Here is a 288,358-nt window from a genome sequence, read left to right as displayed (position 1 = left end):
CAGAGATCAGTTCCCAGAACCACCCTAGCAGGGACCAATCCCCTTTATCCACATGAAGGGAATCTGAGATTTTGTGCAGTTTGGAGATGGCCTGGTACACTGTCGGAGCATTATCAGGGATGAAAATGCAGCAACTGGATTGGATTACCCTACATACACCACCACGGTCTGCAAGTATGACATCTAGGGCAACCCGGTTCTGAAGAGTCATAAGCCGGTCCGACTGGAGCTCAGCTGTCAAATTACTAAGGGCACCGGCCGTTTCGGTCACGGCGGATTCGACTATCCTTGTTAACTGGCGAATGTCCTGCTGTTCACCATAGGCCCCCAAAAGGGCAGAAAACCCTTTGCGAAGTCCCCAAATTCTTGACCCGCAGTGTCGTCTTGACTCACGACACCCCTAACTGTCCTTGTCCGATGGTAATCTGCCCCGGCCGTATAGGTGGGTGGCAGCAGAAACGAGATGAAACATGTGCCCGAGAAGTCAGGGGGCAACCAGGTGTAGGCTTTGTCATGGCAGATAAAGTATGTACCCTTAGCCGCCAAGAATGGAGGGGAAGTTCGGGATGCAAGCACGTACGTTTCTGTGCATACGCTCTTCCCCAACTGTGCTTTGGGATCCCTGCCAATACCTTGCAGACATAGGTGACCTCGGTGGGGTACTACCCAAACCGGGGAGGATCTCTTCGTTTTCTGGCTCTCACTTAAGGAAATCCCATACTTAGTGATGTTCCACCTACTGTACGGGGCAAACTCATCTTTGGGAATCGTTCGATATGTGTCGATATCCCTGCTCATATTCCTTACTCCTGCCACTAGTGCCTTGTTGCTGGAACTGCTCCCTGTGGGACGTGGGGGATATGGTTCTATGGCGAACAGGAACATTGTCTGAAAAGCCCACAGAGAACCATAGTAACTGAATGGCAGGACGAAGTAAGGGATACCTTTATCGGTTGTGTGTGGCATAAGTCCACATATCCAACAGTTCGATGTGTTCATTATAGACTGGTTCTGGTGTAGGAGCTGGATGAATGAGTTATTTACAAATTCTAGTCTTCTGGCGGACTCGTGTTCAGGCAGAGGATGAAAGGAGTGTGGAGGAACAGTAGGAGGAGGTGTGGGCTGAGTGTTATTCACAAAGGTAACTTGGAACGTGGATAGAGTATAGCTAATCAAGAACATCGTTATGCTGAAAAACAGTAGAAGCTGCAAACAAAACAGGTGATGGACCGAATGTGGATCAATGTCACACATTCATCCCAGTCCAAAGATCTGGGCCCAAATTCATCGTTATTTTGCGCTCCACACCACCCTGGGTTAGACAATGGCGATATGCAAATCAGCTCTGACCCTGTGCCCCATGGGAACAGTCCAGTCCGAACTACAAAAGCCATGTCCTTCCCAGAATGGAATCAAGCATCCGAGGACCGGACCGGTTTCGAGGTAACACCTCTCATCAGCCCGGCTAGCTTGACTCCAGTGGTGTGGAGTGCCTGGGACCCACGTCTGAGCATCCCCAGCGCACTTATGGCGGAATTTGCAAACAAAACAGGTGATGGACCGAATGTGGATCAATGTCACACATTCATCCCAGTCCAAAGATCTGGGCCCAAATCCATCGTTTTTTTGCACTCCACACCACCCTGGGTTAGACAATGGCGATATGCAAATCAGCTCTGACCCTGTGCCCCATGGGAACAGTCCAGTCCGAACCACAAAAGCCATGTCCTTCCCAGAACGGAATCAAGCATCCGAGGACCGGACCGGTTTCGAGGTAACACCTCTCATCAGCCCGGCTAGCTTGACTCCAGTGGTGTGGAGTGCCTGGGACCCACGTCTGAGCATCCCCAGCGCACTTATGGCGGAATTTGCAAACAAAACAGGTGATGGACCGAATGTGGATCAATGTCACACATTCATCCCAGTCCAAAGATCTGGGCCCAAATCCATCGTTTTTTTGCACTCCACACCACCCTGGGTTAGACAATGGCGATATGCAAATCAGCTCTGACCCTGTGCCCCATGTGAACAGTCCAGTCCTAACTACAAAAGCCATGTCCTTCCCAGAACGGAATCAAGCATCCGAGGACCGGACCGGTTTCGAGGTAACACCTCTCATCAGCCTGGCTAGCTTGACTCCAGTGGTGTGGAGTGCCTGGGACCCACGTCTGAGCATCCCCAGCGCACTTATGGCGGAATTTGCAAACAAAACAGGTGATGGACCGAATGTGGATCAATGTCACAAATTCATCCCAGTCCAAAGATCTGGGCCCAAATCCATCGTTTTTTTGCACTCCACACCACCCTGGGTTAGACAATGGCGATATGCAAATCAGCTCTGACCCTGTGCCCCATGGGAACAGTCCAGTCCGAACTACAAAAGCCATGTCCTTCCCAGACAGAATCAAGCATCCGAGGACCGGACCGGTTTCGAGGTAACACCTCTCATCAGCCCGGCTAGCTTGACTCCAGTGGTGTGGAGTGCCTGGGACCCACGTCTGAGCATCCCCAGCGCACTTATGGCGGAATTTGCAAACAAAACAGGTGATGGACCGAATGTGGATCAATGTCACACATTCATCCCAGTCCAAAGATCTGGGCCCAAATCCATCGTTTTTTTGCACTCCACACCACCCTGGGTTAGACAATGGCGATATGCAAATCAGCTCTGACCCTGTGCCCCATGGGAACAGTCCAGTCCGAACTACAAAAGCCATGTCCTTCCCAGAACGGAATCAAGCATCCGAGGACCGGACCGGTTTCGAGGTAACACCTCTCATCAGCCCGGCTAGCTTGACTCCAGTGGTGTGGAGTGCCTGGGACCCACGTCTGAGCATCCCCAGCGCACTTATGGCAGAATTTGCAAACAAAACAGGTGATGGACCGAATGTGGATCAATGTCACACATTCATCCCAGTCCAAATATATGGGCCCAAATCCATCGTTTTTTTGCACTCCACACCACCCTGGGTTAGACAATGGCGATATGCAAATCAGCTCTGACCCTGTGCCCCATGGGAACAGTCCAGTCCGAACTACAAAAGCCATGTCCTTCCCAGAACGGAATCAAGCATCCGAGGACCGGACCGGTTTCGAGGTAACACCTCTCATCAGCCCGGCTAGCTTGACTCCAGTGGTGTGGAGTCCCTGGGACCCACGTCTGAGCATCCCCAGCGCACTTATGGCGGAATTCGCAAACAAAACAGGTGATGGACCGAATGTTGATCAATGTCACACATTCATCCCAGTCCAAAGATCTGGGCCCAAATCCATCGTTTTTTTGCACTCCACACCACCCTGGGTTTGACAATGGCGAAATGCAAATCAGCTCTGACCCTGTGCCCCATGGGAACCGTCCAGTCCGAACTACAAAAGCCATGTCCTTCCCAGAACGGAATCAAGCATCCGAGGACCGGACCGGTTTCGAGGTAACACCTCTCATCAGCCCGGCTAGCTTGACTCCAGTGGTGTGGAGTGCCTGGGACCCACGTCTGAGCATCCCCAGCGCACTTATGGCGGAATTTGCAAACAAAACCGGTGATGGACCGAATGTGGATCAATGTCACACATTCATCCCAGTCCAAAGATCTGGGCCCAAATCCATCGTTTTTTTGCACTCCACACCACCCTGGGTTAGACAATGGCAATATGTAAATCAGCTCTGACCCTGTGCCCCATGGGAACAGTCCAGTCCGAACTACAAAAGCCATGTCCTTCCCAGAACGGAATCAAGCATCCGAGGACCGGACCGGTTTGGAGGTAACACCTCTCATCAGCCCGGCTAGCTTGACTCCAGTGGTGTGGAGTGCCTGGGACCCACGTCTGAGCATCCCCAGCGCACTTATGGCGGAATTTGCAAACAAAACAGGTGATGGACCGAATGTGGATCAATGTCACACATTCATCCCAGTCCAAAGATCTGGGCCCAAATCCATCGTTTCTTTGCACTCCACACCACCCTGGGTTAGACAATGGCGATATGCAAATCAGCTCTGACCCTGTGCCCCATGGGAACAGTCCAGTCCGAACTACAAAAGCCATGTCCTTCCCAGAACGGAATCAAGCATCCGAGGACCGGACCGGTTTCGAGGTAACACCTCTTATCAGCCCGGCTAGCTTGACTCCAGTTCGGACTGGACTGTTCCCATGGGGCACAGGGTCAGAGCTGATTTGCATATCGCCATTGTCTAACCCAGGGTGGTGTGGAGTGCAAAAAAACGATGGATTTGGGCCCAGATCTTCGGACTGGGGTGAATGTGTGACATTGATCCACATTCGGTCCATCACCTGTTTTGTTTGCAATTACCGCCATAAGTGCGCTGGGGATGCTCAGACGTGGGTCCCAGGCACTCCACACCACTGGAGTCAAGCTAGCCGGGCTGATGAGAGGTGTTACCTCGAAACCGGTCCGGTCCTCGGATGCTTGATTCCGATCTTGGAAGGACATGACTTTTGTAGTTCGGACTGGACTGTTCCCATGGGGCACAGGGTCAGAGCTGATTTGCATATCGCCATTGTCTAACCCAGGGTGGTGTGGAGTGCAAAAAAACGATGGATTTGGGCCCAGATCTTTGGACTGGGGTGAATGTGTGACATTGATCCACATTCGGTCCATCACCTGTTTTGTTTGCAATTACCGCCATAAGTGCGCTGGGGATGCTCAGACGTAGGTCCCAGGCACTCCACACCACTGGAGTCAAGCTAGCCGGGCTGATGAGAGGTGTTACCTCGAAACCGGTCCGGTCCTCGGATGCTTGATTCCGTTCTGGGAAGGACATGGCTTTTGTAGTTCGGACTGGACTGTTCCCATGGGGCACAGGGTCAGAGCTGATTTGCATATCGCCAATGTCTAACCCAGGGTGGTGTGGAGTGCAAAAAAACGATGGATTTGGGCCCAGATCTTTGGACTGGGGTGAATGTGTGACATTGATCCACATTCAGTCTATCACCTGTTTTGTTTGCAATTACCGCCATAAGTGCGCTGGGGATGCTCAGACGTGGGTCCCAGGCACTCCACACCACTGGAGTCAAGCTAGCCGGGCTGATGAGAGGTGTTACCTCGAAACCGGTCCGGTCCTCGGATGCTTGATTCCGTTCTGGGAAGGACATGGCTTTTGTAGTTCGGACTGGACTGTTCCCATGGGGCACAGGGTCAGAGCTGATTTGCATATCGCCATTGTCTAACCCAGGGTGGTGTGGAGTGCAAAAAAACGATGGATTTGGGCCCAGATCTTTGGACTGGGGTGAATGTGTGACATTGATCCACATTCGGTCCATCACCTGTTTTGTTTGTGAACAACAGTAGAATGCATACTATCAAGAATCTCTTTCTGGCCATCATAGTGCATATTTGCTTTTTAAAGTTCGTGGATCTAGCAGGTCTCTCTACCCTTCGGAAACTCCATCCTCTAGTTGCTGCCTGCGGTGGGAGTTTGATTCTGCCAAGGAGTGCGCTCTGTTCAGTCCGGGGTAATTCCCTCAGACCGACCAGAACCGTTGACCTAGGCGTCCCCAGCTGCACTCCTCAGACTATCAACCGCGACCCTAGCAGCAGAACCGGATGGCGGTTCGAAAATCAAAAATGAGCAAGTTCCCTGGGCGAAAGAGCTGTGAAATCAAAAATAGTTCTTAGGGGAAAGAAAGTCGCATAAATTCGCTTTCATTAGTCCCTTTTTCTCGACCTCAGATTATATCGTTGATTCCCAGGTATGGTGTGGTCTTCGAACAATGTTTCAGGTTCTGTAGTGTCCAACTGCATTGACGGAGGCACAAATCCTTGCAAAATGCGATCACTCTCCTTTTCTGTACCAGTTCCTTTCAGTCTTGCATCGCTGAAGAGTGCAAAGCGAGGTACAGCTTCGGTCTCAGAGTCAGCGATTCCGCCCTGGACCCACCGGTCATATGGAAGGGGCAGAGGGACCCGTTTACAGTGGGTCCCGTGGATCCAGTTCTTCTTTCCTTCCACCCGAACGGCTGATCTTGTGGAAAGAAGGACGAGGTACGGTCCGGTCCACCTGGGCTGTTCGTTGTTCGCGCGCTGAAAATTCCGCACTAACACCCAGGCGCCGGGTTCGATGGAGTGACCTGGATCGTCAGAGGCTGGCGGAAAGGAACGGTGAACCTGTTGGTGTAAAACACGCAATTTAGTTGTCAATTCATGTAAATAGTCAAGCAGTACAGGATGCTCTATTTCGCTTAGCCTCTTTGGCCTTGGCACGCCCCAGATGTTAGCTGGGCGGCCAAACACTATTTCGTGAGGGCTGAGTCCTAATCTAGAGTGGACAATCATTCTGGTAGACAGGAGTGCTAAAGGCAGGGCGTCAGGCCATTTAAGGCCTGTGCTGGCTTGGATCTTGGCTAATTTCAGTTTTAACGCGCCGTTGTAGCACTCTACTAATCCTGCTGATTGGGGGTGATTTGCAGCGTGGAACTTCTGGTGGATGCCTAGACATTCGCACACTCTCCTCATCACCCGTCCCACGAATTCACTTCCATTATCACTCCATACCATTCTAGGCATTCCAAACCTAGGGAAGAATTCCTTGACAAGTGCTTTGGCAGTTGACAAGGCAGTGTTGTCCTTAAGGGGATACGCTTCCACCCACCTGGAGAAGGCGCAAACAACAACAAGCCCATATTTCAGATTGTTGCACCTCTCCATGTGGATGAAATCGAGCTGCAAGACCTCGAACGGATACGTTGGAGGTGCAAAATGACCAGCTGGAGTTGGGGTTCCCTTACCTGGATTGTACTTCAAAAACACCATACAGTTCCTGACCAGATTCTCCGCACATTTTGGGATACCACTATTCTGCCATACTGGGGCCAATAGTTTACAGATTCCTTTCACACTGATGTGCGCCATTCCATGGGCCATTGTCACCACTGCGAGTACATATGCATTGGGTAACAGCCATCGTTGGTGTTCTGACAATTCGACCCAACAACCATTCGCATCCAATCTTCCCTTGCTTTCTCTCCATTCATCCACCTCTTTTTCAGTGGCATTAGCTTGTATGGACTTCACACTTTCAATAGTGTCCTCACACATACCCGCATCAGCGATCCATCTAGCAGGACCTACAACATACATCCGACTCATTGTGTTCCTTGCAGTCTCTTTCGCAACCTCGTCTGCAAATGCATTCCCCCGACCAACATCATCTTGAATCTTTCTGTGTGCACTGCATTTTACAATCGCAACTTGTAGTGGCAAGGTCAGTGACTCGAGGAGCTCGTTAACTAGCTGACCATGTTGGATTTTTGCACCATGTGACGTCAGGAACCCGCGTTCAAGCCACAATCGTCCAAAACTATGGGCTACGCCAAAGGCGTATTGGCTATCTGTATACACATTCACTCGCTTTCCTGTTGCCAACACACACGCTCTTGTAAGTGCGATTAATTCTGCTGCTTGCGCAGAATTCTGGGGGATGCGTGCGGTCTCTACGATAGTGTGCAATGTTGTCACAGCATATGCTGCAGTCGTATCACCATTTGGCAACTTGAAACATGAACCATCAACCCACAAATTATCATTACATTCAGGAAGGGGAGTGTTCTGCAGGTCTACTCTCCCTTTTGTCTCTTCTTCTGTCCTAAAGCAGCAATCATGTTTTTCAACCTCATCTGTCTCTGCCGGAATGGGCAATAACGTAGCGGGGTTGAGTGTATCACACCTCTTTATGTGTATGTGGCTCGCCAACAGTGTCAGCTCGTAGCTGGACAGTCGAGCACTAGTTAAATGCTGCGTCTTCGTTCTGTTTAGTAAAATGTCTACTGCATGTGGGACCATAACGGTCAGAGTATTATTCATGACTAACCCAGCAGACTGTCGAATACAGACAGCTGCTGCAGCAGTGGCCCTCAAGCAACTTGGTAATGACCTAGCTACAGGATCTAGAGTCGCTGATAAATATGCGCATGGGCGCTGTTTGTCCCCAAAGTGTTGCGTCAGGACTGATAATGCGCAACCTTCCTTCTCATGGACGTATAATGTAAAGGGCTTACTGTAGTCGGGGTTGCCCAACACAGGAGCCGAACATAATGCATTGCGCAACTCGTGGAAACTTGTCTGACAATCTTTAGACCAAGGCATAGGATTGGGTGTGTCTTTGCAGAGTAGTGCCAGCAAAGGTTTGGCAAATAGGGAGAAATTCGGTATCCATTGTCTACAGTACGATGTAATGCCCAAGAAAGCCCGAACTTCTCTTTGTGTCCTTGGGGCACTCAATCTTGCGATTGCCTGTATTCTTTCTGGGGTCAGTCTCCTTCCCTCCTTCGTTAAGATGTGACCATGGTAGGTCCCTTCTTGTCGGCAAAATTGTAATTTTGAAAAAGAGACTTTATGCTTCATGTCACATAAATGACGCATCAACGACAGTGTGGCTTGTTTGAAAATTTCTTCAGTATCTGCAGCGATTAGTAGATCGTCTACATACTGAATCAGAGTCGCACCATCAGGTAGAACAATCGTATCAAGTTGTGTTTTCAGAGCTTGACTGAATATGGATGGACTCTCACAGTAGCCCTGAGGAGCGCGTTTGAAGCGGAAGCTTCGTCCTCCTGAATTGAAACCAAAAATGTCTCTGCTCTCCTCGGCAATCGGGATGCTGAAGAAAGCGTTCTTCAGGTCAATCACCAAAAACCAAGAGGCTGAAGCTGGAACCATTGTCAATAAGGCAGTAATGTCGGGGACAACTGGAAACTGTGGTACGACAATCTTATTTACTTCTCTGAGATCAATCACAAACCTGTATACAGGGGGCTGTGAAGGATCAGTACGCTTTAAGACAGGCAAAATAGGGCTGTTACAAATGTTGCCTGTTGTTTCCTCAATGACATCTTTCTCAATCAGATCGTAAATGATCGCTAACAACGCCTTTTCACATTCGCTAGAGATCTTGTATTGGGGAATACGTGGCCATCGAACATTGGCTTTCAATGTTATGACATACGGTGCTATCTCCAAACAACCTACATCATTAGAACCGGTAGCCCAAAGTATATCTGGAAGAGATGACAATTCGGTTGGAATATCTTCCTTTGACAAATACATTGGGGAAATCACTTTCTTACCAAGGGTAAGTTGTACTCCCGAAGGAGAACAGTACAAAGTCGCATATAATCTTTTTAACAAATCCAAACCTAACAAATTTTCGCCACAACCTGTCGTAAGGATGAGGGGTGCTTCTAATTCGCATGGGCCAACAGAAAGGGATATAGGACTAGATATCGGGTTTCTAACAGGGGCGCCAGAGAAACCTACTGAGATATTCATTTCGCCAGACAAAGGTGCGCCAGGAAGTTTTGAGTGCATAATAGAACTTTTTGTAGCACCAGTATCCAGCAGAAATGGTTCTGACACTCCTGATGTAATCACCTCGACGTAAGGTCCATTCTGATCTACTGGAACTGAAACAACTCCCTCTCTTTGTCCATGGCTGTCCTAGCAATTATTACCCTCATTCTCGTTTTCTGCGTAATAGTCATCAGTATAGTACTGAGCTGACCTAGAGGACGCATTATTCTGTTGATCAAAGCTATTCATAGAGGCGGAAGAGAAGTGGTGTTCTGGGGGAAATTTCCACGGCCCCTACCCCTCGGAGCCTGTTGAACACCTCTACCTCTTGCACCAGAAACACCAGAAACACCATTCAGACGTCGTGCCAGAGCTGGACAATTATTCTTGAAATGACCCTCTTCTTTGCAATAGGCACATTGATTCGGACCATACGGCAAACGCTGATGGGAAAACTCGTTTCCTTGCGGGTTTCTCAAATACTGCTGTGGTTGCTGATAATTGGGCTGACTAGGAGTGCGAGGCGGATAGGCTTGTTGGAGAAGAATTTTGGTCTTTAAATCTTTAGTCTTTTTATCTGCCTTATCTAGCTCGTCTTTGCACCTATTTTCGTAGTACTGGGCTGTGGCTAAAATTTGTGCTGACGTGGAAACAGCCCAAGCACTCTCTGAATCTTTCAATTTATTGCACAGTTCAGGAAGCAAATTATGTACGAATTTGTCTACAAACAATCTTTGGCCACCCTCAGTAGCCATATCCTGACCACTATGATCGACGAAAGTCTCTTCAAATCTCGTGAAAAAGTCAGACACATTCTCATCTTTCTTTTGCTTGCACGCAGACAACTTATCCCAATTTACACGCAGTTCAGGCATTAACGTCTTCATGTACGTGATAATTCTACCAGGAAGTTCAGCTATTAAAGGCTCTGGTTTGGAACCACCAACTTGTCTAGTATCTGCAGCAGTAATATTAGCCCATGTGTCACCTAATTCTTGATCATGATCTGCATGACGAATTTTACTCCATATAGGCTGTGGAACGACGTTCCCAAACAACATGTCTACATCTGCTAAATTCATTATACATGAGCTGGCAGTCTGTGATAACTCCTTATAATACCCTGCGGGGTTTTAACGTGGATCAGGTAATGTCTGCTTGAGTGCTAAAACTTCAGATCTTTTCCAGGGGACATGTACCCATACCCGCTGGAAATGCGGTGGGACAGGTGGATGTGCATTCGCATCACCTTCCCTCCAAACTGGAGGAACCTCTCTCATAGGGTACTGTCGCGCCTTTTTCCTACCTGACCCGTCGTCTTCATACAATGATCTAGAGACATTTCCCTTACTCTTATACGATAATAACAGATCTATTGCTTTTTCAACATCGGCACCTACAATCATGCCTTCATAGAACTTAAAACGCATACAAAATAATTCCTGCATTTTGCGCTTTGGATCGTTTGTCTCCAAATCTTCACAAAGATATACACACATCTCTTCGAATACATATCTCTGAGTGGGTGCATCCCATTGTCGGAAAACTTCCATAACAGACTGAACATCGTATCTAACAGTGTCAGTAACCCATTTGCGTGCTAACTCATTCAATACTACTCTCTCCTCATAATCAGGTAGATTACTACGCAACTGTCTACGTCCTGTTTTAGGGGTCGTTTTAGGCGACCCAAAGAAAGGTGAAAACAGACCAGTGACGGTACTCGCCACTCTCTGTCGAACAGAAGGAGAAGCTTGCGGAGAGGCAGATGCGCCAGAAAAGACAGGCTGATGTAAAGAGGAAGTCGAAGCAACAGCAGAAGAAGTCGAGGCAGTGGCAGAAGTAGTATAAGGATAAACAGGTGGAGCGGTAGGCAAAGTTGTAGGAGAAGTAGACGGAGTATGTAGCAAAGGCGGCGGCCCTTGAGAAGGCTGCGCCGGAGAAGTAGGAACCAGCTGAAGAGGAGCTGGTGTTTGTGCAAGAGCTGCATTTCGTGCACCGGGGCGTGGTATAACTATACACTTCGGGGGTCCAACAATACTCGATGTGTATGGGGGTGGTGAATTCAACAAATGGGACATTAATGGATCTTTCTCAGATGTTCCCTTTGAGTCTTGTCCTGCGGCTGAGTGGTGTGTTGTGAAAAAGAAAAGGAACTCCTTGCTTCGAAAAATTCAGGATTTAACATTAAGCTATCAGCATCGACCAAATTATGAAGTTTTTTTTCAATTAAGGGAAGCTAAACAAGCGCTTAGCGCTCATTATTATGAGCAAAGTGAATTGGTGTTTCAGAAACAATCACAAAAAGTGTACGAAGAGAGTAACTTTACAGGGAAATTTCTAGCCTGGCAGGTAAAAGAACAGGTGGCCTCAAATTTGATTCACTCCTTAAAAGACCCTCACACTCATTCCGATATATTTGATCAGGCTGAAATAAGTAATATCATGCTTAAACATTACGAGAGTATTTACTCTGTAAAACATATTTTCGATTCTCAAAAATTATCAGAGTTTTTAGATCGACATGAAATTCCAAGTCTACCCTTCGAAGATCAGAGGCATATGCAAAGACCTTTTTCTAAAACAGAATTGGAAGAAGTTGTTAAAAACCTTCCACTAGGCAAGGCTTGTGGTCCCGACGGCTTCCCCTCGGAGTTCTTTAAAGTTTTTTTTAACTCCTTCAGCGATTTATTTTTGTTATTGTTGAATTCAATGCTGGAAGGAGGGCAAGTCCCGGAATCCTTCCATGAAGGTACAGTTATTAGTTTTCTAAAAAAAGGGAAAGAATCCAAAGACCCGAACGCATATAGGCCAATTACTTTATTAAATTCCGATTATAAAATAATTACTAAGATGCTTTCACTCCGCCTTAACGATCATGCGGCGGACTTGATTCATCCAGATCAAAACGGTTTTATAACAGATAGACAATTATTTACTAACACACACTTTTTAGTTGAAGCATTAGATTATTTTGAAACACGTGGGATGCAGGCCTTGGTATTACTTTTAGATGCAGAAAAAGCTTTTGATTTGGTGGTATGGGACACTCTTTTCTTTATTTTATCTAAGTTTGCCATCTCTCAACGCATCATCAATTTGATAAAGAATTTATATGTTGGTGCTAGAGCAAACATAATTATTAATAAATCAGTAGCAGGCTTAATTTCAGTACAACGTGGCACTAGGCAAGGCTGCCCTTTATCACCTATTCTTTTCGCTTTCTTTATCGAACCGTTAACTATTGCTATCAGGAATTGTTTTCAGATTAAATCTCCAGTTACCTCCATGGCTAAAATCAAACTCTACGCAGATGATATCATGTTACTTATTAAATCGGATTTGGAATCACAGACCCATATTTTTCAAATTTTTGAAGAGTTCGAATCTTTAGGAGGTTACCGGATTAATAAAAAAAAGACAGAAATATTGGTATGTGGGGGTGCGGACCCAGTTCTTCACAAAGATTTACAAGGTTGTATTAATTCAAAACCGAAAAGATATCTGGGAATTTGGTTCTCTTCCAATATCTTGGATTTATATACACTTAATTTCATACCATTAATAAAAAAAGTTCAATCTATGTTTGCTCGATGGGACCCGTTGCCTTTGACTATTCTTGGCCGCATCAATTTAATTAAAATGTCAATCCTTCCTCTTTTTAATTTTTTGTTCGCTTCAATTCCAGTCTATTTACCAGGTACTTTTTTCTCCAAAATAGAATCTATGTTTTCCAAATTTATTTGGGCAAAAAAAACACCCAGACTAGATATACGGACATTAACTGCAGAAACTGATTATGGAGGTCTTTCCTTTCCAAATTTGAAAGATTATTACTTTGCTTATTTTGCACAATATCTAGAGAGATTTAAAAACAGGAATGCAGCTACTAGCTGTTTTATAAATTTTTTCTTTGATCTGATATGTTCAGAAATTCAAATTCCATCCCCTTTGTTCGTTCTGAAATCTCCCAAATTTGTGCGGTATAAAATTCTAAATTGGTTTTTTAAACGACGCAATGCAATGATTAAGAGATATTCACTTCCACCCTTTCATTTACTAACTCCTTTAATTGGAGTGTTTTCCTTTTTAAAGATCAAAATCGATCCCACTGTTATAGAAAATTGGGACCGGGCCGGGTTCAGAACATTAGCAGACTTTTTGGCCAGCGGGACTTGGCTCTCTGTTAACGAGATGGCAGGTCAAATTGCTGACAATTTTTTACTCATGGGCTCCTATTCTAATTTAATTTATCCTATGTTGGCACAATTAGATCCCGGTATCATTTCGAATTATACTTCTACTCTTGTTTTAGATCTGTTTGTTAATAATTCGGAGAAGAAACCCGGTGCATGGAAACAGTGTCTAATTCAAAGTCGGGAGGGAGAGTTGACTGCTAAAGCAATTCGTAAATGGTACACTCAGGAAAATTTCATTCTGTCACCGGAAATATGGAAAACTATTAATCAGTTTAATTTCTGTGTACTACGTGGTGCCAATTGGCGCCGGATGCTGTTTTTTAGCAAGTGGCTATTATATCGTACTCCAGTAATAATTGCTAAAATGTATAATAATGCATCTGCTTCCTGTTTCAGACAATGTAATTGCGAACAAGCCAATTGGTCACACATTATAGTATTTTGTCCCAAAATTAAGCATTTCTGGGAAGAAATTATTGGTTTTTTAAAAACTTGCTGTATGTTATCAGTCCCATGTAATGCAACAATGTTATTATTTGGTTATGATCCTGATTGTACATTTTCAAGTCACCTGGCAAAATTGATATATATTATAATGGCTGTGGCTAGATCTTTATTATTGCAGAATTGGCTTTCAACCTATATCCCGACGCTACAGGAATGGCTGGAAAAAATGAAAAGGGTTAGGAAAAGCGAACTGTTATATGCTCAAAGAGTTGGGGGCATTAGAAAATTCGATCAAATATGGGGATGTTTTTTTGAGTAAATTGGTGTGACGTTTTGTTAAGTTGAAATCAAATGGAAATATTTATTTTGTTGCGATTGTCAGTATTCCTTGATCTATGCTGCATAAAACCTGAACACAACTTCAATAAAAAGAATTAAAAAAAAAAAAAAGAGTCTTGTCCTTCCTGGGGCAACATCGGGTAGCATTTATCTACTGCTAACTTCTTGCTTCTGAGCATTTGCTCACTCTCTTGCTCTTCCTCATTATACCTGTATGCAATGGCAGCTTGCACCATTGACATACCTCTTTTATTTTTCTTTGCTAATTTTATTTCTTTCTGTTTAGCTTCTTTGCGCCATAAGCGAAAAGAGTCAAACATCGCCGGCCGGGCTTTCTTCTTAAACAATTTGACCTCCATGTTATCTAAAATTTCTGAGTCAAAGCTACCATATTGGGGCCATTTTAAAACACCATCCTTGCGGGTGTATTTTATCCATACCTCATTATATGTGATAGGGCCTACTCCGTGCTTGATATATAACTCATATGTTAGAGTTCCAATCGGAGGAACCGGACACAAATCCTCTAATCGGGAGTCCTTACTACAACCAAGACAAAACAAGTTTCCAAGTCTGCTGAGACCAGGCATCTTCGCTCACTAGTCTAGCTTCAAGCTTCAAGGGATTATCTAACTATGGTATGTTCGTGAATACACGAATCCCTCGGTTTTGGCGCTTGCAAGTTCCAAACAAGGTGTACCTCAAAGATACCAAAACTAAGAACCAAACTAAGGACTGGGAGACGCTCCACTTATACTTAACTGAAGTATTGAAGATCGATGACGTCACTAGAAGACTCGCCTATCGTTTCGCTCTACCAAGGATCACTGGGTCCGAAACAGGGCGATAGTCAGGACAGCAGTCCTTTGTAGCCGTCGGGACGCGGGGAACCTCGCAGCAAAGACCTTCGGAACCACGTCGACATACAGGGGTCGCTGAAGTGGCTGGCCGTCCTCTGGAATTTTCACACGAAGCTCCTCACGAACATCTGGCTTGGACCGTCACCGCTTGATACCGCCCCGAGTTGGGCGCCAACTGAGGTGCCGGGTTTTTAGGAACCCGGTGGTGCCAGGGGATAACACCCGAAGACCTCTGAGTTCTCCCTGTTCCGGACCACAGAAACCAAGAGTCTTCTAGGTGAAGTCAGAGATCGAGTTTTATTGGCTGCAACCAAGTAACATGTGTCCTAGAAGTACAACAGCACGGGTCGTAAGTTCTCAGGAGACTGTTCGTTTTTACAGAAACAGCCTTCTCCTTTTATACATAGTATTACACTTCGGGCAAGAATTCTTGAGTTTACAATACGGTCATAGACATATTTACACAATAGAGGAAAACGCACAGTCATGTTGGCCAACCTATATCTTAGATGTCCAGTTTGTGATAGATGACCCAGCCCAGCCCGGTATTACAATCAGATATCGATGACACCCCAATAAAACAGGGCATCTCCTCGTCGTAAAACTGGCCATAAACAAGGAGCATGGACAGGTGTATGTGTGTAGAAAACATGGTCTGTATGTAGTTAATGGTTTATGGCATGTTGTGCTTTGATGATATCTTACTCGGCCACTGGGCGAGGAGCTGCCCAAACAGGTTGGGCTGGAGGCGGTGGAGTCAGTTCGGCCAGGTCATGGGGGAGTCAGCTAAGGTGGACGTGTCCTTTCAGATCAAGCTCGACCTTAATCAATTGACTTATATGAGGGCAAGGCATAAGATGGATGCCGTTTACAAAATGGAGTCCGAGGGTTCAGAACGGAAACCACGATTTGAGGGTGTCGGCACCGCTCAATCATGACGCAAATGCACAGGGATAATGTCCAAATCATTACCGGTCTGTCGATACCAAATTCGTCATGGTACGACGATATTTTGCGACACGAGTGTTGGACCTCGGTACCGGCATTACAGCAGGGTCCAGAATTTCGGAACCACAGACCCTCCTTTTGCCCTCATATTAGGCAATAACTCATGCTAGTCTGAGTCCAAATCTGTATTAATGAATTCATGGAGATGCTGCTGTAGCATCATTCTGTTGCTCAATTCGTCCCTCGACACAGGCTTCCTTACACATGAAGTAGCACAGAGGCCACATATTGCAGGAGCGCACTGTACAAACAGGCAGAACATAAACAGAACGGCTAAGATCATCCCAATGAAGATCAGAGTTTTCCATCCCCAGGCAGAGATCAGTTCCCAGAACCACCCTAGCAGGGATCAATCCCCTTTATCCACATGAAGGGAATCTGAGATTTTGTGCAGTTTGGAGATGGCCTGGTACACTGTCGGAGCATTATCAGGGATGAAAATGCAGCAACTGGATTGGATCACCCTACATACACCACCACGGTCTGCAAGTATGACATCTAGGGCAACCCGGTTCTGAAGAGTCATAAGCCGGTCCGACTGGAGCTCAGCTGTCAAATTACTAAGGGCACCGGCCGTTTCGGTCACGGCGGATTCGACTATCCTTGTTAACTGGCGAATGTTCCTGCTGTTCACCATAGGCCCCCAAAAGGGCAGAAAACCCTTTGCGAAGTCCCCAAATTCTTGACCCGCAGTGTCGTCTTGACTCACGACACCCCTAACTGTCCTTGTCCGATGGTAATCTGCCCCGGCCGTATAGGTGGGTGGCAATTGCAAAAACAACAAGTGATGGACTGAATGCGGATCAATGTCACACACTCCCCCAGTCAAAAGATCTGGGCCCAAATCCATCGACATGGCTTTTGTAGTTCGGACTGGACTGTTCCCAAGAGGCTCAGGGTCAGAGCTGATTTGCATATCGCCATTGTCTAACCCAGGGTGGTGTGGAGTGCAAAATAACGATGGATTTAGGCCCAGATCCTTGGACTGGGGCGCGTGTGTGACATTGATCCACATTCGGTCCATCACTTGTTGTGTTTGCAATTTCCGCCATAAGTGCACTGGGGATGCCCAGACGTGGGTCCCAGGCACTCCACACCACTGGAGTCAAGCTAGCCGGGCTGATGAGAGGTGTTACCTCGAAACCGGTCCGGTCCTCGGATGCTTGATTCCGTTCTGGGAAGGACATGGCTTTTGTAGTTCGGACTGGACTGTTCCCAAGAGGCTCAGGGTCAGAGCTGATTTGCATATCGCCATTGTCTAACCCAGGGTGGTGTGGAGTGCAAAATAACGATGGATTTAGGCCCAGATCCTTGGACTGGGGCGAGTGTGTGACATTGATCCACATTCGGTCCATCACTTGTTGTGTTTGCAATTTCTGCCATAAGTGCGCTGGGGATGCCCAGACGTGGGTCCCAGGCACTCCACACCACTGGAGTCAAGCTAGCCGGGCTGATGAGAGGTGTTACCTCGAAACCGGTCCGGTCCTCGGATGCTTGATTCCGTTCTGGGAAGGACATGGCTTTTGTAGTTCGGACTGGACTGTTCCCAAGAGGCTCAGGGTCAGAGCTGATTTGCATATCGCCATTGTCTAACCCAGGGTGGTGTGGAGTGCAAAATAACGATGGATTTAGGCCCAGATCCTTGGACTGGGGCGAGTGTGTGACATTGATCCACATTCGGTCCATCACTTGTTGTGTTTGCAATTTCCGCCATAAGTGCGCTGGGGATGCCCAGACGTGGGTCCCAGGCACTCCACACCACTGGAGTCAAGCTAGCCGGGCTGATGAGAGGTGTTACCTCGAAACCGGTCCGGTCCTCGGATGCTTGATTCCGTTCTGGGAAGGACATGGCTTTTGTAGTTCGGACTGGACTGTTCCCAAGAGGCTCAGGGTCAGAGCTGATTTGCATATCGCCATTGTCTAACCCAGGGTGGTGTGGAGTGCAAAATAACGATGGATTTAGGCCCAGATCCTTGGACTGGGGCGAGTGTGTGACATTGATCCACATTCGGTCCATCACTTGTTGTGTTTGCAATTTCCGCCATAAGTGCGCTGGGGATGCCCAGACGTGGGTCCCAGGCACTCCACACCACTGGAGTCAAGCTAGCCGGGCTGATGAGAGGTGTTACCTCGAAACCGGTCCGGTCCTCGGATGCTTGATTCCGTTCTGGGAAGGACATGGCTTTTGTAGTTCGGACTGGACTGTTCCCAAGAGGCTCAGGGTCAGAGCTGATTTGCATATCGCCATTGTCTAACCCAGGGTGGTGTGGAGTGCAAAATAACGATGGATTTAGGCCCAGATCCTTGGACTGGGGTGAGTGTGTGACATTGATCCACATTCGGTCCATCACTTGTTGTTTTTGCAATTTCCGCCATAAGTGCGCTGGGGATGCCCAGACGTGGGTCCCAGGCACTCCACACCACTGGAGTCAAGCTAGCCGGGCTGATGAGAGGTGTTACCTCGAAACCGGTCCGGTCCTCGGATGCTTGATTCCGTTCTGGGAAGGACATGGCTTTTGTAGTTCGGACTGGACTGTTCCCAAGAGGCTCAGGGTCAGAGCTGATTTGCATATCGCCATTGTCTAACCCAGGGTGGTGTGGAGTGCAAAATAACGATGGATTTAGGCCCAGATCCTTGGACTGGGGCGAGTGTGTGACATTGATCCACATTCGGTCCATCACTTGTTGTGTTTGCAATTTCCGCCATAAGTGCGCTGGGGATGCCCAGACGTGGGTCCCAGGCACTCCACACCACTGGAGTCAAGCTAGCCGGGCTGATGAGAGGTGTTACCTCGAAACCGGTCCGGTCCTCGGATGCTTGATTCCGTTCTGGGAAGGACATGGCTTTTGTAGTTCGGACTGGACTGTTCCCAAGAGGCTCAGGGTCAGAGCTGATTTGCATATCGCCATTGTCTAACCCAGGGTGGTGTGGAGTGCAAAATAACGATGGATTTAGGCCCAGATCCTTGGACTGGGGCGAGTGTGTGACATTGATCCACATTCGGTCCATCACTTGTTGTGTTTGCAGTATAGGTGGGTGGCAGCAGAAACGAGATGAAACATGTGCCCGAGAAGTCAGGGGGCAACCAGGTGTAGGCTTTGTCCATGGGGGACGCGTGCAGTGTCTAAACACAGCCGCGAATCACCATTGACTTCTATGGAGAAAGTTACAGTTTTAAAGTTTATGGACATTTAGGAGTGGACTGCGGTGAAATCCCTTTAGAACTAGACACTTCGAGAGTCAAGACCCACGGGAGCACCGATGTACCTGTGTTACCTCACCCAAGGAAGCCGGGTGCATAGATGTCTTTTCGTGTCGGGTTTCGTCGTCGATTCCAATGGAGGGCTGCAAAGAAGTGCTGCAGGCATCCAGGAGAAGAGTGTCCGGATGGATCCAAGGGTGGATCGGAGATCTGAAGAACCTGAAAGCAGGGGGGATATAGTCTGGATCACTAGCCAGTGACCAGGATGGCAACAGGAAGATGCCAGACAATGTTGGGTGCTTTAAGGTGAAGTAGGTGAAGCTTGACACTTCAGCCACGATTTCCAGGAGGCGTCGACGACAACCAGGAGCTGGCTTCAAGCTGTCCCACGTCGGATGTCGAATGCTGCAGCATCGGTATCCGGATTGGACCCAACAAGCCTTGGCAACAGCAACCCACGCAAGATGACAAGATTGGCTTCGGTGCAAACCAGCAAGGTCTGAGGGACTCACCCTTTAAAGGGGAGCCAGGGCACATCTGGAGCAACCAGGAAAACCCAAGAATTAAAGCATTGTCCTTCGTGGGGACCCACCAGTTGACGGACTAGGGATCGCGAAGGCGCCTTGAGCGGAAATGCTGAAACCGGGCCCACGGAACACTCGTGGAGTGTAGGCCCACAATCTTTGAGGCAAAAGATGCTCAGGGCTTGGACTACAAGTAGCCTAATGCACAACTTCGGGAAAGCTCGGGAAGTCGATGCACTAGCAAATGTGCAGGTTGTCCAGGAGTTCCGGTCCCACGTCTCTCGTGATAGCTACTGGTCTGAGCTTTGCTGAGGACTCATGCCAGACTCAGAGATGTGTAGAAGTTCATGTCCTGTGTCGCAGATTCTTCGGGATCTGTTGGGAGCCTTGAAAATGCAGACCAGCAAGATGCTTCTTTGGTGCCTGTTTGAACAGGGGAGTCACTCCTTGACCCCAAGGGAGATTTCTTCCATCTTCCAGTCAATATGGAATGTCGAAGGTCCACGATTTCTGTATCAGAGTTTCGTCCAGGGTAATCTAAAGTCTCAGTGACTGGGTTCCTATACTTATACCAAGTTTAGGTGTTGGACTAACACTAGGGATCTCATATGGGAGGACCTGCGGAGGGGGTGGTTACACCTCTTCCCCTTTGTCCAGTTTCACGCCAGAGCTGGGCCTGAGTGCCCCAGCAACCAGTTTGAAGTTGGAAAGGCATGGAGCACCTTGCGTGCCCCAGGCAGTGTCTGAAAAGCATTCACTGAATGCAACTCACCCGCCCCAATACACTAAAGCCTGTCTGGGTAGATGCTGGCACCTCCCTGGACAGGAAACCTATTGTCCAGGCCTCCCCTGCCGGACTTTCATCCAGCAGCAGAAGGTCAGACTCGTGTCTGTGGCAGCAGCATCCATTTTGTGATGCTGAGGCTCTTTTCCACATTTACCGGGTAATTAAGTGTGTACATGTCTTCTCCCTCCAGAAGGGTGGAATGCTACCCCCGCCGCCAGAACTGGCGAGGGGTAGTATTCCAAAGTTTTTGACACCAAACACGACATGTTTTGATAAAGCCATTCCAAAGTTAGCATTAACCGCGAGGATTATAATGTACTTAAGAGTATATGGTATGGCTATATCATAGAACAGCTATAAGGAAGGGATTCCGAAAGCTGCAGAGGGGCTCAGCTCATACTAGGGCACCCTCTCACACAAAACCAAGCACTCTGCCTTCAGGATTGTCAAGGCCTGCCATAGGAGTGACTTATAGGTTAATATGTGTCTATATATGTAGGTAAATATATTTATACTATATGTAAGTAAGGGGTGTTTACACCACCTTACCCAGGCTGCAAGTGCAGACCTGTGGTTTCATTTTGGAAGACTTCCCAGGGGTGGCATAATACATGCTTCAGCCCATGGTAGGCCTCTAGGGTACCTATGCCCTTGGTACCTAAGGTACCATATACTAGGGACTCATAAGTGTGACCCAGTAACCAATGTGGTATGTACCACTTTGAAAGAGCTGAAATTGGGATGTAAAAAATTGGAACACTGCTGACGTTTGGCGTATTGTCCTGCCGCTAAATCTGCCCTTCGCTCTGCTCAGAGGGATTAATCCGTAGCCATCAGGAAAGCTAAGAGCGACTTTTATGCGTAACGGATCGCGAAAGCCAATAATAATAGTAAGGAGATCGTCTCTATTGTCAGAAGCTTTTTGTCTCCCTGCGCCGAGAAAAAGGTTCTTCCAGTCTCTCCCCAATGGTGTGAGGAGTTGTCCTCCTTTTTTATTGACAAAATACAGTCTATTCAGGACAGCTTAGGGACTTTCTCCGTGGAGCAGAGAAAATCTCCCTCTTTATCTCCTCCACTCCTCAGGGTGCCCACTTCTTTATTTTCTCAGTTTCTGCCCGCAGAGGGGCCTGATATTTTAGCCATTTTAAAATCTCTTAAGTCAGGCTCCCCCACAGACCCTTGTCCGGCTAGAGCTTTAGCTGGGGTTGCCGAGATTGTATATCCAGAAGCAGCTGCTAATATCAATTTATCTCTCCAGACTTCCACTGTCCCATGGCAATGGAAACAGGCCAAACTCCTTCCTCTCCTTAAAAAACCCACTGCAGACCCGTCTGTACTTACCAACTACCACCCTATCTGTCTTTTGCTGGCTTTGGCAAAAGTTTGTGAAAAGGTGGTCTTTCGTCAACTTGAGGCCTTTGTCGAAGCCTCTGGGGTACTTCACACATCCCAATGCAGGTTTAGGACCTCTTATAGCACAGAGACCGCTCTGGTTGAAATGGGAGAGGCGATTAAGGAGTGTCTGAACGGAGGTGGCCTGATTTTGTTGGACCTCTCTGCCGCCTTCGATACGGTGCCACACCAGCTCCTTCTCGCCCGGCTTTCATCCATTGGTATTGCCGGTCCCGCCTGGGATTGGATAAAATCTTTCTTGGATGAGCGCACTCAGCAGGTCTGGATGCCTCTCTTCTCATCCTCCGCTAGGAAGCTATCTACTGGGGTCCCTCAGGGATCCACGTTGAGTCCTCTGCTTTTTAATATCTATCTTATCCCTCTAATTTTTCTAGCAGAGGAGCTGGCTGCTAAAATCTTAGCCTACGCGGACGATACCCAGCTCCTATTTACCTGGATGGACTCCGACCTGGGCACTAACACCGCCCAGAGGTGCCTCTCATCCGTGTTCTACTGGCTTGCACAGGCCCAACTTAAGTGCAATGAGGAGAAGTCGGAGGTACATTTGTATGGTCAGTTTCCTCCTTCTTTTAGAGAAACACTATGGTCTCCGGGCTTTCCTTTCCCCAACTCAGAAGGCGGTCCAGCGAAGAACTTAGGGGTCTGGTTTGGAGAAGATCTCCGGTTTTCAGATTACATTAAAAAACTTACCGGTGTCTGCTTAGGTACTCTTAAGACCCTTAGAACCCTGTGGCTAGACTTTTATTTAATATCTCCAGGAGATACAGTGTTCGGCAGCATCTGCGCGATTTGCATTGGCTTCCTGTGGCCCAGCGGGTGCAATTCAAAGCTCTTACCCTAGCCCACAGAGCCCTTCATGGCCTCGGGCCTTATATCAGGAAGCGCTTTGCTTTCTATATTCCAAGCCGCTCTCTGCGATCAGCCACTCTACGCCGGATGGCAATTCCCTGGTTTCGCCGATCTCGGCTGGGGGGGTCAGTCTCTCTCTGTGAAAGCATCAACTTTATGGAACACTCTTCCTGAGGAGTTGTGGCACACCCAGGACTTCCGTATTTTTAAGAAACTATTAAAAACTCACCTTTTCAATCAGCTCATTTAATTAATCTCTGCTCTTTCTGCCATAGCCCACTCACGGGCCAGGACACTCCAGAGTATTAGTGTGCGCTACAAATCTTTTATAACATAACATAGTATAACATGCAATCAATTTAGAGAGAGAACAGCTAGGCTGTGGTCCTGATTAGCAGGGCCACAGCCAGACTAAAGTCGAAAACCAGTGAAACACAGCAAAAAGTGGGGGTAACCATAGGAAGCAGATCCTATTCTCCTACATTGGCGTCGAAGCGTATCGTGGACTGCCAATCAAAGCACTCTCTCTCTCTTGAGAGAGAGATTAAGTGGGACCAGGATGGACTTAGCAGAGTCCAGGCGAAGACCGGAGGTCTGTTCAAAGAGGCCCAGCGCCCGGAAGCACCGGGATCCAGACTGTTCGGAGACGCCAGGTACAGAAGGACGTCATCTGCATAGAGAGCGATTTTGTCTATTCCTAGTGCAGGCCATTGCCACCCCACACACAGCTCTTCTGAGTGTATAAGACATGCCAGGGGCTCCATTGCCAAAGAGAAGAGGAGGGGTGAAAGAGGGCAACCCTGCCTCCTACCCTGTCGGATAGGGAAGGACTACAACAGGGCTCCATTGACCAATACTCGGGCCCTCGGCCGGTAATATAGAGTCTTCACTCATTTGCAGACGTTGGTCCCAAACCCCATTTCCGTCAACACCGCCTCCAGATACCGGCAGTCGACCGAATCAAAGGCCTTCTCGAAGTCAATGAGAAGAAGGGACAAATATGGAGTCAAGCACTGGCGGTTCGCTAGGGCGAGGGGGAGACATCTGATGCAGTTTCTGGTGTCCCGCAATGGCATAAAGCCTCATTGGTCAGGGTGTACCAATGAGGTCAGGCACGGTTGAATACGATTGGCCAAGATGGAGACAAACACCTTAAGCTCCGAGTTGATGAGTGAAATAGGACGATAGTCAGAGCAATGCTTCAATGAGGGGTGAGACTTGGGAATCTCCACGATGGTGGCCATGTCAGTTTTGGTGCGGAACGAGCCTTTATCAGTCGCCTCTGTGTACAACTCAAGGAGGTGGGGTACAAGCGTGTCCCGATAGGCTGCGTAAAACTCCTGTGGGAGTCCATCTGGACCCAGGGTCGTGCCGGCCCTGGGCGTTTTATATATACAACCTATCCAGCCAAGAAATTTCTCCCTGAAGCCAAAGCGACGGAATGTCTCCACCAGGAAGAGCCAGTGTACCCTATTGAAGGCCTTTTCTGCTTCGATTAACAGCAGGAGGGCCTCCGCTTGAGCGCGATCAATGAGCTCTGTGAGGTGCAAAAGGCGCTTAGTATTATCCATGCATTGTCTTGTTGGTATAAAGCCGGCTTGATCTGGGTCAATGAGCCCTACCCTGTGTTTGCTGATGCGAACTGCCAATATACCTGTAAAAAGTTTTGCATTGACATTCAGTAAAGAGATTGGGCGGTAGGACGCGCAGTCTAAGTGGTCTTTCGACGGTTTTAAGGTCACAGAGATGGAGGCTTTCTTGAAAGAATCAGGTAGGACCCCAGTGCTAAGGAATGAGTTAAAAAGCTGTGTCAATATAGGAGCCAAGACCTGGAAGAATTTCTTATAAAACAATGGAGTAAAGCGATCTGGGCCAGGTGACTTAGCATTTTTGAGGCAGGCTATCGCCGTGATTACCTCGGCTACCTGGATGGGGCTGTCAATATGAGCTGCTATGTCGGCCCGTAGTGTGGTTAGCCGCACACCTTGGAGATAAACAGTTATGTCAAGTCAAGTCAAAAGAAGTCTTTATTCGATTGTTCATCTTAAAAGACATGCTACACATCTAACATTATATCTCCATTTCTAAAGTGCAAGGATAATTAGTAAAAAAAAATTTAATATGAAGTTAAAAACATGACTAAGACAGAATTAAATCACTTATACACGACTTCATTTACAGATTTAAAAAGTTAAACATAATAAAAAACAGTTATTACAAGATATCACAGTCTAACTCGGACCTTGTAGATTATTTAACTGGGACCTTGGTGCGAGTTAATCAACCTCAAGCGTAGAATCCAAGCCCAACCAAGGTATTTTGCAACCCCTATTACTATCAAGGGCGATAGACCAGATTTTAAAATTCTACAGGCTGTAGATGCTGAACGAGTGCCCAAACTTCTACATAATGGGCGCACCACTTTTTTCTAGGGGCAACATACAGGGGGCATACAAAGAGAAAATGACACACACTTTCACCCTGCCTTGTACACAGTGGGCAGTGCTTTGGCCCTCCCTTACCCCATGATGTAGTTAGGCACCTCAGTGGTAACGAGCCAACTCTCAGTTGATGGAATAGTTTGCGATCCAGGGGCTTGGTGATGACATCCCAGTACTTTTCAAGGGAAGAGACATCCTCCAGAAGAACAAATGTCGTTGTAAGGGAACTTCCTGTCATTTCTGAATGTCTTTTACCAACAACCCATTCCCAGTGAATATTTCTCAGCTCTTTTTTGGGATGGAAGGTGGCCGAGTCTGGGTTATGCCATAGTTCACCAAGCCCCATGGCGCAAAGAGTAGATCTTACCCCTTTGAACCATCCTATATTGTCGGAGCCCAGGGAATCCCTTACCTCTAAACATGCTTTGGCATAAAGCAATAGCTCTGGTGTGGTCCACAGACGCCGCCAAAATGCTAGGGGTCTGAATCTCGCTAGGTCTTCCACTGGTTGGACCCTAAGTCGTACAGGAGCGGGATGCGCGAAGTGAATTTCGGTAAACCAATCGCCGCCCTGAGAATTTTTTTTTGGGCTACCTTTAGGGGATCCAGATTGCTGTAGCCCCAAAGCTCTGCTCCATACAAAACAGAGGGTAACATTTTTGTGCCATAGATTTTCATGAGCGGGGACATTGGCCGGGTGTAAGAACTTTTATGTTCTTTGAGGAGGGCTCCTCCTATTTGCGCATGTTTTAGTGCCAGGAGCTCGACTTGCGGTTTCCAACTAAGGTTTTCACAAAAAGTGACACCTAAGTATGTGAATAACGTAGTCTGCTCAAGGGTGGTACCACCCATTGTAACGCTGGCAGCCATTGGAGTTGGTCCTCTCAGCACCATAAACTTTGTTCTGGACACGTTGACCTCCAGCTCATGCTCGCAGCAAAATAGCTCAAATCTAAACAGTTATGTCTCCGTTGGGAGAATCACTCTCCGCATTGAATCTAGCATAGATCGCGCAGAAAGCCTCCGCAATGTCTGAGTCCGCATGCACCACTGTCCCGTTTGGGGCTCCAACTGCCGCTATTGATCCAGATACCTCCCGCTGGCGCAATTTATGAGCTAGAATGTGGCCTGAGCAGTTGCAACTGAGGAAGAATTTATGCCTCAGTCACTGTAGGGCGTCTTCTGCTCTATCCAAGTCCAACCTGCTGAGGATTAGTTGTTTCTTTTCTAGCTCCCTCCATATATACGGCGGCTCCCGTATATTTGTGTATGGATTCTAGCTCTGCTACCTTTGCCTCTATCTCCCTTCTGTGCTCTTTGTGGAGCCTGTTTTTGCCTGCTGATACCGCTATACATTTTTCGCGGATGACTAGCTTTAAAGTTTCCCACAGGGAGGCTGAACAAACCTCCCCGCTGTCGTTATCAGCGAGGTTCTCTGTAAGTGACTTGAGGATTGCTTGTGTTATCTGGTCTGAGCGTAGCATTGCATCACGGAGACAACATTGTGATGGGTGCAGCCGGGAGGTGTACAAGTTCAGAGATAGTGTGTACAGTCCCTAGTCGAGGGGTGCAATGCCTCAATATGTCATTGCGGGAATTGTTTGTGAGCCACTGATGTCCAATCTGTGAGAGAGTCCTCGTTTGTGTGAAGTGTTGGCCAGAGCGATCTAAGTCTGTGTTCATTACTAGATTTAGGCCCCCCCAATCACCACCTTTCGGTCCGGGGTGGCATGCAGCTGCGGAAGGTAGGTAAGCAGAAAGCGTTCTTGATGTACGTTTGGAGCATACAAGGAGGCTACTGTGAACTGTGCATGGGCCCATTACAGTCTAAGCCCAATTGCCCTTTTGTGTGCTCAGCTATGATCTCGCAGACCTTTCCTTTAAAGCTCTGCACGTGTAAAGTGGCTGCACTGTTGTTTTTAGTTAAGTGCAAGGACCAGAACTGTCTATGGAACCTGGGAGAATGCATGTGGTGGACGTCCCTAGCAAGCAGGTGAGTTTCCGGCAATAAGCATATGTCCCCTCTGGAATGCTTGAGATATGATAAGATTGCTTTGCGCTTCACGGGGCTATTGAGACCCCGTACATTGAGACTCACCAGGCGGATGTTATGCATCTTAACAATTCTAGTGTGCCACGCTGCTTGGCCGCTATGCCCCTGTCTCAGTTGCTGAGCTGTAGGGGAGAACCCCAATACACGATGGCCTGTACCCCTACTACTCATACCCAGGTTTGGTTGGTACGGAAGAGAAGAAAAGAAAAAAGATAGAAAGACCCCTGAAAATAACGTAAAGGATACTACAAACAAAAGGATAATCAACAACAGAAGACCAGAGTCCGTCGGGGCCGACGAGTTGGGATGAGGCGTGTTCGGCCAAGAGAGGACTTTTCCAGAAAAGCCCCCTCCAGGGGACCCGTAGGTAATCCGTTGAATGCTTGGAGGGTGGGTCATCTCGAAAGTCGACTATCCAGCCACTTTCCTACCACCTCTCTTTTAAGGCCTCGCCGGACCCAATCCTGGCCCCACGACGGGATCATTATCTTCTCAAGATGCCATCGAGAGGGTGGACTCTGTTGAAAGGGCCTGCAGCACTGCTTGTCTTTCTTTGGTGATAGTGTCTGGGTCAGGTTTAGACCCGCGACGGTTATTTGTCACCTTCTGACACGCTGGTTGCAAACGCCCAGGAGAGAGGGGTGGCTCCCACGGGGTCTTCCTGCATAGTGATGTGTAGGAGAGCGCAGGCCTCTTTAAGGGATCTGATCTGGTGCAGCAGTCCTACCAGTCTGAAGATGATGCGGAACGTATGACCCCATGCGTAGGGCATCTTGGCTTTCCATAGGTGCTCCGTTACAGGGCGGAAGCCCCTGTGTTTCTGGATGATGATCCCAGAGAGGTCCTGAAAAAAGGTCGGTGAGTGACCCGTGAAGTGGATTGGGTGGGAGTCTCTGCTTTTCTAAGAATGTCTTCTTTGATCTGGAAGTCGTGGACACACGCAAAAGATATCAGCTGGGGGTCCTTTCCCTGGTCTCTCAGGGCCCACTCTGTGCTCTCGGTACAGTTGTAGAGATGAGGTCTCTGGGAGGCCCAACACATGTCTTAGTAGGCCCGCTACGTATTCGCGCAAGTCAGAGCCCTCTACTTTTGATGGTACTCCTCTTATTCAAATATTGATCCTTATGGATCTGTTCTCCAGATCCTCGTTGTGCGCCTGAAGGTCCAACTGCTGATCCTTCAGCCTCAAGACCTCTTGTTGGAGCCATGCTACTTCCCCCACCTGGCTGGATTCCTTATCTACAAGATCTGTTATTCTGTCACCCACCTTGTCCACGTCGCGTCACACCTCTCGCAGGGGAGTGGGCCCTTCATTGCCTACAAGATTGTGCGCAAGGAGGAGAATAGAGATTCCAAGTATGCTTTGGTGATTAGGCCTTCACCATTGTCTGAGTCCAGTTGGGCCTCTGCTCCCTGGGCCGCTGGTTTGTCATCTGTCCCTGAGCTGCCGGCTTTCTCTGACATTTCCTTGAGGGACTACTCCTTCTTTGCCCTATTCCCGGCCATAGCTTCCAGGTCTGAAGTCGTGGGTGTCATCAAGCACGCCAGTTGAGGCTCCCACGTCATTCAGCCGGTCGGGCGAGTCCCAAGGTCCTCACGTGGGTGCTGTCTCTTCTCAGAGTCTACTCCAGAGGTCTTCAAACTTTTTGATGCCGAGACCCCCTTGTCAAGCTTTTTTAGATATGAGGACCCCCTTCTGACAAAAAGTTCTAGAACCCGGTACTCCTCATCATCGACAGCCATAAAAGCCCCCAATTCCCAAAGCAAATAATGTTTACGGTCGGGAAATAATATTAAACAGTGTTTGGCCAACCAAAGGTCAGTGAGTGTAGGGGTGTAGCTAAAATCAAAGGTCCTCATTGATGAGTAATTGCCGTAGGGCAGTGCCGCAAGTCTTCTTGTGGTGCTTCCCTATGCCGATGTGAAAGGGCAGGAATGCACCATATTTACGAAATACAGTGCATGCTTATCCTTTTCCCTTGCATTGGAGCACAAATCGCTGCCTAGCAGCAACATAGGCAAGATTGTTTCTGTACAGGAAGGGGCACCTTTCGCCACAAAAATAATCCAGAGTGGCATTTTCCTCTTTCTATGTGAGCTGCAGAATGCAGTGCACATGGAAAGAGGAAAAACGAGGAGAAAACAAAACCTTTCTCCTTGTTACGTCTCCACTGGGGAGGCGTCCATTTTTAGAGCTGCCCCGGGTTTATGTGACTTTGTAAATATGAGGTAGCATCAAAATGTATGGGTGTTGCGTGGGAACCCCACACAAAACCCATGGAACACCTCCTTGAAGGCGAATAAGGCAATGCAGTGGCTTGCCCTGCTAGGTCTTACTTCATATCTATGAGGCCATGCAAAGCCATTCAGGGTGACTTTGTACCACCTCATAGGTATGGTGGAGACGCTTGTGCCACCGGAGTGTAAAAAAAGTGATGCTCTTGTGATGCAAGCCTCTCATAAATAAGCACCAAAATATTCTGTAGGTTTTTAGGGCTTTCATCATCAGCTATCAACATATAAAATAATGGGCAGCGTAAATGAAAAATAAATAAAAAAAGTTGTTACTCAGTGGGAAATGCACTGCAGTACATTATGAAACTTCTATAAGTTAATGCACTATAGAGGGCTATGTGTAACCAGAGAGCCTCAGAATTAAATCTGGGTTGGTGCAGTGATTAATAGTGATGTGTATTTTTAGTGCAAAGAGCTCCCAGCCTGTGACAGAAAGCACTGTAAACATGCAAGCCATTATTTTATACTTGCATTACACACAGTGTAAAATAGAATGCTGCAAAGCATGCAAATAGTCTTACTATAAAATGGTACTTCCAAAATGTAGATTTTAGTAATAATAGAATATGGCGTATGTAATGCAATTTTTGTTTTTTTACATAAGGGTCCCTTCAACATCTCATTAGGGGTACTAATGTGTAAATGCAGTAAAATTAAAAGCATGCACTTCCCAGGCCAATTGTTAACTCTGCACTTCCACTCCAACATTTGTTTTTTTGTCATCACAAACCTTGGAGTTATTTGATCACTTAAAATCAGAACTGCTCATCCTTTACACTTGCAAATTAACTGGTTTGCATTTCATTCAAGTAAGCAGCTGATAAGGATCTAAATTAGCCCTCCCAGGACAGCTGTCTTTTTCCAAAGGGAAAGCAAACCTTTTGGATTGCACAGACAAGTGAAGCTGGGAAATGCGCGACCCCCTTTCCAGGACTCCAGGGCCCCCCTGAGGGTCGCGCCCCACAGATTGAAGACCTCTGGTCTACTCCTATGCGGGGGGAATACCCGCTGAGCTTCAAATTAATAAGTGGCTAGGGGACGGAAGCGCTGTCCGTTTGGTTCCTTTGCTGGATTCAGTTGTGCTAGGGTCACTCACTGTATTTTTAGCCCCACCGTCCCTCAAGTCCCTACCTCTGTTGCTGAGAGACTCTTTCAAGAAGTCGGTGGACTTCCCGTACCAGTTCTGCTTTATGCCGACGATACGGTGCTTCTTTCCCGTACTCCAAATGGGCTACAGAAACTTATGAACACTTTTTATGATTTTATTAATGCGAGGAAATTGAAAATAAATAACACCAAGACCTTTATTATGGCCTGTGGTAAACGGATGAAGTCTGTTATGCCGTTCCATTTTAACAATCATAATATTGAGGTAGTGGATAGGTTCTGCTACCTCGGTGTTACCTTTAACAACAAGGGGACATGGTCCCAGGAGATCTCAAATGTTAATGGTAGAATGGCCAAAAGCTCATCTGGTATTTTTCGATTTGCTGCAAAGCTAGGAAGCCGCCGTATACCTGATATGGTAGACATTTACAGGCATAGATGTGCGTCTATTGCTCTGTACGGCTCTGGTATTTGGGGCTATAGTCAGCATAGGACACTGCAAAATACCGAGAATGGGTTCCTTAGAAGATTGCTTTGCCTACCTCCCTCGGCACCTACTGTACTGTGCCATAGCGAAGTCTGTTTAAATTATCTGACTGATCTTATGGGATTAAAACCCCTCATGGTATGGAGGTCAATATGGGCTAAAGAAGAGACTGCTTTTTCTAGGAAGATTATCACCGATTGTTTGAAGTTGGACAAAGTCCTTAAGATTCCCTGGCTAAGCTATTTCTCTTCTATTTATGGCAAGGTATTTAATTTTGACATCATTAAGGATCCCTATTGTGCCGCTACTGTATCGAAAAAGGAACTTAAAGATGTTTTCATCCAAACTAAGTCTGATATGCGTAGGGTAAAGTGTACTACCATGTCTACCTATGTATTTTATCACACCACCAAACCTGAAGGAAAGGGCATGCCTATGTACTTAAAATTCATAACCAAGCCGTCCCATCAGTTTGTTCTGACACGTCTTAGACTTGGTATAGTACATAATTTAGTTGCCTTCCCTGAGATGAAACTTCCTAGCCATTCCCCCTGTCCTTGTGATGGTCAGACTAGGCAAAGTACTCGGCACTTCATGCTTATTTGTCCACTCTATATGCATCTTCGCCGTCTCTATCTCAGACCTATGTTTTTAAGATTATCAGTGTATACTATTACCCAAGCCATGGAATTATTATTTGCACTTGACTCTGCAGACACCTGTTTTTTTACTGCTACTTTCTTACTCAAAGCCATTTCTCATAGGAAAAGTCTGGTGTTTTAAATCTTCCGAAATTTTTCATTTCTGAGCTATTGTGTTATTATAATGTTTGTATTGTGTTTTATTGTACGCTTTTGTGATTGTTTTTAATAGTCGAATAAAGCTTGAAATTGAAATTGACTCTTTCAAGACAATTTTCTCTCGGACCAGCATTCATTCATCTGTGTCCCGCCTGTTGCTCTAGAGATCTGGTTAGATATATGGGTGGGCTCCGGAGTGGCACATAAGCCCTCTGCTTCTCTGGAATCAATAGGTTTTCAGGTCGTGGCAGGCCCCTGCCCCCACCTCTGCAGCAAATTTGGCGAGTTGGTTTTGCTGGGCTTGTGTGAGTTGTGTCTAAGATCACCTGGGCCTGCCCCATCTACACAAGCCTCGCGTCCCTTGTCTACTTACTCGGTTCATGCTGCTAGGGCCTCCGTGCACACCGGTCACCTCAGGATTGTTGTGGGTGCTATGGGCGCTGTGTTTCTCACCGTCAATTTGCGAAGTATGTTTCAGCTCCGGGCCCACCTGTTCGGGCGCACGCTTGATTTCTTGGGGCACCGCTCGGCGTATGTCGCAGCCCTGTTTTCAGAAATGTTTATATACACAAAAACACCTCCCACTCGACCAACACTGAATAAACTATGGCGCATTAAAGCCCCATTGGGCTATCCCTACGTTTTAGATCATCACAATTAATGAACAAAAACATCAACTCAAATTTGTTTATTATTTTTTGTTGTTTAGTTTTTCATCCATCTTTTTTGTGATTTTTTGGGTGGAATATATTTTTTAAATGAGAAAAAAAACATAAACGTTCCTCTTCTTTTTTTCATTTGTACAATACAAAACTAGAATGGAGCAACATACATATAATCCTTATTTGATGTACACATTTAAACAAATAATGCAATAAATACATACATAGTATCAAACTTAAACTTGCCCCATGCCAAAATGACATTTACACTCACCTCTCATACAATCATTGCATACCAAAGATACTCATACACACTACACAACACATACATTAATTTCCAACTACAAAATGGCTTGCAACTAAGAGCTCATGGGGAAATTTCTTCCTTAATTTCCATGGTTATGTCGCCAGCTGGAAATGCTCAGGCCCTGTTTTCAGGCCTCGGGAAAAGGAGGGGGGGGGGGGGGCGGTCACGTGGGGAAAGTCCGTCCTGCACTACGCCGGCAGCGCCCCCCTGTGAGCTCACTTTGTGCTGTGTGATCCTAGCCGCCTGCTTCGGGGACGGCCGTCAGCCACAGTCCCCAGGCCTGCAGCTATTGGCCCACTCTTCAGGCTCTAACCGCTCGCTAGGCCTCCCTAGAATCGGGGCCCAGGCACAAGCACTGGATCCCGGCTGCTATTCTTCGCTCAGATATCACCCGCGGTGGCTCTAGGTCCCTGGCACCGATTCAATGAGTGCCGAAGGGGGGAGGTGCGCCACACTGGGGATAGTCCATCCCACCCCGCGCAGTCAGCGCCCCCCACCTACCCCCCCCCCCCGCGAGTCCGCTGTAGGCCTTAAATTCCTTGTCTCCTTCCTCGGGGGCGGCTGTCAGCCACAGCCCCAGGCCTGCTATTGTGGGTCTGCTTTTCCATCCTCAACTACCCGCTGGGCCTCCCCTCGGTCCGGGCCCAGGCACAGGCACCGGGGCCCACTGCTGCCCTTCGCTCAGGGACCACCTTTGGTACTGAAGGGTGTGCTATCATCCTTACTCATAACTTTTCCCTGGTTGTAGATAGGCGATTCCCTGAGGTGGATTAGGAATTTGATACCTGCCCAATGCATTTCAAAGTGCGCTTGGCTTGTGATGAAAAGTCTGCCTCTCTGGTTTGCTACTAAGTTTTGATACTGGGACGTATTGGTATATTACTAAGAGGGTCCGTGTTATTTTTCTTGGGACTTGGGAGCTACTGTTAGACATCCTTTCTATCACACTGAAATTACCATTAAAGATTTTTGGAAATCTGCCATTTCTGCATAGGTAATCTGAATTATTCACCTTCTGCTGGACCGCAGATTTATGCTGGTTTTAGAATTGTGTGCACTTTACTGGTGCTAGCAGTAGTAGAGTGCAGGTGCTCCTTCCTTAACCCTGGTTACATTATAATACTCCTTAATGTATATTTAACTTGTCTACAAGTCCCTAATATATGGTGCAAAGTGTACACAGGACCTGGAAGTTAAATGGCACTTGCGGAGTGCAGCACATACTGGGGTATCCACTATTGTGGCACTGCAAACATGGCTTGAGACCTACCTGTGGCCTAAGTATAGCAGTGAAAAAACTTTAGTTTGACCAAAACCTTCCTGTTAAATGTTGTTACCCTTGTGCATGCCTTGTAGTCCATAAAACAGCTGCATGGTATTTAAAAGTAGGGCATATAAAAATGTAATGTTAAAATGCCCTTACAGTGACTAGCACCCAAAAGCAATTTCTTGGTGAAGGAATGCTGGGAAGTTTTCTTAAATACTAATACTATATCTCAGGAATGGGAGAAGCTAGAAAAAGAATTAACACATATTTGATTAGTTACTAAAAGTCTAATTCAATGGTGAAGTCAGATTTTTAATACATACTAAGGAAAAGTAACTTTTAGAAAGTTACCTTTTCTCTGCCTGAAGTTCCTGGAGACACATTTGTATTGACTACAGTTTCTCCACAGCACTGATTAGCCTTTAATAAGTATGAAAAATGTGCCTCCCGAGATCAAACAATAAGCAGGCCTGAATGGGCATGGATGACACCTCCGAATTCAGCAGAATATCCAGGGTGGGGGCTGTGGGCCTCAGTTTGGCAGCACAGTGTGAAATCCTGATTTGACAGGTCTGTTTACATGTTACACGTGAGGTAGACCATGATGGAAAGACAGGCTTGTGGTGGGTACCAGGGATGTGGAATTCCTATAGCCCGACATCCAACACATATTGTTCGGGGTTAAGGGCAATAAGGTTTCATGTGTATTTTGTCCTTGGGACAAGTAGGCCCAACCTCCCTGCAGCACAAACCATTTGGCTGCCAGTTTGCAGTATCACATTATGGATCAGGGAAGGGCACTGTCTGCAGTTGAGGTAATATTTTTGCCTATATGTTAAAGCTGTTCAAACTTGTATTTAAATTGTTCAATAATTGAAAGCCTTTATTGTTAGGCTGAGCGCTCCAATGTTGTGAGCTCCGACTGCACTACTGACAGTGCCTCCAGTATAAACATGTGGAGACACGTTTTTCAAAGTTTAGCAATATGAGGTTATGTATAATGTTCCCATAATACTCTCTTATTTGGTGCAAATGTTTGCAGACGCTTGAAAGCAAGATTGATGTTTCTTTGCTTTCAAAATAAAATGTTCATTAAAAAAATGAAAGCAGGAAAAAAACATTTGGCTAAACTACTGTAAGATGTTAGGTACCATTTCTTTGCAGCTTCATTTAGTAACATGTTGATGCATGCTAGTATTTCCCAAAAATATTCATAATGGAGAAATCGGTGTAACCAATTTAAATAAGATTATGGGAAACACAAATAAACAAGCCTTGGCATAGCCAGTAGGTCTGAAATTGGCAGTCAGCTTTTTAGATTTGTCAATGTTTTTGGTAAAATCTTATTGGTATAGCAGCTGCCGGGCCCTCACCACTATAACAAACATTGGCAAAAGCAAAAACATTTTTGGGTCGCAAAAAACACACACTGCCACAGTAGTTGCTAGCACTGAACCAGGGCCGGCTCTAGGGAGGTGCGATTGGTGCCAGGACTGGCTCTAGGGCAACAAGGAAGGTTAGGGTCCTATCTCTGACCGGCTTGGACCACTCCAATATACCAAACAAAACAGAAAGCCAGTCAGGTTTTACTTTTTTCTTATTTGATCACACCCAGCCTCCAAGTACTGAGCGGTGAATGTTTTATTTATGTTATTTTATCTTGTATTTTTATATTTCTTTTTTGTATGTCATGAAAAAAACGGTTATTAAACAATCAAGAATACATTCAGAAAACAATGTGCGCAATATATACAAGTGTTCAATATATACATCATCAATACTGAATTTCAAACACACCAAAAATACATTTCAACAAAAAAATTAAATTGATACAATGCCTAAAAGCAATTTTAGAGATAGGCACCAGTCCTTCAGATTATATAACAGAAGACAGGCGGACAACAAAGTTCATAAATACTGCCTTGCCCGTCTTACTGAGCCAGTGATTAGATATTTTTATGGTTGCACTTCTAGGGACGGGAAGCGTGGTATTATTTATCTCCCTAGTTGCACCCTTCTTCTTTATCCCTGGCTCGGGGTCAACGCGTTTCGAACCACAAAACGATTGGGGGTTCTCCTCAGGACACGGACTGGATTGAACCGTTACTGTAAACAATTATTGTAGAGTTTGGTGTAAGTTTTGATAGCAATCACATTGTAGTGTACTCAAATACTCTAAAACCGGTATGTATAACTACCTGGATGTGGCATTCATGGTCAATCTAAATGGGGGCAGCAGCCTCACTGAGAACACATTATCTGCGGGGAAACAGGAATATATATGAGTGGGAGCCTGTGACTACAATGGGCCAATGACATCACAAGCGAACATGGCTGGATAGTAAGCCGTCCTACCTGACTGGATGTAGCACTCATAGTTTTTTGGAATGGGAGCGGAAACCTCGCATGGGACGCAATATCTGCAGAGAAACGGATGCAAATGCGTGAGAGTCTGTCTCTACATCTAGCGCTGTACTAATGGAACAGAACAGTACAGATAGGCAGACATCCTACCTGTCCTTCAAGCGGAGTCCCGCGAAGAAAAGTGATGCGTCCGTTAGATCCGGCAATTCTTACAATCTAATTTGTTCTATTGTGGCTGTTTGAAAGATGCAACGGGAAGCATTAGAATTCAGCAAGAGCAAGCACGAAAAGGCCATAAGGGTCGCGCGCTTTGAGGCGTATACTTACTCGTTCACCGAGCATTCCTCTCCGCATCCATACCTCCGGCGTCTGGCATGTGTACGCCGCGAACCGGTTCCGGTAATTTAAAGATTTAAGGAGGCCATGTTGGCTGGGCGTGGCTAGGTGCTGGGAATGATGGTATTCGTAGTGCTAGGTTGGCTCGTGAAGATCAGGAATTTTTAAACACAGACTCGGATGGTACAGCGTCATGTATTGTGGAAGTACCAGCTGCAGGGCACGGCCAGCGCAGAAGAACAGTCACAGACAATATCGATGGAGTAGACTCCCACTGGATTGAAGGAGGGTTTTTTCATTATAGATTGCTTGCTTCAGACAGTTCATTTAGCCCTATTGTGGCTGTGTCAAATTTCAATATTAGGTACGCTTCTTTTTGGGACAGACATATTTCAGGATCTCCACTGCCGCCTTTGATTACTGCCAACACCGTCCATCTCAGGTCATTAACAGAGTGATTGTATTGTAAGAAATGAGACACTAGTGGTGCTGTCAGGACCTTATTGTTAATTCGGGAGCGATGTTGTATAATCCTTTGTCGCACCGCCTGTGATGTCTTCCCAATGTACACTTTCTCCCATGGACATTGGATGGCATATACTGCGTTTTTAGTTTTACAGTTGGTATGTTCCTCGTGGCGCCAGAATTTTGTTCCATCGGAAAACAGTGACCCTTCCATCGTAAGATTACAGACGGAACAGGTACCGCACTTGCGATGTCCCTTTACAGGATTCATACCAAAGATGGTGCTCTGAGTGTCCTTTTTCTTTTGGGGGCGTGTAGATGTAATCAACTGTCCTATGCTCCATTTCTTCTTGAGGGCGAACAGTGGTGAGCCGACGTCGGGCATGATTTCTTCCAGTTTTTTCGGATGATTTTCTGCAAAGGGTGGGTGTGGGGTCCAAACGTGGACACACATACCATTCGCTGTGTGGGTGATCTTTGTCTCTTTTCCAATAGGTGTTCCCTTGTTATTAAAGCGAACCCATAACAATGGTGTTACATTTTAAATTCAGAATTTGTGCTTTTCCAGAATGAGGACTCCTAAACTATATTGCCTACCAGTATCAAGGACATGTTACTACTACACTACACCTTGTAGTCCTGTCTGATGTAACATTTCCTATTCACTGATTTACACACATATTATTGTCTCTGTGCAATATGTGTGTGATGTAAAGTGCTCTTACACCTTACACTGGTATGAGTGGTGCTATAAAACTAAATGAATCCTAGAGACAGAGGTTCTGGAGACTTGAGGGGCACTGTTAAAGGGCGGTGGTGAGGGAATCCGTGGCAGAGGTGGTCATTGGGGGGGCGCCAACAGACATTGTTGCACAGGGCACCACCAGCGCTAAAACCGGCCCTGCAATGAACGAAACTACTTTGTGTGCCGACATGCTCCTTGTGAAAAAGCAGAATTTTGTCACTCACAGTGAAGCCAGCTGATACAGAAAGAGAGAGACAGAATTTTAATAAACACAAAAGGTCACGGTCAACGCCAGACCAAATTAGGGGCCCAATTATTTAAGAAAGTCTCAAAAGTGCACCCATGGTATATGTCCTTGCATTAAGTGCATCTATATGGCTTTGTGAATTCCCAAGAATTTACAGAAGTAGGACAAGAAATAGTAGTCCGAGAAAATATTTGTTAACTGCCCTTTAGCAAGAGCAAATGTGCATGTGTAGATTTGCTCATGCGAAAATCTGAGTGATTGCAGGTTCACTTTCCCTCTAACCACATTTTTCCCAACTCTGGAAGAAGGTTTACATCTGCCATTGTCAGGAGTAAATTTCCAACATTTCTCAGTATGGGAAAAGATTAAAGACGAGTTGTTTAAAACCCTTAGAACATTCAAGCTAGTAGGTTTGCACAAACTCAAAAGGACATTCTAACCATGGAACTATTGCTTACCACTACCTTCAGCCCCAGTATGTAGCTCTTTGGAAATGTGGCAACATATGGGTATTGCAAGTATTCAAAGACTTCTATGGTGTGAGGCCTGGCATAATAAGGGAGTCTATTTCAGAGCTCCTATATAATGAGATTGCTGCCATAATCTGTTACTGCACTACATGGCACCAAAGGGGCAAGTGGATTTTGTTACAGGACAAGTAGATTTATGAAGCAACCTGCCCCATGGACAAGTAGATATTTTATTAAATTCCACACCCCTGTGGTACACCGCTTGCCTCATAGTGGATTTTAGTGTTAGATGTGGGCGAACACTAGGATTACCATAATACACTCCTCACCGCCACCAAGCCCTGAGAGTTTATTGTTGCCAAAGACATCCCCATCTTGAAAATTTCCTGACATGACATTTTGGGCCTGGTTAAAGTTACGCAAACAGAAACTGCAGAAAAGTGATATAGAATTACCCCTGGGCACTTTTCCCTCCTTGCTTAGTGCATATCTAGGAGTCTTTCTCCTTCTCTAGATAGTACCAGGTATCCCTGTGGCTCCTCCAGGTACCTATTTCTGGACCTGTGAAAGATCAAAAGAGGACTCGAGCTTCTGTCTGTTACCTGAGAGTAGTGCCGAAGGACTGGACCTGCTCCATTGTGTACTCAGGACAAAGAAATGGGCTCCAAGGGTCAGTCGGCTGACCCATTGGGTGGCTACAGGGGACAAAAAGCTACAAGAGGCTTTTTCCTGGAAGAACACAGACGACCAGTGGCAACTGGACTTGGACTTAACCCTGCTGCAGGTCTCAGCCTGACACCCTGTGAGTCTCTAAGAGTCTCCTCTGAGGTCATTGGGAGGTTAAGAAGTATTCTCCTACGGTGAATAGGGACTTAAAGGACTAAAGTGTGAAGGTAATCTCTTTAACCAGGAACAACCTGGTTGATGTGTCCGACCCACTTTTTATCTGGGTCAGCGTCAAATTGCACATGGACGATCATAGAACCAATGATATTTGGCTAAAGAATTTCTTTCGTTCAAAGCAGGCCCAAATTTAGAATTTTTTTTAAATCGAGTAAATCCACCTTTGGCTAAAACATTATATCTAAAGTTTAGATACGGAGTACTAATGTTAAAAAGCTGTTCAGCAAAGTGGAACAAAGAAAGTAATGACAAATGCACGATGTGCAGTGAGAAAGTCAGGGAGGATATTGTGCATGTTTTGTTCCTTTGCCCTGCTTACATGACTCCAAGGAAAAGATGGATCAAACCCCTCTGTATAAATATTGGTGTGCGATTGTGCAGAGTAGCAGAAAGAATCCTAAAAACCGATACGCGCCAGGTCTTTGTTTTTGGCATCAGCAGGTTTCTGCTAGCAGTGTATTTTCTTAGGAAAAAATCTGGTGAAAAACTTTGAAATATTCGAGATCCAACACACTCATAAATTAATTAAGACTGTTAAAAATTGATGTGTTTTTAAGATAATTATTTTATTGTGCCTTTTTAAATTATTTATGTATGTTTTAAATCACGATTGACTCCTCCCCCTTATGATTAGAAATGCCCGTACTTATATCCACCCATGACTGTGCAATGATGTAAAGCCTCCTGGTAAAACCTGTGATTTTATGTAACTTTCATGATACAGCGTATCGAAATGAAGATTAAATGAATGAAATTGCACCAAGGTCCTGGAACACCATGGCCATTAACTAGCATTGGCACTTTGTGCTTGTTAACACTATTCCTACTTAAAACTTAAAACATTCATATCTCTGGTTCCACTTATTACATTTTTGTCATGTTGATGTCAGTTTGTTTATTACAATTTTCAAATTTGGTTTGGGATTTTTATTGTTAGTCATCCACCCCAAATAAAGATCCCCTTTTCTTTTTTTATGTCTCCTACTCTGCATAATAGTTTTGTCTTTACCAACTCATGCATTAGGGCATCAGTAATGTTTTTTATGATAGAGAGCGCTCACCAAAATTAAATTGGCATCTGAAAATTCTTAGCATGGCCTCATTTCAACCTCATGTTCTTGGGCTTATCACAAGACGCACTTTCTAGAGTAGGGTTTACCGCCTCTGAATTATTATCATTTATGTGGACATCTTGGTGCAGCAACCCCTTCCGTGCGCGGGGAATTTCTGCGCTGTGCGGGCGTTTCCATTAGTGTGTGGGGATTCGGACGGCTAGTGGCCGTCCTGCGCACACGCCCACCGTGACACGTGACGGCTCCCGGCCAACACAAGCATGGAAGAGGTTAAGACCAGTGATCTTTTTGGTTAAAGTGCTCCTATTATTTAGTGCTTCGACAAACATTAAGCTCCAGTCTGGTGTCCAATGCTCCAGTATGACAGCAGCTCATGAGTTCATGGCCGCAGGTTCAACACTTGACAGATGCATACTCATTTTCTGTCTGAGGCCCTCTAAATGAGTAACATTCAGTTGGTTAATAGAAACATCCATTACTTATCAGTAGGTCCACAAGACCTCGTATGGGTAGACATGCGCTCTACATTTGTGTTCTGTAAACTATCATCCAAGGTTCAGATGGTGGCTAAAGTTGGATTGTCGTTGCAGGGTAAATCTCCTTTCCTTGGACGAATGGAGGCCTTGAGGAACCACCTTGTCAAAGAATAGAGCCACCTGCAGCTGTCTTTTTCAACAAACCCTGCTTAACCATTCTAAGAATTTCTTTAACTGTGTTTAACTTTAGGTTCCATTTTATTATAACACGTACAGCCATGCAGATATCAAACCATGCTTCTTATACATGAAGACAGTTTTATATAAATACATTTGTAGCATGCAGAATTTCCTTACAGTATATTGACCTATCCCTATCTTGTAGTAATACTATAACTGTGGGGGGAATTTAGAATTTGGCGGAGAAGGTACTCTGTTCCACCAGTGAGTACCTTCTCCACCAAACTCAACCATCCTGCCCAATTTACAAGTGTGCAGACTGAAAGTTGTAGATGATTGATCCTAGTTCAGCTCTGTTGCTGACATATTTCTAAACAGAATGACACAAATGACAAAACCCCAATAAGGAGTCCAGGAGATATGAAATTTTAAAAGTTTAAGTCGGAATAGCGCCAAGAAGCACACACTGCCAATGGTAGCCGTGGTCTCAGTAGGCTGTGACATAGACTCAATTTGACACTGACCATGATAGAGCACTGGTTGGATACGCCAACCGATTCAATAGAATTTACTTTCTGACTTTAGTCCTTTAAGTCCCAAATCACAAGGCTGAGTATTTACTTTCCAATGAGAGCGTTGTGAAATCTTCTCTGGGCAATCTATCTGCACACGGCTCACAAGTTAATGAATCCCCAGCCTTGAGAAACAATTCCGGTTATACCCTTGAGAAACAATTCCAGTTATATCCTGGTGGTAACCACAAATCATGTTTTCAATGTGACTAATTGGGCTGCTTTGTTTTTACTGACCTTTGTCAACTTTTGGAACGGAATGCCACAGAAATGCATACCGAACCGTAATGCAAGACAGTCCAATGTGACAGTTGTGTGAATTAATACAGATGAGCATGACGCGTGCATCTCCTATTCCAGTTGAAGTCGTACCAACGCTCCTGCTTCAAGTAATTCTGGAATTTGACAGTCCTCATTTCTTCACCGCTTTTGACCAGACCATCAACAAGCTGGAAGCTTCTTTCATTAAATCATTGTGGGAAGACCCACTGTTCTGTCACAAGCAGTGGTGGGCATTCCATTCATACTCCAGTTGATGCTGGTGACATGGGAGACCCATCAAAAGTTTGATGAGTCACAACATGAATATTCCGCACCCAGATATAGTCCAAAGCACCCCACCTCCTGACACAAAACAGGCAGAATATTTCTTCTAGGTAAAAAGGCGGGCTCCTAATAACCCCAAAGGGAAGAGGGGACCAAAGAGTCAGCTGGCAAGTCTAAGAATCATCTTTAAGCAAATTCTATACCTGTTAGGGGGTCAGTCACCTGAGCAGAAGAGGACCCAAGGGTACATTCTACAACCCTTCTTCTGATCAGATATCTCTGCAGAGGTTTGGCTTGCAGCGACCTCACCTGCCAGGCTGAAGGTGCGGGAGGTGACCTCAGAGCTCCTCTGAACTTTTGTCCTTGATTGGAATACAATTCCAAAGGGTTGAGGAGGATTTACTGGACCTCTCAAACCTTCTGCCGAAGGAGAGACTTTCAGCTCACATAATTCAGATCAGCACTGTCCACCATGTAAAAACTAAAAGCATTCTAGTTCACGTCACTCAAACATACATCAAAGCTGCCTATAAAAGCACCACATTAATATGAAAGATAATTACAATTTCAACCCATCACTGAACACCAAATAATAATGTAAATAGAATTAGACTGCACCCAGTACGAACCCGTAATATGTCTTGGTACCAGGGCAAGGGTGTGCATTAAGTAGATAACCTCTCTAAATCATGAAAATATCCATAATACCACCCGATGGGAGTCCCATGGTACACCATGACATTTAATGTATATTATAACTGAACAGTGCAGTAGCCTTATAAAAACACTTCTCCCTACCTTGGAAAGTTGAGCATAAATGCAAACGTTTTCTTGTTATAACATTTTCCCACCACAGGTTTGCACATAGCATTTCCTTGGTTGTTCTGGAAAGTAAGTGCCTTCTGATTCAGTAGTTTGTTTTGTGCATGTCTGATGTTTTATTTTTACACACACTGCATTTTTCTTGTCACAGCCCGGTTACAGTTACCTTACAGTCCTACACGACTCCTTGATTTTTCGTCAGTCTGCTCATCAGGTTCTGGAACAAAGCCACTTCCGTCTTTAAACAGCTTTACTTCTTTCAACAGACTAGTTTTTCTCGGGCGAGCTGGAATGGCCTGCTTCACATCACCATACCCTTGATCTCTGTCCTCCTTGACAGGACACCCACACCTTCTCCATTCAACTCTTCTATGCAGATGGTGGGGTGAGGTGGTAGTTGGTGTGAGTAGAGCTGAGGTCCGGGAAAGGGAGGGACTTAACAGGGAGCAAATGTTGAGGAATATTATATATACAACGAGTTTGGGAGAAGGAACAGACTATCAGCGGGCTTCAATCCTACCATAACTGCGCAACATTCTCCATTTGTGGTGCTGTAGTCTTTCTTCATCCCTTTCAGCCATAACAACACACCACCTTTTCCACAATCAGTGCTGGCTCAGTGCCACTGCAGCCGCCCCATCAATTTGCATAAAGCCTTTCATTGGAGAGACGAGAAGCTTTACAGTCAGTGCATTGAAATGGAAGCGCTTTTCTTTTACCAAAGAGAGACGATGTAGAATGGTAAGGAACTGGTGTGAAGATACCATCAGTTACTCCTGCCAAATGATCCGTAGCTTGAAAAAATACACTCCACTAAAAAGTATCCTATTATGTCAAAATATAAATGTGTTCCAAGATCCTTGCCCTTTGACCTCGCTATTTTTTAGTTTCTCAAATTAACAAATATGCTCAGGATGAAAAATAACAAGTAAGAGGTTTCTTCTCCTGTTCCTGTGGTAGTCTGATTACTAGGATGATCCCACGTTGATAAGCGGAGAAGAATTTGTATGAATTGTACCACTCAGAAGATTCAAAGTTTCCTATTTGGGTCTTATCTCTTTTGTGAGATGCATACAAAGATTAATTAAAAGGGGTGGTCATAGATTAGTAATTGAGGTACAGTATGTCACAATGTAATACTGTTATACGTCAGAAGGAGTAGGGAGTGGTAAAATATCTCTATGGTGGCACGTGCTGTGTGTCCTAATACTGCCCTCACTCACGCAGTTGTGTAACATGCTTCATCATAGGGCTGCTTCAAAACACCCCAGCGCAACCAACGCCTGGGGTGGAGCAATAGGTATCTACACGGAGAAGGCAGACAAGCGGTTAAGAGGAGGAGAACCCACCTTGATGTAAGTGTGACTACAGGGGGTCTCTCCTTGACTTGCGCCAGTTTTAACATTGTTTAGGGGTAAATTCGTACAACAATAGAGTACTCTCTAGGGGACACCTCGGTGCTAGAACAACTGGTTCTGACACCCCCTCATTTCAGGAAACGAGGTGATATATATCCTGGGACCAGTAGAGTCCTTAAGAAGGCCGACGTGACCCTGTACTAGGGGCACAAACTTACGCCTGAAAAATGTCGACGAATTGGCAGTAAGGAGGGGTGTAAGGAGCCCATAACATCTCCCAATCACCACCATCCTTCACATTTTTAATCCTGGCCGTATGGTCCAGGAATAAATTGTATGCACACCGACACCTCCAAGCTAGTTTTAACTTACGTCCTGCTCCCAGCAGAAGCGGTCGCTCCACACGTTGCTCCCAGCCTCCTCACCTGGTATCGTAGACTGCTGAGTGCCTATCTCGCCTACTGCTTAAGCCTGTATAATTATCTAACCTAGTTCGTAGCGCTAGATTGCCCCGCCTGCTTAGCATTATTTATAATATCTGCTGAGGTTAATTAGATCGTAGCGCTCGACTGCCAAGGTGCGCTTGTCCGACATTAGAACTTGTGCTGTGCTGCCTGCAGTTGTATTTGTGCCTGATTGTCCCTGCGCCTCCGCCATTTGCATCGCGCTATTTTGGATTGTGCCCCAGTCTTGTTTAGATATTGGCTGCTTGCTGCCATTTTGTTGTTGTTGTTCTGCTGATGTAAATAATTAATTTACTCTCTTAATTTCTATGCAGATAAGTACTTAATCAATAATAACTCAATCGAAATGAAGGAAAACAGAGTCCGTGGTGTAAGAGTTTCTAAGGGTTTTATTCCTCATAAAGGAATCAGGATATCATGTTCTGACCACCACACAGGATGTCAGAAGGGATAGATGAGCGCGCTGTCGTTTATTGACAATACATAGCTTATATACTTGATTTACATCATAATGTTCAATGTAAGAGGCGTAACAGCTGAGAGAAGACAAGATAACAGTATACACGTGGTGCTAGTACATCATCAAGAGGCGTAAACTAGGCGTGAACTAGGGTGTGTGCTAGAAACGTCACTGATAGGTGACGCAAGTGGGTGGCACCAAGGGGTGGTGCTAACAAATGTTGCAATGTCAGCAGAAATCGGAAGCTTGGATGCGCGCGCAGCTGCATGACGTGTGATAGACGGGGTGCAGGGGACTTGACATTTACACTGGCGGAAAGAGACAGAAGTCTGGCATGTCAGATCAACTTGTGCTCCTATCATATCTGATATCTGATGTTTAGGAACTAAGCTATCTGGGCAGAAAGGTCTCTAGAGCAGAAGCTATTCTATACTTGCTGTGAGTGCGTGTATAAGCGCCTGAGTGTCTGTATGAGAAGCGTGGGGGCATGGGGCCTTCCATGGAAGCATGGCAACAGAGGCTATGAATTACTTGCATAAAGACAGGTCGGCCCTTTAGCCCTGTAGCTGAGGAAGGATGTTTACTGGAGCTAGCAGGCTGGAATGTATCTTCGGGGAGGAAAACAGATAACTCGAAGATTATAGTCAATCTTGGCAGGCAGCAGGCTGAGCTGAGCACGGAGGGCCGCGCTAGAAGTAAGTCAGAGTTCATGGGTACGGGGGCTGCTTGGGCAGAGGCCCTCGCAGTCAGAAGCCAGAAAAGAGGCTCGGTGGCAGAGATTCAGGGCCTACTTTCAGCCAGGCTGAAAAACGTAGGAGTACACTTCAAAAAGACGTTGGCATAGCATACTTAGGAACGGACCATCAAACCCATTCATGGTGGGTCTGAAAGAGGACAAGTTAACGTTGGACGCAAATGTATTTGCGTCTTCATAGCTGGTACAGGAGGGAAGTTACATGCACTTTTAACTCGTACATGGAGTCGGTGGGGTACTCGCTAGGGAACACAACATGACCATAAAATTTATATTACCTCATTCCCTCCTTGTTCCCTACGGACCCTTCATGATATATCGATCCTCATAAATCGATCAGTTTGTTCTTGTAACATTATATGTTCGTCTTTCTTTCTTTGACTGTTTGAGAGGCAACTGGAATGCTCAATGCAGGATGTGGCACACAGTCCACATATCGCTGGCCCACACTGCAGGCACAGGCAACAACTGAATACTATAACAAGGCCAATGCCTAGGAAGGATAAGATCTTCCATCCCCAAGCTGTTAACGTAGTCCAGAACCAACCGGACCAAGTCCAGGTGCCTGGATTCTGATGTATCTGATTTGCAATTTTATGTAAACGGGTGATAGCTTGATAGACAGATGGTGCGTTTTGTGGAATGAAAACACAGCAACTTGACCCGATGACCTTACAGGCTCCACCTCTATCTGCCAAGATGACGTCAATCACAAGGCGATTTTGAAGGACAACAGTCCGTATAGCAGACTGCTCCTCTGTTAAGTTACCTAGAGCGGAGGCAGTTTCGTTCACTACTGCTTCGAGTGTTCTCGTTAATCTGCGTATTAATTTACTGTTTTGGACAGGCCCTAGGAAGAAAAAGAATCCTTTATTGAAATCAGTGTACTGTTCCCATGCCGATTCTGTGTAGTCGACAAGGGGAATATCTCTTTTGGGTCTATTCGGTACTAGATTCGTATTTCTATGGTAATCAGGGGGAGCTAGAAAAACAGGTGGCAGGAGGAAGGCAATGTAACAGGTACCATCCCAATCTGGAGGCAAACGTATGTATGCGGTATGACCACAAACAAAGTAGGAATGACTGATAGCTTTAAAGGACGATTTACCATGGTCACTGAACTCGACCACAGTAGTGCATTTACTATGACCTACGTGTACTGAACCTTTCTTGCTAACACATAATTCACCTGTGACTGGTAGTACTAACATATGGGGCAGAACTGGAGCAGTTTCAGATTCAACAGTGAGGATCATAAGGCTAATTGTGTAATTACCTAATCCATATACTTCATTTTCTAGATCAGTTCCTATTCGAGTGGGAAGTCCCTCTTTATCAGGATAACAGACGTTGAGCAGGACTAAGTTCAAGTTTCCCCAAACCCAGCCCCCATCGAAAACAGCAATATCAGGATCTAAAGAATTAATTATTTTAAACCATGCTCCACAGGAGCCATTGTGAGTGAATGGGTACGGAAAGAGAGGCAGAGCTCCCTTGTAATTCTGGTAGGGAGGGAGTCGGCCACATATCCAACAGTCTGTAGCATTATTTGTCTGATGGGAATGGTGTAACATACTAATGAATGTATTGTTGCGCAGCGCAAGTCTGTAAGAGAGTTCATGTGCGGGAAGTTCACTAAAAGTGTGTTCAGCAGAGACATTGTAAGCAGATTGTTCACGCCTGAAAATAGGCCAGTACATAGGAAGCAGAATGCTGGCAATAATAATTAGAATACTCAGAATAAACATGATTATTAGTGTCACTATGCAGTGACTACGAAGTGATTTGCAATATGTTCTTCTCTTTTCCTCTCTCTCTCTAACTCGATCTAGGGGATACATGTCAGAAACTATTTAACCGATTCACCTAGGGGAGGACTTAAACAATTAAACTGTCTGACTTGCTAGATCGAAGCTTCATACGGTAAAGTTCTTGAGGAGTCTTTTCTCTTTTAGGCACAGTAACGTCTTGTGCTTCAACACAGTCTTTGGTGGGGGTGGACGAGTCAGAGTCCTGTTTCAGTCCGTTTTTTAGTTCATTGCATAGTTTGATGTGACTCGTGTGGACCCACCCCTTTCTCCCCTCGATTTTCACGGTGGTCCTGGTGGTAAGCAGAACGGTCTTTGGAGACTTCCAGCGGGGCTCCAGCGGACTTTTCCGGTCGAAATTCCGGACGAGTACCAGGTCCCCTGGACGGACCTCATGCGCCTTTACATCGGTGTTGTCAGGGAAGGCTGCGGCAACCTGTGAACGACATGATTGGAGTGCAGACATCAAGGAGGCAAGGTAATCTGTCAACATGTTACAATCAATATCAGTGATCTTTTTCGGAACGGGCGTCCCCCACATATTCGGCGGTCTGCCAAAGACCACTTCGTACGGGGATAGCCCTGATCTCGAGTGGGCGACCATTCTCATGTAGAATAGTGCCACGGGCAGGGCGACTATCCAGTCGACCCCTTTTTCCTGACAGATCTTGGCAAGACGGATTTTTAGTGTCTGATTATGCCTTTCTACAAGGCCAGCTGCTTCGGGATGTCGGACACAGTGGAACCTCCACTGATATCCTAGCAAGAGGGAAACTTGTCTCATCAGCTCGGACGAGAACGGCTGTCCGTTATCTGAATACACGACACGGGGCAAACCGTACCGTGGGAAGAATTCACGAACCAACTGTCTGGCAGTGGTCGGAGCAGTGTAGTCTGGGACTGGGTACGCTTCGGTCCAGCGGGACAGAGCACAAACAATTACAAGGACATACTTAAATCCTCTACAGCTATTCATCTGGATATAATCCATCTGGAGGACTTCAAAAGGGTGATCGGGAGGATGAAATCCACCTTGCTCAACAGGGACACTTTTACCTGGATTGAACTGACAACAGATCATGCAAGTACGCACTTTCTGTTTTGCTGCTGCTCGTAAGTGTTTGTTGTACCAGAGATTCTGTAAACTGTCTAACATGGCTTTCTCTCCAAGATGGGCAGGACTATGTGCTGTATTTATCATGACTTGAACCATTGAGTCGGGGAGAAACCATATAGATTTTCCCTTCGTCACCCAACCTTGATCTGTCTGAATCCCTCCTAGTTCAGTCCATTTCTTTATCTCCTCTGGAGTAGCATGTGTCTGGATATCAATTACATCTAGGGCGGGATCTCTAACTGCCATACACTGGGTCTGGACTATTGTCTTTGTCACATCAGTAGTCTGGGTGTGAGTCAGTGCTGTATGTTTTGCTGTCTGGTCTGCCAGGTCGTTACCCTGGGAAACAGAATCTGTGACTTTAGTATGTGCCTTACACTTCATGACTGATATGCCCGAGGGCAAATGTATTGCTTCTAACAGTGCTTGAATGAGGGGGCCATGTTGGATCTTGGCCCCATGGGAAGTCAGAAAACCTCGTTCTTGCCAGAGGACTCCGAAGTCGTGTACAACTCCGAAGGCATAGCGGGAATCTGTGTATATGTTAACATTTCTGTTCTTGGCTAGAATACAGGCTCGAGTCAGAGCGATGAGCTCTGCCGCTTGAGCAGACAGTGTGTCAATACGATGTGTTTCTTTAATTTCAGTTTCAGTGGTCACGGCGTACGCGGCCACTAATTCTCCTGTACTTGTTCTCATGCATGAACCATCCACATAAAGTGTCAGGTCTGGATTTGTCAATGGGACATCTGTTAAGTCTCGTCTAGGCTTAGTTACTGCATTAATTATTTCTATACAATCATGCGGAGCTGGATCTGTCATAACTGTAGGTAACAGTGTTGCTGGGTTCAGGATGCTGCAACGTCTGATTTCTATGTGTGGCTGGAATAGTGTTAATTCATAACCTGTCAGTCGTGCTATAGTTAAGTGTTGAGTCTGGGTTCTGTTTAACAAAACCTCTACAGAATGTGGTACTTGAACTGTTAACTGATGACCTAAAACAATTGAATCACTTTGTCTTATTGCTAACGCTGTTGCTGCTACTGACTTTAAGCACGCAGGGAGTGCTTGAGCTACTGAATCCAATGTACTAGAAAAATAAGCACAAGGTTTATGTGAACCTGCTTGGTCTTGAGTGAGGACAGACAACGCTGTGCCATCACGTTCTGTAACAAAAAGTGTAAACGGTTTGCTGTAACATGGTGTCGCTAAAACTGGTGCTTGGCATAAAACTTTCTTTAATTCTTCAAAAGCTTGTGTGTGTTCCTGAGTCCAAGGGAGGACAGTCGAAGTCGCTGCCTCCTGTGTCGTTAACTGGATGAGTGGTTTAGCTAGAAATGCATACTGGGGAATCCATTGTCTGCAGTACGAGGTGAGGCCTATGAAGGCCCGCACTTCCTTTTGTGTCTTGGGTTGCGGCATGTTCACAATTAACTGAATGCGATCGGGAGTGAGCTGTCTCCCCACTTTGGACAGCAAGTGACCCAAGTACACAACTTGCTGAACACAGAATTGTAGCTTCGAAGGAGACACCTTGTGTCCCTTGTCGGCCAGGAAATGTAAAACTGTCAGTGATGCTTTTACACATTCGGGCTCACTTCGTGCGGTGATCAGCAGATCATCGACGTATTGTAGTAAAGCGGTGTTAACTGGCATTTGAATACAATCTAGTTGTCTTTTCAGTGCTTGACTATAGATGCTGGGGCTTTCTGTGAATCCTTGAGGTGCGCGCGAAAATTTGAAACTGCGTCCATTTAAACAGAATCCGAAGAGATATTGGCTCTCTGGATCAATAGGCACGCTGAAGAAGGCGTTCTTGAGGTCAATTACAGTAAAGAACGTTGCTTCTGAATCAATAGCAGTCAAGAGAGATGATATATCGGGGACCACAGGATACTGTGGGATAATGCATTTATTCAATTCTCGAAGATCAATCACCAGCCGATATACTGGCGGTGCATTGGGATCAGTACGTTTAAGAATCGGAATGATGGGTGAGTTACAGATATTGGAGTCGGTCTCGACGACCACTCCTTGGGCAATGAGCTCTTCAATGATTTTCAGTAAAGCCGCTACAGCATCGGGTGGTAACTTGTATTGTCTGATTCTGGGTAATACAACACCTGCCTTGAGGGTAACGCGGTATGGTGTAATGTGCATACATCCTACATCAGTTGGGCCTTTTGCCCACAAGTAATCAGGTACATTTTTCAATCTGACGTCAAACTCACGAAGGACGTAATGACCCTTGAAATCCCGCAGAAAGAGTCTAACCCCCTCCGGGGAGCAGCATATTATAGCTCCTAGAGCCTTCAGTGTTTTAATTCCTAACAGATTTTCCGGACATGATTTTGTTAGTAACAGGTCTGTAACGCGTGATAATGGACCCACAGCCAGGGGAACTGGTTCTGATACCTCATTTACAATAGGTTGTCCTGAAAAACCAAGGGAAACATTTTGTGAGCCTGAGAGGGGTGCCCCTGGAACTTCGTCATGACTTATTGTAGTGCGACTTGCCCCTGTGTCAATTAAAAACTTTCTATCTTTCCCCAATACTTGACTGTGTACATAAGGACCTTCTTGATCTACAGGAATCTCGATAAGAGGCAAGCCACCTTCCCTCTCTAGGCTGTTTCATGTATATCGGGAATATTCGGGGTAAGCAGACTGGGCATACTGGTACATCTGTTGTGAGACTTGCTGAGTTGCAGCAATGGGCTGTGGCTGTGGTACTGCTACGGTCTGTGCTGTCTGTGCAGATGCATGCATGGGCTGTGTATTCTGTGTAGACTGATGCTGGTTATGGTCTTGTCTAGGCGGATGCGGTCTCTCTTTAGTTTTACCTGTCGCTATGTTATGTTTCAGAACTGCACATTCGTGTACGTAGTGACCTGGCTGCTTGCAATAATTGCATGTCCCTTTAACAGGAGCTGCAGCGTGACTTGTCTGGGTCGTACCTTTCCTGTGACTGTCGGATGGGACCGTCTGGGCTACTAACATTTTCATTTTCGTGTCTTTCATGCGCTTCTGTTCCTGATCTTGTTCTTCCCTAATTCTATTCTGGTGATATTGTAACATTTGTAACATCTGGGATGGCGTATTTGCTTGCCATGTACTCTCGACTCTATACACTCTATTTTTAACTAACGGTAGGGAATTCTCGACTAACTTTGATACAAAAAGATGTGGGTACGACTCGCTACTTGGCTGGAGGCCACTATTGATAATAAAACATTTCTCGAATCTTGAATAAAAGTCGCTAGTATCTTCATCATGTTTCTGTTTACAGGACGAGATTGCATCCCAATCCTCCTTTCTAGTTGTCAATAATCTGGGCAGGACCTGTACTATCAAACCTGGTAATGCTTTAGTTTTGTCCCCAAGGCCTAACCCTGGAACCCGTTTTTTCTCTTCGTCTTCTATTTCTGCCCAGGCAATCTTTGTGTCTCCCACCTCCCATTCCTTTTCCTTTAATTTCTCGAATATACCCGTAGGCAATAATACTTTCAACATTTTCATGATATCATCATATGTGTAGTCCCCCATTAATAACATGTCTTTAAGCTCTCTATGGAAACCTGCAGGGTCTTTATCATGGCATGGTACTAATTTCTTCATTTCTAACAGTTCTAATTTAGTCAGAGGCGTGTGCACATACACGCGTTTCAAAACCTTGTCCTCACCCATAACAGGGTGTACTTCTCGTAAGGGGTTCTGACTTTCAATACCACCCCCGCACTGCATATGGTACATTTTCCTTTCTGGAGGTGGGGCGGGGACATATTCAGGACTTACAAAGGTATCATATCTGCGTCGTTGTTCTAGAATTATTTGAACTAATTTAGTGCTTAGGCCTCTCCATCTATCCATCAGTAGTGCTTCTAGTGTCTCATGTAAGGGACCTGGATCGGAATAATGTTTTCTGTACTTAATGAGAAGGTGCTGAATCATATATACCCCTGCTAATTTCTGTTCGTCGGGGGAGAGGTTCAGAAATGTCTGTGCTACGGTGTCATCATTATATATGTCTGCATTTTCGGCCCATGATACCGCTGATCGGGCTAATTCTTGTTCATCCATAGAATTGAGTACATGGTACCCCACTCGATCTCGAAGCCGTTTATCAGTTTCCTGGAACTGATGCTCAGCAGAATTCGGATTCGTTAAGGCAGAGAAGAAAACTCTCTTGCTTTCTGGACGGATACCCTTCCTAAGATAAGTTCCCTTACCTACATATGCTATAGTGCTTGTAGTCGGTTCTAGTTCTTCAGATTCTTCTTCCTCCTCGGAGGGAACCTTTTCTTTCTCTTTCTCGTGTACTGCTATCACTGCTTTCTTAATCTTTTTATACATGGCCTCTATGCAATTTTGTCTGTCATGTTTTCCATCAGCTATATTTTGACCCCACTTGTTCAATGCATCTAATTCACTCTGATCTGTTCCGGGCCTGTCTCGTTCTCTTATTAGACAATTTATGAAAAATCGTAGTATCAGTGCTTGCATGTTAACTTTCTGTTTCTCCAGGGCATCCTTAATACTGTCGGGGTCCTTTCCCGTTTGAACGAACTCATATATTCTATCTAGGCGCTCCTTCATTCCTGCATAACATAACAAACTATCAGTAGCAGATCTTAACCGTAAAGACGCTAATATCATTAAGTCGTCCTGTCCAGGTTCTGGATCATATCTACAAACTGACATATTTTCTTTTAGTGCATCAAGACGGGATGAATTAGAAGAACGGGGGGATCTGTGCGTAAGAGGACTCTGCATACCTCTGAGATTTAATCTGTGAGTCGGTGGCGGGGTCTGGAGACCCGCGGTCGCACCTCCTGAAGCGGAAACTTGGGCATTATCTCTGTGTGTAGTCAGTATCTGAATTTGTCTTTTAGTAGGATCTGATTGAAGTGGTTTCGGCAGATCAGTTTTAGGTGAGGGAAGTGGCGGAGCTGGCGGAACGGAACTAGTCTTTTTCGGTGTCGGCTGAGAGTGATCTTGGGGGGCAGTACCACCCCCGGCCCTGTCAGTAGGCAGGGCACGAACAGGCAGATTGGTGTAAGCTGGCGCTACATCTTCGAGATATGAATTTAGGAATATGTCTTTAGTAGTCTTATGCATTACTTTAGTTGGAACTAATGGTGACGGCAAATTTTTCGGTATTTCTGAAATGGCGTCAGGGGTACCATCGGCCAAAAGATACATGTTGTTCACTTTGCCATTTTGGATACGATCTATTTGTTCTACTTTTACTCGAATTCCCTCAGTAACTAATTCGTTTTCTTGGGCCTTTTCTGATTCTTTAAGCCTGTCTTCTCTACGGAGTGCTCTATCAGCACGCTTACGTGATTCCTTACGCCAAAATTCTATGGCGTCTTTCTGAGATTGTCTAGCTTTCTTTTTCCGTAATATTTCTTCTACCTTTATGATGCACTCGGCATCCCATGTTCCGTTAACTGGCCATCGGTGTCTTTCCTCTAGGTGCTTGGTATAATCTGTCCATAACTCTAGATACAAGATGGCGTCTATGCCATGCTTATTATACATGAAATTACCTGGAGTGTCCCTAGGGGGGATTGGAATCTCTTCCTCTAACATCCCTTTCCTAGTTCCTATCTGCTTTAATTTGTTAAAAAACGGCATTGTGCCTACTTGATACTGAAATGCTTGATCCTTAATACTTAATTTCGCCTGTAACTATTTAAACAAAAAAACACAATAATGCACAAAAACAATCACATTCATACCACGACATTAATCACATGAAACATTTAAAGACATAGCTAACTTCCCCCTACTCTGAATGTACCGCTCAACGATACAGATACACTGCTGTAACAGTGCAGAAATTCGGAATACTTTATATACTGCTAAACAGTACAGATACACTGCCTAAAAACAGTGCAGACCGGACTTGCGTACCCAAACCCGTCTAGATACGACCCAGCAATGGTACTCACCGGGAAGCACGGAAAACAGAAGGCCTCGGAAAACTCGACTGGACTCGACTCGGAACTTCGGAAAACTTCGGAAAACTTCGGAAAACTTCGGAAAACTTCGGAAAACTTCGGAAAACTGGTGGGCCTCTTCACACCTCGGACCTTGCTTCCTTCGGCTGGGCTCTGGTCGGGATCCTCCGCACTCCTCACCGCCTCGTCTGGGCACTGATCGCAGTCTTCGTCACCTCCGTGTGTCAGAGGGGGATGCAGGAAATCCTGCCAGTACACGTGTGGTCCGTCTAACTGATGGCAGGAGACACGGATTGCAACGCACCTTCCGGCGCGTGAGGTGGGGGAGGGGTCCCTATTCGGGCGCCAAAATGATGTAAATAATTAATTTACTCTCTTAATTTCTATGCAGATAAGTACTTAATCAATAATAACTCAATCGAAATGAAGGAAAACAGAGTCCGTGGTGTAAGAGTTTCTAAGGGTTTTATTCCTCATAAAGGAATCAGGATATCATGTTCTGACCACCACACAGGATGTCAGAAGGGATAGATGAGCGCGCTGTCGTTTATTGACAATACATAGCTTATATACTTGATTTACATCATAATGTTCAATGTAAGAGGCGTAACAGCTGAGAGAAGACAAGATAACAGTATACACGTGGTGCTAGTACATCATCAAGAGGCGTAAACTAGGCGTGAACTAGGGTGTGTGCTAGAAACGTCACTGATAGGTGACGCAAGTGGGTGGCACCAAGGGGTGGTGCTAACAAATGTTGCAATGTCAGCAGAAATCGGAAGCTTGGATGCGCGCGCAGCTGCATGACGTGTGATAGACGGGGTGCAGGGGACTTGACATTTACACTGGCGGAAAGAGACAGAAGTCTGGCATGTCAGATCAACTTGTGCTCCTATCATATCTGATATCTGATGTTTAGGAACTAAGCTATCTGGGCAGAAAGGTCTCTAGAGCAGAAGCTATTCTATACTTGCTGTGAGTGCGTGTATAAGCGCCTGAGTGTCTGTATGAGAAGCGTGGGGGCATGGGGCCTTCCATGGAAGCATGGCAACAGAGGCTATGAATTACTTGCATAAAGACAGGTCGGCCCTTTAGCCCTGTAGCTGAGGAAGGATGTTTACTGGAGCTAGCAGGCTGGAATGTATCTTCGGGGAGGAAAACAGATAACTCGAAGATTATAGTCAATCTTGGCAGGCAGCAGGCTGAGCTGAGCACGGAGGGCCGCGCTAGAAGTAAGTCAGAGTTCATGGGTACGGGGGCTGCTTGGGCAGAGGCCCTCGCAGTCAGAAGCCAGAAAAGAGGCTCGGTGGCAGAGATTCAGGGCCTACTTTCAGCCAGGCTGAAAAACGTAGGAGTACACTTCAAAAAGACGTTGGCATAGCATACTTAGGAACGGACCATCAAACCCATTCATGGTGGGTCTGAAAGAGGACAAGTTAACGTTGGACGCAAATGTATTTGCGTCTTCATAGCTGGTACAGGAGGGAAGTTACATGCACTTTTAACTCGTACATGGAGTCGGTGGGGTACTCGCTAGGGAACACAACATGACCATAAAATTTATATTACCTCACTGCCCCCCTGCCCTGATCTCCACCCCGCTCCCACCTCCCAGCTGACCCTCCCTCCCACTGATACTTATCTCACCGCTCTGCCGTGGTAGCGCTGTGACCGTCCTGCTCCCAGCAGAAGCGGTCGCTCCACACGCTGCTCCCAGCCTCCTCACCAGGTATCGTAGACTGCTGAGTGCCTATCTCGCCTACTGCTTAAGCCTGTATAATTATCTAACCTAGTTCGTAGCGCTAGATTGCCCTGCCTGCTTAGCATTATTTATATCTGCTGAGGTTAATTAGATCGTAGCGCTCAACTGCCAAGGTGCGCTTGTCCGACATTAGAACTTGTGCTGTGCTGCCTGCAGTTGTATTTGTGCCTGCCATTTGCATCGCGCTATTTTGGATTGTGCCCCAGTCTTGTTTAGATATTGGCTGCTTGCTGCCATTTTGTTGTTGTTGTTCTGCCCCCCTGCCCTGATCTCCACCCCACTCCCGCCTCCCAGCTGACCCTCCCTCCCACTGATACTGATCTCCCCGCTCTGCCGTGATAGCGCTGTGACCGTCCTGCTCCCAGCAGAAGCGGTCGCTCCACACGCTGCTCCCAGCCTCCTCACCTGGTATCGTAGACTGCTGAGTGCCTATCTCGCCTACTGCTTAAGCCTGTATAATTATCTAACCTAGTTCGTAGCGCTAGATTGCCCCGCCTGCTTAGCATTATTTATAATATCTGCTGAGGTTAATTAGATCGTAGCGCTCGACTGCCAAGGTGCGCTTGTCCGACATTAGAACTTGTGCTGTGCTGCCTGCAGTTGTATTTGTGCCTGATTGTCCCTGCGCCTCCGCCATTTGCATCGCGCTATTTTGGATTGTGCCCCAGTCTTGTTTAGATATTGGCTGCTTGCTGCCATTTTGTTGTTGTTGTTCTGCCCCCCTGCCCTGATCTCCACCCCGCTCCCGCCTCCCAGCTGACCCTCCCTCCCACTGATACTGATCTCCCCGCTCTGCCGTGGTAGCGCTGTGACCGTCCTGCTCCCAGCAGAAGCGGTCGCTCCACACGCTGCTCCCAGCCTCCTCACCTGGTATCGTAGACTGCTGAGTGCCTATCTCGCCTACTGCTTAAGCCTGTATAATTATCTAACCTAGTTCGTAGCGCTAGATTGCCCCGCCTGCTTAGCATTATTTATAATATCTGCTGAGGTTAATTAGATCGTAGCGCTCGACTGCCAAGGTGCGCTTGTCTGACATTAGAACATGTGCTGTGCTGCCTGTAGTTGTATTTGTGCCTGATTGTGCCTGCGCCTCCGCCATTTGCATTGCGCTATTTTGGTTTGTGCCCCAGTCTTGTTTAGATATTGGCTGCTTGCTGCCATTTTTTTGTTGTTGTTCTGCCCTCCTGCCCTGATCTCCACCCCGCTCCCGCCTCCCAGCTGACCCTCCCTCGCCCCTCCCCTGCACTATACACTTATGACAGATGCTTTTGCGTGCAGCGTTCACGCGCAGCGGTCGTGCCCTATGCGCGCTGAAAGTGCGCCAAAGGTAAGCCCGTCTACGCCCGTCCGCGCCTGGACCGCGCCCAGCGCCAGACCCCCTGGCCCCCGCTTCATTCCTTCCACCCGCATATCCTACGACGCCGCAACCCTCTTTGCCCTGAACCCCGGTCGAACGCCAGAATGCTGCGAGGCTACCCCAGGGCACACCCATGGACCCTTCACCTGCCACTCCTGCAAGTTCGCCTGCATCAGGACCCACACCAAATCCACTATCTCCAAACACAGCTCCAACTCTAACCACCTGAAGTGCATCCTGCTCAACACCCGTTCGGTCCACAGACACGCCACTGAACTCTGGGACCTACTCGACACTACCGCGCTGGACGTCGCCTTCCTTACAGAAACATGGTTGAACGCCTCATCAGCGCCCGACATCGCCATAGCCATCCCGGACGGCTACAAGATCACCCGTAAGGACCGCACCAACCAAACAGGAGGAGGCATCGCCATCGTCCATAAGAACACCATCCGAATCACGACCAGCTCCGACGATAACCTCGCTACCGCCGAACACCTTCACTTCCAGATCCACACCGACCCCAGGACCACACTCAGAGGCACCCTCATCTACAGACCACCAGGAACCCGCACACAATTCAGCGAAGACATCACAGACTTCATCTGCCCACATGCCCTCACCTCCGAGAACTACATCCTACTAGGAGACCTCAACTTCCACCTGGAAAAGAAAAAAGACCGCTACACCTCCACCCTTCTGGACAACCTGGCCAATCTCGGACTAAAACAACTTGTTGATACCCCCACCCACTTGGCCGGACACACGCTCAACCCCATCTTCACCTCCAGCAAACACATCTCCTTCGATCACACCACAGCTCTCCATTGGACGGACCACAGCTGCGTTCACTTCAGCTACAAACAGACCACGACCCACAACCCTCCACAACCTATTCCTCGAAGAAATTGGAACAAAATCACCACCGGCCAACTCTTCACTTCACTTAACCCAAACCCTCCCGCCATATCATCGGACCCAAACCAAGCGACCACCAAATTCACACAATGGATCACCCACAGCGCTGACGAACTAGCACCCTGAAAAAAACATCAAATCAAACAAGGTAGCAAAAAGGCCCCCTGGTTCAATGATGACCTTAAGAAATCCAAGAAGTTATGTCGTACTCTCGAGAAAACCTGGAGAAAAAAAACAACCAATGACAACCTTGCCACCTTCAAGGACGCCACACGCAAACACCACCAATTGATCCGATCCACCAAACAATCAGCATTCAAGGATCGTCTCGACAACAACGCCCACAACAGCAAGGAACTATTTAACATCGTCAAAGAATTTACCAACCCCTCAGCCGGCTCCAACGACATCACTCCCTCCCAAGACCTCTGCGACTCTTTATCCTCTTTCTTCCACAACAAAATCGCCGACATACACAACAGCTTTGAAAACCAGCCCAAAGAACAGTCCACCCCACCCACCTCCGAACCTAAACAACACCCTAACAACCTCTACGCCTGGAACCCAATCACTACTGAAGACACCATCCGCCTGATGAACTCCATCCACTCAGGTTCGCCTACCGACCCTTGTCCCCACCACATTTTCAATAAAGCAGACTCCATCATCGCACCCCATCTCCGCGATGTCATCAACTGTTCCTTCAACTCCGCTACCTTCCCGGAAAGCTGGAAACATGCCGAACTCAGCGCCCTTTTGAAGAAACCCACAGCTGACCCCAGGAACTCAGGAACTACCGCCCCATCTCGCTCCTCCCATTCCCTGCCAAAGTCATCGAAAAAGGCGTCAACAGCCAGCTCGCCACCTTCCTCGAATCCAACAAATCCCTCGACCCTTCACAAGCCGGCTTCCGAGACAAATATAGCGCCGAAACCGCCCTCATCGCAGCAACTGATGACATCCGAACACTACTGGACAACGGAGAAACAGCTGCCCTCATACTACTCGACCTCTCCGCCGCCTTCGACACAGTCTGCCATAGCACCCTCATACAACGCCTCAGCAACGTTGGAATTCAAGGAAAAGCTTTGGACTGGATCATCTCGTTCCTCGCCGGAAGAACTCAGAGAGTCCGCCTCCCCCCATTCAAATCAGAAGCCACCGAAGTCATCTGCGGCGTACCACAAGGTTCATCTCTCAGTCCCACCCTCTTCAACGTTTACATGAGTCCCCTCGCATCCATCGCGCGTCAACACAACCTCAGCATCATCTCCTACGCAGACGACACCCAGCTGATCCTCTCCCTCACAAAAGACCCAAACACCGCCAAATCCAATCTACACGAAGGTATGAAAGAAGTAGCCGAATGGATGAAGAACAGCCGTTTAAAACTAAACTCGGACAAAACGGAAGTCCTCATCTTAGGATCATCCCCCTCTGCCTGGGACGACTCTTGGTGGCCACCGGCCCTGGGTACAGCACCCATTCCCACAGATCACGCACGTAACCTAGGCTTCATCCTAGACTCCTCCCTCTCAATGACCAGACAAGTCAACGCCGTCTCATCTTCATGCTTCAACATCCTACGCATACTCAAAAAAATCTTCCGCTGGATCCCCACCGAAACAAGAAAGACAGTCACGCACGCACTGGTCACCAGCCGACTGGATTATGGAAATACCCTTTACGCCGGGACCACAGCCAAACTACAGAAAAAACTCCAACGCATCCAAAACGCCTCAGCCAGACTCATACTGGACATTCCCCGTCATGCTCACATTTCCAGTCACCTGAAGGATCTCCACTGTCTCCCCGTCAACAAGAGAATAACGTTCCGTCTCCTCACCCACGCACACAAGGCCATCTACGACCTAGGACCCGAATGCCTCAACACACGACTGTCCTTCTACACACCCACCCGCCAACTACGATCAACCAATCAAGCCCTCGCCGCAATTCCGCGCATCCATAGATCCACCATGGGAGGAAGATCCTTCTCCTACTTAGCGGCCAAGACCTGGAACTCCCTCCCCACTCACCTCTGCCTCACACAGAACCACCTCTCCTTCAGAAAGCAGCTTAAAACATGGCTATTCGATAAATAATGCACCCACCCTCCCTCAAGCGCCTTGAGACCCTCTGGGTGAGTAGTGTGCTATACAAATTTCTGAACTTGAACTTGAACTTTCACTTCCAGTGATCCCAGTCACTTTATACATTCATTGTTTCTCTTATGTGTTGTGTTTTGCCTTCCCCTACCCTATTGCTCCACCCCAGGCGTTCGTTGCGCGGGAGTGTTTTGAAGCAGCCCTATGATGAAGAATGTCACACAACTGTGTGAGTGAGGGCAGTATTAGGATACTCAGCACATGCCACCACATATAGAGATATTTTACTACTCCCTACTCCTTCTGGTGTATAAAAGTGGTTTTTGGAGGTCCAGAGTAGGGTGGTCCGTTAACCTCACGCCTCCTCTTCTGTGTGAACAATGTAATACTGCTCAATAACATAGAGCTGGAAGATAGGGAACGCACAGGCTTCACTTAAAATGTACCATAATAGAACATTCATAGTGAAGATTAACAAAGCACAGTGCAAGCGCAAAGTAGATGTTGGGTCTTACATAACTGCACCGAAATAAGCAATAGTGCCTGGAGGTGACACTTGCAGTTTAACAACTCAAATTAAATGTAGTGTAATTCTGGTGGGAGGCAACATACTATGCCCGTTGGTTATTGTAGGAGGCTGGCTTAGAATGTGGTGCACACTTATTTTAGTGAAGCACTCTGCACTAATGCAGACAACCCTTATGGTGATTTTAGTGGTCTTAGACAGCCATAGAAAGCTTTCTAAGTGGTAGCTGTGGAGAGCAGCCTTGAGGCTTAGTCCAGAAGGAATGTTAAGCAGCTTTATTTTACCAGAACTAATCATGTAGTGTAGGTTAAATGAAAAAGAACCCCACATTGTAGTTATAAAAATAGTAATATTTATTATACACACTCACTAACACATTGGTATATCTCCAAACCGGAGATATTAACACAATACACACAATCTTTCAAAAGTAGGTAAGTAGCACAAATACACAGTGGTTTCCTTGGGGAGACCAAACCATATACTAAGAAAGTGGAATGCGAACTGTGACCAAAGTCGAGGCTAAACCCAGAAGACACAGAAGAGCTGGGAACTCAAGGAACTTGAAGAGAAGTACCTTCAAGCAGAGGAGACAGAGTTTATGCCACTCTGGAGTGACCAGGAGGCATGGAAGACCAATGACCACCAATGACGTCAGATACGGGAGAGTTGCCGGTGACTTTGTCGCTGTAGATGGGAGGACCAGGGATGCTGTGAAGACCAAGAACCGTTCACAAGCTATCTTATGTCAGAAGTCGAGAACCAGGGGGTCGGTGTCCGGTGGGAGCACCAACAAGCACTGGCAGCACCAACCGACGTGGAAACGAAGAAGGTGCAGTGTCCGGACCAGCAAGGTCCAAGGAAGGGACTCACCAAATGTGGGAGAGTCAGAGCAGGCCCTGAGCTAGCAGGGGACCCCACTGAAGCCAAAGAAGACCCTCAAGAGGACCCATATGTAATGGCACTGGAGTCGCGAGAGGACCCCGAGCAGCTCACCAAGGTTGCAGGCCCCAGGTGTAGAGGATGCGGTGAGGCTGAAGATCTTGGTAGCAAGAGATGCTGGAGGCTGGAGCTTCTTGTAGCCCAAAGATCTCTGGAGGACAGAGTCAACAAGCCTTGGCAACGGCAAGATGACGCAATGCACAGCGGTTCTGTTCCAGAAGTTCCGACAACGGATTCTGGCCTCAATCTTGGTGAGAAGACAGTGCAGGCCTCGAGGGAGTTGCAGTAACACCACCTGTGCTGCTGAGCATTTCGAAGTTTGTGGGACCTCAGGAGCAGCAGACCGGTCAGCTTCGTTGCGGTGCCTGCAGATGCAGGGGAGGCACTACTTTACTCCAAGGGAGATTACTTCAGGTGTCTTTGATGCCCGCAGACCTGGAGAAGAACCTGGATGAAGCACAGGCACAGACGAGGAGACCAGGAGCAGCAGGAGTCTTCCTTGTTGCAATCTCGGTGCCCAGACAGTTGAAGTAGGGTGGTTTTGGATCTTAATCTTGTCCCACAAAGATTCTGAAGAGCCACCCACAGGTAAGCCCTTAAGTACCCAAAGGAAAGGGTTGGGATGATTCAAGGGTCACTCCCAGAATAGGGGCTGGACTGAGGGGAGGATACTCCCATGTCATTTGTCCAGTTTCGTGCCAGAGTGGGAGCCAACAGGTCCCTGAACTGGTTTCAACTGCAGTATGCAAGAAGGGCAGCAAATGTGCCCTTCAAAGAAGTCCCCAGCCCAATATACTAAGTCCTGTCTTGGAGGTGGTCACACCTCCCTGTGACAGGAAACCTATTGTTCTACCTTCCCCTACTTGAGCTCAGCTCATCAGCAGGGGGGCAGAATCATGTCTGTGGTGAGCAGCAGCACTAGCTTGCTGTTAGTCCCTGAAAGGCTGGTACCGGAAATACAGTGGGCTCCCTAGTAGAGCCAAAAGTACATGGGATCCCACATCCAACACTGGAATCGGTGTTTGGGTAGGATTCCAACATGTTTGATACCAAACATGACTGATTTTGGTTTTGCCAATATATAGTTAGACAGCTCGTAATTGGCTTGATGTCCACTATAAGTATAAAATGGCTGACCGCACTTACGAAGCCTGGAGAATCAACTTCTGGGTTTGTAGATGGTGCACTGCTCATGCAAGGCACCCTCACACCTAAGGGGTGACTTATAGGTTTTAAGTGCAGTGACCTCAGATATAAGGAAACATATATCTGTGGTGAGTGGTGCTAACACCAGCTCACATAGGCTGCAATGGCAGGCCTCTAGCCACAGTTTGAGTGGTCGCTCATGGGTAGCATAATACATGCTGCAGCCCAAGGGAGACCCTTGGTGTACCTATTTCCTGGATACCTTAGTACCATATACTAGGGACTTAGAAGGGTACACCAGTAGCCAATTAGGAAGGTACCAAAGTAATTACCATAGTCCAATTTAGGGAGAGCGCGCAGTGACTGGGGTCTTGATTAGCAGGATCCCTGTTAAACTAGTCAGAAAACAAAATGGCACCAGTAAAAAGTGAGGGTAACCATAAAAAGCAGATCTTACTTTCCTACAGTAATAGAATAGCTCTCTTGTTTACTAAAGTCGTACCCATCTTGCAGCAGTTTACTCACAGGCAACAGGAGGTTTTGTTAAGCCAATGACATCACTTGGAATAAAGAGATCTGGTTTACTAGATTTTCAGCCAGATTCATGAAGCTTAATTGCGCTCGCAAAGAGCCAGATTCTGAGAATCTGGCCCTTTGCAAGCACAATTTTTGCATTTGGGATTCATCATCCCAAATGCAAAAATCGGTAAATGCGATTTCGCTAAATTGCGAGGAATTACATTTAAGGAATCTCTATTTGAGATTACTTAAATGCAATTCATTAACCATTTATAAATTGCGAATTCGCAATTTTGGGCCGCTATTTACCGCGAGGTCAAACCTCGTGGTAAATAGCGAAAACTTAGAAAATGCTTTTAAATGCATTTTTCTTAGTTGCATGTTGCACACGCACATGTCCTTTGGACATGTGTGTGCGCAACACCAATGTAGATTACATTTCAGGGGTGCTACAGGGTGTCCTTTGGACACCCTGGCACCCTTGAAATCGCATCCTTATTTGCGATTAGCAAATTGCTAATCGCAAATAAGGAATAACTCCCCATTCATTCCTATGGGTCTTTAGGCCCATAGGAATGAATGGGGAGTTATTCTTTATTTACGATTAGCAATTTGCTAATCGCAAATAAGGAATTTGTAGGATTCGCATTTTATTTTGCGATTCCTACATGAATCCCGTTTTGCGAGTCTGTAATAGCGATTCCTTATGAATCGCTATTAAAGACTCGCAAAACGGGTCTTTGATGAATCTGGCAGATTGTCACTACAACAGGGAGTTGGTACAACAATTTCTTGGCAAGTTCCCCGGCTAATCATAACTCGGTAATTTAGAAACCAGGTCAAGTTGCAGTGCTTGATGTTTGGAAGCATTCAAATATCACGAAAAATCTAGCACTCAATGTAGCTACTGAATCCACATCTATTATGATGGCTTAGGGATTCCAAGGTTTGAGAAAAAACAACTGATGTCTCAAGCCAAAGGATAGGAAAAAATATATTAACATATTTTAAGTTTGGGTTGCCTGGCTGTCTTACAACTGATGTGGTAAGAGCAGTGCCTCTTCTCCCCCTAGTTGTGGCTGCCCTGCCTAGCCCAAAGATGTCCATCTTTTGTTGGAGGTTTTGTCATAGAAAAATGTGCTATGACAAACTCTAAATATTCTTATTTATCTTTCTGTGCTTACACTAAAAAATAGGTTGCTTTAACTCAATTCCGTACTTGTTTTTTTTTAGTATGACTGGTTTTGTTGGTAATTATAGACTTTGAACTTAGCGGTGGAGCACTGAACAGAGGGTGGCCCAAGGGAACATGTAATACTTGTAGGAAAGGCAAGTGTAGAGCGCCTGGTCAGGGGTTGTGCTCTTTGAAGAGGTGTGCCTTCAGCTGTTTTCTGAATTATAGGAGAGTAAGTGCTGATCTGATGTTGAAAGGATTGATGTTCCAGATCCTGGAACAGAGATGGCTTGCCATCTGTTTTTTGTTGCTTCTTGTAGTGTTTTATTTCCAGTCAAGGGATACTGAGGCTTCTGGTCTTGCTCTGTCCCCAAGACATGATTAGTTTGTTTGCTAAGGTCTTGTTATTGGGGGCTTTATGGATGATACAGCTGCTCTTAAAGGACTGGCTAAAGACCCGGCCGTTGTAGGTCTAATAACATGGAGATAATGTGGTTAAATGTCTTCATGCCCTTGATGAGCCATGCCATTGCGTGTAGGATATCTTTTAGCTGTGCTAGGGTAGCATGGGGACACTACTGAAGAGGGCGTTGCCTCTATCCAAATGGGAGAGGACTAGGGCTTGCATAGTTGTTCGGAAATGGTCTTCCAGGAAACACTGCTTCACGTTTTTCAAGAGGGAGTTGGACCTTAACTGTACTGGTCTGCCTGGCGGCAGCTTGAATGAAAGGTTTGTGTAGACGGTGAATCCCAGAGATTTTGCATGGTCTGTAACTGGGTGGTGAAGCCAGCTAGGTTTTGTCGGAGTAGGAGAGCCAAGCTTGAATCTAGGGTTGTTTAGTGCTGGTGGCAAACATGACAAATTAGCTCTTTGTAGTTATAGCTTCAGGAAGTTGGCAGCTAAATTGGATGAGTTTGAAGTACAATTTGAGCCTCTGAATGTCATTGATTAACCCCTTCCCTGTGGGGCATATTCCTCCACTGTGCTGGGGTGAGGGGGGGCGCGCAGCGCCCCGGTGCTCATGACGAGCCACGGTGGTCGTGTGGATCTCAGAGCTTATTCTATGTTTGCTTTTGGTGGTTGGAATAGCACCCAGTTCTGTGCATTGGTTCCTTTACTTCTCTCCTTTTTTTGTATATATATTAGGCTCTCTGCTCACCAAGATGCCACCAGAAGTGAAATGGAAGATCGGAATATATTCAAGCAAGTTCTGCAAAATTCATCTAGTACAATTAGTGTAGCTCCGTTGGCCACCTTTTCTTATCATGAACAGGTAAGACGTCACACATTCCGGGTGTTTTCGCTGCAGACAAAAGTATTTTTCTACATTCTTTTAAATAGATAGGCCAGCCTTAAGGAATATAGGGCCAGATGTATCAATATTGGATTTTGCGATTCCATAGTAGCGAATTTTACAGATTCGCTACTATGGAATCACAAAATGAAATGTATGTAGGTTTTGCAATAATAATTGCGATTCCTACATATTCCTTAATTGCGAATCGCAAATTGCAATTCGCTATTAAGGAATACCTTCTCTTTAATTCCTAAGGGTCTAGCGGCCCATTGGAATGAATGGGAAGAAATTCTCAATTTACGAGTACCAAATAGGTACTCGCAAATTGCGAATGCAATTTCAAGGGTGAAGGGGGGGCCAAAAGGCCACTCTGTTGCACCCTCTAAAAGGTAAGTGTGCACATGTGGTGCACATAAATGCCCTAAGGGCATGTATGTGTGCCACATGGCACCTTGAAAAATGCAAAAAAAGTAAATTTTTCATGGAAATCACTTATTACCACCAACTTGAAGTTGGTGGTAATTTGCGATTCCTTAAAGGCAGGTCACAAATTATTTTGGCTTCCTGCATTTTATTTAAGGAATCGCAAATTGCGATTCCTTAAATGCATTCACAAAATAGGCAATCACAATTTTTGCGATTCCCTACTTTGCAAATGACTTTTGGGATGATACTTCCCAAAAGGATTTTTCCTGTTCGCAAAAGGGTCGATTCTGTAAATCGGCCTGTCGCAGGAACCATCGCCTCATTTGAAAAGCCTTTCTTGGGGGTTTGTGAGACTCTTGTGTCAAATTATCAAAATGTTCTTTACAGAAAGGATAACCATGCCCACAAAGGCTTCAAGCCTATCAGAATTGAAAGGCCTGGGACTTCCATAGTAGATCCTCTGTCCTAGGAGAGTGAAGCCATTAATCCTAGAAGAGACTCTTCTTTAGAGTCCGCATTGACTACATGATGATTCCTCTGCAAACTCTAATGCCCCCAGTGAGTGGCTTCATAGGGCCACATGCGCATTTCCGGATGCGCAGATCTCTGCAGCTTAAAATGTTTCCTTTTTGTCCATTTACATAGTTATTTCTTTTAGCTCTCCCTGCTGAGTTGTAAGTTCGAGATGTTACAACACCTTTTTTGGCACATCGGTAGTGCTCTGCTTTGCCATATCATGCCACGTCGCCAGATGTAGTCATTTATGTGCCAATGCAGAACATTGATTGTTGTCATAAGAATTATCCTGGTAAAGCAGTAGGGGAAATTGGGATAGTGCATCATGAGGGGTCTTAGTAGTGAAGGATGGGATCGGATTGACGTTTTTCTAATATGTATCAGATTTTAATTTGAGAGAAAGAATGCCGTTCAGCCAAAAGGAAAAACATGTCTACTATTGTTCCAAAATGTTTTAGTACCACAGAACCAGAGTTGTCTTTTTATTGGCGGACTTTAGCAGTCTAAAGTCCAAAAGATGCTCACCTGATGAGAAGGCAAATACATAAGACTGGCCTGGATCTGGCTGATTACTGCACATTCCTATATGACTTCTCCTGTTGACTAAGTCACCTGGGTAGTTTGATATCTGATTTATATTTATATTGAACGGAAGGGAGCAGCATTATATAGACCACTGATCCAAGCAAAGCAGGCTGCTGGTTAATAACCTTTTTTATTCCTTGATTCTGTTAACCATGAATTACGAAGGGAGCTTCTTCAATGTTATCTGGGTTACTGTTTATAAACAATAACATGTCGACCTTTCTGGAGGTACACTTGTAATTAAATTAAACGCCTTTCCAAAAGTCAAAAACAATGTCCATTTAGGCATTATTAGATTTCCTTCAAATTTTACTTCACTTTAGAGCACAGTTTTGCTGTGTGAAACTATTTCCCCTCATTTGTTTTCAAAGGACGTGTGGTATTATATTACAATACTAAGCAATGTTGGTTAGCTTCAGTTAATTTTTCTCTTTATTGGCAGGGATCCCGGACACTTGGCGCCAGATTTATCAAACGTTTTCCCGTTCACAAACGGGCTGATTCTCAGCCCGTTTGCAAACGGGAAAAAGCCTTTTGGGATGTATCATCCCAAAAGACAATTGCAAAATAGGGAATCGCAATTTTTGCAATTACCTATTTTGCAAATGCATTTAGAGAATCGGAATTTGCAATTCTCTAAATACGCAGCAGGAAGGCTTTTTAAATTGCGACCCTGCTTTAAAGAATCCCAAATTACCACCAACTTCAAGTTGGTGATCAATTGCAAATCCCTAGAAAAATGCACAATTTAGCATTTTTCTTAGTGCCACGGTGCACATGCATGCACTTAGGGCATGTATGTGTGCAACACGTGCATACATGCATATTTCATGGGTGCACCAGGGTGTCCTTTTTGCACCATTCCACCCTCTGTCTCCCTTCCTCTGTCTCCCTCTGTTTCTCCCTTCCTCTGTCTCCTTCTATCAGTCTCCCTCCCTCTGTCTGTCTCCCTCCCTCTGTCACCCTCCTCCCTCGATCTGTCTCCCTCTGTCTCCCTCCCTCTGTCTGTCGCCCTCTGTCTCCCTCTCTGTCTCCGTCCCTCTGTCTCTCTCCCTCTCTCTCTCCCTCTGTCTCCCTCTCTGTCTCCCTCCCTCTGTTTCTCTCTCTGTCTCCCTCTCTCTCTGTCTGTCTCTGTCTTCCTCCCTCTGTCTCCCTCTTCTGTCTCCCTCCATCTGTCTTTCTCCCTCTGTCTCCCTCTGTTTGTCTCCCTCTGTCTGTCACCCTCTGTCTGTCACTCTCTGTCTGTCACCCTCTGTCATCTCACCCCAGCTTCCCGGGCACACACACAGACACACCAAGTACTTCACAGGTCTTTGAAAGACCATTTACTTGTTAATGAGGCTTTGTTGTGAATCGCCCGGCCCCCATAGAGCAGAGTGTCTCGGAGTCCGCGCTGTTGCGGCGATGTTTGATGACCCTCTTTCCCATTTAAAAAAAACCACAGGTACAATGTCTGCAAGGTCCGCGGGCTGCCAAGGAAGGCTTGCGCTAACGCCTTAGCAACTCTAGCCCACAATGAATGCCAGATGTGGCATGACATCTTGCCACTAATTGACCTTATACTGAAAGATATAGGAGACATTTCAAAGACAATAGTCAAAGACAATTTAATTGGCTGTTATTGACACAGCAATGGACGTATCTAATACAGACTTTCACCACATGGTAGAAGATGCCATTTTGAGACGTCTCTTTTGATGACTGTCCACTGCTTTCCATCCAGAAGTACAACCTAAGATTTTAGACCTTTGATTAAGTCCAGCTGAGTCCATAACAACGAACTGCAGGGTGAGGCAGATTGTTTGATTGGGACATATCTTAGAGTTTCGTCAAAAACGTTCAGTCTGCCCACCCAGCAAAGAACATCAACTTCATTTGAGGGAGCTGCAACAGGAAATACACCTTCTCGGTGGAGATATTAAGGCAGCTCAAAAGGTCCGGTAGAATCAACGATTCTAGTCAAGTGAAAAAGAAGACAGGTCAATGGAGATCAATCATAAACCTTAGGGAACTCAACAAGTTTCTCAAAAAGCAGGCCTTCCATATGATAACGCTCCAAGAAGTTCTTCTGATGCTCCAGAAGAATGACTACTTGACGTCCCTGGATTTTCATGGCGCATATTTTAACATTCCAATACACTAAAAGCACAGAAAATATCTCTGGATTGCAGTGACAGGGCAGCAATACCAATTCAAGGTGCTCCCCTTCGCCCTCAGATCAGCTCAATGCATTTTCACCTACTGCCTAGCAATGGTTGCTGCTAGTCACAGGCATCAGGGTCACCAAATCTATCTGTATTAACACAACTGGCTTGTCAAAGCTCCATCAAAGGAAAAGTCAAATGCTTCAACGGTCGCCTGCATATCCTTCTTACAAAGACTAGGACTTACACTGAACATTGACAAGTCATTCACAGAACTTTACATAAATCTGCAGTTTTTGAGGGCGATACTGGACAAACAAGTGGGGAGAGGTTTGTTCCTGAATGGAAAGGCTAAGAAACCTTCAGTTCATGGCAAAGCCTGTCTCTGTCAAATAGATGGTCACAGTCAGGCAAACGAAATCCCTGCAGGGCCTGATGTCCTTATGCAGAGGTTTTATACCCTATTGCAAACTCAGAATGAGACCCGTCTTACAAGAACTGGACAGCCAATGGAGGCAAGTTCATGGTGTGGGGGGCAACACTGACCAAGTTACGAGATGTTTAAAACAAGAAGTATTATGGTGGCGGATTCCTACAAATCTCAATGCAGGACTTTCATTTCATCCTTCATTGCACAGAGTGGTCCTAAAAGATGTGTCCATGGAAGGCTGCACTGCACAAATGCACGGGCTCTCCACCAAAGGCCTATGGTTGGATGTAGAAAAGAAGCACCACCTCCTGAAGCTGTAAGCCATAAGGCCGGCTCTCCCAGCGTTTTTCACAAGGCTGGCAGGTCAAACATTCTCCTCATCAGAACAGACTACTTTACATCGCTACACAAGAAGGAACAAGGTCCTGCCCCCTGTCAGAGGAGGCATAGTCACTGTGGACTGGGCCATCTTCCATCACGTGGACATTGCCATAGAGCATCCCCCTGGATGGAGCAACAATCGAACCGATGAACTCAGTTGAACGTTATCGGACTGTCACAAATGTGAGCTCCACAAGACCAAGTGGATTACATCTTTCACAAATGGGGTCAACCACAGCTGGATTTGTTTGACACCAAGTACAACTAGAAATGTCATGTTAAGCCAGCAGTTTTCGCAACCAGGATCCCTGGGTAATGCCTTTTTATGATCAGATAGTCCATTGCCTTTGCCTATGCTTTCCATTGTTTGCCCTGATCCCGGGATCTTGGCAAAAGTGAAAACAGGTCATTGTACCCTGATTCTCCTTTCCCTAGCCTCGCCTTGCCAGTATTGATTCACAGAGCTCATGAAACTTTCAACATACCCTTCAATACCATTGAAGATACATCCCAAGCTACTGTGCAGGCGCAACGAATGCATTCTGTATCACAACCTTCAGTCATTGAGTTTCACATCATAGTACCTGCTGGGACTACCACAAGACCTTACAATGTCAAATGGAAATATTTTTGTGTCTGGTGCAACATCAAGGGATTCCCCCTAAAAACATTAACTCCTCATCAGATACTTCCTTATCTGTACAGTCTGAAAAGAATGGTTGAAAATATTCCTCAAAATTAATTAATCTCGCAGCAATCTCACGGTTCCGGAGAACAGAAGACAAGTCACCCATGCTTTTCTCACAAAGAATCATAAACCATTTTATGAAGGGACTTTTCAGATTCTTATTCCCGTTATGATGTTCACCAGTATCCTGGGAACTACATACTGTCCTGACCCAACTCCTGTTGCCTCCTTTCAAACCCATCCATAAAGCACATTTGAGGTTCTTTTCATAAAAAACGATGCTTCTGTTGGTCCTTTTATCAGTGCCATGAGTAGGAGAAACGCGTGCATGTACTGTAAAAGAACTCTACCTCCATTTTGCAAAGAAGAAAGTCCTCTTATGGACTATTCCGAAGTTCATTCCAAATGATCTTACTGAATTGCATCTCAATGAATCCATTATTCTGAAGTCTTTTTTCTAAATCCCTTATCATCAGCGGAGAGGTCTTCAGACTCACCTGATGTATACAGGTGCAGTAAGTTTTACGTTGACAGAACAAAAGATATTCGGACTACTGACCAACTGTTTGTGTCCCTCAGCCAGTCTAGATTAGGCCAGACTCTCTCCAAACAGGGAATAGCACATTGGGTATTAGACTGCATCACCTTCTGCCACAACAAGCTCAAGCTCAAACTCAAAATGGCGCCCACACTCTAGATCATGGGTACTCACAAACTTTCTCTCGGGGGCCAAATTTATATTGTGGTTTGGGTCTGAGGGCCGCACCGGTGGGGGCGTGGCCAGTGGGGGAGGGGGCGGGGCTAGAGCAACAACAAAAAAACTGTGGCCATGAGGTTGAACACAGGTCCCTGCAGCGGACGCCTTCGTCCACTGAGCCACCAGACCCGGCATATACACATTTCTCTTTCTCTCTCTCTCTGTCTTCCTCCCTCCATCCCTCTCTCTATCTCTGTCACACTCCCTCTATATATCTCTCTCTCTGTCTCCCTCCCTCCATCCCTCTCTCTCCCTGTCTCCCTGTCTCCCTCTGTCTCACCCACTCTGACTCTCTCTCCCTCACTCTGACTGTCTCACTCCCTCTCTCTCTGTCTCCCTCTCTCTCCTTCCCTCTCTCCTCCCCTCTCCCCTCTCCCCAACTACCCTTTCTCCTCTCCCTCCCTCACTCAACTTCCCACTCTCCCTCTCTCCCCTTCCCTCTCTCCCTCCCTCACTCCTCTTCCCTCACTCCCTCCGTCACTCCCCTTCCCACTCTCCCCTTCCCTCCCTCCCACACTCCCCTTCCCTCACTTCCGCCTCCCTCCCTCTGCCTCCCTCACTCCCTCACTCCCCTTTCCTTACTCCCTCACTCACTCCCCTTCCCTCACTCCCTCACTCCCCTTCCCCCACTCCCTCACTCCCCTTCCCCCACTCCCTTACTCCCTCACTTCTGCTTCCCTCCCCCGCCTCCCTCACTTCTGCTTCCCTCCCCTGCCTCCCTCCCTCTGTCGACCTCCGCCCTCTGTCTTTCTCCCTTTCTCTGTCTCCATTTCTCTGTCTCCCTCCCTCTCCCTCTGTCTCTGTCTCCCTCCCTCCCTCTACCTCCCTTGACGTAAAGAGTTTCACTAACTTCAGAATGCTCTTGCCCCATGAACTCCTATTCAATAGGACTAATTCTCAACAGTGGCTAATCTTGATTCATTTCACTTTCTGGAAGTAGCATCTCTTACGTGACTCACTCCAGACAGAGTGCCACCAACCTTGTGAACCCTGAGGTGTTCCGAGACCCTTGCCACACTATGATGCATTATATTCTAATGCTAAAATCATTGCATGTCTCTCCAAAAGCACCATAGACAAATGCTCTTCTTGGGCACTCCCAAGCAGGGTGAAGAAGCGCATGACCCCCACCACCATATCGGAAACTGCCCTTGACTTGATACTGAAGGAATTAGCTGCATTACATTTAGAACAGTGCAACTCTGTGGTAAAATGTCACCTTTTGTAGACTGCTAACATGACTGTGTCTGCCAGGGCTGAGACAGCTTCCCGCTTCCAGCCGCACCCGAGCACTTCACACGTCTTTAGAAAGACCATTTGCATGTTAGTGGAGCTTTGTTGATTTCACCTCTTCTTAGGCCCCTGCAGCTCCACTCTGTGGGCGCCGGGTGATTAATTTCAGTGATAGGGACCTTATCAATATTTCGTTATGCAGCACAATATCCTTGGTGCAACAACATCAACTGTTGCATGGCTAAACAATTATAAGGTCCCAAAGGCGAGACCTATTGGCTATGCCAATGCTTGTTTTGTATTTACTATGAGTGTCATCCACTGCTTACTTATCTGATTCAATTATGTGAATCTATGAAAGATCCAATGCTGGAGAAGAAATTAGTTACTTACTTGTAACTTCAGTTCTCATATGTTCGTATGTTTCTTGTATTCACAGTCAACCCTCCATCGTCTCCGGTCAGAGGCTAGTTTATTATATATTCTCCTCACACTAGTGCTTAGTGCTATGAAATCTGAACTATGGTGGCTTCTAGGAGGAAGAGAGCTGGTGCTGCCACCTAATTGGCTGAGGTTCAGGTTGTTTCAAATGAGGTGGATATTCCACTAAACAAACACTGTTGTTGAGGCCTATGGCTATTTTTACACTGTTTACTGCTATTTAAGTTTACTGTAGGTTCAAGCATTTTATTGCTGGCTTTTTAATCGTGAACTTTTTTTTAATCTTGTATATCAGTTATTTGTTACCACATATGTATTAATGGTAACTTGAGTTTTTTACGCATGAATGAAATTAAATTTTGTAATGTTTTTAGGCCGCCCATATTTATTAATGAATTATATTGTATGCGTTTTTTATTGTGTTGTGTAAAATGTTTTATGTGTTTTACTTTTATGGTTTTTATTAACGAATCAAGTGGTTTGACTGACTGACTGATGGATTCAAACATGTAAATATATCAAAGATACCAATGCTGGAGAACTGCAGTTAAAAGTAAGTGACAGATTTCTGTCACGTCCATTCTGGTGATAATAATAAAACTGGAGAAAGATTTTTGTTCAATAAATGGAGACTTTAACTCGAACGCCGCTCAATGTGAGTTTTTCACAGCAGTGCACTCGTTCTCTGGCTGGTGTATTTGACACATGGGTCCGAAAACCAAAACAAACAGCATTTTCTCACTATTGTACTTTTAAACTATTTTAGGAATCGGATCCTTTGTTCCCAACCTGTGAAACCTTTCAGGTTTGTCTTTCTTCCATAGTTGTTGGAAATGTTGATCGATGAGCTTTGACCATAAGGTCGCTGGCCAGTGCATATAGTTATTTCAAACACATTTTAGGTGTTTGTAATATCTTAAGGTTGTTCAGCGGATTTCTGAGAACAGCTACTTTTTTCGTTTTTCGTGACGATTTAAATGTATAAAGCAATGTACTTTTATTTTAATTCCTGGGTCCTTAATCCCTCTTCTTTTTGAACTTGTATTCTTTTAATATCGCTCTATATTATCTGTTAAAAGAACGTATGCATTAGTTTAGTGCTCTTGAGCGAAAAAAGACGAAAAATTGTGTCTAAAGGACAAAATTAAAATAAATACTATTGCTACCGGAAAGCCAGTCGATGTGCGGGTGTCTATTTTTCCACTAGATGGCAGTGTTGGAGTATTTATGCGTCTGTAATATTTCCTTGGATCCGATTCACAAGCTACTTCGCGGATAACAGTCGTTCTTCTCCATAGTCATGCTTAGTCTGGCTGACAGCACCAGCATCGCTTACTCTTTCTTACGTCATCAACAGAACGAGCTTTAAGAAGCACCATTAAGAGAGTCCCTGGACCTCCACCTATGTATTGATTTTCCTGAGTAGATTTTGATTGGTCAAAAGTTGTCTTCTGAAAAAGATTGCTGGTACTGCACTTTTTGCTTTCTGGAAAAGTTCACACATTTTTTTTGCAGATTTATATAGAGCGAACTCGACCCAAAGATATTGGAGCGCTTTACATTATCACCAGTTACATAACACAAGGATGCATTCATTTTTTGGTAGGCACAGAGATTAAGTGATTTGCCCAGAATCACAGGATGTGGAATCGACCCCGAAACTAGAAAATTGGGGGCATATTATCAAGCGGCAACGATAATTATCGCTGGGCGCACCTTGCGTGAATTTTTTTTTTGCCGGCTATCGCTGGAAATTATTGCCATGCTAGCGCCGTATTAACAGCGCATAGCGCAATGGCGATAATTATTCTAGCAATAGCGGGGTTTTCCATGGAACATCGCTGGTGTTCCAGCAATGTGCCATGGAAAACGGCAATAACCTTGCTGATATGACCCTGTGGTCGTATCAGCATAATCCACCCCCAAAGTTAAGTATGCATAAATCAGCATTTTAAGGTCTGCTAAAATGCGTGGGTCTCCTTGTAAATATTGCGATGTGCACATCAGCGATAATTTACATGCAGTACTGCCCAGTGATGCCCACTTTGCATCTCATTAGAGATGCAAAGCGAGGCGTCGAGAAAACGGGTGCTAACATGCGTTAATGCATGTTAGCACCCACTTGTAAATCGGGCGGTAGTTTTATCTCCACTTTTTTGGCTTTTAAAGCCAAAAAAGTGGAGATAAGGCCCTTGTTGATATGCCCTTTGGTTTCCTAGCTCTGAGTTCGGCAGTCTAGCAGTGAGACTACATCCTCTCCACTTAACACAGCACGATTGAATTTGGTATAGTGACAAGCCATTGATTAACGTTATAGGCTTGATACACTTATTATGAAGATATATAACAAAGCAAGAAGACTGACTTAAATATTGTGAAAAGCATATGTGAAAGCCAATACCCCTTTTAAGGGTGGATTGCCATTATGGTGCGTCAAAGCCTGTAAAAAGGTATTTCGGTTACAGATTGCTCCTTGTGACAAACTCTCAGGGTGGGATGTTTGCTCTTTCAGATGACTTATTGTGACATTTATGGAGTTGCATATTGTTTTGCCAGATATAATTATGTACATTTTGTATATTTGTAGTTGTATTGCTTCAAAAATTGGGGCTGTGACTCTTCTCGTGACTCATTCCATTGAATAGAGATTATAATGGGGCAGAGGTTGTGTGCTTCCAATGTTAAAGTTATTGTTCTCCACTTTTTTTGCCTTGTGGAATAGCTTGCTGCCGACTTTGGAGCTGGGCAACCAGAGTTCGATTCTTGGCGTCCGCTCAACATCCTGTGATTCTGGGCAAATCATTTAATCTCCCTTTGGCTTCCAAAAATAAATGTGTCCTTGTGTTATGCAACCGGTGCTCATGGAAAGTTCTCTGATACCTTCGGGCCAAGTTCAGGCTATATAAAAACTGCAAAAAAAACCAAAACAGAGATGAATATATTGACAAGCATTGATCAGGGCTTCAGACCTGATTTGCTTATTGCAAAAAGGCAGTGAACCGTTTTTTTTTATTGTGAAAATCATATTGTAAAGTCAATGTGCTTTTAAGAGTATTGGAAAGCCAATGTGCCTTAAGGAGCAGATTGCCTTTACAATGTGTTAAAACTTGTTAGTAGGTATTTTGTTTCAGCGACTCTTACCCCAGGGTTTGGTGTTGGTTACCTATGTAACAAACCCTCGGGTTTAAGATTTGGACTTTGTAATTCATTGTTATGCTTTTTAGGAAGGGTTTTATTTTCTTTTACTAACTGTAATTTTGTTTCAAGCGTATTACTGTAGTAGGCAAATATTTTGATGTTGGCTTCCCTCTGAGGTTTTCCGCTCTGCCAAACCCTGCACGTAGAAGATTTGCACCCTCATAATTTTCTTGTTTACCCTGTTCGGTTGCTTTGTTTTTTGCCAACTGTAGTTTTGCATATGTATCTATAGCTTTCTTACTTTATGCTTAGGAGTTGGACACAATATATACAATACCATTCCAAAATGGTGACCTGCCGCTATGTTTAATTTTATATTTGTATTGTAGGTACATGTACACCAATTTTAGGTGGTGTTTTTTCTACTGTTAGTCTTCATTTGCCTACCATGTGGTTTGTGTGTCTGTTTTGTTGCTGATGGGTAATTGTGTGAAAGTTAGAATCAGTCAGTAGGTGGATCAGCTGAGGCCCGTGCAGGTAAGAGCAGGGGGGTGTGGTGGGGGGGAGTTGACAGACAACGACGAGGGAAAATAAAATAATAATAAAAAAACACTTACCTTGCATTTGCCGCATCACTGCGTCGTTGATGCGGTGAGCACAAGGTAAGTGTCTTTCTTTTTTTAAATGATTTTATTTTCCCTCGTCATGGTCTGTCGACTTCCGCCCTCCCCCACACCCCACCGCTCTTCCCTGCATGGGCCGCTGCTGAGGTGGGTGAATGGATGTATGAGTGTAAGCATGAGTGACAGCGTGCATGTGTGATTTCTTGTTGACTCATTATGGGCTGAAAAGGCCCCTGCATTTATAAGCCAGATCTATTGGCATTGCCAATGCTTGTTAACCTATTGATCCTGAGTCAATTGTGCTATTCACAGAATCCAGTCAAGGCACATATTTCAAATTTTTACTTCTGATCCAGTTTCTTGGGATTGTTCATTTCCTGTCTATATATATGACTGCATTACCTGGTCATTAACAACTCACCCCCTCAGTGTGCCAGACATTCTAACTAGTGCCCCTAAACGACCTTGTTTTGAAACTGAGACCAAACTCCTCATCTGTTTTTGTAGAAAGAACTAGGTTTTGAAACTGCGCCTAAACATCTCTTATTCTAGAAAGGACCAGGTTTCTAAACTATGCCTAAACTCATCATCAACTAGAAAGCACAACCCTTTAATACATGGCTAGTTTCTGTTTGCCATAGAACAAATAGTGTGTGTTAATAGTTCCATTGTTCCATGGGAAATGTCCATTCTTCCGTTTCCTATTTGCTAAATTGTGATATCCATTTATTTTCCGCAAGGCCTTTTTGGTGGCTAGTGTGTAACGTAAAATGTGAATGTTTTTCTCTGTAAAATGCATTTGCTGGGCATGATTTTTATCGGTTTCGGTGCCACACTTCATGATCCTCATCTAGTTTAGGATTTGAATGTTGCTTTTGCAATTTGTTGTATTTGTTTGAATCTTTGTCTTCGGTAATTTGAAGTTTGTTTCTGTTGTTTAGTTAGTGTTACTTTATCTTACAAAGTTATCAAACGGATGGCTGTATTGGCATCAGAGCACTATTGTGTCTTCTTTCGAGAAGGGTGGTTCTTTCTGTGCACCATGCCTTTTTACATAAGGTGCTTTCAGTTCTTCACATTAGTTAGGACACTTGCCTCAGATATTCTTTTCTTCTCGTTTGAATGATGTGTAGGAAGTCTGTGCAACCTTTGAGCAGTGGGTAGTTCTTTTTTTAATGTGACTTTTAAAGTACCTGTTTGCTCCATGTTCCGTTGTTCGTTATTTCCAACCTTTGCAACTTTTGGTATATTCTAGTTTCTTTTTTTCCTATCTCTGCACACCTAAGGAAAATGGCACCTTCCTAGAACAGGATAGCATTTAAAATTGGCAAAATGTGCACTACAGCAACATGTATAGCACCATTTGTTTTAGCATTTTTTTCTCTGTAGTGGTTCTCACACACTCCTCGCTGCATAGTCCCAAGACCAGTGCTATGCACCCTTTCACTAAAGGCTGTTTTTACACTTTTAGGAGACTTCTCTGTAGCATTTGCTATACTAATATCCTCATCCTGGGTTCATTCTTTCCGGATCCACAACATTCCCTATATGATTTTATTTGTATAGACTGTAAACTGATCCTTCAAAACCACAGATAAATAAGCACCCATATTACATATAGAACTAGTTCTCCGAATGCAGCCACAAAATCATATGTAATTTCACATCTCTAGCACAGGATCTTTTATAGATTCACATGCTTGAATCATCCCACGTCGTCAAGGTTGAACTCCCACAGTAACATTTCCTTATCTGTACAGCGAAAATTCTTTTAGAAACAATATGAAAGCCATATAGTTTGTAACCCAGTCACCTCATTAGAAAAGACCCAAACTTCAGTCACTGAGTTGATAATGCAGTGACCTCCACTGCCCCAGATACTTCAGATCTCTACCGTATTTCATGAGGTGGGCAGTCCCGCTCATAGTTTGGCCAAAGATCATTCTAAACACAAACTTTTGCCCATTATTGTTTCTCTGCTTTACTACTTCTTTGGCCCATTTGACATCTGGGCCTATGGAGTCTTTTTCTTGGTGATTTTCAGAAACATCTTTTAGAGTCAAGACAGTGTCTGAATCCCCAATGAAAGCCCTCTTCAGGGTAGGTGCCTTTTGTGTGAAGAAGTGCTTGTGTATGATTCTCATACTGGCTGCATGCACAGACCTCACACGCAGCATAAACCACGGGAATAAAAATTTGCCAAAACATCTCTTTCAAAAACCCTGAACATCTGGGAAGAGCTCACTTGGATGTCTCCTGAAAAAGGTACACAGTGACCAAATGTAGTCTTCTCAAAGAACAACTTCTAGACGTAAAACAAAAAAATATTATATTAAAGCATAGTCTGGCATTAATCTACTATCATCATTTGAATAACCTTCCTATAAAGGTCATTAAACAAATCTGGAAAAAACGAATCGGATGTCACAATAGTTTCCTGGGTGCATCACAAAGCCAAAGAATCTATTAAATTGTCAACAACAATCCCCTCAACCACTTACACTGCTCTTCCCATCCTGATGTTAATGATATCAGCGTCTCTTCGATGCCGACTCCATTGCCATCAGTAATACTGGTGAGGACATGAGCAGCAGAATCCACTCAGTTGACAACAAAGCCACCGTTGTTTTTGCCCCCCTCTGTATTGTGTTGACGATGCATCCACCGATGATGTCACCATTAACAACACTAAAAAGAAGAGTATCTCCTTGACTCTAGTTACAGCAAAGAAATCCCTGCTACCAGAAGATACTTCGCAGAGTAAGATTCCTTTTCAGTTGCTGGTAAACTTCTTTGATATGGAGGGTGAGTTGCAAAATGTAGGACCATTTGGAAATTCCATCATCCCTACTCTGCAGCATGTTAAATACCAGGGAAGCGAAGACAGTTTTGTCTAAAGGAAAATGTTGTGTAGTCATTAGGCCTGGGCGGAGTTCGCAAAGTGACCACCAAAAATCTGCTGCGCTGCACGGGGTTTCGCAAGTGTCAGAGTGCGTTTCGTCATGCCATTCACGCTGATTTTTAACACCGAGTGTTTGTCCAATGCTGTAAAATCGGTGTGAGTGGCACCACGTGCAGCCCAAGCGGACGCTGCTTCTTTCTGACACTGATGTAGATGTTCTACTCGAGCAGCAGCTTCCTCAACGCGAATGAAATGTTTCTCAACGTGAGCGATAGTGACCATCCACGACCACCCAAGTTGAGAAATCTCACTGGGAGGTGGTCTGGAGTAAGATTTTCCTTGCTCGCACTCGCCAATTTAATGTTTGCGAGGAAAAAACTCTACTCCACGTCTTTGCGCTCTACACGGAATGTGGAGTGGGAAAAACTCCACGAGCAGAGCAGAATTTCACACCCAGGTCTAGTAGCCGTATGTTTCTGCAGACTCCCAACTGTCGTTCTGGTTCTTCAGTGCCCACTTCAGTTCTTCATTATATGATCAACTCAAGAGCACAGATGTAACCGCACCAAAGGTTATTTTGTAGGTTACAATCTGTATGTAGAGAGCAGGTTTGAAAAATACTGCTAGTGATTCGTTTTCGAGAAAACAAGAGGAGCACATTAGGGAAATCCACCAGTCGATCAGCTCGCTTCACGGTTTTCACTGTTACCTGCACGTTTTAAACCAAAATGTTTAGAAATTCCAGGTGTAATAATTCTGCAGAACACAAGCCATGCACACACACCTCCTGCTCCCACAGTGATGCCAGGCTCACCCCTAACGCATCTGTGGAAAAAAAAGATGAATAAAGACACCAAATAACCAAAAGACAATAAAAAAAACTTCTGAAAGAGAAAGCTGATGCTCTCTTCGCTGAAGGACATTTACTTTCAGTACAACATCACCACAAACAGTCACAAGATGAGGTATCAGAGAAAACTTTGGTATAAAATGTACATTTCTTTCTTAAATGTATACAGGCAAAAAGACTTTGGTTAATTAGCACAATCAAAGGACAGAGTAACACTCCAGTTATAATAATGCACTTCCTCTTACATCTTACAGGACACAGCATATCTGTACATGAAAACCATCAAATATCCCTTCCTGGGATACTTTTGACTTCTTTGCTCTCTTAGGGCACCCACACTTCAGTTAATTTCCGGTCAGGTGCCTCTTTGGTAGTCACGTTAAAAAAAAATGTAAACGTTCTTTTAGTTGTTAGATGTTTTAAACGGTAGTTGGGTCTCGATGTGGTGACGCTCTATGGACACTGAGGTAGGCACATTATCTCCAGCTTGTCGGCTCGCTTCCTGGTGGTGCACAGTGTTCTCTGAGGGCTTTCTAGTTCTACAGCAGGTGCAGTTTTTTGAAGACCAAAATGTAGAAACAAATGAAATACTGAAACAAGTTGGCTTTTTTGTCATTGGCTAGTGGTCCAACAATGTAAAGAAGGCAGGATCCCAGAGTGGGCGATTTGTAACTCAACTAATGTCTCTTAAGATGAGATCTATGAGTAGAATACATCCAGATGTGGGATAGGCCGACAATGGATCAGGTGGGATTTCATTTCTGGTGCAAGTCTTGGATCATTACCAGGGACCATGTCAACATCTAAATCCGCTCAGTGCCCCTGCTGGAGGGATCCACCCCTGTTTGAATACCACAGCCTTATTTAACATGGAACATTCCTCATGGAATCAGAAAGCTAATTCTTTTATTAAGAATTAATGTGTTGCCCTTAAGAGATGTTTCCGGTATTTGGGACAAAATTCCTAGTGAGGAGAGAATCTGTGAAATGTGCCGTTCGCAAATTCAAGATTTCAATCATGTGTTATTTGTTTGTACGAAGTTACAAAAGGCCAGGCATATGTTTTTAAGACCTGTTTTCATCGAATATAATATGCATTCTATCCAGGAGGCCCGTTCATTTGTTCTGGCCCCTCCAAATGAAATGGTTTGTTTTAAGATATATCAATTTTTAAAAACATTCCTGGTGATTTATTAGATCATTTTGAAAGCTATTTTTGCACATTGTAATTTTTGTTGGTTGAATATGGAAGAATATTGCATTGTACATAAAGTATTCAATTTTTAATCTATTTGTGCACTTTTGTGGACCTCCGTTGGAGTTCCATATCAAAATGAAAAATAAAAATTGAAATTGAGTAATGCACTAAAATAAAAATAAGATATTTACCAATGGCACAATATCTTATAAGACTATTTGTGTTTTTCTTTGGTTTAGGAACATTCAGGGTGGCAGAAGTACAAATGTCAGATGATGACCACACTGGATGCTAGCAAACAGATTTGAAATTGGATTTTCTACAAATCAAAGCTTTTCATTGCATTTCTTGATAAAGAAGGCAGTGGTTTCACAAAGCGAAATTGTTAGAAAATTACTTGTAAAAACCCAGGTGGACCCACACACACTGCTACCCTGTTAATCATCCAAAACTTTGGTCAGCGTATGGGCCAGAGGACTATACCTCCTCCAAACCAGAGGTCTGCGCTGCATGTATGCAAGGAACCAGACGCAGATATTGGCCAACATGTACGGGGTAATTATTTTACTTTTGAGTTAAAGCATAGCAGAGCATCAGATTCAGTAGTCTAATTTGTTCCCATGAACAATTTTTGCCACAAATGAAAAAGTTGGTTGAGTCAAGAAATATTTATATGTATGTGCAAAACAAATGATATTGGGGTATGAAAAATCACCAGGTGTTCATGTTACATCAAGGTTGCAGGTAGTTGAAGCCTGTAAATGTGCATTTTAAAGGTCCTCAGTCACTATATTTGTGGTTGAAATTGTTTACAGTGTTTACATTAAGACTTGTTTCTTAGGTTTTTCTTGAACCATAAATATATTACCTCTTCCTTGAACTGTATAGATCTGATAATAGGCATATTGCACCACCAACTTACCCTTTTAAAGTATTAAATTGCCATAGTGCAATAGCAGTTTTTCAGCGTTTTATCACATTGTCTTTGGTGTGTCTCATACATGGGTAGTGGTGGTCCTCCAACCGTATTGTCTTTAGATGTGACAAGATTTAATAAGTCATATTGTGCGATGCTTTGTTCTTAAAGAGGCATTCTTCAGCTAAAACACTGAGTACCTTGCTCGTGATTCAGTTTCTTAACTATAAGCCCTGGCGTGAGTCGCCTGTTCGGCACTTTGTAAGGTTTCAGAGTGTCTTAGCTTCTGATTGTATTGGATCACCTCCAGCCATAGGCTATCGGTGGGATAATGATACTTGGGAGGACTGTAAAAACACAGTAAAGAAAGAAAATTAAACTTGGATGGAGCTTTGCCTGCAAGAGACCTCTATTGGGTCTCAGTTAAAGCTGCTCGACCTCGCTTTAACCTGAAGGGAGAAGGTCTTCTGAGCTGTGTTTTGTGCACTGGATTTAAACAATATTTGCAGAAAATGAGTTTCACATAGTTCGGCGTTGAAGCATGAAATCGTTCTTAAGACTTTATCGACTGTTAGGTCATTCAGTTGCCATCCTAATGGATTCTGGGATCCAACTCCATTGCTGACAGCTTCCAAAACACATGCCTCTGGAGCAGGCCTATCTTTTACTGGTAGTCATTTCAATTTGGGAATTATCAACCATCTAGCACGTGTTTATGATATATTTTAAATAGTACATAGCTCCAGTTTCTCACAGCCCAGAGATTTTTTGTTGGGCAAATATTAGCAAAGCATTCACAGTGAGATATATAACAAATTGAGACACACACATGACCACTTGAAAAACCTTTGGAGTCTTTGGTGTAAAGAGGCTATGTGAGGTAGACGGAGGTCTGCATTTTCCAAGAGCGCATGTATGTTTTTTAAAATCATGCAATGGAGTGGAAACCAAGTTAAAGGGTAGAATGGGTAGGTAGGGATGAATAAAATCAGACGCTGTTACTGGGCACGGCAGCGACCCTTTGGGGTTTGTTTGGACTGTTAGTCTCTTATTAAGATACCGTTTAGTCTGGGTCAACCGAAGGGCCCTGCAAGGACACTTCCTATAGCTCATGAAAGCTGTTGTCTCTTGCTGTCAAATTCCCCATGCTTATAAGCAAACTGGCACCTGTCAGATTTGCGAACAAAACAACCTATAATGTGTGCTTAATCGTTTTGGCCTATAGACGGTAAGCTCTTGAACCTATGTCTGATTATATCCAATCTACTGCCAACTGACGTATTCTTTTCATGTTAATGTTAACAGAATTTGTAAAAGCACACGAATACCCAATGGTGTCTTGGCGCTGGCGTAAAAGGCATAAAAGGGTAGCAAATAAGTATTATAAATACCATCCCACCCATTTTGCAGATTTGGCTTCAGGCTTCACTTATAGGTTTTGTTTTTGTACAATAGAGCCTGCGTTCCTTTTAAGGGTTTTTTATTTTCTACAAGCAGACCACTGGGCTATTGCTTAATCTGTAAGACACCAAAGCTTCCTCATCAGGGAGCTGTTTACCAACATGTCTGCACTGGTGGGTTATTATTCCATAAGGCAGAGGCTTTTAGAGAGGGCCACTGGAATTATGCGGCTGGGGGAATTATGTGGCAGGGTTAAGTAAATTATGCAGCAAGAAAAGCCAAATTATGTGGCATAATGCAGTATATTTTGTAGTAGTGTTACTTTTTTATTTCGTCATTTTTAAACTTGGCAACACTGTCTGGGCATTGATTGAACCTCATTAGTACCAGTTTAACACCCAAATATAGCAACAAGCAACAGAAAAGTGGCCAGTCCAGCTTTTAAAGAGCCTTACACTGTGCAGCAACACATGTATGGATTTTTAGTATATTTTGAACCGTATGAGCTAGAAACTATTTTTTTGTTAAAATCTACAGATTATGTGGCAGATAATGAATTGTGTGGCAACCTATGCGAACATCGCTGCTGCCGCACAATCACATAATTCCAGTGGCCCTGCTTATAGGTGTCTTGTTGCCTAGTTATAACTATTGATGTACCTCTGCATGGTAAAATGCTAGTCCTACCTTCAGCATTGCATTCTACTTACAAACTGCAGTACAAAGCATGGGTACTTGATACAGAACCTCTGTCAACAGTAAAGATAGAAACCCTTCCTGATTTTGATTTGTTTATGCTTCTCTAGTGCATGCCACCTCACCCTGCCGAAAAAGATTGTGCTCCTATCATACTTTTCAAGGAGTTTAGGGACAGGAATGGAGCCCTCAGTTTCCTGTTAACTTCCCCCTTAATTTCTTGGTTAGGAAGGTGGCCCATTCGGACAGCCTGAAGTCTCAGATCTGCACTCGAGCACTTGTTCCTCCAGTATGACCCTGCAAATGGTGACAGCATTGTAAGTAAATTCAGTGGCATGGCTTGCATTGGTGTAGCATGTGCTGTGGCTCTGAGGCCCAGAGATCTGTGGGGCCCACTGAAACCTGATTATTGCTGTATATCCAACAGGGGCTAGGGGCCCATTTCCTTCCTTGAACTAGGACCCATGGCACACTGGCTATGCCACCGGGTACTAAATTGACTATCCTGTATGCCCTATCACTCTTTAGGAGAAACCGGGCCTTCCAACCAGTCTGAGTTAATGCCACTTCTAGCAAATGTCTCACAAATACCTAGAGTCCAATCGCCCAGGCTCAGATCCGTGCTGGCCTTGCAGACTCTCGAGTTCACAAAACTGGCCCAGCCAGCCAGGCCGACCCCAGAGCCTGCCTGGCATGTTTTCTCCAAAATGGTCCTATCCACCGTGGCTGATCTCAGAGCAGGTCTTGCCCCTTGTGCAAAGGGGGCCAGTTTGTGTGCCTGGCATAAACGCAGCACTTTTCACCCTAAGTGGGATGGGTATGCCCAGATGTGGGTCCCTTGCTCACTGTGCCACTGGATTCAACCTATCTTGACTGGTGAAGGGTAATACCCAGAAACCGGTCCTAGGATGCTTGTTTCAGGTCTAGGGAGGGCCTGGCTTGACAGTTCGGACTGGACTATTCCCATGAGGCACAGGGTCAAGACTGATTTGCATATGGCTGGGTCTAAACTGGGGTGGCATGGTGAGCAAAAGAACATGGATTTAACCCTGATCTCTTGACTAGGGGTGAATGTATGATTTATTCAGCATTCTGTCCATCATTTGTTTGCGTGGCATAAACGCAGAACATTTCTCGCGCTGCCTCTCCGGACGAAAAACGGGCTTCTGTACCGAGCTGTAGGCTGGCCTGGCGCCTTTTCTCTCAGTCTTTGAAGGCCAAAAGGTCATGGGATCTTCAAAGACCCAGCGAGCCTTTGAATCCGCACTGATGTCCGCTCTCCTAATGTGGAAAGTTAAGAGCATATGGGCCTGTAGCAGCAGAGAGGTCAAGGGGAGAGGGCGGGAGCCGCAGGAGGGGCCGCGCGGCGGTGGCGGCTGGAGCTTTGTCTGTGTGAAAGGGCACCTTGTTTGGTCTGCTCCCGCTGAGCTCCAGTTTCCCCTTAAGGTTACCGCTCTGATGTCTGGCTGTGCTGTCCGACTTTTCATTCCTGGTGCCCCTGCCTTCCGTATTCCGGTTAAAATCCGCTTGTTATCTTTTGAAAATCAAAAACAATTTCAGGTGTTCATTTTTCGAAGTCTGTTATTATGGCCTGTTGGTTACCATGTTACATTTCATGCTTCAATGCCCCCACGTTTAAACCCATCCTTTGCCCAGCGATAGGGGTGAGGAAAGTCGTTTTCTGTGAAGCGTTTGCTCCCACCCCCACTCGTTACCATGTGTGTCTTATAATTGTTCACATTGTTATCTGCTTACTAATTAAAACATGTGCAAAGCAGATATTTCACAGGATAGCGGGAACCTTCCCCCTTGCTGCATTATGTCTGATCTTTCTTTTCCTTGGTGTCAGTTGACCTTATTTCAGCCTGTATCCCATCAAACACTGTAAAGCGCTCCGATACCTGCAAGGGTCATGTTCACGCTATTTAAAACTTTATAAATAAAGAAAAGAAAAGAACTGATTTCTGAAGGCATTAAGTGCTGTGCATATTTCTTCGACCCTGTGAGGGTTGGGTAACCATTGGCTGGCTAGGGACATTTCCTAACATCTGGCATCGCCTGAGGGTTGTGCAGGGACAATGCACTTTTTCTGTCACAGTGAAACAAACTGTATGTGTTTTTGAGGAATTCCCAGAATATGCAAACTAATGGGAAAGCTCTCCTGAAAAAAGAGTGGTGTGGACAGTACAGGAGGCACCAAGCCATACTTAAAACTAATTTTGCTGAAAATATAAATAGGTAAGGACATGGGCTTCAGGAATTTCTCTTACACCTGTTACTTATCCAGCATGGACCAGTGGTGTGGAAGATGTGGAAGATGATACAGTTTTGTTTTGTGGGTTCACAGTCTTGTGCTATGCTACTACGCTCTTGACCACGCTTTGAAACAGCTAGAGATGAAGTTATGATTGCGATGCCAACAGTGCAGCACATTTCTTTTACCTGCCTTGTCCTTTCTTTGGTGTGAGGCTTTCCCAGCATCTGCTATGGCTTGTGAGCAAAGGTGTTGGACGGTATCTCTTGATTTGGTGGGAAAAGTCAAAGTGCATTCTTGTAGGTGTGGCCCTTGTAATATAAATGTACTGAAGAAGGTAGGCTCCAGGAGACCCACTGCAGCAATCTTGCCATGCGCAGTCTTAGTTACAGACTGAGCGGGTCCACTTCATAAACGTTTTAAATATTTAATCACTGGGTTTCCCTAGTCCAACATGACCGCCTGTTAGCAAAAGATTGTATGAAATGGTCCACTCAGCCATTCACACTGTGCAGTTCCTAGGTCGTAGGTGAAGAGAAGCAGCCGGCATTGAACATGAGCTCAGCACTTTGAGAGGTTTACATTTCATCAGGGTCTCTACTCTCCATTCCTTTCACAGCTCAAGACACCCCACCTTATGCCACTTAAATGAGAAGCACATCAATAAACAAGTGTAGAGGACATTGGCTGGGCAAGCAAATGTTGGATGTTGGACTTGTGAAAATTTACATCACTAGAACAAATGCGTGTGTTTATTCCGTGACATGTGTGCAAATTCCCTTCACAGTGTCGGGTTAATGTATTTACTGCACTTAAAGCAGCTGAAGTGATCACCTACTCATGGGTTTCACACTCCTGAGAGATGAAGGTGATCTCCGTCCTCCACGTCCTTATGGACACTCTTTCCCGTTTTACCCTTTTGTGTGATAACCTAAGACATCCATGGTGTTGTTGTCTTGTTTTGCTTCACTTTTACTAGTTAGGCTAATACACTTGAAAGTAGTGATTTGTAGCTAAATAGTTCAGGACTGGAGAGTGTGTCCATAATGGCCTGGAGTGGGTTCACCACATTGTGAGCTATATGGTTACTCAGGACTCCTAAAATGAACATGGATGTATTTGGGTGAAATCAAAGTGTGTAAAAAACCATTCAGCTCAGTTTACCGGTCTGTTTGGAGTCCCCAACAGAGCAATGTTTTAGGGACATTATCGGCTTGAGTATACACCTTGAGCCAAACATTGGCTCAAGTGCGACAAAGCCTGGATATTTCATACTGATTGAAAACAGAGGAGAAACATGTTTTAGAAGTGACCTGAAACAATAAAATAGAATTGGAACAGCTTTTCCCCATGAGCATGATGTGATTATTCACGTTGTGGATCCTCTTGCGTATTTGAATGACTCCCCGCACCCCCCTAGACATCCATTTTTCACTATTTCTAACCTTACTGGCTGCGATCCACGAGCTCATGTTTAACAACACAACAGCCTCGACTGGACGTATTTAAACAATGAGTATGAAAGGCTTCACGCACTCTGATCCATAATTTCATGTTCTACCTCAAAAGCATGTATACTGTGCATACTAAAAACGTGACATGTGTCCTTGGTGAACACTGTTAGGAGTGCAGCCAATGCTGGATGTTTTATTTTTTTGGGGTGGGATAGGGAATTTGCTACACTGATGTTTTCCCTTGAGACCTAGCATTGCGAATCCTCCATCTTTTTGTCTGGAAAGATTTGCTTGAAGACACACCTTGCGTTATGTTTAGGAGTGAAGGTGCCCCTTTGCTTCATCTTGTCCCATTTGGTTTCTATGCACAGATGCTTTATTAACTAGTACGAAACCCTTGACACGCCCCACCGGGTTCACATCTTCACACTTCCTTTTGCAGCTGGGAAGCAGGGTGCTCATTGACACAAGAGAAGCCTACCATGCCCAAAAACCAGTCTAGCTCACAAAGCCTTCAGCCCTGCTGATGCATTAAAGGAAAGACCAGACTTCTGGTCTCGGCTGCCGAGTTCCTATGGTCTTGCTTCTGGACACTGTACCACTGGCCTTCCTCGAAGGTGAAGCGTCTAATCTAACGTAGATCATGTCGCCTCTTGCATCCAATATATGAACTCCCTGTGCTGATATACTTGAACTCTGTAGTAAATGAAGGATCTGCAAATGCCAAGCAAAGCAGCCTATCTCTTTGGTACCTAGCTCTGAAGTCACTGTTCATGCTTTGGTGCACGCTATGGCCGACGACACATTTGGGGTGTGGGACGAGCCCGGGCGCCCGGAGCCCTCGTCCATCCACTTGTCCAGGCTGCGGCGCCGGGCGTTCATGAAGAAGTTGCTGACTGTGGACAGCTCCAGGCCAAGCTGCTGGGCGATGGTGACCTGGAGCTCCTTGGACGGGCGCTGGTTCTCGTGAAAGATGGCGTGCAGCGTCCGGCGTTGGATGTCAGTGAAGACCAGGCGGTGCCGCTTCGGCACGTGATTTCTTTCGGCTTTGCCTTGCTCTTGCTCTTTCCTTTTGCAAGCTACAGGAAGAAATTCAAGACAGACATGAAAAGAGAAACGTTATTGAAAGATGAAGGTTAATAATTATGCTCTGAATTAATAATCTAGTCATTCAGTCATCTCTATGTGGATCTGAGCCTATCACCTTGTTTTTTATTTGTTGCTTGTCTTTATATCAGTCTAGCCATATATCTGAGTGCCTAGTCCAATGCAAATGTCCAGTTCCGGTCACCAAATAGGCAAAGTAGGCACCGGTCTATTGGCCCCCCTCCTTTTAGGGCCCCTTGACAACCGATCAAAATAACATTGATTTTGATCTTGAAAAAAAATTACAATCAAGCTTTCTTAAATATTGTTTCCAAAAGATAGAAAAAAATGAATCAACTCAAAGAAACGAAAACTTTACATTAAAGATTCTACAGAGAAAATACTGTATTAAGGTAATGCACCCATTAACAACTTAAAGTACGTAAACCAGTGACATCAGATTTACACAACAGTTTGTCTCTTAAAAGCTCATCTTCTGTCAGCTGTCAGTTTGTAAAAAAAAGTCCGGTGCATTGGGTATTAGCAGATAATTTGCGAGGGGGGCCCTGAAATTTCGACTGTCTTATGGCCTGCACAGTGTTTAATCCTGCACTGCAAATGACACCCTAAGAGATATAGGAAAAGGGATATTCCATTTATCAAGCTTCCTCCCTTACTTTGAGATTGATTCACGGAATAGTTTATTATGCGCTAAATGCTGGGCGAGAGCTGCCTCTAAGTGCTGATGCACACAATCCAAATGCGACTCACCACAGAACCGTGCACAATAAATGATCTGAGCAGCCCTTGGAATTAATTCCAGGCATAAATTAAAATGAAATTAGAGAAAGTAGAATGAGAAACTCTAGAAATGGCAAATGGCCAGCCTGGTCCAGCCAGCTCTTACTCTCTGCATTGTCTTGTATTTCTCTCCCCCGAACAGCTCACTCAGACCAGCACACTATCACACTCAGTTAATCTGTGCATTAGTTCACTTGAGTCTAACACCCTTGACTAACAACAGGCGCAGTGACTTTTAACAGCTTTATAAAGCTGCAGTGTTTCTATCTGCTCCAATTGAGCAAGTCATGGTGTTTAACATTAAAGGTATTCTGCTTAGGGTCTCTTCCCAGAAGCTGTTGTCGCAGCCCTTAAATAGCAAGCCATTCACGTATTCCAGACGGATTGTCGACTGTGGATTTCTGATGGCCTGCCACCAGGCTGTGCAATGGGAAAGGTGCTCGAGTCAGGTCATTGTTGGTGGACCAGGGGTGAGCTGTTGTGCTGTGTCTTCCATTCATGCCCCACCAGCCCTCCAGTCAGAAACACACATTCTGCAGATGTTATTTCTTTTCTGCCCTCCCCTGATTCAAATCGTTTAAAAAAAATGATGTTCTATCCATTCACACCATGTCCTGGCTGTCAGTTGTTACAGCGTTCAACACCTTTCCAGTGAAACCCATATACCATGTCTGGTTCAAAATCATGCCTGTCTTTAGTTCCTTGATAATCAGCTTCTGCTTCTGCTACTCCCTGTCACTTACTGGGAAAGATTCGCTCATAGGCTCACCGGGTCGGACATTTAAGCCTAGTAAATTCTGGTGATTTCCAAAACCTGAATCTGGACAGAAGCTCACCAGACTAGGGCATCCTATTCCTGTTGAAGAATCCACCACCCTATACACTAGTAGCGTCTGAAACTGGTAAGAGAACTAAAGAAATACTAATTCCTCCTCAACATCATGGACTGTGTTTGTAGTGGATTTGCAGCCCTGTGCACTTTATTCACGTGTTTCACATAGTTGATTCCACAGAGATTGAGGTTATTCTACTGCTCAAGCATATTCAACTAGTTTGAATCAAACAGCATCTACATGTGTTGGGTGAGTGACCTATATATTTGAATAAATACAGTCTGATGGTTCCCGTGCGATTCTCTCCCTTTGCGTAAACTTTATTGTTATGTCTCTAAGAAGAAACTGAATAGGTGAGAGCATTAGGCTTCATTTTGAATCTCATGGTACGAATGTGTAGGAGGACAGAGGTTATAACAGCCCTGAAGAAGTCCTGAGTCCCATATGGGCTTTCAAGGAAGACCAAAACAGGTTGGCACAACAGAATGGTTAGATGAGCTAATATACCTCATTATATACCCAATATTAATATCATTTCGAATTATATCTAGGGTACTTAACACTAAAGGGAATTCCTTGAGTATACTCTAAGATATTTGTTATCTTCTTTCTGGATCCCTGCTATAATCCAGTTCTCATTTATCTAAGAACTGCCAGAAATTGTTGAGTCCGCCATGGTGGTATTTACCTACTGTACATTATAAATACCTTCATAATTGCCAATGATGAAGCATGCCATGACAAATTGTGGGAGAGGCGATTTCTCCAAAATCTTTTAGATTATTTCACAGGACAACCAAATTGCGATTTTCAGTGGGCCATCCATAAGTGTGTTGATGTTTGATGAGGGAGGTGACCAGGTTGCTCCCCACTCTCTCTCTCTCTCTCTCTCTCTACTGTTGTATTCATATTACATTACTTTTGCCTACGTGAGCAATGTTTGGCAAATAGCTTGGGTATGCGCCCACTTTATTAGTACATCGATGAGGAAGACCGACGAGGTAGGTGATGACTTGGTTACTCAGCTGTAATCCTCATTACTGTGAGTCATAGTCTTCCTCATCCCAGTCCTAGATTCCCTCCCATGGGAAATGGAGAAACAATTGCGATGGTGTCGGTATTTCTTGGTACATCGATGAAGCACTCATGGTTAAGCTCCACCCATACGCGTCAAATGACATTAAGATCGTGCGGCGGTCATATTAGCTGAGCCATCCATAACATTTTAAAACTTTTTTGGGTGAATTCTGTGCCAAGACACGAGACAAGGCAGGCAATGCAGTCCCTAAGGTCAAATGTAATAGAAACCATGGTCATTGATAAGGCATATGGTCAACATCTGTCATTTTGGATTCCTCTAAGGATCTCCAGGGGTCTTAAGCCCAATGTGAGAATCTTAGGGCAAAATAGTCCTCATTCCCTCCCTTATTGCTTGCCATGGCAGGGTTTAGACAGCAACACAACACGCCTGCTCTTATTCTCCACTGGCCAAAATCTACCAGAGGCCCTCCCCTCCGTTAACACAGGTCTTAAGACCAGAGAAGAGCCCTTACATAGATGCTGGAAGGAGGGCAGGGCCACCTGCATAACTTATACGCAGCCTTCTTCTCCTTCCTTGTTACAAGGCTGTCAGTTACTGGCAATGGGGGTATAGTTTGCCCCCTATTTGCCACGCGTAACTGGTGGTCTGTCTGTAGGCTGCTGTCATCCCAGTTTCACTGCGCTCCTTCTGCTGTGCCTCCCTGGGCCTCTTCATCTTCACCAATGCCAGTACCACCTATGTTGGCCCAAGTGGTTAATCTGTAAAGAAAGAAGTTCCGGGGCCCTTGACAGGAGAGCTTGCCCTAGCCCATTTCTCCGATTAGCGCCGCCGAAAACAGAACCAACTACTAACCATGAAAGTGGGGAGAGGATGTGGCGTAATTGCCAGAGGAGCCTACTTTGGTGCTGGGAAACCAAGTTCGAGTCTCGGCGTTGGCTCCTGTGATTCTGGGCAAATCACTTACAGCCAGATTCATCAATGTCAAATTCTGCGATTTCTAAATTGCGAGAAAAAGTGAATTGCAATTTAGAAATCGCAGAATGGCATTCATGATAATTTGCGAGAAAAAAAAGCGAATCGCAATTGGCCGCAATTGCCGATTGCGAGTTCCCAAAAATCGGAAAAAATTCGCAGAATCGGCCGATACCCGTGTAGAAATTGCGATCTCGCAATTACCGAAATCTCAAATTGTGATCTCGCTAATTGCGAGATCGCAAAAACGGGAAGTCGCATTCTGAACACAGTGATGACATCACAACCAGGAAGTAGGCAGGTTCCACCCTCATTCAGCAGTGAGAGCCTGAAGTGGAAGCAGCATTGCCAGAGCCCCCCTCCAGAGTGCCTACAGGAGAAAACCAGGAGACACCCCAGTGGACAGCATGTCACAGGAAGCTGCAGGTGAAGCTTCCACTGGAAGAAAAAGGAAAATTAAATTTTCCGAGCAAGAGCTCGAATATTTGATAGAGGGAGTCTGCAAGGACCACAATCGCCTCTTTGGTAAAGACTCCAGAAGGGTGCCTGAGGCCGATAAAAGGAGGATATGGGTGCGCATCCGTGCAAAAGTGAACTCTGTGGGGGTGACCCAGCGCTCTGTGGATGAGCTGAAAAAACGTTGGTACGACCTCAGAGGGCGGGCAAAGGAGAAGATCGCAGCGTGTTGCGACAGGTGGAGGGGAGCCCACTGTCCCACCAAACACACCACTCGAGGACCGAGTAGAGGACACCATTAATCCGCAGGCATGCGTGGGGATGATCCAGCTGGACTCCTCCCGACCCACCCAAGATACACAAGGTAAGTGCCATGCGACTGCGACCCCCTGTCCCCTAACAATGTCCATGACTCCAGATCATCCCATTTCAAACCCCAGTCACGCAGCCAAAGCACACCACAAAGCGCTATTGCATTGTGGGACATGTAGTCTGACCACAATTACCATCTAGTCCCATAAAGCCAGACCTGTTTAGTGAGAGTCAATCCTGCAGAGAGTCAAGGAATGGTAGCCTGCATGCATGTAGGAAGCTTAAATGTGGAAGAAACATGTCACTAATCAACGTCCACTTTACATCACAGGTGGCACAGAAGTCCCCAGTACAGACAGCGATGCCCTGCAAATTGAGGATATCACAGAGGACACTGAGGGAGACTTACATCTATCCCCACAGCCAGGACCATCAGGGCAAGCTGCCGCACCAGCGGTCATTCCACCACCTGCCCCTGTGGACAGTGCCACCTCTGCGCCAACAGGCGCAGCAGAACCACAGCGCGTGACGCAACCACCAGTGGGGCTGACAACACCAGCAGCAGCACGCCGACAAACCCGCCGCCCTGCGGCTGCGAGGAGCCAGTCAAGCGGACTGGTGAGGGAGCAGCGCAATAACACTTCCCGCGCTGGCAGGGGACCAAACGTGCGGCCAGGTGGGCTCTCTATTGAGCGCCGTATGCTCCATGTCCATCAGACACAAGCCTGTCATCTTGCGGCTATACACCTCCAGCTAAACAAGACCGCCAGGAATGTTGGTCAGATGTCAGACCGCATGGAGAGGATGACAGCTGCTATGGAGGCCAACACCCAGGCCATGTACAGCCATCGGGACCTCAACCGGCGCAGACACCGGCAGCTGCTGACCCGCCTGTCAGCATACACACGGTCCAATTACATTATTGGCAACGCGACCTCTCAGCTCTCGCGACGCTCCCTGGCCATGCAGGTCCAAATTGTCCAGTGCAGTTAGGACGTCGCAAGAGCTCTGGAGCAGGTGACAACAGCAGTACGGGGCATGCAGGCAACTGGCCATGGCCAGGCTAGCACCCCGCCGCAGCAGCAGGCCCTCTGCTGCCTCACGGCCGAATCAGGAGGAGGATGTGGAAAGGAGGTTGGGAGCATCTGCCCGGAGGCGGCATTGAACATTTGAACATTTCCATGAGGGGCCATGCTGCTGCTACAAGCATGCCCTCCTCAAGAACATGGGACATATGACGCAATATGTCAATCATGTAACAGTTTGGGGAATCCCCACTTTATTGTGCTGTAACAATAACAAATATTCTGTCTAACTTAATCTGACTCATGTCATTATTACTATTGTCATGTATGAGTGAAGTAATGGGTGTGGGGAGTGGGTGCACTAGAAATAGTTCATGCTGATTTGGTTACGGCGCCTGTGTCCTTCTGCAGGATTCTCCCCGCGTGCGTGACGCACATGTGCAGGTGGTCGGTTGTCCCCTTCCGACTCACTGCCAGAGATGTCTACAGGTATCCTGCGCTTGGTAGCAATGTTGTGGAGGATTGCACACACGGGCACGATGCAGCAGCAGACCTCTGGCTCGTATTTGATGGCCCTACCAGTTTTGTGCAGAATGCGGAATCTGCTCTTCAAAAGGCCAAATGTCCTCTCAATGCAATTTCTTGTGCGTATGTGTGCAGCATTGTAACGCCGTTGCTGTGGTGTTGCAGGGTTGAGGTATGGGGTGAGGAGGTACTCACGGAGAGCGTAGCCACTGTCACCTGAATGATAGGAGCATAGGATGAGTGCCTGTTCTGCGCAGCTACATTATCACAGTGTACTATTGTGGGGCATGTGTACTTACCTAGTAGGTGTCCTTCACCAAAGTCTCCCCTGGCCAGTTGTGTGTGAATGCCGCTGTGCCGGAATATGAAGGAGTCATGTGTGCTCCCCGGGTACTGTGCCACTATGTCCGTGATGATTGTCTTAGCATTGCACACCATCTGGATATTGAGAAAGTGGTAGGACTTGCGGTTGCGATACATGTATTCCGTTTGTGCTGGTGGGCAGATGTGGATGTGGGTACAGTCAATGCATCCTATTACATGTGGAAATTGTGCTACGTTGTAAAATTGTAGCTTGGTGTCATTCAAGTCCTGTTGGCTAGTGGGGAATGAGATGTAGTGGTGTAGCCGGGTCAGCATAGCCTCCAGGAAACTCCTTAGGCAGCAGGACATGGTGGGCTGGGATATCCCCCCTGCAACAGCGACTATCCCTTGGAAGCTTCCGGAGGCCAGAAGGTGCAAGCTGCACAATACCTGGACATGTGTGGGCACGGCATTGGTCCTCCTTGTTGGGTGCTGCATCAGGGGGTCTAGGTCCCGGACAGCTTGATGATCATTGCCCCATTCAGGCGGTACTTAGCGTAAATTTGCTCCCTGGTTTGGCCCAGAAGGGTGACCCGCTGGCGGAATATCCGCTCCTGGATCTTACGTCTGTTCCGTGCTGCTCGCTGTAGCCTTCGCCGCCTGACCACAATGTAGAGTCCTGGCATTGTGAGAGTCCTCATGCTCCAGCTGCATATCCTTAAGTGTGTTTGGTCAGGCCTGCACCTGTTGGTAGTTTGTAAACGTTTTTTTGAAAAGTTTTTTTTTTCCTTACTGGTTACCACCTGGTTTGGGTTCTCCTTAAATTGCGCGTCGCAATAGCGATTTTCGGGATTTTTGCATTCTGCGATTTTTCATGAATAGCGATTGCGATTGTTTTGAGATTTCGCAGATTAATTAGCAGATTCCATGGTTTCTCGCAATTTCAGAATCGCAAATGGGCTTCTTCCAGGATTCTGCGAATTTATTTGCGAAATCGCAATTTTCCTTTAGCGATTTCGCATTTTTAGGGATTACACTGTCATGAATTCCTTTTAATCAAATTGCTTTTTGCAATTGCTTATTCGCAGCTATTGCGATCGCAATTTGGCTTCATGAATCTAGCTGTTAATCTCGCCGTGCCTACCAAAAATGAAGGTGCCCTTAACTGGTGCTCATGAAAAGTGCCGGTGTTGATGATTAAGACCCAGTGCTGAGCACCGGAAAACACCGGCTTAAATTAAGCACTGGTTGGCCCCCGTCTCTGACTTGGGTGTGGTCTATGTAACGAAGGTTGCCACCAATACCTCTACTGTCTTCCTCAGAACACCTCCAGAGCTAGGCCAGAGCAGGCAGAGAGTCTTTTCTGCCAGTTCTCGCCACCTGAGAGTATCAGTTCCTTTGCTCCACTGGGCAGTCCACCTTCCGTAATAGGTGGGAACCACATGGCTTCGCTAGCTGCACACCACGACTGCAGATTGGGTAGACAACAGGGAACCTCAAAGATCTATTGGGGTGGATCTCGCGAATCAAAGACATCTGGGGGAAGGGAACGGTTCTCCCCTTCAATTTACTTAAAGTACAGTACAGCTTGACAGACACTGAGCATTATCGTTATCTCCAACTCTGACATGTATTACTCACTCAGATACCAAGTAACACAACACTCCCGGAAGCCTCCCCCTGGAGGATAGCGTGCTGGACGGACACCTCCCGGAAAAGACCATTTCTCTCATCTATAGGAAACTGATCAATAACATGGAACATCCACTACAGGCCCTCAAGGGACAATGGAACAGTGATGGCTTAGAGCTCAATGACGAGGACTGGCAAGAGGCGATCTCCTCCCCACGGGTAGTTGCAATCCAGGCCAGGCTGAGATTAGTGCAGCTTAAAATATTGCATAGGATCTATGTAACGGGGCCTTGCTTGGTTCGGATGGGAAAGGCAGAGAGCGGAGAGTGTAGAAGAGGGTGTGGGGAAGTAGGGACATTCATTCACATACTGTGGAACTGTCAACAGATACAATTGTATTGGAGAGACATCTACCACACACTGCAGGCAGTACTGGGGGTTGACATTCGGCCAGAGGCTCGGAGATGTATACTAAATGTCTGGGAGCCTGCAGATCTCCACACGTATACTACACAATGGGCAACGTTAACATACATGATAGCAAAAAGGAACATCTCACAGCAGTGGGGCGCAAGTCAGCCGCCCCAATTGAGGCGCTGGGAAGAGGATCTAGACTGGTGCATGTACAGAGAAAAATCAGTATACGTGGCCAGAGGGTGCCCTGGGAAATGGAGTAGGGTGTGGGGAGCATGGAATCACTACAGAGGTGACATCTGTCTCCCACCTTGTCGTCAGATTTACACTGAAAGTCCTGAAACCCCTTGTTTTAATCGATACAATAACTGTGATCTAACTTGCAATGTTTACAATGGTACTGAGGAATGTTGAAGTCGCCTGCTTGTAAACAATTGATGTGATTTTTTATCGAAACTTTAATAAAAAGAAATATAAAAAAAATCTATTGGGGAGGAAATTTTACCAGGTAAATGATGTCCACCTTCGCATATCTGTCAGTTTTTCTCCCTCTCTCTGAGCCTCGGCTGTTTCCCTGAAAAGAAGGGAGCAAAGCTTGCGTACTTGGTCTGAAGTCGGGCTTCCAAAACTCCTGGTAGGGAGGGAGGGCTTGGCACGTCCTGTACCACTTTGAATGGAGCAGCTTAGGTGATGAGTTTCCTTCATTAGCAGCTTCTGCCTTGAGGAGCACGTACAGCATACTAATCAAACGGCGCCTGGCACCGAGTGGCCCCAGCGTAAACCATACTTCCGTGTGCCAGAAGCGACAGCAGTGTGGACCGTGCACTCAGCATCCTCCCTGCTCAGCACTTTGGCACCCAGCACATCTCTTTAATCAAGAGAGGATTCTGCGAGGGCTGCAGAATGAGAATGGAATGGGAGGCCGCAGTCAATTATCATGTCCACATCCTCATCTGGCAACTTGCAGCTCTGGTAGGTCTGTGATGCTCTTAATCTCAACAGAGATGCTCCGCGTGAAACCCTCCAGTGCCTTCCTACCCTTTGTAGTATAACACTACAAACTCTTCACTTATGCACTCTTCACTTATGCACTCTTCACTTATGCACTCTTTACTTATGCACTCTTCACTTATTCACCCTTCACTTATGCACTCTTCACTTATGCACTCTTCACTTATTCACTCGTCACTTATGCACTCTTCACTTATGCTCTCTTCACTTATGCACTCTTCACTTATGCTCTCTTCACCTATGCACTCTTCACTTATTCACTCATCACTTATGCACTCTTCACTTATTCACTCATCACTTATGCACTCTTCACTTATGCACTCTTCACTTATGCACTCTTCACTTATTCACTCATCACTTATGCACTCTTCACTTATGCACTCTTCACTTATGCTCTCTTCACTTATGCACTCTTCACTTATTCACTCATCACTTATGCACTCTTCACTTATTCACCCTTCACTTATGCACTCCTCACTTATGCACTCTTCACTTATGCTCTCTTCACTTATGCACTCTTCACTTATGCACTCTTCACTTATGCACTCTTCACTTATTTACTCTTCACTTATGCACTCTTCACTTATTCACTCATCACTTATGCATTCTTCACGTATGCACTCTTAACTTATGGGGCAGCTCCAGTGGCTCGCTGTTCATGTGATAAACCGGTATATTTAATTGTTTTTTAAGCAGTTGGCTTCAGACCTTCTTAGTATTAAACAACATTTTGCTTTCAAGGTTTGCTTGGCTTTCCTAGACTACCTAGGCGTTATGATGGTATGCATTGTACATAATCTGCTTAAAGTGCACTGTTCAGTAACACAACTACTTAAAATAGACATATATATACCTTTTACATATGAAAAATAGCAACATACGCTCTTCCAATTCCTTTCCGACCTGCAAAAACAATAGAACATGTGTTTGTTACGTGATTGCCCCATTCTGACTTTTCCGAGGTATATTCTGTAGTTTTTTTTTCTTAGAGCCCTTTTTCATTTGATCACGATCTATTTTCGAAAGGATTCTCCTTGCCGAGCTCAAGGGGTAGTTTGTAGCTCACTATATGTAGGTGGCCAGAGCCTAGCAAGCAAATAAATTCCTCCAACACAACAGTGCCCGAGACTCATACAGAAACTGAAATCTGCTGCGTGAGAAGAGTGCTCGTGGACACGTATGCAGATTTTCAGTTTTTCTGGATTTAGAAACCTTTAAAGTGGGTATATGCTACCCAGCTGGACCTTTCCTGATGGACTAGTGGGAAAGCCATGTGATTTTATTTTTATTTTTTTGACATCACTTTTTCCCTAATGAGGACTTGTGCGCGAACTACAATTCTGCACTGGGAGACGTAAGGATGTTTAGCTTTGCACATGCACTGCCTTTTTTTAGACTTTTTGTTAGCTTAAAGCGGGCTAAGAGCAGCCCATTGCTTACTATTGAATAGCTTTGTTGTCAAACTCATTTTATTTGCTTGTGATGCATTAGATTCCATAGGCTCTTGTGTTTGCCTCTCTCCCTTGAGTATGGACTCATTAATTACTGTGTCATTCCACTGCTCGCTTTTTCAGATGCTACTTTTTCTTTTTGTTTAAGCACTATATGAGGGTGCATATGATTATGGAGGGGCCAGCTCTTTTACACTACCTACTCGGTATTGGTACGGGGTGCCAATATGGATCCAGGCGGGGGTTCCATTCCAATCGACAGTTTCTATGGTGGAGCCGGAGGGTTGCTACATAGCCATAGCCCAGCCAAACCAAGCCAAGGGGCGATTAGAGGGCCGGGAAATAAGTATAATTCGCATCTACGCCCCTAATGCAGAACAGCCAGCCTTTTTTGCATGTCTGAGTCACTGCTTACCGCAATACCTGACGGGCACTACCCTAACAGTGTGGACAATACGCACCTAGACCGATCTTACCCACCACTCAGAAACTCCCAAGCAGTGTGCGCCTCACACGCATTCACTACCTGGAGACCAAGATGGGGACTGATAGACACCTGTAGGACCTTGCACCCCCAAGATAGGAACTACTCCTACTTTTCAGCGGTTCATGAGGCGCATGCTCGATTAGACGCCTTCCTAAGCTCTGTAGATACATAGCGTCATGATACTGCGGCGGAATACCTTGCGCAAACAATATCCAATCACAACACACTCGTCCTGTCTTTGAAATGGGGACACCCTCTGCCACTCATCTTGTCTTTGAAATGGGTACACCCTCTATCAGCGTTCCGTACATGGCAGCTCCGCCCGGACACCCTGGAGGACCAGGTGTTCCGGAAAGAGATCAGGGGAGAAATAGCACACTACTTTGCGGCCAATGAAGGGACGGCTTCTTCCACGAACATGGAATGGATGCCTTCAAGGTGGTCCTGATGGGCCAGTGTATAACGCTTAACACGGGGGTCAAGCGTGTCTTCCTGGGAGAAGTAGCAGGGGCTGAGGCACCCCTTAGAGGGCTAGAATGCAGAAGGCCAGGGCACCGGAATCTTCAGCAGGCACTCTTAGATGCCAAGTAGGAAGTGGAAAAGCAGACAGAGAGGCTTAGATGCTTTGACTACAAGAAATACTTGGAGTGCATGCATGCTGAGCGAGACAAAACGGGGTCACTTCTGGTGTGGCTGGCAAACCCGATGAGTAGGAACTAGCCTCTTGTTGAAATTGAGGATGAGGAGGGTGTCAGTTATTAACCACAGGCAACGAATAATGAAGTATTTGTCCGTTATTACACAAAGCTATACAGGAAATCGTAAGAAGATTATTCCACAGACGCAAGGGAATACCTTGCAGACCTGCAGATGGAGTGGCTGAATCCAGAGGAGTCAGAGGAGTTGGGAATGGATTTTACACAACCGGAGGTGCGAGTTGCCTTTAGGGGTATGGCTAGGAATAAGACCCCGGGTACAGGCGGTCTGCCGGCCAACTTCTATGCAACCTATTTGGACGAGTTGGCACCCCGACTGGTCACAATGTACCAGGAGGCCTGGTAAGTGGGCGTATTTCCGGAGAGTGCTAAGGAGGCCCTTATCGTATCAGTGCCCAAACCTGGTAAAGAACCACACGACTATATGGCGTACAGGCCACTATCTATGCTGAACATGGAATACAAAACCCTAAGCAAAATCCTTGCCATATGCCAGGTCTGGTCCATGCAGACCAGGCAGGGTTCATCCCGGGGCAGAACACAGCCATAAACATTAGGCGACTCCTGGCTGTAATGGGCTCAGATGGGTACAACAAGCGGGAGGCGGCAGTGTTTGCAGTGCACATTGAGAAGGCCTTTGACAGCCTTAGCCTAAGTTGGGTTTGGGGGGAGGTTTTCTGGTGACTGTGGATACAGCTATTGTACACGCCCCCACGGCCTGGGTGCGCACTGGTAGGACCATCTCACCCAGACAGGGAGTGGAGAGAAGCACGAGGCAGGGATGCCCCCTTTCCCCGATCCTGTTTGCACTAGCCATGGAACCACTGGTATGCAGGGCCAGGAGTGGACAGGACTTTAGTGGCCTGAGGGCAGGTGCAGAGCAGCACTTTATAGCTTTGTACGTGGACAACCTCTTACTATTCCTCAGCAATACGGGGGACGAATTGAGAGGAGCGAGGCACATGCTGGCCTGATTTGGCACAGTGTCCGGTCTCAAAGTTAGCTGGCGAAAATCCAGTTTATTCCCTCTGATGTCCAAAACCCCCCCACTGCCTGAACTAGAGCACTTGAAATGAGAGCCTAGTTGCCTGCAGTACCTTGGAGTCAAAATATACCACGGATCGGCAGATTTACTAGAAGGCAATGTGGGTAGAGCAATCAGATCAGTGAAGACTGCAATGGACTTCTGGGGAACGCTGCCGCTGTATGTGGCTGGGCGAGTAGCCGTTTTGAAGATGATAGCACTGCTGCGCCTATTATACTACTTTGGGGCCCTCCCTGTGTGGATCCCACGAGCCACATTCAAAGATCTTGACTCAATAATCACGTCATTCCTCTGGGGGGCTGGACGTAGGCGAGTAGCCTTGACCTCCTTGCAGTGCTCCACAGCAGAGGGGGGCTTATCGGTCCACGACTTTGAGGGCTATTACACAGCTGCTCAGCTGTACTGGCTGAATCAGTGGTTGGCGGCGGATCACGACCCAGGACGGGAATAGTACCTGGCTGTGCCGGATGCTGCAACCCTCGCGAAGATCCTGCTACGAGTGCAGCAGAACATGTTCGAAGACACAATGAAGACCAAGGTGGTGGTGCGCTGCTGGGCTAGATACTTGAGACGAGTAGGGGCCAAGACCCCCTATTCCCCAGATATACCCACCACACTGCTGCGCTATCTGCCAAAGGGAGAGTGCTGGTCAGAGCTAGAGGACTGGGTAGAGTCAGGACTGAAAGTGATAGGGGACCTGTACCTAGATTCCACACTACTACCATTTGACTAGCTACAAGCTGCACACAACTTGTCGGGTGGCCGCTTCCTGAAACATGGGGCCCTCACTAGAAGGATTGGACGCCATTGGGGAGTGGAATGTATGGAGCCGTGGGCACTGGCATGGTCTGTCTTGCCTCTACAAAGCTATGAGGCAAGGCATGCAACAGCTGCTAGAGTGCTTGCGATCACAATGGAAGGAAGATCTCAGTAAGCAGATACCAGAGGTGGAGTGGGATAAGATCCTAGAGCAAACCCCAAAGGCATCCAGGAATGCGCATTTAAAACGAATTATTTTTTACGTATTGCATAGAGCGTACCTCACCCCGTCTCAAATAAGGAGATACATCGGCACAGACATGGCAGCGTGTCCACTATGCAGAGAGAGGGAGGCATACATAATCCACATGTTCTGGGGCTGCCTCATGCTACAACCCTTCTGGGAGGAGGTAGGACAAGTAGTAGGCGATCTCATCGATAAGGACTCCCGCGCACTTCAGAGCACTTCCTCTTAGGGTGGTTTCCCCATACGGCCAAGAATAGGACGACTGGGAAGTTCCAGGACCTGGCCTATGTGCTGGCTAAAAGAGAGATAGCCAGAAACTGGAAGACACCAGCAGGGCCCAAGATTATTTCCTGGAGAAAAAAACTTGAGAAATGGGCAGGAGCGGAAGGCAGGTTATTGCTCAGGGAAGCCAACAGGGGGATAGGTAAAATAGACAGGGCCAGAGCGTGGGAAGGACTGGTGAGCGAGCTGATAGACAGCAGGCAGGACAATGGTAGTGGGGCAAGCACTCCGCAACCAGCGGAACTAGAACAAGGGAGCGGATGAGGAGCACGCCTAATTTGACTCTGGCTAACATTGCAACAAACACTGAGACCGGGAGCCCAACCCACAGGAACCCAATAACACGCAGGGATTGCAAATATCCACTCAAGCACAACTCAAGGGGCGAAGGGGAACGTTTTGTTACATGGGAATGTTAAATTAAGTATGCCAGAGAGTGATGATTATGTGTAATACGTACAACACGTGCTGGATATGACATGAACAATGAACAGTGTGCATGTGCATGTGTATCAATTATGTCTTAAAAAAACAATAAAATATGGTTGGAAAAAAAGAGGGTGCATATGATTTCCAGGTGTCTTACTCTTGTACTTCTCCACCTTCCGTGTTCCTCCCCATTCGCTTCCTGCCCACCCTCCTGTATCTGATTTTTTTCCCAAGCCAACCCTCTGTTATCTGTCTGCTGGCCCAAGCCCCCCTCCCGTCCACTCTCTGTTGTCCATATGCTTGCCCCAGCCCCTTCCACCCACCCTTCATTGTCTGTGTGCTTGCTCCAGCCATTCAAGCCCACCTTCTGTCGTCAGTGTTCCGCTCCATCCCCTCTCGCCTGCATCCTTCCCTCCAGTCTTCCCTTCAGGCTGACGCATTCCCCAACCCACGTTCTCACCCATCCTCCTTCCATCTTGCCTCATTCCCTAACCCACTCCTCTGAAGACGAGGCAAGATGGAGGGAAGGTAAGCAGGAGAGAAGAACCCGGGTGGTGGGAGAGGCAGGCAAGAGGGAATGGGAGAGTATACTTCTAAAAATAATTTTTTAAAGCGCAATGACATGGCTAGCGCTAATACGTTTTGAAAAGCACATTGGCACTAGCTGTGTCATAGCGTGCTTTTTAAAAAGAACAATATTTTCGTGTTGCTGTACAGAAAGTCCACAAATTTTGCCAATAGCTCTCATAGGTTCGACCTATTAGGTTTTCACAATCCGTGTTTTTCTTCTTGGGGTGCAGCCATTTTGTATCATTTTTTGCAGACAACCTGTATCTACACCCAAAAATATCTGTATGTTGCACAGAGTGTCTGTCCGCTGAAAGAGACAATGACCAGCTGGAAATCCCACCATAATCAATAATGAAGCAGTGATTACTTCTGTTGGACTTTTGGGTGCAAGGTAGACATTTGCCTATGAAATTTAGAAGATATGTTATGTGTATTAGTAAAGCACACGATCACCCTCAAGGGTATCCTGGTGCTGAGCAGGATTGTGTGCCAAGTTATGCCTATGGTAGGTTGATTCATTGAAAAACCTAGTATTGAATTACTTGCGGAATTCAAGGAGAGGAGAAGGCTCTGATGTGGAGTGGGAGTTCGTTCCACGCTTTAGGAGCTATGTAAGTGACCACCCATTTTCCTGATCTTGTTCCTTGTATGCATGGGATATGAGCGAATAGTTGTTCTGTGAAGCAGGTGTGCCTGGGTGGTTGGTGAAAGGAGATGCAACTGTTCAGGTAGGGGGTCCTAAGTTGTGTAGTCCTGTGAATGTGTGTGAGGAGTTCGAAATGAAAACATTTGTGTTTCCCTGCGGTGTGGTGTGATGTAATTTCTGTCTGGGTTATTGAGGAGGAATCTGGCTGCCGAGAGTTGAGCCATTTTCTTACAGTGAGGAAGTCAGACTTTTAATGTGATGTTTGCAGTATTTAATATCATATTCTTAGCAAACTGCCCATTCTGCAGGTTCACCCTGGATTCTTTTGCCTTTTAGCTGAACCCTATTTATGCTGCCTATAGAATTCTGTGCACTTTAGTGTGTGTGGTAAAGTGCTTGTGCTCATTCTTTCAACATTGTGAAATTTGTATACTTAATTTAGTCATCCGTCCCTAGTTTATGGGACTGAGTGTACCCATGGGCTGTAAATTTAATGCTTCAAGTGGACTGCAGCACTCATTGTGCCATCTATTGCAGTGAAACTGTAAAGCACGTTCCCATGTCTACCATTGTAGCCTGGCTGTGCAGTTTTAAAACTGCAAATTCAACCTGTCAAAAGAACCCCTTTTTACAGACCTAAACCTTCCTTTTAAATTATAGCAAGTCACCCCTGAGTAGGCCTTATTGCCATAAAGCAGGGTTCATGCTATTTAAAAGTAGAACATGCAAACATTTAGGGGTCCATTAGGATGTAGGGCGAATCGCATGGCAGTGGCGATCCGCCCTACATCCTAGCGTGCCCGCCACCCATTGCCCCCTGCCATATTAGTATGGCGGGGGACCACGGCAGACAGGAAGACCGGCGGAAAAGGGTTTCATTTCGTGGTGGTGCAGGCGAGAGGGAGCCTTTTGCCGCCACGAAAAGGCATGCGGTTTTTGTGTTTGGGGGCCCGTTGCGGACCCCCAGGATGTTGGGGGGTTGGGGGGGCACATGGGGGGTACCTATGGTACCCCCCAGCAGTTCTATGCACAACATGGCAGGCACTGCGCGGTGCCTGCCATGTTGTGCATGGAAGTGCACAACATGCCTTCCTGGCATTGTGACGGGCAGTGCTGAGTGCACCGCCCGCCACAATGCCAGGAATGCAGGATGCGTCCGCCACGGTGGCGGGCGCATCCTAATTGCCCCCACGGGACCGCCGCCCTTATGGCTGGTGGTCCCTTTTACCGTGAGGATGGCGGGCGGGCAAAGTCCGCCCGCCATCCTAATGATGCCCTTAATGTTAAACATGTATTTACATTAAAAAATCCCTAAAAGCTATTTTCACTGTAGCAGGGTTGGCTGTTCCATAAGAAGGCATTGGGATACAATATTATGTTTAATAAATAATATCTCCACCTAGAAAACCTACAAGTTTGATGTTTTTACTTTTTGAAATTTGTATTCAAGCCCAATTTACTGGTGATGTTGGATGTGTAATAAATATTTTGAAAGATGACTTTTAGAGAGTTACCTTTGCCCTGCCCGAAGTCCCTCGAAGCTAAATCTGTATATTGCTGTCCATCTTGACAGCCAGTAAATATCATTTTAGTAAACGTGAATATGGTGTGTACTTTCTCCAAGGATAGGGTGGGGGAGGCGTTTTTGTGCCCTTGACAGAATGGCCTGTGCCCTGGGTGCAAAGACTTTATTAACTTTAAAGAGCCCTACCCTGTCACAAGTCTAACACACAGGCAGGCACCCTTCAATTGTCTCAGCCAGAGCTGCCTCCTTAGCGGTGAGCCTCTTGTTGACATCTGAGTCTCAGATCCTGCTGGAGTGTCGAGGCCTGCTTGAACTTTTTTCTAGGGTTTTTTCATATGACATTTGGGGAACACTTCAAAGGAGGGAAATAGAATTCCAGAACAATTTGTATATATCCACAGTCTGGTTGCTGAAAGGTTTTTTTTTTCAGACCTCTGTCTCTTAAATTGTTTGAGGGTACAGGAACTGCCTAAAACTGATTTGTTAGTGTTAGATGCAGGAGGAAATTAGCACTACCATAGTACACTGCTCAATCACACAGCCCAGGGTTTGTGTGCACAAAGACTCCAGCCATCATGAAAATGTCCAAAGTGTAAAAGATTAACCCAGGAAAGTTTATCCCAATGGTTAGGGCGCCCCTAGGTGTACTTCCACACACTAGCTTATACCAGGGTGTGAAGATCTAGGTGTACGATATGATATGGCTGTGTGGCCTTATCGTGGAGTACACTTACAGACACCGTCTTGGGGCCAGTCAATATTGCTTACTTAACCTTAAGTTAAACCCTGGGTCGCTGTGGCTGTGAGCAGTAAGACTTGGCAAATGAATTTACGGGTCTGATATAATTTCGGGCAGATCGCTACCGCCCGCATGGCGGTGGCGATCCGCCCGACATCATCCCCCGCCCGCCTCCCGTTTCCCCCCTGGCATATTATGATGGCGGGGGTACCGCGGCAGACGGGAAGACCGGGCTGAAAAGGGTTGAATATGGTGGCGGTGTCTGCTAGACACCGCCACCCATATTACAATGTCACCAAAGGCATGCAGATTCCTCAGTTGGGGGCCTGTTGCTTACCCCCGGTATGTTGGGGGAGGGGGGGCACATGGGGGGTACCTATGGTACCCCCCTGCATTTGCATGTATGACGTGGCCGGCACTGCGCGGTACCTGCCACATTTTGCATGCAAATGCACAGATGCCTTTTTTGCATTGCGGCGGGTGCTGCTGACAGCACTGCCCGCCGCAATGCAAAAAATGCCGAACACGCCCACCAATGTGGCGGGCGCATCCTAATTGTACATGCGGGACCGCCGCACACATATCGGGTGTTCCCATTTCCCAGGGCGATGACGGGCGCACAAAGTCCATCCGCCATCGTAATAGTGTGAAGCATTTCACAGTAAAAAACAACGAAATAAGAATATCACACACCAATAAAAAGACACAACAACAATTTACAGAGCTAGAAGGTATTTTTATGAATTTTTAGAGACCTTGATCATTAAAATCCACCTGAGGGTTCTGGAGATATAGATTTTAGAACTTTCTATCACTTTTAAATGCAACGGAAAACAAGCACTGGCAAATGTAAACTTTTGAAATGTTTGTAGTAGTTGGTGCGAGTATGCCAACCCGACTTGGGTGGCCAAATCTAGCAGGGATAAGTTCTAGTGGCCAGCAAGGATACATTAGACAGTTACTTGGCCACCAAAGCATTTTGGAAGCAAGTTCTCAACTTTACAGGTGGAGTGATCATGATGCTGGCGGATGCAGGTGGTGCTCAGTCAAAATATCGAGTTTTAAATATTGACCTACAGTAATATCGAGTTTTAAATGTAGACGACCAGAATATCGACCTGCAGGTAAGAAATATTGTTTTTGTTAACCCCTTCGATGCTCATGACGGAACGGTTCCGTCATGAGCATCGGTTGGCCTGTGCTCATGACTGAACCGTTCCGTCATGAGTCCATAAGCCCAATGGAAGGTTCAGCACAGCGCACGAATTTGCGCCGCGCTGATGAGGTTAATATCGAAGTTAGTAATATCGATAGTAAAAATATTGATGTTACTAATATCGATATTTATATTAGTGTTATGTATTTTATTATGTATTTTAATTTTTGTTAAGTATTTTACTGGTTTTTGAATATATGTATTTTTAGAAGTTAGTAATGGCTTTTTAGAGTAAATTATGCGTTTTAGTACTGTAGCGGGTTGTGGGTTTATAGGGGAATATGGTGGGAAGTTATTTAATTATAGTTAATGTATTTCAAACATTTTGGAATTTGTAATTATTTTTAAGTACATTTTGCATTTTAGTTCTGTAGCGGGTTGTGCGTTTAAAGGGGAATCGGGTGGGAAGTAATTTAATTGTAATTAAGTAATTATTTAGTTTTATTTATTGGTATTGATAATTTATTGTTAAATAATTATTAATTGGTAATTAATTTTTATTAATTGGTAATTGATTTTTATTAATTGATTAATTGGTAATTATATTAAGTGTATTCATTTTTATTGGTGTGTTGTGAGTTTATTGGGAAATAGGGTGGAAAGTAATGTAATTCTAATTAAGTAATTATTAATTTTATTGTTGGTTATTGATAACTAATTTATTGATAATTGATTATTAATTGGGAATACACTTTTAATAATTAATATTTTTTGGTTTTGAAAATTAATGTATTGTTCATTACTTATTGGTAATTGATTTTATTATTAATTAAGTATTGGTATTTATCAATAATTAATTAATTATTAATTGGTAAATATGTTTTAATAATTATTGGTTTTGGTATTGAAAATTAATGTATTGTTAATCAATTTTATCTGGTAATGATTTTTTAATAATTATTATTTATTGGTTTTTATCATTAATTTTTTTGTTAATTCATTATTATTTGGTAATTATTTTTATTCATTATTTATTGGTATTGGTAATTACTTTATTGGTATTTAATAATTACATCATTTATTTAAAAAAAATTTTTTAATTATAAGTATGTTATTTTTACCCCTACGCTATCCAACAATGTCCCTACTATAGCAATAACTGGAGTGGTAATTGTGATTTTTACTTCTACGCTATCCAACACTTTCCCTACTGTTGCACTCACTAGAGTGGGAATAGTAATTTTTACCCCTACACTATCCAACACTTTCCCTACTTTTGCACTCTCTGGAGTGGGAATAGTCATTTTTACCCCTACGCTATCCAACACTTGCCCTACTGTTGCACTCTCTGGAGTTGGAATAGTAATTTTTACCCCTACGCTATCCAACACTTCTGCACTCTCTGGAGTGGCAGTAGTAATGTTTACCCCTATGCTATCCAATATTTACTGTTTTAGTTAATGTAGTGAATCATTTATTTTAAAAAAAAGTTTTTATTTGTTATATATTTTTATTTACATTATTGTTGTATGTGTATGTATGTATTTATAAATTATCAAATCTTTTAAACAATTTATAAGTTATTACAATAATTATTTATAAATATTATTAAGTAAGTATATATTATATTTTATATGTATATGTTTAATTTATTTTTACATTATATGTTTTAGTTATCATTTTAAACATTGTAAAATATTTTCAACTAGGTTTCTTTTAATTTTATGTATTATTTACTTTATTTTACATTATTTTTTAAACATTTTAAAAAAGCAATATTTTTAACAATATTTTTTACGATATTTTTCCCCCCGATATTTTTGTACTTACCATAATGTAGATAGGACTTCGATATTGTTGACATCGATATTTCGCCTCAGATATTTTTGACATTGATATTTCTGTAGTCGATATTCTGTCAGTGATTTGATGCAGGCAAAGGATGCTCCTGAAGCTGCGCGGTCAATGGGGGTGAAATCTGGTCGAGTCCTTGGATCCATAGGTAAGTGGGGGTGACTATGTCCATGGATCTTGTCCTTTGTGCAGGGTTCAATGGGCTGACAATGCAGACATTGCGCTTTTGCAATACAGCGCTCACAGTGCAAATCTGTGTTGGAAGATGGTGTCCCTCTTGGGTGACAAATCCAGTCGCAAACACCTGCGGATCCAGCAGACATGGGTGAACCTTTTGGCAATTTCCAAATTGTCCTTTGGGTTGCCTGGCATGCAGCAGCAGCAAAACCTCTTTGGTGGCTACCAGAGATGATACTTGGGCTTTTTCAGCCAAATTGTCTGCAGGAACAAAAGGCTTCCTACTCAGGGATGTTGTCACAAGTGGTCCTTCAAGGCCGCTTCTGGTAAGAAGCCTGCCTTTTGGGCTAACACCCTGAGTGGCCATCCTGGGAGAGGAGGTGACACTTCGCTGTCCGGCAATTGCCTTTGCTTCCGGGCCTGGGAGTCATTTACAGGTCTACCTAGGCGGTCAGAAACCTGTCTGTGTCAGAGGCTACTGGATTAGCTGGAGTACAGAGTGACACATTTCTAAAAGTTACTTAACTTTAATAGTGACTTTAAATCTGACCTGGGCATGCGGTTGGATTTAATGTCCCAAATGGTAGACACCTTTCTTTTTTATTTTTATTTTTTATTTTTATTTATTTTTTTTAAATTCAAATAGGTTTTTATTGGGTGTTTCAGTATTAAATAAATACAAAAAATACAGACTTAAAACATACATTAATACAGATGAACAGTACATTACAATAGAGCGAAAGGGGTAAAAAGCAATACACAATAGGTTACACGATAATACATACTTCCGTAGGCGGTGTGTCCGGGCAGTTTCATGTAAATTAGAGCACCAAAGGTATGTAGGTGGGGCTCAGAAATTCAGGGTGAACTGAAGTAACAGATTAGCTCCACACTGTTGGATTGTGATGGTGTCAAGTGGAACGGAGGGGGGGGAGATAATGTCTAAGGTGGTTTATGGGTGGTAAAATAACTGTCAGGGGTAGACCACATCTTTCTCATAGGGGGGCGCCATGGTGATTGTTGGAGAGCTATGTTATCCGCTCCCCTGAGGTTAATTATCCAGTTAAGCCAGCAAGCAAAGGTAGCCTTGCTAGAATCCTTCCAATTACAGAGGACAATTTTAACAGCTGCAGTGAGCATGAGATCAAGTAACGCCCTGTCGACGGCGTGGAGGGAGGGCTCTAGGGTGAAACCAAAAGCTAGGTAAGGAAGTTCTCTGGACGGGGAGATGGGGAAAATTTTTCTGATGAAGTCGAATATCTTGTCCCAGAATTGGGTAGCACAGTCGCAATGTAGAATAATGTGTGCGAGATCGCCCTCCGCCCGTTTACAGTTCCAGCAGAAGGCGTCTTGGCTGATGTTATGGGCATAAAGACGTGCAGAAGTCCAGAAGGTTTTGTGGAGGAACCAATATTTGGTCTGGGATAAAGTCGGGCTAATTTTATGTTGCATGCAAGATTCCCAGGTATTGGCCCAGTCCTCCTCTGAAATTGGTCTAGATGACATTTTGGACCAAAACTGAGTGAGTGGAGCGGTGAGATTGGTATGTTGGGGCGAATAAGTTTGTAAAGATGTGATACTTGATGCCCAAGTCTGTTTAATCTACTGAGGTAAGATGGGAGGGAGGGTGGTGTTAGGGAGAGTTTCGCCCTAGAGAGTGCTGTTTTTATGTTTAGGAAGGTATAAAAGTCTAGCGGCGCCAGGCCATAGGTAGTTTGCAAGACTCTGAACGGGATAGAGTATGACCCCTCGAATAATTGGTGCGGGAAGAAGATGCCTTTCTTTACCCACGGAGAATTATGCAGATGTTTGCCTTTGTGCAGTATGTATCAATTGTTCCTTAAAGATTCCCAACCTGAGTGGCATATGCTATGATCTAGGAATTTATCGATTTTAAGAAGAGCCGTTTTCGTGTTGCGAAAGATCGATTTCGAGTGGGATAGTTCATTTAAATTGAGTGAGGGGGCCGCAGCCGGAGTGATTCCGTTTAGGATTGCTTGTTCGACTTCCAGCCAGACCGGAGTGTAGTTTATCGCGGGGGCTATCCAGTGGGCACCTTGTTTCGCTAGGAAAGCGGTCTCATAGAGACACCTTTCTTGACCCTGTGTCACAACTTGCCTGGTCAGGTCCATGGTGAGGAGGAGAGTGCGGATGTGTTCCCCCCTTACGTCTCTCCTCTCCTCTATTTTCAGTCTCCCATAGATGCGCCTGTGGGTGAACTGGACAATGCCTTTAATCGACTTGACTTCCTGAAATACAAGCCTTCCCATGTGACAGGATCACATGGGCCAATCGAAAGCCCCGACAACCCCGCAAATGACTACATATTTAGCTTCCATCAGGAGGAATACGGGATCCCGAGTGCACTTAATTACCCCAGCACGGGCGACTCGAGGAGCTCGAACTTCCGCAACACGGCCAACCCGAGATCCATAGGAGGAAGGAGGTAACCACCACGGACCCAGCAGGGCAGGAAAGACTTCAGCTTGGGATATCGGACCAAGTCTTCGGCCCGAAGTAACAAGAAGGGACCCAAACCGGTAACACGAGAGACCCAGCCGGGTTTCTGGCGGAGTGAGGCTCACTGAGGTACGTGAACGCCTCATGGGGTTCCTCTATAAGGGGGGTTCAGACGCTAGGCCATTTGAAGTGGAGAAGGTAGGGGGTTGGACGCGCTTTGCAGAACAGGAACAGCGCACATGGTTTCTTTTTTCAGAAGTCGACGTAATACTTTTAAAACAGGCGCAACACTGGTGGTGGTGAAACCGGGTGGTGTTATATTTTGTCAACCCCCACTCCTTCCCCTCAAAATTCACGCACTCAAGGACAGGTGTCTTAAAGAGTCTCTCTCTATTTTCTCCTGAGGGACCAGCCCTTGCGTTGGACACGGAAGGCCAAAGCTCCCCACACCCAAGGACAGAACAGCCGACTATAGAAACCGCATGCTGTAAACTTGTGTAACAGTAACATTTGGCGTTTAGCCCCTATACCCCTCCTTGTCATTCTTCAAGTACTACACCCTGTTAGGTGGTTCCATTCAGGAGTTAGATGGGTTGGGGTGTCAACAGATTAAACCTGTATTATCCAATGGGGCACCTAACCTTTCCACAGCATAATGACAATTTAGAAGTTTTGCTGCCAAAAATATTTAAAATGATACGTCTTACTTAAGTGTATATAGCTCCCTGCCATAGTGCTTCATAGGCCTTCCTTAAGGGATACTTATATATATCCTTACGGGAAGTGGTGGACTTGCCTTTAGGTGTAATGGCAAAGTTGAACTAGCAGTGCCACAGACTGCCCTGTCAGTCTGCAGTGGCAGGCTGGGGTCCATTTTTGTCTTAGTCGCATGCAGGGTGGAGAAAATAGTGCTGCAGCCCTGGGTGAACACTCTGGGGCCCATTAGAATGACGGGCAGACTTTGTCCGCCCGCCATCCCATCGTATAGAGTGACCGCCCGCCATAAGGGCGGGGGTCCCATACCTGCAATTAGGATGTGCCCGCCACTGTGGCGGGCGCATCCAGCATTCCTGACATTGTGGTGGGCGGTGCACTCAGCACCGCGCGCCACAATGCCAGCAAGGCATGCTGTGCACTTCCATGCACAACATGGCAAGCACCATAGGTACCCCCCATGCGCATCCCCCCCCTCGGAGTCCCTGGGGGCCCGCAACGGGCCACCATATAGAACCCTTTTCTGCCCGGTCGCAAGGCTACGGGGGTGGAAAAGCGGCGGACGGTCTTTCCGTCCGCCGCGGACCCCCCAGCCATGATAATATGGCGGGGGGTCATTCCGGCACGGATGGCGGGCGTACCGCCCCGCCAGGCCGGCGTTGACTACCGCCAGCCTGCGGGGGGGCGATCCGCCCGCCATCCTAATGGAGCCCTCTGTCTTAAATGCCCTAGGTACCTGGGAACCATATTGTAGGGACTTATAAGTATGTCAGTCCTTGCGTAATGGATGAGAGCACTGAGGTCTGGACAGCTGGCATCAGTGCACTTTCAAAGTAAAAAAAAACTGTTGCTAATAGTCCAAATGGGGCAAAAAGTGTGGGGGTTTTGGGGATCCTGCACAAAAGCTTGTTTCCTTACTTAGGCATAATTGTGGGCTCAGCCGACATCCACTTCAGAACACTCTTGGACCTGAGGAGCACTGAACCTTCTGTCTGAGACCTGAGAAGAGCCCTGGAGGATTTAACCCACTCTCTCTCTTGTACACAGGACAAAGCAGCAAACTTCATCTGTCATATGCCTGATCTCCTGTTCAAGTTACAAGGATACCACAAGCCCCAAGAGACTTTCCTGTATTTGGACCTGGAATAGGCTCTACATACCACCCTGTGAGTCTTTAAGTGACTCCCCTAAAGTCCTGTGACCTTTAAAGCGTACTCCTGTGATTGTGAACTTAAAGGACTAAAGTTAGAAGGTAAAATATTTTGCCCAGGAGGAGCCTGGTTGGTGTATCAGACCCGTGCTCCGTCGCAGAGAGTGTCAAATTGTGTCTCAAGTTCTGTTCTACCAGCCGTGGCCCGTGGAGGGAGTTCCGTGGGGCAGACAGGCGGGGCAGGGGACAAAATGCGATGCAGGGCGAGCTACGAAATTCGTTTTATTAATTTATTTGTTTACTTACCTGCAATAATCTATACTCCGGTGTTTACCACCCCCCACCCTGCCCCTCCCCGCCTGCCTGCCCCACGGAACGCCCTCCACGGGCCGCGGCTGTGTTCTACTGAGACTACTATCATTGGCAGTTTGTGCTTTTTTGTGCTAGTACTAGATAGAACTATAAAAATGTATATCGCCGGATACCCGCTTTGAATTTTTGTCATTTTGGTGCAATTTTGTTTATTACATTTGAGTCTATTTTTATAATTTAGTTTGGGATTTTTATTATTTTATAGTGCAACTATTACTGTTTTGGTACTGTATGAATAAACAGTGCCTCTAAATTAAGCCTTTCTGCACTGGCCACTGCTACTAGGGGGTTAAGCTCAGGTTTATTTAGTGACTGTAGTGCCACACTATGACAAGGATTGTGAAAATAACCTGAGTGGTACTTACCCCCCTCAATTAATAAAATTGGGGCTTATTTATGAGCCCATGCGTCACTTTTGCACCCCGCTGCGTCGCTTTTTATGACGCACAAGCGGCGTAAAAAATTTGCCTTGTACCATATTTAAAAAGTGATGCATCTAGGTAGATGCGTCACTTTGCAAATCCCTGCGTCACATTATACCTACAGCAGGCATAATGTATGCAGAGGGGGCGTTCCGACGCAAGAAAGGGTTGTAGAAGTGACGCAGTAAAATTTATAAGATTTCACTGCGCCACTTCTAGGACGCAAATGCGTCAATATCTTACGCCTGGCGTAAGACTGACACAGGCACATTTCACATGGGACTTGCCCATGTGTAATGACCCATTGCTGGAATTGCGTCATTTTTGTGACATGCTCCAGCAATGCGTCATTTTTGCGCCTACAGATACGTCAGATATACTGACGTATCTGTAACTCCTTGCGACATGATGCGACTGTAAATATGACGCACCATTGGTGTCGCAAGGAGGGCGCAATGAAAAGTTACACATTGCTGTTTTCTCGCCGCGATGCGTCACTTTTCATAAATGAGGCCCTCAGTTTCTTACACATAATCAGTAATACTAATCCTCAGTGTTTCCTGGCGCTTTCTTTAAGACTAATAAGATTAGAGCTTGTTGTATTTTATTTTGTGACACTAATCTCAGTTTTCTTTTCATGAAATCCGAGGAAGAGATCTTATTTCTTTGTTCCCCTTTTCCAGTCTTACCTACAGGCAGCCTTTGAAAGACCCTATAGCTGTACCTTCCCCCCTTTTTTCCCCCCATAATTAGGCAGGTGGCTATTTGCGACCCCCTGTTATTTTCATCATACAGAGGGATGGTGACCTGTAATGATTAGCAGGAAACCATCCCAGTGTATTCATTCCCAAACAGGGAAAAAGAATTCAGGGCAGTCTGTATTTCTCTAACGCACCTTCCTATTTGCAGTTGGAAATTAGTCTGTAAAAGCATTTTGAAAATCAAAAATGTATTTCTTACTCGCAAAATGAGCTTCATACATACAAAAAAGATATTTTGTGATTCCGAAGCTTTTGATTTTGTTTTTAAATTACAGGGTTTGCGACTACAAAATAGATTTGTTTCTCCAGTATTGGATCTTTCATAGATTCACATGCTTGAATCATTCCCCGTCGTCGAAGTGGGAGTCCCACAGTATCATTATAAAGCAGTATGTATCACTATCCCTGGCAATGAAAAAGTTAGTTTAATAGCCTAAGTCCTTTTTTAAAAAGGACCAAACTTGAACTATAACCAATCTGGCGACAGCACCCTCTAGAACACTCCCAACAGAGGCTTAATCCCACCGAATTTCTACCACATGTAGTGTGAACAGAGTCTCCCTGAGCTCTGCTCATTTTCTTCAGCTATTAGTACTTTTTGGATCATCCAAGATTATATTTCATGTTTCATTTCTCTAACCCTGGCACTAAGATGTCAAAGTAGCAGAAAACAAGATAAAGGACTACAAAATATGTCGAACCTTTTCCTTAAAAACTCTCCTGTTCAGAGAGACGAGGCTATCATTGGGAGTAGAGAAATTTAAATCTGCCCCGTCTGATGAGGACAGTAAGGATTCCTTTACCTCACAGGAGAGGTCAAACAGAGAGGTCGGGCCAGGGGTCTCCAGAAGGCACGCAGAAACACCATAAAAAACTTACCATGACCATGAGTCTTCATAAGGCACTTCTCCCTGAGAGAGAAAATTGAAAACACTACCTCAGAGGCAGACTATACAACTTCCTCTTCATCCCTGACACTACATCAGGGAAATCCTCATAACTGGCAATGAGGCGTCTATGGAAAAAACGCTGACAAAATCATCCTTAACAACAATTACGATGACAACGTCGACGACTACAAACATGTCGACTATTAGACTATTACTATCTCATCTACGATGGCCTAGTCAATGATGGCCTCATCTATTAATGGCCTCATCTTCGAATGGCCTCATCTGTAGGAAAATAGTATCTTTCTGGCATAGTTACCCCCAATTTTGCCGGATGTAAGTGTGTTTTGACTGTAATACACTGGGACCCAGCTAATCATGCCCCAGTGGCTGTGCTCTCTGTACTCAATTTGCTGGTAAATACTTTGTACACCCCACAATTGTCATACTGGTGTACCCCTGTAAGTCCCTAGTATATGGTACTGAGGTACCCAGGGCATTGGTACCACAGAGGTTTCCCATGGGCTGCAGGATATATTGTGCCAACCATGGGCGCCCATGCAAATGTAGGTCCGCCATTGCATCCTGCGTGCTATGGTGCATTCACCTTTCGCCAAAGATATAAGGCTTTACTTATATCCCGGTCACTGCACTTAAAACTTATGTCGCCTCTTAGGTAGGCCTTACAGACCACAGTCAGGGTGCATGGTTCAAACTGTGAGGGTGTCCCTGCATGAGCATAGACACCCCTACAAACCACAGAGACTATTCTCTGCCTTTGTAAGTGTGGAGAAGCCATTTTAAGGTATGTAGTGCACACTGGCAAAGACGAGATGTCAAACTACATAATGACTTCACCAAACCCATTCATGTTTGGTATCAAACATATTGGAATCATGCAACTCTAGTGTTAGTTGCATAATACCATGTACTGGGGGACTCCTTTGACGACACCCATGTCTACCTGTGTAACCTTGCAGGGTCTGTGTACAAGCTAATGCTGCTGCCGACCCCAGACATTGTTCTGTCCTCTTGCTGCTGAGCTTAACTCTGGCAGGGGAAGGCAGAACAAAGGATTTCCTATAGAGGAGAGGTGTAGCCACCTCTCCTTTAGAATTTGGTGTCTTAGGCTAGGGTGGGGGTTCTCTCGAGCGCCACCAGACTGCTTTGAAGGCCCTACTTTGGTGCAAAACTACACAAAAGACAAGGGAGTGACCACCCCCCTGTCCAGCTCCTCCCCTGGGATGTGCCCAGAACTCCTCCAGGTGGCTGCTTGATTCTACTATCTTGAATCTTGGCACCTGGGAGCATCGCACTGGTTAGGTCTTCAGAGTTACTTCCCTGACCCCCTCTGATAGGTGGGTCACTGCAGTAGGTGTCCATCCCCATTTTTGTGTTACTTAAGGGCTCCCCCGAGGGTGGCTACTTCAAAGTAGCCCTTACACTGTCATGATTCATCAAGACCTGTCTGAATACACTTCTGCTGCTGGACAATGGACTCTGCCGCTGGATCAAGCCAGGAAGAAAACAAGACTGCACCTCTAAGAAAATTCATATTGAAACTTTGTCTCTGTGCTCTTCCAAGTTTTCTGCAAGTCCATGATCGTATATACCCCGGGTCTCCCATGGCTCTGCATAAATCCAAGCAAGAAGGAATCTTCCTTGGAGTGAAGGAGTCACTCCTCTGCATCCACAGGCACCTCAACATTAATGACTGGTCTGATTATCCTGCTGCCCCATGGACACCTCCTGGCTCTGCAACACAGGTGGTGGTTTTGTTCGGTCCCACAGGCTTGGCCAGTCTTCCCTACAACTTGGGAGATTGTAATCCCCCTCCAGCCAAATTGAACCAAATCCTTGTGCACCGCATCTGTTTGTCATTATCAAGGCTTGTCGACGCTCCTGACTGAAGATCTTTGAGCTCCAAGAGGCCCCTGCCTCTAGCATCGCACAGCTCCGAGTGTCATCCTCCCTGCATCTCCTGCGACGCGGTCGTCCATCTTCCGTTTGCTGCTGAGGCCTCCTTGCAATTCTCTGTGCCTGCTGCCAGAGGGTCTTCCTGGGGTTTCCATTGATTCCTGCTGACTCTCCTGTTGCTGAGGGCTGACCCAGACTTACCCTTGCAGGGTTAATCTCACAGACTTTGCTGGTCTGCAAACAAACATTGTTTCCTGCAACACAACTGTTGTCTTTGCCAAGACTTGCTGGTGGTCCTGCCGGCCACTGACCGTCTTGCTGTCTTCAACCGTCATAGGACAGCTCGTGGACAGCTGCTGTGTTCTACATCATTGCCTGGGCTCCACAGCTGCTTCATCAAGACCTCTGTGCTAAAACAAGCACCTCCGACAAGGGATGACATCGCGCTCCTACTCCTCCTGTACATCTCTGGGTAGTTTAGACAATGTCCCCTCTGCTTTCAGGTACTTCTCGTCCAGAATCCATTGTTGTGTCCCACCGACCAGGTCCACAATACACTTTAGCCGCCAGACTTTCAAGAGCCTCCATTGACATCAACAGGCAGTTCCGCAGCACTTCGCACCAGGGATCCCTGGTGTAGGTATGTATCCCGGTTCCCTGGGTATCCATGGGTGGAGTGTCAATCCAACCTTCCATGATGTAACTGGTTCCCTCTGGGTCCTTTGGGAACGGTCATGAAATCATTAAATATCAACCACAACTTTCCCAGTGTTATACTATGGACGTTTGACCCGTTGTAACACCTCTGCACCCGGGAGCCTTTGGGGCCCTCACTACTTAATGTTGGTGGTTCTGTGCTTCTACTGCCTTCTTCATCTTTAGGTATCAGTCCTGGCTTGGTACTCACGTCACATTCCATTTTCTTAGTATATGGTTTGGCCCTCCCGTAGGGGCTTGTTTGTTTTTTATGCTTTACTTACCTGTTTTAAAGTATATTTTATGTGTATTGATATCTCCGGTTAAGAGATATACCAAAGTAATTTTAGTGTTGTGTTTAATAAATATAGAAGTATTTTTCTAATACTTATGTGTAAACTTCACTGACTATGTGATTATGTACTGACTTTACTCCCTCCTGAATAAGCCTTAGCTGATCTCCACAGCTACCCCTTGAGAGCTTTGGTTATCAGGGACCACTACTACTATCACTAAGGGTTGTCTGGTCTCGGTACACAGTGGCTCACCAATAGGTGTACACCATAAACTGAGCCAGCCTTCTACATCATCTACGATTGCATCCTCTATGAAGGCCTCTTCTAGAATGGCATCATTTACGATGGCCTCAACTAACTCGTCTCCAACGGTCTCATCTATGAAGGTCCTCTACCACAGCCTCATATATGTTGGTGGTCTACGACAGTGGTCTACGATGGCCTCATCTTTGATGATCATCTACGATAGACTCGGCTGTGATGGTCGTCTACCACAACCGCATCTATGACCATCGTCCACAACAGCCTCATCTATAACGGTCAGCTATGACAGCCTTGTCTATGATGGTTGTCTACGATAACCACGTCTACTGTTGTGTAGTTCCTAGGAATCCTCGGGACTTGCGCATTTTGGGTGACCTAAACTAAAGGCTTGGTGTACAAATTGCTTCCGGACACCCCCACAGGATATGTCAGCCGTTAGACCAGCTGCCTCTACAGTGCCACTGCCCCCCCTGTATCTTACAGTGGTGTAGGTAGTTTCTGGCTACCACTGACCATGATAACACTGATTCCTCAAGGATTGTGGAAAACAGTACAGTACTTTTTGCTCAGTCACTTGTGCTTACTTCTTCACAGAAAATACACAGGATGGCGGTTAGGACGTTTCAATAAGTATTTATTATTCTGCGTCAGTCTAGTGTAAAACATATTTGCCTAGACAATAAGGAGACAGAAGCATACAAAAGAAATCGCAAGTACCAATATAGTTAACAGTAGGTATATTCCTACTATAGCGCTAAGAAGATGAGCATATACAGTTCAGATAAGACAGTAGCACTTGCATACTCCTTTAATGTCCTCACTGCATAATTTAACTACATGTACCTAGCCTGGATATTTAGGTGTAGCATTTACATGTATAGCTATATATGTGTGTGTAGCCAAGAAACCACTAGGGAAGAACCAACACCCTCACCTGATGGTAGAGAATGAAGGACTACATAAATTAAAGAGCTCCCTTTCCCTGCTTTTGTACAAAGTGAGGATAAGTGCCTCCTACAATTCTTAATGTGAGATATTTACCATTCTATTTCTTATTTAGTCGGTCTAAAGTAGGTTACAAAAAAGGAATTTATTCTGAATTTCAAAACAACATTAATAAAAATTAAAACAGGAAAAACCCGGCCATTTAGAGTCTATTCGTTTATTTGCTAAAAAGCATGAATTCATTGCACATAACACAACATTATAAACATATCAATTTTCATATAATAAAAATAAATCAATCAATTACAATAAAATACAAAATTGTTAAAAAAGTTCTGTCGACCCGGCGTTTCTGTGTTCAGAGAGAAAGAAGGACCCCATCTCTGCTCCGAGGATGACACCCCGCAAGGGATGTCAGACTGCTGCATGTCGAAGATTCAGCATGCAGGACCCCGTGTCAACGTGGAAAGAATTCTCCTCTAAATTGTAGGTGGGAATAAGGGTCTTGTATATGAGAGTGGTCTCTCTCTAGGGTTTCTTCTAGAATCAATGTGTTTTGAAAACAATCATAACTGTTTTGAAAATAATCATAATTTTTTCCAAACAAATGCTATCATGCTTGTTGGCCTAGTATGAAAAAAGTGGTGACCCATATATAGAATATTTATGCAGTGCCTGAGGACATGTTTAGGTACGTCAGGTACAAGTATTATGATAAAATAATAAGAGCCTGGTGTCGAAGAAACAGGAGCAAGCTACTAGGTAAAAGGTCACCTATTCAGAACCGTTATTGTCGTGTGGATGGGACAATGTATCTAAACGGGCATACATCACAGTACTATCCTAAAGTACATGACACTACAATGGCATTGTCTGCTGTAGCTTCGTCTATGACTGGATCGTCCACAAAGAGCGCCTCGTCGATGACAAACATTGTCAATGTCAACGTAGTCATCTACGTCCACCTTGTCAACGATGATCTATCTCTATGACAATATAAACGGCGCCGAGAGCACCGTAGTCGTCAACAAGAACAAAAGACACATATTCTAGAATAACTTAATGTCAAGAATTAAGAGGACTAATATGAGCATGTCTGCAATAGTGAGCAAGATATGGAGAGGCAATATGCAGAGTATTGCCAATTTCACCACTTCGCTCTGCCCCCAATTTCAGAGCATGGGTCAGGTCCATGTAGCTCTAGTACTAGACCTGCAGGGCATGTTACAGGATTACTACAAACACTTTCCTGAGCCTGCAAGGTCAAATTGTGTCCGATATGTCAGCATCCTCCGAAGCTCCTGCCACTCCAAGAATGATCCCTGTGTCAAATATTGCTATTCTTCCCGGGAACAGGCCGGTCACATCTGGTTATGATAGAGAGAAGGCCCACAACTAGTGGATTCCCCACCATATGTTTTTGGGTGGTTTCCAGACCCTTAAGGAATGAGCGGCCAAATGCTTCGAACTTTCAATAGCAAACAAGCAATCAGTTTGTTTTCTTTATGATTTTAAATAGAAAAGCTGTGAGACCTATTCAAATTGTTGATATATCCGGGAGGAATTGAAAACATAGAAAACCCTGTCACTCATAACCCCGTCTGACTTGCAAAGAGACGTTCTCAACTATGTACGGTGCTACTGTTTGTGCTGTCAATTCACTGGCAATACAGGGCAGGTATAACCACAAGGGGTCTTACTACACAAGGTGCCCCGGGGGCACAGCGGGCGTTTGCACTCGCTTTTCACGCCCCTTGGGCCCTTTGGAATTACAGAAGGAGCCGTAGGCGCCTGTACGGCCCCTTCTGTAATAGCGATAGCGCTGGCACACATAAAGCGCCACTGCTATCTTCAGGGGACGTGCCCTTATTCGCATGGGGGCTTTCCCTTGTAAATGAGGGAATCCCTTTGCCTCTGCGCCGTATTACAGACGTGTTTTGTGAAAGAAACAATAGGTCCTAGAGGAGATAAATTATCTCAAGAAAACAAAAATGTATCAAATACCCTAATGCATAATGCACTTTTCTAGACAAATTTAGGAAGGGCCACAGGTGAACATTGTAAGGCAGTTCATTTATTTAACAATATTCCCTTTATCGGTACAAGTGGATTATAGATCCAGTGCTCACAAAATAGTAAAAAGTAACGTAATGTGGTGAGTGAAGGAATTCTTTTAAAAAACATGCATCGCATTGACAACAAGAGAAAACTCCTTTAAAAATGTTTTACGAATAAAAGAGTTCAGTTGTAAAAGTGTCAACCGTGTTTCGATCTCAATAATTAGAGATCTTCATCATGACAGAGTTGTGAGCATGTAGTATCTATAACATAAAGACAATGCAATGTTTCATAATTCATGAAGTGCTCCCAAATTAATGCCAGCTAACCATGTAGATCAACATTTTCATTTCACAGTCGGATAGTAAAAGGACAGCTATGTAGGATAAAAATTGCCAAAAGTACAGAGTAAGAATATATCAAGTTTTGAATGAGAAAATCACACGAGACCGATAGGTGTAGAGCAGAAGATCCGGAAAGAATGCTAAGTGCCTAACGGATGAAGGCTGTAGAACCAAGGTAGTCATGAATAAACAAGCGTGGGTGAGTCATGCCAGGGCAGCTAGAGGAAGTCGGTCTCAAATGGGAATTGCCCATGCAATATATGAATAACGTACTCAAAAGACCCTAAGGTGGCGAGAAAAATCCTGGTAGGGTGCGATATTGGAGGTCGATGCCTAATGGGCACAAGTCCTAACAAAGTGAAAAAATTGTGAATAGTCTAATCGTAGAAATGTGCACATGTAGGCATCACGGACTAGTTGGTCAAAGGACACCTACTGTTGGTATCATTTGAGGGACCCCATTGATATGGCCAAGGAGCTCCGATGGCCGGAGGCCTAGATTTGGAATTTAGGCAGGAGGGGAGTTAAGCCCCTGAACAGCAAATTGCAAGACAAACTCTGCGAAGTCGGAGTTAGGAATTCATCTAAGGGGAGAAGGGATTGCTCCATCAGATAATTAAAGAAATTATGTAAAATTAGTTAAAGGGCCAATATCGGTGTTGTGCAGAGTACTTACTTGTACCGTGAAGTGGGTAGAGCATGAGGACGGGCCAGAGCTCTGTTTGTCTCCGAAGGTAGCTGTGCTGCGAGGACAATACCGGTGAAGACATTGACCCAGAAGTGTGGTATGGGGATGAACCACTAGACCGCTGACTTAAGCGCTGCACGGAGCATGCGTGCGCTAATGCACACGTGTGCAAATTGATTGGCTAGTGTTAAATTGTCCTAATGCTATGCTTAAATTCTGGAAAAGCTCCGGGAGGGGAGCCATATCGAATACAGTGGAGCGTGGAGAGGGAAATAGTTAACCTCATTCACACAGCTATCTTATAGAGCAGATGTGCTGTAGAGTGACAGGAGGAAGGAAGACAAATTAAGTAAGAGTACAGATACAAGGTATAAGAGAAAGCAAACTTAATCAGGTGATACAAGCTATGTGACGGGCAAATTCCCCAGAAAGTATACGTATACGTAGTCAAAGATGTGAAGGGTCAGGCGATTTAAAAACAGAAGCATAGACACAATTAATTTAAATAAGACAAACACAAAGCTAATGCTATAGGAGTATTTACAGACTCGGTATGGTTCAAGTGCTCATACATTCTGTTGTGTTATGGTCTTATATACATTAAGAACAACGTTGGGAGAGGAAGAAGACAAGAGATTCAAAGAATTGTGCTCCACTCCTATTCTTTGTTCAACCCATGACTTATAGATTGGCAATTGAAAATCCATTTGCATTCCAGCCTGTTCAGGATCCGTTGGTTGTCGCCGCCTCTGGGTTGTGGACGCAGAATGTCAATAACTTGCCAGGTGAAGTCATTTTCAGAATGTTCTTTTTCCAACAAGTGTTCCACCAGAGGGGCTGTGATGACTTTGCAACAGATTCTGCTTTTATGTTGAGATATTCCTGCTTTGATTTTCGGAATGCTCTGGCCTTTGTATAGCAATTTACAAGGACAGCGAATACAATGAATAACATTACATGAATTGCAATTGGAGGAAAAATTGAGCGTGTTTGATGTTGCCATGCTCAAAGATTTTGGTATTTGTGATAGAACCACAGGCCAAACAGTTGCAGAATTTATAATGGCCCTGGACTGGGGGAAGACCTAGGTAAGAGTGGATAGTAGTCTCAGAATGTTTGGGCTTGTGTGCTCTCACTAGATGGTCTCTAATGTTGCGATCTCTTTTGAAAGAAAAGACGGGGGCATCGCTCGTGATATTACCCGCTGTGAGAACTGAACAACGTTTTTGATGCTTTGGTCAATTTATTATTGATGGGACAGAAAGTAGTTACACATGTGATTCTGGACATAAGTGTTCGTTGTTTGGGTTGTAACAGGAACTCTCTATGGGAATACCAAGTGCACTTAAGTGAGCATTTTATAAGGGGTCTCAGGTAGCCCCTGTCTATTAGTTTCTTGTAGAGTACTTCCCATTCTCTAAAAAAATCCTCCTTAAATTTGGAATTACGTCGAATCCTCAAGAACTGGCCATAAGGAGGGCCATCCCTTAGGGCTCTGGGGTGTGAGCTGGTGCATTGGAGAAGAATGTTACGTTCCATGGGTTTTCGAAACACTGTGATGTATACTTCTCCTTCTTGGGTTTTTCCCGTAACATACAGGTAGTCAATTTCTTTATTGTTATATTGGTGTGTGAACTTCAGATCTGGTTGGCAGGTATTGAGCCAATCACAGATTGTGAAATGTTCTGTGCTGTCTATTCATGACTATCTTGGTGCTTCAGCCTTCATCCATTAGGCACTTAGCATTCTTCCGGGACCTTCATCTCTATACCTCTCAGTCTCATGTGATTCATTCAATCAAAACGTGATATATTCTTACTCTGTCCTTTTGCAATTTTTACCCTACATAGGTGTCCTTTAACTATCCGGCTGTGAAATGAAAATGTTGATCTACATTGTTAGCTGGCCTTATTTTGGGACTAACTCATGAATTCTGAACATTGCATTGTCTTTATCTTATAGGTACTACATGCTCACAACTCTGTCCTGATGAAGATCTCTAATTATTGAGATCGAAACACCGTCGAACCTGTTACAACTAAACTCCTTTATTCTTAGAAATTTGTTGTAAGGAATTTTCTCTTGTTGTCAATGCGATGTATGTTTTTAAAAAAGATTTCCTTCACTCACCACGTCACATTCCTTTCACTATTTTGTGAGCACTGGATCTATAATCCACTTGTACTGATGAAGTGAATATTGTTAAATAAATGAACCACCTTACAATGTTCACTTGTGTCCCTTCCCAAATTTGTCTAGAAAAGTGCATTTTGCCATAGGCTATTTGATTAATTTTCGTTTTCTAGAGATTATTTATCTCCTCTAGGACCTATTGGCCTTGTATGAACCATTGTTTCTTTCACAAAACTATCTAACACCCCAGGTTCAAAGATTGGGATTCCCTTGTTTTGTAATACATATTACAGACGTGGGCGTAGAGGCAAAGAAGCTCTCAGGTATCCCCCTGAAGGCAGCCCTCTGGGTGGGGGAAAGAGAGGCCCATGTACCCCCTTGATATCCTCTTGCAGGCTGGTGCAGTCACTGACTGCACCCGCCTGCAAGGGGGTCTCTAATCCCCCTTTAAAGTGCAAGCGGGTTGCGGCCTGCACAGTGAAAACACAGAGCAGCTTTAAAGCAGCCTCTCCATTTTTCACATGAATGTGCTGTCTGCAGGACACCTTGAGTTCGCGGCTGCACTGGGGGCAGAGCATTCACCGTAATGCAGCACATTTTATTGGATTGCGCTGGGCGCACCTTTTGAAAGGTGCGCCCATGCTATCCAGGAAAATGTGCTACATGTATAATATATAAATCGTAAATCCAGTATTTGTAAAACGCGACCTACTCACCTTTACAGGTTTCAAGGCGCTGGGGCCCTTGTCGAAATTAAGTGAGCTATTGCCCAGAGTCACATGGTGCTAAGATGATCTGCCACCGGAGCCGGGGATCTAACCATGTCAGTTGATCTGGCCGCTGCACCACACCATGGTCCCTTATGTGGTCAGACATTGCCACATACATAAAATTTCTGCCGGAAGACAGAAGGGGCAGAAACAAAAAAAGATTTGGGGGACAAAAAGATCCTATTTAAGCTATAGATATAGCTTAAATAGGATTCCCACAACTGGCAGGGTCAGTGGTTCGTACGACTCCATGGTTGGTTGAGGGCCACAACATTTAGAATCTGAGGTGCAAATATATCTAATATTTTACCGTACCATGGCGACGTTCTGTTTGGAAAGCACGTTAACAACGCCTTGCAAGCAGTCAAGGGTGACTCTGACACCACAAGATCTTTAGGCACATTACAATTTGGAAAGAAACGCCCTTTAGAGGGACCCGCGAAATTCCAAAATTGTGTCATCTATGGCGGAATTTAGCATTGGACAAATAAGTCCTGGATCTCATCACATATGGTTAGATTATAGAGTTCACCCAGATTCCGCCCACCACTCCACCAAAATGAGGGTGCCCACCTCATCGCCATCTGCTTCGGAAGGGAATGCTAGCTACGCTAACAAGCGCTTCCATAAAGAAAGGCCCACATTCCCAGCAAGGAATGGGCTACTATTCTTGTTTTTTCCTCCTAGACACGAAAACAGAGGAGTGGTGATCCATCATAAACCTCCGAAAATTAAGCCGGTATTTCCAGAAACAATCCTTTTACATGGTCCCCCTCTCCATCACCACTTGACAGTTCTGAATTTACAGGATGCATACTTACGCATTCCCACCCACGCATCAAAGTTCCCCCATTTGGCTTCATATCAGTTTCCTGCATTTTTACCAACTGCCTAACCCCTGTGACAGTGAAAACCAGGGGTACTCAACAAGGCAGTTTCCACCTCAACTGCTTAACCACTTTGTGTGCGGATGTGCCTCAGGAGAAGATATGTCATGCTGCGACTTGGAAGAGTGCGTATATATTCACTCAGCATTATTATCTGGACTCGACATAGCGCAGTGATGCAGCGGTTAGACATGTTTGACTACACCACTTATTAAAATAAGGGGAGTCCAGCGGCGGCTACTCTGCTATGGCGGAGCAGCGTCACCCGCCCTGCAGGCACCTTCAAAAACATGAAAAATAAAATGATAACAAAACTGGTTTAAAGCCTGTCTTATTCTTTTTTATTTTTCCTCTATGTGCCGAGTCTGGGGGTGGGGCAGAGGGTAACAGTACTGAAGAGGAAGTGGTAGTAGTTGTTGAATTATCCTTCCAGCAGAGAACAGAAAATGGCATAATTAAATGTCTATTTATTGTTCACTTCAAAATATATTGTGTGAAGGAGAGAATGTGAAAAGGGGCTTACTAGTGTGTTCTCCAAAAGGTATGCAGAAATCTCCACAGCAGTTCACTTCTGTGGGTTTTTTCATGTCTGCTTCTGGATTGTGTTGATGTATTTCTAGATATTAAGATTGTATATGTTTGTGAAAGGCACTGAGTTTCTGAGCGTTACGACATCACACTTGGGCTTGTAGATACGCAAATGATCACAGCCACACCATCTCGCGCATCATCACCATATCACATATGCAGGACTGTCCCTGTCACGTACAGTGACACACACCAGATTCCAAACACACATATCTGCCCCATGACTCCCACCAGCTTGTAACTGTAGCACATTGACGCCATTGGCAGAATGCCCTTCTAGAAACCTGGAAACTCCCTGATAGGACAGCAGTCGCAGCCGCATGACTCGTGGGTGGGGGGTGGAGGGGGAGGTCGCGCAGCAGGGTGAGGTTTCATTTAAAAATGAAAAAAAGTTAACTTACCTTCGCCGGCCCGGTCCTGTGTCGTCTCTGCTTCTCTCCTGAACAGGAAGCAGGTAACCTCCCTCGCTTCCCCTAAGCCAATCACAATGCTGCAATGCCTACATGAAGAAAAGGCAGAGTGCGCATGACTGGTTTGGTCAAGCCTCTAGTCAGCGCCCTCAGCAGTGGGCAAGCCATTCCTCCCCTGCCCTAGAGCAGCCCCACCCACCCCAATCAAACCCTTCTGCTTTCGCGCAGTGCGAGAAGCAGAAACATGAAATGGTATTTATATACCATTTTATATTTCTGCTTCTCGCACTGCGAGAAAGCATTGGAGCAATGCTCCTCCGCCCACATGGAGGAGCCACCCTTGCAGAACAGTGCCACTCACACTTGGGAAGCTGCCTGTCAGGACAGTGCCTCTGCAACCTGGGAGACTGCCTGACAGGACAGTGCCTCTGCAACCTGGGACACTGCCTGTCTGGACAGCGCCTCTGCAACCTGGGACACTGCCTGTCTGGACAGCGCCTCTGCAACCTGGGACACTGCCTGTCTGGACAGCGCCTCTGCAACCTGGGACACTGCCTGTCTGGACAGCGCCTCTGCAACCTGGGACACTGCCTGTCAGGACAGTGCCTCTGGAACCGGAGAGACTGCCTATCAGGCCAGTGCCTCAGAAACCTAGGAGACTGCCTATCAGGCCAGTGCCTCTGAAACTTGGGAGACTGCCTGTCAGGACAGTGCCTGTGAAAACTAGGAGATTGCCGGACAGGACAGTGCCTCTGAAACCGGGGAGACTGCCTATCAGGACAGTGCCTCTGAAACGGGGAGACTGCCTGTCAGGACAGTGCCTCTGAAACCGGGGACACTGCGTGAGAGGACAGTGGCTCTGAAACCGGGGACACTGCGTGACCGGACAGTGCCTCCGAATGACCTGGAAAACTGAGGCATAATGGTGCATTGCGCTCCCCTCTGGACAAACCGGGAAGGACTTTGATCGTGTCGGCCTCAGCTCAGACTCCGACCTTCAGCCGCCTCTCAGTATACACCCATACTCAGGGCACAAGTCCTAAAAAAAGAAGCGGGGGGACGCCGTCACCGGAAGTGACCTCTGGACAGGAAGTGACGTCACGAAAGGTGGCTTGCACTATCGAGCTCATTGCCTCCCCTCGCTCACCCCTTAGATGCGATTGCATCTGGGAAGTCAGCACGTGAGCAGCGTGCTGTGAGCTCAGAGCTCCTCGTCCCAGAGAGGCCAAAGAGTTAAGTCCAGCTGTTTAGCAGGGGGAAGTCCAGCTGTTTAGCAGGGGGGGCGGCGTCCACCTGGTAAAATACGTAGGGGACGCCGTCCACCTGCGTGCGACCCCGACTCGAGCCCTGCCCATACCCTTCGTCTGAGGGGCCCTTCTGTGGTACGCGGCACATGTTACGAAGAGCAGCATAGCATTTAAAATGGATTGAGATCTGTATCCGAGCGCAGCATTAAAATCCACCTTTTAGGGCAACATTTTCTCTTGCGCTGTATAGCAAAAAAGACTTAAATCGTGGCAAAAGCAGGCACACGTTTAGTTTTGTTTCATTCATGAAATTCTATTTAGACACGTTTTTGTGGAAGGGCGACCCACATAATTTGCAACTACGCTACATAAAAGTGAATCATTATATAAATCGGGTCCTCTTAATTCCATTAAATCCTCACCCGTTAATGCGGTCCCTGAAGTTGGAGATGTGGAAAGATGAGGGGGTTCTGAACCAGGGGCGTAGCGCAGGGCCCAGCAGGCCTTACTGTGCTCAGGGGTGACCCATCATTCACAGGACTCACCCACAGAGACGTTTTAAGTCATGGGCAAAGTGGACTCTCGCACAGTGCCCCAGCCTTTCAGGGGCCCCTGATATAGCCAGCTCTGTTTTGCAGAGAGTCCTGCCCTGATGACCTTGAATATAGCCTGCCGTGGCGGGCAATACCGGCTATTAAAGGCCTGCTGCAGCGTTAAAGGCCCGAGACCGAAGGTTTAACATAGCTGATGTGTGAGAGTCTATTACAAAATTTTGTAGAGAAATGTTATGTTAAGGATTCATTCAACATCCATAAAAAAAGCTTATTTGATATCAAACCAGGACCTCACATATGATAAATGGGAGGGTGCCACAGAGAGTATTTGTAGTAAGATTAGTGAGCTGCTGCTGTGTTACAATACTGAAAGCACACGTCACTATCCCTGAATATTAGATGTACACACATTTAGAATTTGGACCAGTCTTCCTGTGCACTGTCAGTGATACAGCCAAAGAGGGTGTGAAAGAGCTGAAGTTGGATCATAAATTCAAAGCTTTTCCTAACAGAGGGCCCTCAAAATACATTTCCCCCTGGGCCCCCAAAATCCTTAAGATGTCCCTGCTCCCCCATCCAACCTAACACCAAAAAATATCTGTGTTATGGAGTCTCGGGCTCCTCTGTGAAATTTTGTTGGGGTTCTCCATGGTCCTGCGTTAGGCCACTGAGAATTCTGTGTACTAGATAACAGTACTGCCAGGGTGCCCCTATGGAATTCCAATGCTGAAGAGGGTAAATTCACCTGTGTCTGACAACAACACACCTTGGACTCACAGGTACCACAGTAACAATTATTGTATTAAAAGCACATTTTAAAGTAAACATGGAAAATGTCTCTGCTTTTTTGGAGCTAGGCAATCCTCTGCACTCTTAAGGACAGCTTAAAAATGTCTAGATAGCGCTATATAAAACTCAAAAGTAAATAAATAAATACTACAACCAGCTAAAGGATTTTTTGCTAATTAAGCAAATAGGTACACTAAGGTAGCCCACTTAATGGTCCGTTGTTACCATTTTTGACTCCTAAAACTTTAGGAATGTGATGAGTAAGATATGTCTTGAAACCCCCGCCAATCCAACAATTTGCTGGATGTTTGTGTCATGAATCTGTTGTTTTATGCACTTTTACCACAACATATTTTTTATTTAACTTGTTTAGTGAAATTAGGACTTTTTCATAGAAGGTTGGAGCCAGAAGTATGGATCAAATTCACTAATTTCCTTGATGGGTTGAACTGAGGGGTCTTTTTTTTATCCTTGTCGCTGTAAAAGAAATGAAAGGGAAAAAATTCCACAGTACACACTACGTATTTAACAACACATTTTTGTTGGAAGTTGCCTTTGGTCACCGTCTGTTTTAGGGAGTGAAATATCAATGAAGCGCAGAATTTGGTGAAGTGATGATCCCATTGTTCTTCTGGGACCAACTACTCGGGTTCTTCGTTTTTATAAATTCCCTGTATAATGTTGACGGGGTGGAGGTGGGGGTCGGCGGTGGTGTTAGACCACCTTCTATTGAAACTCCAAATAAAATACCGGCTGCTTATCTCAGGTAGCAGTCAGTGACCTCCCACCAATCGAACATTCAATCGATGGCAGTTGGGAGCGCCACGTTTGCGCTTACGCATTGGCTCCAGCAGGTATCTGGAGCGTCTGGCGGGATCAGTGATGTGCCCATAGCAACAGCCAGTGGTAGCAGTAAGTCTGCGCCTTTGCTGCAAGCTTCCTGGCGCCCCCCAGAGCTATTAAACCTGGAAGAATTATTTTTAAAGAAGGCTGGAGAGAAATTGTAAATTATTCATATGGCAACAGGCCAAGGCGGATCATTCCGGTCAACAAAGCTATTAATAAAAACAACTGGATGTCACAAGCCGCAGGAGGTGGCCTAGAAGACGTGAAGGTCCCCCGGGGTTCGTGAGGGGTGGACGTCTTCATGCTTAAAGACATTATATGTCTGCGGTGAGGGGGAAGAGACCTGCTTCCCAGTACCTATCTAGCCACTCCTCCGCTCTAAGGTTGTCTGCCATTTCCAACCACTGACTGAACACTGGGATGGCGCAAAGTCTCTTAAAATGTGGGGGGTGACATCTTGCAACAAAAGCTGGTGGTGAAGACATGCTGTGGTTTCTTAAATCTCCCCCTTCCCTCCTTCGTCCTCACCTCCACTCTCTGCACCCAGCCCCATGCCTGCCTCCTCCCCTCCCCCACCCCCGCGCCTTGTCTGGGACTCCGCACTGATAGAAAATATTGATCAGATTTTAACAGTGCAGGCTGCAAACTGCAGGAGATTTCTGTTTAACCCCATCGGCACTGGAGGCGAGTCAGGCAGCCTGGGCAGGATGGGGAATCTATTGTCTCGTGCCCTTGCCCATGGCAAATATTGACAACAGTGGCGAGAAGCGAGAGCATTGCACATGCCTGTTTTTGTGTGTTATTTTAATTGACCATGTTGATTTATCTTGAAATGCAGTCAAAACAGTACATTAGCGAATGAAATATTGCGCTGGATTAATGTACGTAATGCAGAGGTGAGGATTAAATTGCAAAGACACATGTTCTAAACTTGCAGGAGCATTAGTAACATCTACGCTGATGAAACGAGTAGTATTGAGTTGTTCAATAAACCCACCAAGTAATTACAAGGCCAGTACGCTGAGAACTTGTGGTAGCAAGTGCTCCATTAAAAATAAGATTGCTCATCACGTATTTTACTCAGTATTTGTCTCGATAGGGCAGGGAATGCCTCAGACGAAGATCTAAAGCATCCACGTATGAGGAAGACACACTTTCATCTGGCTTGTTTTTGCGACTGTGTTTAGTGGCACCTTCTGGCACCGGTTAGATAATCTACAATTAAAAAACGAACTAGAAAGTCAAATCCGAGGGAAATATTGTCTCCTTTGAGTGAAGTTGTTCGACTCTTGAAGAAAAAGGCTGGACCCAGCAGACATGGATCCTAACTTCGTAAAGACATAGGGCCACATGTGTCAAAGGAAAAACCGGTGGCAAACGGGCAGATTCTCAGAAGCTGCCCCCGTGCAACTGGTATTTTTGCATTTGGAATGCATCATCCCAAATACAAAAATCGCAATGTAAGTAATCACAAAATTTGCGATTACTTAAATTGCAATTGCATTCAAGGAATAGCAAATTGTGATTCCTTAAACGCAATGGAAGATGCAATATAAAATAGCGATTTCACTATTAGGGGTCGCAAATTACCATCAAATGAAACAGGGCGGTAATTTGCAAAAACTTTGAAACTAAAGTGCATTTTTCAAAGTTACATGTTTCACATACATATCCTTGGGGCATGTGTGTGCGCAACATGGGTACACATTACAATTTCAGGGGTGCAACAGGGTGACATTTTGGCATCCTTGTAATTGCATGCGCAATTTGTGAGTACCTAATGGGTACTCGCGAATTGCGCGTGCAATTCCCATTCATTCCTATGGGCCTGTAGGCCCATAGGAATGAATGGGAAGTCATTCCTTAATGCGACTCACAATTTGCGAGTCGCAATTAAGGAATGTGTAGGAATCGCTATTTTTTAAGCGATTCCTACATGCATAAGCTTTGCGATTCCTTAATTGCGATTCCTTAATAATTGTAATTAAGGAATCGCAAAAGCCTACCTTGATGCATGTGGGGGATAGAGTTGTATAATGCAATGCCACTGCTTTTACAGAATACTGTAAGATGTCATCATTTTATCCTTACAGCATACTTGCTTCCTTAGAAATATTAAAAAAATTATTGCAAAAAAACTTTCTGTTGATGTTCCAACAAAGGGATTCTTTTCTTGTCCGTAGTTGCTTTATTATCATTTACGAAGTTAATGTCACGAAATAAGAGATGTTATTCACTGCTGACCACAGTGCACCATGGTACAGTAAGAAAGAGCGTTATATAAGGTTACATGACGTAAACAGCATCGCTAATCGGACAACAATGGCACTGTGATGTCGGAGAACATATCCGTGACGACTGACGGGTGGTATGTGCGATTGTCCATGTTTGGATAGAGTATTGTAAGAACATTGGTACCACAATGCCAACAGGCCATGATCCTCACTGCTCCTTCTCAGGTGACCACTAGGAGTATTCACAAGTGGGAGATTGTCCCCTTAGGATTCTGCAATGGTGAACTTTTGTCGAAATATGGAGACCATACCTTGCAGAGATTTCAAATTCAATGGATGTACATTCAGGGGCATAAACAAAAGGACCTGAAGGGTACTTATGTTTGTCTGGTCAAACCTTTCCCTGGACCTGCATCATCTCATCAGCACTATTTTGTCACTGAGCTCAATTATATCCCAGTACATTGAGCCTCCCTTTTTTCCTGCCTGCCATCTGAAGATGGGAAGTTATCAGAGCTTTGAAGCCCCCAGGTTCTAAAACCAGCATTTTTATTTGAATGAAATGTACAAATTGCTGGCTCGAAAACTGTATTCCAGGAAGAAGAGGAGCATGTAGGTATGCATCGATTGCATCTTCTGTCGTTTTATTCACTAGGTGTGGATATTTCAGGCAATAAAATGCCGACAGAAAACAAATACATCGATTGATGGTCTTCTGAGGTCACATGATAGGGACACCAAGATTGAGAGTGCCTTATGATGCCCCAACAATGCTTGCTAGTTCTATCCAAATTCGGAAAGCCTGACATCACATTGTGATACCTTCTGTAGCCTTGCCTCTCTCAGGGAGCACCAGCTTGATATCTCACCAAGTTCTTTGCACACTGAGGATCTTATTGTTTGAGGGTCCCCCAAGAAGCTGGTCACTGTTTGAGCCTTAAACGAGCCTAAGGCTAATCGCAGGCTGCTCTCTGTCTTGAGAAAGCATCCAAGCACTTCTCAGGCCGCCTTTGATTCTGCTAGTGCCCTTGACGCCCCGGGTGCGAAGCGCAATATGACTGACGCGCCTTCTCCACTCAGGAGTCTGCCATTGCACAATAACAAATGTAAGTAGCACAACTGGTCTTTGCCAAGCTTAAATGGGCTCTGTGTGTTTTAATACCTCGTTCCTAAATTGCGACTAATTTATTAATTTGACTGTGTCAAGTACCATGGCCGTGTAGATGTTGTGGTTAACCACAATGCTTTGAAATGAACAGAACTGTGAGAAAATATGATTTGTTTTTCTTTTTTAATGTTGGGTTGCCCTTTTAATGCTGGAAGGCTTCCTTTGCACCCTTCTTTTCACTTTGCATCATGCTTCTGTGTTTAGCAGTCTACAGTGATGTCCAATAATCGAGGGTTATACATTTGCACAGGTGCATCTTGCAATGTAAACATTATGTAAACTATATTGTAGCCCTACCATTCCAAATATATCTCTGTAAACACATTTTGAAACTCGAGTTGTTTGCGTGATTGAAGCATGTAGGCCTTGCAGTTGGTAACTGGTAATTTCTCATTTACCCACCCAAAACCAGACATTAATATTTTTCTAAGTGCTGAAAGGAGTTTGTTGCAGGCAATAACCCTACCCTTTCATAACTAATAGGAACATTATTAGTCTTAAAGCAATTATCTATTATGACGAATTTATTAATCAAAGATCAATTTAGAAATTAATGTGAATTGGTGTGATCTATTGTTTGACATTTTTCAATATTTCTAACAATGTTTTCTAGTTGATATGGTTTTACAAACCATAAATTAATTTGAAATTGAAATGAAATGAAAATAAGATTATCTACCGAGAGTGCTATGCTAGAATATATTCACAATCAAAGAAATCAACTCACTTTCTCATTCGTTATTTATGCATCGCCTACAAAGGTATATATTATTTTGACCCCTCCTTCTTCTCGCCCTTATCGGTTTGCATATTTCACTTGACTCTTTGAGCTCATGATCACCAATTTTCCTTGTTGATCCTCGTCCACATCTTGCCTCTGCTAATTCTCCTTTGACTGCTCACTCTTTTTGGAATCCTTTCTCAATTACTCTACTTCCTTACTAATCCGAAGTCCTAACAAACCATTGCAAAGCCAATAGGTGTTGCCTTCAGGACCTATTGGCTTTGCCAGTGATTTTTAGTGAATTTTGCACAACATCCCTAATGGTATGCAGCATGGCTAAAAAGTAAACAATCAACAAAAGGCGCTATGATGTGTCCACCTGCCTCATTTTGTAGAGGCTCGTAACCAGGGGCGGACTGGGAACCCAAACAGCCCTGGCAATTCTGTTGGACCATTACAAAAGGATCACAGAAACCTGTGGTATGGGGAGCACTATTCACTCGTACACGATTACGTGTTTGGTTTTTTCATTACCTTTATCTACATGCCTTATATCAATTCAAAACAATGTAATTCAAAGCAATTAATCACAAACTATGTCAACAATCATACAGATCGGACTGAGAACATAAAGAAACACCAAAATAAATTCTTCAAATAGTGTTTTGTATTTCCTTTCTTCAAGATATTTTATTCTTATTCTTCTTTTTCATCAAATGAAAGTTTACGTTCCATCAAACATCTTATGAAGCCATGTCCCAATGCATTTCGGTATGCACCTTCTTCAGGGGAATGTGCTACAAATAACATAAAAGTCCATCATATGTGTGTCAAAGTAAGTATTAACAATTTTATACAACAACTTGTTCTCATGCATAGAAACCAGAAAATCTCATAAGTGTAATTGCTTGTCAGATACGCTAAAAAACATGCTCAACAAAGTTCACCTGCCACCAGTCAAACATGGTGTGCAACCAATAATACCAACCCTTGCTTCCCGCACATGCAAGTGTGAACACTAAATAAACACCAACTAAACAAAACAAAGTGTATCACCTCCTAATCCGAACTCAAAAAAACACAAAGTCAAGAAGTGTCACAACCGTGCACTCTTACCTTCACTTCCTGCTTTCAAAAATGAAATTCTGAACTATCTTTACTCTAAAAGATAATAACAACGTCACAAACCTTGTTGTACTGCCCCCAATCGTGAGATTTTCTGGTTTCTATGCATGAGAACAAGTTGTTGTATAAAATTGTTAATACTTACTTTGACACACATATGATGGACTTTTATGTTATTTGTAGCACATTCCCCTGAAGAAGGTGCATACCGAAATGCATTGGGACATGGCTTCATAAGATGTTTGATGGAACGTAAACTTTCATTTGATGAAAAAGAAGAATAAGAATAAAATATCTTGAAGAAAGGAAATACAAAACACTATTTGAAGAATTTATTTTGGTGTTTCTTTATGTTCTCAGTCCGATCTGTATGATTGTTGACATAGTTTGTGATTAATTGCTTTGAATTACATTGTTTTGAATTGATATAAGGCATGTAGATAAAGGTAATGAAAAAACCAAACACGTAATCGTGTACGAGTGAATAGTGCTCCCCATACCACAGGTTTCTGTGATCCTTTTGTAATTTGTAACGACTTGACTAGGGGCTAGTCAAGATATGGGGTAGCACCATATATTATTTGATAAAATTTAGAGTAATGAGATAAAATAGGGAGTGCTCATCACATAACATTGTTTGCACAAATTCTGTTGGACCAGACACCAATGGGGGTGGGGGATGGATGGTATTCAAGTGTATTGTATTGTATTGTAATTGCATTTATATAGCCCTTACTACCCCTGACGAGGCGTCAAAGTGCTTTTTCGGTGACTAGCACGCTACTCCGGGACCCATAGAGGATTAGTGTTGAATTAGTATAGTGAAACATGCAAGTAAATTCTAAGTGGAGGATAGGTTAGTCAGTTACAGGTTAGTCAGTTATTTGGATTGTGTGAGGCATTGCTGCTTTTGTTACTGGAGGCCGATATTGCAGGACCGATCCAAAACCGCCCCCTAGTAATAAAACCTGCCTCTACCCTTCCAACCTCCCGAAGCCCGCTACAGCCAGTCCGGCCCTGCTCAAAACACACATTCACAAGTGTACAAAATGACACGGGCGTTTTGTTCCCTTATTTAAAAAAAATGTTTTAAGTGCAAAAGCATTTTTAGGAGGCACGGTTGGGGGGAGCAGCATGGAGGTTTGGGAGCGGAAGAAAACAATATGGTGGCAAAAGCGACATGATGAGCACGAGTAGGGGAAAGCAATATGGCGGTCATGGTGGGAGCAACATGGGAGAAAGAGCGAAACCTAGAGTGCGGGGAATGAGAAGCATATTGGACTAGAAAGAGGAACCTGCAGCGGCTGGCGGAAGCAGACAGGCAAGAATGCAAAGCAGGGGAGAAGGCCTCGAAGGTGAGCTCCACACGGAGGGGGTGGGGACAAGCACGTCGCTGAGAGAGCAACACAGAGCTCTTCGGAGTGAGGAGGAGCAGTACACGAGGGAGATGTGTGGAAAACAAATGCATTTTGTGGAGTGCTTAAAGAAAAAGAGTAGTGCGTCTAAAGGAGGAAGTAAAACCCAAACAAGCCCACTGATAAAACAGCATATGCCAGTGACAACAAAACCAACCAATAGTAAGCAGTAGGCGGGATCTAAGCCCACTATAAGCTGACAATAGGGTGTTTTGCCAACTGACAGTTGCACGGCCTGGAAGGCGAAACCTAAAAATATATTCCAGCCTTGGCCTGTGCGAGCCGCTTCTCTTCATTTGGCCATTTTTTTATAATGTATCCTCCTGTACTATCATAACGTGGAAATTATATAAAGCTCCTTGGCGAAAAGCTCTCTGTAAATCTAAATCTATGAATAGCTGATGCAACTTAAAATGCCCAAAGACAAAAGTCACTTTTTTCCATTTAGTAGCTGGGGGTCTGAGAATATGTGTTATATTTTAAGTCGGTTGTGAGGCGTTGTGGCAAACTTTCTCATTCTGGGATGACGTTTTTTCTAAAGTAGGACACGCAGGTTGATAATAACTATATTCTTTGAAATTGTATTACCTTTTTATTTCACTTCATTTTCCTCCTTTCATCATTTTTTCTGCAAAATGTGGTTTGTTATTACTGTTTTTGGAAACCCCTGTTTCTTCCACTTTTTATCTTCTCTGGCCTCTGCTTTTTTCTTCTCTGGTCTGTCTTTTTCCTCTTGTGGCCATACGTTTTGGTTGCATTTCTTGCACTTTTTTTGTATTGAATTTCACAATTTTCAACAGCTATTTTTTTTACTTTTTAAAAACTTTTATTTCTTAAATGGAGAAGCGACCATACTCCCGGTTGCCCTCCCCTTTCTCTTCTGTTCGCTTTTCACACAACTGTGTCATTTTCATCCTTAGCCTATGTATCTCATCTTCATGTTTTTATGAGCATTAATAGTCGGGAGTAACCAGATTTTAACATGTTTTTAGAATTATCACCTTCAAAGTATTTAATAAGACAGCGCTACAGTCTAAACATTCCAACACGAAGGCTGTTTTTGGGGTTGACCCACAATACAAAACTGCCGCGACATAACCATCATTACATAGGTTGATATGGAAAGATCACCACTCCTCAGGAATATTTTTGTCTTTGGAAGCAACTGGATAATGGGGCAAAGATATGTGTATTATTCGTGCATTGGTGTCAATTGACAAAAATAACATTTGTATCACAACCCCCAATTACATTGGAGGGTTGAACTCTTGCCTCAACCTTCACTCATAACAATCTCCTTTTTATTTTCTTGATATTCTACTTTCGTCATAACCCTGAAACCAAGAGTGGTAAAGGCAGTGACACGAATATGAAATGGCAGGCCAGGCACTGCAGCTCCTGGTATTGGCTGCGCATAACTGACCTCAGTCAATAAACATTGGCCAGATACCAACCTTTGCATTCATACGGGAAGGAGGTTTGAAGGTTTCTGTTGTCAGTTTTCTGCCACCGCATCCCTCCTGGGGCAGATGCTAGGAGGCAGTGCTTAATTTGAGCTGGTGGTTTCCGGTGCTTGGCACCAGCACTTATTTGTCAACACTGGCGCTTGCACAAGGTGGTGCTGTTTGGCTAATTTCGAGATGACCACAACAACAGTTGATTATTAATTCATTGTACATTAAAAATGATATTACCTGCCACCCAAGCCATTCTTATAGCTTTGGGGGTCTGAAATAGTCAGAATTGTCACACTTGTAGGAGTGTAGTGGTTTGTAATTGTGTTGTTACTATCATTGGCAGCATGGCAGGGGCAATGTGTGGTGCAAGCTGCAGTGGCCTCCTGACGAGAGCCATGGCACTTATTTTTTTTTTTTAATTAAGCACTGCCAGTAGGACACATTTACAGCCCTGACTCCCCAGATGCCTGGAACAAGAGTGAGATCAACATAGCCCTCACTAAATGCAAGATGGGCACCAAATCAGCCCCCATTTGCCGCCTAGTAGGGGCACCCTACAAGAGTCATATATGCAGGGTGATAACGGTCTTCACTAGCAGAATGCTAGAGCAGAGGCACTAGGATTATCAGCCCGATTCATCAAGCGAAATTGCGCTTGCAAAGGGCCAGATTCTGAGAATCTGGCCCATTGCGAGTGCAATTTTTGCATTTGGGATTCATCATCCCAAATGCAAAAATCGCTATTAGCGAAATCGCATATTTGCGAGGAATTGGATTTAAGGAATCTCTAATAGAGATTCCTTAAATGCAATTCATCAACCAATTTGAAATTGCGATTTCGCAATATTTGGTCGCAATTTATCACGAAGTCTGACTTCGTGGTAAATTGCGAAAAAAGAGAAAAAAGCACTTTAGTGCATTATTTTCTTTTGCATGTTACTCACACACACATGTCCTTCGGACATGTGTGTGCGCAACACCTGTTTAAATTTGCATTTAAGGGGTGCCACAGGGTGTCCTTTGGACACCCCTGGCACCCTTGAAATCGCTATCTTATTTGCGATTAGCAAATTGCTAATCGCAAATAAGGAATACTCCCCATTCATTCCTATGGGCCTTTTGGCCCATAGGAATGAATGGGGAGTTATTCCTTATTTGCGATTAGCAATTTGCTAATCACAAATAAGGATTGTGTGGGAATCGCATCTTATTTTGCGATTCCTACATGAATCCCGTTTTGCGAGTCTGTAATAGCGATTCCTTATGAATCGCTATTAAAGACTCGCAAAACGGGTCTTTGATGAATCTGGCTGTATATTTGGTCTTAACTAGACAAAAATAGCCCAGGACACTACCATGGAATCAGCAGGACAAAAGAGATCTCCCTAAAGCAGACACCAGAGGGACACATTTTCTGTGCAAACATGGCACTAATACGATAGCAAATACAAAATTCAATAGCTTTCACTGCCCGGTTAGCTTATGGTGGTGTGAATCGGAGGATGTTAATGGATTATCAGTTAACATAGTTCTGTTGTTTAAGCAATTGAGTGTATACACTGATTATATATATTTATGTGTTTGTGTGTAGAGAGAGAGAGTAATGTATATAGCTATTGTGTAAAAAAGAATATAGATGCAAAAAAGAAGCAGGGAACTATGGGTAGTTCCAAAGATTAGGTGGAGAGTAGCTCCTTTATATGGCGCACCGTACGACACCACTGACGCTCTGAAACTGCTCACCTCAAATGTTTGTTTCTCTAGCAGAAATGTAGCTACTCTCCACCTAAACTTGGGAACAACCCTGAGTTCCCTGCTTCCTCTTTTGCATAATGTATGCAGCACTCTAATCCTGAAAAGGTATTGTCTTAACTTATACTGGATGCTCCCTTGTGTCCTTACAAAGCTATACCTCTCTGATGAGCTCTAATTAGAGCAAAACAGGTGCCAGGGGTTGCTTTTATTCATTCCTGGTTGGCTTGAAAGGTATTTTATCAATCCAAAAATGTAATACTGTGCCTGGAGCAGTAAAATACTTTTGTCATTTTCAGCTCTGCTTGGATGGCACTGGGTTAATCTTATGCCTAAAGACATTGTTGTAAAAATGGCAAGAGGCTTTGTCACTCTCTACCTCGGCGTGGATGGCACTGTGCTAATCCTACGCTTAAAAGCTTTGCTTTAGAAAGACACTAAAGGTGAGCAGATCCATATAAAGGCTCTGCTCCACATGTAAATTTGGGGACTACTTAGAGTTCTGTGCTTCATTTTTTTGCTCAGTTTGTGCCACACTCTAAGCGTGAAAGGGTATCTATCTATCTATCTATCTATCTATCTATCTATCTATCTATCTATCTATCTATCTATCTATCTATCTATCTATCTATCTATGTATCTATCTATCTATCTATCTATCTAAGGAGCAAATAAAAGTGGTTCTAATATAGTGCAGCACCTTGCTGTCTTTGCTTTTTTGTGACAATAAATATGTATTGTTATTCTTGAGACTTGTGCGCTGGGAACATATTTTGTCCTTGGCCATTAAAAAGCAATAGCAAGCCACCACATCAAAACTAATCAGTTGCAGGCTAGCATCCTACTTGTTACGGTACGTCTTTACTATCCTTCGGCTTGTAAAATTTTACAAGTCTGCCTTTGTTTTCGGATAGCATATTGAAGCTGTTTTACTATGAGTCTGGTTGGTGGTAACGATTTAGGTTCGTTTCAAGTAATGGACAAATGTTGCTTTCATTTGTATTTCTCATTGTCTTTCTATATTGTGTTTTTGTTTAATGTTTTCTTCTGTTTCTTTTTTTGTACTGTTTCTTTTTAACTTTTGCTTTTTCAGTCATCTCTCCTCATTTTAATCTTCCTTTCCCCGACCTTTTCTGAGATGTGGGCATGGTCGAACATTGTGCCAGCATGCTGATGGCAGTGCCTACCACTTAACATGCTGAGGGTTATATCTGTCGCCCTATATATGAACTGCGGAGTCTGTCCCCGCTGGACCATATCTAGTGTTTCCCTCTTCTGCGGATGGTAGTACTCGCTGCTCTTCGTTGTGTTAATTTGGCTGATGACTGCATCTGACTGACCTCTTCTCTCTCTTTAGACTTGAAGTCATTCCTCCAAATCCCTCAACTGCTGCCCTTTTTTGGGGGCACTAAGAGCTAAGGTGACAATTCATTGCTCCCTTTCTGTCCCTGGAGCTTATGGCAGTACCCACTGTCCTGCTTTTGTATTAGAGCACCGACAGTTATACCTTCATCCTTCTAGTCTTCCAGTAGAGCTCCTAAGAGTGGCCACTGTACTAATAAATTCTCATAGAGATGATAGCATTTTCATTTGCTTTTCTCTGTACCCTATATAGATTGTAGGCAGAGACTTTTCAGGCCTCTGGTTCACATAAAGCTCATGGAAAGTCTCCTCCGCCCTTCTTCGTATCCGTAGAGCTGACAGTGCTAGCCCTTGCCCTTGCTCGTAAGCGTAGACTTGAGGGCCCTACCGAATGTCCTCTTTGTGCCCTCAGAGCCTACATGCTGACTCCCTGTGTGTCCACAGCTGAGGGCAGCAGCTGCTGTCCTAAACCTTGGTAGATGTTGGCAGCAGACACACTGTAGGTTGTAGCAAGAGCGCGAGAGGCCTGCTAAAGCTCCTAAGCCTATGAAACAAATGCTTATAATGAGAGCAAATTGGATGCTAAATTGGTTGTGAATCAGCCGCTGACACACGTTTCTCCGCCTTTTAGACCAATGAGAGTTGCCATAGTAATGACCAGGGGACGCCACGGGGCTCAATTGATCCAGTGACAACTTCATCTGGGTGGTGATTTGTGCGTCAGCTGCTCACCGGCACGGTGGATGGGATTCTAGAAGAGGAGCACTTTAAGCGGCGAACGACCACACATAGATGGCGATATCTCGTCTGTTATTGGTATTGCAAACAGGAGTAGATGAGGAACATAGGGTTGTCGGATGAAAGCTGGAGGACGCAACTGTGTGAATTGACTTTTCGCCTTAATAGTAGGTTACATTTTTGTAGCTACAGGCGGCTTGAAGTGTAACAGCTTTCTTCACACTGAGTTAGTGGCAGTATCCTACCAGAGTTAAGATAATAATCAATTGGAAAAAAATCTTTTATATGCTTGTTATAAACAAAAATACTAAAATTTTAACATTGCAAAATCATAAACAGACCTTTCGGACCATGCTTGGCTTATTATCAATAGTTACAAATAGCTTTGTCCCAAAAAATATTTAGGTGAGCCCTATCCAGAATTTTACAAACTAAAGCTAATGTTTCTGCGGTTTGGGCAAATCCCAACATTAGGCCTTTTACTGTTGTTGGAGTCATAACCGCTTCCTAATGAATGCAGGCTTTATAAAAATAAAACTGAGGCATTGATACAAAAGATGAAATGAAAAGATTTTATCAATTGGATTGTATGTATATTCTATACATGTTTATTCTTTGTATGATGTAATTTTATGACTATCTTTTGATAGACGAATAAAGACTAAACGAACAATACAAAAGTTCTCTACCAGCCTCTCGTTAATAGGAGAGCGGAAACAATGGCTAGGGACTTCTTTATTTTGCATAAATCGACTTCTGTCGCCATGCGGTCATCTTATGCCTCAAGGGCGAGCACCCTCAGCTAGTAGCAAGGTTTAGCGAATATATGACAGGTGCAGAACAGCTCTTAAACAACCTAGAGTAATAGTCTATCCTAACTAGTTGATGTATGTGCGATTTCTAATATAAAGTACAAGGCACATTTTGAAAATGTTCCCAGTACTTTTACTTTAAATCTAACCTAGTCATTTGCAAAACTCTCTTACTAGTATCTTTCACAGTACATATATTTTCAGTGCAAGCCAACCAAATTAGTGTTTTAAGCTTTATATAATATTTTAACACTGAAAGGTTATGTCTTGCACTCTAGAGCCAGTCACATACAGATGTAAATATGCTCCTATGTTAGCTATTCTATTGCTTTCCTGAATATTTTTAATGATTTTACATAAGGTTTTAGATTGACTAGCCTGCACCTTTTCTGACACTCTTTCTTTTATATGTCGTTTTACTTGATTCTGTATCTTTTTTGCTATGAAATAATATTACTTGCACTTTTTGTTATCAACTGAATGGTTTTAAATAGCTGAAATACATTTCCGATTCTGAAAGATATTTAAGTGAGTTCTCAATGTACAGTGATCAATAATGTTGCCTTTATCTCCCTCAATACAAACCTACAGAGGCATAAGAACACCAGAACCTGGTTTTACATGTTGAAAGACATTTTGGTATGATACTCATAGAGTCTCTTTGAGGTTGTTGTTTTTCTTTTTTTGCATTCCCATCGCTCCCCAGCCAAAAGCCCTTTATTATTATTCTGGTATTGATATAAGCAGAAAATGAGAACATGTTATTTATTACTGGGTTGTATTTGCTCTTTCCCCTGATGATTGCGTTGGGTTTCCTTCGGCTGATTGTTTGTTGTTGTTAAGAAGAGCCTTCCTCTAATGTTTCTACAAATCTTAAATGCTCCATATTTCATGATGGGAGGCCTACAATCATTTTACTAAAAACTGATTCACTTTCATCTTTGACCTTCCTAGCAATCGAGCAAGAGGTTAATGTTTGTCTCATGGATGACCAAATAAGTGTTAATGTCATCAGTTTGTTTTTATGGACTCCTAATACTTGTAATATCATGAGCAGATTCTCTGTAACATCATGCACTGCAATGCTCTCTCTTGAAGAAGTGAATGTAAAGAATGTGCCTTTAATAGTAAAACTGCAGAGTGTGGATTGCTCACTTAGCACAGTTTTCCTCCATTTTCTACTTTACATAATTTTAGGACAGCATAGACGTGGCCAAGAGCAAATCCCATGCTGGTCATAACCTGGAGCAGTGTCCAAAACCATCCCACTTTCACTCAGTATGCCAAATGTTAAAGCCAATTGTAAATTATCGTGGAAGGTCAAAGCAACAGAAACCCACAACCAATCTAAAGGTCAGATACTTTTGATACCTCCCCCCTTCTTTCGCTTTCTGTCTCCTTTGCTGTGATCCATCGAGTTAGCCAATACAGTACTGCGAGGACTTCAAAGAAGACCCCACAGTTGAACAAACATTGATTCTGAAATAGACTATTGCATAGCTGCCAACACTTCACATGTCATGAGAGCTACCTTTAGCCCATCCTGGTTGTGTAGTAAACAGCTACGCATCGAAAATGTTGTCAACTAAAAAGACGGGAGTGTTTGGAGGTGACCCTTTTGACATAAAGCGATAGGCAGCACTGCTAGTATATCCTTGGTAGATCCTTCTGCTACTCATTGTCCAACTGCAACATTATGGACACTTAGCAGAATCATCAAACGTAATGCTTGTTCCCTCGATTCATACAGGAACGGGGCATGCATGAGGAAACATCTGCTTGACTTGATGTGCTGGTCAATACATGAAAAACAGCCCTTCCTAGGTGCTGAAACTCCTGCCTGTTTTATATGTTTAGAAACATCATCTCAATAAATGCAGGGCCAGCCCAATGTGTTATAAGAGTAGAAATTGCTCTTTTGCTCTGTTATTGCTGGAACATCTCTAAAATAATTTAATAAATCCAATGTTATAATCCAAAATTCACATTCTTTTTTGCCTTGTGAACCAGAAATTAGGTCTTAGATCTATTTACTGCATAAGAATAGAAACATATAGGTCTGTAAGAAAAATGCTACTAATGTTCAATGAACATTTTCCAGAGCAACTAACACAAATGTTGCTTGACCCTCCATCCCTGCGTTGTTGTTGCTTGCCCGGTTCCTCCAGCATTGCAGTTGTTGCTTGCCACATCTCTCACGCCCCTCCTTTGTCATTGTTGTTGCTTGCCTCATCCCTTCCACCCCTCCTGTATGGTTCTTGCTGTTGCTTGCCCCCTCCATTCATTCCGACCTGTTGTTTCTTGCCCCGTCCCTGCCGCCCACCTTCCTAGTTGTTGTTGCTTACCCACGTCCCTGTCCTCTCTTTCAGCTTTGTTGATGCTTGCCTCACCCCTCTGCATTGATGTTGTTCCTTGCGGTATTCCTCGTTTTTTGCGCTGAACTGCGCCCTGAGGGCAGAAATTGCTCCCACTGAAAATTGCAACTTTTCAACTCTTCCTAAAAATAGTTGGTGAACTTACCCCAAATATTTTAGGAGTGGAGGTAGAAAAGTAAATACACCTCCTGGAATATTTGGGGTAAAGTTTCTCTTTCCCCAAATATTCTAGGAGTGGAATTAGAATAGTAAATATGCTTCCTGGAATATTTTGGGGAAAGTTGCTCTTTCCCCAAATATTGTAGAACTGGAGTTGAAATACTAAATTTGACCTTTCAATGTACACCACACAACTGCTGACCTGAGGGCACAGTGCAGGGCATGAAACACGAACAAGCCTTGCCTCCCCATCACTTCCACCCTGTGTTGCTTGCCCCCTCCTCACCCACCATGTGTTGCTTGCTCTTCCCAGGTTGTTGCTTGCCCGGGATGCTGCCAAGAAAAAAAGCGCCCTGAATTGGCCATTGCTGTCTGAGTCATAGCCCTTTTTTTCTTTCAGCCGAGCTGCTGTACGACATGGCAAAAAGACATTGACAAAGCCAATAGCTCTTGTGTAGGGGACTTAACTTGCATCAATATACAACCTTGCCAATAAAATTGTAAAGAATGGACTGCTAATTCTCCAATCCCAGAGTGCGGCAGGAACTGATCACTTTTTTATTAAGAATGGAACAGGAGCAGTCACCCAAATCAAACTTAACTCTAAAGAGAAACCAACATACTACTAAACAAGACGTTAATAATGCTACGACTTCTTGTGCTACTAGCCCGAAGCAGAAGAGGTAGATAAAGCACCTAAAGCGCATGGTTTCGACACTGTGTCATACGCAGACGACACGCAACTACTGATTACCCTCAGCCCATATCTAAAGGACACAAACTCCGATTCATGAAGTGCATGACCGACATTAACATCTGGATGCAAACTAATCACCTGCAACTCAATGCCAGCAAACGGCGATCATTCTTTTTGTGAAAGCTCAAACTCTTTGGTCCAACGATTGGTGGCCTCCCTATCTCGGTCCCTGTCCATCGCACAAACCGGTGGTCTGTAACCTTGGGGTGATGATATACAACAACCTGTCTATGACTGACCATGTTAATCATGTGACTGGCATTTGCTATGGACTAATGCGTAGGCTTCTTAAGATCTTCCAATGGATCCCAGTTGCATCTAGGATGCCGCTGGTCTAAGGACTAATCATCAGTCAGCTTGATTACTGAAACGCCCTGATGGCTTCCATTAATGCAGAGCTTCTTACCAAACTCTAGGTGCTACAAAACACAGCCGCCAGAATTGTATTAAATCTACCTTCACGGTCCCCATTGGCTCCAAGTCTGAGAGCTCTCCACTGGCTTCACATCAGGAAATTTAAGATCAATTGCCTGGTGCACAAAACCATCTATGGGAACGGACCATGCTATCTTGCCAAAAAACTCATCTGGTATTAACCTTCCAGAACACTCATGTCCTCAACCAAATATCTTCTCACCCCTTTAAGATTTGCACCGCCAGTAAAGGCGGCAGATCCTTTTCATACTTTGCCCCTACTCTGTGGAATTCGCTCCCATTGCAGCTATGTATGGAAATGAACCACAGACAATTTCGTAAAAATCTAAAAACCTGGCTCCCTGCTAGCTCCCTCCGCTCTCTTTCCTTCCCACTCTAGGGTTTAGGCCAGCGCTTTGAGATCCTCGGGTGATATATGCGCTCAACAAAATCCTATGACTATGAGGCCCTGCCAGTAGAAGTTGCACACACTACAAGAACTAATTTACATAACATGAATAGCATTGACAATATATCATAATAATGAACATAATATCTACATAGAATTGATCTAAACATTTTTGTTGAAAATAAAATGGAAAATAAACAATCTATACCCCGCTACTCGAAATGTTGGCTACTGGAAACCAGAAAAACATCCAGAACTGAGTCGGCAGGTGAGAGATGGCCTACTGTGCTGCTCTGCGATCACCGTCAGACTACCAAGCAACCAATAGCTGTTCATAGAGGATTGACACTTGACGGAGCCTGGAGAATTGTACTACTGTTTTCTTCTAGCTTTTTTCTTATTAATTATTTATTGGGATACTTGTTCTACAGTTTTGACATGTGTTTTTGTTTTTAAAGGGAAATTCTCAATGGGGGCTTTACGAGTAGATGTTTGGGTTAGCTTACACAGTACCTACTTTAAAATATATTTCACACAAAATCACATTTAGCAAAGCATAGCATATGCAAAGAATTGCGAAGTACCCAGGATTAGGGTTTAGGTCTGATATAATGAAAACATTACGCTGGGGGCTCGAGTTAGTAATTTAGTTTGTAAAATTTTCGGTGCTATGCAATCCTGTCTTTTTCCATGTTTTAAATTAGGTGAAGTGCTTTAAAACCAATGTGTATCGTTTTCAGAGTCAAGCAGCCTACACTAATAGACTTCTTCTGGCATTTTAGAGTCCCCCAAACAAGTGGTGTCAGACCCCAACATCTGCACCTGTTCCCAATACTAATCAACTTTGTATCTTATTTTGTAACTATCATCATATGTGACCTTTTCTGTTATTTGCAGATGTGTAAATGACGCCAGCCTATTCTGGTACACATCCATGATGAAATATGGTGTTTCTCCTTGTCTTAAATATTCTAATATCGGTCTTATGACTGAAGGGGTTGATAAGAAGAATTTCAACACTGCGCGGTCAGTGCGCGGATAGAAAAAAATATACTGAAACTCCACTGCGCCAAAAGAGAGGACCTGATGTTTCATCAGACCAGTCTACTCAGTGTTGGCTTCGCACTCTTAACACAGGCCCCATCTTGGTAAAGCAGGTTCTAAGCTTTTCCTTGTTTTTTCGACTCATTATATCTACTTGTCCAGATTACTGCTCTGACCAAGAACTGGTCTTACCAACTGCATTATGAGAAGAGTCCTTCCTTTTTTCTCGCTTTCCCACATAAAGTCAGCGTTGTGTTATATCGCAAAGAAGCGTCCCGGTAGCAGCTCGTACCCAAGATAAGGCCCCAAAAGCACTTTGGATTCTTTGATTAAGAGGCACCTCCAGAATGCAGATTTATAGAGCTTCATTAGCATTTTGGCGTCACTGCTGATGTTCGGAGGATGACCTCAAATGGATCTGGGCCAAAAGGGTTCTGAATCATTTTGTTGCTTCAAGACTAGATCATTGTAATGAAGTTATGTAAGAATTTCTCTAAAATGAAATTGTGATACTACAGAAGAAACTCTTCGTAGCAGCTTGAAATCTGCTGTGTTTTTGCTGTGTACATCTGTCAACTGTACTTTATCAATTTCGCTCACTCCCAGTGGAAGTATTGGGCAAGGTACTTGCAACTATAAATAATAGTACTCTTTTGTGTTGTTTTATAATTTCAAAGTATTGAGTAGAGTATTGCTAATTTTCAAGTACTAGCCTTGACTGGATGTCATCAGTCAGTCAGTCAATCCACTTTATTCGATTGCTGAAAATCATAAAAGTACAAGAACAAAACATAAACATAGACAATACTACAAATCTTTGGATATAACATTAAAAATACATAGGCGATATTACAATTCATTATGGAAACCTAACACATGTTCAGATCACTTTAAACTAAAAGTAGCAATAGCCAATTGGATGTCCTATTTATTGTCTGTGTAATAATTGTATTACTCTGTATCTAGCTCACCCGTCACACCCCTTGTCATAAGTGGTGTATCAGTTACTTCACTGAGCTGTCCAGAAAAGTTGAGGAGATTGAAATGTTCATGTCAGAACTCCTTCTACAGAGACTTCAGACCATACAGAACAATACAGAAAGCCAAAGCCAGACTCATCCTCAGCCTCCCCGACGACCCACATCACACTCCACCTCAGGAAACTGCACTGGCTCCCGGTACAGAAGAGATGCCAATCCAAGCTGCTACCCATGCGCACAAGGCTCTAAAGATCCAAGGACCCGCCTACATTAACATGTCTGAACTTCCACCAACCATTAAGAAGACTAAGCACTGCCTTCCTTTCACTTGTCCATACTCCCTGCATCTGCTGAAGCAGAAGTGGAGGATGCTCCTTCTCCCACAGCACAGCAAAGACCTGGCACAGCCTCTCCACACACGTCTGGATCACCACGTCAGTTTCGAAATTCTGATTGGCCTTTAAGACTTGGCTGTTCGAATACACCTCCAGGGCCTGCAAGCACCTGGATACCCTATCGGGTGATTAGCCGTGCTTTATAAATTCAGATTGATTGAGTTCCCATACCATCATTTTGGTAAGTGGGAAAAACATGGGGCCTTCCAATTTATACTGCTGGATGGTCCATATATTATCCAAGATACTGGCAGGGCCTCAAGAGTCATCAGTGTCACAGCTTCCCTTCAGCTCCATATCATTCACTTTGCTACTGTTCTCTCCTCTTACAACCTTTGATATGACATACATGCTGAGGACAGTCAGATTCAATTGCACTATCATAGATGTGAGACATCATCGAACTCGCATGGATGCCTTACTCGCACAACAATGGATGGGTCTCACTAGACTGTCGTAATGGACCACAAACAGATGGCCTACACTTGAAAATAATGTTACAACAGCGTTTCTCCTATGGATCTCCCTACAGCAACGGCTATTTCAGTTCATGATTTGGGATTTCCTTTCGAGCCTAAGTAGTCAGTCACCTCTCATGTCAATAACATGTTTAGACATGGGAAACATTGATTACAACACAGGCATTACAACGTAGTGCCTTTATCAAAGCTCTCAGGACCACGACTGTGACTTTACCACGAGTTTCATTACAACGCAAGTCATTACAACGACTTGCTTCAGGGAATAAATACTGTGTTGGACCGGTGTTGGATTTTAAGTCCAACACCTTCCCTACTGATACACCGACTGGAGTTGGAATAGTAATTTAAACTATTCCAAAGTCCAACGCTTCCCTAAAGCAAGTCGTTGTAATGAGTTGTGTTGTAATGAAACTCGTGGTAACGACACAGTTGTGGCATTGACTGTGTTGTTAAGCCACGCATGGTTTTGGCATGCTTGGTAACAGATGCTATTCTTCAGAAATGTTTGTCACCACTTTCGTCTCCACCATTGGCTTCACCACAGTTGTTCCCCATCGTCGGTTTCTTCTCGCCCTCTCAGTTGCCTTTTCTTAGGCCCGCTATCGCAACGGAGTCTATAGAAGGCTTAAGAAGCTGCCAATAGCAGAAACAATTGCAACTTCTCCACCAAGCACTGATATCTCGCCACTGATTGCCGATCAAGAAGAAATGTTGTTTCAAAACGCTTTACCTTGTACAGAAAGGGCTGCACAGATGAGCCCCTACCATGCATAAAATGATACTCCCATGACACCTATAAGGACACCCATAATCGACTTAAGAAACCTTTGTGTTGTTCTTGCGGCTACTTTCAAATGTTACAGGGGGAGATCCCCTCAATCGCAAGGCTCTACCAGACATGATTTTTTCCCTCAATCTCTGCGCCACAGGATAGACTTCAGAAAATGTGAGAAAGGCGCCTCAACCCCTGTCTTAAGCAGTGTGCTCGCACTGGGTGTTATATACCCTGTTCTGTGACTGACTTCCAACAGATGTATTTCTGCTGCTGTGAATGGTACCTCTCGCCTTATCCCACTGCATTCTGAAACCACTGTGGGGTCTCTGTCGGACAGGACATCGGGGCTCGTCCTAAAACATCATAAATGGCTCTGTGATTAATACATTCTGCTTTCAATGTAGTCATTTTAAAGGCACTCTTTCCCTGACGTTGTGGGAAGAGCATTTTCAAAATTCTCCAAAACTTACTGATGAAAACTTATTTTTTTCCTGAGTTTTTGAAGCCACAGTTTACCACTGCGGACAACAACACTGTCTTCTGGTTGAACGGATGGTGGCTTGTGTTTGCCACTGGTTAGTTGATCGGATCTACAGGGGCTTGGGGTGGTCGTCATTCTCAAGCCAGCCTCTGTGGGCAAAGGGTGCATAGTTCCGGATATTCTAAGGGGGCACAGCACCGCATTGGACCTCCATGAAGCTGCTCGGATGACTCCGTCTCGCCAAAAATGTTTCTGAACTTTGCCCCAGGCCTAGATTTCTGGTTCTCAGAGGACCTTAATTTCACCATCGCCCTCGACTTAACAATTCACGACTGGGTGCGTTCCGGCTTCATTAATGACGACGCTGCACGGAGAGCGAGGCTTTGAAGAAAGGGCTAATTTTGGCAGATCCAAAATCAATTGCTCCCTCGCAGAGCAGACCCCTGGGGGATCGAATGCGGGGAATTGTGGGTAGCTTACCGCTGGCTGGTGCGCGTGGGACTGTCACTGACTGTCTGTCTGACTAACTGCGAAAATCGATGTTTTCCTTTAAATAAGGCGCCCTGGGGGAAGGCCGCATACAGCCAGACAGTCAACACGCAGCTTCTGCGCGCATCCCTCTGTCCAAGGGCGAGTAACAACTAAAACTCTGCATCTGCTCCCCATCCGAGGCCTTGCCCTGGCCATTACCGCGGGGGCGAGGGGAGTTGTATGGATTATTCCTGGGCGTAGAGGAGCAAGTAACAGCAAGAGACAGATGCGATCTATACATGGGAGCTGCAGCAGAACAAAGTCTCAAAATGGCGGACCGTGATGACGCAAGCCCATGTACACTGAAACAGGGAATACAACTCACCGCGGGATGTACCACTGTAAAACCATGCAGGGTCCCGTCTGCGGAGTGCGCGCCTTCATTTGGTGCAGATGGTACAAAGAGGGGCCATGTTCTGAAATACTAGGGCGGGGAGGGGAGAGAAGAGATGCTTAGGGTACAGCACATCCTGGAAAGACAGACTGACAGTTTGAAGCCTTTGCATAGTGCCAATATCGGCAACACACTCCCCATCACACATACAGCGACAGTCCAGTGTGTACGGATCACCATCATTACCGGTGCACTGGCGGGGAGCCATGTATAAGTGCCTCTCCCGCCCACCTGGTGCCCCCTTTCTTGGCTACCCTGCACGCTGTGCGGCACTAAAGCGGCCGCCGTGCTTTGGGGCCCCCTGTGTGGGTCCGCGTAGCCACAGAGGTGTTGGCAGGAGTTCAAGAACCAGCCAAGCAGGGATTCCACCTGCAGTCATCTTCACCAATGTTCAAGGGAGTGCCTGGGACGCCCTGGGACGGTATTCTTGCTGGCACCCCAACAGTGCATCCTTCCTTCCTATATGACGCAGTGCACCTTTCCCTAGCTTGTTTGACCTTCGCCCTCTGCGGCAGTAAGGCTGGTGCTCAGGAGGCAAGGGTTATTCCTCATTTGCATCCAAATGAATTACCCTCTATTACTGAGATTGCACCGGCTCAACATCAGTACCCATTTTATTACAAAAGGTGCATCACAAACATCTGTGAACACTTGTGTAAGGGAAGTGCACTGTAGGTAGGAAATAACCATGTTGCGCTCTCATATCAGCAAGTTTTTCTCTGACAAAATTAGCTAAATGTATTCCTTATTTAGCACCAACACCCCGTTAGTCACAACCAATTGGGAACTTCCAACCTCCCACCTAGACACATCAGCCTGTATGGGTAGTTTCTCCCCCTTCACAGAGGAAAAGGTCGCAAAAGCAATGGGGGATAAGTTTGGGTCCCCCCATGATTCATGCCCTCACTTAATTTATGCTCGGATCACGTCCATTATATGTCCATATGTCACTCAGCTACTTAATAAATCACTAGATACTGCAGTATTCCCAGAAACATGGGAAAATTGAAGCTCCTAAAAAGGCTATTTCCCTGGATCTCACTGGAATGCAGAAGAACAATCACGCAAGCTCTGCTTATCAGTAGGTTAGACTACGGAAATGCACCATTTGTAGGCATGGCAGACTACCTCTTTATAAGCCTGCAGGTGGTACAATATGCTGGCTCCAAGCTGGTGTGCAACAAAAGTCGATTTAGTTCAGCGTCTGATTGTATGAAACAGCTCCATTGGTTACCTATGCACCAAAGAGCAAGATTTAAGCTGCTCAGTCACACACACAAGGCCCAGCACCTACAGAACAAAGTTGAATTTTACGCGCCAACAAGGTGCTTAAGGTCACGCTTTCCAGCGCAAGCCAGAACAAGACGCATAAAGAAAGTAAGGGCAGGAGGTCGTACCTTCTCATATCTGGCGGCCAAGCATTGGAATAAATTACCACAAGATCTTCACCTTACAGCTCACTACCTAGTATTCAGAAAGAAACTCAAAACACATTTATTCCGTAAGACTTAATACTGGATGATCCATCCACACCCTAATATCACCTATACCATGAGTTCTGCTACCTAGCGCCGTGATATCCTAATGAATGAATGTTGCGCTCAATAAATAAATAAATATTACTGCTGTAACTGCTTTGGACGTGGCTTTCGATATCTCTGTAGTCCACACAGAGGCCCTTTCAAACGTCCTCAGGCCAAAAACTTGCTTTTAGACACACTTAGGTGGACGTGAGAGCGTCACACATCTGGGAAAGCATATGAAGTGCCTCTTTTTAACATATGGAGCCTGTCAGCCCATCGTTTTGTGTGCTACACCACTCATTGCTGTGGTGTAAGACCGGGCCCAGCTGTGACAACAACACACTGCCAATACCTTGGCCATTCTATTGAAATCCTTCTATTAGGACCACACACAGATGAGACCTTCAAAGGTCTGTGACCTTGCATGACACTGTTGAACCCTAAAACAATGCACAAGTGTAATGGCAATGCAGGGGATTTGTATACACAAGAGAGGGTACATCTACACTGTAATCTAATCTTTGGAGATGGAACAAAAGGATGGAAGTGGTCTTTCAAAAGGGATATATGATGTTACAACGCAGACTTTTACTCCGCATACCGTTACAACGCGGTTTTTACAACGCGGATACTGTAACAACGCATGTATTTACAACGCATTTTTTTACAACGCAGGTACCTTTACAACGCATACCATTACAACGTAAGTATAGGTAAGTATATGTTAATATTAATAATATAATAGTAACTTAATTTTAAAAATATAATTTAATGTAATTTTAAATAATTTAATTTCCGTTTATTATTTTAAATTTAAATTAATATTACTTTATTTTTACCATGTACCCCTGTACCCCAGAAACTGAAAACTGACCCTAAACCCCAAAAATAAATTAAAGTAATTTTATGAAATATAATTTAAATTAATTATTGAAAATTAAAAAAAATATAACATTATTTTACCCTGTACCCCTGTACCCCAAAAACTCAAAACTGACCCTCAACCCCCCAAAAAATGCAATGTAATTTAATTTAATTTATTTACTATTAAATAATTTAATTTAAAATTAAATTTAATTTATTTTTACCCTGTACCCCAAAAACTGAAAACTGACCCTGAACCCTAAAAATACCCCTTTACCCAAAAACTAAAAACTGACCCTGAACCCTAAAAATACCCCTTTACCCAAAAACTGAAAACTGACCCTGAACCCTAAAAATACCCCTTTACCCAAAAACTAAAAACTGACCCTGAACCCTAAAAATACCCCTTTACCCAAAAACTAAAAACTGACCCTGAACCCTAAAAATACCCCTTTACCCAAAAACTGAAAACTGACCCTGAACCCTAAAAATACCCCTTTACCCAAAAACTGAAAACTGACCCTGAACCCTAAAAATACCCCTTTACCCAAAAACTGAAAACTGACCCTGAACCCTAAAAATACCCCTTTACCCAAAAACTGAAAACTGACCCTGAACCCTAAAAATACCCCTTTACCCAAAAACTAAAAACTGACCCTGAACCCTAAAAATACCCCTTTACCCAAAAACTGAAAACTGACCCTGAACCCTAAAAATACCCCTTTACCCAAAAACTGAAAACTGACCCTGAACCCTAAAAATGCCCCTTTACCCAAAAACTGAAAACTGACCCTAAACCCTAAAAATACCCCTTTACCCAATAACTGAAAACTGACCCTGAACCCTAAAAATACCCCTTTACCCACAAACTGAAAACTGACCCTGAACCCTAAAAATACCCCTTTACCCAAAAACCCTAAACTGACCCTAACCCCTAAAAATACCCCTTTACCCCAAACATATAACATTTAAAAAATAACTATATACTTACCAATACTTACGTTGTAATGGTATGCGTTGTAAAGGTACCTGCGTTGTAAAAAAATGCGTTGTAAAAACATGAGTTGTAACAGTATCCGCGTTGTAATGGATGCGTTGTAACAGTAGTGCGTTGTAAAAAATGCGTTGTAACAGGTGCACACCTTTCAAAAGTCCTCTCAATTCAAGTACTACAAGAAAAAGATGTGCCATTCTGCAAGAGAAAAGGCATTTGAAAGGCATTGGTCAGTCATGTTAGATCCTCAGGGTGCCCAGACCATCACCCACCAAGGTGGCATGCTTCATCATAGGGTTCTGCCCCATCATGGGTGGGGGTGCGATGCCGAACCGGATCCTTCCAGAGCTCTTTATTGGAGTTCTTTTTATCATCCATTTGCAGATCATTAGGATCAGTTGGGCAAAACCCCTTGGAAAGTAGCAGAAGTGTAGGATGGTTAGATTGGTCAAAGTAATTCAAAATTATCTATGAATTACCAGTTTCTTACTAATTTATGACAATAGCTTAAATGCGAGACCTATTGTTGTTGTCCGCAAGCGCCCCATGCCGCGCTTTCACGTTAATAGAGGGCGCACCTCCTTCTTTAGATGAGCCACGTATAAAGAGAGGGTCGCGTCTACAATTAAAAAGCATTTGTCAAGTTGACACTCTTCCGTATGCCATATAGGCATTACCTGGTATATTATGATAATTTCATTTCACTTATAGGGACTTTACATTATGACCCCTTGGGGAGTTAATGCACATGATTTTCCACTTTGCACAGGCACCTACTTATGGTCTATGTCTTGTTTCTACTTGCTTCAATCCATGGAGCATTGCTTCTGCTCTGTTTTGAATCTAAAACCTGCAGTATCTTCCTTCCCAGCAGAGCAGTGGGACTAGTGGTATTGAAGTAATATTAAAAAGGACAGCAACTTACCTGGAACGGTGTGCGGCTCGTCTTTGTATATATATACAGGTCCACAACACGTAGCAGCGCTACGTTATTCGCACTCCCCTCGAGAATCCAGGGATCAAAAGTTCACAACAAGGTACGCTTTTCCAAAATCCATTATTTATTCAGAATGCAGCATCGTGATAAGCCATGGCTTGTTCCAATCCCTGGATTCTCGAGGGGAGTGCGAATAACGTAGCGCTGCTACGTGTTGTGGACCTGTATATTGACATAGGGGAACCTTTGCCCCTAACTGCACCGCTGTCCTGGTGTCCCGGCGTTGCAAAGGATGTGGATCTGAATATATATATATATATATATATATATATATATATATATATATATATATAAATATATATATATATATATATATATTCACTGAAAAAACCATAGGTTTCAGACACGTTATAGTTAGGAATTAAGGAATTAGCCTTTAAAAACCTTAGAAATTCACTAAAAAAACCATAGCTTTCAGCGGCATTATAGTTAGTTGGACATTTCTTTCATATAAAACCATAGAAATTCCCCCATTATAGTTAGTTCAGCTAACTATAACTCGCGCGCCCGCAATGCAATGCTGATGACGTTACATATTATATCACTCATGACATGGTCAGTGACATGACTCATGACATCACTGATGACATCTCAAATTACATCACTGATGACATCAGTGGGAGGTCACAACCCTGTGACAATGTATTAACTGCCTGCCATTAGCAAGGAGCGCCTTCGGGAATTATTAACCAAAGTGAAATCAGGATCACCAGATGAACGGTGTCCTCTACTGGTGTTAGGAACGGTTTTCAGTCGGGTTCCTGAAGTAGCTTTAGCTCTTCTAAACCAGGCCCTGAGCTTTGGTTCCGTTCCTATTGCCTTTAAAGGGGCCACAGTGGTACCTTTGTTGAAGAAAGTAAGGGACGATCACTCCATATTGAAAAACTATCCCCCCATCTCACTTTTTCCGTACTTGGCTAAAGTACTTGAAGCACATGTGGCAGTCTGTATGTGTTCTTTTTTTAAAGAAACCAATTTCCTTAATCCCCACCAAGCCAGTTTTAGAACTGCTCACACTACGGAGTCAGTCATCCTTTCGGTGGTGGATGATCTTCGGGGGCTGTTGACAAAGGGACCACCCAGGCCTTGGTACTCCTTGACGACGAGCTATGACATGGTGGACCATGGGGTTTTGGTGGATCATGTTGGGCCGCAGGGCTCCAAGGCAACACTCTGGAATGGGTTATCTTGTTCCTGAAGGATCACACGCAGTCAGTCCAGCTTTCTTCCTTTCATTCTCAAAAGGTTAACTTAGCCTGCGGAGTTCCTCAGGGATGGTTCCTTTCCCCATATCTTTTGTATCTATATATTCGTCCCTTAGTATGTGCACTGGACGAAATGAAAGTCAAGGTGTACAGTTATGCGGATGATCTACAATTGATTTTCTCCATAGATAACTCTTCGGAATCGTTATTTCTAGAGTTGACTATGCTAATTCCCTTTATTTGGAGCTTTCTAAAGGTCTAGTTGGTAGACTGCAATTGGTGCAGAATCAAGCTGCCATGCTTTTGCATCAACCACCCCTGAAGTGTCATATCACACCCCTGCTGCGGAAATTGCATTGGCTACCAGTTGAGCATCACTCAATCTTCATGGCCTGCTACATTGTCTTTAAATCTTTACAGAATTGTAGCCCAGCCTTTATCTCAGCTTGCATCCACAAATATACACCTGGTTGTAACTTGAGATCTTCTAATTTGAACTTTTTATCCATCCCCTTCTTAAATAAAGATGTTGGGTGGTTCCAGCTTTTCTACACTCCCACCCATATCTGGAACACCCTACCATCTGATATTAGGTTTGCCTCCCGCTAGCTCCTGAAGACCTGGATGGCCAGGGTGGCTTATGATTAACCAATAAGAGTGTATAAGTGTAGGTTTGATTCTGTAGCTTTAGCGCCAAGAGACCTTTCGTTGAATGTGCGCTTTATAAAACTAAATAACATAACATAACATCCACAAATCACAAACCAAGCAGGCTGACATGAGAATCAAAATAAACACGTTCAGCAAAGCAGGGAGTCTCATGCACCTCACTTACTCACAGAAACACTTTAATGAGCCCTAAAAAGATACATTGGCACCACTTGAAGCAAAAGTTTAACCGGGGTTCAACCTGCCCAGGCAAACCACCAGATTTTGCTTGCTGGTCACAATGTACTCCTGCACCACTTGGGAAAACCCAACTTGCAGCACAACACCACACTTACTACATTGGGCATGGTCTGCCCCTAGAAAACCTAACAGTTCATTTTCCATAGTTAATTACACAAATGCATACACATATGTCTAACAGTAATGCTCTTAGGCATCAAGTATTTGGCAGGTGTGTACAGTGTACAAAGCTGCACCACCTGGCATACCGTGGCAACATGTAAAAACATAGATAATGTTCAGCAAGCCCAAGTTTAACAAAATGCCAGGAACTTGTGTTATTTTCTGTAGCGTTTGAACTTTCGTCAGTTTTTCCAGGGACTTCGGTGGAAAGCAAGTTTGGTTATGATGGATGCGATGCCATATTGTTTTTTTGTCATATTAGCTTGTAAAGCATATTTTTAACCAGCTAGTTTCTGAAAAGGAACAAGCCATAGTCATATTAGTGTCTTGTGTTTATCAGATTTCACTGGGAGCATGGATGTTTTTTTAAAGCTGGCAGGATCTTTGAAGTATACAATGTCCAGACTGGTGTGAACTTAGAGGAGTGCTGTGTTACTTCAGTTGGAACTTTGGTGGGTGGAGTTGCTGGGAAGAAAGGCTAAGTTAATGATATTTTGATAGTATCATATATCCAGATTTTATTGCAGAATGCAATGGAGAGACCTCAGATGTTCAGATGTGTGGGTGACAAACTTATTGTAGGTGCAGATAAGTGTGTTTTTTTTTTATTCACCACCCAGCTGTTCGGATTGGAAATGAGCGCACAGGTCTGAGCCATCTAGCAGTCACCTGTGATTGTTGTCATTGTGGTGATTGGGCTGGTCATTTTGCAAATCCAGTTGTGCCACGAGGTATCTGTCATGTACAACAGTAGCTTGATGGTGTCCCTAGTTTAGCAGTCGTGGTTCTTTAATAATGGGCGTATTGTGACGCACCCAGTCGCCGATTATAAAGAAAAGACGTCAGAACTTGACTATTATCAGTTATTACAGTTGAGTTTGGTGTCACAATGCCTACTGCCAGAGGGAGCACCCGAGGTGGAAGGCAGATCAGGTCATGGAGCATAATTGAAGCAGCTGTTTAAAGCAACAAAAACAGAGTGTTGCTTTTCTTCTGCTCTATTTTTCTACTTAACAATAACAAGAAGAGAGAATGTTTATTTTTTGCACTTGCACTCCTTAGATAGAAAACAACTAGAATCTTTCTGCATGTTTCTACACATTCCAAGCTACTACATTTTTTTTGTGTTATCTGGCTTGTATTGAACTTTTACTAATATCTTTTTTTCACAAATATCTAATAGGTTTTTGATGTGTTTAATTTTACACTAGACGTTTTATTTTTATTCTTCATGTTTGCAAATGTGCTTGCTACCCACCAAGGTTTTAAGTGGTTTGTGGGAAAGGGATGATGTGGCCTCGTTTCTCTATATGGTTATGAAACTCCTTGGTGACTTGCAATATCTTTATAATGTACAGCAGGGGTACTTTATCCTGTATGTAATAATTATTTTTCTGATTTGTTAATGGTGTGTTTTAAGGGAATGAGCAGCCCAAAGTGTTTTCATGTTTTGAGCTAGAATAATGTTGTGTAAAAAGCCAGAACTATCAGGTCCCTAGTATTATAGTGTGAATTAGTCTTTAGGTATTTTAGAAGGCTATTCATTTCCAATTACATTATACATTATTCGTTTTTTACTGAATTGTCGATGATTTACTTGAATGGACAGGTACTTTGGGGTAACAAAATGTGTCTTATTGGTCAGAACTTTAAATTTGGCTCATAGTGGTGCTCTAGTGTAGTAAGTAATTTTCAGTCTTTTAAGTAAGCCAAGCCACAGCCGAATTATGATTGCTGTTATTTTTATTTTTATTCATCTTTATTAGTATTCTAGGCTCCTAAATGCAAAACATAGTAATAAGACAGTACTGAAGCACATGGCCATAGTTTTAGCCTAAAAAGACAGCTGTAGTTGGAGGCCTTGACAGACATTTATTTAGGATGGCTTTTGTCACCCTAGAAAAGGTCAGTCTGTAGGCATTCATAAGGAGTTTGTTAGATTAGAATGTTATCATTTTAACACAGGAATATGGGGAGCTCCACAGTAGATTCTGAAGTGGCTCGTGGGTAATAGACGCTAGTATATACTTTCAACTCCAGTATTACAGTGCTTAACTTTCTGTTTCACCATTTTTTATTTTACAGCTTTCCACCAACAGTGGGAGGAACATATTATTTGTTTATTGTGTTTATGAAGCTCTAATTTTTGTTGGACTTTGAAAGTGTCCTGATGCATACTCTAGAAATTGTTTTCATGTAAAGGGCTCAGCTATCCTTAAGCGTGATTGAACAACATAAAACTTCTAAGTATACAAACAAACCCATGGGTCAGCTATGGCTTATAGATAAGAGGCCTCTCGCTGCTCCTCTTTACCATTCATCATTCAAGGTACTTTTTAAGCAGGACATAAAGACAAAATATAATAATATTTCCATCCACATTCTGTTTTCAAAATGTGGTACTTTGTACATATGTTAACATTTTTACTTCTTAGTTGTCTTTTTAAAGATATATTAAATACATAATTTCCAGTATTTTTTACCTGTTGATAATTTTTCTTTAAGGTTGAACAGAATAGTCTCTAGCAGCCTGATTCATAAACTGCATTTTGCAATAATTAAATTAGTATTTTCAGTAGTACTAATTACTATAAATTACAATTCACAGCGCCAAGAGTGTAATGTGCCTGTCCAGATAGATAACATTGCATTGAGTACATCTAGACGTCTATGTACTTTCATAGAGTAAGAAATTGGAGTTTTATTTGTGATGGGAGACTATCCACCTCAAGGAATAATTACAACCCTTGTCAGGATGAGCCCTCAAAGTAACTAAATTAAACTGAGCTGAACACCCAGTAGTTGTGGTACAGAGCAGACCAGTTTAACTTAGGGCAATGTGTAAAGTATTTATCTAGTACCAAAACTGTACTAAAGTCAAAATGCAAAATATTAAAATCACAAGCCGAATTCAGTATAAAAAGGAAAATGAAATAGACAAAAAAATTACAAAAATCCAAAATGCGGCAGTGGAGTTAAGAATTTTGAAGTTTTAAGTAGAGAAAGCGCCAGGAAGCATAAAGTTCCAATGATTGTCAAGGTCACGGTAGTCACCTTGGTACAAGTTCACGACTGATATAGATGGAGCGCTGATCGGACACACCAACCAGGATCATCCTGGTCAAAGGCTTGTTCTTCTGACTTAGTCAATTAATCCACCACAATCCACCGCAGGAGTCATGAAAAGTCCTTATGACCTCAGGGGAGGCACTTAGAGACTCCCAGAATGTCAGACAGAGGCCAAACAGCGTGGTCCATGCCAGGTCTACTACCAGTGATCAGCTGGGCAGTGACGGGAAAGGCCTCTTGTAGCTTGTTGTGTCCCTGTAACTTGAACAGGATGTCAGCCATACAAGAGGGAGAGCAGGTCCAGTGTTCAAGACTCTGCTAAGGTCTCAGACAGCAGGACCAGTCCTCTTCTGATCTTACACCAGTCCAGGAGTGTTATGAAGTGGCGCCTGGAGATGCCATATTTATGCCTAGCCTGAGCTAGTGGGTGGGAATTACACCTGACACATCCTAACCAATCAAGCAAAAGTTCCTGGTGCCCACCATTCCCACGAAGGGCATTTTCAAGATGGTGAAAGTCTTTGCCACACTAAAATTGGACTCTGGAGTCACAGGATGTGTGTAAGAAGTATTCTACGGAAATCCTAGTTTCCTCCTACATCAAACACTAAAATCGACTTTAGGATAGTCACGGTACCTCCAATAAACCTAGAGACAGAAGTCAGGTGGAACAAATCTGGGTTTTCCGCAACCATACATTTGATACACAAGAATTGATTGGGCATCTTGTCCACCCTCTGAAGTGTGCCCTAGAAATGTGCCTCAAGTTTTATATGTAAAACCTCATCATACCTGTCAAGCAGGATTTGACATGCAAGTAGGATTTGACAATTGTAATGTCAAAAAGGGTGCTCACATCAAGGGGGTGCGGTGGTGATTCTTAACACACAAGACTATGATGCAGAGGTACAGCGCTTGCTCAGTGTACGCACAAACTATAGACCTCTCAGCAGGGACCCTGTTCAGGGCCTTTTACAAACCATCCGCGAGATGGTGAGCAGAGCCAAGACAAATAACTGGATCTCCGTCAAAGAAGCAGAGTTCTTGGTGAATGAAGCTCCCAGGACCCCTGCTTTCTATATCTTGCCAAAGATTCATAAACCTGCCCGTCCACCGCCCGGTAGGCTCATTGTGTCGGGGATCCAATCGGTCCTCAAACCCCTTTCCCAATATGCGGACTATTTCCTCCGTGAATCGGTGGTTAAACAGCGATCCTTTGTTAAGGACACCACCGATGTTTTGAACATCTTGGAGACTGCCCCTTTTGACCCAGAAAAACAATTTCTGGTCACAATTGATATTGAATCTTTGTATACGAGTATTCCCCAGGACGCGACGCTGGTGGCAGCAGCGCGCGCCCTGGGGGATCTCCAATGATTCTACGACACTCCACAATCGTTTGTCATGGAATATGTGGAGTTGGCCCGGACCAGAAATTATTTTTGCTATAAGGACCAGCTTTACTTGCAGACCTCTGGCACGTCCATGGGGGCCACTATGGCCCCCAGCTTGGCATGTATATATGTGGGTCAATTTGAGGAGCACGTCGTCTACCCGGTTAACATCAATCCCTTCCAGAGAAACATTGACCTCTGGAAGAGATATATTGACGACGTGCACGGCATTTGGAAAGGTTCTGAGGACTCTTTGCTCGAGTTCCTGTCCTGGTTGAACCTGCAGGATCAGTGTCTAAAATTCACTTGGACATACAGTCATACTAATGCTACCTATCTGGATTTGGAAATTGCAGCTGGACCCAATGGTGATCTCAGTACTCGAGTACACCAAAAATTGACTGACAGGAATTCATTACTTCTATACAATTCAAACCATCCCAGGGCCCTCCGGGACAATCTCCCGGTGGGCCAATTTCTGAGGTACAGAAGGAACTGTTCTGCTACTGATGTTTTCCTTGAACAGTCATTTACTCTAACTGAGAAACTTGAACATCGAAACTACCCCCGGAAGGTGGTTAAAAATGCTAGGAAAAGGGCGCTCAATACACCGCAAAGTGCCTTACTGGAACAAACCAGTAGAGAAAGAGAGGACTGCCTGCCAGTGGTTATGACCTTTGACCCTATGGCAACTAAAATTAGGCTTCAAAATATCTTCATTGTTCTTCATTTATTTTCATTTTCAATAGAATCCAATCTTCACCAATAAAGAATTTAATAACCGCTGCCAACACGTGTTTCGTCTAGGTCGTAAAGACCAAAGACTTCGTCAGGGCTGTAAGTGTTACAATAAATATGATCATAATTCTATTCCACTCGAATTATATCACATCAAAAGCATGTTAATAACAATCCTTAATAAAACAAAGTGGCTTCAAAATTACAGTCAAAACATTGCTAGCTGTGGTGACTTTAAACGAAAGGGCCCTGCAAAATTGACCCTCCTAAGCTAACACACATATTATGTCAATTTACAGAGAAACTACAACTGTATTCGCTACTTTGTCATTATATACATTGAAATTATTATCACAAATCCTTTAAAAATTAGGTAAACCAAGAATAAAAGAAATGGGGTAGAGGGAAGTGCGGAGAAACCGGAAGAAGAGATAGTGCTATAGTCAAATGTCCATAGTGATGTAAAGTGAGAATGTGCTAATCACAAAAGGACATGAGCAAAGTAGTGTATAGTCGTAAAAGTAAATACACGACAACCAGTCACTCAAACCATAAGTGATGACACCGAACAGAAATAATAGTGCGTAGATAACAAAACCAGAACCATTGTCACTCACCTAGTAGTGATAAGATTGTATATAGGCCAAAAGAATAGACAAGGGCAACGTATATATAGAAATCGCTCACCATGTAAATCAAAAAGGAGGAATTACGTAGAGATCATAAGAGGAATGCCTTAGTACATAGCCAGCAACAACTCATATACTGAAAATGAAGATTTAGAGGGTCACTGTTCAGCACATAAGTGAAACCCTCCAAAAGTAAGAACTGAGTCTTGAAGTACCAAGATTACTAAACATAATAACGGACCGTCATTAAGGTACCCAAAGATCAGTAAGGAATGTATATAACACTCACTCCATTCCAACTGTTTTCCAAGATCATAAATATATGAGTTCCATAAGCCCAGTCCTTAATATCGAACAAGCCGTGTCCGGGTCACTTTGGTGAAAAATTAAAGAATTCGCTCTTGTCCTGAAACCAAGACTAAAACATACTCCATGTCAATAGTTATGCCAAAAGGAAAATATAATTTCCACCAAGTAATAATAAAAGTAACAGGTTAACTTATTCGTTTGGGGCCTCTATCCTCCATGAAATCCGACATTGAAAGGGTATTAATTATAAGTCGTAACTGGTATTACTCGTAATAAAAATAATGAAAGTTCCAAGGTGGGCAAAAATTGCCATATCCGAAAACCAAACACATCGGTCCCCACCTGTACACACATTACGTTATCTCTACGAATAACGGACAAAGAGGTCACACACATTGTCCCGAATAACGTACCTCCGAGTGCAGAGACGAGAAACAGCATTCCAGTATTAGGCGGCGTGCAGCAACAGCGCCATATTGTGCGGCTCCTTATCAACGAGATTCTCATTCACGGTAACTAAAAAGGGACTACTATGAACGCGGTAAAATACGCCGCCATCTCATAGTGGTCAAAGATACATGAAAAGGGTCAGACAGATGCCGTAATACAAATGCAGTACAAAAGGTGGTGGTAATGGACGGAGCATCTGAACCAATCAAACACTCACACCCAGTCAAAAGATCTGGGTTTAATCCATCACTGTTCTTTAGCCCACTCTGCCACCCCAGTTCAGACATAGCTATATGCAAATCAGTCTGACCCTGTGCCTCATGGGAACAGTCCAGCCCGAACTGCCAAGCCATGCCTTCCCTGGACCGGAAACAAGCTTCCGAGGACCGGTTTCTGGCATTCCAGCCGTCTTAAGCCCGGCTTGCTTGAATCCAGTGGCAAAGTGAGCAAGGGACTCACGTCTGAGCATACCCTGCCACACTTATGGCGGCCAAAAGCGGTACAAAAGGGGGTGGTAATGGACGGAGCATCTGAACCAATCAAACACTCACACCCAGTCAAAAGATCTGGGTTTAATCCATCACCGTTCTTTAGCCCACTCTGCCACCCCAGTTCAGATCCTTTGACTGGGTGTGAGTGTTTGATTGATTCAGATGCTCCGTCCATCACCACCCCCTTTTGTACCGCTTTTGGCCACCATAAGTGTGGCATTGTATGCTGAGACGTGAGTCCCTTGCTCACTTTGCCACTGGATTCAAGCAAGCCGGGCTGAAGACGGCTGGAATGCCAGAAACCGGTCCTCGGAAGCTTGTTTCCGGTCCAGGGAAGACATGGCTTGGCAGTTCGGGCTGGACTGTTCCCATGAGGCACAGGGCCAGACTGATTTGCATATGGCCATGTCTGAACTGGGGTGGCAGAGTGGGCTAAGGAACGGTGATGGATTAAACCCAGATCCTTTGACTGGGTGTGAGTGTTTGATTGATTCAGATGCTCCGTCCATCACCACCCCCTTTTGTACCGCTTTTGGCCGCCATAAGTGTGGCAGGGTATGCTCAGACGTGAGTCCCTTGCTCACTTTGCCACTGGATTCAAGCAAGCCGGGCTGAAGACGGCTGGAATGCCAGAAACCGGTCCTCGGAAGCTTGTTTCCGGTCCAGGGAAGACATGGCTTGACAGTTCGGGCTGGACTGTTCCCATGAGGCACAGGGTCAGACTGATTTGCATATGGCCATGTCTGAACTGGGGTGGCAGAGTGGGCTAAGGAACGGTGATGGGTTAAACCCAGATTCTTTGACTGGGTGTGAGTGTTTGATTGATTCAGATGCTCCGTCCATCACCACCCCCTTATGTACCGTAATACAAATGCAGCCGCATATTGCATCAGAGAACCACCTAATTTCATGCAAGGTAGCGTCCATCAAGCCATAAATTAGTCATAATTTCGTCCACCCAAAATTTATCAAAACGAAGTTACTTCTTCCCGTCAGAACTCAATAGCACAAGTTAGCAGACACGGGCAAGTGGGTCCCGATCATTCATAGACCCACCTGCCCGTGTCTGCTAACTTGTGCTTGATGGACGCTACCTTGCATGAAATTAGGTGGTTCTCTGATGCAATATGCGGCTGCATTTGTATTACGGCATCTGTCTGACCTTTTCATGTATCTTTGACCACTATGAGATGGCGGCGTATTTTACCGCGTTCATAGTAGTCCCTTTTTAGTTACCGTGAATGAGAATCTCGTTGATAAGGAGCCGCACAATATGGCGCTGTTGCTGCACGCCGCCTAATACTGGAATGCTGTTTCTCGTCTCTGCACTCGGAGGTACGTTATTCGGGACAATGTGTGTGACCTCTTTGTCCGTTATTTGTAGAGAATATGTAATGTGTGTACAGGTGGGGACCGATGTGTTTGGTTTTCGGATATGGCAATTTTTGCCCACCTTGGAACTTTCATTATTTTTATTACGAGTAATACCAGTTACGACTTATAATTAGTACCCTTTCAATGTCGGATTTCATGGATAGAGGCCCTAAACGAATAACTTAACCTGTTACTTTTATTATTACTTGGTGGAAATTATATTTTCCTTTTGGCATAACTATTGACATGGAGTATGTTTTTGTCTTGGTTTCAGGACAAGAGTGAATTCTTTAATTTCTCACCAAAGTGACCCGGACACGGCTTGTTCGATATTAAGGACTGGGCTTATGGAACTCATATATTTATGATCTTGGAAAACAGTTGGAATGGAGTGAGTGTTATATACATTCCTTACTGATCTTTGGGTACCTTAATGACGGTCCGTTATTATGTTTAGTAATCTTGGTACTTCAAGACTCAGTTCTTACTTTTGGAGGGTTTCACTTATGTGCTGAACAGTGACCCTCTAAATCTTCATTTTCAGTATATGAGTTGTTGCTGGCTATGGACTAAGGCATTCCTCTTATTATCTCTACGTAATTCCTCCTTTTTGATTTACATGGTGAGCGATTTCTATATATACGTTGCCCTTGTCTATTCTTTTGGCCTATATACAATCTTATCACTACTAGGTGAGTGACAATGGTTCTGGTTTTATTATCTACGCACTATTATTTCTGTTCGGTGTCATCACTTATGGTTTGGGTGACTGGTTGTCGTGTATTTACTTTTACGACTATACACTACTTTGCTCATGTCCTTTTGTGATTAACACATTCTCACTTTACATCACTATGGTCATTTGACTATAGCACTATCTCTTCTTCCGGTTTCTCCGCACTTCCCTCTACCCCATTTCTTTTATTCTTGGTTTACCTAATTTTTAAAGGATTTGTGATAGTAATTTCAATGTAAATAATGACAAAGTAGCGATTACAGTTGTAGTTTCTCTGTAAATTGACATAATATGTGTGTTAGCTTAGGAGGGTCAATTTGGCAGGGCCCTTTCGTTTAAAGTCACCACAGCTAGCAATGTTTTGACTGTAATTTTGAAGCCACTTTGTTTTATTAAGGATTGTTATTAACATGCTTTTGATGTGATATAATTCGAGTGGAATAGAATTATGATCATATTTATTGTAACACTTACAGCCCTGACGAAGTCTTTGGTCTTTACGACCTAGACGAAACACGTGTTGGCAGCGGTTATTAAATTCTTTATTGGTGAAGATTGGATTCTATTGAAAATGAAAATAAATGAAGAACAATGAAGATATTTTGAAACCTTGGACTCGACATTTGTCTTTTGATATTGAAGAACTTTTAGCTCAGGATTTATTGTTTATCTTATAACTTTACATTTGTGGCCTGTTTCAAGTCGCATTGTTTGATTCTGGCTGGGTGACCGGAATCTTATCCTTTGAGCTTACCGGATATTGTATTATATTACCGGTATTTCCTCTCAGCGCAATTTACCCTCTTTCACCTGTTCTCTTTGTTGAACTAAAATTAGGCAATCCATAAGGAAACATTGGAATATCCTATCCAGTACGAATTTCTCTATGCCACCACCAAGATTTGCCTTTAAACGATCTAGCAATCTTAAGGACAGGCTGGTCCATACTCGTGATCGGGCAGTACCAAGAAATGAACCTACAACCATCCCTAATGGGCACTATCCGTGTGGGTCGTGCTCTGTTTGTCCACTCACGAAGAAGTGCAACAGTGTAACATTGGCATCAGGCAAGGAGTGGTTTTTAAACCACTTCAGTAACTGCAATACTACTAATGTGGTTTACAGATTATTGTGCAGTTGTGGCCTCCAATATATTGGCCTTACTTCACGAAAAATAAAGGTCCGTATCCAGGAACATCTAAGTACAATAAAGGCAGGCAAACTAACAACCAAATTGGTTCAGCACTGTTTTCTAGAGAAGCATGGATTCACGTGGACTGTACTTGAAAGAGTCAAGGGCAATCCCTCCAACATTGAAGCAGTGTTGCTGGCCAAGGAGGCAAGATGGATTTTCAGGGAAGGAAGTGACACCCGGGGGCTGAACGAAATTATTGAATGGAACAGAGTTAAATAATCTATATTAGAGAACTACGTTCTATCTCCAACAGGTCATATATGAATTCTCTGTGGCCTGTATTTTTTGGTGTCCACCAATACTCATTAACTGTTCATTTCTAAATCTATCTTATGTTTGAGTCTTGAGGGGTGGCACACTGGTACCACTTGAGTTAAAATAAACATAAATATAGATAACAACATATGAAGGCGGTGGGATTATTGTGCCTGTTGCCCCGCTTTTCAGAGTGACGGTCTGACAATACAGGGATCAATACATGATAAAGCTTTAGAGTATACTGACAGAGTTTCAATAAAGTTTTTTATAAAAAGAAATTACTTTCGAGCCAGCTATATGATCTGATGGCTGGAGCACGCTTCCTGACATCGTTTAGACTCCGCGATGATACCAGACACATCAGGCGTTAGAGTTTACATTCAGCCCCGATATTCTGTTATGAACCCTTGTAAAATCTCCCTTAAAAGATTTGTTGCTATGAATTTCAGAACCCTTTGAGTGAACTTTTGATAATACAGGTCGTTCCCTAAGGGTCCATAAATCTCTAAAGTCTTGGGAAAGTAGCAGACTGTGGATTATAATGAAAATACAGTCTGAACACACCACTACAAGATGGCGCCCGTACTAGGTCCCCCGGGGTCACGTGTATTATCATGTGACCGGGAGGGATTTGGTTGTGCGAGATTTGGTTTAAAAATCGACCATACACGGAAACCAGTGTTCCTGGGATGATTTACGGTCCCGTTGTACCATACGTAGAGTGAGGAGTTGGGGGCAGAATGTAAGAGATCTGAATGCCGAAAGACTGCCTGCGCTATATTTGGCATGTGCGCGTGGGATCGGCAGTCTAGTAAAATAGGGTCCCGCTATACCACACTTGCAGTGAGGAGCTGGGGGCAGTAGGAAAGAGACCTACAAGCCGTAATGCTGCCTAAAATGCGTTAGACTTAGCGCATGTGTGTTTTTGTGTTACCGACAGCCCTAAGTGGCTCTGGCACAATGTGGGCTGTGAACGAATGTGATTTACCATAATGGGAGCAGCTAGCTCCTAAAAGAGATTTGGTGCATCTCCGTTTTTTATGTATAAAGCAGAGTGAGTCACGTTTATTGCCTAGTAAGGTTTGATAAACAGAGGCGTTTCTGTTCTATTTTGAAATACTGGCAACAATGTACATATTCCTTGCAGATTGATAAGACAATCGACGATAAGACTGTGAGTCTCTTCCTCTTCCAGCTGGTATGAGAGGACATGGCTGGATAAGGGTAATTAGCCTGTGCATTAGTTGTAAATATACTATGAATGTTGAGAGTGTTGTCCAAGGGTATTTTTAATTATGGCCTTGTCTTTCAACTCGACAGTTTCCACTATGAGGATGTCCAACACTGGTGCAGTGATCAAGTGGTGAGCCCTGATGAATCTGCCAATAAGTTTGTAGGGCAGTGAAACATGTTGGCTATGGGTATTGGTATGCGACGTTAAGCTACCAGCCTTTTTAATTCACCAGTACACACCTTAACCAGTAATAAATTTGTAACATTGGTGTGACTGTTGATTTTAATCACTTTTTCTTTGTCATATCAAGGAGTGATTCCTTGGATGTTCTTGTCTTGCACCTGTCTTTTCTGCACAAAACACATATGGTTTTGCTTTTGGACACTTTATTTTGAAGAGGAATGGCGACCAATGATGAGAAAGGGGCAAGAAACTGGTAAACATCTGCCAAGGGCCCCAAGGGTGTTCTCCCGTGAGGTGCCTTCCTCTTCACCACACATTTTTTATGTTTGTCGTGTTCTAAGTGTGGGATTACGTACTGTCTCAGTTGAGCAGTCATAGGTGGTTGGGTCGAGTTGAAAGAAGTTTGGATTCTCCCCCCTATTTTTATTGTTAAAAATAATGACTTGTTTTGGACGGATAGGCACGTGAAGAACACACCTAACTCAATGTAGAGTAGGCGGGTGGTCTGGAATCTAATGGTATATTTTCCAGCATACAGAAATGCCCTATTAGATAAATGCTAATCCGTGTCCAGGGTACTGGGATCTTTTTGTATTGATGCTCACATCTACAGCCAAGCATATTCTGTCAAGTTCACAGGGCTCATCCCTGCTCATTCAGGTCAGACTATGTTTTGCTCTTGGTATGCATTTCACACCTATTTAACCTATTCAAATACTAATTGCTGGTGGAAGTGGGAGAGTAAATGCAAATGAGCCTACAGAGGCTTTAGATTGGGAAAAAGTAACTTTCTAGAAATACCCATTCCTTAATATTTAACAGAATTTTGACTTCAACTTTACCATTGAATTGAACTGTTAATAACTATTAAAAAATAGTTGTTTATTTGTCTAACTGTTCTCCAACCAAATTATGCTTTATTAAATGCACTAATGTAGCCTAGTGTTTTCCTATGGAACATCCAGTCTTGTTACAACGAAAATAGCTTTCAGGATTGTTCACTGAAAGAACATGTTTAACATTAAGTGGCTCATTACGATGGCGATCGTACGACCGCCATCGAAACGGGATTGAGACCACCCGACAAGGAGTCTGCGGTTCCTGCTTGGGGCCCCCAAAGTCCCTTTCCGACACTCTTCTTTTCATGGTGGTGGGACCGTCATGAAAAGACTGTGGGAAACGGACATCGTGATCCTGACGGGAGTGCCTGAGAAGACAGTGCCTCCATATAGGATCAAGATTCCGACCGCCACCCAGTCAGGATCAATAGATCCTGGCGGAGGTGACGGTCCATCCCCTGACAGACAAGGGTCCGACCGCCTGCCTCCAAATGTGGCGGTCGGCCCGAAGGGTTGTTTTTCACTGGGACCACCATTGATGGCTTGTCAGTGGCGGTCCCTCTGGCATCGTAATGTGCCCCAATATTCTTACATTTCCTACATTTAGATATCCGGCACCCTGCCTTATTGGCAATGAGGCCTACATAGGGGTGACTTCTAAATGTTTCAAAGAAATGTTTTTACCTCTCAGAAGGGGTTATTTTGACAGGTCAAACAAAATAAAACTGCAACAACCAGGTTATAAATGGTAGGCCAGGAGTCATGTTTATGGAAGTTAAATAAAAAAATAGTACATTTTTAAATGTTATTTACTAACATAAATTAATTTGTTGGTATTTTATTTACACATAGAACAACATTTTAAAAATTACAGCATTAGTAACTTAATTAAATGAAATATTAAATTAATTTAAATATATTAAATTAATCTATTTCTATTTGTTTTAGTATTTCTAATATTAAAATTAAATATATTTTTTTACGCTTTATTTAAAATAAATCCTGCTTCAAGTAAAAATATTTATATTTTTTATGTTTGAACGTTACAAAAAGTTGTCCCTAGAATTATTTGAAATTGATATAACTATTTTAAAAAATATTACTTTTATGGTTGAATTTTAAAAAAGTATTTATTTTATCAAGTTTCAAGTTTGTTTATTTATGATAACGGAACTCTCACGAGATCCACATAAAAGACATAGTAATACATTCAATAAAATCATAGATAAAAGTACAAACAAGTACATAAAATGAGAATACAGAGGAATCAAGGCATCTAAATTACCACTTAATACAAATCCAGGAAACATTTGAAAAATGTGTACAGTTTAAAGCAAAACATTTCATTGGGGGGATTGATCATGGCCGAACTAAAAGCGGAGGCAGACAGAATATTCAATTGAAGGCAAATGGGTCTTAGCCATTTTCGCCTATGAGACATCAGAGCTGGGCAGACAAAAATAACATGGAGCAAGTCCTGATCATTCATATGACAAAAATCACAGACAGCTGATGTACCATACCATCTGGACAAGAGCAATTTCAAAGGGAGTAAATCCTGTCTTACTAGAAACAGTAGGCGTCTGACACCATGAGGAATGTTCCAATGAACATATGGTTGTGCTTTCCTCACCAGACAGGAGTCGCTAACTGGAGTAACACCCTTTTTCAAAGTGCGGAGCTCTCTATCCAGTCTAAACCCTAGTTCCCATGAGGAAGACTTCAAAAGGGTTTTTAACTGATATGGTGACAAAGAAAATAAAACAGCTTGATCCAGTTGTAAATGACTCACAGCATATCTAAAAATTTTTATAATTAGTGAATAATCGTTAAAATTTCCTAGCAACTCAGTTTTTATAAGATGTCTTAGCGTGCCTGGCTCACCCCTTGCTAGGCTAAAAACCCAGCGCACGATCCCCGCCAAACCTTGGACCCAGCTCCTACGTAAGCCGAATTCCTAAGAGCAGCTGTTGAACTAGCTGTATTGACGGATACAAGGCTACGTAAAATTTTTCCTTCCGAGGAATTTAAAAAGCTCCAGTTTTTTATATCAATTAGCTCTATTCCATAGAGTAAGGAGGCAGGGATTTTTGCTCGAAATACATCTAGTAGTATCGAAAAACGCCTTCTGCCTGTAGCCTTATATAAGGATAACAAACTCTTTCCCTGGACAATAGCTTTCCGGGAATTATTAGCTATATGAGCTTTTTCGCTTAAATTACTCATAACAATTTTACCAAGGAAGGTATAAGATTTCACTGTTTCCAATTTTTGGCCCCCCACAGTCCAAAGAAAGTTCGCATATTTAGTTTTCTTCCTACCCGACATGCACATCACTTTGCTTTTTGCAATATTTATCAGCAGAAAATGTTTTCCTGCGTACCTATATAAGGAATGCAGGCGATTATTCAGTCCCTTAGGCGTTAGGTCAAGAATCAAAATATCATCCGCATACATAAGGCATACAATTGGGGAACCCCCCAGGATCGGAGCAATACCTGAACATGCAGAGAGGACCTGAGGTAAATCAACTATATAAAGGGAAAACAGCAGAGGAGCCAGCAGGCAACCCTGCTTTAACCCGTTGGACGTGTCAATGGTTCTAGATAGTCCTCTTTCCCCACCTAGCAACACTCTGCACCAGGTGTCCGAATACAGGGCACGGACTAATTTAATAAGAAAGGATGGCATCCCTAAATCGAGTAGCTTTCCCCATAGCAATGTTCTGTCCACTTTATCGAAAGCTGTGGAGAAATCGATGAAGGCGCCATAAACTCGTCCTCCACGGGAAACGGCCTCTACAACGAAGCCGTTTCCACGAAATCCTTTACCACGCATGCTTTACAACGCATGCGTGGTTACAACGAGAGGCTTTACCATGCATACCTTTACTACAAAATACGTAGTAAAGGCATGTGTGGTAAATGAAAAAAAAGGGGGGTTTGGGGGGTCTCCCCAATAAAAAAAATAAAGCGTTGAGATAAAAAGGGGGGTTGGGGGGGGTCTCCCCCCCAAAAAAACAAAACTTACCTGAAAAGCCGAAGTGAAGACGAAGCTGAAGCAATCGACGTCGTTAGAGAGGAAACGGAAAGTAACTTCCGCTTCCTCTCAACGACGTACGACCGACGTAACCAAAGAAGAAGGAGAGAAGGCGAGTTAAAAGGTAAGGGGCATTGTAGTAAAATAAATATATATATATTAAGGGTTAAGGGCAGGGGTAAATATAAGGAGTGGAGGCAGGGGGCATTTAAGGGGAGAGTTATAACCTTTATCAAGAGTATGCCCTCACCATGCATACATTTACAACGAAAAACGTTGTAAATGTATGCGTGGTAAAGGTATATTCGAGGTAAAGGTTAAGCGTGGAAAACGAATTCCGTTGTAACGCATGCATGGTAAAGGCATGCGTTGCAACGGAATTCGTTGTAACGTCATACATTCGTCCTCCACGAACTTTAACATATTTCTCCGTTATAACCTGGAGTGCAGTCGAATTATCTAAAGTACCGTGCTTTTGCCTAAAGCCAGTTTGTTCAAAGGGCAAAATTTCGGCCTTAGATACCCAATCGTTAATTAAAGTAAGAAGACATTTTGCAAAGACCTTGCCAATGGCATCTAGCAAAGCGATTTGACGATAGTTTTGGGGTAGGTCTCTGGCCCTTTTTTTAAATAAAGGAACTAGAATGCTCCCTTTCCAGGATGGGGGGACGGTGCCGCTAATAAAGCAAGATTCGAACACTGGTGAAGAATTTTGCTCCATAATTCGCTATGTTGTTTTAGAACGGAAATGGGGACCTCGTCAGGACCCATCGCACCAGAAGAGCGCATGCCCCTAATGGCTAGTTCAATATCCTTTTCGGACGGGGGATCATATAAACCAGAGTCCTCATAAGGAGCATTGTTATCCCGTTGCGGACCATTGCTGCTGTACAAATTCTCAATGTAATGAACCCAGATCTGCTCATCAATGGCAATTGGCATAGGACAGGATCTAGTGCCGCAACCTTTGCCAATTAATGACCAAAATGTCCTGGCTTGACCCTTATATGAGGATTCCCGGAGTTTAATCCATAAGGAATCCTCATTATCTCTTTTTAATCTGGCCTTCAACCTTGATCTCCTTCTTTTTAGTAATGCTAATTTATGATGCCCTTCCTGATTAAATGATAAGTATTGACCCCTTATCAGTTTATTTATTTCAATATTTAATTGCCGAAGCGATTCGGGGAATACTAAAGATTTTTTAATATAGGGGACTTTCTTAGCTATTGAGGTTACTAATTCTAAAAAATCTGCAAAGCCTAATAGTTCCCTCCCCTCCCATTGAAACAAATTCTCAACGATAAAAGTTAAGAGACTCAGCAAACACTCAAAAGCACGGTGATTCCAGTAACATTTCCCAGAACTGGCGCCAAAATTCACCAAATCAGTGTCAATGTGCCAGGAATCCGCCTGAGAAGGTCTGAGAGTAACTGTAAGCGTCAGCACCTTGTGGTCGCTAAGTTCAGAATTAACAACTGAAACATCCTTCATATAAGAAAAGAAGGAACAATCTGCAACTACATAGTCAATAATTGAATCTCCATTTTTTGATTTATGTGTAAAAGCTGCAGGGGTGTCAGAGGGGAGTCTACCATTTATTATTAGGCAATCCACCTTAGAGAGACCTTCCAGAATTAGTTTACCTCTTTTGTTGGATTTAATATTCGTTGGAAACAAAGCCTGAGGGATGTGAAGAGATTCTTCCCTAAGTTTATTTCTAAACAAATCAAGGCCACAATTAGAGATCTTACAATTAAGGTCCCCAAGTAACAATATATAAGGTGGGGGAGATGAATCCATAAGTTTAGTTATAAAGGAAAAGAGTGACTTTAAACCATCATTAAAACAAGTATTTGGGGGAATATTTATTTTATCATAAAATAATGTTTTTTTAATTATACATATTCTTTTATAACAAAACAAAATATATATATATATATATATATATATTTATTATTAAAAAAGAATACATGTAGGTTAACATCATATTCTTTGAGGTTCTATTTTAAGTCCCTTTCTCCATTCTTTTTTATGGAGGGAGTTTTCTTACCATTGCCTGGCCATGCATGGCGCTGGACTTACTCCGGGTCTGAGCTGCAGCACTTTTACTAATGTTTTGAGTCCTTTTTGGCAGTGGTAATGCTAGTTAGAAGTGAGTAACTATGGACTCTTTTGTGGGTGAGTGTTTGTCCCTCCCTCCCTTAGTCTGCCATAAATCCCTCTGTACTCATCCTGGAACATTCTGTTGTCTTGATAGCCAGAACAGCCTGAGGATGGGGATCACTACCTACATATTGTTTTCATTCCCATATACAGCCGCTGTCCATGCAGGTAACAGCGGTGGGGTGATGGGGCCGCCTGGGGTGGATTTCGAGGGACGATGCAGAGGGAAAATAAATATTTATTTAATTTCCCCTCGGCATCATCCCTCGAAAACCTCCCCAGGCGGCCCCACCGCTGTTACCTGCACGGACCGCGGCCGCCCATATATCATTGGATTGTGAACATCCTCTCTGGCTCTAGACCAGTGTTCAAAGATGCATCGAAGGGGCTTATCTTGCAATCAGGATGGTAAACCCATGCCTCTTCTTGCTTTCCAATGGAACAGCCTCATTATTTGATTCAGGTCCACTTTCAGCGCTTAGAAATTGTGAAAATGCTCTAGATTTACTCCTACAAAACTTTTGTGAATTTAATTTTCTCATACGCTGAACATAAGTGCATAGTTTTTGTATGAGAAAATAGGAAGTGCCTATATAAAGGCACTTTCTAAAATTTTTTTTGCTAGACACGGAAAGCAAATAATTTCCAAATCCTTCCCTACGCCGCACAGATTTGGGTGAATATTCTCATGGCACATTTGGGAGTGGTTTACTCCTGCTTTTTACAGAAGTAACTGTACATCTCTGACCAGGAGGGTTTTAGACACGAGTTTTTCAATCCCTAAAACTTTTCTTTCTGTGTATTCGCAAAGTTGTAAAGGGAATTCGGCAACAGAGGGAGATTCAGTTGCACCGAAATCTTTGAGCCACTAAATCCTTTTAGGAGCTTGAAACTAACTTTCCTTAATAGGAAAAGTGTTTTCCGCTCCTAAAGAAGTTTAAGGATTCAGCCCATTCCGTTGTGATGAAGATGTTTTCTTCTCCCCACGGCGGGCTTAGTAGATCATCGCTGTACAAGTTTAGCATTCATTAATTCATGCATTCGTGTCCCCACTTGATTGTCTGCAACTGCTCAGTCTGTGGTATTTGCTGCTGATTTCCAACAGCATCGCCTTCCTCGGGTTATTTCCCTGCAGAGGCTGCTGCTCAATTCTGCTGACCCATTAAAGCTCTTCTATCGATCCGGTCCCTTCTGACCAGGAAACCTCCTCTCTAAGTGAAGCTGGCGCGGTTTTGACAACCCGTGCAAAGCTACGTTTAAATGGGCTGAGGGCAGCATCTTGTCCTGGCCTTAACAGCTTTACTCTTCTCCTCAAATAGTGTATATCTTCCTTAGTCGGTGAGACGTGTCTGTTTCATCTCAGTGTGTGTGTGTGTGTGTGTCTGTGTGTGTGTGTGCGTGTGTGCGTGTGTGTGTGTCTGTGTCTGTGTCTCCATCGGTGGTTTGTTCAGTTTTCTAAACCCAGTATGTTTTTGGCTCACCCTAAAGACAGTACATTCGAATTATGTGCAGGGAATTATGTACCAAGTTAGGTAGTTTGCAAGTGACATCAGGGCACGTGACATCGCACATGGCATCACAGGAAGTGGCATTACAACCCATGACCTGACAGGAAGTGACATCACAAGAAGTGACATCAGATCTTAATCCCTCACACATACGTTTAACAGGTCTATCATGACCACACTTGAGTGCATTGCAATCTTTAACAAATAAGGTTTTGCCAAAAAAGTCACGCAACCCAAACGCAAAAAATTAAGATTCTACTAATACATTTTTTTTTTTTTAAACCCTGCCACAAAGAAATTGACAACAAGAAGAAACGTGGCAGTAAATATGTTCTGCTTAATTGGTTGCAAAGTTTACATTTGGCAGTAAATATGTCCTGCTTAATTGGTTGCAAAGTCTGCATTTCAAATTATCTTGTGGGGTTAAGGCACTTACTGCAGAGATCTTTGTGTGCCAACTAACTTTCAGGGAGTAATAATAATGGTGAGATAACTCTGGAAGTCAACGCAATTGCTGGAGAGATCTGTGTTTTGTCAAGTTTCAGGTTTGAATCAAAGTAGCATAAAGGGTTAATATGTCTCCTGCATAACAAATCATTTAGCGTGCAGAGGACAGATGTTTATTTTATGTAAATGGGTAAATTAGACACATAAATAAAACGTGCTATGTACCCAGTGGCGGCAAACACAATGAAGAGGGGGTGTAGGTGGTGCCGGGGAGCGCTGGGGGGGGATTAATAATTAAAAGATAGCACCAGTTACCTGGAGCTGCTGGCCGCCTCCTGTGTCACGCCTCTGTCTTCATGGTCCCAGCAGGCACTGGGCAGCATAAGGCTCCCTGTGCAATCCTGCGCTGCTCGCATGCTATGAAAGCAACACAGGATTGGCCTGAGCAGGATGAAAAGACGCTCCGCCCAGGACAGGGAGTCTGTACTGTTTCTTCAGCCCAGCTGTTCAATACAGACTGATTGGAGAAACCTAAGTGCGCATTGTGTGTTTGGCCGGCCTAAGGCGGCCATACAAACACACATGTGCATTAGAAGTGCACATAGTACTCCTCCTCCCCCCTCCCCTGGCCCGTGCCGCCCCTCCCTATATGCGCTGTCTCAGAGCCGGCAAACGAATAATAAAAAAATTATAGAACATCGTTTTATTTTTTACCTGCTGGCTCTGGGTTAGTGGGAAGACGCTCCTCCGCCATTGCGAAGGAGCCACCCCTGTATGTACCATTGCTGTTATGACATCCCCTGAATGGCCGGATTTCTTTATTTGTGCAGTGTATGTTGCACATATTTCCGGTCTTCTTTTGAGAAAGGCATGAGATATTATGAACAAATAGCCCCAGACTTTGAGATAGAAGCCCCCCCATTTTCAGTTGCAGTGCAATGATTGAGTTAGAGGAGTTAAATAATCCAACCTTTGACTTCAGTTTCATAAGAAGTGACAACACATTACTTCTGACCTGGAAGACGGCCATTGAACTTAAATTGGTTTTATTGAGAAATTCCAGTATAAGCTGTTTAATACAAGTTTTTTTTTAACAAATACAAGCTAACCATTATTAAATCTAAGGGAAACTAAAGACAATCTTGCTTGAAAAAATGGTTGCCTGATTGGTTAAATCACAGGATGTCAAGCAGAACCATAGTGGTCTCCGGTTGTTATCACCTCTGGCTGCTCCTAGATGACAGCACTGTCCTCTTAAGGCCCCCAGCAAAGATGCTTATTCAACGTGCTATGTAGGCAGTGCCTGGTCGCCTCCCTTTCCACATAAGGGTTAACGATTACTGCTACCAGGGAAGATAATATGCTTTCAATCATCACCATTTTACCTATCAATAATGAAGTGGAATTGTCTTCCTGGAGAAGCCATAAATTAGTCATCAATTCACGATCAATTAGCGCGCTTGACAACCGTTGGCGAACATATTAATTCAGCATTGTCAGAAAGTCCTTGACTTAGCTCCATGTGGTTGAGAGGGATTGGCAGTTGTTGATGGGGTTTAAAACCAAGTAATTCTCCACGCCACTATGTGGCATCATGCTTGCCTCTCTGTTTGAGGTTTCCTGCAAACGCATATCCTTCCAACAATCCTATGGTAGGTATTCACAGAAATACTGGTAGAACGGGTACGGACATTGTGCGCCAATAACAACCCTGCCTCTGTTTTTCACATTGCTTCAAGATGCTTTAAATAATACTTTGGTGTTTAAAAATGTGTTTACTGTCAGTGGTCCAATCTTTGTACAACGCTACCGCTCAGATCGCTGGTTAACTTTATCCTTGTCTAGACCCTGTAAAGCATTCTCCTGCCTGTTTGCGAGGTTTGCACTATAGAAATATCACATATGTTATGTTATGTGGATTTGTGTAGCGCATATAATCACCTCTGAGGGTATCCAGGTGCTGGAGCAGGTGTGTAGGTGTAAGACTGAAGGTGTTATACAATTATACTTAATTGCAATCATAGGCCTTTGATAAAAAATACTTACAAGCTCCTTTTTTGTAGAAAAAATTGAGTCTTTTTAGGTGTCGCCTAGGCAGCATAAATTCTCTCTCTTCAATACCTTTTGTTGACTACCAGTGGATTTAGAGACTGCCCGTTTCTTACAATTGATTGGCTGCATTGTCAACCTCATTTGCTTGCTTCTTATTGGTCAGCTGCTGAGGCTTTCTTCCTCTTCATGTGTTTGTCCCTCCCCTGGCGCATGGGCTCATCATTTGAGTCCTTTCACTGCTCATTTTTTATGGGCTACATTTTTCATTGTGTTTAAGCACTGTACCTGCTGCTTCTTTTTCAGATTACTCCTCATGTACTACTCCCGCCCTCCGCTGTCTGTGTTTGCTCGGCCCGACCCACCCTTCCTCCTTTCATTGACTGTGTTGGCTTGCTTCCACCATCTTTCCTATTGTTCATGTTGCCTTGCCCTCACACTCCCTCCAGTTGTCCATATTGGCTCCCCCCTCCCTCCTGTTGTCCGTATTGGCTCCCCACCCTCCCTTCTGATGTCCACATTGAATATTACCCCACCCTCCATGCCGATGTCCGTGTTGGCTTTCCCCCACCCTCCCTTCCGATGTCGATGTTGACTTTCAAACAACAACCCTCGCTACCGATGTCCATATTGGTTTTCTCCCGATGTCCATGTTAGCTTTCCCCCACCCTCCCTCCCGATGTCCATGTTGGTTTTCTCCCACCCTTCCTCCCGATGTCCGTGTTGGCGTTCCCCCACCCTTCCTCCCGATGTTGGTGTTGGCTTTCTTCCACTCTACCTTCTGATGTCCGTGTTGGCCCCACCCTCCCTCCCAATATCTGTGTTGGCCCCACTCTCCCTCCCAATATCTGTGTTGGTCCCACCCTCCCTCCCAATATCTGTGTTGGCCCCACCCTCCCTCCCAATGTCCGTGTTAGCAACACCCTCCCTCCCAATGTCTGTGTTGGTCCCACACTCCCTCCCAATATCTGTGTTGGCCCCACCCTCCCTCCCAATATCTGTGTTGGCCCCACCCTCCCTCCCAATGTCCGTGTTAGCAACACCCTCCCTCCCAATGTCCGTGTTAGCTTGTCTTCACCCCAACTCCCGTTGTTTGTACTCACCCACCAGTCCTTAAATAAAGTGCTATGACGCAGACACTCGTGACTGCATCAGAGTGCTTTTTTCCTTCCTCCCTACTTTCTTTGTCCATGTTGCCTCGCCTATCCATTCATCCTCTCTCTGTTGTCCATGTTGCGACCCACCCATCATAACAAAGAAATAATACTATGATGTGGTCACCGCTGGCCGTGTCATAGTGCTTTTCACCCACTCCGCCTCCTGTTGTTCGTGTTGCGCCTCCCACCGTCACTACTTCCTCTGTTGTCTGTGCTGCCTTCCCAAACGCTATAACAAAAAAATGCACTTTGACTCGTACACCGCTGACCGCATCTTAGTGCTTTTTTTTACCCCCACCACCATGCCAATGTGATGAAATGAATATGTTTTTGCTATTTTGTTTGTGCATTATTCTAATGTTAAGTTAGTATTCACTGCCCCATTTTATGCTTAGCTGCCATTTTGAATCACGTTATCAACTGAGTATTCCCTCCTTAAGCAGCAGGCTGTGGAAAGTTCAACTTCTCCAAGGTTAGGCCTTGCTCTGCTGATGAATACAGTGTTCTTATTAACGCATACCTTTCCCATAGATAAAGGCCTTCTCCCACTAGTCTAACGGTAGGCACTGACAGAATGACCTTGGCATAGAGATAATGTGTGCCCGGCCTGTGTGCCCGGCCTCAGAGTTTAAACTCATCCTACTGTACTTCTTTGTTTTAGCTGCACCTACTAGTAGAATTCCATCATGGGCGGGACTTCCTTGGTTCAGAAATGTACATAATGTATCTCTATGTTTGCTGAAGCCAGTCCCTCTGCAGCAATCTCAGATGGCTGGTAAGACTGGACTCCGCTCAAGTGTACCTGAATACATATACTTGGTTTGTATTTCTACTGTCTGACCGACTCTTCATTTGTATGGAAGGCTGAGAGGTGGTCACGAGTGACCTGGGTGGCCCTAATCGGGTTACTTCCTTCAGTTGGTACCCGAGCAGGGACTCCTTCGGGTGACCCATCCTCGCCTGCAGAAGGGTGAGCAGGTTAGGGCCATCGTCGGGTTGGACGGACAGACCAGAGATACCTGCACAAGAGAGTTCCTGAACTCGCAGCTGCTCCATCTGTCTGGCATGTTGGTGCCTCGCCCAGTAGTTATCCCGACTGGGATCCTGAATGGCAAAACCCTTGGATCTGGCGTTTGGTCCGAAGAGTCAGCAGTGGAGAATACATTTGTTTGACCTGTGTGCACCAGGTGAGTTTGTTTTGGTTCTTTGTAGATATGGTACCATTTGGTTTCTGTTTGGTATGGTCTGAGGACCGATTTTGGTTTGCATTTGGTACGTTCTGAGGACCGATTTGGATACACAGTGTTTGTGAACACTTTGCCAGGAAACAACAAATTCAACTTACTTTTGAAAATGCCTGGGTTCATCCGGCTTTTGGTTTCCTGTTATCGTTTTTGTTCTGCTGATGCTCCACTGGAAGAAAGTCAGCCAGCGCCTCCGAAAGGCACTCCAAACTTTGATATGTATGTGAAGCATGGCCTAGGCCCTATTCTGCTTAGTACACTATGGCACAAATATACAAGGGACAATGCTGAGTTGCAGTGGCTGTTGACGGGCACCTTTGATGAACAAAAAATTGCTTTCTTACAGGAGAAGTTGTTTGCAAGAAGAAGTAGGCAGTCTATGTTTGATTCCCTCAGAACATGGCAAAAGGAGGTTAAACAGAGGCGAATGAAAGCGGAGAAAGAGGCCCGGAAGGGATGAATGCAAACATTGATTCCGAAAGCTGTAGCGCATGATAGAGGGAAGCAGGAGATAGGGATTGAACTTGAAGATAGGAGATTCCGTTTACAGATTGATAAATCTTATGTGGCCCAAGAAGAAAATGATTCGTTCGTGGAACAATTGTTAGATGCTCGACCCCCACCTCTGTATGCCCCGCAGAGGGTATATCCCGCTCTTCCCTCACAGGCCCAGCTACCTGGTTCTTCTGTCACTGCGGTTTCTGCTTCTGTTGTTGTTGATCAGACTGCCTTGGCCACGGCACCTCCTGTCCTTTCCTTGCCCTCGCGGTCTGTGGCAACTGTGACTGTTAGTACTCATGCAATGCCTATTCCCTTCACATTTTTCTCTCCAGCTCTTACACCCACGACGCAGCCGACAATGACGTTAGTGCCCGCTCCCTCTGTTGTTACCCCCACTGTGTTCCTCCATTCCCAGACATTACTGAGTAGTAAGAGACTGGTACCCGACCCTGAGGATATAGATTAAATGACATTTAAGGAACGTATGGGGCGGACGTTGGTCCGATTTGATATGGGAGATTCAGAGAAACAGGCGGTGGCTAATCAGGCTGCATAGTGGGCTCGTAACCCAATTTACAGTGTGGAAGACGTGTGGAGTGTGATGAAAGATTAAGAGCCTTTTTGTACATCAACATGCCCTTAAGCACATATTGGCTACTTTGATCAGTCTGTGGGAGCAGTATTTCAAGGGTTCAGCACCGCAGATTATATACGAAATAGGGATCATGTGTACGTTACTGATATGGAGCCTGCTCATGTCTTTGGTAATGTTACGACGTTGGTTGCTTATTGGGGAAGGCTGCTGGAGAAGAGCCCCACCCCGGTACCGCAGTTTCCGATGTGAGACGTTCATCCAGAGCTAAGGGATCAGCATGACCATGTTACTAGGCCAAGGATAGAGGCCAGTTTCCAAGAATAATTGGTTTATACTCCATGGAAAAGGAGTGAAATCTTGTCTCTCAAGACTCAGTTACCTGACCCTAGGAAAATTCCTACCGCTTATTATAAGGACTTGACTGAAGCAGCCTCTTAAACAGTAATGACACTTGCTGTTATTGAAATGTTTTTTGGTCTACTAGTTTCCGTTGATATTTGGAGACAAGTGCACACACAGGATCACGTTGCGGAATTGGGTGGTACCTGGGATCAAATTAAAGCATGGTATCAGGAACGGAAGCCAGGTGACAAGCCTACAGCAGAGATACTTGCTTTCCCTGGCCGTATCATTACATATATGCATTCTCTTATTCCTCCGAGGAAAGTTGATTGGGTCAAGTTATCAGCTTGTCGCCAGAAGAAAGATGAGTGTGTCAGATTTTTTTACTCGGTTTGAAGGTGTGTTTCTAGATTATAGCGGACAGGACTTGTCGATTGAAGGTAGTGTGCAACTGTTTGTTAATAGGTTTGTTTCCAGTTTGCTTCCTGAGATTGCGACCTGATTGCAGGCTTCCGAAAGCACCTGGTCCACCTCTTCCCCGTCCGTTATTCTGAATATGGCGCAGTATTATGAACATAGGGAAAATGAGGATAAGGAGAGTTCAGAAAAGATGTATAAGAATTTGAAGACGAAGGTGTTGTTGTAGCAAGCTTCTAGGGGAAATGGTAGAGGGCGTGGTGGTTCGGCCAAAGAGCTTCCACGCACTAGCAGGCCCGTAAATACTGCGCCTTTAGGGGCGAATCAGTGTGCATACTGTAAAGAGGAGGGACACTGGCATAGGGAGTGCCTGGTGCTGTTGCAGAAGGTCGTGGCCCCGAGAGGACGAGGGTCTCGTGGATGGGGTCATGGAGCTGGTGGACAGAACAGGGCTCAGAATCCAGTGATCTCTCAAGGTCGCTTAGAACAGAACTATTTAGATGATGCTCGGGGTGGAAAGTATTATCATGATCGTTATGATACGGATGAGGTGACAGAAACGTCTTACAGCTAGGACAGCCAGGGACAGAGTGAGGGACCAGTTCCGATAACTGTAGATCAATGCGGTCTGTATGTTAGTGCAGATGCGCATGGTTCAGCTCAGGAGTTTTGGTTAGATACAGGTGCAACAAACAGCTCTATTTCTTATTCCTTGGACACTGGGGCGGCTCTGTCTGGCCATAATAATGTTTTGGTAGATTTTTCTGGTGTACCGGTTGTGAACCCCATTTCGAAACCCCCTGTGTTGACTATTGGTGCTTTCACTGTGGATTCACCAATCTTGTTGACGTCCAATTGTGGAGAGAATTTGATGGGTTTTGACTTTTTGAAGAAATTGCATGCTACGATTTATTGCTCCCCAGCAGGTGTCTATATAAAGATGGGTCCTGATGTGGTGTGCGCTAAGCAGTGTATATCCAAAGATGCGCCCCTTCCGGCTGAATTTAAGGATATGCCTCCCACACTGTGGGCAATGGACGACACAGATGTGGGTTTGTTGCAGGTATCGCCTGTTTCGATACGTGTCAAGGAAGGTGCTATTTTACCATGTATCCCTCAGTATAAAATAATGCAGGCAGGTGTGTGAGTTTTGATACAAATTGTGCAGGATTTGATTGAGAAAGGAGTGGTTGAGGAGATGACTGCTAATGTTTGCAACAGCCCTATTCTTCCCATTCTCAAACGGACACCTTCGGGTCCCTCTGAGTATCAAGAGGATGTTTATCACTTTGTGGTTGACTTGTGTGAAGTTAATAAAATAGTGATTCCCTGGTTTCCGGTGGTCCCTGACATCACGACTTTCTTGACAATGATTCCTTCTTCTGCTAAATTCTTCTCTGTCATTGACTTGAAGAATGCATTCTTCAGTATTCCTATTCATCCTAATAGCATATATCTGTTTGGGTTCACAGTGCTTAACGTTTTTTTTTTTAAACAACACTATGACACGGCTAGCATTAACTGCGTCATGTGCTGCATAAACCACACAGAGGAAGATGCGGGGGAGGAAGAAGGGAGCAGAGCAGACAGCGGGGTAGGTAGACAAAAGGGTTGTGTGAACTCGAGGGAGAAACAACGGATGGGTGGGGTGTCAGGGGCAATGAAGAGGATGAGAAAGGGGGTGGCCTAATAGCTAGAGTGGCTGACTTTGAAGCTGGGGAACAGGGTTCGAGTCTCAGCGGGACGCTCAACATCCTGTGACTCTGGGCAAATCTCTTAATCTTTCCGCACATAAAAATGAATGTTTCTGTCTGTAATCAACTGGTGATCATGTAAAGTGCTCCAATACCTTCAAATTGAGTTCATTCTATATAAAATTGCACACATTTTTTAAAAAAAGGCAACTGAGTACAAATATATGCACTCTTATGGAGTGCAGGGACAACAGTTTTTTTAAAGTACCTCGGAAGCGCACGGCCAGTGGAAGGACACTGGCCGCCAGCCGGAAACAATATTTGGTCCAAGCTCCGGGGAACAGCCGAGGGAAGAAGAAAAGAAACCAGAGAACGTGACCCTGATGTTGCTGACCAGTGAGAAGCCAGAAAATGAGAAACCTAAGAATGGTATGTAATGGGCGGGCTGAAAGCCCCTTTTAGGTTTTATTTTTTATTTCAAGAGATTTCTCAAGCACAGCACAAGCACTGTGCAGGCGAAACCTAACCAGTGCTATGACAAGGCCAGCATCAGTTTCGTCATAGCAATTTATTTTAACTGTTAACCATGTTGCACAGCAACCGCCTGCTGTACAGCATGACTAAAACAATACTGACAAAGTCAGTATCCCCTGTAGACGAGACCCATTGGCTATGACAATGTTTTTTCCCATTGCTTCTCAAATATGACCATCTGTACAGTTGAACCACATTCTCTCTGTATTTTGTTGTCGTTTGGAGTAAACATATTTGTGATATAATAGATCCAGCAACCTCGTACACCATGCAGACCTGATATTTCTTTGCAAGAGAATTTGGAGGGACTCCAGATCAATTCGCTGTATTCTGAAATGTAATCATCTCTGGATTTTTGTGTAGTGGATAGAAGAAGATTCCATCTTGGATGCATTCCATTGCTCCCACATAGTGAGAAAGTAGTAAAACAGACAAGACAAAGGGCCATACTAAGTTGTGAGGCTCGATGCCTTACAACTTTGCTCAGTTTGGAAGCCCGGTCATTTACAAAGTTAAGTTAAAAAAAAGGCAAAATAAATCAGCCCCTGCACATTGGGAACTTTCTGTTGTAGAGTCCAAAGAAGGCACAAAGCGCCAGCGATGCAGGAATCAGTTGGGCTTTATTCAATAAAAGAGAATCCATCCATCAGCCCTCTTATAAAGCTGTGCAACATAAATGTCCCCATAGAAAATCGCCATCCAGATCACGTAAACCCATTCCATATTAGAACCTAAGTTGAAAGAGGACACAAGGACTAGCCTGTTACCCTAGGATCCTGGAGCAGTGGGCTAGTCTTTGTGTTCTCTACAAGTAGGGGACCGCAATAAGGTCCGGGTCATTGTGAGGAACCAGGAAACCCTCCCAGCCCAAATTACGAACCACCCCCAACAGAGAAAGGGCAAGAATTGGCCTCAGAAAGCCAGATTTTGTGTTACAGAAAACAGTTCTCAGGCCATATTTATTACACCATCAGGATAGCATTAAAACTATTTTGATTACCATCACACAATGTATATATTTTATATAAAATGGAAAAGAGTTTTTTTATATCGTGTGTACTTATCTATGACTCTTCCCTGGTGCTTTGGCCTTGTCGTTCAGCCAAAGTGAATGTGCTGGGTGGAATGCTGTAGTGGTGGTGTGAGTCCGTTGTAGGTGTGGCTAAAGGTTCCTATGGCAATTAACATAACAAACACAACCTTATTTCCCAGCCCAAACGTATGGTCCCCATTGACGGATAAGCCCCAAACTGTCCATAATCATAGTACCCACTGTGACGTCTTTCAGGGAAAATTTCATGCAGATTGGTCAAACAACGCCAAAGTTATAGCCAAGTCAAAAATGCATTTCCTATGGAAACTAGGTCCTAACTATAACGGATACAAATATATATATATATCAACATAAAAGAATGTTTTTTAACACGGTCTTTGAAGCAAGGTTCTCAAACTATTGTTATCTAATGCATATCTCATTGCCTATGGCACTTCCTGCCTGACTTCTGGGTGAAAGATGAATGCACCTGCTCTAGACCTGTGTGAAGGTCAGGGGATAGGGTAAATCAGGCAGGACTACTGCCAGAAGGTACTGAATGTACAGAAATCGCAGATGAGCTAGCACTAATCTCTTGTGTCCACCTCAGCCCCCTTTTACTGTTGAATCCTCACACTCTAGCCCTCGAGGGCAAAGTGCACAGTATACCAAAGAACAGGGTTCTGGCAAAAACTGCCTCCAGGCGAAGAAACTAAGCAGCTTCTAGACGATCGGGGAATCTGCTGGAACCCTCCAAGAAATTCTACAAACAGGGCTTTCAATGTTCAAAACAATTGTAAACGTAATCAATCAATCAATCAATCAATCTTCCACCTGGAGAACAACAAGGACTGCAACACCGCCGCCCTGCTGGATAACCTCGCCAACCTCGGACTCAAGCAACTGGTGAACACCCCCACCCACTACGCCGGCCACACGCTCGACCCCATCTTCTCCTCCAGCAAGCACATCTCCTTCAGCCACTCAACCGGACTAAAATGGACAGACCACAGCTGCGGCCACTTCAACTTCAGGAGAACCACGCCCCACCACCACCCGCAACAGGTTCCCCGCAGAAGCTGGAGCAAGATCACCGCCGACCAGCTCACCACCGCCCTCAGCCAGAACCCTCCCACCAACACGACGGACCCCAACGAAGCAGCCCGCAACCTCACACAGTGGCTCACCAACTGCGCCGACGAACTCGCACCACTGAAGAATCCTCCCAGCAGACCCGGCAGCAGGAAAGCCTTGTGGTTTACCAACGACCTCAAAAACTCCAAGAAAACCTGCCGCATCCTCGAGAAAGCCTGGCGCCACGACCAGACATCAGAACGCATGACCGCCCTAAAGAACGCCACCCGCAAACACCACCAGCTGATCCGCACCACCAAGAAGACAACATTCAAAGAACGACTGGACAACAATACCCACAACAGCAAGGAACTCTTCAGCATTGTTAAAGAGCTCTCCAACCCCAGCGCCTGCAACAACGACATCACACCCTTGCAAGACCTCTGCGACTCACTTGCCTCGTTCTTCCACCGCAAGATCGCCGACATACACAATAGCTTCGGCGCGCTGACCACGCACCCAACCACCGAACCAGCGCCCCCCACTACCACCCTTTGCACCTGGACCCCTGTCAGCACCGAAGACACCACCTGCCTGATGAACACCATCCACTCCGGCTCCCCTACCAACCCCTGCCCACACCCCATCTTCAACAAAGCCGACTCCATCATCGCATCCCAACTCCGGAACATCATCAACAGCTCCTTCGCATCCGCCACCTTCCCGGAGAGTTGGAAACATGCCGAGCTGAATGCCCTCCTGAAGAAACCCACCGCGGACCCCACGAACCTGAAGAACTTCCGCCCCATCTCGCTCCTCCCCTTTCCAGCCAAAGTCATCGAGAATAGCGTCAACAGACAACTCTCCGCCTTCCTCGAGACCAACGGATCCCTCGACCCCTCACAGTCCGGTTTCCGAGCAAACCACAGCACCGAGACCGCCCTCATCGCAGCCACCGACGACATCAGGTCCCTGCTCGACAACGGGGAAACTGCTGCCCTCATCCTCCTGGACCTCTCAGCAGCCTTCAACACCGTATGCCACCGCACCCTGATACAGCGCCTCAGCAACACCGGAATCCAAGGAGCGGCCCTGGAGTGGATCATCTCGTTCCTCGACGGAAGAACCCTGAAAGTCCGGATCCCCCGTTCCGATCCGCGGCCACCGAAGTCATCTGCGGCGTTCCGCAAGGATCCTCACTCAGCCCCACCCTCTTCAACGTCTACATGAGCCCTCTCACAGCCATCTCACGCCAACACAACCTCAACATCATCTCCTACGCCAATGACACCCAGCTGATCCTCTCCCTCACCAACGACCCCGCCACCGCCAAAGCCAACCTCCAGGAAGGAATGAAAGACGTCGCGGAATGGATGAAGATCAGCCGTCTGAAACTGAACTCAGACAAGACGGACATCCTCATCCTCGGACCATCTCCCTCCGCCTGGGACGACTCCTGGTGGCCCCCTTCCCTGGGCACCGCACCCAAGCCAACGGACCACGCACGCAACCTGGGCTTCATCCTGGACTCCTCCCTCAGGATGACCAAGCAAGTCAACGCCGTCTCGTCATCCTGCTTCAACACCCTGCGCATGCTCCGAAAGATCTTCCGATGGATCCCCACCGAAACCAGGAAGACGGTCACCCAGGCCCTCACCACCAGCCGTCTGGACTACGGGAACACCCTCTACGCTGGAACCACAGCCAAACTCCAGAAAAGACTCCAGCGCATTCAGAACGCCTCAGCATGACTCATTTTGGACATCCCTCGCCACAGCCACATCTCTGCCCACCTGAAAGACCTGCACTGGCTCCCCGTTAACAAGAGGATCACGTTCAGACTCCTCACCCACGCACACAAGGCTCTCCACGACACAGGCCCGAAGTACCTCAACAGCCGCCTCACATTCTACACACCCACCCGCCAGCTCCGATCCGCCAGCCTTGCCCTCGCCTCCGTCCCACGAATCCGCAAATCCACCGTCGGAGGAAGATCCTTCTCCTACCTGGCAGCCAAGACATGGAACTCCCTTCCCACTCACCTACGACTGACCCTGGACCATCTCTCCTTCAGGAAACAACTCAAGACCTGGCTGTTCGAGCAGTAACGACCCCCCTCCCCCTCAGCGCCTTGGGACCCTAGGGGTGAGTAGCGCGCTATACAAACTCTGTTGATTGATTGATTGAATTTTGGGTGCCTATGAGGTGAGGAGTGGCATTTGGAGCATGGACTGAGCATCAGGGAGGCTGCTCCTGGTGGAGCTCTCCTAGCTATGGATGTACTTAATGGCAACTAAGAAAAATAAATCTTCTAAAACTACACTTTGGCTACCAGACATTTTGATTAAAACATTTTGGCAATGATCTGGAGAAAGAGCAAGGTGAGTACCTACTGAAACATTTTAAAGAAACTGAAGATAAAAATACTGATGTAACCAAGTGCCCAGAGAAATATGAATTCTTACAGAAACAGAACGTGCTGCAACCCCACCAGCGTCCCTTACATCGGCCGGCCCCAGCCAGGGAGTGCCTCTGTTAATTACATGAACGAGTAATCATGTGAAAGGAGACAACTTGCAGTGCTCTGTGCATGACCAGCAACTTTGTGTTTTCAAGGATCTGTCAGCGTTTGGATGGAAGAAACCAGCAGCTTTTTCTTCACGGAATCTGGCAGTGCTGACAAGATGGACTATGCTCACAGCATGTTATGTTGGCACATTGGAGGTGGTCAGTCAACATTGAGTATACTTTAGATTTGAGACTTGTACCAGACTGTTTTATTATCTGGTTACGGAACCGGCAGCTGGAGGGGACCATCAGGCGGCAAAAAGCCACTGTTGTATGTTTATTTTTTATAACTTGCCTGCTGTGAAGTCTAGTGAGCCTTTACTTGTGCGCGAGCAGTGCTTAGCTTGGATTTGGATGCACGAGACACCAATGTTCTATCACGTGAGTTGGCCTGGTGGGTGCGTGCATACCCTTACCATTGTCCTGGCCTCAAGTGAAGGTGCTGCGGGCCGAGCAGCGGCCTCTCTGTTGCCATACAGGACCGTGGGCTGTCCAACGACATTTGGAGCACACACGTGACTGGAGACAATGAGACGTATTATTTCTACGTGCCACCATCTTGGTTTGGTTTCTCATCTACAGTGGGTCATTTTATAATTCCTGTAGCTAGCGGTCTCAAGTCTTCAATGTTGCTGGCACTACACATTGGAATCACCTGTCCACATTGTTGAAGTCATGTTTGGCCACCCCAACAAAATATTGGAGTAGACGCCTCACGCACTTTATCGTTACATGCTTCATCATTGGCGCCTAACCACGCCCTGGTAGGGTTGTACCACCAGGACGTACTTGACCAAGAGAGTGGGAGTTCCTAGATATTATCGGCCTGGACAAGCAGGGATTCAGAAAGAGAGTAGAAAGTTAGAAATATCTACAGGTATACCCAAAGAGTTAATTTATTTGTAGGGTACCTGGGGTATGACTAGAAAGGTTTTTCTGGGTTTATGTTGAATCTAATTGTTTAGTTAACCCGAATAACCCAAAACCCAACACGTGTCAGCCTGCACTAAGATCCTATCTGGGTCTGGGGCCAAGGCTTGGCGGCGGTCTGAAATGTGGGAACACGTAGGTGTACTGGTGGTGTCTGATCCTTGACAAAAGTGTGAATATAGGACGACGCTACGCTCCAGACACACATGATCCATGAAAAACCCAGAATAATGGTATTGTTAAAGATTAGACTGCAAAACGTCAACATTATCGGCGCCATCTTGCCCCTTTCCAAGCCCATTCGTGCGCGTAAGCGGCAGCCATTTTGAGCACCATGGCCTCCCTGCCCCTCGCTGATAGCCAGCGCGTCTCTCTCTCTCTCTTAACCTCGCAAGCATTCCCCCGCACGCTGACAACCCCCGCTCTCTCATGCCTTGGGTCATAAACCCCTCTTCAGCGCAGCTTCACCACGGAATCCCATCCTGTTCCCAGCGCGACACCTCCCCTCATTCCTTTCATGGCCTCAAACCCTTTCGATGCAAACCCCCTTTTCCTGTGTCCCCGTTTGTCTTCCTTGTTCCCAGGCCGCCACCTGGCCCTGCGGATACTGTTTATTACCCCGTACAGTAGGAAGCTTCCCCTCCCCATCAAAAGATCCCCGAACCGATCAAAGCCCCCACCCCATGAGATCCGATCAAACCCCATGCATTCCGTGAATCGGCGGAATGCCCTGCTGTGCGACAACCATCACCTGTTGTGACCGGGGTGGGGAATCCAACTGTAAATGTGTGTGGGAACGGGCCTGCAGGGGAGATTCCGAGGATGTTCTTTCTAATACTAAAGTGTTGCAAGAATGTGTTATGTGCAATAAAGGTCATAAACCCTAGTATAAGAGGCCAGGCCTCAGAGATGTGGTTAGAGCACCTCGTGACGATACTTGCTGTCTGAATTGATGTGTTCTCCTCCGGAGAGAATAAAATCCTTGTTTCCTGCCTTCCAGTCTCCAGCGCCTGCTTCTTCATTGATTAATATTGGTGGGTCATAGAGGCGATACCGCCGGGCAACATAAAAGGGTCTTTGGTTACCGGTTGTCTTTGGAACCCTTTTTAACAATTGGCGTCCCAAACGTGGGGCCCATCAGCGACTCGTGGATCCAGTGGGAGAGGTCCCGACGACAGAGTGAACGACTGCAACGATCGGAAGGTACCCTGTCCGATAGACCCTCGTCTGACAGCCGATCATCCGAACTTCACTGGTTCCGAACAGACCTCTCTCGAGTGATCTGCGGTCCTGACTGGGAACCATCAGGAGTGCCACGAGAAGTACGAAGAGAAGAGGACGATCGGGCGCTGGATTCGGAAGACGAGAAACTGTCCATGCGGTCCGGGTAAGGTCGTGTAAACACGACGAATTGCGAAAGTGATAGAAAATTGAAAGTAATTGATAATTGTTGAGAAAATACTAGTATTACTTTTTGTTAATTTATTGGAGATTCACTGTCTACAAACGGAGAAACAACAGGCTCTCCCTTTATAAACAGCGAAGGATAGGTACGCACCCGTCGGACCTATCTTTCTCCCCCACTGAACAATTGCCCCTTCCCCCCCATTGATTAACTGTTATAGATTGTTTTCTGGAGATTCTCTGTCTGCAAACAGGGAAAAATAGGTCCCCTCTTTACAGATAGTGAAAGGGTAGGTGACGCGAACCTTTGCGAGCCTACTTATTCTCCCCATTGACCATATTGATTTTTTATTTTTGACCTAACATTGATTGATTGCTCAGAATTGGTTCATGAGGTATTCACTACGTGCAAACAACGTAGAATAGAAATATTCTGTCTAGTCTTTGCGCGCAGTGATAAGATAGGTAGTGCTGACTATTATCCCATTGTGATCCGTCATGCCTGTCTTCTCCCCACTGGTTAGTAGCCTGTTTAGCCCGGACCGCTTATTAGAGATGAACCATCCGGCTCCGCTGGAAGGCACCCCTAATAAGGACATGTTCACAAAGCATGGATTAGTCGCTATAGCCTATAGCCAGCTGTGGCATAAATATACGAAAAAGGATCGAGAAAGTCAGTGGCCACTGATAGGATCCTTCGAAGACGATAGAATAATCGCACTAGAAACAGCCCTTGGTAAAAACAAGACGACGTCCACTATGCTTGACAGCTTCGGCATGTGGCGAAAAGAAGCCGAACAGCGCAAAAAGAGAACTGAGAGTAGGTTGGGAAAAGAGCTGCGGAAAGCAGCCCACCTAGCGGCCCAGAAACTAGAGAAAGAGATAAAAGAAAGAGAGGATACCAAACAGAAGCTAGAAATAGAAACATCAAGCCAGTGTCTGGTTAGAACCCCCTCCGCGCTCTACCCTGAATTACACTCAAAGCAGCGAACCAACGATGATCTGCTGCTAGGTCCTCCGATCATCCACATGCCCCCTCCATATGCCCCTTCCCAACCCTTAGCCCAACACCCACTATCCCCAGGTACCAGCGAGAGTAGCCCCACGGCTTCAGCCCCCATGGCCTCCGTGCCGGCTGAACTCCTCGTATTAGATGTTACGCAAACGACAACGCCGGGCGACCCAGAAGCCCGAAGGGTTGGTCCTGTTAGAGCATATAGACTAAGCAAACATGAACGAGCAGGGGTCGACAAGATAGCAAAGATACTGGTAGAGAAGAGGGAGGATGAGGAGTCCGTCATGGATGTGTTTAATTCTTATACTGGGAGTCACAGACGACACTTTACTGTACAACTGTGTTACCACGTCTTAAATGCATACGAGGACCGATATCAAGAAAAAGGTCCACAGAGCCTAACGACTCTGTACCGGAAGGTTGATATCGGGGATGAGAGTGAGAGTGATGTGACGGACCTCCTTACGCGTACGCTTAAGGTTCTCCGCCACCTCACTGAACAAAAATCAAAAATCGAATCCACTACATCTGTAGCAACCGACCCACAAACTGAACGACCTAACGCTATGATGCCGATACGAGAGGCTGCCCCTTACTGGGTTCCTCCACGAGGTGAAGGGACTCACGATGACGCAAACAACAAAGATGCAAAGGGAAGGGTAGTATACAATTGGGTCTACCAACCATGGGACCGGCAAGAGATTCTGACCTTCCGGAAATCTCTGCCTGACCTACGTAAAAACCCCACTGCCTTCTATACTGAGTTGGGTACGGCCCCAGGTTCGACGATTATGACTCTAGCTGACATCGACTTGTTTTTCGGGTTATGTCTACCAGCTGATGTGTGGAAGCAAATCCGGAAAGTCGACCACTCTGAGCTGTTTGGACATAACTGGTCACAACTTGATGGCATAGACAGACAACGAGAACCCGGACAAAAGCCTTTAAAAGCCATTTTAGACCTCCCGGATAAAATCGTGCAGAAATTAAAAACCCTGATCCCAGAAAAGAAAGTGGACTGGTCGATAGTAACGGCTTGTTGCCAGAAACCTCAGGAGGATGTATCGGAATACTTCTCCCGGTTTGAAACGGTGTTCTCCGATTACAGCGGCCAGGACCTGACCACTGCAACCGGACACCATCTGTTTGTCCAGAATTACGTTAAGGGCTTATCACCGGAGGTCTCGCAGAAACTGCAGGCCAGTGAAAGTAGTTGGGCAGCCTCCAAACCTACGGCTATCCTCCAGATGGCCCAATATTATGAACATCAGAAAAACGAAAACGATAGAACAACAGAGAGGAAGAAGAAAGAATTGAAAGAGAGGGTGATGATAGCTCAACTGCAAGGGGTGACTCTGGGACGAGACCAATACCGAGGAAACCATCAGATGAATGTCCCTAAAACGGCACCTCCCAAAGACCGTGCTTCAACTCCCCACATTGGACGTACAGACATTAGGGAGGACCAGTGTGCCTTCTGTAAAGGATCGGGCCACTGGAAATCTCAGTGCCCGGTTCTTTTGGAACTCACCAGAAATAGAGATCCTAGAGATTCAGCAAACGAACCAAGATATAGGGGACCACAGCGAGGGCCCCCAAACAACGCAACTAATGATAGATCCAGTAGACCAAACACATTTGATCGACCCCGACAGAACCAATGCCAGCAATCTGACTACGATGACGTTCATGACTTTGCATAGGACTGCCTAGGGCAAGGGAGGGATCCAGTCGAGCTCCATGTTGACCAGCAAGGCCCTTATGTCACTGCTAAGGTCTTGGGTACAAAGTCACCATTCCTGGTAGACACTGGCGCAACACGTAGTGCATTATCTAAACGACTGATTCCAAGGGCACCCTTGTCTGGCTTACTAATAACATCGACAGGTTTCGATGGGACGCCCTCCACTAACCCTTTGTCCGCCCCAATCCTCTTTGACTTAGAGAACAACACCACTGACACCACGTTTTTGCTCTCCTCCAATAGCCCTGACGCAATTATGGGACTCGACTTATTGAAACACTTCCGAGCAACGATTAGATGTTCTCAAGATGGAGTCCGAGTTTTCCTTTACGACAATCCTGTTCTGCTTAGACATTGCCCCCCCAGACACATGTTTTCCATCACCGACGCTGACACTTCCCTGCTTGACACTCTGCCTCCGTATCTGTGGGCCAAAACGGATTCGGATGTAGGGCGCATGATGATTGACCCAGTGCACATCACTGTTCGACCAGATGCAACACTCCCAAAACTTCCACAATATCGGATATCGCCCGAAGGCGAGAAGGCATTGGTAGAAATCATCCAATCACTGATAGACGCAGGAGTGGTAGAGGAAGTAGTTAGCAACGTTTGCAACAGCCCAATCTTGCCCATCATTAAGAAACAGGGAGAAGGAGATGAGAAAGCATACCGCTTCATCATTGACCTTCGAGAGATCAACAAAGTGGTGGTACCCCAGTACCCTGTGGTCTCGGACATTACCACCATCCTGACTCTGATTCCCTCCACTGCCACCACCTTCACTGTCATTGACCTCAAAAACGCATTCTTTTCCATCCCCATCCACCCAGACAGCCGATATCTCTTCGGTTTCACCCTAAAAGCCCGCTCATATAGGTTCTGCCGAGCACCCCAGGGCTACACAGAAAGCCCTAGCATCTACAGCCAGGCCCTCAAGAGACAACTGGATCAAGTCCAGTTACCCGATGGAGTGGTATTAGTACAATATGTCGATGACATCCTCTTGGCAGCCGACACCACTCCACTAGCTGTCACAGCCACCATTCAACTCCTGCATTTCCTTGCAGAAAATGGCCACAAGGTCTCTAAGAAGAAGTTGCAATTCTGCCAACCCCAGGTCACTTACCTAGGCCACCTTTTGTCCAAAGACGGAAGGAAACTGACTCCTGACCGGATCCAAACCATTCTCGACACCCCCGTCCCTAAGACCCAGAAACAGGTCCGCTCCCTACTAGGCCTCACCTCCTTCTGCCGACAGTGGTTGCCCAACTTTAGCCTTGTAGTAAAACCACTGCTTTCATTGTTAGCAAAGGACATCCCTCTCCCACTCCCTTGGACCCCTGAGTGTCAGGCTTCTTTCATGCAACTACGAGATGCCCTCTGCTCGGCCCCTGTGTTGGGTACCCCCGATTACACAAAGCCCTTCTCCCTTTACACCCATGAAAGGGAGGGGTGCGCTTTATCTGTCCTGACCCAGTCCATCGGCTCAAAGCAACGACCATGCGCTTACTTCTCAGCCACTCTTGACCCTGTAGCCAGAGCCCTGCCTGCTTGCCTTCGAGCCGTAGCTGCTGCTGCGATCTCTATCCGACAGAGTGAGGGGATCGTGCTCTCGAAGTCCCTCACAGTACTGGTACCCCATGCAGTTGACACCCTCCTAAACCAAACCAAAACGCAACACCTGACGAGTGCACGACTGACAGGATACGAACTGACTCTGCTCGCACCCCACATCACTCTGAAGAGATGCACCACACTGAACCCAGCAACCCTGCTGCCCTTACCAGAAAACGATCCCAATGCGCACCCTGTACACGACTGTGTGACCCTCACAGACGAACAGACCAGAAGTAGGGTTGACCTCAGAGACACGGCTTTCCCCGACCCCGACGGAGAGCTGTGGGTGGACGGTTCTTGCATCAAACTCCCCGATGGCACCACTTCAGCTGCCTATGCAGTCACCACAGCTCGAACTGTAGTCGAGACAGCCCGCATAACGCAACGATCTGCCCAGGCAGCGGAACTGATTGCCCTGACACGAGCCTGTATCCTAGCAACAGGAACCACAGCAAACATTTACACCGACAGCCAGTATGCCTTCGGGGTGGTTCACCATTTTGGGCTCCTTTGGAGAGAGAGGGGATTCTTGACCTCACACGGCACCCCCATTTTGCACGGGGACCTAGTCTCCGCCTTGATCGAAGCCGTCCTTCTCCCCAAAAAGCTTGCAGTCATCAAATGCCAGGCACACAAAAAGGTGACAGACATTATTGGACAGGGAAATGCACTAGCCGACCTCACTGCCCGAGCGACAGCTGAAAATAGGACGACAACACGCATGTACGTGACCAGGTCACAAGCAGAAAAATGGTCTGACGCTAGGGACACTATCAGAGACATTCAAATGGCAAGCACACAACACGAACTGACTGAATGGACACGGGTGGGATTGAAAGATGACGAAGGCTGCTGGCGGACAAAAGACACAAACAAATGGTTGTTACCTGACTCATACCTGATTCCCATACTGACTATGGCACATTCCCCTGCCCACATAGGATCAGCCCCCATGATTGAACTTGTCTCCAGAGTTTGGCACAATGATAAGATCACAGAGTCCGCCAAACGCCTGGTCCAACAATGTTTGATATGCCTGCAACACAATCCCGGGAAAGGAACTGTAGTACCCCGGGGAGGGTTCGGGGTCCCGAATCACCCATTTGAAGTCCTGCAGATGGACTACATCCAACTAGACAGATGTCAAGGCCTGAAATATGTACTTGTGGTGGTATGCGCATTTAGCAAATGGGTGGAAGCATATCCAACCCGTGACAACACTGCTATGGCCACAGCAAAAGTACTGTTAAAGGAGTTTTTCCCCCGTTACGGCCTTTGTCGAATTTTGTGGAGCGACAATGGCCCCCACTTCGTAGCCGAAGTTATCCAACTCATTTTGAAGGGGTTGGGTGTAAAACAAAAGTTCCACGCAGTCTTCCACCCCCAATCTGCTGGACTAGTTGAGCGACATAACGCCACACTGAAACTAAAATTGGCCAAAATAGTAGCTACCACAGGACTGAAATGGCCAGACGCACTCCCCCTGGCGTTGCTTTCAATGCGTTCCACCCCCACCAAACACCACTTGACGCCATACGAGGTTGTTTTCGGCCGGCCTATGAATGTCTGGTCTGCACCGAAACCAACTTCCATTCATGACGTCCCGGACGTCCTAATGTCTGATTACTTGTGTCAGTTGACTAAAACGCTGTCTGTTATCCATCAACAGGTGCTGCATGCCATCCCTGACACTTCCAGGGGTCCCGGACACACCATTCAGCCTGGGGATTTCATCCTGATCCGGAATTTCCAGCGTGCCAAGAGTCTGGAACCCCGGTGGACGGGCCCCTGGCAAGTCCTCATCACCACCCGAACAGCACTACGGGTGGAGGGAAAACGCAACTGGCTGCATGCACACCACTGTAAGAAGATCTCCTCGACCCTGACCTCGACCGAAAACATCGACAACCAAGAAGAGCTCCTGAACAAGGACCGACCATCACTAACCTGCTATCCTGATACCGACACACTTGAACTTTCGAAATTCTCTGATCCCACAGTGCCATCGAAAGAAGGGTATTTCCTGCGTCGAAAGGAGGGAGTCTCGGCTAAGTAGACCACGGACTGAGTTAAATCTCGGAACGGTGACCTAAACACTACCAAGGGTTACCCGGAGAGAAGCAAAACAAAGTCTGTGGTTCTGCCCGCTACCGAGCCCCTTGAAGATGATGGAAGCGCCAGATAAGAAGATGATGGAAGCGCCAAATAAGAAGATGATGAAGGAAACAGGAAATACCCACCGCAGAAACCCAAAAGCAGACAGACTCCATAGCCCAAAGACTATTGCGCTCTTCATCACAATCCTCTTCTGCTTTCTCCTCATGACCACACTCTGGATTGTGGAAGAAAATGCACCTGCTCACGAAACATTCCTGACCACTGTCCAGCCTACCACCATGAAGGAACATTATCTGATCTCGCTCTCTCCCCAACTCAGAGAGAGGCGAAAGGAGTTTTGGAATAACTCCTTCGTACAATTACTTCACCAGCACAACCTTGCCACCAATGCCACCAACTGTTGGATCTGTGGGTTGCTACCCCACGCCACTGGACATTCGATACCATTCATCCCTTCACCTTTCTCAGTCCACGGCTCCTGTCTTGCCTGGCTGATGCTTCTGCAAGAAAGCTTTAAAGACAATGCCACCTCCAGCAAAACCGTAACGCATTTCTACCACGGGGTCTGGCGGAACAGAACAAAGACACACTTCTGCCCGCAGACCAACAACAACACAATCCACTTGGACATCCCTGCTAAAGAACAAGTTGAAATGCAAGTGTTCAATAATCCAACCAGAACCACCTTCTCCTACCTGCGAAAACGAACGGCTGCCACTCTGACTGTGGCCCTGTCAGTCATCAACGTCACCGGCCACATGTGCATGGAAGGGCTTGGGACTCAGCTGGTAGGCCACAGTGCCTGCCGGTTTTCTAGAACTCTGGACTCTGCCGACCCACCTTCCTTTGTGGCATCTCCAAACATGTATTTCGTCTGCGGCACGAAGGCTTACACCTGGCTCCCCAAAGGCTGGGGGGGCACTTGTTTCATTTCCTTCATCCTTCCTCCGACTTATGTGGCACCGGCAAATCATCACAGACAAAAACGAGCCAAGGACATCGAACAAGCTGATTCAACAGGAGCGCAATTCATCGATGCTATGAAAGGACTTGTCCCCCTCTGGGGCCCGATGGCAAACAGCCGTGCCATCCGACACCTGACTCAAGCAGTTGAGACAACAATGAACATCACGGCGGGTATCCTTGCTAACAACACCGCTGAACTTCAAGCGGTCCGCTTGGTGGCCCTCCAGAACCGCCTTGTCCTGGATGTGGTTCTTGCGGATCGTGGTGGGGCATGCCGCATTATTGGGTCCAGCTGCTGTACGTACATACCGGACAACTCACCCTCAGTGTACAAGGCCATCGAACATCTTCATAGACTCTCTTCAGAAGTCCACCAAGAACAAGAAGAATGGTCGCTGGGTGGGTGGTTCTGGAGCACCGTTAAAAACTGGGGCTGGAGACTATTCACCATTATCCTGATTCCTGTGGTTGTACTATGCGGTTTATGTTTAGGAATTCAATGTCTACCACCCCTGTGTACATTATGTGTAAATTGTATTTGCCCTAAGACTGTGGACTTTGAAAACGAACGTATGAGAGCAATATATGATGCCGAGGTTAGGAATTTGATGAAGATTGACATTGAGTAAGCAAGTTGGCTAAGATATGTTGAAAAGGGAGGACTGTTAAAGATTAGACTGCAAAACGTCAACATTATCGGCGCCATCTTGCCCCTTTCCAAGCCCATTCGTGCGCGTAAGCGGCAGCCATTTTGAGCACCATGGCCTCCCTGCCCCTCGCTGATAGCCAGCGCGTCTCTCTCTCTCTCTTAACCTCGCAAGCATTCCCCCGCACGCTGACAACCCCCGCTCTCTCATGCCTTGGGTCATAAACCCCTCTTCAGCGCAGCTTCACCACGGAATCCCATCCTGTTCCCAGCGCGACACCTCCCCTCATTCCTTTCATGGCCTCAAACCCTTTCGATGCAAACCCCCTTTTCCTGTGTCCCCGTTTGTCTTCCTTGTTCCCAGGCCGCCACCTGGCCCTGCGGATACTGTTTATTACCCCGTACAGTAGGAAGCTTCCCCTCCCCATCAAAAGATCCCCGAACCGATCAAAGCCCCCACCCCATGAGATCCGATCAAACCCCATGCATTCCGTGAATCGGCGGAATGCCCTGCTGTGCGACAACCATCACCTGTTGTGACCGGGGTGGGGAATCCAACTGTAAATGTGTGTGGGAACGGGCCTGCAGGGGAGATTCCGAGGATGTTCTTTCTAATACTAAAGTGTTGCAAGAATGTGTTATGTGCAATAAAGGTCATAAACCCTAGTATAAGAGGCCAGGCCTCAGAGATGTGGTTAGAGCACCTCGTGACGATACTTGCTGTCTGAATTGATGTGTTCTCCTCCGGAGAGAATAAAATCCTCGTTTCCTGCCTTCCAGTCTCCAGCGCCTGCTTCTTCATTGATTAATATTGGTGGGTCATAGAGGCGATACCGCCGGGCAACATAAAAGGGTCTTTGGTTACCGGTTGTCTTTGGAACCCTTTTTAACAGTATTCCCCCCAAGGATGGAAAGCCAGGTCAGGTGAGAGATGCGGGCATCACATGTGTGCATGGTATGCATGCATAGCAAGGAAGGGGTACATCAAACAGCTCTGATGAAGGCCCCAGACGGGCCCTTAGTATGGACAGAAACATGTTGACTTTTACATATTTGGGTTAATTGAAGTAGTAGATACAACATAAACCCTGAAAAAACTTTGTATTCATACCCCAGGTACTCTCTAAATAAAGAAACTCTTTGGGTATACCTGTAGGTATTGGTAACTTTCTACTCTCTTTCTGGATCCCTGCTTATCAAGCCAGATTTTATCTAGGAACCCCCATTCTCTTGGTTGAGTCCCCCTGGTGGTACAACCCTACCAGGGTGTGGATAGGCGCCAATGATGAAGCATGTCACGATAAAGTGAGTGAGGCATCTACTCCAATACCTTTGGATACCCAAGTGGGACTAGGAAGTGTTCTTCAGTGCTAGCTGCATATTTACAGCGAACAGAAAGGATGAAGGCAAGTACAAAATAACAGCTTTAAAGATCAGGTTTAGGGGAAAGGATCATTTATTTTTTGCCCTTTTAATGGGGTAAATAAAAGTGCTGAGGAGGACAGTGACCTGCAGCCCAGCCTCTGTGAGTGTGTCAATGTCATACTGTAAGAGGTAGTGTCAAAGAAGGAAAAGACCAGATGTCCTGCCTTCTCTAGCTACAATCCAAAGTGGTCGAACTCCATCTCCGGTGATACCGACCAGGCACCATCTTTCTACTGTGTTAGAAAATAACTAGAAACGCTGCTCTTCAAGGGACACCTCTCCGCACGGTAACCTCCTCCTTACACATGCACCCAACACTCGACGTTCCATTCTACCATCTCATGCTGTCATTCCACCACCTCCTACCCTTGCTAAGACCTACCCTCTAACACCAACTCAATTTCAAGCCCTCTCTGTTGTAAAGCGCGTCATTGCTTTGTACCTAGGTTACAGATATATGACCATAAGAAAACATACATAAATACATGTACTAACCTATGTGACATTTTTATCATGAAAAGGGTACAAAAGCAATTTCAGTTTCATCAGTTTGTTGCAGCACATTCTGTACTAGCTTGGGAAGGTTGCAATGAGAAGTATCGCTCATCATCTTTTACAAATCGTCTGGTCAGAAAATAGTCACCCCCCTCCCCATCACCTACCTTTGCTACTCCCTTTACTGCATTGGTAATCATGACCCGAGTATCAATGACTAATGTTTGAGCTTTGAGCTCTTATGAGGTAGGATTGCCCCTGATGGAGGCCATACACAAGGTAGAAGGATGTGAGCTGAATTCTGATTGGGCTGTTGTAGCATCTGGGTCATTTACTGTAGTTTGTAAGTACAAAATGATGTGCCATCCCACAAGCTGTACTGGTGTCTTCTGAGGAGCCAAGAACGTTGATTAGCCTCACCCCTGTATTATTTTAGTGTATGTTACTTGAATGAAGAACATATAAAAAACGACAGTGACCTCAAAAATTTACTTTGAAGCTATCGCGAGGCAACATGGAGCTTCGGGCCAAGTTTTCAAGTCTTTTCTAAAAGTTAGAGGATTAGAGATGCAGCTGATAGAAAGTGTAAGATTATTCTATGCTTTTCCTATCAGAAAGGAGCAAGTGTCTTGCCCCCCAACCCAAAATGTTAGAAGTTAGGGAGCACCAGAAGAATAGAGGACGCGATGTGTAAAGGTGGTGAGGGAATATATCAGATAATTCCGGATATGATGAACTTCGGTCCACTCCTGGTTAAGCCATTGTGGCAGATGATACCTGAGGTGTGAGTATACCTAGCAAGACCTCAATTAGGATGAGCTGCCATATTTTGAAGCATTTGAATGAGGCTCATCATATAGTTGGGCATGTCAAGAAAATGTGCATTTCCGTAATCTAATTCTGACTAGCTAAGCGTCTAAACAAATGGAATTGGAATAAGTGGTACAATTCTGTGCAGAGTTCTAAGTGTCAAGAAGCATGACACAGAAAGCTTTGTCATTTGTAAAGAGGGCTTTTAGTGGCTTCAGAATCTGAGCATTTCTGCTTGACCAGTTTCAAGTGGTCCATGTGGTCTGTATACATTGTATTAGGTTGTGTTTAATATTGTTCTGATATTAGTCACTTTAGATCATGGGTCTTCAAACTGGGAGCCTCAAGTGACCCCAGGAGGGGGGCTCCAGGCTCTGGCCAAAAGAAGCATTATGTTGATAACAGTGCTTTGTTTTAAGCAGAACAAAATGAGCGGGAGTAAGCCTCTGGGCCATTACTAACATGATTTGTTATTTATATCTGAGCTGGGATTATCTGTCAAAAGGGAAGGGTCTCCAAATATTCTTCAAAACCCCCACCCTCAAATCTAATATATTCACTCCGTGGATACTTTTGCACGTTAGTACGGCCTGCCTGACGAGAATAGTATGTTTGGCAATCATGTATTTGATTGTATTATTTAAATGCTAACATAATTTCATTGCATTGTTTAAATAAGTCTAGACATATTTAAACATTGCCAATTTAATAGCAAAATTGTGAAAAATCCTGAAGGGGCACCCCGATTATTCTTTTTTCCACTGGAAGGGCAGAGCATTAATAAGTTTGAACATAGGTTAGAATAGACTATTGTTTAGTAATGGATGATATTTCAGAGTGCTCTTCTACACCCTGTTGTGGATCTACTTTGAACATCATGAATGTGGATATATGCACTTAAAGACATTGCTGATGGTTGTGCTCTGCTGGTGAGCTCAGTTATTAATCGCTCTGCTTTAGATGACTGTTCACCTTGTTGTATCACCGTTGATTAGTGGCCTTGATGCAATGTGGGTTTTGTTTAAGTCAATTTTGTGTGAATGGTTCATGTGTGGTATGTTGAAAGAAAATTCTCTACTTTTTCCTTTTTTGAAATTTCCAAGTGGCGCTCCTTGAAGATCGGAAGCGGGCCTTACATTTGACAATGCAAGAACTTGAAGGTAGACCACAAGCCTAGTCGCTTCCATCACCAAAAAAAAAAAAGGAATATAATGTATTGGGCAGGCCATGGTCTGAGACAGAAGTGAGACACACCCATTCCAAGCACAAGGGTGGTTAATCAGGAGACAAACGCAATCTCAACGAGTAGTGTATAAAGCCAGGCCCTTCCTCTCTGCTGACTGGGCCTTATATCCTGGTATAAACTTAGATATACGGAGCCCGCCAGAACGTTTAGTGCGTTTGAGAGGCAGCAACGTCTTGGGATCTGCAAATTGCTTAGGAGACCAAGGCTCACAAACAGCTATCAGATTTGGGTAGAAACCGAGCCAGACCCATGGCAGGAAAACCTGTCACTGAAAGGCTATTGTGGGAGGGATAGACTTAATCACACCTCCCGGTCCCTAACATCTAAAATCGAAATAACAAGCTAGCAAAGTTGTCTTTAAAAGGCGAGTAGAATTGTGTTAGAGCCAAGACATCAAAGCACAGAGACAAAGTTGCAGATGATTTTCAAGATCGCCCAGTGTGGATTGAAGATCTACGGGGTTCGACAGTTGAACCAATTAGAACTGATTTTTTAAAAAAAATCTGGCAACCTGGGTGTACAAATCTCTACATCAAGAGAACACAGCAAAGTAATAGGATGTATGCTGTTATCAAGTGGATTGGTACCTTCATCATTCCGATAACTTGCTGTAGGCTTCTATTTAGTTGCTTTTGGATTACAGGGAAGAGTTGCTTTTGCAGGTTCACATCACAGCAGTATGTCTTTATGTTTTTCAATTCAAGATTGTTCTAGATTCCCCTCTACTTTATATCAAAAAGTAGTGCCCAGGAAGTCTTCTCAGGAGCCCCTTGTTAACACAATCTTCATTGAGTTTCCAAGGGGAGGCCTGTCACCATCCTCCTCACCTCAATGCCTAGACCTCCAGTCACGGGAATGTAGGCAATACACTTTCACTATAAGCATGTATTGTCATTTAAATGGTGAGAAGAACCTAGCTGTGAAGCAACTGAGTGCTGTACAATATATAAGGGATTGGGTAAACATCTATAAGATTGTGTACATCAAGTGGGAATTAAACAAACACTTTTTACAATTATTTAGGCAAAGGAAGATTAAGTGATTTACATATGAATGAATGAATGAATAGCATTTTTATACCGCGCAAAACTTAGCCCCAAGGGGCATCAAGGCGCACAATGTTGAGTCTGGATGCAGAGGCCGGTATTTTAACCTGGATCCCCGGTTTTAAAGCGGCAGCTTGAACCACTAGGCCAGATCTCCTCCCATTTCCACTGTCTGGGGAAGATGTTCTCGCCCTCTCCTTGTGCCATGCCAAACCAGAGGCATCCAAAATGGATCCCACTTTGTTTTGTTATTAATTCTGTAAGCCAAGCTTAAGGATGAACATTAAAATACTCAGCACGTGCAACATCTCCTTTCAGTTTCTGCATTTAGCCATTACTTTACACTTCCAACCCTTGAGCGGATCAGCTGTCCCTGCTGAAGTGATGGCCTAGTGGTCGCATTGCAGTGCACAGACGGTTCCCATGATTATAGTAACTATTAAATGTGCCTAAAGCACTCTCTTCACATTCAAATAATCTTGTTTCTTTCTACACAATTGCTTCGTCAAATTGCTTGCTTCTCAAAAATTGTCCGATATATTCCCAAAATCCAGCATGGAAAACTGACCTTTACTTAAAACTTTTGAAAGTCGCCTCTCCTGTTTTTTCTTTTAACTGGCCTTCTGCTTCCCTTCCATCCTCTGCTTGCCTACTCTCTCTGACCACAACATTTTCTAAGGGACCAGCATGTTTGCCTTAATCTCTATAAATGTATTTCTAGAACATACCGATAACCCATTTCGAAGATCTCAATCCCGCCTTTTTTGAAAGTCATGAAGCCACAAATCTAACCATACCAAATCTCTTGCTCAGCTTCCCCAACGAGTAGCTTGTGAGCTACTCTACTGGTAGCTCTCCAGCTTCCTGTAAGTAGCTCTCCTGTGAGCTGTCCATTGTAATAAATTAGAAGCTTTTGTTCTGATGAATTAATATATTGTTATATCAAAATTGAGAAGAGTGTATTTCCAGAACTCATAAGCCGAAGTTTGGTGAACAATGCTTAAATTACTAAAATATATGTAAAGCTGATATTTGAGCGACAAGTCATGTGGTGTTGGGGAGACTTATTCCCAACTTTACTACGTTGGTGACAGGGGCATTGCTACGGCTGTTATGTATTACTCAAGTAAGGCACTCCAAATTGACAAATCTGTGACAACCCTCCCTGATGCACTGACAGGATTTCTCCTGGAAATCTTGCATATGATGGCCAATAATGTAATTTTATCTGATGACTTGTGGTCAATATAACCTCATTAATAATATTAGTAGCTCCGGATTATTTTCATTGAACATCAATAGCTCTCATTACAGAAAAGGTTGATGACCTCTGCTCCAGCTCATCTATCAACCACACCAAACATCTGCATGAACTCACGTACTCCCCACCAATGATCCCACCTCATTCCTTTTTATGTCTTCTGTCACAGTGACGCTTTAGCGAATGCGTGGAATGGTTTGCTTCTGCAAACAAGACGGATCCCAATAACACTGGACTGACCACATACCGTGGGTTCTAGAGCCGCGTGCTGCCTGGCGTAAACGTTTCAACCCCTCCTCATGTCTCCATCACAATACAGTAGAGTCACCCCCATGTCAGACTAACTTTAAATGCAACTTACTCACTCTACCCCAGCCTTATCTTCCAACAGGAAAACTGCTTGTTTTAATGTGGGCCAGTTCACCTCTGGGAGTGTTTTCTCACTCACTCAAGTTTCACATGGCACCAGTGTGCACATTTCCTGTTACATAGACAGCTGGAGACACAATTCCATTGTATGCAGAATGTGCTGTCTACTTTACCAATGTCGGCATTACCTTTCCAGAAGGTTCCATCAACAGTGTAAATTCAGCAAACTGCCTGGGAGTAGAAGCACCATGATAGATTCTTGGACTGATGATGTTGACATCACAAGGCTGACCCGTGTCGCCATCCTTATCCGCTAAACAACCTCCTATTGGTGGATACGTGGCCAGGGTTAAAGGGCAAGAAGTTACAAATGCAGAAAACAAATGGGGCTTTGCACACAATGCCTTACATCATATACTCCAAATAAAACTGCCTTCCGAATCTCAGCTTTTTCCGAATTTCCCTGAGGGTGTTTAAAAACGAGAGCATCAAAAAGATATCTGTGCAACCCAGGGCCGACCTGGTACTAAGAACCAAGCGCAAAACGCAGCGTGGGTCAGGAATATCCGTAAGAATAAGCCCTGGACCGACAAAAACGAAGGAGCCAAATCTCGGGCTGTCAATAAAATCACTCCAATCCAGTTTCAACGTGCAAACTTGTACAAGCACTGGCGTGCACAAATGCTGTATGTCATGGGTGCCGGGTCACGGTGCAGCCCCTGTCATGGCGTGATTTGTTGTCACCCTGGGCTTGCAGCGTTGCATGGCTCAAAACAGCAAACGCTTAAGAGACAGAAACGCAGCCGCTCCTGGGGGAGTCATAGGAGGGTTTAAGGTACCCTTCAGCTAAAGGTGCCTTGAAGGGACGCTCTGTGTATGCAGCGCCTCCCGTATGACTGTGTGTCTGTTCGAGCCCCTGGACTGGCTTCTGTACTGGGACTGTGGCCACACAGGCACAGCGTTCCTCACCTGCAGGAGTCACGTCCCCTTCAAATGAAGGAACGCGCACCTTCCGGCAGGTGCCTGGAAACGTTGTGCCTTCACCAGCGCCTGAAATGGAAAAATAGAAGTACAGGCACAAGGTAGCAGTCACCTGCCTCAGTACCGGACAGCACCGGCCCATCTAAAGCACGAGCCTGCACTATCCCTAGTCCAGAACGCAAACATCTGCACCACATGGGCGCTTGCACCCACCTGGAGATATATATATATATATATATATAGTTCCTCACCAACTCCTCATCCGATCACTTATCATTGGTGCATAGATGTCTCCAGTCCTTAATTTCTATTATTCTCCAAAGACCGGTAGCCTCTTCTCTCCTTCTGCGAACATCTTTCCACGTTTTCCGATTCTCTCATATTTTTTTCATGCACAATCACCAATGCTGTCCCCAGATGGACCAAGGAAAATAGTTCTCCGTTGAGTGTAAAAATGGCGCTCTTTCCTTTGTAATGCCGAATAGCCTGCGCGCTGCTTTGCAGGGGCCGGCAGCACGCACTGCGCTCTGTAGTTCGGCTTACTGCTATCCATGCCATACCCCCCTTCCAAGGGAGCCCCGGGTTCATGGAACAGGAAATATGACAACAACGAGAAATACGTCTTGACGGTTGCACCTGTGGCTGTGCCCAGAGCTGAGCCGAGATACCCCTCCCGAGGGTGATTCGTCCGCGTTATAATTTAAAATAACATAACAGTGAGTTTGCAAACAATATCGAACGCCCAAAAAGGCCATTTAGCGACCGATTTATAGAAAGCCAACACTTATCACAAAAGTTTTAACGCATCCCACTTCATAATTACTGCCTCCTCGTTGGTGGGTCCCACAATGGATGTCCCCTCTCTATCTGCGTATTTTAATACAAATATCAGGAGGAATCTAGGCAGGTAGGGGAATGTAGAGATGTCCCACAGGCTGTCTGAATGGGCACCAGCCTCATGGCAGGATGATGCAAACTTCAGGGGTGGGCGAGAAGACCCCCAACGTGTCTCTTTATAACTGGAACAATAAATATGCCCAACTTTGATATGGTGCACACATGTGTTTCTGTGGCCACACATGCTGCTGTCATGGAGGGGTGAGCAGTGTTTTACTCACAAAATAAGCTGTACTGGTCTGAAGCCCAGCACAAAGCTGGCATACGTTAGAATGAACAGTGAAGAAAGACTTCAAGACATGTTGGCATTTCTCACCAGCAGTCAAACACCTCATGTACATTCACATTACTGATACTTACTGGCCTTCAGCTATAACTTCGATCACTAGCAGAACATGTAACTAGCTAGGGACAGAAGTCTGTCGCAGAAAGAAAATGAGAGGAATAAAATAAATTGAAAGTGCAATTTTGCTCTGTTGTGCTTGAAGAGTTTTGACTGAAGCTGATTTTTTTTATTATCGTGTTTGAGATCATAATAAATATTTTAATGATGTGATTACGTGTTTTCTGGGTTTGATTATGGTAATTTATTTAACAATGTTAAGAGTTTTTGCATTAGTTTGATAATGTGCAAAGAGTTGTTCGCGATGTTATGAGACCTCTTCTATTAAAGGATGTCACAAAAATTGTAAAGATGTGATCAGGCTTGTCTGGAGTTCTAGAAAGTTACAAGGATTTTTGATGAGGTGACGGAAGCTTGTCAAGAATTTGAGACTGTGGCACAATCTTTTCAAATTGGAATGAAAAATTCATGAGCTTGAAAACGTGACAAGAATTATTAATGTTATGAAACATCTTGTATTTGATGAAATTGCATGAAATCTTTGCTGATGCCGTAGTGCTTTTGATTGGTTTAAGATCATTGAATGGTTTAATAATTTCATGAGAACTGTCATATGTCTGAAGAGCTCAAACATATTCGGATAATGTTATGAGAATTTTTGTAATTTGAGAACATTAGTTGAATTTTCGGTACTATGCCATTTATCAAGAAATTAATTACTTTATGAGAATTACTTTGAGGGCATGAAGGCGTTCTGCATTTAAATATGTCAAATAGATTTTTTTAATGTCCTGAGAGTTGTCAGAAGTTTGAGGACTTTAGTTCTTTTTCATAATAAAAAAGGACACATCAAAAGTTTGTAAACATCACTACATTAGGTAGTGGTGTGAGTGGGCTCATCAAATGTTTAAAGCAGTCTGAAATTATTATGAGCTTTATCATTCGCTTGATGACATCCTGAGACACTCTAATAATATGAGGAGACTTTCATTAGTTGGAGGATGTCTCAAGACTGACGTATGGTGCTGCTTGTCTTGAGCATGACGATGAAACAAAACCTGTTAATGCAGGGATGAGGCTTGCCATGAGTTGAAGGACATTCACAATGGTTTTGATGTTTTGAGATCTGTCATGTGATTGAGGAAACTGGCAGAGTTTTTGAAGGTGTTTCGAAGTTTGTCATGAGTTTAATGTCACATTTGTTTTATTGATGTTATGAGAGTTGTTACAAGTTTGATGACATTCCAAGAATATTTCATTATTTTATGAGGCTTATGAGTTTCAGGACCTCACTAGTTTTTGATGGTAAAGGAGGTGCAGATCAAAGGCTGCAAGGAATTGGCATAGTCCAAATTGGATATTTTCTATAGATTTCCAAACGTGCACCACAAAGGGGCAGCCCTGATATTTTCAATCCACTTTGGTGTCATGGAAGTTCTAGAGCAGAAACTCGTATATAATTTGCTTTACAAAGAGCTTTACGAAGAGCATGCTTGCTAGTAGAACTGTCAATTAATCCCTTATAGAGTCTTATGAAGTCTCATTTTAATAACCCTTAATTAAAACTTTGGTAGTGAGAACTTGGGTGCCTGTATCTGCAAAGGCAATTTAGCCACACCTAACTTTATTTGGCAAGTGTGGCTACTCAAACAGAACCATTATCCAGTTCTGTGTATGGTGCAAAATGTATTTAATTATTTCATTTGGAGAATTTAGTGGTTAGTGCAGAGGTTTGTGTTTCTCTCAGAGAGACTCTGGAAAGAAAAATTATTTTCTGAGAGGAGAATCCCAAAAGCCAGGTTATTTCCCCCCAGATAGACGATCTCTTGATGGAATGGCCGACACAGTATCATCTGCGATGGGTAAAGCTATGTCCCCTTCATTCTGACTTGGCCGGCCTGAGGGCTAGTTACTTAAAGCCCACCACAGTGCAGCCTCTACATCCATGGAAAGGGAACGCTCATGGTTCGGTATGAAGAGATAAGCTACTGTGACTTTAAAAATTGTGAAAATGGTGCCGGAGAAGCGGAGGCGTATTTAACACAACAAATAAAGAGCTGTATTGCGTGTCTGAAACTCACCAAGAACAATACAGGGAGGAGGAGAGCACTTGTCGTGATGGTGTCCCAGGGGAGCGTGTATACGTGCTGAATGCGTGCGGCTAGGAAGTAGATATAGAGCGCCTAAGAAGCATGATGGGCATGGACTGCATGACTTTTCTAGATAAAATAAAACAGTATCACAACCATCCCCAGATCCATGGTGGGCAAGCAGGAGGTCCATTTCATATTTGGGGGGTTTTCCCAGGGTTGTCCCAACATGAAACCAGTTGAAAGGTCTTGGGAGTAGAGATGGCGAAGGATGTCCGACTGCAAAAGGGATTGTGAATTCATATTTGCCAAATAATAATGTCATAGGTTTGTTATGCCTTGGATGTCTTGGGATCCGGCCTTTAGATCAATGACACGCGTAGAATTCCATACCTTCGGCTCAACGTCTTAAACGGCATGTCGTTGGTTGTAAACCTTGTGTTGCACGTCTAGCGTTTGCTTCATTGCGTACAGTGAATCAGGCCCTTCACCTTGAAAGCAGTGCCATGTGTTTACTGTCTTGAAATTGTAGTGGTGGTTCAAGGTATTCTGCTCACAGTATTGGGTTTATATCCGAGAAAGAATGTAATGTTTTTTATATAAACCTCCTGTTTGTAATGGTTTTAATTAATCAACAAAAAGGCTATCTATCTATCTGAGAAAGAATGTCTTAATTTTAATGTTGTTTTTTTTTTCTCTGCAAGGTTTTGTAATCAATGCCATGTACACTATGTCTTGGATGTCTTTGATTCAGTATTTGAACATAGGTCTTAATAATCTATTCCCATGCTCATACCCGGTAATGCGAAATTTGCACACTGCCTGCTTTGAGAAGGGGAATTCAATTTCCGTTTGCAATCTATGTTTTAATAGGTCGCGTTGCAAATCATCCATTGCAAGGTGGTCGCAAATGACCTACTTCATTAATAAGTTGCAGTTTGTGAACACTGCTGATGGGTTCTAAATGCAGGGAGTGAGGCCTGCAAGGCACAGGTAGACCTCTGTACCCGCATTTGCTCCTACAAACGGGAAAAACAAAAAGAAGAAAAAAGGCAGCACGTTCTCATTAGGGAGGCAGGTGCGGCTTTAAAAAAAAAGATTTCCTTTTTGAGAAGAAATCTGCTTCACCCCTAGACCGCCAACGCGAGACCCAAAGGGGAATCTTTCCACGGGATCCTGTTTTCATTAAAAATGAGTTTCTGCACCATACCAGGGGAGAGGGAGGTAACGGATCAATAATTTGCACCACAATTACCATTACAAACCAGTGATACAGTCCTTGCTGAATTGCAAATAGAAGGGGCAGGTCTCTTATACGCCCTTTCCTATTGGTTGTTCAAAATAGTCTGAAAAGCTGTTTATGAATCTGAAAGACTTTTACACCCTGTAAGGCTTTTTACATTGTAAAAAAAACCTTTTGCTGTTATTTCGCGAATCTCAGAGTTTGTTACTGCAAAAATGACCTTGTATAGCTGGTCCTTGAGCTCTCACGAGGAGTGTGCCAGTGTTTGTTGCGCGGAGACCGCCACACTGGAATTACAGATTTGGCTGGTTTCTATGCACCAAAAAAACAATGATGGGGACTTTTAGCCCTAAAATGGAGAATAACCACATGGATCTATAGATAACTGTTACTTTTCCGTGCAGTTTTCCCTGATTTTGTGGAAAAAAGCAAGATTTTTAATCTGCTATAAGCAGGTGGACCATGGCAGTGGGAGGGTCACTGGTGGGGCTGGGTCTTATGCCAGGCTTCAGTGTGCGTGGGGGGAGCAATGTCTGCTCTGCTTTTTGTTTCACGGGTAAGGTGGTGGTCAGTCTATGGGGCTGCCCACAGCTCCCACTCCTGCAGCATTAACCAGGGTCCAGAGGGTTTTCAAGAATTACTGGTTCGAATATATGACTTTACAACACGATCATTTACACCGCGGTACGTTACATCGTGGTTATTACAACACAAGTTGTTACAACGACTTGCGCTAGAGGCGCTGGACTTAGGAATAGTATAATTTACTATTCCAACTCCAGTGTGTGTAACAGTAGGGAAGCTGTTGGAATAGTAAATCATACTATTCCTTAGTTTAGAGCGCTATCCAGCGCAAGTAGTTGTAACAGCTCGTGTTGTAATGACCGCGATGTAAATGTATCGAGGTGTTACAACCTCGTTGTTAAGTTTGTTCGCCGACTGGGTCTGATGTTTGAGGACTCCATAATTTCACACTCGCTGACACTCTAATTTGCTAGTTGCTAAATTTTATCTGGAGTGATCACGCCAGGTGAAATTCCAGCACTAGTAATTAAGGTTTTAAAGACTTGGATTCAGTGTCCTGAGTATAGTCTCAGGATTTTGTTGTCTTGATCTCTCTGACCTGGGTTGAATGCCTATGTCTCATGTTTTGAGTTCTCTTTTTTGGGAATAGTGTCTTCGATTCAAAGTCCTAGATTTTTCATCTTGGTTTTGACATCTTACCTTCAAAGTCTTTGGGTGTATGTCTTTGATAGAATGTCATGGTATTGTTGTTTTGGTCTCAGTGACTTGGGGGGAATAGCTATGCAATAGTGTCTTGGGCTCAGTATTTTGAGCTCATTGGCTGGGGCAAAATGTCTTGCCTTCAGGATAGTGAGTTCAATATACTGATCTCAATGTATTTGCCTTAAAATCATGGATTCTGTGCTTTTAGTACAATATCTTGCACTCTACGTATTTTTCAATATCGTGATTTCCTTGTCTTTGGCTGAGTGACCTAGGTGGCAACATTTCTTTTGTTCAATATAGTTGACTGAATGTCTTGGACTTGGCTTTTTAGGTCCATTATTGTTGTAGCTCAATGTCAGCCCTAGATTTGTTTTACTCAATGTCTCTATTTCATTCGCTCAGGCTTAATATCTCAAGTGCAATGTCCTAGGCCCTCTGTCTTAGACTCAGTTTCTCAGGCTCAATTTCTTGAACTCTTATATTGTTGGTTGAGTGTCTTGGGGATGAATGTGTTAGATTTGTTATTTTAGAGACAATGTAATTTTCATTGTTTTGGTCTCACTATCCCATACTCAATGCTGAAGTTTCAATGTCATGACCAGTATATAAAAATGTGTTCAATGTCTTGGGATCTGAGTTTCAGGTTGAATGTTTTTAGCTCAGGATTCAGGTTAAATGTGGGCTGGACGCGTAACTTATGCTGTGGGTTGAGTAATTTGAGTGTGATGTACCCTCTGGGAGCTTTAATTTGACTGTGCTGTGGTCAATTCTGCGGACTCCAGGTGTTGCTGGAGCCTGAGGATGTTGTGTCTCTGTGCTGCATCTCCCTGTGTTGTTCATGCTCAGTTCAACATGCTCTAAGTATCTTACCTTCTAACCTTAAAGCCGCCATCCTCTGGAACTCGGGCTCTTGCAGCCACCTCCACATCCGCTTGAAGGTCTCGCGGCCAGACTTGAGCTTGCTCCAGGGCTTGGGGTTTCTGAGTAGGTCAGAAAGGGTTCCTTGTGAACGACAAAGCACCCGCTCGGCAAAGATAGCCTGAGGGATGCTGTACCTCTTGAGCTCAGCGATGATGCGCTGGGCCACTTCCCTGGTGTTGATCTCCTCCATCGGGCCAGTGAGTGCAGAGTTCTGCGGCGCCACCGAAGGGATACCCCTGCAAGCCATATCTGGCCTGGGTGGTCCATATGGGTGCTGGCTCATGCCCCCTGGAGATCCCATGCCAGAGCTTGGCGGAGGAGAGAGGTCCCTGGAGTAGTGCTGGTCCATCCTGCCAAACATGGCCGAGTGGGCTTCAAAGCTGCCTGCCGATGACATCTTGTCCCCAGAGAGGTGGCCCCCAGAATGTCCATAACTGTGCATGGGGTTGAGGTTGGGGCTTTGACCCAAGCCTATGTCCTTATGATAGGGGCTGTAGAAGCCACCCGGGTGACCCAGGCCCCTCTCTTCTCTCATCAAGGTGAAACTGCCAATGACGTTGCCGACGGGCAGGCACTGGTGATGCTGGTGCGGCTGTAGCGGGGTCAGAGTTGTGTAGCTGTTGACGCCACCCGTGGGCGAGTCACCCCCAAAGCCAAGACCTGGGTGCATGGGGTGCTCGGAGCGGTGGTAGTCCCCGGCCTCCAGCACTGAGGCCATGCTGCCTAGCAGGGGAGGGCCCCGGTGCAGCCCCCGGCCCTGGCCGTGCAGCATTTCTTGTTCGTGGCTGCACATGTCCCCGCCGGACCCATCCAGGCCCAGATGCATGTTCATGGCCTCAGCTACAGCATGGTCCCATGAACCGCCGGTGCCTTGAACCTCCCTGGGTCTTTGTGAGGAGAGGGAAGGGTGGGTGGATCGGACTGAGGAGGGATTCTGGAGAGGTGACCGTGGCAGCGGGGGGTCTGGGAGAGTCACCTGGTGGCAAGGAGGGGAGTCATGTATGGGTCCAGAGGAGTGGGTCTGAAGAAACGCCTGATATACTCAGTTTCTGAGGAAAACAGAGGTCGGACTTGGCGGGAACTCTGACTGTCCATGCATAGGGCAACCCCTTGATGTTAATTCTGGCGCCCTGCCCCCACTATCGCCTCTTGTGTCCTTCTGTGGGGCGTGCACGGAGGGTACAGCTCGGGTGCATGTAGACACGCCCACTTGTATCTGTAAACACAATCGGTTCAACCCAGCAGCCTCACAATACACAAACTAGACGTGCTCCAGTCTGCTTACTTCTGCTGTGGTTTGGTGGCCCGCATTACAGCAGGCCCGGCGGGTGCACAGTGCTGGGGTGGAGGGGGGGGGGGGACATTCACTAGGACTGATCTGCGCACTTTCTCGGACAGTGTCTGAGGGTAGAGATTGTCTGAAGCTTTGGTTGTCTGCACTACGCACGGGGCAGTTTCTGGGGACTGAGAATGTGCACACTAGGGGTGATCTGTTCCCAGGACACCTGTTAAGGTTAGAGATTGTCTGAAACTGGGGTGGTCTGCACTACTCCTGGACAGTGTCTGAGGGTAGTGATTGTCTGAAGCTTTGGCGGTCTGCACTAATCATGGGACAGTGTCAGGGGGCTGACTACACACTAGGGCTGGTCTGCGCACTTCCTCGGACAGATTCTGAGGGTAGAGATTGTCTGAAGCTTTGTTGGTCTGAACTACTCATGGGACAGTGTCAGGGGGCTGAGACTGTGCACACTAGGGCTGATCTGCTCCCAGGACAGTGTCTGAGGGTAGAGATTGTCTGAAACTGGGGTGGTCTACTCTTCTCCTGGGACAGTGTCTGAGGGTGGAGAGTGTACACACCAGATGTGATCTGCTCTTCTCACAGGACAGTGTCAGAGGGTAAAAAGTGCACACACTAGGTGTGATGAGCTCTCTTCCTGGGACAGTGTCTGGGGCAGAGTGCACCCTCCCGCTGTGATCTGCTTTCCTCACAGGTCGGTCTCATAGGTAGAAAGCGCACAAAGAAGGGGTGTTCTGTACTCCTCCCGGTGGATTGCGCACACACCTGGCCGCTCCCCACCTAGGATGCGCCTCTGGGAGCCCCTCGGGACTAGCCGTGATCTCCAGGCGGTGCTTACCGGCTCCGGGGATGCTGCAGGCGGGGTGCTTGTGACTGTGGCCGTGAGACACTCACACGCAGAGGGCCCATGCTGGAGCTGTAAGGAGATGCTCTTATCTGAGCTGCAGGCAGGACGCAGCCAGAGAACCCACGCCGGAGGGGCTGTAGACACTCGTCTCTTCGAGCTGCTCCCAGGTTAGTGCTCAGAGGCAGGATGATCCTGGAGGCGCTTCAGGCGAGACGCTGCCAAGCGCTTCCCACGCGCAGGTATTTCAGAGATTGATGTCGCCCAAGTGTTCCTGAAGGTGCTCACAGGGCCGACGTGCCTGTGTGTGACGCTGCCGGGAACTGCTCGGGCCCAGAGGATGCTGCACGGGTTCAAGGGTCAGCGTGTGGCCCAGGGGATGCTGCGGGGCTCACGGTTCGGCTCGTGGCCCAGAGGATGCTGTACGTATTCAAGGGTTGCTGTGTGGTCCAGTGGATACTGCACGGGTCGACGCGTGTTCCAGGGATGCTGCGGGACTCACGGGTCGGTTCGTGGTCCAGGGATGCTGCGGGACTCACGGGTCGGTTCGTGGTCCAGAGGATGCTGCGGGACTCACGGGTCGCTGTGTGATTCAGAGGATGCTGCGGGACTCACGGGTCGCTGTGTAGTCCAGAGGATGCTGCGGGACTCACGGGTCGCTGTGTGATTCAGAGGATGCTGCGGGGCTCACGGGTCGCTTTGTGGCCCAGGAGGATACTGCATAGGTTCACGGGTCGACGCGTGGTCCAGGGATGCTGCGTGGTCCAGGGATGCTGCGGGACTCACGGGTCCCCGCGTGGTCCAAAGGATGCTGCGGGGCTCACGGGTCGCTGCGTGGTCCAGGGGATGCTTTCAGGGCTCACAGGTCGCCGCGTGGTCCAGGGGATGCTGCGGGACTCACGGGTCCGCGTGGTGTTTACAGTCTGGTCTCGGGGGGGCCCAGGCAGGGTGCTGTGGAGGTGCTCAACGGCAGTAAGGTCCTACGGGGGCTGCAGCAGGGAGACTCACGGGGGGCTCGCAGGTAGAGTGGTCGTAGGATGCTGAGGCATGTGGGTCTCACTCTCTACCTGCAGCTCTCTGTCTCTGCCGGCTGCTCCGCGGCTGTCTCTTCTTGCTGGCAGTGCCTGGCGTCTCTCTGTTCCTTTGCCCTTGCGCTCTCATCGTCTCCTTTCCTAACCCTCCGTGCTGCCCACCCCGGTCAAGCCTCTTCCTCCATCCGCCTGTCCTGTCTGCACTTCAGCCTCCCCCTCGCTGCTGCTCCGGCTCTCCTGCTGCCTGTGCCGCTGCCTTGGACCCCTGCCTCCTGCCTGTGCCTCTCGCAGGCCCGGCCTCCTCTCCCGCCGCCGCTCTGCCGCTTCTTGCAGCCTCCGCGAGGCGCATCGATTTTCGGACCTCACACCCCCCTCTCCTCTTCACACGTCACCAGCCTAAAATCTGACAGATGTGCAGTCAGAGCCGACCTGGAGTAACCCTTTCACTGCCGGAGGCTGGGCGGGGTGTGTGTGGAGGGGGGGCATGAGTGGGAGTGAAGCTGGTGGGGGGGCAAGGATCGAACATACAGTAGTGGGTGGCTAGCATGTTTCTCAATATATATATGTGTGTGTGTGTGTGTGTGTGTGCGCATGTATACACGTGTTCGTATGTGTATGTGTGACATTGTGCATGCATGTGATTTGTATGTGGATGTATATTAATTACATAGGCCCGAGCCCGTGATTGCCATCGGCGTTAATACGGCGCTGTGTTTCAGGTTGCGCTCAGATTTGCGTGTTTTTATGTGTGCCGGTGCGCTGTGCGCTATTCATACAGCGCACACACCCTGAAATAATGTATTTAATTTGGTACATTTATAGTAGATTTATGGCATTTACTAACACACATAAAACGGAGGCGAACATTAAACCTAGTTTGTGTAATACCTTCTGTTTATTCAATTCTCTTAATTCAATTTTGCAAGATTCTATTTTTCGACGTATTATAGTAATTAACGGTGATCATATAACAGAGTATTCTGGCGTTAATGTGATCTATTTATACCTGTGATGCTGCGCCGTTCTGTTTCTTTCTCTCTTGTACTGTGTCAACGGCGAATCCTTCTTTTAATGCTGTCTTGGAAAGCGCTCTGATACCCCCGGGTCTAGTCAGTGCTACATAAAACTCTCACGTACATACATAAATAAATAAATATATAAATAAATACATTCAATAAATAAATAACTATGTGAAGTACAAGAGGAACTAAGCGTGAAAAGCGAAGGTGCACAAGAGACTGTGTGTGATATGGGTTATCCCGCACAAGAGGCAGTGTGTGATGTTTGATGTTTGTTGCACCAGGGGCGTTATGCGGTGTCGGGCATTATGCGGTGTTGACTATTGACTACAATTGTGGTTGTGCGGCGTTTGCTGTCCGTTCGTTGTGACGCCAGCGTTGGCACATCTGGGGCGCGCACCCCTGCCTTGGACAGCGGGGCCAGAGACAGAAGGGTCGGGGTGACCCCTGCCCCCTGTTAACTACATCTAGCGCTAATGGACCCGCCGTGGAGGGAGGAGGGGAGAGAGGCCGCGGCAGTGCACGGCTGACAGGGGCCCGGAGTAACACAAGCCTACAATGTGCACTTCTTGGGAGCTCGCGCGCCGCGCACGCGCGTGCATGCAGTTAACCACTGTCAACAAGTTTGCAAATTAGCATTCGACTTTTTTTATTTGAGTCTAAGATTGAGTTTGAAGTGGCCCGTGCTATGGGAGGAGGGTGAAATATTACTGGGACCGGAAGAAACCTTGACTAACGCCTTCCATACGAGCATCAGTGCAGGCGGGAGGCGGCCTCCTCCCTCTGGACAGGGGTGAAAGGACAGTGCCGGGCAGAGCTGGGAGTGTGAGTGCTTCGCCCAGGAGAGAAGAGGCCGCAGGGGTCACTCCAGCCCCGAACTGATAGCGCCTAGACTCTCTGGGGCATATGTACAAGCCCCTACCGCCGAAACAAGGAGAAATGCATTATTTATCCTCATTTTTGCTTTTTCCATGTGTGCTGCCTTGTACAGTACACATGGAAAAAGCAAAATGCCATGGGTTGTTTATGTACAGGAAGGTGTCCCTTCCTGTACATAAACAAACTTTAAAAAAAAATGCAATTTTGTCACCTTCGTGTGTGAAGCATGCACACATGAAAGTCACAGGATGGCATTTCTAGGATTGCTTATGTGCAGTAAGGGACACCTTCCTACACCAAAACAATCCTCCCCTGGACACAGGCACCCTTGCCCTCTGATGCAAGGGTGCCTGCTTTGGCGCTAAGCGCCATCGAAGGAGGAAACGCAAGGCTGCACCACATTCTTGTAGATATGGTGCAGCCCTGCGTTTCTGAAGAAGCGGAGTGAGACGTTAAGCCAATGAGGCGAACGCCTCTCTCCGCCACTTCCTTGTACATATTTCCCTCTCTGTGGCAGAAGGGATGCAACGCTGAACCAAATCTGAAGAGGAGACATCTAGACAACTATCGAGGTGAAGAAGAGACAGTACTGAACCCAACCCGAAGGTGGGGGGGGCAACTAGAGTAACGCTGAGGTACAGGAGACACAGTACTGTACACTACTCGAAGGGGGCAACTAGAGTAACGCTGAGGTACAGGAGAGACAGTACTGAACCCTACCCTTGGGGCGGGGGGGCAACTAGAGTAATGCTGAGGTACAGGAGAGACAGTACTGAACCGTAACCCCAAAGAGGTGGGGCAACTAGAGTAACGCTGAGGTACAGGAGACACAGTACTGTACACTACTCGAAGGGGGGCAACTAGAGTAACGCTGAGGTACAGGAGAGACAGTACTGAACCCTACCCTGGGGGCGGGGGCAACTAGAGTAATGCTGAGGTACAGGAGAGGCAGTACTGAACCGTAACCCCGAAGAGGTGGGGCAACTAGAGTAACACTGAGGTACAGGAGACACAGTACTGTACACTACTCGAAGGGGGCAACTAGAGTAACGCTGAGGTACAGGAGAGACAGTACTGAACCCTACCCTTGGGGCGGGGGGGCAACTAGAGTAATGCTGAGGTACAGGAGAGACAGTACTGAACCGTAACCCCAAAGAGGTGGGGCAACTAGAGTAACGCTGAGGTACAGGAGACACAGTACTGTACACTACTCGAAGGGGGGCAACTAGAGTAACGCTGAGGTACAGGAGAGACAGTACTGAACCCTACCCTGGGGGCGGGGGCAACTAGAGTAATGCTGAGGTACAGGAGAGGCAGTACTGAACCGTAACCCCGAAGAGGTGGGGCAACTAGAGTAATGCTGAGGTACAGGAGAGACAGTACTGAACCCTACCCTTAGGGCGGGGGGGCAACTAGAGTAATGCTGAGGTACAGTAGAGTCAGGACTGAACCGTAACCCCAAAGAGGTGGGGCAACTAGAGTAATGCTGAGGTACAGGAGACACAGTACTGTACACTGCTCGAAGGGGGGCAACTAGAGTAACACTTAGGTACAGGAGAGACAGTCCTGAGCCCAATACCGAAGAGGAGGAGGCAACTAGTTTAAAGCTGAGGTAAAGGAGAGACAGTACTGTACCCTAACCGGGAAGAGTAGGCAACTAGAGTAATGCTGAGGTAAAGGAGAGAGGGTACTGTACTACGAGGAGGGAGCACATTCTACTGGGGTAAGTGAGTGCCAGTACTGAACCTCAGCCACGAAAAGGAGGAGACTATCACTCACATATGGCGAGACGCTCTGAATGCCTACCCCAGGGAGGAGGAGATCCAACCAAAACTGGGGGAATGGAACTCCAAATTCAAAGAGAGGGCAACTAGAGTATCATTGGGGTAAAGAGGAGCCAGGTTCAACTGAAACCCTGAAAGGTGATCAACCAGACCATCCCTGAGGTAAAAGGGAGCCAGACCTGATCCACAGCCCCGGAGAGAAAGCGACTCGAGGAGTACTGATGCCTCCTGTTCAGGGAAGGGCTCAGCACCGGCTCGCCTTTACCCCAGTGATACCACTAACACTGACGGGGGACACGAGGACTGTCGCCGGCTCAAACAAGACCAAGGACTGAACCGCAATACTGGAAATGAACCAATCTTGCTAGCATTAGGTTCAAGGGGCAGTCCTGGCCGAAACATTGGGAAGTAGGCCTATCTTTGGGATAAAGAAGCCGCTGTACTTTCCACATCACTCAAAAAGTGGCCACTAGATCATCACCGGGGAAAGAAGAGCCAGACTTGAAGCACCCTCAAAGATGAGGCCACCTGATATTGGAGTAAAGGAGGCCCAGTACTGACCTCAACCCTGAAGAGGAGGCGACTGGGCTATCACCGGGACAAATGGAGTCAACACAGAAGAGGCGGGAACTACACTCCCCTTGGGATGACAGAGCCATAACTGAACGTCAACAGTATTGACCCCCAACATTGAAAAGATTACAAAAAGACTAGAATTGTGGTAAAGATGTATCAGTCATGACCACAAAACTGAAGAGAGAACACGCTATCATTGAAGTCAAATGATCCAGTACTGAACCCAATGAAAACGAAGCCAGGAGGCTAGCATTGTGTGAACGAGACAGGATTGACCTCAACATTGAAAAGAATTCAAAAAGATTAGAATCGGGGTAAAGATGTATCAGTGATGACCACAAAACTGAAGAGGAGACCACTGGATTGTCGTCTAGGTAAAGGATTCCAAATACTGAACCGTGGGATATTGGAAACCACACACTCGTGCTGGCGTTGTGGTAGCAGAGACCAGCACTGACTTGCGGCACGGGAAAGGAAGCCACCAAGAATATAATTGGGCTGAAGTTGTGCTTTACAACACCGAAGAGCAGCAGTGACATTGCTACTACTGGGGTATAGGAGACCTGACCAAAGCCAACATTGGAAGTAAAACGAGTATTAATTAGGCCTGGGTGGTGAACTTTGCATCGTTCGTGGAGTTTGCAGAGTTTCCAGCACTCTGCGGAGCTCGCGGAGTGCGGAAAACTCTGCTTTGCGATGTACGGAGGAGTTTTTTCCCGGCTCACGATTGCGAACAATACGTTTGCGATCGCAAACGGTAAGAGCGCGAGCAGCCGCTGCAAGTAATCATGCACTGTATACAATACCCTTTTGGTATTCTATATGTTAATTTTGTTTGTTTAGAGTCACTGCTCGCTCAAATAACGCCTCACCGCGGCTTCGTGGAGGCAGTGTCCTGACAACTAATTCAGTTGAGACACCCTTTCATCCCAAAAGGGTATTGTATACAGTGGATGATTATTTGCATCCTCACTTACCTGTATATATTACTAGTTTCCCTCTATAGATATTATTCTCATTAGTATAGTGGAGAATAGAAGGGATTAGTTATAGCCCTGATGAAAAAGCCCCAGAGCTTCAAAAGATGTTGACAGAAATAGGAGCATCCGCACATTGACGCAGGACATCTCCAACCCACCTCTTTTAATGGGACCAGCTCCAGGGAATATTAAAGTTTTTAGTCCACAGGAGCCAGGTCCATTTTAAACTCACTTTTTCACTCACCCATGACCCTTCCTCTCACGAACTCCTTCACCACACATAGTACTAAAGATCAGTGCTCCCGCTTAGTCATAGGTCGTAGCACGCCCCATCCCGCAGAGGGACGGGAAGACCCCCATGATGAAGCATGACTCCAGGGGACCTGTTGGTGTGTGAGCTGTATTTAAGCAAACACTGCGTGCTTTCAACCATTGTAGGAAACACACTCTAACCTGTGAGAACATTTCCACTGAAAGAAACCCATCTACAGGTGGATCCTTGTGTTTTGTATGGACCATAGATTCGGACTGTCCTTTAGCGTGATAGGGAGCGAGATCCACCATTTAGCTGTTCCTGCGATGAAGCTTTTTCCACCCCAGAGAGCTCTTTTTATTTTGTGGATCATTGAATAAAGGATTGGCTGGGGGTATACAGTTGTTAACACAATGAACAAAATCCCAGTACTCTTTTGGGGGTGAAGGATGCGCCCACGACTACCCCTTCAATGGAACAGCAGAGGCCACCGTATCTTTGGGATGAGAAGATACCTAGGCAGATGGATTCAGCCATGCGCCCAAGACTGGAAAGAAGCCCTAGGGTGTCTTTGCACTTGGGGGGTACAGGACTTTCACTTCAAATTTAAAGTAGGAGAACTCCAGGTTGCACTGGGTGTGAGCGTGAAGAGGGAAAGACACATGTTTAAATCAGGAAAGTAAGGATTTAGACTGTGGCTGGAATGAGGGAGCGTGTGCGCTTGTCTGTGCACTTAAAGGAGTGCTTTGCACATGTGTCCACATCTGTGATACACCAAGCCCTCAGAGTTGATATAAAATAGTGAGCATTGATTGGGGAGAGGAGTTGGCCTAAAGGCTAGGGTGGTAGAACTCGAATCTGGGTATCTGGGTTCGAGTCACGGCAATGACGCTGAACATCCTGTGATTCTGGGCAATTCACTTAATCATCCCTGTGCCTAACAAAAATGAATGTGTGTCCTCATGTAACACAACTGGTGATATGTAAAGTGCTCGGATACCTGATTCGGATCAAGTAGTGAATGTTCTGAGTAGGTATGAATAGTGAGTGTTCTGGGATGGTATTACGTGGTGAATGCTCCCAGTAGGTTTGAAGGGTGATTATAGGAGAATAAATAAACATTTCGGGAAAACTGGTTGATCAATCCACACACAAGTTTGCAGGTTTTAGTTAACTGTTGTATTTTTCAAGATTTGAAGTTTTGAGCATATCTGTCTTGGTGGGGGGCAAAGATAAAAGGGAGGACAACTAGAGTTTCATTCACTACTGAAATAATGTTTCAGGATAAGGCGCTCTATCAAGTGGTTAATATGTTTCTCGCCTAATTGTCCTTTGATCTAGTGGCGATTCGTCAGGACCAGAATAAGTAAATCTATCCACACAACAGGTGGATGTCTGGTGAAGTGTCTTTGGTAAGCCACCTAATACACCTATAGTGTGGTACCTGTGATTGGATGACCAACCTAATGTGGGTCGCTATTTAACAGCATCGACTCCCGGCAGGACAGACACTCGGAAAGACCTAGCATCGTTTGCTGAATCACAACACAGTCGGCAGACCTACCCACTCGCTGCCTGCAGACCACCTGTAATTCACAACACTGGCTGGCAGTGCCGCTTTATACTTTGATTTCATGCCAAAAGCACAATACATTGGGTTTACCCATGCAGCCCTGGCCTGCAGTGCTGCAAAAAAGTGTTCTAATTTCATGGTTTTACATATCTTTGTGACCCGGGTGTATCCTATAACTTTGTGGGATTATATTACCAGGATTACCAGGGTAGACCTCGTGTGGGCAGCGTGTGGCACCATATAAGGGTGCTCTCTCTTGGTACGGGGAGGGTGATTGTTTAGGATTTGTCCACAGAAAGTGCCTGTTCCAACAGTGTGTGTGTGTGTGTGTGTGTGTGTGTGTGTGTGTGTGTGTGTGTGTGTATATATATATATATATATATATATATATATATATATATATATATATATATATATATATATATATATATATATATATATACATATATATATATATGTATATATATATTCTGCTCAAATCCTCCACATAGCAAAGAATTACCCACACTCACGGGGATTTCGATTTTCCAGAGTTGCTTTTTATTTTCAAACAGACAAAGACAGACGCCCTCGCGTTTCGGCACACAGCCTTTCTCGATGTCGGTAGCCACCGGACATCGGCATGTTTTTAAACACATTTCCCACATTCAAGGAAGGACTACTGGTCAGCTGGCAATAACCAGCGCCATCTTAGAGTGGTGTTTGATTACTCTTGGTATAGTCACCTTCTTATTACATGTTATGGTGTTGATAACAGTGTAAACCACTCGATTGAAGAAGTATGCTAGAACATGAGATGTACGTTAATCTTATCATTCTCACATATACATTTTTTGTATATTGTCACTGTTGCATACTCGTTTTTCAAACAAAATTGAGCCGTGGATCGGCTATTATCGTTCCTAAAATCTTATTCTAGTCTGTTTATCGAAGTAAATCAACCAATCACAATTCCTTAGTTTATGTACATTATATACATTCTTATGTTTTCTTCTTAACTCATGTATCAATTTTAGACTATATTTTTCATCTTTACTCTATTTCATTTCTTTTCTTTCATTTTTTACTTTTCATTTTTACAATTCATTAAGCAAATTCATGTTAGTCGATCAGCGGACACACCAAAGTATATATTATAACTCCAATTTCAGAACAAAATCATATTTCCAGGAGTCATAAATCAATTACTGTCCAAACAAAATTCCAAGAGGCAACTCATCCTAACAGACTCTGAAATCCCATGCCTATGTACACATATCCAGTTATATACGTATATACACATTGCGAGGAATCATGATTATATCTTTGCAAATCCATCAACTGTTGTTAACATACATTTATGTACCCATGTGAACCATCATGTCTTCACCACTGTTCATACCCCAAGGTGTTTTGGTATGGAGGTCTATATTGTACCTTGATTCAAGTCTACAAAGTTTCTTCAATCTATCCCCTCCTCTGATATTGTCAGGAACTGAATCTAATCTAAATATATATATATATATATATATATATATATATATATATATATATATATATATAATATATATTTCTCAGATTCCCTCGCCTCCATGTGAAGATCCTTGCTCCCGGCAAAAGTCACGGCACCACAGCAAAGTAAGTTTTCAATTCATTTATTTCTAACACCATTGTACAAATTAAGCAGAAATGAGGACGGCCTACGCGTTTTGGCTACCATTAGCCTTCTACAGGACCATATATATAAAAAAAGAATCCCTATAGACATAAAATGGGCATAACACGTTTTGGGACCCACTTTTTTCTCGGCCCCCGCTTGACGGATCACCATAAAACTTTCAATCAAACAGCTGAACCAAAACAGGGACGTTTTTGAAAATTTGGTGAAGATTCGTCAAGCGGCGCCAAAGCTATTGGCAAACCAAAAAACACTTTTCCTATGGAAACTTTGGTCCTAACTCTAACTGTCTACTGGCGACTGCCAGTAGGTAATATATATATTCACGTTTTTGTGTGTGTTCATTTTTATTGTATTCATATGTATGTGTGTCTGTTTTTACAAATGTTTTTTTTTTACAAATGCTCACGCACATGTGTGTTTTACCTGGTCTGTGTGTACAGGATCAAAATGTGTTTGCGTACATGTATGTATGTGTGAGTCACTAAGTACAGCGATCCCATCTTATCTCATGTCGCTGCCCTATGAGTTGAAAGTAATGGTTGCACACTCGTACCTTTTACAGCAGGCTGCACTGGTGAGGCTTTAACTCTAGATAGTACCTGTCACTAGACATTCTAGAAAATACTCTAAACTTCTTTACCTCTTCAGTAACGACTGTGGGTGAGCAGTCATGCCAAACTCAATGGTAAAATTAAAAGTCTATAAAAGTAATTTCCAGACAGATAGATTACTTTCACAAATTATGTGCCTTCATTCTACGCATAAATGAATAGTAAAAACAATAATTTTTTATGGAAACTAGAGTTCCCTATCACATTGATTCATGAGGCATAACCCCAATCAAATCATACATTACATAATATAATGCAAGCAAATATGGTGGCTTCTGGCTAGTAGATGGTGACAGTGTTATTCCAGTGACAGGCAGGGTCCAGCCCTGGAGACACTTCAGTTCTGAGCTTCTTAGAAACTTTCAGGCACATGCAGCAAAGTTTTTTGCGAGCGCAAACGGTGCAATTTGCAAAAATAGTCTGTTTGCGCCCACAAAACGCCTTTTGCGATGCATTAAAGTGCTATGCACTCGCAATTTAAGAAATCACAATTTATTGTGATTTCTTAAATCGCGATTGCATTTAAGGATTCACAATTTGCGATTCCTTAAATGCAATGCTAGAAGCACTTAGAAATAGCGAATTCCCTATTCGGGGCCGCAAAATACAGAGAAATTACTATGTTCAGTATTTTGCAAATACTTTGAAAAATGCACTAAAGTGCATTTTTCAAGGTTTCAGTTTACACTCACACACAAGCCGTTGGGGCATGTGTGTGCGTAACATGGGTGCACATCACAATTTCAGGGGTGCAACAGGATCTCATTTTGACACCTTTGCACCCTTGAAATTGCATGCACAATTTGCGACTACCTATTGGCACCCTTGAAATTGTGCCTGCAATTTCCAATTCATTCTTATGGGCCTATAGGCACATAGGAATGCGAGTCGCAATTAAGGAATGTTTATGAATCGCTATTTTAATAGCGATTCCTACATGCATAGCCTTTTGAGAGTCCCTATTTGCAATTCCTTCATAATCGGAAATAAGAACTCTCAAAAGCATTTCTTGATGCATGTGCCCCAGAGAGTCTTCAGGTTTGCAAGGACGTCACTATTGTTACTGCTAGGATACAGTCTATAGGCCTGTGATGCACATGAATGTGGTTTCATGCTGTCATGTCCAAACGTATCTCGGGCAATACTACAGTTCAGATGAAATTTGTAGCACTGCCTGTCTAGCAAATGGGATTCAGCACAATTGACCCCAACTGTAGTGTTCCCTTGTGCCTAAGGCAGGCAGGTCCCGGACTAGGGTCCATGTCCTATTCTTGCCGGTGGGAGCCACTGTTTCCCATTGTAGTATTTCAGGGAGGCAGAACTTACCCCCAGCTGTAGGGGAGTTGGCAGCAAGTACCATCAACAGTCCAGTGTCACTCCTCAGATCAACGCAGGCCTTCGTGGTGTAGCTCTTGGAAGTCCTGGCTGCAGAGGTTCTGTCTAATAATTGTACCATGCTTATTCTGTGTGACCCCAGTGCTGTCGGGGTACCTCTCCTTCTCGGTCAACGTGTGGGATATTCACTGGCAAGCTACCCCCCGGATTGATGAGCTCCTTAATCGTGTTTGAAGTTCACTTTACATCAAAAAAGATCTGCATCCGCATCGAGGACCAAATTCTGAAATGAGCCTTGGATCCCAGTCCGAAACAAAGAGCACTGCTGTAGCACTAAGGCCCATCATTTGAAACAAACAGGACCAAACAAGCAAACATGACCTTCCATTTACCTAGGATCAATGTGAGAAATGGGTGGATCTTCCCCCGGACAGTTGACAAACGTCTAAAACAAGTTGGACGCACCCAAGCTTTTGGGCCCAACATGTAAAAGAAACAGGACTGGCCCAGCATCTTCGACAACCTTGACAACAACCAGAACCAGCCTACCATCTAGCAACAGCACATGCAAGAAACGAGACCTACCCAGCACCCGAACCAAAGAAAACAAGCAAGACCTGCCCACCATCTAGCACCAGCGTATGCAACAAACGAGACCTACCCAGCACCCGATCTAACGAGAACAACAAGCAAGACCTGCCCAACCTTCTCGCACTAGTGTATGCAACAAACCAGACCTACCCAGCACCCGATCCAACGAGAACAACATGCAAGACATGCCCATCATCTCGCACCAGCGTATGCAACAAACCAGACCTACCCAGCACCCGATCCAACGAAAACAAGCAAGACCTGTCCACCATCTAGCACCAGCGTATGCAACAAACCAGACCTACCCAACACCCGATCTAACGAGAACAACAAGCAAGACCTGCCCAACCATCTCTCACCAGCATATACAACAAACAAGACCTACTCAATCGAACAAGAACAAGCAAGACCTGCCCATCATATCGCACCAGCATATGCAGCCAACCAGACCTACCCAGCACCCAATTCAACGAGAACAACAAGCAAGACCTGCCCACCATCTCACACCTTCGTATGCAACAAACCAGACCTACCCAGCACCCTGATCCAACGAGAACAGGGAAGACCTGCCCACCATCTAGCACCAGCATATGCAACAAACCAGACTTACCCAGCACCCGATCCAACGAGAACAACAAGGAAGACCTGCCCACCATCTCACACCATCGTATGCAAGAAACCAGACCTATCCAGCACCCTGATCCAACGAGTACAAGGAAGACCTGCCCACCATCTAGCACCAGAATTGCAACAAACAAGACCTACCCAGCACTCGATTCAACAAGACAAGCGAGACCTGCCCACCATCTCGCACCAGCGTATGCAACAAACCAGACCTACCCAGGACTCTGGCCCAACAAGAACAACAAGCAAGACCTGCCCACCCTCTAGCACCAGCGTATGGAACAAACCAGACCTACCCAGGACTCTGGCCCAACAAGAACAAGAAGCAGGACATGTCAAGAACCAAGGAACAATCTGGGCAACAAACAGGAGCTGCAGACTATTTAGTAACAAACGTGGGAAACAAATACAACCTGCCCAGCACACAGGATCATAACCTGAAACAAACATGATCTGCCCACACTTAGGATCATAAACAGAAGCAAGTGGGATGTGCACGCTATTATGTACTGAAACAAACATGGCTGGCAACATCTAGGACCATAAACTGAAACCAAGAGGACCTTTCCAGGGGTCATAGAGTGAAACAAACTAGATATACCCTGCACCGGTAACTATAAACTAAAACAAACAGGCAAAAAATACAGGACCTCCTGAATACCCAGAACCACCTTGGACTACTGTGTAAGAAACCGGTCCTGGCCAGATCGCGGCCCGACTTTGACAATAAGAGGACCAGACCAACAAATAGGACCACCATGGACAACAAGCATGCCCAGCACAGCACATAACACCGACGTTGACAAAAATCAGGACCTGCCCAGCACCAGGGTCAAAACAAACAACATGCCGAGCACCTTGGACCACAAAGTAAACCAGCAGGACCAGCCTGGTTCCTGGTACAGCAAACCGATACAAATGACCTGCCCAGTACAGAGGACCGTGAACAAAAACAGAGGACCCACCTAGCACTTCAAATTAAACAAACAGCACCCAGGACCAAAGCCTGAAATGATCAAGTCTGTCAGTCAAAATGTATCTTTATTTAGACCGTATAAACAGAAATTCTTAAAAACTAAATGTAGCAACTAAAATCCGTCACAAAACACTCAATATGAAACACAGTATAAAATACAATTAAAACACAATTCATTCAATCAATAAAATCTACATCAGTCAGTCGGTCAGTCAGTCAAAGAAACTTTATTTCGGCCATACAGGCCATAAAAGCACGTAAAAATATTACAATACATTTTAGCAAAAGTCATAAAAGCTATGTACATTGTTTCTGTGTTTTTTAGTTAAAAGTCTTTGAATGTGCAATTGTTTTTTTAAGAACAATTTTTATTTCGTCAATAGTGACATACAATGCAGAGCTCTGTAACCAGGAGACATCCTGCCACTTAATACTCAGAGCATAGTGCATTGACATTTTACATAAACATTATACAAAAGAAAACTGAAAATATAAGAAAACATAACCCCCGCACTGTCGTTATGCACCACCAATGGTTGAAAACAGTCGCCTGCGCATAGAGAACACCATTCGCAGGACCCAACAAGCCCAGAGCCACAACTCCTGTCCAGCTTATCCCTCAAGTGCCACATCTCTCACAATGGGGGGGGCTCCAAATCCAAGCGCCCATAAACCGCCCACCTCTCCCAGATCTTGTAGTGTTTCATCGGGCACCCAGGTTGAATGTGCATATTTTGACTGCATATTTCGATTGACTCCCTCATACCTGGTCAGAGTTCTTTGGCAGGATATAGTGCAATGTACAATAAAATATATAATTTCTACATTGGGAACGAGATTGGGGAGCAATGGCACATATTATAGCGAATTACTATTTCATACAGGGTTAAAACACCTATTAGGTACTAAAAACTTTGTCTTTATCTAATAAATATTTGAAAATGAATGTTAAAATTCCGAATTAAAACAACTACAATTATATAATTAAAAACACTGAGGAAGTGGGTTAATTACAGTCGGGATAAACATACAATACAATGTGTGCATACCACGTTGTTATGGTCGGCGAATAACATGGCATAACTAATAGTTGCTGTAGAACTAAGAATTTCCTGTGACGATTTTCGTTAGAATAGCTCTACAAATCTACATCTCTTAAAACATCATAGAGGATTAAAAGAAGAACTCCACTGAATTCAATAAAATTATCTCAGTCTGACTAAAAATGTATCAACAGACAGTAAAAATCACCCCATGGCAAACGTCCCATCAAGAAATCTCATTTCGACTAATAGTTTAATCGATTGCCCCCTATCCTTAATATCATATTCTTTGAAAAATGGGTTTTAAAAAGGACTTCCGATGGTCTAAAAGCCATACAGTCCACAAGGGTGTGGATTAAATCTCCTTTCCTGTTGAAGCCACATTTACACATTTTTCCTTCATTTAGGAGAATACTGTGTCTTTCTGACATCAGAACTTGATTTAACCCACATCTAAATCTCAGGACCCTTTCATACATCTTGATGTTAGGAAGTCTCTCCAGATAGGGAAAGGTCTTACCTCCCATCCATAAATTTATCAAGTGAGAGATAGATTGTTTCTTCCTCAAATATATAAGATCCTCCTCCCTGTGAGACCTGCTTTGTTATTCTTCTAGACTCCTCCTTACTTACTCTATAATCAGGGTAATACCATCTGTTATTTTTATATTTGATTCCCTGCAACAAGTTAGGATCCTCCCCCTAACTCCATGGGCCAAGGTTAGCTCGCTTTGCAATATCTCCCTTTCACATAACAGAGAGATTTTAGAGATTTCCACACTATCTATTCGTATCCAAAATTGTATTATCTCTGCACATGCTAAGTGAGTGTACCTCTTCAGACCCATTTCCACTCTAACTGCATGCACCACAGAAGAAGATGGGAGAGAGAGGAATATATACTGTAACACCACATGCAAATACATTGCATGACCTTACAAAGTGGTTGTTACAACGACCGGGTTGTTAGAACGCATACCCTTACATCGCAAGTCATTACTACGACTTGCTGTAGGGGGCGCAATGGACTTAGGAATAGCATTATTTACTATTCCTACTACAGTTTGTGTAACAGCAGGGAAGGTGTTGGATTCTAAACCCAACACCAGTTCGCCCCCTACAGCAAGTCGTAGTAATGACTTTGGATGTAATGGTATGCGTGGTAACAACGCGGTTGTTGTAACGACTGCGATGTAATGGTACTGCATTGTGGAGACAGCATTGTAAACACTGTTTCCCAGAGAGTAGTCTTTTTCGGCACCTTCCTTCCTTGAGGTCCCCACCTTTTTTGCCCCCTATGGTGACCACCTCGGCACCATACTGAAACTGTGGCCTTATCATGGCCTGAAATAACAAGATCTGCTCGGCAACTAGGACCAAGGTGTGCAGCAAATAGGAACTGCCCAGCACCTAAAACAACAGACTGAAACAAACGCGATCTCTCCATTACTCTAGCATCATGAACTGAACGACCAGGACCTCACAAACACCAAGGTCCAACTTAGACTACATACATGACTTGCCCCTCACACAAGACCTAACATTGACCCTCTCAGACCATAAATGAGACAAACTAGAACTGTTCCTCACCTTGGGGCATAGTGTGTAACAAACAGAGCCAGCCGAATACCTAGTCCCACAAACTGAAACCAGCAGGAGCTCCCCAACACCCCTGACCATGGACTCAAAGAAAACACACCCACCACCATGAACTGAAACACGCCGAGCCTGCCCAGCACCTAGGACAATGAAGAGCTGCTGGCCATACCTTAACTAGATCACTTCTTCAACGGTTGACGGAACGGAACAAGACAGCATCTCCTCTACCCATACCCCAATGACTGAACCATGCCTACCCCCTTATCCATACCAATTCCATTGGTCGATGTCCCCCCAAGAAATAATGCTTCTACCATTAAAGCACGTCTCCATGAAGAAGACAAACGGGATAATCAGAAGTCACCCATAACTAGACACATGAAAGACGTTACTGTTCTGTTAAACACCATTCACTTGGTTTGAGCTCCCAGAGGTGCTGGTGTGTGTACAAAGTGTATCTATCACTTAACTAAAAATAAATACATAAATCAACGATTTTTAAAGCATGAGAAATCCCCCGTGAGTGTCTCAAGGCGCTGAACTGTAGGGAGAGATCAAGCGATTTGCCCAGAATCACAAGATGTTGAAGCCAATACTGAGACTCAAACCTAGTTCCACCTGCTCCGAAGTCGGAAGCTCGGGTCGTTACGCCACATCGTCACGCCCACTTCATGCACACTGTGCTGTTCCATGCCCGCAACAAAATGACTGGAGCAATTTAACGAATCTCAGACACAACACCAAAACAGACTACTTATTGGCTATACCTCAACCAACACTCTCCCAGCCATGCCTAACAAGCAGAGCCACTACTGCCTCGCTCTGTCAAAGGGGGTAAGTGCTATACAAATCTATAATACAAAACCAGGCCACGTCTTCTTCTACAGACAGCATCTGCATGACTACACCAAAGAAAGCTCCTCCCACCAGTCTATATCACCACTAACCCACCCCTTTTCTACTAGATCTCATGCTCACCAGTGTGACGCTTCACAAATTCACCTCCACAATTAACCACAGTTACTCCGATAAAGAAGAGGCCTGGGTGGTGACCTTTGCTCCATTTGCGGAGTTTGCTGCACTCCGCGGAGCTCGCGGAGCTCGCGGAGTGCAGAAAACTCCGCTTCGCGATGTGCAGCAGAATTTTGCCCTGCTCGCAAACGGTACGTTTGTGATCGCGAACGGTAAGTTCACGAGCGCATACTGTAAGTTCCCGAGCGCGAGCTACCGCTCGGGTAGAATTTCTACCCGAGCGCCAGGAATACCAGCACAAACTGCAGTTTGCACTGCACTCTGCCACTCGCGGAACTTTGCAGGGTTTTTTGTAACTTCACGGAGTTTTGCGTAGCAAAACTCAGCAAACTACGACCAGGCCTATAAAGAACACCTCCCCGTTAGGTCACACCTCCTGAACATGATCACATATGCTCCACTAGACAACATGTCCTCCTCTGGGTCACATCTCTTCCTCAAGAGCACATCTTCTCCACCGCACGACCACGGATACTTCACCAGAAAACACCTGTCCTGCCAGGACACATTTCTCTCTGTAGACCACATTGTAGGAGAGTAGGATCTGCTTACTATGGTTACCCCCACTTTTTGCTGGTGTTTCACTGTTTTTTGACTTTAGTTTGGCTGTGACCCTGCTATCCAGAACCCCAGCCTAGCTGCTTCCTCTCTACTTTTAATTGCATGTAATTTAGGTACACTCCAGTTTGGTTACTGGGTACCCTTCTGAGTCCCTAGTATATGGTACCTTAGGTAACAAGGGCATAGGTACCCCAGAGGCCTACCAGGGGCTGCAGCACTTATTATGCCTCCCCTGGGAAGCCTTCCAAAATGACATCACAGGACTGCTACTGCAGCCTGAGTATGGTGGTGCATGCACCCCTTACTAAGATATAGGTTACCTATAGCTACCTTTAAATCACTGACACATATAAACCTACCAGTCACTCCTATGGCAGGCCTTAACAATCCTGAAGGCAGAGTGCTTGGTTTTGTGAGAGAGGGTGCCCATGTATGAGCAGGACCCCTCTGCAGCTTTCGAAATCTATTCTCTGAGGCTGTTCTGTGATGCAGCCAGACCATGTACTCTTAAGTGCATTATATACTCGTGGTAAATGCTAACTTTGGAATGGCTGCATGGAAACATGTTGTGTTCGGTGTCAAACACTTTGGAATCCTACCCCACCGCCAGTCCTGGCGGCGGGGCTAGAATTCCACTTTTCCATAGGGAGAGACATGTACACACTGGTCTGCCCGGTATTAGTTTAAACGAGCCCCAGCATCACAAAATGGATGCTACAGACATGAGTCTGGCCTCCTGCTGCTGACCGAAACTCTGGAAGGGGAAGCCTGGACAATAGGTTTCCTGTCACAGGGCGGTGTAACCAACTCCCAGACAGGCCTTAGTGTTTTGGAGCTGGGTGGGGGTACTCTGAGAGTGCCAGAAAGTCTGCACTGGGGCACATTTGGTGTCCCTGTGCATAGTCCAGTTCAAACCAGTAGCAGGGACACTCAGCCGCTGCTCTGGCGCGAACCTGGACAAAGGAAATGGGTGTAGCCACCCCTCTTTCCAGACCCTCCCATAGGTGGGTCCCAGAGCATGTCCAACCCCTTCTCTTAGTATAAGTATGGGATCCCTGGCAATAGGATTTTAGATTACACCTGGGTGAAACTCTGAAACAGAAACCTGGAACTTCGACGCTCTACTAACAATTAGAGGACAGACGAATCTCCCTTGGGGCCAAGGAGTGACTACCTTGTTCAAACAGGCACCAACAAAGCATTTGCCGGTCTGCATCTCTGAAGCTCCCGCCGGACTCCGAAGTATTTGCAGCCCAGGAAGAGGATTTCCAGACTACTCGAAGGCCGACCCGAGTCCTCAGCAAAGCTGAGACCTGCAGCCCTCATGAGTGACGTGGAACTGAAACTCCTGACACCTTGCGCATTTGCTGAGTGCATTGACTTCCAGATCTTTTCCAAAGTTGTGCTTTGGGTTACTTGTAGCCCAAGCCCTGAGCATCATCTGCACTGAAGATTGTGGGCCTACACTCCATGAGTGTTCCGTGAGACCACTTCTTGCATTTCCGCTTGAGGCTCCTTTGCGATCCCTGGTCTGTTGACTGGTGAGTCCCCACGAAGGCCATTCTGATTTTTCTTGGGCTACCCTGGTTGCTCCAGGCGTGCCCTGACTCCCTGCCAAGTGGTGAGTCTCCCAGACCTTGCTGGTCTACACTGAAGCCTCTCTCTGCTTTCTGCGTGGGTTGTTGTTGCCAAGACTTGTTGGGTCCAATCCGGGCACCAACACTGCAGCACTCAACATCCTTTGTGGGACAGCTCGAATCCAGCTCCTGATCATCATCAATATCTCCGGCACCTCGTAGCTGAAGAGTCAAGCTTCACCTTCTTAACCTGAAATCACCTGACATTGGTGGGCATCCGCTTATCCTCCTCCTGGTCACCGGCAAGTGACCCAGACTCTGTCCCCTCTGCTTTCAGGTTCTTCACATCTCCGATCCAGGCTTGGATCCTTCCGGACACTTTCCACTTGGACGCCAGCAGCACTTTGCAGCAGATCGCCATTGAAAACTACAACGAAACCCGACACGAAGACACCTATGCACCCGGCTTCCCTGGGTGAGATAGCTGGAGTACTCCGGTGCTCCTGTGGGTGTTGACTCTAGAACCTCCTAGTTCTAAAGGGGTTTGCTCCAAGTCCTCTTCTAAGTGTCCTTTATCTTTAAATGTCTAACCGCGACTTTCCTTATAGAAGCTAATGGTGATTCACGTCTGTGTTTAGACAATGCACACGTCCCCCGTGGGTAAGCATGAGCGAATTTTGCGGATCTCGCGTTCGCGAATTTTGCGGATTTGCGGATTCGCAATCCGCAAAATCCGCGAATTCCCGCGAATTTGCGGATTTTTTTTTTTTTGTGTTCGCCCGTGTTTCTGCCAGTTCGCGAGGGTTTTTACAATTTCGCAATTTGCGAACTTACCTGTCGGGTCGCAAGTTTTGCGAACTTGTTGTTTCTACGTGTCCAACCTGTTTGGGACACTCTTCTTCATCACTGCCACTCTCTGTCACCACTGCCACTCTCTGACTACTCATGCCACCCTCTGGCCCACCCATGCCACCCTCTGTTTCATCACCACACCCTCTGGTTGTCCAGTGTACATTATTTTCGGCAAAGCAAAGCACACCTTCCCTGCCTCAAGTGACCTGAATTAATTTGGGGCTGATTAATGTGTCACAGAATATTTTTTTAGCTGGCACCTGCTTCCTTAGTGCGCCCTGATTAGTGATCTTTTGCACTTGCTAAGTGCTTTCATTGTTGCAAAATTAGTTACAACACCTGCCCTGCCCCAACTGACAATAATGAATTAGGGGCTGATTAATGGATTTTAACTTCCAGCCTGGCTCCTGCTTGTCTCCCTTAGCTGTAATTCATGACCTTTGTGGCATATGTGTAACTATTCTGAGGTTCAGAGCAGGGTCACATAATAGTTTCAACTGGCAACTGAACTCTGGAGGGGCCCCTCAGGAAGCACTACAGGAAATGGCTACTAATGATGTGCCTGAACTTTTGAACCTGGTAAGTAGTTACTTTCAGTTTTGCTTAGATCGTATTTCTGCAATTTCGCACTTATTCGCGGGGCGCGAACTCACGCGAACAGTGCGAGCAGTGCGAGCAAAATCCGCTGCTCGCGGATTTGCGGATTTTGCAGGAAATTCGCAAATCTCGCGGATTGCGGATTTCCCGAAAATCCGCAAAATCCGCGAGCGGAACGGATTTTCCGCCCATGCCTACCCGTGGGTCCCCTGTGTCACTACCTTGGGTGTTTCCTTGTGGCCCCAGCGGTTCTACAGGCTCTAGGCCTTGTATCTATGTCAGTCGTGGTTCTTACACCACTTTATTGATATATGGTTTGGTACGCCCCTAGGGCTCAACGTATATTGTGCTAATTTAATGTGTGCTATTGAGTTTACTATATATACTTTTGCCTCTAGCCTCATAAAGAGACTACTGGGATGTGTTTAGAATAAATACATGTATTTTATATATATACCTGGTGTGGTTCTCCTTTCATTTGATCATTCATGAGATTATAGACTGGTAAAACAACCTGCTTTACATTCCTCAAAGACTTAGCTTGAAGACTGCTCTCCACAGCTCCCACTAGGATAGCTTTCTATAAGGTTGTCTTTAACGCTACCCTCAATAAGGGTCGTTTGGACTGATGCAAGGTGCCCACTAGAATAGTGGACATCATATGCCAGGCCAACTTCTCACACATATCTTCACCAATTCGCTTCTCTAATGGTTGACAAACCTCAAATAAACCACTTCCTGCTTGCCGGACTGTGCTCCCACTAGACCACACCTGCTGCAATCGACCGCATCTCACCCAAAATGTCACATCTATTAAACTAGAGCAAATGAATAGATCACAGCTCACCTACACCACGTGCAGGTATTAGAAGATGACACCGCCATTAGGGCACGCCCGCCCGTATTACTAGATAAGTACTGCGCCCACTAGACTGCATTTTCAGCAGACCTGGCCTACCGCTCTGGAAATCCAGACCCACCAACCCGCAGTTACCGCTGGCCTGTATCCCGCCAGGAGGCCGCCTCTCTTCCCCCGCACACGTCTCAGGCGCAGTCCACGCGCCTCCGTCACTGACCACGTCTTCACCAGACCGCGCGCGCATCACCCCACTTCAGAGTGAGGAGACCACGTGCCTGCCACTACACGACACCTCCTCTTACCGAGGACCCCCCCCCCCCCCCATCCTTCGAGTCCACATCACCCACGCTCCCACCCAGCTGCAGCCTCCTTGGCCCAGAGCTCCCCCTGCAGCACCAGAGCACGGCGCCTAGGCCGTGCCCCCTACACCCCTGCGCCGCTAGAGACAAACACCCCGCCGGGTCAGCCCCCACCCATCTCCCACGCCCGCGGCGTGAGGACATCTCCAGGGAGCTGAAGATCGGAAAGAAATCCCGCACACACGGCCTCCCTGGAGACAAGCAGCGGTTTGGGGCGCGGGGGTGGTGACCGCGTCCTCGGGGTGGCCTCGTGGTGGTGCGGGTTACCCAGGCGGGTGGTGGCGGGAGTTTCTGCCGCACCTGCCCAGCGGTGGTGCAGGCCCTCTGTGTGTCAGTAGTTGATGCTGGGGCACGGGCTGGCCCTGTGTGTTCCGGTTTATAGTCTTGGTAGCCAAGGAAGAGGTTATTTTATATCTTGGCCTCGCACTGACAATGTCTGTGTGAAGCTGGCCACATACACCCTGCTCGCGCCAGTGTGAAGCGCTACAGAGACACGTCACTTTTTCATGTATGTGGGTGCGTCCGTCGTGTACAGACACATGCCACTTTTACACGATTGTGGGTGCCTCCGTCGTGTACAGACACGTCACCTTTACACGCCTGTGGGTGCGCCCGTCGTGTACAGACACATGTCACCTTTACACGCCTGTGAGTGCGTCCGTCGTGTACAGACACATGTCACCTTTACACGCCTGTGGGTGCGTCCGTCGTGAACAGACTCATGTCACCTTTACACGCCTGTGGGTGCGTCCGTCGTGAACAGACTCATGTCACCTTTACACGCCTGTGGGTGCGCGCATGGTGGCTCCGAGGAGCTGTCCGCTCAGCGTGGTGCTGAAAGGCTACTCGTGGTGCTGAAAGGCTACTTCAAATACACGCGCCCCTGTGCCGCTGATTCGGGGAAACATCTCCAGGGCCCCTGGCAGCGCCAAGAAGACCTCGAGGTCTCCAATGTGCTTGAATGTACTGCTGGGGGAGGCAGCCGAGAGGCTGAAAAGCGTATTCAATGACACACTTAAAATATAAACGGCACAGGGGCACAAAAACAGGGAGTTCGGCGAGAAACGAAAGGTCCACACTCCAAATATGAGTCGAAGAGACAGCGCCCGCGGAGAATCAACAGAAAATAACTAAAAGTGCTGCAAACATTTCCATCCCCAATTAAACATTTTTTTTTTTTTGCAATACCTTCGTCTTAAAAAAATTAACAAAAAACGTTTTACGGTAGTACTAATAGAGTGGTAAACTCATTTTTAAGAGTCTCTGATGATCTAATTGAAAGCACTCAATTCTACTAAAATGCCTCAACCGCTAGAGAGAGCCAAAATAAATTATTGAATTTGCATTCGCTTCGGCAAGCGCTCCAAATCCTTCTTTTTAATGGGTTTATATTTATTAAATGACCGGAAGGTCCCATTTCCCCGAGTCTCTCGGCAGAGAAGGTTAGGTTCGTCAACTTTCAGTTTTTTCTACATATATATTTATCTATTTTTACAAATTGTTGGGGCCTCTGCCCCGTCAGTGCAACGATCCGAAGTCGCCCGGGAAAGGCGAGGGCATTTGTCCGCACCGCTAAATGGGGACGAACTTTTGCTAACGACGTTCCCTGCTCCCAGACCTATTCAGAAACATCGAGGCGCTCGGCGTCCCGGCGCGTGCTTAAAAGAAATCGATGCGAATCCCATCCGGCCCGGACACGCGAACATTATAATAATGAAAGATGCCTGAACGAACCCAAGACAGAAATGGATATATTCTGATTATTCATCATAATTCCTTCTCGGGAGCAGAAAACAATCCAATTGCGATGTCTGGGAATGATTTGGAGAAATGCAACATTAATAAATACGTAAATATGTATTTGTAAATGTCACCGGGCGGAAAGAGAAGGATGTTGCCTGATTTGCCCCCATCCCCCGCACTTATTGAGACACTGTATATGAGCATATTAAAATACTTAACGCATTTCCCCTCATTAATTTGCTTTTTAGCCCCTTCTGAGCAGAGTTTAAAACACCCCTTAGTTGATTAATCGCTTTTTATTGATTCATTTGCTGTTTGGCAGCGACACGGGTCCCTCCGCTGAATACATTTAAATACATTTCGGTGCCATTAAAAGAAACAGTACACCCTGGCGCCTTGAGTTTGGAGGTGCCCGTGGGGAGGGTGGGGGGCATTAGGTGTGACCGGTGTCTTATGGGAGGCGAGGGGGAAATGGGACATTAGCTTTTAATGTAATTTAAAGTGGCAATTGTATTAAAGAGATTGGACATTCCGCAGCTTTCTCTGAAATACGATTTATTTCATTGATGCCTCTGCTCGGAATTTTTTTACAGTGGAATTTAAGTTGGGAGGGCGAGGGGGGGTGGGGGCAGGACCCTCCCAGATAAAAACACATTTGTGCTCCAAACAGTCCAACAAAAGCAGGAACTTCTTTTCCGCTGGCTTCTCAAGCCTACAGGTATATAACATTTCATTGTTAGAAAAAAAAAATATATATATATATATATATATATATATATATATATATATATATATATATATATATATATATATATATATATATATATAACATATACATATACATCGAATAAATTCATGTTTTTGCCAGTGGGATACAATTTATAATTTCAACAGATTAAATGTCAATTGCAAAATAATTTCATAGCTGCAAGGGGGGGCGAGCAGGCACCTTTAACAACCTTGTTATCATTTTTTAATTTTAGAAACGCTATTTTTCAAGTCGGGCTGATTTTCACTCTGGTCATGGGAGGTACGATAAACTGTGATCTGTTCAACAATTTTAAAACGGACTCGAAACCTGTGTTTCCTTTTTTTGCCGCCAGTTTCTCCAAACACTCCGAAAAGAAAATGACATGTTTCAATAAAGTTCTAATAGGGCGCTGTAAAATACCAGAGGTTCACTGGAAATGTGAATAAAAAGGGGATTTTTAAATATAAGAACACGCCTGGCTGCGATGACCTCCGCGCACAATCAATTTCTTCTAATAACAGACGGGGTAAAAAAATAGATTTTTTGTATAACATGGGGTCAAATTTAAAGGTGATTCCGGAGGCTCGGAGTCTTTACAATTCTTAAATGCTGTGAGGGCATGAGTGTCCCTTGGGGCATTTCGGTGGGTGTTTCTCTACTCACGCACCCCACTCCCCTCCGGCGGGTCCATGGCAGTTTGCCCCCTTCCTACCAACCCTCACAGTGGGAAGACACGGCCCTCTCAGCAAAAAACACCCACAAAGAAACACACACACCGAAGGCCCCGAGTCATTTCTCGTACATGACTACTTGCCAATACAGATCTTTTTAAAGGGGCCTAGTGATCTGCTTGACACTGGCCCGAGGCGCTTTACACCAGCATGACGTCATATGGGGACCATCGAGGCAGGTGGGGCTTCCGAGTGCTTCACGAGACACCCCAGTCATGTTCTGGATTAGACGATTTGTACAAAAGAAGCTGCGCACATGGGCACACGTCTGTGGTATACACAGACCCTTCGTTGCATCCTCATCACACACAACAGACCCCGTGTCCGAGAACAGGGGCCCGCTCAATGCCAGACAAACACCTCAAGACACACCCCCCACGGGGACAAACACCCGAAGACAGCCCCCACAGGGACAAACACCCGAAGACAGCCCGCACAGGGACAAACACCCGAAGACACAACCCCCACAGGGACAAACACCCGAAGACAGCCCCCACAGGGACAAACACCCGAAGACACAACCCCCACAGGGACAAACACTCGAAGACAGCCCCCACATGGTCAAACACCCGAAGACAGCCCCCACAGGGACAAACACCCGAAGACAGCCCCCACAGGGACAAACACCCGAAGACAGCCCGCACAGGGACAAACACCCGAAGACAGCCCGCACAGGGACAAACACCCGAAGACACAACCCCCACAGGGACAAACACCCGAAGACAGCCCCCACAGGGACAAACACCCGAAGACACAACCCCCACAGGGACAAACACTCGAAGACAGCCCCCACATGGACAAACACCCGAAGACAGCCCCCACAGGGACAAACACCCGAAGACACAACCCCCACAGGGACAAACACTCGAAGACAGCCCCCACATGGACAAACACCCGAAGACAGCCCCCACAGGGACAAACACCCGAAGACACAACCCCCACAGGGACAAACACTCGAAGACAGCCCCCACATGGACAAACACCCGAAGACAGCCCCCACAGGGACAAACACCCGAAGACACAACCCCCACAGGGACAAACACCCGAAGACACAACCCCCACATTGACAAACACTCGAAGACACAACCCCCACAGGGACAAACACCCGAAGACAGCCCCCACATGGACAAACACCCGAAGACACAGCCCCCACAGGGACAAACACCCGAAGACAGCCCCCACATGGACAAACACCCGAAGACACAGCCCCCACAGGGACAAACACCCGAAGACACAGCCCCCACAGGGACAAACACCCGAAGACACAGCCCCCACAGGGACAAACACCCGAAGACAGCCCCTACAGGGACAAACACCCGAAGACAGCCCCTACAGGGACAAACACCCGAAGACACAGCCCCCACAGGGACAAACACCCGAAGACACAGACCCCACAGGGACAAACACCCGAAGACAGCCCCTACAGGGACAAACACCCGAAGACACAGCCCCCACAGGGACAAACACCCGAAGACACAGCCCCCACAGGGACAAACACCCGAAGACAGCCCCTACAGGGACAAACACCCGAAGACACAGCCCCCACAGGGACAAACACCCGAAGACACAGACCCCACAGGGACAAACACCCGAAGACAGCCACCCACAGGGACAAACACCCGAAGACACAGACCCCACAGGGACAAACACCCGAAGACAGCCACCCACAGGGACAAACACCCGAAGACACAGCCCCCACAGGGACAAACACCCGAAGACAGCCACCCACAGGGACAAACACCCGAAGACACAGCCCCCACAGGGACAAACACCCGAAGACACAGCCCCCACAGGGACAAACACCCGAAGACACAGCCCCCACAGGGACAAACACCCGAAGACAGCCCCTACAGGGACAAACACCCGAAGACACAGCCCCCACAGGGACAAACACCCGAAGACACAGACCCCACAGGGACAAACACCCGAAGACAGCCACCCACAGGGACAAACACCCGAAGACACAGACCCCACAGGGACAAACACCCGAAGACAGCCACCCACAGGGACAAACACCCGAAGACACAGCCCCCACAGGGACAAACACCCGAAGACAGCCACCCACAGGGACAAACACCCGAAGACACAGCCCCCACAGGGACAAACACCCGAAGACACAGCCCCCACAGGGACAAACACCCGAAGACACAGCACCCGAAGACAGCCCCCACTGGGACAAACACCCGAAGACACAGCCACCCACAGGGACAAACACCCGAAGACACAGCCCCCACAGGGACAAACACCCGAAGGCAGCCCCCACAGGGACAAACACCCGAAGACAGCCCCTACAGGGACAAACACCCGAAGACACAGCCCCCACAGGGACAAACACCCGAAGACACAGCCCCCACAGGGACAAACACCCGAAGACACAGCCCCCACAGAGCTCAACACAGTCATTTCAAACCAGCACAACCGCGCAAAGCGGGACACACTGGAAAGCCAAAACACAGGAAAACTGAGCACAACGCATCACAATGCAGAGGAGCGCAGTGCTGGGGAGTGCGACAGCGCACAAACAGTACGTGAAACAGAACCATGTGCCCTGGGGGCCGCACGGAAGATATACAACAAGTTACACAGAGCACAGCATGATACATCCTCGGCACCGAAGACACACTGAGGCGGAACACTCACTAGGTACGGGAAGTCACTGAAAAGACAGAGCAGTAAACTACAGCCCGGTGCAGTGAAGTGTCGTTAAACGCGGCCTGTTAAAATGCACCAAAAACAAGAACAGGAGCACAACACAGCACGCTGTGATAACCGCCCATACGGTGTGAGGCCGGGGCTGTGGCTTCCGACACACCCTACAGCCCTACGGTGTGAGGCCGGGGCTGTGGCTTCCGACACACCCTACAGCCCTACGGTGTGAGGCCGGGGTTGTGGCCCCCAGCACACCCTACAGCCCTACGGTGTGAGGCCGGGGCTGTGGCCCCCAGCACACCCTACAGCCCTACGGTGTGAGGCCGGGGCTGTGGCTTCCGACACACCCTACAGCCCTACGGTGTGAGGCCGGGGCTGTGGCTTCCGACACACCCTACAGCCCTACGGTGTGAGGCCGGGGTTGTGGCCCCCAGCACACCCTACAGCCCTACGGTGTGAGGCCGGGGCTGTGGCCTCCGACTCACCCTACAGCCCTACGGTGTGAGGCCGGGGCTGTGGCTTCCGACACACCCTACAGCCCTACGGTGTGAGGCCGGGGTTGTGGCCCCCAGCACACCCTACAGCCCTACGGTGTGAGGCCGGGGCTGTGGCTTCCGACACACCCTACAGCCCTACGGTGTGAGGCCGGGGCTGTGGCTTCCGACACACCCTACAGCCCTACGGTGTGAGGCCGGGGTTGTGGCCCCCAGCACACCCTACAGCCCTACGGTGTGAGGCCGGGGTTGTGGCCCCCAGCACACCCTACAGCCCAGCCATACATTTCGGGTCACGGTTCACGTGCACCTGTTGGCTAAGGCATTCTTTCGGTCCTCGCGTCTCAGTCTATAGTTTCTATAATGGTGCACCTATAGTATAGACGTGACCTTTGTGGCCCTTCAACCTGGCGCTGGCCCCTCCCGGCCCTCGTCCTCTCTTCCCCTCCCCCTGCTCCTCCCTTTCAGTCTGTCTGTCCCTTTCCGTCAATCTGTCTGTGCTGCCCTTTCTTTCCCCTGCCAGTCTCAGCTCTGTTCGGTTTACTGCCTGTATCCGCCCCACACCTGCACCTGGCTCTTTGTCCGTCTTCACTGTCGCCACCCTCCTGTCTGCAGGCCTGCGTGTTCACACCACGCACACGCGTGATCGATAGTCCGGTTTACAGGGACACAAATCAACACGTCACGGGCACCCCCAGTATCCCAGAGGGTGGGGTGGAAGCGGTAAACCAGGATCGATAGAAATCCAGGGTCGATGTGATCGATCACAGGCCCAGCACGTCACGCCTCCTGCCTCGGTGAGTGCTTCTGTGCTCCAGCCCCGGAGTTACGCGTGTCCATGCGCACACATGTATTAAGTATGTGAATACCCATAGGTAACCGAGCGGTGGACATGATTCAACCTGGAATCAGTCCACTCACCGCCCCTAGTATTGGACTTATTTTGGGGGTATAGCTGGCTCCGCGGATCCACACACACTCTAACTTCCGGGTGCCTGTAAATGAATATTGAGGTAACTGACAGCTCTGGAGGATTGCTGGAATCCCAAAGATGGAGGGTCACTGTCCCCATTGCGCTTACAGTCACGAGGCTATCGCGATATGTCGTGTCACTCCGAGCGCGAGGAAGCATGCTACTATCGGCGGCTCCAGCCTTTCGCCCCATCTGACCCCACGCACCCTCTCACCTCCGGGTCACTCATCCCGGGAATGACCGCAGCAGCGTCCGCGGCTTGTTTATTTGTGTACTGACAGCAGCAGTACAGTCTGGATGTTACTAGCAGAGACTGCCCCTTGCTTCTGTACCAGCAGCACAGACTAGGCGTCAAAGACGTATTTCTGCATTGACAGCAACAGATTCGTTTATTCCTCTGTGGCCGAAGCGATAGCCGTATTTCTGCACGGATGCAGCAGCAGGGACTGTCAGTTATTTAAGTTCCAGGAGCAGAGAAGGTCAGTTTCTTATGTTTTGTATTGATATAAGAAGCTGCAGAGAAGGCCAGTTAATCATTTCTGTACTGACCGCAGCAGCAGTGACTCAGTTACTTTTTTTCGGTACTGACAGCAGCAGCAGAGACTGCCAGAAACTCTTTTCTGCACTGGCAGGACAGACTGACAGTTACTCATTTCTGTACTGAGAGCAGAGACTGTCAGTTACTCATTTCTGTACTGAGAGCAGAGACTGCCAGAAACTCTTTTCTGCACTGGCAGGACAGACTGTCAGTTACTCATTTCTGTACTGAGAGCCGAGACTGACAGTTACTCATTTCTGTACTGAGAGCACTGAGAGCAGAGACTGTCAGTTACTCATTTATGTACTGAGATCAGCAGAGACTGTCAGTTACTCATTTCTGTACTGAGAGCAGCAGCCGAGACTGTCAGTTACTCATTTCTGTACTGAGAGCAGCAGCCGAGACTGTCAGTTACTCATTTCTGTACTAACAGCAGAGACTGTCAGTTACTCATTTCTGTACTAACAGCAGAGACTGTCAGTTACTCATTTCTGTACTAACAGCAGAGACTGTCAGTTACTCATTTCTGTGCTGAGAGCTGCAGAGACTGTCAGTTACTCATTTCTGTACTAACAGCCGAGACTGTCAGTTACTCATTTCTGTACTAACAGCAGAGACTGTCAGTTACTCATTTCTGTACTAACAGCAGAGACTGTCAGTTACTCATTTCTGTACTGAGAGCAGCAGCCGAGACTGTCAGTTACTCATTTCTGTACTAAAAGCAGAGACTGTCAGTTACTCATTTCTGTGCTGAGAGCTGCAGAGACTGTCAGTTACTCATTTCTGTACTAACAGCAGAGACTGTCAGTTACTCATTTCTGTGCTGAGAGCAGCAGAGACTGTCAGTTTCTCATTTCTGTACTGATCAGAGAGACTGTCAGTTTCTCATTTCTGTACTGACCACAGAGACTGTCAGTTGCTCATTTCTGTACTGACAGCAGAGACTGTCAGTTTCTCGTTTCTGTACTGACCACAGAGACTGTCAGTTGCTCATTTCTGTACTGACAGCAGAGACTGTCAGTTACTCATTTCTGTGTTGAGAGCAGCAGAGACTGTCAGTTTCTCATGTCTGTACTGACCACAGAGACTGTCAGTTGCTCATTTCTGTACTGACAGCAGAGACTGTCAGTTACTCATTTCTGTGCTGAGAGCAGCAGAGACTGTCAGTTTCTCATTTCTGTACTGACCACAGAGACTCAGTGGCGTAACAAAACATGAGGGGGCCCCCCTGCAAACTACATGGAGGGGGCCCCCCTCCCATTCTCCGTGCCAGTCCAGAGCTCTCAGGCCAGCAACCCGCCATACTGCAGGGGATGCGGGGCGATTGTTATGCCACTGTCACCAATACAGCCGTTATAAGTAACACTTACCTTGCATCCTTCTCCTCTCTGCCTTGCACCCTTCTCCCCCTCCACCTAGCACCCTTCTCCCCCGCCGCCTTGCACCCTTCTCTACCCTGCATCCTTCTCCCCTCTGCCTTGCACCCTTTTCCCCTCTGCCTTGCACCCATCTCCCCTTTGCCTTGTACCCTTCTCCCCTTTGCCTTGCACCCTTCTCCTCTCTGCCTTGCACCCTTCTCACCTCTGCCTTGCACCCTTCTCACCTCTGCCTTGCACCCTTCTCCCCCTCCGCCTTGCACCCTTCTCTACCTTGCACCCTTCTCCTCTCTTCCTTGCACCTTTCTCCTCTTTGCCTTGCACCCTTCTCCTCTTTGCCTTGCACCCTTCTCTTCTTTGCCTTGCACCCTTCTCCTATTTGCCTTGCACCCTTCTCTTCTCTGCCTTGCACCCTTCTCCTCTTTGCCTTGCACCCTTCTCCTCTTTGCCTTGCACCCTTCTCTGCCTTGCACCCTTCTCCTCTTTGCCTTGCACCCTTCTCCTATCTGCCTTGCACCCTTCTCCCCTCCGCCTTGCACCCTTCTCCTATCTGCCTTGCACCCTTCTCCCCTCCGCCTTGAACCCTTCTCCCCTCCGCCTTGCACCCTTCTCCTCTCTACCTAGCACCCTTCTCCCCCTCCGCCTTGCACCCTTCTCTACCTTGCACCCTTCTCCTCTCTTCCTTGCCCCCTTCTCTTCTTTGCCTTGCACCCTTCTCCTCTTTGCCTTGCACCCTTCTCCTCTCTGCCTTGCACCCTTCTCCCCTCTGCCTTGCACCCTTCTCCCCTCTGCCTTGCACCCTTCTCTACCATGCATCCTTCTCCCCCTCTGCCTTGCACCCTTCTCCCCCTCTGCCTTGCACCCTTCTCGGCCCCCCATTTCCCTCTCTCCCTGCGGACGCCCATGGTGTGTTCTAACAAGCGTGCTTACCTGAGGGCACCATTTTGCTGCCTCGTCCCTTCTCATGTGAGCTTTGCCCTGGAGAATACTCTGTCTGGGGGCCCCCACTCCCACCCTTGTCAGGGTCCCGAGCACTACTCTGTGCTGTCTCTTGCTCTTGCTCTCTGAGGCCCCCACCCCATCCTTGTCCCTGTCTCTTCTCGGATGGGGGCCTGTCCCTGTCTCTTCTCTTCTCTTGTGGGGTGGGGCCCCCACCCCATCCTTGTCCCTGTCTCTTCTCTTCTCTTGTGGGGTGGGCCCCCCACCCTCTCTTCTCTTCTATTGTGGGGTGGGCCCCCCACCCCATCCTTGTCCCTGTCTCTTCTGTTCTCTTGTGGGTGGGCCCCCCACCCCATCCTTGTCCCTGTCTCTTCTCGGATGGGGGCCTGTCCCTGTCTCTTCTCTTCTCTTGTGGGGTGGGGCCCCCACCCCATCCTTGTCCCTGTCTCATCTCTTCTCTTGTGGGGTGGGCCCCCCACCCCATCCTTGTCTGTCTCTTCTCGCATGGGGGCCTGTCCCTGTCTCTTCTCTTCTCTTCTCTTGTGGGGTGGGCCCCCCACCCCATCCTTGTCCCTGTCTCTTCTCGGATGGGGGCCTGTCCCTGTCTCTTCTCTTCTCTTTTGGGGTGGGCCCCCCAACCCCTTCCTTGTCCCTGTCTCTTCTCTTCTCTTGTGGGGTGGGGCCCCCTTGTCCCTGTCTCTTCTCTTCTCCTGTGGGGTGGGCCCCCCAACCCCTTCCTTGTCCCTGTCTCTTCTCTTCTCTTGTGGGGTGGGGCCCCCTTGTCCCTGTCTCTTCTCTTCTCCTGTGGGGTGGGCCCCCCACCCCATCCTTGTCTGTCTCTTCTCGCATGGGGGCCTGTCCCTGTCTCTTCTCTTCTCTTGTGGGGTGGGGCCCCCTTGTCCCTGTCTCTTCTCTTCTCTTGTGGGGTGGGCCCCCCACCCCATCCTTGTCTGTCTCTTCTCGCATGGGGGCCTGTCCCTGTCTCTTCTCTTCTCTTCTCTTGTGGGGTGGGCCCCCCACCCCATCCTTGTCCCTGTCTCTTCTCAGCTGGGGGCCTGTCCCTGTCTCTTCTCTTCTCTTGTGGGGTGGGCCCCCCACCCCATCCTTGTCCCTGTCTCTTCTCTTTTCTTGTGGGGTGCGCTTTGTTGAGAGGAGAGAGTGGGTGCCGGGCTCTGTGCTGCCTCAGAGGAGCAGTGGAGACTGCTGTCTCTGGTGCCCCCATCCTCTTTCCGGGACTGCCTCTGGCTCTGACTGAAGAGAAACAATGTATATTGATACTTTGTTTCTCTTCAGTCAGAGGGAGGGGGCGAAGGGCTCTGAGCAGGCTGCGCCTGCTTCAGATGCAGAGGGAGAGAGGCTTGCTTCAGCGCAGACCTCTCTCACAGCTCTCAGAAGAGCTGAGGGGGCCGAGGCCCCCTGGGGGCCCCTTCACTAACTGTAGAGAGTGAGGCCCCCCCCCCCCCCCGCAGTGCGGGGGGCCTTTGTTACGCCCCTGCAGAGACTGTCAGTTGCTCATTTCTGTTCCAGCAGAGACTGCCAGTTACTCATTTCTGTTCCGAGAGCAGCAGAGACTGTCAGTTACTCATCTCTGTACTGACAGCAGAGACTGTCAGTTACTTATTTCTGTACTGACAGCAGAGACTGTCAGTTACTCATTTCTGTACTGACAGCAGAGACTGTCAGTTACTCATCTCTGTACTGACAGCAGAGACTGTCAGTTACTCATTTCTGTACTGACAGCAGAGACTGTCAGTTACTCATTTCTGTACTGGCCACAGAGAATGTCAGTTACTAATTTCTGTGCTGAGAGCAGCAGAGACTGTCAGTTTCTCATGTCTGTACTAACCACAGAGACTGTCAGTTGCTCATTTCTGTACTGACAGCAGAGACTGTCAGTTACTCATTTCTGTGCTGAGAGCAGCAGAGACTGTCAGTTTCTCATTTCTGTACTGACCACAGAGACTGTCAGTTACTTATTTCTGTACTGACAGCAGAGACTGTCAGTTACTTATTTCTGTTCCGAGAGCAGCAGAGACTGTCAGTTACTCATCTCTGTACTGACAGCAGAGACTGTCAGTTACTTATTTCTGTACTGACAGCGGAGACTGTCAGTTACTCATTTCTGTACTGACAGCAGATACTGTCAGTTACTCATCTCTGTACTGACAGCAGAGGCTGTCAGTTACTCATTTTCGTCCAGAGAGCCGCAGAGACTGTCAGTTACTCATTTCTGTACTGACAGCAGAGACTGTCAGTTACTCATTTCTGTACTGGCCACAGAGACTGTCAGTTACTCATTTCTGTACTGACAGCAGAGACTGTCAGTTACTCATTTCTGTACTGGCCACAGAGACTGTCAGTTACTCATTTCTGTACTGACAGCAGAGACTGTCAGTTACTCATTTCTGTACTGAGAGCAGCAGAGACTGTCAGTTACTCAATCAATCAATCATATACTTTATTCGGCATTGTGAAAATACCATAAAAGTGCATAATAATACAAGTACATAGATATTTAAAAAAAGAAGTTCACAACCAATTACAAAAAATTGAGCCTTTCTCGTACGAACAATTGATAGCCTATAAAAACATAAAACCTCTTTCAGCAAATCCCCATTGTTTTCCTTAATGTGAGTGCTAACTTCAAAAAGTTCACAATACAAAACAACGTCCTAGGGTCATTGGCCATTTGCAAGAATAATAAGGCAACCCTGGCATGCCTAATCTTGGCCTGTTTTAAAATGCTTAATAAAAAACGACGCCTTGGCAATGAATAAAATGGTCACAATAATACAAAATGAAGTGTATCCTGAGGGGACCGATAGTCGCAACCGCAATGACCCTTCTGCTCAACAGCTAAAGTAAAACTTGGCGGATTTGCCATTAAATGATGTAAAAGGTTGAGCCTAAAACGAGTGATTAAAAATCTATCCTGCACATTTGACATGAGGGCTAAGTTGGGTTCCATACCCACACAGGTCTTCAACAGGCAGTGAGCGCGAACAGAGTGTTTGCCCCCTTCCCGTGCTTTTCTTCGAGAGGCTACATGATTACAAAATATCCTCTTCACTCTGTTCTTGTCCTGGCTAGTAATTGCCCTCGTATTTTGAAAGAGGTCCTTACACCCAATTCCCTCTAAAGAAGACTTCACATACTTCAACCATGGGATGCTCATCCCTTTATCCCTACTGAGGCAATCCATAATTATTTGTCTATTCAGTTTAGTCTCTGTGTTAACCCAGATCTTAAGCCAGGCCGTAATTGGTTTCACCTGAACCAAATCCTCAATGTAAACCATGCCCAATTCCTCGTGAGTGATAGGGAGAAGTACATTGTGGAATTTTGAGCAATTTTCTCAAATATTTATTCTCCTCTATCTGTAGCTGGTGAACATCGCTATAGCCCCAAACTTCAGCCCCGTATAACACTTTAGAGCAACAGATCGAGCTGTACAAATTCACCACTTTCTCAGGTGACCACCGACCCAGCCTACGACCATAATTCATGATTGAACCTGTGGAGGACACTAACTTACTACAACGCTCCCCAATTAGTGTTTTAAAATTTAAAAGCCCATCAAATAAAATGCCTAGGTATGAAAAAGTCTGCACCTTCCCTACACTATGGTCACCTATTTTGTAAATAAACTTCTTGCAAGGTTTGTTCCCTACCTTCATGATATAGGACTTAGTCAGGTTGGCCGATAAATCCATAAAACGGACAAACCCCGTCTATCAGACGCTGGAGTCCCTTCGGGGTACGTGCTAGAAGCACCACATCATCTGCGTTAAGCAGCACAGGGACAGCTCTTGTTCCAACTCTCAGCGAGTCCACCTTCAATTTAGTTAAAACCTGGCCTAGCCCATTAATAAACAGGGAAAACAGGAAAGGGGCCAAAATACATCCCTATCTAACCCCACTAGTACAGGGGAAAGATGTTGTGGAACCCCCCCTCCCAGTTATATCTATCTTTTGCAGAGGTGTTGCAATGTAATCCTCTTAATATATTTATTATGACCTGTTCAAGTCCCAGTGTACTCATAAGAGCCCACAACTTCTCTCTGTTAATGTGATCAAACGCTGCGGTTAGATCCATAAAACCTAAATATACCGCCTCCTTACTGGCTATGGTTTATTTAGCCACCAATAAATATAAATTTAAACATTGATCAATCGTTGATCTCCCTGGCCTAAACCCGTACTGGACGTCTGTGATAATCTAATGTTCCTCCGCCCAATCCATTAGACGTGTTAAAATCAAGCGTCCCAAAACTTTGGCCGTTACATCAATTAATGAAATAGGGCGATAACACTGGGGGTTGTCCCTGTTTCCCTTTTTTTAGGTCTCGCCTGTCGATGCGCATGCGCATCGAGCAAGGCGAGAGTATTGGGACTTATCCGCTCTTTATCTACACTGCAAGGAATCGTGGCGATTCCTTGCAGTGCCCGTGACTTTTAAGCTCAATGCGCATGCGCATTGAGCTTAAAAGCGCGTGCACGTCCGTCTTTGTTTACCCGCTCCGCCCCCTCCCCTTCCCGCCGTGTCGCATTTCTCCTCCCCCCTCCCCTCTATTCCCTCCGGCTTCTTTTTTGTTTATTTTACCCGCCGTGTCTCCGATCCTTTCGCTTGTTTTTTTTAGATTGTGTTGTCAGTGTTGGAAAAAAGAGGCACATTTGGGTTGCCTGGCTAGTTTTTGACTTGCGGTAGTTCTTCAGGAGATTCTTTCAGTGCTGTCATTCTTGATTTACTTGCTTAAGCTTTCTGCCACTGTAGTAAGCTGGAATTGGTGCCGGAGTAGCTGTGAAAGACCTAAACCTTCTGTAACCCACTTTTCCTACATCAACCTCTGGTGTAAAGTCGGGAGGAGGCGTCGGCGACTGTTCTTCCTGCGGCTGCAGGCAGCCGACCTCCACTGTGCATATTGCAGCTCTCCCCTCCCCCTCATAGTAGACACAAATGCCACTCCTAGAAACTCTCGGGCAAGCATCACACCGCGGCACTCTTCCTGTAATGCCATAGTGAGGGTTTCTGTTCGGCTCCCTCAGCAAACAGCAGGGGCTCACAGGCAGCAGGTCAGTGTACAAATGCCACTCCTAGAAACTCTCGGGCAAGCATCACACCGCGGCACTCTTCCTGTAATGCCATAGTGAGGGTTTCTGTTCGGCTCCCTCAGCAAACAGCAGGGGCTCACAGGCAGCAGGTCAGTGTACCATCAAAGCTGCACATATACGGTGTGTACAATACATGGTTAAAGAGCCAAGTTTTCAAACCTGGTGAACAGGGTACTTTACAGCACTCTCACTATTGAGCCTGAGGCAGGAAGACAGCACCCCCCACGTTGACAGTCAACTTTGATGAGTCTCAACAGGCGGCGTAATCTGACGGCAAACTTTTCCTACTACATCGAATTTGATGTGTTGGACCGCACTTGCATAGAAACAGCGGTCAACCCCTCCCCCTCGACCCCTCCCCCTCAACCCCTCACCCTCACTCACCCTCACTCACCCTCAACCCCTCACTCACCCTCACCCTCAACCCCTCACCCTCACCCCTCACTCACCCTCACTCTCACTCATCCTCACTCACCCTCAACCCCTCACCCTCACCCTCACTCACCCTCAACCCCTCACCCTCACTCACTCACCCTCAACCCCTCACCCTCAACCCCTCACTAACCCTCACTCTCACTCATCCTCACTCAACCACCCTCAACCTCACTCACCCTCAACCCCTCACCCTCAACCCCTCACCCTCACTCACTCACCCTCAACCCCTCACCCTCACCCTCACTCACCCACCCTCAACCCCTCACCCTCACTCACTCACCCTCAACCCCTCACTCTCACTCACTCACCCTCACTCACCCTCAACCCCTCCCCCTCGACCCCTCCCCCTCAACCCCTCACTCACCCTCAACCCCTCACTCACCCTCAACCCCTCAACCCCTCACCCTCAACCCCTCACCCTCAACCCCTCACCCTCAACCCCTCACCCTCAACCCCTCACCCTCAACCCCTCACCCTCACTCACCCACCCTCAACCCCTCACCCTCACTCACTCACCCTCAACCCCTCACTCTCACTCACTCACCCTCAACCCCTCCCCCTCGACCCCTCCCCCTCAACCCCTCACTCACCCTCAACCCCTCACCCTCAACCCCTCACCCACCCTCAACCCCTCCCCCTCAACCCCTCACCCTCACTCACCCTCAACCCCTCACCCTCACTCACCCTCAACCCCTCACCCTCACTCACCCTCAACCCCTCACCCTTCACCCTCACTCACTCACCCTCACTCACTCACCCTCAACCCCTCACCCTCACTCACTCACCCTCACTCACCCTCAACCCCTCCCCCTCGACCCCTCCCCCTCAACCCCTCACCCTCACTCACCCTCACTCACCCTCAACCCCTCACTCACCCTCACCCTCAACCCCTCACCCTCAACCCCTCACTCACCCTCACTCTCACTCATCCTCACTCACCCTCAACCCCTCACCCTCACTCACCCTCAACCCCTCACCCTCACTCACTCACCCTCAACCCCTCACCCTCAACCCCTCACCCTCAACCCCTCACTAACCCTCACTCTCACTCATCCTCACTCAACCACCCTCACCCTCACTCACCCACCCTCAACCCCTTACCCTCACTCACTCACCCTCAACCCCTCACTCTCACTCACTCACCCTCAACCCCTCCCCCTCGACCCCTCCCCCTCAACCCCTCACCCTCACTCACCCTCAACCCCTCACCCTCACTCACCCTCAACCCCTCACCCTCACTCACCCTCAACCCCTCACCCTCAACCCCTCACCCTCACCCTCAACCCCTCACCCTCAACCCCTCACCCTCAACCCCTCACCCTCAACCCCTCACCCTCAACCCCTCACCCTCAACCTCAACCCCTCACCCTCAACCCCTTACCCTCAACCCCTCACCCTCAACCCCTCACCCTCACTCACTCACCCTCAACCCCCCCTCACTCACCCTCACTCACCCTCAACCCCTCACTCACCCTCACTCATCCTCACTCATCCTCACTCATCCTCACTCACCCTCAACCCCTCACCCTCACCCACCCTCAACCCCTCACCCTAACTCACACTCACCCTCACTCACCCTCACCCTCACCCTCACCCTCACTCACCCTCACTCTCACTCACCCTCACCCTCACTCACCCTCACTCTCACTCTCACACACCCTCACCCTCACTCACCCTCACTCTCACTCACCCTCAACCCCTCACTCACCCTCACTCACCCTCACTCACCCTCACCCACCCTCACCCTCACCCTCACTCACCCTCACCCACCCTCACCCTCACTCACCCTCACTCACCCTCAACCCCTCACCCTCACACAGTGCAATAGGTCTCGGAGCATTTGAGTTAGAGCTTTTAGAATTGTTTATGGCTTTTTTTATTTGTAATTCTTTAGCATTGGCTACAGGAAACAAAAATGCTAAAGATTTACAAAAAAAACCCATAAACAATTCTAAAAGCACTAACTCTAATGCTGCGAGACCTATTGCATTTCCAATGCTTGTTAAATATGGGAACTATTGTTGCTGTTGACCAGGAACGAGGGAGGCCGGAAGCAACAGCAGCATTAATCACCCTCGTCAGAATTGGTGCCCACAGCTCCACATTACTTAAAAAAAGGTCCAGGGGAAAAATGATCTAGCCATTGTTCAGGCAATATGTTAGTGCCAATTTCGGGAATGTTAGCCTCCTGAAAGCATGGGTTATTTATTATCTTCCAGAATGCATTCATATCCTTCCTTTCGGCTGCCTCCCTTAAATCTTCCCAAACTTGTGCTTGAAGGTTAGTCTTCCTGCGTTTAACCGCCTGTTTATATGCTAACCTACACTCTGCAACTTTTGACTTGTCTCTCAGGTTTATTTTTAAGCTAGCTTTCAATTCTTTTTGTGTGCTGGAAAAATCTTTATTGAACCTCCTGGGATTGTCATTTACTTCCCCATGTGCGGTAGTAAGCAATAACTTATCTACTAATTGGGCCACTGCCTCAAAGGTCCTCACCAAAGGGGGTCCCTCCACTGAGAGGTCCAAACACTCTCCTATAAGATCTTTCCCTTCAATTATGAGGGTTTTATAAAATGCCTCTCCATCAACCTTGGAGCATCTTAATCTTCTACCCCGGTCCGTCACCCTTTCAATAATTCCGCCCACCGCCCCTCTCCGGGCCTTTCTAGAGGATAGTCCTGTGACCAGGAGTGTTAGGGGGTTATGATCACTAAATATACTTAGCTCAATTGAGGCCCCTCTTATCCATTCTTTAAACAATTTGGACACCACTGTATAATCAATAACAGAGCTGCACCCCCTACCCTTATTGGTGAGGTTAACATCTCTATCCCTCCCTGTGGCTACCAAATCCATGGTGTGTTTTAGGGCGTGTTTTTTCAAAACCCTACCTAACTCGTTTCCCTCCCTTGTATGCTCAAAGTGCGGACCCTCACATATCGTATATAGGGACCAATCTAGTCTGGCGGGTGTTAGGTTAGGGCACAGGTGCCAATTAAAGTCACCCGTTATTAACAGAAACGGTGCCACAGCCTCCTTCTTCTGCCCTACCTCTGAGCTAAGTTTCACATCCAACTCATCAACTCTAGACCTATTCACATGTGGTAGAGGGGCACTATAAAAATTAACCAATATTAGGTTGAGGCCATTGTTACAGAACCTAAGAGCCAACATATGGTCCGAGGTCCAATTTAAATTATTCCATACACCCTCCATCTGAAGGTCCACATATGTTATTAGACCTCCCATTGGCCTCCCTGAAGGTGACTTTGGTGCTGGTACCGAAAAACTCTTACACCCCGCAAGGTGGACGGTACTACAATCTACCACCCACGTTTCCTGCAGACAAATTATTTGGAACCCAGTAAAAAATTGTCTCCATTCCTGGTTCTTACATTTAGCTAAAAGACCAGCTATATTCCAGGATACTAGTTTCAACCTCCCATAATTTTGTTCCAGCGGTGAATGAGAGGGGTGAGAGACAAAACCAAAATCTTGAGACATCCTTGTGGGGCTTGGCCCGACTTCTATAGCCAAGCAAGTCTCTTCTGAGCAGGTCTGATGGAGAAGTATTTCAGGTGCCACTAAATCGCCTTCTACTACGCTGGGTCTTTCCTGGCATCTGCTCAGAGAACCCCTCAAGATCTCCCCACCCCCCAGTCAGTCCACTTTATTGAGGTTTTTCCACTAGGCAATGGAGTGTACCTATTATATAAAGGGAGGGCCCTCCCCTCACCTTCCCTGTATCGTCCTACCGAGGGTCCCTCTAGTTCTTCACCGGTTAATGCATTTGGTGCCTGTCTATAGAAGTACCCCAGTGGCAATAATCCAGTTAAGGAGCGTTCCTCCCAGGGGTAACCCCTAAAGGAATAAAGGACCTCCTTTACCAATCTAGGGAATCTAAAATTTACTACTATACAGTCTCCCTCAAATGTTTTCTTTGCCTTCCCTAACCAAGCCACTCGTCTGGCCATTAAAATATGTTTGTGATCTTCCATCCTAAACCCTACATTCTTACTTAGCCAATGAGCGGTTTTGTTAATTTTCATCTGCGGGGTTTCAACCGTGTTTCCATTTGCAGCCGGCACACCTACTAAAACTGCTGTATACGGACTAGAGGCAGGCAGGAGGTCCAAAGGTACCAATCCTGCAGACCCCCGTACACCTACTGAGGAGCCCCTGCCCATCTCAACATCTCTCCTCAATGGTTCACTCCTTTTATCCTTGAGGATGGGGGAAACAGGGGGTGGGCCCCGATTATCTGCCGCTACCTCACGTGTGGCTTGCTTTTGGCCCTGGCTTTAATTATTACTTGGAGCTTGTTTGACCCACTGTCTACTTTGTTCGTCCCCCCCTCTAGTGGCTTAATTTGTGACCCCACATTATTACTGCTTCCAAACTGTGTGTTGTCTGTACCTTCTCCAATTTGGTCCCCCTCTGCAGGTTTGACCTTGTCCTTATAAAAACCAGCAAGTTCCACCAGTTTTGTCTCAATCAACTCTAATTTGTCCATCAGAGGTTTAAGTGCAAGCCCCAGTGACCACTGAACCTTGGCCCAGACATCACTCTCACTCTCCATTCCAATATCATCTAACTCCAAATTAATGCAGGGACCTCCTCGAAAAGTGGGCTCGGAGCTACCCTCAGTTCTCCTACCAGCATTCTTAGACAGTGGCTTACAAAGCTTGCAAGGGGGAACCATCTTCCGCCTATATTTAGACTGTTTGGTCTGTTTGGCCTTATTACCATCCCCCCTCCCCTTGTATGTGGTGACACAACATTCCCTGTTGGCTTCTCACTACCTTTCATGCTCAGCAACTTTTTTTAACCGCGTAATAACCGACCCGGTACTCAGAATCGCACTAGGGACCATTGAAGGCTGGTCATGCTCACTACCCCTCTCTTCTATCTCTGACTGTCCAACAATGAGCCCCCGTCTACCCTCCCTGCATATGTTTATGTCGTTTTTTCCATCTTGATCACACATAGCCACACTCCCTTGATCAAGCGTTGCAAGGACCCCTCCCGAGTCACAACGCATCTCCTGCGGGAATGTTACCGAGCACTGCATCAGTTCCTTGGCACTCCCATCTACCCCTTCCACTACCTCGGACTGACTTGACGTGCTCACAGCTGGGGATTTCAGCAAGGCAAGGTGCCCGAGCGAGGAGCGCCTCTGTGAATGAGCCAACTCTAGAGATAACCTTTTTTCAGTCAACTGGGTTTGATGCGAAACCAGGGACTCTGCTCTTAAAATAAATGCATCGAGCGTCGCTGTGATTCCACCTCCTCCCACGCGTGCTGGGATCTTGTGTTTATTCATACTTTCTTCTTCTCCACAGTTCCTGGCTACAAAAGCCCGATTACACAGATGCCAACCCCTGATACTCCTCTCAGTTTTTACTCACGACCAGCTGGGATTTTTATATGTCAAATGTCAGATGGGTGACCCTGCCCTGCTTCTTCCGGCCCCTGATTGGCATAGACGGGCCCAGACGGGCCCGGGCGCGCCCGCGCTGCGGTGGTCCTACTGCCTTATTATCCCCTGCCGGCGCGGTGAGAGCGTCACCGCACCAGCTGACCTGGGACTGCTGGGAACAGTAGTCCAAACAATGTCCGTTCCCCTCATGGCTCACGGAAAATCAGGTTAATCGCGTCAGTTACTGATTTCTGTGGTTTGAGCAGCAGAAACTGACAGTTACTCATTTCTGTTCTGACAGCAGCAGAGAATGTCAGTTACTCATTTCTGTTCTGAGAGCAGCCGAGACTGTCAGTTACTCATTTCTGTAATGACAGCAGCAGAGAATGTCAGTTGTTGCTGTACTGAGAGCAGCAGCCAAGACTGTCAGTTACTCATTTCTGTACTGACAGCAGCAGAGAATGTCAGTTGTTGCTGTACTGAGAGCAGCAGCCAAGACTGTCAGTTACTCATTTCTGTACTGACAGCAGCCAAGACTGTCAGTTACTCATTTCTGTACTGACAGCAGCAGAGAATGTCAGTTGTTGCTGTACTGAGAGCAGCAGAGACTGTCAGTTACTCATTTCTGTAATGACAGCAGCAGAGAATGTCAGTTGTTGCTGTACTGAGAGCAGCAGCCAAGACTGTCAGTTACTCATTTCTGTACTGACAGCAGCAGAGAATGTCAGTTGTTGCTGTACTGAGAGCAGCAGCCAAGACTGTCAGTTACTCATTTCTGTACTGACAGCAGCCAAGACTGTCAGTTACTCATTTCTGTACTGACAGCAGCAGAGAATGTCAGTTGTTGCTGTTCTGAGAGCAGCCGAGACTGTCAGTTACTCATTTCTGTAATGACAGCAGCAGAGAATGTCAGTTGTTGCTGTACTGAGAGCAGCAGCCAAGACTGTCAGTTACTCATTTCTGTACTGACAGCAGCAGAGAATGTCAGTTGTTGCTGTACTGAGAGCAGCAGCCAAGACTGTCAGTTACTCATTTCTGTACTGACAGCAGCCAAGACTGTCAGTTACTCATTTCTGTACTGACAGCAGCAGAGAATGTCAGTTGTTGCTGTACTGAGAGCAGCAGAGACTGTCAGTTACTCATTTCTGTAATGACAGCAGCAGAGAATGTCAGTTGTTGCTGTACTGAGAGCAGCAGCCAAGACTGTCAGTTACTCATTTCTGTACTGACAGCAGCAGAGAATGTCAGTTGTTGCTGTACTGAGAGCAGCAGCCAAGACTGTCAGTTACTCATTTCTGTACTGACAGCAGCCAAGACTGTCAGTTACTCATTTCTGTACTGACAGCAGCAGAGAATGTCAGTTGTTGCTGTTCTGAGAGCAGCCGAGACTGTCAGTTACTCATTTCTGTAATGACAGCAGCAGAGAATGTCAGTTGTTGCTGTACTGAGAGCAGCAGCCAAGACTGTCAGTTACTCATTTCTGTACTGACAGCAGCAGAGAATGTCAGTTGTTGCTGTACTGAGAGCAGCAGCCAAGACTGTCAGTTACTCATTTCTGTACTGACAGCAGCAGAGAATGTCAGTTGTTGCTGTACTGAGAGCAGCAGCCAAGACTGTCAGTTACTCATTTCTGTACTGACAGCAGCAGAGAATGTCAGTTGTTGCTGTACTGAGAGCAGCAGCCAAGACTGTCAGTTACTCATTTCTGTACTGACAGCAGCAGAGAATGTCAGTTGTTGCTGTACTGAGAGCAGCAGCCAAGACTGTCAGTTACTCATTTCTGTACTGACAGCAGCCAAGACTGTCAGTTACTCATTTCTGTACTGACAGCAGCAGAGAATGTCAGTTGTTGCTGTTCTGAGAGCAGCCGAGACTGTCAGTTACTCATTTCTGTAATGACAGCAGCAGAGAATGTCAGTTGTTGCTGTACTGAGAGCAGCAGCCAAGACTGTCAGTTACTCATTTCTGTACTGACAGCAGCAGAGAATGTCAGTTGTTGCTGTACTGAGAGCAGCAGCCAAGACTGTCAGTTACTCATTTCTGTACTGACAGCAGCCAAGACTGTCAGTTACTCATTTCTGTACTGACAGCAGCAGAGAATGTCAGTTGTTGCTGTACTGAGAGCAGCCGAGACTGTCAGTTACTCATTTCTGTAATGACAGCAGCAGAGAATGTCAGTTGTTGCTGTACTGAGAGCAGCAGCCAAGACTGTCAGTTACTCATTTCTGTACTGACAGCAGCCAAGACTGTCAGTTACTCATTTCTGTACTGACAGCAGCAGAGAATGTCAGTTGTTGCTGTTCTGAGAGCAGCCGAGACTGTCAGTTACTCATTTCTGTAATGACAGCAGCAGAGAATGTCAGTTGTTGCTGTACTGAGAGCAGCAGCCAAGACTGTCAGTTACTCATTTCTGTACTGACAGCAGCAGAGAATGTCAGTTGTTGCTGTACTGAGAGCAGCAGCCAAGACTGTCAGTTACTCATTTCTGTACTGACAGCAGCAGAGAATGTCAGTTGTTGCTGTACTGAGAGCAGCAGCCAAGACTGTCAGTTACTCATTTCTGTACCTGGAGCAGCAGCAGAGGCTGTCAGTTATATACTTCTGTGCTAGTAACAGATACGGTCACTTTTTTCTCTACTGACAGCAGAGACTGTCAGCTTTTGCTGTACTGACAGCGGCAGTAGACACTCAGTTAATTATTTCTGTGCTGACACCAGCAACTAAAACTTGGTTACTTTTTTCTGTACTGACAGCAGCAGAGACGTAAGTTACTTTGCCGCAGCTGTCAGTACATAAATAAGCAATTTAATTCTCTTCTGCTGGAGTGAGAATAGAAAGAGACAAGTAACTTTTTTCTGTACTGACAGTAGCAGGGGAGACTAAGTTACTTAAGTCGGTACATACAGCAGCAGAGGCTGAAAAGTATATACTTCTGTACTAGTAACAGATACTCTGTTACCTTTTTTTCTGTACTGACAGCAGCAGCGGAGACTGAAATGTCACACGTGCCCTGCAGCAGCAACCACCGCCTGTTTTCTTCTATGTGTGCACTGGCGGCAGCAGCCATGTCTGATCACATCCATACATATCTCTTCATGCATGTGTGCACTAGCGGCACCTCATCACATGCATTCACACCCACCACGTCATATGTGTGCATTGGCAGCTGCAGAGAGGCCTGATCACATACACACCCACCACGTCATATATGTGCACTGGCAGCAGCAGACAGGCCTCGTCACATGCACCCACACCACGTCATATATGTGCCTCGCGGCAGCAGGCATACCTGCCTCCTCCATCGCTGCTCGTCTCTCCCACCGAAGGCCCGCGCGGCCTCCATCAGCGCTAATGAAAAGGCCGTGGATTAGCCCGGGCTGGTGAGATATCTCACAGTTATGATAAAGTGCCCTCCCTGGGAGGGGCCCCGAGCCAGGCCCCGCTAACCCGATTTGGCGCAATAAACATTATTTAAGTCGAACCCCCGCACCGCTTCACCTCGCACATGAAGGAAATGGCAGCGGGAAAATCGAATTAAAGCCCCTCCTTACCGGCGCGGATCGGGTTCCTGACGGCGGAAGTGCGAGCGGTGCCTCTTCCCGCCCTCCATCCTCCTTAATAAATACAGCCTGCATTAGCCGCTCCAAATTGGTCGGGATTAGGTTTGGGCCCAGAGCTTTTCAATTTTCTATGACGGGATGAACAGAATATTGTAATAAAGTCCCGGATAATATTGTGCAGGCCGGACACGTCACCAGTCCATGCCTTTTCCCTGGTGGGGCTCGTATTCTGCCAGTTTTATGGGGACCCGGGGTTACCATATATGCTTTAACTTTGATGTGACTGTTTTAGGGGAAATTCGGTTATTTTCTTGATGTGCTGGCTGGGTTTTGGGCGTCGCTTTCTGGGCGACGTTTTTGGGCGGTTCCCCTTTGGATGTTATTCTTTTTCAGGGTTTTCTATACAGCTATTGTCTTTTGGCGTTTTATTTTTGGGAAGGGTATTCTCTGTATGGCTGTTCCGGTTTCTTTTTTTGCGAGTACTTTTTACGAGGTGTTTTGTTGCTGATGATCCATTTTGACTATTTATTTGCGCGAGTAGTTTTTATCGACACCTTTTGGGGCCTTTACCTTTTAGCAGTTCTTAATAAGTCTTTTTGGGGGCTGTTCTTCCTTAGGGGGAATTCTTTTTTAGCTATTTCTCATTTTTAAGTGGATTGCTCTGTTTTTTTTCTAATCTTAGGTTTGAAGCCGTTCTTGCAGGGTGTTGCGGGCGGTTCGTCGTCAGAACCGTTCTGTGGCCTTTTTGATCTCCCTTTCTCTATCGTTTCCTGAGGACGTGAACCAACTTCGGATAGTTCTTTTTGCAATGTGTTGTTTTGGGTGTTTCCTTTTTTCGGGGCGGGGGGTGGGGGGAGGGGGTTATTTTGCCATGCTCTTATTTTTGGAGTGCGTTATTTAAGGATCATGTATTTTGATTTTTTTTTGTTCGGATGCGGATCCGTATTTTTTGTTTCTGGGTATGGCGCCCTGCGGATTAAGACTCCGCGGTTTATCGAGGGGGTGGGGTTTCTGATGCAACTTTAGAGGTGTTCCTTTCGCGCGCACTCCTTTCTTTGCGGCTCTGGGGTAAAGAATATTCTATATTAGAGTGTTTTTTATTTCTGTCTTTATTTTGGGGGTGCTATTCTGTAAAGTTGCTTTTGGGCACCTATTTGCTTTCGGGCATAGCTGTTCTTGACTGGGGGTGATTTGTGGCGATGGTTAGTTTCCTGCGCCTTTATAGGGTTTCGTGGCGTTTTTGTCCTTACCATTCAGCCCCGCAGAAAAAGGAATCTGAAAAGCCCGGTTTTCCATATGTTTTAGAACTAGAGCGGGTAGTCACTATAGCGCCGTGATTGTACCATAGCGCTTGATGACTCAGCCTTGAGGCTTAAATCGGAGTATGAATACTGCGGGTAGTTTATCGCCCGGCCTCGGACGGTGGAAGGCAGGGTAGCCTGCAGGGTGCACGCGGCTGCTGCAGCGGCACGAATCCGCTGAACCGTGTGAGCCTCTCTCCTACCGCCGTGAGATGCGATCACACGAGCCGGGGCCGACAGTGGCACCCGGGGGCTCGCCACACTGAAAGGATGATTGTGAAACAAGGCCCTGCTCGCACAAGGCCTGATTCGAGCGGAAAGGCAGCCTTTTCAAAAGTATTATTTTTCACACGAAATAAGAAAAATATATATTTTGGCCTTTTTCCGAAATCTCACTCTGTGCGTAGGTGCTGGAAAAGAGGCGGGATCTCCGGTTCCGCTGGTAAAGGCACCAGAGGGAGTGAAACACTCACATGCAAATGTAGAGTTGTAGGGGACGCCTACGGGGTGGCTCTTATTGAAGGGCTGTAGGGGCGTGAAATGTAAAGCCCTGTACCTGGCGCGGGCGGGGGCAGGTGAAAGGAAGCACAAACCGGCACACTTTCATTTTGTATTGCACCACAAAGTTCAATGTTCATCCCAGGGAAGGCAACACAATGCGCACAGGGCACCACAATAGAACACAATACATCATATAAAATACAAAGCACGCATGCAATCCACGAAAAACATCACATGCATGAAGTACACTCGTTATCATTATGCAAACGTCTACTTACAGTGCTGTATTATGTGCAGGACACATTCCTCAACACTAGACGTGTGACAGACAGTGCACAGAATGCAAGCAGGCAGTGCACACTCAGAGTGCGCACAGCCAGCCGAGCACATGATAACTGCACAGAAGGCTGCATGAGAGAACACAACACGTGTTCCACAGCACGCACAGCACTGTGAGTGCACTGCAGGTGCTGTGGAGTTCCGGTGCTTGTGTTACTGCTTTGCAGTGGGAGGGGCCTGGGCTGGTTCGTGCTCCAGGAAGAACATTCTGGGCTCTGTTCGTTCACAGCGCCAAGAGGGATGTAGCACCCTCTGTGGCGCTGTTTTTTTTGCTTTTTATACATAAATACAGCACCATTGTTTTTTTTAGGCAATTAGAAGCCTGTCGCGCGTTGTATTAACCCCAGTAATTCAGTGTGAAGAGATGAAAGGCGGCGACAGAAGGAGCGAACCTTTAATAGAGTCGCGAGCGAGACGCGCAGCCCAGGCCTTCAGACCGTAGGGCAGGGCCCAGGCTGGCAGCCCCCCCCCCCCCCCCCCCCCCACCCCAGTGACCAGAGCCCGTCTGATCCGAGCATCTTTTGTAGGGTCTTTAGAGGTGGTCCCGGGGTGCGGTGCTCGAATAAACTAACATTAGGCACCAGCAGTGGAGTAACATAGGCTCCCGCAAGGGATGGGGGACAAGCTGCAGGGGGGGCCCTCAGCACAGTACCCTGGCTTGAGCGCTCACCAGTGTGTCCGGAGGGGGTGGGGGGCTCCACATGCCTTGCAGCCCCGCTTCAAGTTTCGTTACGTCACTGGGTACCAGGCTCGCACGTGCCTTGCCCCCACTCTCCACAGGGGCCCCTCCAGCGGCCTCTCTCTGCAGCCGCTGTGGGGGTCCCGAGGGCGCACAATGAGGGGGTGGGGCTCGGGGTGCCTGGCCCCCCAGCTCCAGAGGGGCTCCTCTCCACAGCTTCTTTGGGGGGGGGGGGTTCAATGGCCGGAAGCGGGTCGCGCCCGCCTGGAACCCCTGCCCGAAGGGCCCCCAGACCTATAATGAAGCCTGTGTGCCCCAGCCCGTCAGGCCTGACGGGTCTGAGGGCTCCAAGACCATATGAGGTGGGGGCCCTGACATGCCTGGCCCCATCTCTGGAGGGCCCCTGTACCTAACCATGAAGTCTGCGGGCCCTGGACTGTTCCCCCTGAGCTGGTTGTGCCCGCAGCTGCTTTGAGTGGCCCGGATGTCCACGGAAAAAGGTCTGTGGTCGGCATTAAATCCGAGCTGCGCCCGGGCTCATCCGCTGTCTCTGTAGCTGCTTTAAGTGGTTCCCGATAAACACCAGCAACTCTATTTGAAGAGACTTTGAGGGGCCTCGGCCTCATATGAGGTCTTGGGGCCTGGAGCCCAGATAGCTGCCTCTGTGGGAAGAGACTTTTTTTTTTGTAGATTAATATAGCGCCAACTCGACCCGAAGGTATTCGAGCGCTTTACGGGAGCACCAGTTGCATTACACAAGGATACATTCATTTTGTATTAGTGCAAATGAAGTGATTTGCCCAGAATCACAAGCTGCTGAGCGGAGGTTCGAACCCGGTTCCCCTGTTCTATAGTCCGCAGCTCTGTCCGTTAGACCACACCCATCCTCCCCCAGGCTCCGTGGGGCCCTCAGTCCTTTAACGAGGACCCTCGGCGGTGCCTGTTTGGGATCCCAGCCCCTGACGGTCTCATCCGGCCGCCTCTGTCCCCGCGCCCCCTCTGGCTCCTTATCGATCCGCTGCCCGGGGATCGATTTCCAAGCAGAGATCAACAGATGCGGCCCGGCGCGGGCGGCCTGACAGCGGTCTGTTGTGAGTCGAGGCAAAACCACAAGCCACGTCCGTGCAGACCGAGAGCCCCTCCCGCCCCTGCAGGGGCCGCGGTCCCCCAAACCCGGAGAACAATCCCACGAAAACCCCAAACACGGGCAGGCTCCAGCCTCCAGCACCCACCCTCAGCCGGGAGGAGGCGAGCCCGCTTGGATGAAAGAACCGGCGTGGAGCGACTTCTGCTGGGGGTGGAGGGGCAAAACAGAGAGGGCCGCCCTCTCTATCCAATAATATAATATGTCAGTCGCAGACACGGTGCAGCCCTTCAGACCTGGTAAGGCAGCCATTTATGGCCCGGAATAGCATCCTCCGTGCAGAAGAAGGCATGATTTAGCCCCCTTCGAAGTCGAACAGCAGCCCGGGGTGACCCCGGATCTAGAGAATCAAAAAACAGGGGACATTTTGCAAAAATACAAGAATGACTGTATTTTACAACAATGAAACGGCGTAGAATGACAGCTCTCATCAACACGGGAACACAGAAGAGGCACTCGGAACATAAATACAACGTAATTTCTAAAACCAGCATCATACCTGTTAAAAATTGCTTACTTATCATAGATGCTAAGGAGCACAGCTTTAGATCACCCAAACACTGCCTGCCCCTCACCCAGACGAGGATGTGCAGCACCAAATGAAACTCAGCATTCCTGATATCCACCAAAAGCAACAAGCGAAAACCTGTCCAACCAGGCTCAAAGAAAGGACCCTGGACAGATTCAAACCCTCAACTTTCCCTAACTTCAAGTCACTTTCATTCACCAGGCACACCCACCTTACCCCAAGCAACACAACGCCAAAAATACCAAGATGGCCAGATGCCAACCCTCCCTACGGAAGAAGGTGAACTATTCCTTCCAGAAAGCACTTTTAGAGCTGCTGCTTAAGTCCTTGTACGCCCGCATGGTGTTGGTAGCCATGCCCTGCTCCCTTCAGCCCGGGCTCCACTCGTGTTCCTATAAAAGGATCTCCTACATGCTGCAGACACCCCTCATCAAGGGCCTAAAGAAACATGATCACATCATTCTACCTTGAGGGAACGCAACTTCCGCCCTTTGCCTTCCCTCACCATATTCAAAGCCAGCTGCATCAGTTTTGCCTTGTTGGGACTTTTATACAGCGCAAACTAGACCCAAAAGGATCGGAGCGCTTTTCATGAGCACCAGTTGCGTTACAGACTGACACATTCATTCTGTTAGGCGCGGGGAGAGTAATTCATTTGGCCAAATTCACAGAATTTTGAGCTTCCCTACCAGGACTTGAACCCCGTTCCCCAGCTTTGAGATGATATACTATTCCTGTGAGTAGTGACGTCAGGACCTCTCCTGCTTCGAAATCTGACTCGGACCTAGGTGCAATTTCAGACCAAACACGATGGAGCTGTGGTCGGAGAAGCCATGCTGGTCGTCTCATGGAAAATGTTTGCCTTCTGGCTTAGTCTTAATTTATAGAAGTAAAAATATTTCAGGGAGGCAGGGTTGCAAATTGTATCGGGTCAAGTCATCCGGAAATCAGATAGTTGTTGGACAAGGTCAAACCTACATCCTTTTGCAGCACACCGTGGGATCATTGCCTTACTGCAAATGATCCCACGGTGCACTATTCCTTAAAAGAGTGGCTACTTCCACTCTGTCTGGGCATAAAGAGACTTGCACCAAGAGGCAAACTTTTCTTTTATCTATAAGCTGCAGATGGCTATCAGACTCCTATTTGTGAAAGGCCTATCAGGCACCCTGAACCTAATTTCCACACAAATGCATTATGTGTGGAAGAGCGAGCACATATACTTTGTGTATGGTATGTGACTGTGTGCCCTTCTGAGTGCAGGTTGGAATCTATTGTGGGACTGCGTCCTGTATGGCTACCCTAGATGAAGGAGGGCTCTGAGTCAGGCTGACAAAGTCACTACTGCTCTGCCTTCCTATTGCTACTCATTTCCTGGTTTGAGATAATATATTGTCCCTGTGGGTATCAGTTTTAGGGCCTATCCAGCTTTAAAATGTGCTGCCAACACCTCCTCCCCTCTGCCCAATCTACAAGTCAAAGGATTGTGGCCTTCTGGGCAGTGTTGCCATCTGGGCAGAAATGACAGCTACATCTGACCAGATTACATTCTGCTCAGGAGGGAGCCCTTATGTACTAATCATTGTTCTCAAACCCAGATGTTCAAATTGCACACCAACTGGTTTGCGAACACTGATGTAACTGGTGATCTGGCCTATGTACGAAGAGGTAGCTTCTCAATTTGTCTGAAGAATATTAATTAGGCGAGTTGCTACTTGTGACTTCCTGAGAGATATTGGCCTACAAGCGACAGTGGATTTCTATACCTGCTGCTTTGGCATTCCCAAACAGAAAGCTTCTTAAAAAGCACAACAAAGAAGCCTGTGTCTCTTAAAGGGAAAAGTACTGCTTTTAACAAAAAAGTTTATCTTTTGAGAAGACTGTAGGGTAGCTTGTCGTTGTTCAGGATACTGATTGCATCCCACAAGGCAGCTGCCGGAAACAATTCATCGGGGCAGCCCTCACTTTGCAAGTCAGATCCCATTCCTACTGGGGTGCCTGTATCTGATCAGTGGTTTGTGACCACAATTGCAAGTCACAAACCACCTATACGTGCCTTTGCTACTCGCTATTAGGAAGCAGTTACTCATGATAATACTCATGAGTCCTTTTATTGTACGATTAATTAAAATCTTTACAATGTTTGTAGAGAAAAAAAGAATTCACAATAAATAATTTGGACACAAACAATGCATTAAATGCGAATAAAGGAACATATAGAATTATAGCTAGTGTCACAAGAGGCGATTCCCCTTCTACGCCACTCTCTATCTGTGATTCGGAATGAGACGTAAAACCTTTCAGAAAGACCTTTCCAGCATACAAAACACGGTATCCGAGGCATGAGGCCTACTGTGTCTAAGAAACATGATACTAATGTAAGCGAACTCGTCACTCCAAATCTACCAGATGTTTGAGGTCAAATCACACCTACCAAACTGCCCAGCCAGTTTAGAGGTAACCAACAGGGATACACATCACTAAGGTTTAGTCCAGGGGCCTTTGATGCGCCGGGACATTCTTCTGAGTAGCTGTGCGCTTTATAAATGCCTTTATTCATTCATTCATTCAAGGTGCCAGGTGTCTTTACTCTTTAGTAGTCTTGGCCAATTGCCAGCACAACCTAACCCCTATCTCTTCAAGATGGAACAGAGTAATGCTTTCTATACACAAAGCTTCAGGTAGCTACCACATCATAGGTGGGCTACTACATGTCCCCTCTTCCTGGATTCACCTCTAATGTGCCTTCTTATTAGACTGTTGTGAGGGTTGCACCTAGCAAACACCCAACCCATCCTGGTGCAAACCTGCCCTGAAGTGTACAACATGCAGGTGCCATAAAGAAGACATCAATGCAGAAAATACGGTAACAAACAGCTAGATCCTTTGATGCATGACAATTTCCAAGACTTTGAAAATTGAAACCTGAAAGCCTCTTGTAACAACAAGGTGGCTCAAACAAACACTTTCCAAATTCCTGCATGTGTATACTTCGTGCATGCCTACCTCCTGCCTTTCTTCTTCAATACCATTGTCAGAATGTGGAGCCCTGTGGCTGCTGCCTTAACTCAGCCAGTGGAAATGCCTTCCACGCATGAGGTGATCTTAGCCGTTACCTCTGACGGTGTTACTGTGCGGGGCTTTTCCCCACACTATTGCCACAGAAGGCCCAGTTCCCTCAGCCGCTTTGCTAACCCCTGCTCTGCCCCTGCAGCACAGAGAGAGCCTCCATCCCTCTGGTAGAGGCGTCAAAGCCGATAAATCCACTTGGATTCCTTGTCTTTGTCTTTATCAAAGGTAGAAAATGAGGCTCTTAGGGAGCAGCCTTAATCACACGCAGGCTAATTGGTTCTAAGAGAGAAAAATAGGATGAGTTACTGCTGCTAGGCACGCACATTCTCCTCACCACCCAGTCACGGGCCTGAGAAAAATAGCATACAATTGGAGCCCTGGTAGCTCACATTGCCCCAGCACCAGCACCCTGAACAATGCATGCCTGTACAAATGTACTGAAGAAGGAGCAGGGTGTTGTACATGTGATTGCTAAATAAAATGCGACCCATCAGCAGTCATTTGCAGTTCATAAGAGCCATAACGTCCTGTCTCTTTCCGTAATCTAAAACACTAGTACTGCTAAGGATACAACTCCAACTGGTTCGCTTAGGCTGCTTGCAAACCTATCTTTTGCTTTCCATAAACATAATCCTGGTTTGCTGCTTTAGGTATGCACAGTATCAGGTGAAGTGTGCCAACAAGGGATTTCACTTAGACAATACAACTCGTAGTAACTTAGGTTCAGAATATTTAGACAGTTCAGTCCTAGCAAATCTAGAACCAATGGTGCAACAAATTACATCAATTCTGCAATGAATGCGCAGAAAAAGAAAAACTGCAAAATCAAAACAGACACGGGAATATCGTATAATCAAAATATAAATATATTTTCATGTATCAATCACATTAGGTAGGGTACAATCATAGCTGACGTAAATCAAATGCAGGCACATGAGAAAGGTAAGTTACAATCAGACCTATAGTTCATGAGTCTAGAACATCCATTCCAAATGTAATCTAATAAGTGACGTATCTCCTATTAAATACAGAAATCACTTAAATGATCTCCAATATTGAGGAAATGGACAGTAAAGTCGATGTTTCGGTCTTATGTGGTATTAATCCCTCAGACCATCTTCAGGACAGTAAACATTGCATCTAGCAAAGACCCTTTTAGCAAAAAGGCCAATACAAACGTAATTCAAAGCGGTTGCTTCAATTTCAAAGGGGCTCGTTGATGCTTACATCCTCGAGATCTCATTGCGGGGCAGGCCAACTCGCCTTGGAACCCCTGGCTAATAAGTCAACTCCAAAAAGTCTGGATGTGGATTTATGATACTCTGACGATGGTAGCACAGGCCACCAAAATATCAGCCACTTACTTTGTCCCTTTGCAAATGCTGCATAAGATCCTGCTGTTGCTCCCCCAGAACTTGAGGCGGTGGTGGTCCAGGAATTAATTCTTTCTCGCTCGGACTACAGTACCTCCTTATACCTGGGTTCCCCAAAGCTGCTATTCAGAAACATCAACTGGTATAAAATATGGCTGCAAAAATGCTTTTGGGTATTCCCAGGTTCCAATTGGTCCGTCAAGGGTTGAGGGATCTACACAGACTCCCCATTACTCAAAGAATTAAGTTTAGGTCCCTGTGCATTGCCCATAGAGGCCTCCATGGGAAAGGCCTTCCCATTCTTCAACAGCTTGTTACTTATATGCCCCTAATAGGGCTCTTCGTTATTCCAACCTGCATTTGGTCACTGTTTAAGTTTCAAGTTTATTGTATGATTAATTAAAATCGTTACAAATATCTAAAACAGTTGAATATCATTACGTCCACAGTTAAAACCATGCTACATTAATGCTATGTCCTATCAATTACAATGAGAGGATTCTACCAATACATTAAAATAAAAAATAAAATAAAAAAAATAAACTAAAAGGTTTAATAGATGAAATTTAGTCCAGCATTTCTGAATAGGTCCAATTTACAGTTAAAATTTAGTCCTAAGGAGGTCTAATTTTTAGTCCTTTTGTTGCGCAACTTATTCCAAATAAGACAATGTCCAGTTGCTCAGACCTCTCTGACCCCCTCCTGATCTGCTTTGAGTAATAGTTTTATAATTTCTGCCAGGTATTTCACTCCTCGGCAGGCCAGGATAATGGAAGAGCCGTCCATCCAGCGTATAACGGCTTGCCTGCAAGTGCGAATTTGAAGTTCATTAAAGATAGGTCTTAGGTAATATCTCCTCCAAGCCGTAACTGCTGGACAAACGCAAAAAAGGTGAGTTAGGGATTCATTTTGGTAGCCGCACAGGCGACACTGAGGTATTTGTTTGGGTTGTTTCCAAGACGGCCGTAGATCTTTCGAAACGTGCAGACCCATCCTGTAGTTTATGTAAGACTTCTTTAGGTGCCAGCTAAAGTGAGATGTTAGGTAAGCTTGAGGTTTCAATACTTTGTAAGAAGAAATAATTGTCCACCCGTGCCTACGTTTAGATGTTATAATTTTATCCTCCAGAAAGGATTTCTTTTTTGCTGCGTCGTTTATCATCTTACTAAAAGTTGTTTTTTCTTGGCTTTTTTCCCAGTCTGCTTGTATTTCAAGGACTGCCAGGCAGGTTCTCAGGTAACTTCCCCATAGGTTTGATGGTTCTTGACCCGTCTGGGGCTTAATTTCCTCCCAACATAGTCTGTCCATTGAATCTGGTTCTGCTGATCGGAATTTGTGGCAGAGCTTTAGGAACCCGCTCATGCTCCGAAATTTTTGATTTAGAAGGCCGAATTCTAGCCGGATTTGAGATGGAGAGGCTGACTTTGGCAAATTAAAAACGGCTTTATAGATCCTTGTCTGGAGGTCATTGAGAAGCTCCACCTCTTTACCACACCAAGTGACTAAGCCATATGACAGGGTAGGCATACTTTGTGCTGACATTACTTTTAGAAGGTGATTATTATTTGGGCAGTCCAATTTAGTTTTTAGTTGCTGGTAAGCAAAAATTAGTGAGTGTGCTTTTGCTTTAGTAACAAGTTTATGCTCCTTATAGGTTGTACCCTGCCCTATTGTGATACCAAGGTATTTATATGAACCTTGCTCTTCGACCTTCGTCCCTTTTACTGTCCATTTGAACTTAATTTTATGTGAATCCACCAAACGGACAACCTTTGTTTTTTCTTTGTTAAGTTCCAGATTTTCTTGGTCCAGGTAGGATACTAAGTTGTTAATAGCTCTTTGAAGGCCAATGGGAGTTTTACTTAATAAAACAATATCGTCCGCATACTGTAATACGGAAATCTGCTTATTGGCCATTATCGGTGGGTGGCAGTCAGCTACTTCCATGTTTTTACCAAGGTCTGAGAGGAACAAGTTAAATAGGATTGGGGCTAACACGCAGCCTTGTTTTAATCCTTGCTGCGTGTCAATGCTCGCTGTCGTACTGTGTCCTTCGCCCAATTTTACTCTCGCCCAGGTGTCGGTGTGTAGGGCAGTAATCGCATTTAGTAACTGATTCGGTAGACCCCATGTCTTTAGCTTTTTCCAGAGTCTCCCTCTGTTTACTCTATCGAAGGCAGATTTTATGTCGATAAAACATGCGTACAATCGCATTCTCCTTTTTTGTGCCTTTTCAGTTAGAATTGCAAGGATTGCCAGGTTTGTTATAGTGCCCATCCCTTGTCTAAAACCTGTTTGAAAGTGTGGAATTATATTGTTGTCGACCGTCCACTCCTGCAGCTGGGCGAGGAGGCAGGAGGCATAGAGCTTGGCCTCAACATCGATTAGGGATATGAGCCTGTAATTACCTGGATTTCGACGGTCACCTTGTTTAAATATGGGATGTATTATGGTCCCTTTCCATGAGTCGGGGACTTCGCTGTGTATAAAGATGTGGTTGAAGAGTGGAGTTAGGTTCGTCGACCAATAATCTGGGTCGTCCTTAAAGAATGCATTGGGGAGACCATTTGGACCTGCCGCTCCTTCGGTTTTGAGCCTTAGTATAATATCGCGTAATTGTTTTATGGTCGTCAGGGTGTTTTGATCACTGCCATCTCCTGCCTGTAATGGATTTTGCAGAACCTGGTTTTCCCGCTTAGATTTTGCATTCCTTTCTTCCATTACCAATGTTGATCCTTGCGACCCTTCAATGGGCCCTATTGCCTTACTGGTATACATAACCCCCACATGCTCAATCCACGCTTCGGCTCCAATTCCGGGTTCTTGTCGGAGTCTTGCTCCCTTATTCAGGTTATTTATGATACCCCAAAAGTCCCTGCTATTTGGCAGTTTACTTGCATACAGTAGGTTTGTCCAAATCGATTCCTTATAAGCCATTTTAGCGTGCCTCAATGTTTTCTTATAATGACTTCTTAGTTCTTTCAATTTACTTTTAATTGGTTTGTTGCCTAGTCTTGTCACTTGGGTTTGAATCCGTACCTCTCTTGAGATCCTACTCTTTTGATCTCTCAGGTCGTTACTGAACCAGGGATCCCTCCTGGAATTAGATCTTCCTTGACTGCCAGATGGTGCTGGAAATTTTCTGGTGATTGCGTGGACCAAGTGTTCCCAGTTTTTTACACGTTCTTCGTCTAATTGTGACCCCAGTTTGCTCACAAGCTCCCTTACCGTCTCTTGTATAATTTTCAAGTTTCCCCCTCGCCATTTCAATTTCCGCAAGTTAAACCTTTCGGAGGGTTGGATAAGGGAGTTAATTTTTTTGGCCCATGTGATGGAATTAGACATTATTGTTATTTGAGGAAAATGATCACTTTCTGTGCGCTGGGTGATGCAAAAGGAGTCAATGCAAGTGAGTAACTCGTTACTGACGATGGTAAAGTCTATTTTTGATCGAACGTTGCCACTCAAATACGTTATTGCCGCTGGTGTATCCCCAGTTGCTTTTCCATTCAGGATGGACAGACCCAGATCTTTTATCTTTTTCCTTAATGTTCGGCCTCCCTGGTTCCCTAACCTCTTTCCTTTTATTTGGTCTTTACTTGTGAGATTGTTGTTAAAGTCTCCAGAGATGAACATAGGGCAGTGTGCATGAGATCTTTGCAAAGTTTTGATCAGGGCCATTAAAATGGAGTATCTTTCTTGCTGGGTCTTTCTCTCAGGGTGTACGTAAACGTTCATTAGTAGGAGTTCCCACTTTGGGTTATTTGAAGTAGATATTCCAGAGATTTGTATCACCTGTACCCAGTTGGCCCCCACGTCCAGTTCTTTGGTTAACCAATTATACTTTTGTGAGGTGTATAGTGACAGGCCTCCTCGCGGGTGCCCAAAGTTTGAAAATCTTTCAGCGAGGATATGATGTTCCTTGAATCCAGGAATTGCAACTGGAGTCAGGTTCCAGGTTTCCTGAAGCATGATTATATCTAATTGTTGATAAAAAACTAGTGTTTCGTGGTCCTGGTCCATATCTTTGAACCCGTGAACGTTCCAGGAGCAGATCGAAAGTTTGTCATGCTTTATTCCCTCCGTGATAACAACCAGCTTCTCTTCTCTTACGTTTAGAGTTGCCTCTTGGTTAGGTATGTTTATTATTTAATACCATTGGAAGCCATGACCAGTCCAACCTGTCCAATTTTCTGCTTCTCTTCTCGGGCGCGTTTGCTGATGTTGAGGGCCCCTTCTCTGTCAATGTTATGACTGGTGTAGTAGATCGTGCTCCTCGTATGCATGTGTCCTGGTGTTTCCCGAGTGAGTCCTCCTTTTTTTTGAGTTTTGAACTGTCTAGGAGGGGATAAGGGTATCTTGGACATTTATGCAGCATCAGTGTGATTCCCCAGGCTCCGAATCTTGTTTTTACTGCAAATATCTTGTCTACTATTTCCTTTGAAGACCATGTTGTCACTGAGTGTTCTGTATCAGGGTTTGACCCTTGTTGGTGAAATTCGAGAGCTGTTAAATCTTGCGAGGTAATTCCGTTTAATTCTGGGACTGCTTTAAACAGCTTTAGCAGGTTACCTCGGTTCAAAATGTCTTGCCTTCCCTTGGTTGCGTATTCCGGCACGAATGTCAATTTTAGTTCAAATGCGTCTGATTCCGTTTGAGAATACTTGGGAACTTGTGCGATTTCTTCTTTTGAAGATAACGAGTGATTAATTGTCAGTGAATTATGTGCTTTATTGGGGACAAAGCTCAAGTAATTTCCGTGAGCCCTCTTAGTAATCGTATCTGAGTTATCTAATGTCCTTTTCCCTGTTGGGTCGAGTTCCAGTTCCGTGGTGGGGAGCATACATTTTCGTTCCATTCCTCTTGTGATAACCTTTATCAGGTTATGCTCGGAGTGGGAGCTATTTTTTATTTCCTGTGTCCACCTCTTGCTAGTTGTTTCGGCCCTATTTCCTTGATTGTTCCTGGTGGTACTTTCCTCTTCCTGAGGTGTAACTTTGTCTCCTCTATCTGTGTTTCGATGTTTTTTGCTACAGGGAGCGTTGTTCTGGTCTTTTTCCATGATGTCCGGGCTTTCTACTTCTATAACAGGGCAATGCTTTGACTTTTTTCTATTTATATGCAAATTAGAGGTGGAATAATCGGTGATGCGAGAACTTTCCTCCTTACTCTTAAGTTCTTCAGAGGGCTTCGCTTGAGTTGAGTTAATTGTAACGAGCCCACCCGATGAGGATTCCAACGAAACATTTTTTCTCGTTCGAGATGTTTTGATTGCAAAAATTGGAAATGTCTTTCCTGAAATCGGGATTTGCTGCTTTTTATGCTTCAACCTGGCCTTCCTTGCACGTTTTTTCTGCCTTTTTGTGGGTTTTATGGAGGGTGAAATCTCAAAGGCGTTCTGTGTTGTTTGCATTGGTATTACTGTAATGTCTACTTGGTCATCGAGTTCCGCTTGCTCGTGATTTCCTTTGCCTTCACTGTCTAAGCTTATGTTTACGTTGTTATGTGTTATAGGTACCTTGGTGTCAGTCCCATTTACAATTTCCGTATTCTGTTTTTTGTTACTTGTTAATTTTGTTGATTTTACTGCCCCTAAAATGTCCATCAAAATATTGGGGAGACTTGCCAGTTTCTCTATTATTTTCCCACATCCGCAGTCGGGGTGATGTTTATCTTTATTTCTTTGTTGGTCCGAAGTTCCCATTTGTTTTAATTGGGACGTAATCAAATCCATTTTGGAATTAATGCTGGATATGTGTGTGGCGATGAGGTTTATAAGGTCTATTTGTACATCCATTTTGTCTGATTGAAAGTTCATTGCCTTTATTGCTCGATCTAATGAGCCTAGCAAAGACTGGCTCCACTGCATGCTGGGGGGTGATTTACTACAATTGCCTAATTCCCCTGGTACATGATCTATGATGCTGACTGATGATATTGTTATTGGTGCTGACGAGTTCAGCTGGATTGCTTTCGGCGCTGGGGTAATGCTGCCATCTAAGGTTGTCCTATGTGGATCGGTGCTGGGTTGGTGTATTCGTGGGGTTGATGCCGCCATTCCCCGCCTGCTCTGTTGTGCTCCTGGATGGTCGTCTGGTGGTGTGCAATTCCTTTTAGTTTCTTTTTTTTGTGTGATAATTTCCATAATTTCAAGTAGATTTGCATCATTGGATAGAGAGAAAGAGTTTAGCCAAGGGTCTGCCCCTGCTACTCTCTGCTTTTGCAAATCGCTTAATTTTAAAGGACCTTCCTTGGAGTCGTCCCATTTGGTCACTGTTTCTGCAACTAAAAGAACCGGGAAAGAACTACGCTCCTTTCTGTTCAATGTTGCTAAGCTTTGTAATTCTCTCCCGTTGGCCATTAGGAGTCTGGTAAAGGAGCTGCGCTTTCGCAAAGCCATTTTAACCTGGCTCTTTTAGCTTCGATCTTTTAGAAGTCTGATCCACCCCCGATCTCCGGCTTGCTTTGTTCCCTCTCTCTCTTAGCGCTAGGCTACTGCCAGGTCGCCATGATCTCTACAAACCCTATAATAGAATTGAATAAAAGGCGGGACCTTACGTCTCTTGGACAGGGGTCCTCAAGCCCGAACCAGGAAGGCATGGTCTTGGTCTGTTGTACAAGGCTGTCGGAGTTGTCTTGCTATAATATGGGTTGCTAATGAATCTATGGTATTTTGAATGTACGCAAAATTCGACTGTGAGGCTGTCCAGCTTCACATTAAAAAGCTAGTCCCGAATCTATGCATATTTGTTGCGGTTACAGTTTGAGGTAAGCACTCAACATCCAGACTTGGATGAGGGCTAGGCAGACTTGAGGCAGAGATCTGAGATAGAGCTGTGGGTCACCTGCATCTTGATACTGTAGGTGGCCAGGAGGAGTGAAAGTTACTGCATGGAAAGGCTGAAGGACATCTGGGGGAGAATGGGTCTTTGTGGTCCTTTGAAAGTCACCGCTAGCCCCTGCGACCTGGACATGCCAGCCTTGATTTGTCCATCTGGACAAATATAAGTCAGAAATTGAAGTAAAACCAGGATAGTACAGTGTCATTTAATGCCATGGATAATGAAAGGATGTGGTCAAGACTTGAGGGTGTTTGACACAGGTGTTCATTTCGAGTCCCTTCTGCTCTTATTGGGTCATAAGAGCAGTTACAGTCCAACTCAGGGGTACACGTTTAATTGGAAAACCCACACTTCCACCTGGTAAAGGCAGGCAAAATGTATGCACGGAAAAAGCCAAGGAGGGATATAAAAACAGGCATACATCTGTACCAAAACACTGGTTGCCACCGTTATTCCCAATTCCTGTAGTTTGAAATTTGTAATGGGGCTATATTATCAAAATCAGTAAGTATCCAGTGATAGCGGTTATTCCGGGTGTGATATTACTGAGGCAATTTTCATGCTCAACTGTTATTGAGCACATCTCTTAGGCTAGGGGAGTGATTGAGAGACTGCCATTCTGTAGGCTCCATTATCTGTTTCCAGTGCTCAGATTGTTTATGTGTGTATGTTGTCAGGGCTTTATAAAGCGGAAACTGCTCAGGCATGGCCAGAGAGACGTATTCCAGCTCCTAGATTGGAAAGGTGTGCAACGGGGAGGGTGGGGGGAGGTGTGACGTGACTGAGGTGTGCAGTGATGGCGGGGATGTACAGTGGCAGGAGTATTGTGCAGCTACTTACAGGAGAGGTGCTTAGTGACAGGATCAGAGCACAGTTACAGGAGCGCTCTCAAGTGGCAGGAGATGTGGCGTAAGAGCCAGGAGACGTGGATTCTGCGCGGCGATGCACAGAGACAGTGTAACGTGCAGAAAGTAACAACAGGTGTGCAGGAGAAGGGTGAACGGACAGAATGATTGTAGGTAGGCAGTGACTGGAAATGTGGTAAACAAAAAAAGGTAGCGAGTGATGGAAGTTGGGTAGTGGAGAGGATCTGGCCAAACAGCGAGAGCGGTTGATCTCAAAACTGGGGAACCAGGTTCGAGTCTCGGCTAGGACGCTCAACATCCTGTGATTCTGGGCAAATAACTTAATCTCCCCATGCCTAACAAAAATGAATGTGTCCTTCTGTAATGCAACTGGTACTCATGTAATTACCTATGATACCTTTGGTCGAGTTTGCGCTATATAAAACTCCAAAAAACAAATGGGGCAGTGGCTGTTGATAGGAGGCAAGCAGTGAAACGGAGATGCTAGTGAAAGCTGGCAGCAGTGACGAAGAAGTATGTCGCAATATTGAGATCAGAATATTGACATGTACATATATTGACTTCAGAATGTCGACTACCAGCATGTCATCAATGGACATATAAAAAGGGCCCTATAAATTCACTATTCTCAACTCCACTTCTACTTAACTTGGCAATGTGTTGGTAGTCAATATTGTGGAGTCAACATCAAGTGTGGGTCGATTTGTAACTTCCATGTTATTGTAGAACGAACACTCATGGAAATGTTGTAGTATGACTGGAGGAGAAGTTAGAGAAGTTCGGTGGTGACGAGCAGAGCCTGGTGACTAGAGAGGTGGCAA

The 288,358-nt window shown here is 45.7% G+C and overlaps 1 protein-coding gene across 1 annotated transcript; it reads right to left on the bottom strand.

The window, feature by feature from the left end:
- Window positions 1-90,709: 90,709 nt before the first annotated feature.
- Window positions 90,710-222,490, bottom strand: LOC147673576 (hepatocyte nuclear factor 6-like). The gene is made up of 2 exons (XM_086946375.1): window positions 221,608-222,490; window positions 90,710-91,337 (listed from the first exon to the last, which is right to left on the bottom strand). The coding sequence occupies exons 1-2, from the start codon at window positions 222,488-222,490 to the stop codon at window positions 91,030-91,032; spliced, it is 1,191 nt and encodes a 396-aa protein (XP_086802501.1). The 3' UTR covers window positions 90,710-91,029.
- Window positions 222,491-288,358: the final 65,868 nt, after the last annotated feature.

Source organism: Lissotriton vulgaris, chromosome 12 (assembly GCF_964263255.1).
Source record: "Lissotriton vulgaris chromosome 12, aLisVul1.2, whole genome shotgun sequence".
Taxonomy (NCBI): Eukaryota; Metazoa; Chordata; class Amphibia; order Caudata; family Salamandridae; genus Lissotriton; species Lissotriton vulgaris.
This window is presented reverse-complemented; position numbering and strand designations above follow the sequence as displayed.

Bases quoted from the DNA above. Each gene is read 5' to 3' on its own strand.
- LOC147673576 (XM_086946375.1), bottom strand. From the start codon at position 222,490: ATGAACATGCATCTGGGCCTGGATGGGTCCGGCGGGGACATGTGCAGC. The intron at 91,338-221,607 runs GTAAGATACTTA...TTCTTCCTGTAG, and splicing joins GGCGGCTTTAAGGTTAGAAG to CTTGCAAAAGGAAAGAGCAA.